Source organism: Oncorhynchus nerka, linkage group LG17 (genome assembly GCF_034236695.1).
Source record: "Oncorhynchus nerka isolate Pitt River linkage group LG17, Oner_Uvic_2.0, whole genome shotgun sequence".
NCBI classification, from domain to species: domain Eukaryota; kingdom Metazoa; phylum Chordata; class Actinopteri; order Salmoniformes; family Salmonidae; genus Oncorhynchus; species Oncorhynchus nerka.
The window spans coordinates 14,540,011-14,828,368 of NC_088412.1; the positions used below are offsets into that span (position 1 = coordinate 14,540,011).

General features: G+C 43.7%; 13 protein-coding genes and 1 pseudogene across 16 annotated transcripts in view; 7 read left to right on the forward strand and 7 right to left on the reverse strand.

The window, feature by feature from the left end:
* Positions 1–1,995: 1,995 nt before the first annotated feature.
* LOC115144718 (protein phosphatase 1 regulatory subunit 15A-like) lies at positions 1,996–5,607 on the reverse strand. The gene is made up of 3 exons (XM_029685752.1): positions 4,969–5,607; positions 3,278–4,608; positions 1,996–2,664 (listed from the first exon to the last, which is right to left on the reverse strand). The coding sequence occupies exons 1-3, from the start codon at positions 5,150–5,152 to the stop codon at positions 2,422–2,424; spliced, it is 1,758 nt and encodes a 585-aa protein (XP_029541612.1). The 5' UTR covers positions 5,153–5,607; the 3' UTR covers positions 1,996–2,421.
* Positions 5,608–5,696: 89 nt separating this feature from the next.
* On the reverse strand, positions 5,697–13,194 carry LOC115144746 (small ribosomal subunit protein uS15-like). The gene is made up of 6 exons (XM_029685790.2): positions 13,102–13,194; positions 12,563–12,611; positions 11,003–11,081; positions 8,205–8,374; positions 6,283–6,383; positions 5,697–5,768 (listed from the first exon to the last, which is right to left on the reverse strand). The coding sequence occupies exons 1-6, from the start codon at positions 13,122–13,124 to the stop codon at positions 5,735–5,737; spliced, it is 456 nt and encodes a 151-aa protein (XP_029541650.1). The 5' UTR covers positions 13,125–13,194; the 3' UTR covers positions 5,697–5,734.
* A 6,570-nt stretch (positions 13,195–19,764) lies between these two features.
* Positions 19,765–90,720, reverse strand: LOC115144709 (phosphatidylinositol 4-phosphate 3-kinase C2 domain-containing subunit alpha-like). The gene is made up of 33 exons (XM_029685737.2): positions 90,644–90,720; positions 80,160–81,364; positions 67,575–67,669; positions 66,785–66,945; positions 62,499–62,619; positions 60,367–60,478; positions 58,997–59,076; positions 58,832–58,895; positions 58,442–58,588; positions 56,467–56,500; positions 56,031–56,289; positions 51,891–52,013; positions 50,991–51,158; positions 50,248–50,356; positions 47,881–48,023; positions 38,070–38,258; positions 37,647–37,740; positions 37,408–37,502; positions 36,614–36,794; positions 35,402–35,506; positions 33,299–33,391; positions 32,506–32,635; positions 32,060–32,196; positions 31,411–31,580; positions 29,102–29,258; positions 28,325–28,434; positions 23,358–23,565; positions 22,980–23,104; positions 22,694–22,811; positions 22,364–22,445; positions 22,179–22,288; positions 21,792–21,917; positions 19,765–21,405 (listed from the first exon to the last, which is right to left on the reverse strand). The coding sequence occupies exons 2-33, from the start codon at positions 81,273–81,275 to the stop codon at positions 21,223–21,225; spliced, it is 5,145 nt and encodes a 1,714-aa protein (XP_029541597.1). The 5' UTR covers positions 81,276–81,364; positions 90,644–90,720; the 3' UTR covers positions 19,765–21,222.
* Positions 90,721–91,465: 745 nt separating this feature from the next.
* Positions 91,466–102,001, forward strand: nucb2b (nucleobindin 2b). Its single transcript, XM_029685767.2, has 13 exons — positions 91,466–91,597; positions 92,579–92,716; positions 95,499–95,606; positions 95,857–95,989; positions 96,679–96,776; positions 98,400–98,585; positions 98,810–98,900; positions 99,030–99,088; positions 99,181–99,273; positions 99,408–99,497; positions 99,626–99,796; positions 100,147–100,207; positions 100,418–102,001. The coding sequence occupies exons 2-13, from the start codon at positions 92,579–92,581 to the stop codon at positions 100,528–100,530; spliced, it is 1,341 nt and encodes a 446-aa protein (XP_029541627.1). The 5' UTR covers positions 91,466–91,597; the 3' UTR covers positions 100,531–102,001.
* Positions 102,002–113,109: 11,108 nt separating this feature from the next.
* On the forward strand, positions 113,110–120,381 carry LOC115144719 (tripartite motif-containing protein 16-like). The gene is made up of 5 exons (XM_029685754.2): positions 113,110–113,756; positions 114,682–114,777; positions 116,967–117,200; positions 117,297–117,456; positions 117,935–120,381. The coding sequence occupies exons 1-5, from the start codon at positions 113,163–113,165 to the stop codon at positions 118,456–118,458; spliced, it is 1,608 nt and encodes a 535-aa protein (XP_029541614.2). The 5' UTR covers positions 113,110–113,162; the 3' UTR covers positions 118,459–120,381.
* Positions 120,382–127,678: 7,297 nt separating this feature from the next.
* On the reverse strand, positions 127,679–134,430 carry si:dkey-10o6.2 (uncharacterized protein LOC100124608 homolog). Its single transcript, XM_029685776.2, has 7 exons — positions 134,153–134,430; positions 133,914–134,038; positions 133,677–133,743; positions 132,851–133,007; positions 132,041–132,186; positions 130,033–130,143; positions 127,679–129,591 (listed from the first exon to the last, which is right to left on the reverse strand). The coding sequence occupies exons 1-7, from the start codon at positions 134,303–134,305 to the stop codon at positions 129,412–129,414; spliced, it is 939 nt and encodes a 312-aa protein (XP_029541636.1). The 5' UTR covers positions 134,306–134,430; the 3' UTR covers positions 127,679–129,411.
* Positions 134,431–150,686: 16,256 nt separating this feature from the next.
* LOC115144722 (tripartite motif-containing protein 16-like) lies at positions 150,687–164,882 on the forward strand. Of its 2 annotated transcripts, XM_065002991.1 has the most exons (7): positions 150,687–152,006; positions 152,429–154,323; positions 154,757–154,852; positions 162,086–162,319; positions 162,429–162,588; positions 163,061–163,120; positions 163,347–164,882. In XM_065002991.1, the coding sequence occupies exons 2-7, from the start codon at positions 153,742–153,744 to the stop codon at positions 163,868–163,870; spliced, it is 1,656 nt and encodes a 551-aa protein (XP_064859063.1). In that variant the 5' UTR covers positions 150,687–152,006; positions 152,429–153,741; the 3' UTR covers positions 163,871–164,882. The 2 variants fall into 2 exon arrangements, with proteins under 2 accessions (XP_064859063.1, XP_029541622.1); XM_029685762.2 differs by lacking the exon at positions 150,687–152,006 and having other exon boundaries at positions 152,365–154,323.
* Positions 164,883–175,852: 10,970 nt separating this feature from the next.
* slc15a5 (solute carrier family 15 member 5) lies at positions 175,853–206,805 on the reverse strand. Its single transcript, XM_065002772.1, has 9 exons — positions 206,397–206,805; positions 202,633–202,855; positions 188,788–188,957; positions 186,232–186,452; positions 185,834–186,020; positions 185,487–185,675; positions 183,570–183,701; positions 183,311–183,419; positions 175,853–177,581 (listed from the first exon to the last, which is right to left on the reverse strand). Exons 1-9 carry the CDS (start codon positions 206,803–206,805, stop codon positions 177,440–177,442), a joined length of 1,782 nt encoding a protein of 593 aa, XP_064858844.1. The 3' UTR covers positions 175,853–177,439.
* LOC115144721 (E3 ubiquitin/ISG15 ligase TRIM25-like) lies at positions 194,503–202,501 on the forward strand. Its single transcript, XM_029685760.2, has 6 exons — positions 194,503–195,352; positions 197,699–197,794; positions 197,916–198,161; positions 198,255–198,408; positions 199,345–199,404; positions 201,605–202,501. The coding sequence occupies exons 1-6, from the start codon at positions 194,777–194,779 to the stop codon at positions 202,135–202,137; spliced, it is 1,665 nt and encodes a 554-aa protein (XP_029541620.2). The 5' UTR covers positions 194,503–194,776; the 3' UTR covers positions 202,138–202,501.
* Positions 206,806–223,397: 16,592 nt separating the features above from the next.
* On the forward strand, positions 223,398–227,339 carry LOC115144755 (inner centromere protein-like; annotated as a pseudogene).
* Positions 227,340–227,346: 7 nt separating this feature from the next.
* Positions 227,347–230,362, forward strand: LOC135559475 (ras-related protein Rab-19-like). Of its 2 annotated transcripts, none has more exons than XM_029685798.2 (3): positions 227,347–228,227; positions 228,989–229,172; positions 229,384–230,362. In XM_029685798.2, exons 1-3 carry the CDS (start codon positions 228,033–228,035, stop codon positions 229,650–229,652), a joined length of 648 nt encoding a protein of 215 aa, XP_029541658.2. In that variant the 5' UTR covers positions 227,347–228,032; the 3' UTR covers positions 229,653–230,362. The 2 variants fall into 2 exon arrangements, with proteins under 2 accessions (XP_029541658.2, XP_029541661.2); XM_029685801.2 differs by having other exon boundaries at positions 228,995–229,172.
* A 50-nt stretch (positions 230,363–230,412) lies between these two features.
* hdhd5 (haloacid dehalogenase like hydrolase domain containing 5) lies at positions 230,413–239,459 on the reverse strand. Its single transcript, XM_029685797.2, has 8 exons — positions 239,116–239,459; positions 238,262–238,465; positions 234,097–234,209; positions 233,135–233,228; positions 232,925–232,958; positions 232,669–232,843; positions 232,369–232,557; positions 230,413–232,227 (listed from the first exon to the last, which is right to left on the reverse strand). Exons 1-8 carry the CDS (start codon positions 239,227–239,229, stop codon positions 231,816–231,818), a joined length of 1,335 nt encoding a protein of 444 aa, XP_029541657.1. The 5' UTR covers positions 239,230–239,459; the 3' UTR covers positions 230,413–231,815.
* Positions 239,460–239,553: 94 nt separating this feature from the next.
* ccdc77 (coiled-coil domain containing 77) lies at positions 239,554–249,122 on the reverse strand. Of its 2 annotated transcripts, none has more exons than XM_029685796.2 (12): positions 249,054–249,122; positions 248,255–248,289; positions 247,855–248,038; positions 247,626–247,768; positions 247,289–247,385; positions 247,071–247,152; positions 246,086–246,174; positions 245,863–246,011; positions 242,632–242,902; positions 240,687–240,812; positions 240,398–240,550; positions 239,554–240,292 (listed from the first exon to the last, which is right to left on the reverse strand). In XM_029685796.2, exons 2-12 carry the CDS (start codon positions 248,281–248,283, stop codon positions 240,146–240,148), a joined length of 1,470 nt encoding a protein of 489 aa, XP_029541656.1. In that variant the 5' UTR covers positions 248,284–248,289; positions 249,054–249,122; the 3' UTR covers positions 239,554–240,145. The 2 variants fall into 2 exon arrangements, with proteins under 2 accessions (XP_029541656.1, XP_029541655.1); XM_029685795.1 differs by lacking the exon at positions 249,054–249,122 and adding an exon at positions 248,891–248,929.
* Positions 249,123–249,579: 457 nt separating this feature from the next.
* Positions 249,580–288,358, forward strand: part of ush1c (Usher syndrome 1C) — a 49,309-nt gene continuing 10,530 nt past the window's right edge. Inside the window, exons 1-14 of the mRNA XM_029685803.2 lie at positions 249,580–249,688; positions 252,331–252,398; positions 254,101–254,244; positions 259,392–259,530; positions 263,267–263,375; positions 263,491–263,515; positions 263,776–263,833; positions 264,024–264,209; positions 264,509–264,568; positions 264,708–264,764; positions 271,384–271,526; positions 278,102–278,167; positions 279,497–279,630; positions 279,811–279,890. Coding sequence (XP_029541663.2) covers positions 249,653–249,688; positions 252,331–252,398; positions 254,101–254,244; positions 259,392–259,530; positions 263,267–263,375; positions 263,491–263,515; positions 263,776–263,833; positions 264,024–264,209; positions 264,509–264,568; positions 264,708–264,764; positions 271,384–271,526; positions 278,102–278,167; positions 279,497–279,630; positions 279,811–279,890 — 1,305 coding nt within the window. The 5' untranslated portion in view covers positions 249,580–249,652. The remainder of the gene's footprint in view (positions 249,689–252,330; positions 252,399–254,100; positions 254,245–259,391; positions 259,531–263,266; positions 263,376–263,490; positions 263,516–263,775; positions 263,834–264,023; positions 264,210–264,508; positions 264,569–264,707; positions 264,765–271,383; positions 271,527–278,101; positions 278,168–279,496; positions 279,631–279,810; positions 279,891–288,358) is intronic.

The window sequence follows — 288,358 nt, forward strand, 5'->3', positions numbered from 1 at the left end:
TTAAGGAATAACTAGGATAGGATAAAGTAATCCCTCTCACCCCCCCCCTTAAAAGATTTAGATGCACTACTGTTCCACTGGATGTCATAAGGTGAATGCACCAATTTGTAAGTCGCTCTGGATAAGAACGTCTGCTAAATGACTTAAATGTAATGTAAAATGTGTTAATAACCAGAGTTGAACCAAAACCACTACCATCAACATATTTCCCAGCATGCTCTATTGTAGGTAGATTTTTAAGAGATGTTTGTTTCAATATCTATGTTTTTGAATTTACATTGTTTGATTAATTAATCTTGTACAACTCAAATATAAATAACATACATTTTTCTAAACAAATCAAATCTGTTACTTGGATTTACTGCACCCATTATTGAAATGGTTGTACCAGTTTAGATGGTTTAGGTAGTCTAACATTCTTCCCAAAAGTTTAGTGATGTGCATTTTAAAAGTATTTTGGATGAGTTGCATCATTTGACTCAGCTCATCATTAACCACCTAGAACACATAAAACAGTAATAGGATCTAACTCGTAATTCTATGACAAGATCCATGACAACATTGAAAAGCTCTAATGTAATGCCCAAAAAGTAAGCTACAATTGTCAGATCATGACATGCACGATCAAATACATTTTTACATTGTCAAATGATTAATGTACTGCAAAAATAAGCGTGGACCAGAATGAAGCGCTCTCCCCTCTAGTTACCGTTTCTGCAGTGGGGATTCACAATCTTCAGATAATTCATTTGTAACTTTTTTGCAGATAATGGTTGTTTGAAACTCAAAAAGCAATAGTAGCCGTATGGAAATCAGGGATCCGAATGAACGGCTCTTTTACCGATGCGATTCCCAACGTTCACCAAAAAGAGCCCCTCAAAGTCTTATTCGTTCGCGAACAATCCATCACTGCTTCTCAACCCGGCAGTCACCGCTTCTCAACCCGGCAGTCACTGCTTCTCAACCCAGCAGTCACCGCTTCTCAACCCGGCAGTCACTGCTTCTCAACCCGGCAGTCACCGCTTCTCAACCCGGCAGTCACCGCTTCTCAACCCGGCAGTCACCGCTTCTCAACCCGGCAGTCACCGCTTCTCAACCCGGCAGTCACCGCTTCCCAACCCGGCAGTCACCGCTTCCCAACCCGGCAGTCACTGCTTCTCAACCTGGCAGTCACTGCTTCCCGACCCGGCAGTCACTGCTTCCCAACCCGGCAGTCACAGTCGTCCTGAATCCAGGCTGCTGGTGAATAAAAAAACATATTGGATATCCCCACTCGGGCTGGATTCCAATAGGAATTACACATTTTGTAAGCCATCATAATGGAATTTGTATGCCTGAAAACCATCAGTTTCAGGCCACTGTATAAAGGCAAAACTAGGCTCTCAAATAAGGCAATTTTACTTGCATTGCGTTTAAGAATTTAATTTGAATAACATATTTGCTTAGGATCTCACTTGAAGGGCACAGGACTGAAAATGTGTGAATGAATGTAACTGGTGGGGTAAATACAACTTACTTGTGGCAAGGTCCTCTGGGAAATACGCAAATAATGCTTTACACAAACCAATCATTTACTTTAAAACACTGGAAAATTTGCTGTGTATCTAACGTTTAGCCGTTATAGCTAGAATGTTGAAATATGCAAGGGAGAGAGACTGACAACGAAGTCACCGCTGGTCGAGTCACGAGTCATCAAAAAACATGACTTGAATCCAAGTCTAGTCCCAGTGCTGGTACTACAACAGCTTTCCAGTAAAATTACCACACCAAAAGAACATATCCTGATTCTTCACGTAACTGACATGTAAAATCAGTCACTTAGTTGTGTCTTTTCCAAAGTCCTAATCGTGTTAAAGTCAAGATTCAGTCTTTTGAACGTTACACTGCTCAGAGATGCACAGAATCTATATAGCATTCAAAGTGGGTGAATCCTTCCTATAACCTGCTTAGGAACATTCAGAATGTGTTAAGATGAATATAGACAGTCCATTATGATTATGGTGTGAAACAAGGTTTTATTTATTAACTACGGTATGACCACAAATACCATCTGCTAATAATAATAACAACAATAATTAGAGTTCTAAATACACCACATACCTGGATTATGATGAACATTTCAAAACTGATACAATTCAAACACTTAAAACATTCACAATAAAAACAAGCTCCATAGGGCATGAATAAATGACATAGCTGGATCAATGAGTAAGGCATACAGAAAGTACATTACATACAAGATTAAAAACTATAATAAATATAAAATCAGTGCAACAGTCACTTGAGTGTTTTGAGGTACAGTGTGGGTAACATTTGATGCCAAATCCTATTGGCCTAGGACCACCTTTGTTCTAATGGACCTAAAAACATGTGTTGCATTGCAACCAGTCAAATGTCTAATAGAAAATGATGGAAAAACATTTATGTTCGGAGCTCTTGGACCAGAGGTGTGGCTGATGTTGAAATGCTAAGCAGATTGGCCCAGATCTTCTCTCTGTGAGACTGACTGAAGCAGTAGTCAATGGTCTGCTCTGCTTCCTGGATCCTCCTTCGGAACCGGCCTCGGTCTCGGGCTAGCTCCTCCCAGGGTCCTTTGCGAGACACATGCCTAGCGAAGGGCCAAGTACGCATCACGTGGACCTGAACAAGTGGTGAGAAACGCACCTAAAACAAACAAAACAGGTGTCAGAGTCAGATAAGATCTTCTTCAATCACACATGATTGTAGTTAAGAATATAACAGAATGGGCAGTTTTAGTTCCATTTAAATATTATAATCCAGTTGTGTTAAAAAGAGCATTTGACTGGAGTGTCAGACTCTCACAACACCAATTAACTGGAAATGAACTCTCTGCTGACTCGTGTCACATGACAGGGTTAGTCATGACAACCTCTGTTGTTGCTAACCAACCATAAACAAGGGCTTGGGTGAGTGCTTATGAGGCAGAAGTGTCATATTGACTGACCTCACCATAAACAATACTATAAGTGACATGACCTATTTGTAAATCACATACATTGGTTGTTAATACCAAGTTTTTCTGAGTAAATTGGTGGTTCTACCATTCTAACATTCAGTTCCTAATATTCAAGTAGTGTGAACTGGATTTCTTGTGTGTTCATCGTTTAGCGAATATGTCAAGTTTGAGCTATAAATAGCCCATGTTTAGTTGTGTATGTTTATATGGAGGATGTGATAGTGGTACATCATGTTTAAGGTGGTAACGCTAGAACTAGGACTATAGACTGAGGGATGTAGAACACAGAACTATAATAACCTTTTTTAGAGGATGGATGTCCTTGTCTTCCTGTGTTACTTTAGCTTCAGGTCTCCTCCAGGGCACCAGCGTAGTAGCTGGGTGGCAATGCTGCTTCCGCGGTCTCTTGGGTAGACAAGGCTTTGTGGGCCTGGTTGTTTGGGGGTTTTTGGTCCCCCTCTGCTTAGCCTGGCCGAGTGGGGTCTCTGTGGGGCAGCTATGTGGAGTAAGTGGGTCTTTAGTGCTGAAGGCAGGTGGTTCTGTGGTTTTCGGGGATATCTGGAAGCAGGCACGGAAGTTCAGAGGGTGGTCAAGGTCGTCGTTTTGGGAGAGGGACATCCATAGACGTTGCTCCTCATCATCCTCAGAAGAGGAATGGCCCACACTCTCCCTCTCTGTGTCAGAAGAACATGAGGTCATGACTGAGGCCCCTTCAGCCTCCTGGAAGTGTGTAAGTGTTTTGTCTGTTTGAGGGACTGAGCTGACTACAGATGCCGTGAAGCACAGGGGGTTATATGGGTCGGTGGGGCTGGTGAAGAGCTCCCAGAGCCTCTCACTCTCCTCTTTGTCCAGGTCTGCGCACGAACCTTCAGAACTGCCCCAGCTGCTTTCACTATCTGAACGGCTGCTCCAGAAGTTCACGCCACCGCAGGTCTCTTGAAGTTCTTCGCCGGGCCTGCTGGATAAGTTACATTCGAGGCGGCTCCCAACACAATCTTCATTTTTTCTTTCCCCCATATTGGAGCAGCTTGAAATGCAGGCGGAGAAAGATAGAGGGTTGTAGGGGTCGCTGGAGATGGACAAGGACTCCCAAAGTGCTTTACTGTCCTCACTGTCAAACTCACCCATGTTTCTGTCAGCCTCCTTTCCCCAGTTAAGATCCATATCATCTTCAGTGGTGTCATGTTTGGGTTTGAAGCCAAACACTTTCTCCTTGTTCTTGCAACACATTTCATCCGAGCTGGAGCTGCTGTCAGTGCTGCTCATAAACAGCTTCCAGTCACCTGGAAAGCCCAGTTTCCAGCTGGGGTGGAGTCCAAGGCAAAGTCCATCTTCGCTATCCATTGTGGCGCAGGACACAAAGTCGTCCACCAATCCGCAGCACAGCTCCTCAGCCCGTAGGCTGGACAGAAGGGACCCTGCGTGGGGATTCCCAGAGAAAGAATCACCCACGTCCCCACAGAAATTCGATAGGGGGTTAGAGCCAGCAAGCATGACACTTTCTTCACTGTCAAACAATGAGGAGAAGAGGAAGGAGTCGGCTGGATTTGATGCCGTGGTCATGTGCTGGACGTGTTGACCAGTTTCATCCGTGATTCTCAGGTGAACTTCAAATCTGAACATTTGGAAAACTGTTAAAAAGAACAAAACAAAAAGATTAGGCTCACAATAAATTCACAAAAAATTGCCCTCTTTTTTTCCTGATTAAACCAGACTATGGATTTAACAATTAACAAAAATGACAATATTATGGCAACAGTAGTTCCAAATCCGGCATTTGATACTTTGTAACGTCACTAGTACATTCTGTCCGTGTTCTAAAACGTAAGCCACCGATATATTGTTACCAAAGATAGTACAGCAGGGTTTAGAAACTGAGTCTGTTACTGTCGCCTGTTGTACTGTAACAAAACACAAGTTAGCAGTCTGACAAGGGCCACATTTACCACACATACAAAATAAACACTGAGGTTTCTGTTGCATCAAATTACCTGCCAAGAAGATGTAGTAAATGACATGGACCAACACCCGTAGTTGTTCCCACAGTACGGTCAGTACGTGCTTGGTCCACGGTAGAAGCGCCATACCCCCGTCGCCAAACCTCTCCATCGCAGTTCGATGAGAACCCTTCCTAAAATCAACACTTGATGCCATTTTTTCTTGAGCGATGTCCATGATCCTAGGAATTATCCTCACGTATTCTGATATTCCTCGTCCAAAACAAATAGATTATTCTCCGTCGTCAGTTGTCGTACAATACGAAAAGGCTTCATTTTCACCAGAATGTATTTCTTTCCACCTATATAAAATCTCAAATGTTGATTAGTGGCGCCATATTTCCAGTCGTTCTTGTTGTAGCTAGTAGAGTGAATGTCAAATGATTGCGACACTGCCCTACTATAAACAAGTCGTGTCGTCATAACATGATGTGATTGGACAAACGAGTCGTGTCGTAAAAACATGCGATTGGACCAAGTAAGTGTCAGTTATACCCAAGTACCCAATTGTAGACACTGCCTCCGTTTTAGTGACGCACTGAAAGTGCCCGTAAATTCCCGTTTACCCCTTTCGGTCAGTGTGAATTTAAATTGAAAACAGCACAATAACAAAGACAGCTTTCACTATCCATTTCATGACGAAGTGTTATTCAATGGTGGGCTTCATAAAGCCAAACAAACTATTCTCAAACATTTCCTCTTCAAATAAAGACAAATTAATATTTGAATCCAAATTCTTTATTTCTCCAAAACGTGATGATTATGCCACCAGAGCAGAAGCGGTTGACGACTCACTGTAGAACAGAAACAGATGGAAGTGATTAGAAATAGGAAAACACAAGTCTACTTTTATAAACCAAAAGTTTAACACAAAACAACCATGAGGAAAATACATAACTGCTTTGCATTTTAATACCCAACATTAATCCAGGAAACCACACTTTCATTTCAAGGCTTTACTTTAAAATGCTAAATAATTACTCACTTTCTAATCATTTATATCTGACCCCAGATCAGTCTGAATAAGCCTATGTGAATCAAATGAATAGAGTACTGGAAATCCCAGGAACTAAACCATTGGTTGGAGTGTTTATACAATACTGTGAAGGTGACAGGAAGAGTTGACACAGTGCAGCCACTCTGCTAATTGACCTCCAAAGTTCCTCTGGCACAAAATATCTCTCATCTCTTACAGAGCAGGACTGTGAATTGTGCAGGATGAATGGCATAGACAGTGGCTTGATACCGTAATATAATGTGATTTATCAGGGGTAAAACATTTCCCTGACAGAGGTTTTGGGTACATACTACTTCCAGTTGGGAGCAACTACTCTCCTGGTCTTATAGTAACGGGCCAGCCTGTGGATCCTGCTCTCGGTGAGAATCAGGCGGAACTTGGCATCCTTGTCCTGCAAAGAACACCGGTACAGATATTAGCAACAACAATCTTGACAATCGATTCTTGAAGAGTGTGAACATAACTCCTCCCCACATGCAGTACAAAAACACCCAGCCAAGAAGGGAGTGTGCAGTCCATGATATGGCTCAAAATAGGCTGTAATCAACATACTATATATCTATATATATCTAGAAACACACACACAAAAGTATGTGGACACCCTTTCATATTAGTGGATTCAGCCACAACCGTTGCTGACAGGTGTATAAAATTAAGCACACAGCCATGCAATCTCCACAGACAAACATTGGCAGTAAATTGGCCTTACTGGAGAGCTCAGTGACTTTCAACGTGGCACCATCATAGGATACCACCTTTCCAACAAGTTAGTTCATTACATTTTTGCCCTGTTCGAGCTACCCGGTCGACTGTAAGCTCACAAAAATCTGTCTGTCCTCAGTTGCAACACTCACTAACAAGTTCCAAACTGCCTCTGGAATCAACATCAGCACAATAACGGTTCATCGGGAGCTTTGTATAATGGGTTTCCATGGTTGAGCAGCCGCACACAAGCCTACGATCATGCGCAATGCCAAGAGTTGGCTGAAGTGGTGTAAAGCTCGCCGCCATTGGACACTGGAGCAGTGGAAAAGCGTTGCCTGGAGTGATGAATCACGCGTCACCATCTGGAAGTTTGATGGATGAATCTGGGTTTGGAGGATGCCAGGAGAACCCTACCTGCTCAAATGTATAGTGCCAACTGTAAAGTTTGGTGGAGGAGGAATAATGGTCTGGGGAAATCTTAACGCTACAGCACACAATGACATTCTAGATTATTCTTTGCTTCTAACTTTGTGGCAACATTTCAGGGAAGGCCCTTTCCTGTATCAGCATGACAATGCCCCTGTGCACAAAGCGAGTTCCATACAGAAATGGTTTGTCGAGATTGGTGTGGAACAAACTTGACTGGCCTGCACAGAGCCCTGACCTCAACCCCATCAAACACCTTTGGGATGAATTGGAACGCCCAATCGACCAACATCAGTGCCCAACCAACCGCAGCGACGTCCCAATATCTAGGGCAGAATGTTCTAGTGACCAACTTCATATTAATGCTCATGATTTTGGAATTAGATATTTGACAAGCAAGTGTCCACATACACTACACGAACAAAAGTATCTTGTGACAGAAGAACATGTTTACATCGGTTGGCCTACTTTGCCGATTGTGAGATGGGGGTCACGTCGACTATCGGATGTTAGAGTAGCTAGCTTAATGCAGCACACAATATTTGATTCAGATAAATAATAATGTATAAAATACATTACAGTAACCTGGGTATTGTTTATTAGACTCGAAATGGGGGAAATCATTTGGAACAGAAAGTGAAAATTGGGCATTCTTGTTGGACAAGCTTCAGTAGTACCCGTTTCATTTCAAAATGTATGCTATGTTTGTGTGTGTAATGAACTCTGGTTCTTTCAAAAACCTGCTTGACATCTGGATACATGTCGTGTAGCTCATTCCCAAAAATGTGTCCCTTTTCTCTTCCATAGATGTAGGAAAGAGCGCCGTCTAGTAGTTTCTACCCCATAACGTTCACTTCTATCAGATCGATGGAGTGACTTGAAGGGACAGCTATCTGAATACAATGCAGCATAAGTAAAAACAAACCTCCAAACCCTTGTAGTAAAAACTGATCGGTCATGACTAGATTTCACCCATCAAATACAACAAGTGTAGACCTTACTGTGAAATCAAGCCATATTAAGATCAGCCATTAGCCTACAAGGAAGGACACTTTTTAAAATGTTATGTGAGCCTGCTCACCTTTCTGTTCCTCTCCAGATGCTTCCTGACAGCCACAGCCTTCTTGATGAGGTGATACAGGTCCTCTGGGAGGTCTGGGGCCAGGCCCTTGGTCTTGAGGATCCTCAAAATCTTGTTGCCGGTGACAAAGCGCACCTGGGCCACACCGTGGGAGTCCCTTAGAATGACACCTGGACAGAGGGGGAGGAAGGAAAGGTCAGAGTCAACTGGACAGTCAAGAGAAACGACCTATATCAAGGCTGGATGCCTGTCTGGCATAACAATGGCGTCTGCCTATGAAGAAACGGACAGGCACCGGAGCTAGCCAAAATCCAGCTTAACAACAAATAGATATTAATCGCTCTCATTCATGGACTGTCTGCTAGAGGAACATTTTTGCTGTTACTAACATGAATACTTAGTATTGATAGATTTTATATTGAACAAAAATATAAAACGCAACATGCATGTTTCATGAGATGCCATTATTATTATTATTTTTTTTTTTAAATACACATAAAATGTTTGGCATATCAAGAAGCTGATTAAACAGCATGATCATTACAGGTGCACCTTGTGCTGGGGACAATAAAATGCCACTAAAATGTGCAGTTAACACAACACAATGCCACAGATGTCTCAAGTTTTGAGGTAGTGTGCAATTGGCAAGCTGACTGCAGAGCTGCTGCCAGAGAATTGAATAATAAATTATCTACCACAAGCTGCCTCTAACATAATTTTAGAGAACTATGCAGTACATCAAACCGGAGACTACGTGTAACCATGCCAGCTAAAGACCTTCACATCCAGCTTCTTCACTTGTGGGATCATGAGACCAGCCACCCAGACAGCTAATGAAATTGTGGCTTTGCACAACTGAATAATTTAGTTACAAATCGTCAGGAACGGACTCAAGGAAGCTTATCTGTGTGCTCGTCATCCACACTGACTGCAGTTTGGCATCGTAACAGACTTCAGTGGACAAATGATCACCTTCGATGGCCACTGGCATGCGGGAGAAGTGTGCTCTTCATGGACGAATCCCGGTTTCAACTGTACCAGGAAGATGGCAGACTGCGTGTATGGAGTCATGTGGGCGAGTGGTTTGCAGATGTCAATGATTGAACAGAGTGCCCCATGGTGGTGGTGGGGTTATGGTATGGGCAAGCATAAGCTATGGACAACGAACATAATTGTATTTTATCGACGGCAATTTGAATGCAGCGACATCGTGATGAGATCCTGAGGCCCATTGTCGTGCCATTCATCCCCCGCCACCACTTCAGTTCAGCATGATAATACATGGCCTCATGTCACAAGGATCTGTACACAATTCCTGGAAGTTGAAAATGTCCCATTCCTGCATACTCACCTGACATGTCACACATTGAGCATGTGTGGGATGCCCTGGATCGACATGTACGATGGCATGTTGTAGTTCCCGCCAATATCCAGCAACTTTGTACAGCCATTGAAGAGGAGTGCTACAGCATTCCACAGGCCAGAATCAACATCCCGATCAACTATGTGAAGGAGACTGGTTCTGATCCAGGCATCTGTGACCAACAGATGCAGATCTGTATATTCCCAGTTATGTGAAATCCATAAAGGGCCTAATGAATTTATTTAAATTGACTGTAATATGAATTGTAAGTCGTTGCGTTTATATATTTTTGTTCAGTGTATTTGCTAGTAAAAAAATAAAAACATGACAGGGATATCACAAAAAAGTCTGACGTATTACCAGTGTGGTCCCAGAACTGGATTAGACCGTTTTTCTTTTAATGAGTCCCATAGCGCGGCGCACGTTGGCCCAGCGTCGCCCGGGCTAGGCCGTCATTGTAAATAAGAATTTGTTCTTAACTGACGTGCCTAGTTAAATGCAGGTTAAAATATAAATATATTTCTATATTTGTAACTATGTTATGGTCAACATGGGCTTTGAGTTGATGTGATCATTTGTTCCACTCAACAGCACCGGTATATAAAAAGGTTTTAGATACTCTTGAATATATTAAGAGTCTCTGGTGCTGTATTGGTAGACATCTCTAATATAAGTAAAATAATAATAGTACCTGGGGGCTGAGTATATAGATAATAACTCTATAGAACCGACAAAGCTGAGTTAATATGACAATTCTCTACAGATAACCAGCCCAGCTGATATTCAGTTAAAGACCCACTATGCAGAAATCACTCCTCCATTTCCTGGTTGCTAAAATTCTAATAGTTTGCCTAATTTCAGTTTGTGACAAAATAAGCAAGAATAGTGTTGAGAATCATTGTACCATCGAAATCGCTGTGAAATATATTTTCCATTACGAAAAATATTGTATTTTCAGCTGTTTGAAGCCAATGTACAAAACCAAAGGACGCCGAATAGAAATTGCGCACTTGGAACCAATCTACTGCTTCTTAAGACTTGCTTTCAATGACAGATCTGAAACTCATTTCTATATGAATTTGGTCATGTCCCCCAAAAAGTTACATACTGCAGCTTTATGAGTGATTAACACAATGCTTAGCATATTTATACATTTCCCCTTTCTGTATGCATGATTTCCAGTGTTCTTACTGTAAGTTGCTCTGGATAAGAGCGTCTGCTAAATGACTTGAACGGAAATGTTTAGAGAACATTTTGTACAATCTAATTAGAATATAAAGCACCTGTCTCCAAGAGCCCAGTTAGACTTGTTATGTAATTCTGTGCTGGAGGTGTTCTCCTTGAATTAAACCAGATTGATCATATCAATACAAAAATCAATGACAGCTCTACTTTTGTGTTAATTCCTATTACACTGTGGAGTACTTAACCTTACCAATCTGAGAGGGGGTCAATCCCTTTTTGGCTAGCTTGAAGATCTGTTCCTTGACATCATCAGAGGCCAGCTTCAGCCACTAGAAGAGAAGACCATAAGAGTATTACGGCCCGATGATCACCTCACACAACCCAAACTCAAAACGGATATGAAAATGTTCCTCAATCCAGGACTTGAGTCGGAAAAGGCTATTCCCGATTATGCGTCAACTCAGAGGGAAATCAAATGTAGCAAAATACATTTAGTTTATTCATAAAAAACAGCTTTCCATCTGCAAGCTAATGCTAATGCAGGCCAATGGAATCCAAAGTGTGACGCATATTGTTGGGATGAAAAGCTGCCGCAGGAGTCTTGGAGTACAATGGGCAGGCTGCTTTAGCATTAGCTACCTAGCTAACAGTTGGAATGCAGCGTTTTTTAAAAAGAACTAGGCATATTTTTTATACTTTATTTGCCGCTTTTTGTTGCACTGTTCTAAAGCATTTTGCAACAATGTGCGACTATTGAATACCCTGACTGAGGAACCTTTTCATATCCATTTGGAGTCAGTGTCCAGCGAGCAGATCAGGAAATGACAACAGTAACACCTAGCCACACTAACCAGGTATGTGGTGTTCGCACACACAGTTACATATTGCTATTGGCTACATACTCACCAAATACAGAAGCATTTCAACCAAACTTAACTTGTCGATACTTCATTCTAGTTTTGGAAAATGGCTTAAACTCCTGTGGCTAGCCGCCCATGATAACCAGGCAGTCAATTTTTTTGTTGTTGCACCATGCACAAATTACATTTGAGTAATTTAGCAGATGGGCTTATCCAGAGTGACTTACAAAAGCAATTCGAGTTAAGTGGCTTGCTCAAGGGCACAATGACAGATCTTTCACCTAGTCGGGTCAGAGATTCCAACCAGCAACCTTTCGGTTTCTGGCCTAACACTTAACCGCTAGACTACCTGCTGCCCCTCCCAAAAAAACATACTGCCATCGTCTTTCCCAAATATCATCTCGTTGATCAAGAGGAGTAGGTAACGACTCATAATCCAAGTAGCACTGTGACAAGCAGTACTTTGGGTTGGACTCATTTGTGACACACGATAGCTAAACGTTGTCACAGAAAACACTTTGCAACTTGACATAAAAGCGGTTGAGTTCCGTTATGTTCTTAAACAGTAGTTGAGGTTAATCGGTATCGCTCTGCTGCCCTGCTTCAAAATAATTAACTGCCACGAAACAGAACTAAAACCTTTTTACGTCATGTTTCAAAGCAATTGGAGTAAACGGTTTCCATTGTAAAACGTTATGCTACGGTGTGCCACGAATGAATACACCCACCTTGATATATGAGAAGAGATCGAAGAGAGATCAGATGGCGAGAATTCAGAAAGTATCGCCAAGTTCAAATCTGATTAAATTGGACTGCAACAGGTAGGTGTCCAGTCACCTTCTTACTTACCCGTCTTATGTAGATAGTAGACACTAGTTGCCTACATCCACTGGTATAGTAAACAGCAGACCAATATTGACCCAACAATACTGATGAACCGTTATACTTACAGTGGGGACACTTCGCCTGTACGGCAACGCCGACTGGGACAAGCCCTTTCTGCAACAATAATTATATTAAATGTATAAGTAAACTGTGACTAAAAAGAGTTGCAAAAAAAGTTGAGTGCGGTGCAATTCATTGGCTACAAAATAAATGAACCAACTGACGTGGCAATAGCGAGATAGATAAATCTGTCAAATACTAACTAACCAATGGCTCTATTTTAGACAATACGACAAAAAAATGTAACCAGGGCGTAGGCCTGACTAACTCATTTATAAACCAGTGATAAAAATTGCGTTGTGGATCCTTTAGCTTGTCGACTTCACATCCGACATGATTATGAAAGCAGTGAAGTTTGTTGGCTAACTAACATTAGCTAGCGGCAACTAGCTTATTGCTGGGTAGCTTGTTCAAATCAATTAATTGGAACTGGGGAAATTTCGACGTTTCAATGTGGATGTCATGTGTACACAATATATTCCCATTGTATAAATTGTAAATACATGTCATTTAGACACTTTAGTACGTAGAAAATAAAGCTTACCCTGGAGCATGCATGCGACCCATAATGGCGGTAGAGGAAGAGAGGACTTCCAGCCGACTGAAAGGACGACTTTGTGTCTGTGTGGGGGAAATGACGTCAGATGTTCTTGAGTAGATGGCCACAATCCTGAATTTCATAACAGATATTGGATTTCCAAGTAAAAATATGTTGCATTTAGGGACAGATTTCAAATATTTATTTTTGTCAATAACGACAACAAAAAACACTGTATTCTCACAACTCTTTCATAAGTTTATACAACTGTAACCCCTGGCTTTTTCATTTTTTTCTTTTAGGAACTTTAACTTTTGAAAGTAAATTCTTGTGATTGAATTTTTTTTTTTTTTTAACTTTTAATGCTATTTAATGTTTTTTTTCATAAAAATATACATGTAGTGATTGATGTCTTACGTAAAAAAAAAATATATAATTTAAAAAAAAACTTTTACATTTTTTTCTTTCTCAGCTAAATGAACCGCAGCACCGCAACTTGTTTAGCTGTAAAGCTGAGGGGTGGAGCTGGAGGTATATCCACTCTCAAATCAACCCTATTTTTGGTCAGATGAGTAGTATAATTTTATTTTTGGGCTGTAATATGGAAAGAATGCTTGTCTATCTATACTCAACAAAAATATAAACAACATGTTTCATGAGCTGAAATAAAAGATCCCAGACATTTCCCATAAGCCAAAAAAAGCTTACTTCTCTCAAATGTTGTGCACAAATTTGTTTTATATTCCTGTTATTGAGCATTTCACCTTTCCCAAGATATTGCATCCATCTGACAGGTGTGGCATATCAAGAAGCTGATTAAACAGCATGAGTATTACACATGTGCACCTTGTGCTGGGGACAATAAAAGGCCACTCTAAAATGCACAGTTTTGTCACACAACAAAATGCCACAGATGTCTCGAGGGAGCGTGCGATTGACATGCTGACTGCAGGAATGTCCAGCAGAACGGTTGCCAGAGAATTTGTTCATTTCACTACCATAAGCCGCCTCCAACGTCGTTTTAGAGAATTTGTCAGTACGTCCAACCGGCAGATCACGTGTAACCACGCCAGTCCAGGAATTCCACATCCAGCTTCTTCACATCCTGGATTGTCTGAGACCAGCCACCGGACAGCTGATCAAACTGTGGGTTCACACAAACTGTCAGAAACCAGCTCAGGGAACCTCATCAGATTTCTGTACACAATTCCTGGAAGCTGAAAATGTCCCAGTTTTTCCATGGCCTGCATACTCACCAGACATGTTGCCACCCATTGAGCATGTTTGGGATACTCTGGAATGAAGGGTACAACAGCGTGTTTCAGTTCCCTCCAATATCCAGCAACTTTGCACAGCCATTGAAGGAGTGGGACAACATTCCACAGGCCACAATCAACATCAGGGTCAACTCTATGTGAAGGAGATATATCACGCTGCATGAGGCAAATGGTGGTCACAGCAGATACTGGATTTCTTATCCACACCGCTACTTTAAAAAAAGAAGGTATCTGTGACTAACAGATGCATATCTTTATTCCCAGTCATGTGAAATCCAGAGCTTTGGACCTAAGGAATTGATTTCAGTTGACTTTCCTTATAAATCTTAAATGGTTGCATATTGCATTTATATTTTTGTTCAGTTTAATAAAATGTTTTAGGCCAGTGGGCCTGTCTAATTTAGGTTTTTACTGCAAAATGAGAATTGTCTGGCTAATAATGGGGGCAGAGGAAAGAAAATGGTCCAATGTGTTAAATGCCAGGGCCGATTTCTGATCCCAGTCTGCCCGACTCCAATGCATTACATTGATTGATTGGAGCCATTGAATACCTCTTGGATCACCTGAGGGGAATTGATCAAATCTTTAAACAATTGACTGGAGTAAATTGTATCCAAAAACAATTGATCCTTGATTGCAATACAGTTTTGAAAACCTTGAACGCTCAAATATAATTTAAAGAATTTGACAAATACAAAAAAGGTACACTTACTATTAGCTGTTTTAGCACCGATTTCCACTGAGGTTTTGTGGAACAGCTTCGAGCCAACATTTTTTCTGAGTTCCCTCCTAAGTTTCCATAGTTAAGGTAAATGTGCCATGCAAAAAAATACCTCTGTGGGAATCTGTTAAAAACGACACACATTAAGGCTGCAATTAGACAGGCAGGACTATAGTGCGCTGTGGTTAACGCTTCGAATGAGAACCCAAGGGTTGCCTGGCCCTTTGGATCCCCAAGAGATAATCAGGTGCATTGAAATACTAGCCCAACGTTGCAGGCGTTAAAGAAATGGGTGAAAATACAGGGGGGCGCAGATCAGGGTGCCTATATGAGAATTAATCGAGTGGGTAACCCTACCATCCGTTCTATTGGCCAACGTGCAATCACTGGAGAATAAACTGGATGAGCTCCGTTCAAGACTATCCTACCAAAGGGACAATAAAAACTGTAATATCTTATGTGTCACAGAGTTGTGGCTGAACGACAACACGGATAATATACATCATCAGGACAGAACAGCTACGTCCGGTAAGACGAGGGGTGGGGGTGTGTGTCTACTTGCAAATAACAGGTGGTGCGCGATGTCTAATATTAAATTAGTCTTGGTGTATTGCACGCCTGAGGTAGAGTACCTCAAGATAAGCTGTAGATCACACTGTATATTTTTCGTAGCCATCTATTTACCACCACAAACCGACGGTGGCACTAAGACGGCACTCAAGGAGCGGTATAAGCAAACAAGAAAATGCTCATCAATCAACAAGATCATTGAAAAAAAAGTTGTAAAAAACGCTTATTTTATTTCATAATATACACCATTTAAAACAGCCAAACTTTCTTCAGAACAGTATTCAGTTAGTAAGACACAGACATTCAGTAAATACTAGGATTAGTTTGTGCACCATCTATATATTATCCAGACAGAAAAGAGAAATAGGCAAAATAACATTTAGATTTAGAGCAATAAAGAAATGTAATAATTTATCTGAGCAAACCAGAAATCTTTCAATATATAAATTCAAACAAATACATCGGAAATTTGGGCTGGACTATGGTAGATAGATTGATTCTTTATCTTTTTAGTCTGTTAAGAGTATTTATCTGGTCAATATGCCCGTGTATTATGTCTGTTTGTAACAGTGTGTTATGTCAAAATGTGATCGTATTATAAATTGTTTTTTAATGTTTAAGGACTCTGGAAGATTAGTCCAAATGAGGACTAAAAAGCGATCCTAATAAAATAAAATCAAGTAGCGATGCTCCTAGTGGCCAGGGACTTTAATGCAGGCAAACTTAAATCAGTTTGACCTCATTTCTACCAGCATGTCACAAAACTCTTGACCACCTTTACTCGGCACACAGAGACGCGTGCAAAGCTCTCCCTCGCCCTCCATTTTGCAAATTTGGCCATAATTGTATTCTCCTGATTCCTGCTTAGAAGCAAAAACTAAAGCAGGAAGTACCAGTGACTCGCTCAATACGGAAGTGGTCAGATGATGCGGATGCCACGCTTAAGGACTGTTTTGCTAGCACAGACTGGAATATGTTCCGGGATTCATCCAAGGGCATGATACCACCTGTCATCGGCTTCATCAATAAGTGCATCGATGACGTAATACCCCAACCAGAAGCCATGGATTACAGGCAACATCCACACCAAGCTAAAAGGCTAGAGCTGCCGCTTTCAAGGAGCGGGACACTAATCCAGACGCTTATAAGAAACCCCGCTATGTACTCAGATGAACCATCAAACATCAATACAGGACTAAGACTAAATCCTACTACACTGGCTCTGACACTCGACAGATGTGGCAGGGCTTGCAAACTATTACAGACTAAAGGGAAACCCAGCCACGAGCTGCCCAGTGATTCGAGCTTACCAGATTGGCAAAATGATTTATGCTCCCTTTGAGGCAAGCAACACTGAAGCATGCATGACAACACCAGCTGTTCCGGACGACTTTGTGATCGTGCTCTCCGTAGCTGATGTGAGCAAGACCTTTAAACAGGTCAACATTCACAAGGCCAGAAGGATTACCAGGATGGGTACTCAGAGCATGCACGGCACAACCGGCAAGTGTCTTCATTGACATTTTCAACCTCTCCCTGACCGAGTCTAATTCCTACCACCATAGTCCCTGTGCCCAAGAAAACGAAGGTAGCCAGACCCATTCCAATTAGCATACCGTACCAACAGATTCAGAGGACGCAATCTCAATCACACTCCACTTTCCCAAATGGACAAAAGGAACACCTACGTGAGAATGCTGTTCATTGAGTACAGCTCAGTGTTCAATACCATAGTGCCCACAAAGCTCATCACTAAGCTAAGGACCCTGGGACTAAACACCTCCCTCTACAACTGGATCCTGGACTTCCTGATAGCACCTGGGGGCGGCCTAAGTGTAGGCAACAACACATCTGCCACGCTGATTCTTAACACTGGGGCCCCTCAGGGGTGCGTGCTTGGTCCTGCCCTGTACTCCCTGTTCACCCACGACTGCGTGGCCAAGCACGACTCAAACACTATCATTAAGTTTGCTGACAACACAACTGTGGTAGGCCTGATCACCGACAACAATGAGCCAGCCCATAGGGAGGAGGTCAGAGACCTGGCAGTGTGGTGCCAGGACAACCTCTCCCTCAATGTGAGCAAGACAAAGGAGATGATCGTGGACTACAGGAAAAGGAGGGACGAACACGTCCACGACTCCAGTCACCAAAGTCATAGACTGTTCTCTCTGCTACCGCATGGCAAGCGGTACCGGAGTGCCAAGTCTAGGTCCAAAAGTTTCCTTAACTTCTACCCCCAAGCCATAATCAAATGGCCACCCGGACTATTTGCATTGACCCCCCCACCCCCTTTGTTTTTACACTGCTGCTACTCGCTGTTTTATCTATGTATAGTCATTTTACCCTTACCTACAGTCGGAAGTTTACATACACTTAGGTTGGAATCATTAAAACTCATTTTTCAACCACTCCACAAATTTCTTGTTAACAAACTATAGGTTTTGGCAAGTTAGTTAGGACATCTACTTTGTGCATGACAAGTAATTTTTCCAACAATTGTTTACAGACTGATTATTTCACTGTGTCATAATTCCAGTGGGTCAGAAGTTTACATACAAAGTTGACTGTGCCTTTTAAACAGCTTGGAGAATTCCAGAAAATTATGGCATGGCTTTAGAAGCTTCTGGTAGGCTAATTGACTTAATTGGAGGTGTACCTGAGGATTTATTTCAAGGCCTACCTTCAAACCCAGCCCCTCTTTGCTTGACATCATGGGAAAATCAAAAGAAATCAGTCAAGACCTCAGAAAAAGAATTGTAGACCACAAGTCTGGTTCATCCTTGGGAGCAATTTCCAAACACCTGAAGGTACCGCATTCATATGTACAAACAATAGTACGCAAGTATAAACACCATGGGACCACACAGCCGCCATACCGCTCAGGAAGGAGACGCGTTCGTTCTGTCTCCTAGAGATGAACGTACTTTTGTACGAAAAGTGCAAATCAATCCCAGAACAGCAAAGGACCTTGTGAAGATGCTGGAGGAAACAGGTACAAAAGTATCTATATCCACAGTATAACGAGTCCTATATTGCCCTAAAAGCCTATTCAACACAGAAGAAGCCACTGCTACAAAACTGCCATAAAAAAGCCAGACTACGGTTTGCAACTTCACATGGGGACAAAGATCGTACTTTTTGGAGAAATGTCCTCTGGTCTGATGAAACAAAAATAGAACTGTTTGGCCATAATGATCATCGTTATGTTTGGAGGAAAAAGGGAGAGGCTTGCAAGCCGAATAACACCATCCCAACTGCGAAGCACAGGGGTGGCAGCATCATGTTGTGGGGGTGCTTTGCTGCAGGAGGGACTGGTGCACTTCACAAAATAGATGGCTCATGAGGATGGAAAATTTTGTGGATATATTTAAACACCTCAAGACATCAGTCAGGAAGTTAAAGCTTGGTCGCCAATGGGTCTTCCAAATTGGACAATGACCCCAAGCACACTTCCAAAGTTGTGGCAAAATGGCTTAAGGACAACAAAGTCAAGGTATTGGAGTGGACATCAAAGCCCTGACCTCAATCCTATAGGAAATTTGTAGGCAGAACTGAAAAAGCGTGTGTGAGCAAGGAGGCCTACAAACCTGACTCCGTTACACCAGCTCTGTCAGGAGGAATGGGCCAAAATTCACCCAATTCATTGTGGTAAGCTTGTGGAAGGCTACCCGAAACATTTGACCCAAGTTGAACAATTTAAAAGTCAATGCTACCAAATACTAATTGAGTGTATGTAAACTTCTGACCCACTGGGAATGTGATGAAAGAAATAAAAGCTGAAATAAATCACTCTACTATTATTCTGACATTTCACATTCTTAAAATAAAGTGGTGATCCTAACTGACCTAAAAACAGATAATTTTTACTTGGATTAAATTTCAGGAATTGTGAAAAACTGAATGTGGAGGAGTTAAAATGGAGTGTCGCCTTGCTAACATCTAAAAGTAGAAGTCGCAGGCTTTTTTAATTTCCCCTGAAAAACGGGACATCCGGTTGAATGGGCTATGGACATATAGACCTTTCTGTCAATGAGAGTCAATATCACAGATTATATTGGCCCTTATCCAAAATAAATCATAAAAAACAATGTCACAATCTTTGTTCAAAAAACATTTAATTTGCTTTAGGAAAGAGGGATTACAGTACACACCGATTCATTCGGGTTAAGGTAACCAATTAAGAATAAATAACTGGCCATGTTAATAGAAACTCATACAGTCATTAAAATAGGAGATCAAGTCGCTCATCATAATTGTCTTTGTTGATATTCTCTTAAACCCCTCCTGGATGAATTAATTATTTCATCTTTAGGTTTGTAAGCAGCTCAGAGGAAGCAGTGTATCTCCTGACCTGGATTGCTTTCCCTTTTTTTGTCCAGTTACCTCTTGAGCACAAGTTTACGATCAGCTTACCCCACTATAAATTCTACCCTTAAAACCAATAAGAGGCTAAATAAAAACTGGCATTGGATCAGCGTTGAGGCAACTTGTCTTCCCCAAAAGTGTGCTGTGAAAAGTCAAGTTTTTACCATATCAAATATATGGTAGTGTGCATACAAGTGGGAGGTGACCGTTCCAACACCTTCTGATGCTTGTCCACAACCCTGCTCACATTGAGAACTGTTGACATTATTTGACAGAATAGATGTGTTTTTTTTTCAATTGGAATATCATTTTTTTTTTAAATAAAATACATTGCAATAAGGCTAAAGTGGAGTGTATAAGAGATTGTGAACACAAACTAGGCACCATGATCGGTTCCCCTTTGGGAGAGTGGTTTGCTATCATCAGTTCTTTTGGCATGTGATTGGGAAACACAAGAACACTCTTTCCTGGAGTCTGGTTTGTGATGGGCACATTCCCAGACGTTCTCAGCTAGTTTAGCAGGAAACCAGACGCTTCCTATTTGTTTACGTATAATTATTATTTTTTTGTAAAAATGAGCCACTATAAAAAAATGTAAAAAGTGTCAATCTATATATACTCTTCTGAAGGTAAGATGTTTTGGTCCTCGAATGTCAAAATGTACAAAACATTACAGCTCTCGTGTTATAGTTTAGGACAAACTAAATAAGTGGAGATTGAAGCAAACAATGAGAAAAAACCTTGATTAGTGAGGGAGAGAGAGAGAGAATGGCCCCACCCAGAATAAACCCCTAGCCCCCATCTATCTAGGCACTTGTGTAGAGCTGAAAGGTCGGTGCTACAACCATATTGCTTATCATTCTTTGAGATCTAACAAAAGGGTTAAGGGGCTAGGGGTGGTTTCTGGACAGGGCCTAAAGGGGTAAGGGGTGGTTTCTGGACAGGGCCTAAAGGGGTAAGGGGTGGTGGTTTCTGGACAGGGCCTAAAGGGGCAAGGGGTGGTTTCTGGACAGGGCCTAAGGGTGGTTTCTGGACAGGGCCTAAAGGGGTAAAGGGTGGTTTCTGGACAGGGTCTTGAGCTTGAGGAGGAAGGGGGAGGATTTGAGGCACCACCCTGGGGTGTTCCGCTGCCCTTAAATAGGTGTATCTTGAGTTTTCTTGATAAGCAGCGTTTTTCTCAGGTGGAGTCATCTAGAAGTAGGGCACGGCAGTCAGCTTGTACCACTTGATCGTCTCCTTGCTGAGGTCGAAGTCTTTGAGTGTGAGCGTGACGCCGCCTAGGTAGCAGTTCTCTCTCAGCGACTCGGCACTGAGCACGCTCAGTTGTAGCTCCCGCAGCCCCAGGGTCTCCTTGCTGTAGCCACTGTACACCAGCTGAGGAGGTGGAGGTAGTCAGACTAGTTAGCAGCAGTTTGTATAAGTTAGATCAGTCACACAAGCAGATCAGGAGAACAGTGTCAGGGTAGCCTAGTGGTTAGAGCGTTGGACTAGTAACCGGAAGGTTGCAAGTTCAAATCCCAGAGCTAACAAGGTACAAATCTGTCGTTCTGCCCCTGAACAGGCAGTTAACCCACTGTTCCTAGGCAGTCATTGTAAATAAGAATTTGTTCTCAATTGACTTGCCTGGTTAAATAAAGGTAAAATAAAACAAAATAAAAAACAAAATGACACAGCAGGTCAGGACACAAAGTCGTTAACTATGACAATTTTCTACAGGGCCCTAATGGAAATGACCAACATGCTACACCGATTTCACTCACCATTTCGTTGAAAGTGGGATTCCTGGTCTTCCTGGATATCTTTGTTTTGCGCTTGGATGTTTTGTGGGGGTCTGGGAGCAGGTAGGTTTTCACATAGGGGTTAGGGTCTGTCCCCTCCTCAGATACCTATGAGCAGGCAGATGTTAGTTAGTGGAGCATTAGCTAAGGCCAAACTGAGGATTGACGTTCGTAATTCAATCCAATACAACTTTATTCATCCCATCAGGGGCAAATAAATGTCCCTTGAGATATGTTTAATGGTAAATGAACCACCACGCTGCCTTAGCCTCATCTGTAAGGATAAACAGTATAAATTCATTATAAAAATGCTAAAAGTTTTGAGTGGTGCGCTAGTTAGGATTGGGCCCTGTGAGCCACTGTACTCACCAGGTCCCGGATGTGCATGACCATGATAAAGAGTGTGCTGTTCCTGTAGGACACGGACAGCTTCACCTCCCCCTCCACTCTGCCGGAGGTGGGACTCAACGGTGGCTTATCTGCAGAACAAATCACTCTTTAAAAACTGTAGTGGCGACAATGGTCATACATAGAGAGAGTGGGCTCAGGTTTACCTGGTGCTCTGGCCGTCGTCTCCAATCCTTCCGTCTTATCGTCTCTCGCGATCGGATGGAAGAATGTGTAGATAAGATCACACTGATAGAGAGAAAATTATCAGTGAAAATAGAGTGCGTTGGGCTTTTTACTTGTGTGTGTGTGTGGATGGATAGATGATGTGGTGGTTAGGTAGGTGGGTGGATGGTAAGGTGTGTGTGTGTGTGTGTGTGTGTGTGTGTGTGTGTGTGTGTGCGGATGGATAGATGGATGTGGTGGTTAGGTAGGTGGGTGGATGGTAAGGTGGGTGGATGGTAAGGTGGGTGTGTGTGTGTGTTTGTGTAAGTCACCTGTGTGACCTCTGTGGAACTCCTCAACAGGTTTTGAACATAACCGTTGAGCTCAATCTTCCTCTTGGCCGCCACATCCTTGATGTGGGTACGGCCCAGCACCATCCTATTAGGGAACCTAGGGAGGGGATGGGGAAAGATTAGTGCACTAACAAGAAGGGTGCATCTTTGGTACAAGTGGGAGCTCCCTTTGGTGTATCTCCCACTTTGGCTTTCTAAGGTCCAATAAGGCAGACTTTCAACCTTCTCCACACGTGTGTCTGTGTGTGTGTGTGTCTGTGTGTACCCTGGCAGCTTCCACAGAGGGAAGAGGATGCAGAGCTTGTTGTGGAGCTCCTGGAACTCATCGAAGGTGCGGAAGAGAAACTGGGCCTCGCTCTGCCCCTCGCGCAGGAGCCTCACCACGTACGTCTACAGGAGGGGGAGGGAGCGGAGGGGGAGGAGGAAGAGGAGGAATTTGAACTCATCTTAGTCAGAATTCCATTAATGTTGTGACTTCTCTAATATAGTTTGATTTACACAAAGAACTGTGTATGCCAGATATGTGTTCTTCTGGCATCCTATAGGAAAGCTAGGCCCTGTCAGTGAAGGAACAGTGAGACCATGGTGTATGAAAACACATCAGTAGACATGAATATATGTACGTCTCTGGTTGGAGACTCACGTAGTGCTTGTCGGGGTTGTATCTCTTCTGGAAGGAGAAGATGGAGGCATCGCGGATGCGTCCCTCCTGCTTCAGCGTGTAGGTCTTGGGGGAGAAGGACAGGATGGGCTCGTCGTTGGACGGTAGGCCAGAGAAGCGCAGCTGGGCCAGGTTGTGGATGAAGAAGTTGAACTTGGTGGCCACGCTGCCCAGGCTGGATTCGATCAACCTGGAAGGAGGGAAAGAAGGTTAAACTTCAGACAAAAGGGAGTATGTTGTTGAATTAATCTATTACACAGAGGAAGAAGAGAGGCAGGAGGTAAATGGTAGATATAACATGGCTAATAGCAGCATTTCACATCAATGTTTTAGGCTAGTAACTGGGAGTTCTAAGGCGTTCATAATGTTATGTTGCGGTGATGTATAAATACACTAGATTACCAACAGGGGTGCTGTTTTGAAGCCACTGTAAATCCATCTTGGTACTCCACCACCATTGTAAAAAACTATTTGGGAAGCTATAAAAATACATTCGTCTACATGTGTTTTTGCCACGTTTATTCTTAAGAAATTAAAAAATATATAAAACATTTTCTGGATGAAACATTGAATTTCACATTCCTGCTATAGAAACCCATTGAATAACAGATTCCCTACATGGAACAACAGTCCCCCAAAAAATCTAAAGGAAATTAGGACAGACACTTCAGAACAATCTGAGAGATATAAGAAAGATCAGGAAAAACATTATTTATCCCTTATTTTAGGTACTAAACTTTCTCCATATATACACTTCCATTCATTTTTTAAACTGGCACTGGGGATATTCAGGTGGGTCTTGTGGGCGTCCCATCATGTCAGAGAGTCTCAGCTTTCCACAGAGGGGTCATATTAGTGTAGCCCAAACCGATCAGACAGAAGTCAGACGAGTCTAGTGAGTGTCCTAGAGCAAAACGGAGAACACCATCGTGTTCGTAAGTCTCAGCTTTCAAAAGATGATAGTTTGATGGACGCTGCAGACGGACGCTGCAGACGGACGCGGCAGACGGACACTGCAGACGGACGCTGCCGCGTGAGAGACTGAATATCAGGATGTCTCATGATCTGACAAACACCGCTCTAGCTCTGCCACTTTTCACCGCAGATGTCTCATGGTCTGACAAACACCGCTCTAGCTCTGCCACCTTTCACCCCAGATGTCTCATGGTCTGACAAACACCGCTCTAGCTCTGCCACTTTTCACCGCAGATGTCTCATGGTCTGACAAACACCGCTCTAGCTCTGCCACTTTTCACCGCAGATGTCTCATGGTCTGACAAACACCGCTCTAGCTCTGCCACTTTTCACCGCAGATGTCTCATGGTCTGACAAACACCGCTCTAGCTCTGCCACTTTTCACCGCAGAGGTCTCATGGTCTGACAAACACCGCTCTAGCTCTGCCACTTTTCACCACAGATGTCTTATGGTCTGACAAACACCGCTCTTTACTGGCTTCAAAGCCTCTCATTAGCCAATACATAGTATCAGCAATCCAGGTATCATTACATTATTATTTTATAAAACCATTTAACAAAACAGAACATACAAAGACATCACACAAACATTAACTACATCACACCTGCCCAGACCCTGTGGTGGTTATTTCTGTATTATCAAATGAGGAGAGAAACATATCACACAAGTTTACACTTAAACTAAATCTTTACTCACTTATTAATGAGGGAGCAGGTCAATACAACACACACAAGGTGGATTGAGTGCTTGAATAATACAGAGACGCAAGCGGTTTAATTAGAAACTCAAGAACTGCTTAGTCTTGGTTGGTTCCACCCCTCCCCAGCAAATCAAGGCATCATAAGCTTCCTTGTTGTCTTCTTGTGGCCAGGTGTATCGGGTCATAGTGGACAAACAAGTGATAAGGGCAGTTCTGTTTACTCCCTTCTCCAAGCTAGCCTTCGTTCTCTTCCATCTCCCCACAGCTGTGCCCTTGGAAGATCGTAAATGAAAAGGATGGGCTGAAGAACTGTGGTCACTTCTCAGAGGCTCTTTGTCATTTGCCGTGTGATCAGGTTACTCAGAAGCAGAGACATTGAAACAATACAGGTCTATCTGTTCCTCAAGCTTATCTCTATCTCATGTCCTTGACTACAATACCAGCTGTGGGGAGTGAACGTGGAAGAGAAGAACCATCCTCTCTCAGAAGCACAGCATTGGCACTAAAGATACGTCTTTACAATGTGTTAAGCATGTTAAATTGTTAACTATTAATATTAAACAAATCAGGTAAATAGTGATTTCTCTCTCACAACCCTTCTCCAAGGCCCGCATTACTCTCCGCCACATGGTCAAAACGCACCATAATGTTTCTATCCATCGCCCACACACTTTCAACACTTAGATAAAGAATTGGACCTTTCCATTGTGTTAATGAGGATTGGTTGCAGTCCAGGGTTTATATACATCATTGTTATGCTGCCACCAGCTGGGCATTGTGGGGAAAGTCCACAGTTTCCCACTATTCCATTTCAGCCAAGTTATATTTCATTTGAGACTACTGATTGCTTTTTTCAAGTGAAACTAATTCAAGCTCCTAAACAGAGTAAGAGTTAAGGTGCATTTTGCACTGTAAGGCAGAACAATGGCTGTGACAGAGGCTCAAAGTGGGGCAGTGCAACTTGTTTCAAGATAATCACCAGAGAGTTTGTGGGAAAACAAACACTTGACAGACAGCACCTGGTGAAGATGGTGGCCTCTAATATAATATATTATGTTGAAGGTAGATTGCGCTTCCTATTTGGCCTTCTTTTGAAGACTGCTCATTAAGAAATGCTAGCGGCCATGACTCAAGCCAAACGAGTTGTCTTGAGGTTGTGTTATGTTTGCACTTCGTACCCTGGGAGGTACTGTTGTTTGTCCCTCCTGAGTAGTGTTGCAAAATTCCTGGACCTTTCAATAAATTCGCTGGTTATCCCGAGATCCTGGTTGGAGGATTCCCGGAATCAGGATGGAATAAGCAACCCTAAGTCACCATAGCAACGTTCTGAAAATAGTCACTTAAAATAGTTAGAATTAAACTACGATAAAAAAATGTTTTAAATGTAATTAATTTAGACATTTTTGAAGAGGTCTTAGTCGCACAATTTTACATCTAGCTAATGTTTTTGGTGCAGTATTTCTCAAGTGAAAACATTTGCAGGAAAAACTAGACGGTGCACTGCATATAGTCAATCGAGTCGGGAAAGTCTGGCTGCACGCTCAAGACTGATTGCTGAGAACAATAGCATGTCTACAACTTCCTCATCAGCGGTCAAAGTATCGTAAATAAAGCACAAGCTACATGATATTGATAGGTGCCCAAAATCACTAGCTGGCAAGTTAAGTTCCAACTCCGTGTCTGTTAATGAAGCTAGCAAATAGTAGCTAGCAAGCACATTGAGCAGCCAGACCACAATCAGCTTATCAAGTCCGTGGCGAGTGGCGACGTGTGCTTCAGTGCCATTTAGTTTTTTACAACTTTCTCACTATCTATTAATAACAGAGTATGCGTCTGTCTGGCAGTGTTCCATATCAGGTTGGGGGGAAAACAACATGTTCGCAAATGGGTTTTGGAATATTGACAAGTTGCAGTTAGGTGTGTTCTGATCGTTTCAATTCTCAAGTGATTGACACTAGAGTCAATCAGCCCGTGGCCAACCCATGAAGGGTTTAGGGCCAAGGGTTATTTCAACATGACGTTGTCTTAGGTAAACAAGTCAGAGGGGCTGCGTAATGGGCAGGTCTGTCTCACTCTCAGGAGGTTCTGTCTGCTATCTGATTGGATAGAGCACATGCAGCTGTTACTGGGCAAGTGGGCATGATCGTAACCCATACCCAAAACCTCAGTAAATTGTGACACAGTCACACAAAAAAGTGTTTTGTGCGAGAGACTTTATGACCAAAACAATCCTATTAACACTAGAATGAATGTTTCTGACCAGGGGTTGGAACCCAAATTATTTTCCAATCATTTAGTTCTGAACAGAACCATTATTTTTTTCATTCTGTTCCACTCTGGTTCAAAAGTAAGTTTATATCCTTCCTTTCTGTACCTTTTTTTGGGGGGGGGGGGGGGGGGGGCTTGACACTAAGTTACTTAACCAAACTTTGTGGATAGAGCAGCTTGCTATGGCGTGGGCACGTTATTTACATGCATTGGACAGACAAGTGTAGGACGCAAGATGCAACTGAAATTTTGCCGGTGGGGAGAAGGCGAAAGAGGGTGGAGGAGGATGGCTTGGCCTGAAGCGCTGGGAATCTTTTTGTTATGACATGCATTATCTGAATAAGGCCCACAGAATTATACCTACGGAGGACCGACTTCTATGGAGGAACGTTGAATGTCTTTTTTGGACCAAAACTAGCTAGCTAGCAAGCTTTTCTGTAGAGCGACACCAGAATAATAAAAGAAAAACACCTTTTTGAAGTTAATAAAGTTAATAAATCCAATGTGAAATGTGAACTTTAGTATCCTTAACTAGCTTTGAAAAAGTTAATCCATTCTTCTCTAATTAAAAATATCTCTCCACAATTTCTGAGTCACACTTGTAACGTCAGTATTATTCTAGTAGAGGGGGAGGGGCAGGAAGCTCACAGAGGCAAAGATTTTCAACTGGCAGGCAGACACTGGATTAAGTTTGAGGTCTTTGCATAGGCGCTTTGTTGCATTTTTTGTGTGACTAAAAAAATGCCCAGAACGTAAAATAACATTAATGACCGTTTCCCATCCTTTAAAAAGAATGCTTCTGTTCCGAAACAGTATAGATCACAGTCATTCCCGGTTTTGATTCTGTTCCTCAAACTATTACGTTATTTTCCGGTTTGGTTCCTTGTACCGGTTCCAACCCCTGTTTTTGACTATATCGATGCCACATAGGCTGTTTAAACCAGATAAATTGGTTCATAAGGGGCAGTTGATCGTTAATATATGGTAATATGTGTCTCTATGTACCTGGTGAAGAAGATGGTGGCCTCTGCGTCGGTGGTCTGGGGCTGCAGAGCGTCGTATACATACTTCAGGTCCTGATTTCCCGTCAGCTCTGGTAGGCCTGACAACGTCATCTGTCAATCACACACACACACATGTGAATTTGTTTTGAGACAGTAAAAAACGGTTTTATAATTGCAAATGCAATACATTATAATGTACAACGAAATGATTTAGTAACAAAAGACTATAAGAACCAATGATTTGAGGAAGGTAATACTGTAGCCAGCAAGGTTTGATTCGAGGCTAGAGTAGAGCATTTGAATCCCTAAGATAACACTCAAGAAATTCCTTGGGCCATCACCACGGCCAAACAAAAAAAATTACCCAGGCAACAGGAGAGTAATCATTACCAGTTATTTACTAGGCTGGCATCACACTTTTAAAAACACTTAATTCATGAAGCAGTCTCTTTGTGACCCATCCATCCGTCAGTGGTCCTGCGACTGATCTATCTTTCAGCTGTCCTGTGTACCTTGGCCTCCATTGGCATGAATTATTTATCATGCAAACTCAAGAAATGCCAGGTAAATTCCTATAAAAGGCCAATGTAGTTATACGACTTGAACTTGGTCTTAACTAGTCTGGTCCCAGATCTGGTTTTGTTCCATTTCCGACTCCTTTGGTCGTTGTCACGTTAAATGTTTGGCATGACAACAACCATAGGAGTAGGCTATACAGTACATTCTGATCTGGGACCAGGATAGAACTGGAACTTGACAGCAGAGTTTTAGTTATTACCAGGGAGAGCAGATTGAGGATGAGGCCTGAGTGTTTGCGGATGAGGTTGTAGGCCTGGGAGCACAGGTCCACAAACAGCTGGAAGCGACTGGTGGGCCTCTCTCCCCCGTTGATCACGTAGGCCATGTCAGAGGTAAGCACGAATGGAGCACGGTCCCTGGGAGAAGGGGAGGGAGAGAAAGACTCAATAAAACATGGGACACATGTAACCTGGTTAAATGGTGAGCATAGCGTTCAGTCTGGTTTAAAGCTGGAATCCTTAATGGTGAAACTGACACGTCTGTTTGCAATATTACAACAAAGTTACTACAAACCACAAACTAAGTTATCTTCCCTCAGACTTTGACGTGCGATAGAACAGCAGAATATCAGAGAAAGAACACTCAGGCCCCATCTGGAGTGCAAATGGTTCTCGGAGCACACGTCCTTGTTGTCAATAAACCTTTACTTCTAGTATTTTAACTAAGCACACAATTGACTTTTACTAAGGAGTGGGAAGAAACAGTAAAAGTTAGGGGGGAGGGAGTGAGGGAGTGTGCTAGAAGAGTAGTGGGTCAGATTTGTTAGCACTGTTACAACGTATGTTCTGAAGGAAGCAGGTTACCCATGCTAACACTGTTACAACGTGTGTTCTGGAGGAAGCAGGTTACCCATGCTAACACTGTTACAACGTGTGTTCTGCAGGAAGCAGGTTACCCATGCTAACACTGTTACAACGTGTGTTCTGGAGGAAGCAGGTTACCCATGTTAACACTGTTACAACGTGTGTTCTGCAGGAAGCAGGTTACCCATGTTAACACTGTTACAACGCGTGTTCTGAAGGAAGCAGGTTACCCATGCTAACACTGTTACAACGCGTGTTCTGGAGGAAGCAGGTTACCCATGTTAACACTGTTACAACATGTGTTCTGCAGGAAGCAGGTTACCCATGCTAACACTGTTACAACGTGTGTTCTGGAGGAAGCAGGTTACCCATGTTAACACTGTTACAACATGTGTTCTGCAGGAAGCAGGTTACCCATGCTAACACTGTTACGACGTGTGTTCTGGAGGAAGCAGGTTACCCATGCTAACACTGTTACATGGTGATCTGGAGGAAGCAGGTTACCCATGCTAACACTGTTACATGGTGATCTGGAGGAAGCAGGTTACCCATGCTAACACTGTTGCATGGTGATCTGGAGGAAGCAGGTTACCCATGCTAACACTGTTGCATGGTGATCTGGAGGAAGCAGGTTACCCATGCTAACACTGTTGCATGGTGATCTGGAGGAAGCAGGTTACCCATGCTAACACTGTTGCATGGTGATCTGGAGGAAGCAGGTTACCCATGCTAACACTGTTACATGGTGATCTGGAGGAAGCAGGTTACCCATGCTAACACTGTTGCATGGTGATCTGGAGGAAGCAGGTTACCCATGCTAACACTGTTGCATGGTGATCTGGAGGAAGCAGGTTACCCATGCTAACACTGTTGCATGGTGATCTGGAGGAAGCAGGTTACCCATGCTAACACTGTTACAACGTGTGTTCTGAAGGAAGCAGGTTACCCATGCTAACACTGTTACAACGTGTGTTCTGCAGGAAGCAGGTTACCCATGCTAACACTGTTACAACGTGTGTTCTGCAGGAAGCAGGTTACCCATGCTAACACTGTTACAACGTGTGTTCTGCAGGAAGCAGGTTACCCATGCTAACACTGTTACAACGTGTGTTCTGCAGGAAGCAGGTTACCCATGCTAACACTGTTACAACGTGTGTTCTGCAGGAAGCAGGTTACCCATGCTAACACTGTTACAACGTGTGTTCTGCAGGAAGCAGGTTACCCATGCTAACACTGTTACAACGTGTGTTCTGCAGGAAGCAGGTTACCCATGCTAACACTGTTACAACGTGTGTTCTGCAGGAAGCAGGTTACCCATGCTAACACTGTTACAACGTGTGTTCTGGAGGAAGCAGGTTACCCATGCTAACACTGTTACAACGTGTGTTCTGAAGGAAGCAGGTTACCCATGCTAGCACTGTTACAACGTGTGTTCTGGAGGAAGCAGGTTACCCATGCTAACACTGTTACAACGTGTGTTCTGAAGGAAGCAGGTTACCCATGCTAACACTGTTACAACGTGTGTTCTGGAGGAAGCAGGTTACCCATGCTAACACTGTTACAACGTGTGTTCTGGAGGAAGCAGCGTACCCATGCTAACACTGTTACAACGTGTGTTCTGGAGGAAGCAGGTTACCCATGCTAACACTGTTACAACGTGTGTTCTGAAGGAAGCAGCTTAGATCACCGCAGGTAACATTCTTACCTTTTGAAGCTGCCGAACATCTGGGCGTGGCCCAGAAACTTGCCAAAGTCGATGTGGAACATGTGACCGGTGGAACGCAGCATGATATTGTCGTTGTGGCGGTCGCAGATACCCAGCACGTAGGTGGCCACGCAGCAGCCCGCACACGAGTAAATGAAGTTCTCCGAAGCCTGAACACACACACACAGAGAGGGGCAGAGAGTCGTCGTCAGATCCACAACATTTTCACACTATCATGCCGAGCCAAACCAAACTATGCTGGATTGGATTTCTTTGGTTCACATTGCCCTCTTCAGCACTGTTCCAGCAACTATGGTGGACGTGTAACCAGGGCAGCTCAGAACAGCTGGACTTGGCGCCATTCAGCTCAGTGTGAAAAGCCCTACAGTATCTTGTCCTCAATCCAAAAGGAACTCGGAACTCTGAGCTAATGCTCAATAGAGATCTGCATACGTAAATTGGGACTTTCAGCTGAATCATGCATTGATATCAAGGACAAATCAGTGAGTAACATATGCATATTGAATACAGACAAGAAATAAAGCGTAGAGGTCATCATCAGTTGTTCATCTTCCCAACCTCACCCTCTGTAGGAGTCTGTGTTAAGGTTCAAAGGTCAGAGGGTAAAGTTTCGGGGTCAGACAGTTACCTTGTCGTACTCGTCCTCAGCGGGGTTGTACTTGCGGAGCCACTCCGCCAGGGGCTTGTCCTTAAAGGAGCCCGTCACTCCGTACTCCGCCTGTATTTTCCTCAGGGTGTCGGAGGACGGCACCAGCTCCACCATTCCTGGCAACACACATACAGAACCACGTCAAAACTGCAGGCATGGCATGAGTACACATTTATAAATGAGTAAACCGGATGTAATATGACGCAGAGAACCAAGTTCATCAGCAATCATCTAACAATCACCCATTGAAATATGGCTGTGACGGTGCAGTAGCATCCACTTTGAGCTAGTTTTAGAATGGCCAGAATGGTAGAATCAGAGCCACAGAGTTGTGATGAGGACAAACAGGTTTCAGTAAGTGTCATTCATATCAGAATGATTTAGCTGGTGATTTGAGTGTGAGTTCTAGTCTGTGTGTGTAGTACCGTTGTCTTTCCCGGTGGAAATGCATTTGAAGTTGACGATGCGCAGGTCCAGTCCCTCCTGAAGCCAGATGCGGTCCATGACCCGGATCATCTGCAGAGCCAGCATGTCCTGCCTCAGGTCCTCTCCCACCTAGTAGACCACACACACATTAGTTACCATCCACAGAGACGTATTATAATATTCTCATTAAGGAGTTTCATTCCATCTGTGTGTCTGCAAGTCTGGTCAAACAAAGACTCTCGTACACATTCTATCGTCAGGGTCTGGTGTTATATTATGCCACCAGGTGGTGCCGTTTCAACTATGAAAGACAATGCAAACGAGTGCAATAACTGATCTCTTCCCTATGGGGAAGATAATGGACAATGCAGCGTTGATATTAAGCTGTTATATCATCAAAACAAAAAGGGAACTCTTTAGAATGTATTCCTGCATTCCTTCAAGCTTCAAATACTCCAGAAGGAATGGTGAAGTCATGCAGAGAATGTGTTCTAGAACGTGTCAAGGTATTTCATGGATTACTTAGTATTACATTTGTGATAAATTGCTTGTCTATGGAACTTTGCATCTTTTCAGAGACTCTGGCGCCATAGAAACAGAATCTAGTCGTCTAATCTGATAGAAATAGCTATGTGTGGACCCCCATTCACAAAACGTGGCCAGAATAGGAGTGTTAATATAGTTTCAGCTATTTACAAGGCAAAACTGGTCCTAGATCAGCACTCTAAATATATCCCAGGTGTGTTTAAAGTAGGAATGCTGATCTAGGATCAGCGTGTCCCAGCCACCCACCTTGAACATGACGTTGATCTCCTCTCCCAGAGGGTCGGAGTTCACCAGGGCCAGCTTCAAGGGCACCGCGTTGGAGTTGAAAAAGGAGCACGACTGTACATACACACGTGCGCAAACACACACACAAAGAGAGAGCCCCTGTGGTTAGTTATTCAAGCCTTCCTTGGCCCCTGGGAGCACTAGCCTGCTTTAGGGAGACAAAGGGCGGATTTTATTCAACGAGGGGGCATCGCCTTGGCTTGTCTGGTATGAGATTGTGGTCAGATACACCGCTGAGCAAAACACATACTCCAACAACAAATACACAACCTCTCATATACAAACACACTTGCCCAGCGGTGAGAAACGTGGCCGTGAGAATGGCGCAAAACACTCAGACAGGAAAAGAGGAGCAATCGGGGACAGCACACACACACACACTGTATTCTAGTCCACGGCCTCCTACAACAGAGGTGGTGGGGGTAACTGAAGTGACCTGTAGATGAAGTGCCAGTCAGCGTTTGCATGGTAGAGGTTATGGTGACGTCACCAGTCACTAGGACGACTACATTATGTGTCAGGGTTCACCGAACATCCATATGCATTGGGTGCGAAACACATTAGGGTGGCTACCCACAGGGCTCAAAGTCATATTTACATGATTGTAATTAGTCTTAGCAGAAGAGAAATTATCCTAAGCAAAACATTGCCTTGTCTTGGATAGTACTAACATGGTCTAGAGACACTCCATGTCTAAGCAAAACATATAAATCAGAAATGAATATATTTAAAACCCTCTTCCTGGAGATCTACCGTCCTGTGGGTTTTCAGTCCAACCCTCTTCCTGGAGATCTACCGTCCTGTGGGTTTTCTGTCCAACCCTCTTCCTGGAGATCTACCGTCCTGTGGGTTTTCATTCCAACCCTCTTCCTGGAGATCTACCGTCCTGTGGGTTTTCAGTCCAACCCTCTTCCTGGAGATCTACCGTCCTGTGGGTTTTCTGTCCAACCCTCTTCCTGGAGATCTACTGTCCTGTGGGTTTTCTGTCCAACCCTCTTCCTGGAGATCTACTGTCCTGTGGGTTTTCTGTCCAACCCTCTTCCTGGAGATCTACTGTCCTGTGGGTTTTCTGTCCAACCCTCTTCCTGGAGATCTACTGTCCTGTGGGTTTTCTGTCCAACCCTCTTCCTGGAGATCTACCGTTCTGTGGGTTTTCAGTCCAACCCTTATTTAACACACCTGATTCTACTAATTAGCTGCTCAACAAGACCTTAACTAGCAGAATCAGATATGCTAAATTAGGGTTGGACTGAAAACCTACAGGACAGTTGATCTCCAGGAAGAGGGTTGGACTGAAAACCTACAGGACAGTTGATCTCCAGGAAGAGGGTTGGACTGAAAACCTACAGGACAGTTGATCTCCAGGAAGAGGGTTGGACTGAAAACCTACAGGACAGTAGATCTCCAGGAAGAGGGTTGGACTGAAAACCTACAGGACAGTTGATCTCCAGGAAGAGGGTTGGACTAAAAACCTACAGGACAGTAGATCTCCAGGAAGAGGGTTGGACTGAAAACCTACAGGACAGTAGATCTCCAGGAAAAGAGTTGGGCAGCCCTGCTCTAGTCTATCAATCCATTCCAAATCTTTAAACTATACATGAGACAGGGGTGGCATATGTTGGTCTTGCCTAGGGCGGCAGCAGAACTGCTAGAAAAGGGCCTGAGGAACACAATTTGCCTCTAATTTACTTGCGATTGCAGAGGACATTGGACTGCTCAAAGTGAGCTGCTGCTGTTGGGAAATCAAAACTGTCCAACTCCTTGGAGCAGCTTGATGCACATCAGCCTTGTTACCTTGTACTCAAGAAGGAGCGATCTGGAGGCTGTCTTTACTCTGTTTTGAAGAAAGAATCCCCTCTCTGATTTTTTAAGGCAATTTGGCAGGCAACTATTTATTTATTTTTATTTAAAATCAGCCAAAAGCTGGCTAACAGAAACCCTGGTATGGGTCATAGTCCATATGTTGTTGAGATGGTAAAAATGATTTTGATGGTCAAATGGGCATTTGCAGAGTGAATGGTCAAGCTTTGGGTCACTCTTTCCATTGGTGGACAATGGCCTTACCTTGATATTGAGTTGTTTGGCCTCCAGGCTGGGGCAGAGGGGTAGCCTGCAGCTGTTCTTCTGGAAGAATGACTGCATCCTCTCCAGACCCTCCTGGAGCACCACCTGGACACACACAAATAGTTGAATTACTGTCAACCAATTAACATTTGACAGCGCTTTATTTCATCGTTTAGCTGATATTTACAACGGAATTACAAGGTAAATGTTTTTAAATAACTGGTACCAAATGAAATAAAAGTGATTTTAACCCCTTCAGTCCCGAGACCCTAGCAAAAATCCTATTTTCATTTATCTGCCTTTCAGTTAGCGGCATGTCCAGCCCTTATATGTAGCTTCACAATTAAGTGTGTTATCATTTTCCTTTCAGGACAACCAACCAGGGCTAAAAGTAGAACACAACCCTTTTGGACAAACAGTTGCATTCATTAGTTTTATTGACAAATGTCAATAAACAAAATAAAGTCTGCTCAAAATTAATTTACATGAATGCTGTAAGCACAGAAATTGTTTGCTTGGTGGGAAATGAATATCCAACTAGTCGGTGACAACTCTGTGGCGTTTGTGACAGAAACTATGTGAACTTATTAAAGTATTATAGACACTATGTCCAGGGATTTCCTTTTATCTTCTACGTAGAAGAACCCCGTACCTTCTAACAACTTTTATGTAGCTTGTGAGCATCATAGAGCAAAACATGTTACATGTGCATGTTCGATAGAGTCTCAGCTTTTCATAGATAGCTTTTAGTAGTTTGTAATTCAAACCATTCTGGCCCCGGGTCCCATCCGAGATCCGCCCTCGTCTCACAAACACCGCTCTAGCTCAGCCCCGGTAAATTACACAGACGGTTGGTTGGTACCAACGGATGCCGAAGAAATAGACGAGTTCTATAGCTCAAACTCACAATGTTGAAAAGGGGTTTCAAATCAAATCAAATTTATTTATATAGCCATTCGTACATCAGCTGATATCTCAAAGTGCTATACAGAAACCCAGCCTAAAACCCCAAACAGCAAGCAATGCAGGTGTAGAAGCACGGGTTTGAGGTCCTAAATCACACGGGCGGAACTCATTGGGTTAACAGGACATCCCTACCATAAGTAAATACAAGATGAACAGCTGACTGTAAAATAAAGTGTTAACAAGCCCTTTTAGAGGCTCCCTGAGGTATAGGTTGGACATTCTAGTAGTGTTTCCTAGCCCCATCACCTGTCGTGTGGAGCTCCCAGCCTGCCGGACCTTCTCGGCCAGCTCCCCCAGCAGAGTGACCAGGCGGGTCTGTTTGTTCAGCTCATCCCGGAGGCCGGCCCCACACAGACACAGCAGGGACCCCAGCACTTGGTCGTACCTCCGGCCAAACGCAGGGTCTAGAACTGCATCTCTCAGTAGCCTGGTGGGGGAGAGAGGATCCGAGTACAATGGGATCAGACAAAGCAGTTGATATCGCTAATAGCTCCGTAGAGATTACTGTGGCTTTTTAGATACAATATTCTTACTAGATGTAGTCCCACGACAGTTCCCAGCCTAGATACTGACTTAAAATGATCTGTTTTGGGTGTCCGGGACAAGCACACTACCTCCTGTTCCATAAAGTTCCAGACCACTTAGCAGAGGCCATGTATATCTATATACTATGTGACACAATATATTATACTTAATAAACAAGGTCCGTGGGGGTGTGGTATATGGCCAATATATCACGACTAAGGGCTGTTCTTACGCACGACGCAACGCAGAGTGCCTGGACACAGCCCTTAGCCATAGTATATTGGCCATATACCACAAACCCCCGAGGTGCCTTATTGCTACTATAAACTGTTTACCAATGTAATAAGAGCAGTAAAAATAAGTGTTTTGTCATACCCATGGTATACGGTCTGATATACCACAGCTGTCAGCCAATCAGCATTCAGGGCTTGAACCACCCAGTTTATAATATGCTATGCTATGTTCTATACACCATATTATATACTATGCTACTAGTTCAGTGGGTGGAGACTCACCAGTACAGGTAGTGGGCGATACTGACGTTGCCCTGTGCTCTGGACAGCAGGAACATGACCAAGGCATTCTTTAGGTGACACTCAAACTTCAGGGCCTGAGAGAGCCAAAAGAACAGGGACAAGGAGATGGGGTGAGGAAAGCATTCAGAGTCACTAACAAACTGATTTCCTGTGTGTGTGTGTGTGTGTGTGTGTGTGTGTGTGTGTGTGTGTGTGTATACACACTACAGACTGTTTACCTGCACTAGCTGAGGCAGGTAGTCGGCCAACTCGTCATCACTGCTGGATTCGATCCAGCTGACAGCCACACTCCTCACCTCTGTGTCAGCAAACCTGCAGGACAGAAACAAAGACCGACAGAGTGACCTTCAACCCATGTTCCTTACAGTAAAGTACAATCTGACTGTCTACCATTTATTGAACTAGAGTCAAACAGGTGATTTAAGTAGTATAGGTTACATTCTCTTAGCTCTCAAGCTAACACACACAGAAATATATAAAGACTCCTGTGATATCAACTTGCACCTCCCATTTTACAAATCAAACTGTTTTCTATTGACCATAAATCAAACTCGAGCTCTCTCAAACAACTTCTCTCAACGTCTCAAAAAAGTGTATCAAGTGTTCAAGAGAATCTGTGTGCATGTGTACGCCACACGTACTTAGAGTGAAGCAGCTCCAGGGCACAGACTGGTTGAAGCGAGGGCCAGTGATGGAGGAGGGAGTGGATCTCAGCCATGCTGCCCCAGTCCCAGCTGGGGGCGCTGGCCAGCACCTTGGGCAGGCTATGGGTGTGGGCCCGGCAGTGGTGCCGCTGATCCCACAGCAGCTGGCGGTCGGCCCGCGTCAACCTGGAAGAGGGAGGGAAGAGGGAGAGGCATAAACAAAATCAATCTTTTTTTTTAACACTTTTTTTTCTCCCCAATTTCATGGTATCAAATTGGTAGTTACAGTCTTGTCTTATCGCCGCAACTCCCGTACGGACTCAGGAGAAGCGAAGGTCGAGAGCCGCGCGTCCTCCAAAACACAACCCAACCAAGCCGCACTGCTTCTTGACACAATGCCCACTTAACCCGGAAGCCAGCTGCACCAATGTGTCGGAGGAAACACCGTACACCTGGCGACGACCGTGTCAGCGTACACTGCGCCCGGCCTGCCACAGGAGTCTCTAGTGCGTGATGGGACAAGGACATCCCTGTCGGCCAAACCCTCCCCTAACCCGGACAACGCTGGGCCAAATGTGCGCCGCCCCGGGTCATGATAGAGTCTGGACTCGAACGCGGAATCTCTAGTGGCACAGCTAGCACTGTGATGCAGTGTCTTAGACTACTGCGCCACTCAGGAGACCCCCACTATCCATCTTTATTGATTGGTCATATAGAGACAATGGAAACATTTTATTTCGATATTACAGTACCCCTCATACTGTACATACACACGACCGGCTGGGAACAGCACAGGGTCCACCACAGAGCAGGTTAGGGGTTAGGCTGGGAGTAGCACAGAGCAGGTTAGGGGTTAGGCTGGGAGCAGCACAGAGCAGGTTAGGGGTTAGGCTGGGAGTAGCACAGAGCAGGTTAGGGGTTAGGCTGGGAGCAGCACAGAGGAGGTTAGGGGTTAGGCTGGGAGCAGCACAGAGCAGGTTAGGGGTTAGGCTGGGAGCAGCACAGAGCAGGTTAGGGGTTAGGCTGGGAGCAGCACAGAGCAGGTTAGGGGTTAGGCTGGGAGCAGCACACAGCAGGTTAGGGGTTAGGCTGGGAGCAGCACAGAGCAGGTTAGGGGTTAGGCTGGGAGCAGCACAGAGCAGGTTAGGGGTTAGGCTGGGAGCAGCACAGAGCAGGTTAGGGGTTAGGCTGGGAGCAGCACAGAGCAGGTTAGGGGTTAGGCTGGGAGCAGCACAGAGGAGGTTAGGGGTTAGGCTGGGAGCAGCACAGAGGAGGTTAGGGGTTAGGCTGGGAGCAGCACAGAGGTTAGGGGTTAGGCTGGGAGCAGCACAGAGGAGGTTAGGGGTTAGGCTGGGAGCAGCACAGAGCAGGTTAGGGGTTAGGCTGGGAGCAGCACAGAGGAGGTTAGGGGTTAGGCTGGGAGCAGCACAGAGCAGGTTAGGGGTTAGGCTGGGAGCAGCACAGAGGAGGTTAGGGGTTAGGCTGGGAGCAGCACAGAGCAGGTTAGGGGTTAGGCTGGGAGCAGCACAGAGGAGGTTAGGGGTTAGGCTGGGAGCAGCACAGAGCAGGTTAGGCTGGGAGCAGCACAGAGGAGGTTAGGGGTTAGGCTGGGAGTAGCACAGAGGAGGTTAGGGGTTAGGCTGGGAGCAGCACAGAGCAGGTTAGGGGTTAGGTTGGGAGCAGCACAGAGGAGGTTAGGGGTTAGGCTGGGAGCAGCACAGAGGAGGTTAGGGGTTAGGCTGGGAGCAGCACAGAGGAGGTTAGGGGTTAGGCTGGGAGCAGCACAGAGCAGGTTAGGGGTTAGGCTGGGAGCAGCACAGAGCAGGTTAGGGGTTAGGCTGGGAGCAGCACAGAGGAGGTTAGGGGTTAGGCTGGGAGCAGCACAGAGCAGGTTAGGGGTTAGGCTGGGAGCAGCACAGAGGAGGTTAGGGGTTAGGCTGGGAGCAGCACAGAGCAGGTTAGGGGTTAGGCTGGGAGCAGCACAGAGGAGGTTAGGGGTTAGGCTGGGAGCAGCACAGAGCAGGTTAGGCTGGGAGCAGCACAGAGGAGGTTAGGGGTTAGGCTGGGAGTAGCACAGAGGAGGTTAGGGGTTAGGCTGGGAGCAGCACAGAGCAGGTTAGGGGTTAAGAGGTCGACCGATTAATAGGTATGGACGATTAATTAGGGTCGATTTCAAGTTTTCATAACAATCGGAAATCTGTGTTTTTGGACACAGATTTGGCAGATTTATTATTATTATTTTCAACGAGGAACGGTGGGTTAACTGCCTTGTTCAGGGGCAGAACAACATATTTTTACCTTGTCAGCTCGGGGATTCAATCTTGCAACCTTACAGTTAACTAGTCCAACGCTGTTATGCGAATGCAGTAAGAAGCCAAGGTAAGTTGCTAGCTAGCATTAAACGTATCTTATATAAAACAATCAATCAATCATAATCACTAGTTGACGATCACATGGTTGATGATATTACTAGTTTATCTAGCGTGTCCTGCGTTGCATATAATCGATGCGGTGCGTATTCGTGAAAAAGGACTGTCCTTGCTCCAATGTGTACCTAACCATAAACATCAATGCCTTTCTTAAAATCAATACACAGAAGTATATATTTTTAAACCTGCATATTTTGCTAAAAGAAATCCAGGTTAGCAGGCAATATTAGCAAGGTGAAATTGTGTCACTTCTGATTGCACGCAGAATCAGTGTATATGCAACAGTTTGGGCCGCCTAATTTGCCAGAATTTTTTACGTAATTATGACATAACATTGAAGGTTGTGCAATGTAACAGGAATATTTAGAGACTTGCAACCCGTTAGATAAAATATGGAACGGTTCCGTATTTCACTGAAAGAATAAACGCCTTGTTTTCGAGATGATAGGTCATTAATATGGTCGAATCCGGAAACTAAGGCTTGTATTACTGTGTGTTATTATGTTATAATTAAGTCTACAATTTGATAGAACAGTCTGACTGAGCGATGGTAGGCACCAGCAGGCTTGTAAGCATTCATTCAAACAGCACTTTCGTGCGTTTTGCCAGCAGCTCGTCGCTGTGCTTCAAGCATTGAGCTGTTTATGACTTCAAGCCCATCAACTCCCGAGATCAGGCTGGTGTAACCGATGTGAAATGGCTTGCTAGTTAGCGGGGTGTGCGCTAATAGCATTTCAAACGTCACTCGCTCTGAGACTTGGAGTGGTTGTACCCCTTGCTCTGCAAGGACCGCAGCTTTTATGGAGCGATGGGTCACGCTGCATCGAGGCTGGCTATTGTTGATGTGTTCCTGGTTCGAGCCCTGGTAGGGGTGAGGAGAGGGACGGAAGCTATACTGTTACACTGGCAATACCAAAGTGCCTATAAGAACTTCCAATAGTCAAAGGTATATGAAATACAAATCGTATAGGAGAGAAATTGTCCTATAATTCCTATAATAACTACAACCTAAAACTTCTTACCTGGGAATATTGAAGACTCCTGTTAAAAAGGAACCACCAGCTTTCATATGTTCTCATGTTCTGAGCAAGGAACTGAAACGTTAGCTTTTTTACATGGCACATATTGCACTTTTACTTTCTTCTCCAACACTGTTTTTGCATTATTTATACCAAATTGAACATGTTTCATTATTTATTTGAAGCTAAATTGATTCTATTGATGTATTATATTAAGTTAAAATAAGTGTTCATTCAGTATTGTTGCAATTGTCATTATTAAAAATAAATGTAAAAAAACAAAAAAAACGGCAGATTAATCGGCCTTTTTTGGTCCTACAATAAATCGGCACCGGCCTTTTTTGGTCCTACAATAAATCGGCACCGGCCTTTTTTGGTCCTACAATAAATCGGCACCGGCCTTTTTTGGCCCTACAATAATCGGCATCGGCATTTTTTGGTCCTACAATAATCGGTATCGGCCTTTTTTGGTCCTACAATAATCGGTACCGGCCTTTTTTGGTCCTACAATATTCGGTACCGGCCTTTTTTGGTCCTACAATAATCGGCACCGGCCTTTTTTGGTCCTACAATAAATCGGCACCGGCCTTTTTTGGTCCTACAATAAATCGGCACCGGCCTTTTTTGGTCCTACAATAAATCGGCACCGGCCTTTTTTGGCCCTACAATAATCGGCATCGGCATTTTTTGGTCCTACAATATTCGGTATCGGCCTTTTTTGGTCCTACAATAATCGGTATCGGCCTTTTTTGGTCCTACAATAATCGGTACCGGCCTTTTTTGGTCCTACAATATTCGGTACCGGCCTTTTTTGGTCCTACAATAATCGGCACCGGCCTTTTTTTGGGTCCTACAATAATCGGTACCGGCCTTTTTTGAGTCTACAATAATCGGTATCGGACTTTTTTGGTCCTACAATAATCGGTATCGGCGTTGAAAAATCATAATCGGTCGACCTCTAGTTAAGTGCCTTGCTCAATGGCAGTAGGTGAGTCATAGGATGGGTCAAAAAAGACCACTGCTGACAGGGTCATCACTATCTGGCAATAGGATGGACAACAGTGCGACATTATCGCTACCAATGCCAAAATTCTTCAACCTTACCCAGTCTAAAGCCATCTACCAGTTGGCAACGTACCCTCTGATGATATACCCTTTATTGCACATGTTAGTACGTCCTTTGTATCTTGGTCATCTAGAGACCATACCAGCCATTTCCTTTCAGACCAGTGAAGGGAACTGAACAAGTGCACACTAGCTGAAGTCTCTTGTTTTAAGAGAATCTTAAATAACTCCGAAATACACCCTAGTTCAAACCACAGAAGGTTAACATGGGAGTAAATGAGAGAACGCTCAGAGAAAGTCAAAGAGATTAGTGCCCCAGAAGAAATGACTCTCTGTGGAGGCTGAAAAAGGCTAATGGATCTGGCTGGCAGCCTGGCAGAGGTTGGCAGTGGGTGTAAGTGGGCATTTATATGCCCACAATTAAACGTCTGGGGGAACAGACACTCTGGAATGAGAACAGATAGACGTCTATGGTCTGGGAGGACTGGAGAGTCATTTGGTCTATGGTCTGGGAGGACTGGAGAGTCATTTGGGCATGAAGACTTGAAACTTCATCATAAAATCCTACATAAGAGTGTTATAATATGAAATTCGTTGCTATAAACCTAGACTTGGAACTACTCTCTGGGTGCAGGTATAGGGCACCAGCCTACAAGAAAAACACAACTAGACAATCATTTGTGCCAGGTGTAACATCTCTCCTAAACAGCTGGGGTTAATGTCTCTAGCCACCCAGTAAGGTGTGATATCTCTCCTAAACCGCTGGGGTTAATGTCTCTAGCCACCCAGTAAGGTGTGATATCTCTCCTAAACAGCTGGGGTTAATGTCTCTAGCCACCCAGTAAGGTGTGATCTCTCTCCTAAACAGCTGGGGTTAATGTCTCTAGCCACCCAGTAAGGTGTGATATCTCCCCTAAACAGCTGGGGTTAATGTCCCTAGCCACCCAGTAAGGTGTGATATCTCTCCTAAACAGCTGGGGTTAATGTCCCTAGCCACCCAGTAAGGTGTGATCTCTCTCCTAAACAGCTGGGGGGTAATGTCTCTAGCCACCCAGTAAGGTGTGATATCTCCCCTAAACAGCTGGGGTTAATGTCCCTAGCCACCCAGTAAGGTGTGATATCTCTCCTAAACAGCTGGGGTTAATGTCTCTAGCCACCCAGTAAGGTGTAACATCTCTCCTAAACAGCTGGGGTTAATGTCCCTAGCCACCCAGTAAGGTGTGACATCTCTCCTAAACAGCTGGGGTTAATGTCCCTAGCCACCCAGTAAGGTGTGATATCTCTCCTAAACAGCTGGGGTTAATGTCCCTAGCCACCCAGTAAGGTGTGATATCTCTCCTAAACAGCTGGGGTTAATGTCTCTAGCCACCCAGTAAGGTGTGATATCTCTCCTAAACAGCTGGGGTTAATGTCTCTAGCCACCCAGTAAGGTGTGATATCTCTCCTAAACAGCTGGGGTTAATGTCTCTAGCCACCCAGTAAGGTGTGATATCTCTCCTAAACAGCTGGGGTTAATGTCTCTAGCCACCCAGTAAGGTGTGACATCTCTCCTAAACAGCTGGGGTTAATGTCTCTAGCCACCCAGTAAGGTGTGATATCTCTCCTAAACAGCTGGGGTTAATGTCTCTAGCCACCCAGTAAGGTGTGATATCTCTCCTAAACAGCTGGGGTTAATGTCTCTAGCCACCCAGTAAGGTGTGATATCTCTCCTAAACAGCTGGGGTTAATGTCTCTAGCCACCCAGTAAGGTGTGACATCTCTCCTAAACAGCTGGGGTTAATGTCTCTAGCCACCCAGTAAGGTGTGATCTCTCTCCTAAACAGCTGGGGTTAATGTCTCTAGCCACCCAGTAAGGTGTAACATCTCTCCTAAACAGCTGGGGTTAATGTCCCTAGCCACCCAGTAAGGTGTGATCTCTCTCCTAAACAGCTGGGGTTAATGTCTCTAGCCACCCAGTAAGGTGTGACATCTCTCCTAAACAGCTGGGGTTAATGTCTCTAGCCACCCAGTAAGGTGTGATATCTCTCCTAAACAGCTGGGGTTAATGTCTCTAGCCACCCAGTAAGGTGTGACATCTCTCCTAAACAGCTGGGGTTAATATATAATGTATATAACAGTCCTGAATTTGTTGTCTACTGTACTGTTGTTGTCCTTTTCTTAATTCCATTTTAAACGTGGAAAATAAAGCCAGTAAAGATATGTCACGGCAGCAGGTAAAGTAAAGATATGTCAGGGCAGCAGGTAAAGATATGTCAGGGCAGCAGGTAAAGATATGTCACGGCAGCAGGTAAAGATATGTCACGGCAGCAGGTAAAGATATGTCACGGCAGCAGGTAAAGATATGTCACGGCAGCAGGTAAAGTAAAGATATGTCAGGGCAGCAGGTAAAGATATGTCAGGGCAGCAGGTAAAGTAAAGATATGTCAGGGCAGCAGGTAAAGTAAAGATATGTCACGGCAGCAGGTAAAGATATGTCAGGGCAGCAGGTAAAGATATGTCAGGGCAGCAGGTAAAGATATGTCAGGGCAGCAGGTAAAGATATGTCAGGGCAGCAGGTAAAGTAAAGATATGTCACGGCAGCAGGTAAAGATATGTCACGGCAGCAGGTAAAGATATGTCACGGCAGCAGGTAAAGATATGTCACGGCAGCAGGTAAAGTAAAGATATGTCACACAGCAGGTAAAGATATGTCACGGCAGCAGGTAAAGATATGTCACGGCAGCAGGTAAAGTAAAGATATGTCACGGCAGCAGGTAAAGATATGTCAGGGCAGCAGGTAAAGTAAAGATATGTCACGGCAGCAGGTAAAGTAAAGATATGTCACACAGCAGGTAAAGATATGTCACGGCAGCAGGTAAAGATATGTCAGGGCAGCAGGTAAAGTAAAGATATGTCAGGGCAGCAGGTAAAGTAAAGATATGTCAGGGCAGCAGGTAAAGTAAAGATATGTCAGGGCAGCAGGTAAAGTAAAGATATGTCAGGGCAGCAGGTAAAGTAAAGATATGTCAGGGCAGCAGGTAAAGTAAAGATATGTCACGGCAGCAGGTAAAGTAAAGATATGTCACGGCAGCAGGTAAAGTAAAGATATGTCACGGCAGCAGATAAAGTAAAGATATGTCAGGGCAGCAGGTAAAGATATGTCAGGGCAGCAGGTAAAGTAAAGATATGTCAGGGCAGCAGGTAAAGTAAAGATATGTCAGGGCAGCACGTAAAGTAAAGATATGTCAGGGCAGCAGGTAAAGTAAAGATATGTCACGGCAGCAGGTAAAGTAAAGATATGTCACACAGCAGGTAAAGATATGTCAGGACAGCAGGTAAAGATATGTCACGGCAGCAGGTAAAGTAAAGATATGTCACAGCAGCAGGTAAAGTAAAGATATGTCAGGGCAGCAGGTAAAGTAAAGATATGTCAGGGCAGCAGGTAAAGTAAAGATATGTCACGGCAGCAGGTAAAGTAAAGATATGTCACACAGCAGGTAAAGATATGTCACGGCAGCAGGTAAAGATATGTCAGGGCAGCAGGTAAAGATATGTCAGGGCAGCAGGTAAAGTAAAGATATGTCACGGCAGCAGGTAAAGATATGTCACGGCAGCAGGTAAAGATATGTCACGGCAGCAGGTAAAGATATGTCACGGCAGCAGGTAAAGATATGTCAGGGCAGCAGGTAAAGATATGTCAGGGCAGCAGGTAAAGATATGTCACGGCAGCAGGTAAAGATATGTCACGGCAGCAGGTAAAGTAATGTCACGGCAGCAGGTAAAGATATGTCACGGCAGCAGGTAAAGATATGTCAGGGCAGCAGGTAAAGTAAAGATATGTCAGGGCAGCAGGTAAAGTAAAGATATGTCAGGGCAGCAGGTAAAGATATGTCAGGGCAGCAGGTAAAGTAAAGATATGTCAGGGCAGCAGGTAAAGTAAAGATATGTCAGGGCAGCAGGTAAAGTAAAGATATGTCAGGGCAGCAGGTAAAGTAAAGATATGTCAGGGCAGCAGGTAAAGATATGTCAGGGCAGCAGGTAAAGTAAAGATATGTCAGGGCAGCAGGTAAAGTAAAGATATGTCAGGGCAGCAGGTAAAGTAAAGATATGTCAGGGCAGCAGGTAAAGTAAAGATATGTCAGGGCAGCAGGTAAAGTAAAGATATGTCAGGGCAGCAGGTAAAGTAAAGATATGTCACGGCAGCAGATAAAGTAAAGATATGTCACACAGCAGGTAAAGATATGTCAGGACAGCAGGTAAAGATATGTCACGGCAGCAGGTAAAGTAAAGATATGTCACAGCAGCAGGTAAAGTAAAGATATGTCACGGCAGCAGGTAAAGTAAAGATATGTCAGGGCAGCAGGTAAAGTAAAGATATGTCAGGGCAGCAGGTAAAGTAAAGATATGTCAGGGCAGCAGGTAAAGTAAAGATATGTCACGGCAGCAGGTAAAGATATGTCAGGGCAGCAGGTAAAGTAAAGATATGTCACGGCAGCAGGTAAAGTAAAGATATGTCAGGGCAGCAGGTAAAGTAAAGATATGTCACGGCAGCAGGTAATGTAAAGATATGTCACGGCAGCAGGTATCAGCTTATGACAACAGACGCAACAGTTATGATGACAAACTGTTAAGAAACATCCATCATTAGGCCCTACATAACACTACTATAATTGTAACAGTTGTCATGGCAGCTATTATCAGCTTATGAAATCAGACCCATCTAAGATGCTAACACCCTTGCCAACTAGCTAGGGTCTTTGCCTAAGACGTTGATTCACGAGTATATTTGGTGTCAATAGTCACCACAGTCAGTGCCACCTTAATTTGTCCTCCTGTTGTAGCCTGTGTTTACATTGGCTTAGCACCTAATTCACCAAACCTGCCCTTGATAAACAAATGCCCTACTGCTGGGACATAACGTCATCTTTGTGTATTAAGTCTTAAGCATAGGAACATTTGCATGTGTCCAATTTTTGGGGAATACCTTAATACCTTGGCTGGATCTCATTAGAAAGTAGATAGTGATGATGTAATCATCTAAAACAAAGACAAAAGCTACACAATACAATAGTGTCTTTAAAACTTAGCTGTTACCTTGTAGACAGGCCAATCCCAAAAATAAGAACTCCAACAGCGGAACAGACCAACACAAAATCATTATGCGATACACAGGCCCGTAAGTCAAATGTTTCTCGAATTGATATCGATCAGGATTTCGGTAAAGTTCTAGCCTGTTACATAAGCGGATCTCAAGTTAGGGGGGGGGGGGGGGGGGGGGGTTGGCCTTACTGAAGTGCCCCAGTAACTCATACGTACCCGAAGGTGGAGGCTCGGCTGCAGAGTTTGTCCACCTGGCGACGCAGGTCAGGGTCAAGCTCCTCCAGGGTGTTTGGATCAGGGCTGGGTCTCTCCTGGGGTCCCACGTACAGCACATCCACCGCTGGGCTGGGGAAGTCCACCTGAAGGGGGTCAGAGGTCATGGAATGGTTAAGGCATCCGCATACTAGGTTTGGTTTGTTCCTAGCAGAATTTGACTAGGCGAAGCGAATGTCTGTGCCTTGTATACACCCTTAAAAATAAATTTGATTGAAAAAAATTTAAGCAGTAATATTACGTTTTGTCACCTTTTTGAGACGCCATAGCAACAACATAGGTAGAATCAATCTAAGACAAATTAAGAAATCTGTCATAAATGTGTACGTTTTTGCATCTAGCTAAGATGTTTAGTGCTGTGTTTCTCAAGTGAAAAAATGTACATGAAAACCAGTCGTCTCTCATTGGACAACAAACACTTAATTGAAGAATCCCTACTCTTGACCAATAATCAACGGGTGGGGGCGTAGACATCAGCTGCAGAACTTCGAGTGCCACAAGAAAAATTGTTGTGTGCTCGAACAGCCGGAAAAAAAAAAGTCAATACTGCTGAACACCAAAACTAACAATAACGTCACAAAATATTGTCGTAATATATGCTCAAACTGTTTGGACTGGAAAGCATACGGTAAGCTCTAGGTAGACACACACTTATTAGGTCGCCACAGAAGAGGAAATATGTTTGTGTAAGGGGAGTGTGTGAGCAAGACCTTGGTCCTGTTTCAAATACTTAACAATAACAAATAAGCATCTTCCATTTTCTTGAGGTAAAAACAGATCTAACATGACTGAACGGGTGCTTGGTTTCCAATGGCTGAATCACTGATTGCTTTGAGGAAGCGTGCATTTAATCAGTGCCTGTACATTACAATATTGCCGAAGATTGACTTTAATGGTAAAGGCCATTCCAGTAATTCCCAATTATATTGGTTGTAAAATTTCACATTTATATGGGTATTCCCGTGTGTGTGTGTGTGTGTGTGTGTAGAGTGGTGTGTGTGTGTAGAGTGGTGTGTGTGTGTATGTGTAGAGTGGTGTGTGTGTGTGTGTGTGTGTGTGTGTAGAGTGGTGTGTGTGTGTGTATGTAGAGTGGTGTGTGTGTGTGTGTGTGTGTAGAGTGGTGTGTGTGTGTGTGTGTAGAGTGGTGTGTGTGTGTGTGTGTGTAGAGTGGTGTGTGTGTGTGTGTGTGTGTGTGTGTGTAGAGTGGTGTGTGTGTGTGTGTGTAGAGTGGTGTGTGTGTGTGTGTGTAGAGTGGTGTGTGTGTGTGTGTAGGTGTGTGTGTGTGTGTGTAGAGGTGTGTGTGTGTGTGTAGAGGTGTGTGTGTGTGTGTGTGTGTGTGTGTGTATGTAGAGTGGTGTGTGTGTGTGTGTGTGTGTGTGTGTGTGTGTGTGTGTGTGTGTGTGTATATATTGAGTGGTGTGTGTGTGTGTATGTAGAGTGGTGTGTGTGTGTGTGTGTGTGTATGTAGAGTGGTGTGTGTGTGTGTGTATGTAGAGTGGTGTGTGTGTGTGTGTGTATGTAGAGTGGTGTGTGTGTGTGTGTGTGTGTGTATGTAGAGTGGTGTGTGTGTGTGTGTGTGTGTGTGTATGTAGAGTGGTGTGTGTGTGTGTGTGTGTATGTAGAGTGGTGTGTGTGTGTGTGTATGTAGAGTGGTGTGTGTGTGTGTGTGTGTATGTAGAGTGGTGTGTGTAGAGTGGTGTGTGTATGTAGAGTGGTGTGTGTAGAGTGGTGTGTGTATGTAGAGTGGTGTGTGTAGAGTGGTGTGTGTATGTAGAGTGGTGTGTGTGTGTGTGTGTATGTAGAGTGGTGTGTGTGTGTGTGTGTGTAGAGTGGTGTGTGTAGAGTGGTGTGTGTAGAGTGGTGTGTGTAGAGTGGTGTGTGTGTGTGTGTGTGTGTGTGTGTGTGTAGAGTGGTGTGTGTAGAGTGGTGTGTGTGTATGTAGAGTGGTGTGTGTAGAGTGGTGTGTGTAGAGTGGTGTGTGTAGAGTGGTGTGTGTGTGTGTGTAGAGTGGTGTGTGTAGAGTGGTGTGTGTGTGTGTGTAGAGTGGTGTGTGTGTATGTAGAGTGGTGTGTGTGTGTGTAGAGTGGTGTGTGTGTATGTAGAGTGGTGTGTGTGTATGTAGAGTGGTGTGTGTGTGTGTGTAGAGTGGTGTGTGTGTGTGTAGAGTGGTGTGTGTGTGTAGAGTGGTGTGTGTAGAGTGGTGCGTGTGTGTGTGTAGAGTGGTGTGTGTGTGTAGAGTGGTGTGTGTGTGTGTGTGTGTGTGTGTGTGTAGAGTGGTGTGTGTGTGTGTGTTTAGAGTGGTGTGGTCACCTGCAGTATGATCCTCTCAGCCAGGTTCTTCCTCCGGCTCCCGGCTGCAGCAGAGGAAGCCTGAGGAGACGTCCACAGACACAGCAGCTTGGTCCCACTCATCAGCACCCTGAAACACACACCTAAGTATTAACACACACCACCCACCACTCTATACCCACCCACCACTCTATACACACACCCAACACACCACTCTATACCCACACACACCCCACCCACCACTCTATACCCACACACACCCCCACCCACCACTCTATACCCACACACACCCCTCCCCCTCTACACACACCCAACCCACCACTCTATACCCACACACACCCAACCCACCACTCTATACCCACACACCCCCAACCCACCACTCTATACCCACACACCCCCAACCCACCACTCTATACCCACACCCCCCCACCCCTACCACTCTAAAACACACACACACCACTCTACACACGCCACCCTACACACACGCCACCCACCACTCTATATCCACACACTACCCTACACACGCCACCCCCTACACACGCCACCCCCCTACACACGCCACCCCCTACACACAAACGCCACCCCTACCACAAACACACACGCCACCCCCCTACACAAACACACACACAACACTCTGAATCCCCAATAGACAGCGATTACACACAATTAACTCTTGAAATAGACAAGACTATGCCATACAACACAACAGACACACAGAAATGACACAACCACACTACTAAAATGTATATGTGGTTGTGCAATACCGTCGAAAGTCAAATAGGGGCAGGGAGACTTTGCCCAGCAGCTCTGGTCCTTTGCGTTGTTTGTTGGAGTCTGGGGAGCCGCTGGCGTTCTGGTTCAGAACCCCGAAAAGAGAGAGAGTCAGCATGGACTCCAATGGAAGCAGGGCCACCGCCATTGGGAAGTTGATCCTGGAGACAGAGAGAGACAGAGAGAGATCAGTTTGAGCAAAGCAAGGCGCAGCATCGCTTATCCAGATCACGTAATGAGTAGTTATTTGTGGGATGTAAGGTCATTTTTGTAGATCAGTGATCCTGCGCAGTCTGACTGCATATAGTTCCTCTCAAACATACAATAGCGTAAGTTTGAATGTGCATCGTCTGTGATATATAATGGTAGTGTGTGTGTGAGTTGGTAAGAGGGTTCAACGATCACATACTAAACATGTATTCACTGACTGTACCCTTAAGTTTCTTTGGATTAAAATAAAAAGTGTCTGTTATGTGGAATCTGTCATTATTACTGGTAATTGTATCCAGCGGTTGACTAAATGATACATGTATTACAAGGTAACAATCCTTTAAATGTTGTCATGTCTTATCAGTTTGTATTATTGTCCTGCTATGTTTGTGGTGTTGGTGACTGGGCCTGTGCAACAGATGCCAAGGAAATTTGACCCTAGTTGACATCTGACCCTAAATGGGGAAACTCAAGATTGGTATAGGCACAAAATTCAATAAAACGATATTATAGATGAGATAAACACCACAATTATAGATTAGATCAGCTATTATTGATTTGTTCAGTTGCTTCGTGATCATGTACACATAAAAACAGAACAATATACAATGAAAATTCATATGGTTGTTATGTATAATGTCTTGTCTAACGGTATTGTACTTCTATGGGCAGTAGTGACGTACAGTTCGTCCCATTTGATGTGGTAGAAGAAGCTCTTGTAGGTGCCGACTTTCTTGGACTGGATAGGCTTGAACAGGTTCCGGCCATTGTGTGTCAGAGCACACATCAGGTAGTACTTCTCATAGCTGCAAAAGAAAGGAGGAAGGAAAGAAAGGAAGGAACTAATTATTCTAGAGTTAAAATCCATTATTCTATAGAGAAAAAAAATGGTGTTAAGTTGGCTCTGTTTATTTTCACAGTTCACATTTTTGATGTAAGACATTTTTGACATTATGAAAGACCTGACAATCCATAAGCTCCAATGAGAAAACCAGGCAGTGAACCATTTAGGATATCAAAAGATTTCCCATTACTCAATGCCATCTGTCTTGTGCTTCAACACAGCACGGTGTGCATGCGTTCACTGTTGCATCACTGTGCCTACAGATGGTGTGTGTGTGTGTGTGTGATAATACGCTAGCCACAACAGATCAGAACAGTCCCTCCTTAATGATGAGACGATTCCAGCCATGCCATAACGTTGGAGTAACTGTTAGTTCAAGACTAAATATTTCCGGGCCGCATTTCTCGTCGTGTTTCGGGATTCATATTTTCAGAGTTCCATTTATATGGTGCTCAGAAAGGTTTTCCATGCCTCCTAAAAATGCACTATATATATACACAAAAGTATGTGGACACCCCTTCAAATTAGTGGATTCGGCTACTTCACCCACACCCGTTGCTGACAGGTGAATAAAATTGAGCACACAGCCATGAAATCTCCATAGACAAACATTAGCAGTAGAATGGCCTTACTGAAGAGCTCAGTGACTTTCAACGTGGCACAGTCATAGGACGCCACCTTTCCAACAAGTCAGATGTCTGCCCTGCTAGAGCTGCCCCGGTCAACTGTAAGTGCTGTTATTGTGAATTGGACACATCTAGGAGCAACAGTGGCTCAGCCGTGAAGTGGTAGGCAACACAAGCTCACAGAACCGGACTGCCGAGTGACATACAATGACATTCTAGATGATTTTGTACTTCCAACATTGTGACAACAGTTTGGGGAAGGCCCTTTCCTGTTCAGCATGTCAAACAGGTGTCCACATACTTTTGGTCATGTAGTGCAAGCTCTTGGACGATGCCCTATGGATGACGGGCAGAAGGAAATAGCCTGCGATTACCAATGCCTCTCTTTTTATTAACCCTCGTTGGCCAAACACAAAGGCACAGGCGTCCGGAACACATTTTCCAGTGGCATTTTGGACCTGCCTCCCTCCCACCAAGCCTGGGTTGTGTTCATTAGGCATCAAACGGAAGAACAGTGACCGAAACTGTCACTGCCAGTGTTTTAAAACATGTTCCATTGTGTGCCATAATGAACACAACCCTTGAGTCAAAAATGTGCCACTCCAAGTCTCCACTGCCGTGAAAGATTGTGCTCACTGAATGGAAAGGTTGGCTCAAGTCTGTTCCAGGAAGAAGGATGGATATAGATACAATAGTGCCACGGAGGAATTGGATACTGTTGTGGAAAATGAGATGCGGAGAGAAACAAGAGGTGCAAGAGATCAAAGGTATCAGCTCTAAGGCCAAGTCCTTCTTAAAGGTGGAAACTATCGTTTCTAGTGTCTTCCTTAATGCAATTAAGTCCACTTCAAATGATGACACTTTTTTATATTGTACTAGAATATGTTCAAAAGAACTTGACCAGGGCAATAAAGGTGTGATGCAAAAAGTGAAAGTTATACCAAATGACAGGCACTGACAAGTCCATTCAGAAATGGGCAAACAGAAAGTGACTATTAGGATGGGACTGGTCAGTAACCAGGAGTAAAGCTTTTTTTTTTTTTACTGGGGGTTTCTCTTTCTTGGCTCAGTTCATAACGTACGTTCCTGGGTGTGCAACTGTGCACATCTGCAACAACAGAAGAGTCACTGTCCAATTACCGAGCAACAGCACCTAGCAGACATTCCAGCCTCACGCAACATTCACCAGAGTTGTGGACTCGAGTCACAAATTTCATGACTTGAGACTCAACAGAAAATAAAATAATGAAACTTGACTCAGAGCCTCAAGACTCAACTTTGACTTGAGAAATTATCTGGCCATGTTTTCTAATGCGTTCTCTATCATTTTGTGGCACAGAGTCTACGGGGATTACTCTACACACAGCCAGAGAACGTAGCATCGCCCTTGCAAAAAAACCTGCAACAGTTTGGCTAGTGAAACGCACTCTCGGCACTCTGATTGAGCCAGCGAACTGACAAACAGGTCGGGTGGTGAGCTAGCATACAAATAGCTGATCTGCTGTACCGCTATAGGGTGCAGCACAAACATCAAATTATAGGAAGAGAAGATGATTTATTATGGAAAACAAGCAGCTCCAAAAAATGTTTGGTGATCAAGAATACTTTGCAAGCTCATCAGCAATGGGGCAACAATGACTAGCACAGGCCTACTGGTATGTGACAATGACTAGCATAGGCCTACTGGTATGTGACAATGACTAGCACAGGCCTACTGGTATGTAACAATGACTAGCACAGGCCTACTGGTATGTGACAATGACTAGCACAGGCCTACTGGTATGTGACAATGACTAGCACAGGCCTACTGGTATGTGACAATGACTAGCACAGGCCTACTGGTATGTGACAATGACTAGCACAGGCCTACTGGTATGTGACAATGACTAGCACAGGCCTACTGGTATGTGACAATGACTAGCACAGGCCTACTGGTATGTGACAATGACTAGCACAGGCCTACTGGTATGTGACAATGACTAGCACAGGCCTACTGGTATGTGACAATGACTAGCACAGGCCTACTGGTATGTGACAATGACTAGCACAGGCCTACTGGTATGTAACAATGACTAGCACAGGCCTACTGGTATGTGACAATGACTAGCACAGGCCTACTGGTATGTGACAATGACTAGCATAGGCCTACTGGTATGTGACAATGACTAGCATAGGCCTACTGGTATGTGACAATGACTAGCATAGGCCTACTGGTATGTGACAATGACTAGCACAGGCCTACTGGTAGGTGACAATGACTAGCATAGGCACAGCCAGAGCCCGGACCTGAACCCGACCTAACATTTCTGAAGAGACTTGGAAAATAGCTATGCAGCGACACTCCTCATCTAACCTGACATATTGGATTTGACAGGATTGGTAGAGAAGAATGGGAGAAACTCCCAAAATATAGGTGCGCCAAGATTGGGGCGTCACACCCAAGAAGACTCGAGGCTGTAATCGCTGCCAAAGCTGCTTCAACAAAGTACAGAGTAAAGGGTCTGACTACTTATGTAAATGTAATATTTCCGTTTTTTTATTTTTAATACATTTGCAAAAATGTCTAAACCGTTTTTTTCCTTTGTCATTATGAGGTATTGTGTATAGATTGATTACTTTTTTTTCTCATCAATTTTAGAATAAGGATGTAGCGTAACAAAATGTTGAAAAAGTCAAGGGGTCTGAATACTTTCCGAATACACTGTATATTTGGTAAATGCACTGGTATATTTTATATGATATGGGGCTTTCACCATTGGATCACCAAGACCTGTAAATAAATCTACACTCTGAGCATGTCAACCTGCTGATGTCATGTCCTTACGACTGCTACATGGTCCCCATTTCACAATTACATCATCAAAATGTGTTGTAGACAAAATCATGAAAAGGGCTGTCTGGTAGTCTCAATGAACAGACAAAGATTTGTAATTGAACAAGTCGTTGCATGGATAGATTTTTTTTTACTTGACTTGAGACTTGACTTGCTCTTAGAATGCATGACTTGGACTTGACACTAGTCCTGACCCGTTCTACTTGGGACTCGACTTGAGACTCGGACCTTGTGACTTGCTTCTGACTAGAATAATAGTGACTTGGTCCTACCTCTGACATTCGCTACCAAACATGTTTGAGGATAAATAAGACAGATGTGTAGCATAGCATACAAACTTTGTAAAGTGCCATATTGTATTTAGTTAATTATTGGACTGCTAGGTGAGGATATTTCCTGTTTATTTTTATCATTATCAAACCATCCCCAAAAAGTAGCTAGTAGCAAAACAATGTGTTAGTAAACCGCTAGCTAGCTGCACTACCATGTCAAGCCAATAGGTGGTGCCTGGTACACTCACCTGCTGACCCAAGCGGCAGGGATGCCATGCATGGCGAACAGGGTGAACTGCAGGTGGTCAGTGGTGCCCGAGGCCTCCTTACAGCTACGCCCCTCCACAGGAGACTCCCCCATGGCATGCTGGGAGATGGATAAGGATGAGTCAGGGGAGGAGCTAGAGGAAGAGGAGGCGGGGCAGAAGGAGCGCAGGTAGAGCTTGGCCAGGTCATAGACGGCATCCGTCAGGAAGCATATGCTCTCCTCTACGGGGCTGAGGTGACCTGGAGGGGTCAAAGGGTATGGAGAGGGTCATGTTAACTCAAACGATTTGAACTATTTTTTGTTGATTTCTGTAAGCAGGAAGTTGCGCCACTGTGTGTGATGATATTCTGATCATAGTCTTGCTGAGTCAAACTTTTAAACGTGTGAACATTGTGACTGGTTGTTGTAGCACTCACCATTTTCCGAGCCACCTAAGGATTTGGAGCCCACCTGAGACAGAAACGTAAAACAGATATGAATGACAGGACTAGATTTCTATGCCCATCTCTTCAGTTCAGAGAGCTGTTAGTTTAGTTTATTAGGATCCCCGTTAGCAACCGCACATACGGCAGACACTTTTTATTTGTTCCATAAAACATACAAACACATGACAAAGTACAGAACTGTTAGAGACAAAATAAATAACAGTGATATATTGTAAAACAGAACATAATTACTATTTACACACTTCATATATACATATTTTTATATACAGTAGAGTTAAATCAGATCTCTAGAGAGAGGAGAGGTGCTGTGACAATATCTTTTTTAATATCTTTTTTTTAAAGCTAAAAACTTTCTTTCCTCTGGTGGCGGAGCCTTCCACGATTACATGGCTCTATCTATACATAACTGTGACGCATTAAATCTGTTTTTGGTTTGGGTACTTTGAAGAAACCCATAGTGGCATGTCTGGTGGGGTATGCATGTCTGCTTGAAGTGTATGCAAATAGATTATACAAGTGGTTAGGCATTTTCTATGGGAGGCACACAGTACTACAAGTAACTGATGCAAGCAGTAGAATCAGATAAAAAAAACATAAAACAAATACACCTTATGGAACAGCAGGGTCTGTGAAGACACACACACACACACACAAACGCTAGCACTCTACATACGTACATTGAAATAATTTTGTATTGTAGATATGTAGTGGTGTAATAATGTTATATGATGAATATATGATTATAATATTATCTTCATGAACCCCAGGAAGAGTAGCTGCTGCCATGGCAACAGCTAATAGGGATCCCTAATAAACCCCAGGAAGAGTAGCTGCTGCCATGGCAGGAACTAATAGGGATCCCTAATAAACCCCAGGAAGAGTAGCTGCTGCCATGGCAGGAACTAATAGGGATCCCTAATAAACCCCAGGAAGAGTAGCTGCTGCCATGGCAGGAACTAATAGGGATCCCTAATAAACCCCAGGAAGAGTAGCTGCTGCCATGGCAGGAACTAATAGGGATCCCTAATAAACCCCAGGAAGAGTAGCTGCTGCCATGGCAGGAACTAATAGGGATCCCTAATATACCCCAAGAAGAGTAGCTGCTGCCATGGCAGGAACTAATAGGGATCCCTAATAAACCCCAGGAAGAGTAGCTGCTGCCATGGCAGGAACTAATAGGGATCCCTAATAAACCCCAGGAAGAGTAGCTGCTGCCATGGAAGGAACTAATAGGGATCCCTAATAAACCCCAGGAAGAGTTCCTGCTGCCATGGCAACAGCTAATGGGGATCCCTAATAAACCCCAGGAAGAGTAGATGCTGCCTTGGCAATAGCTAATGGGGATCCCTAATAAACCCCAGGAAGAGTAGATGCTGCCTTGGCAATAGCTAATGGGGATCCCTAATAAACCCCAGGAAGAGTAGCTGCTGCCTTGGCAGGAACTAATGGGGATCCCTAATAAACCCCAGGAAGAGTAGATGCTGCCTTGGCAATAGCTAATGGGGATCCCTAATAAACCCCAGGAAGAGTAGCTGCTGCCAGGGCAGGAACTAATAGGGATCCCTAATAAACCCCAAGAAGAGTAGCTGCTGCCATGGCAGGAACTAATAGGGATCCCTAATAAACCCCAGGAAGAGTAGCTGCTGCCATGGAAGGAACTAATAGGGATCCCTAATAAACCCCAAGAAGAGTAATAGGGATCTCTTCTAAACTTGACCAAATTCAAAACAGCCATCCTTCTCTTTCATTATTAGATCTTCAATAGTCAAATATCATGGTTCACTGTTGTCACTTCACTTGTCATTTTGTGCACTTTACTAGGTGAAATAGTCGTCGAAATGAATGGCTACATCAAAAGGTTTTGTTAGTCGGTGCCCAATAGTAGAGACGTGAACAACCCATACATTGATATATTCATATGATGTTTATGCATCGTTGAACGTACCTCTGGCGAGCGTGTCCTGGGGAGGTTTACTGAGCGTTTGACTTTCTTGACTGCCTCCGTGATGGCCTGGGTCTCTACCTCATCCAGGGCACAGCACAGGTTCTTCACCATCTGAACCACCCCATCCACAGTCTTATACTGGGTACTCTGTGGTGGAACAAAGTCATTGTTCAGAGTGTGTGTGAGAGCAATCTCTATTGAGTTACTCAACAATGCAAGTGACTCTTGAAACAGCACGTGTTCCAGGAATCTATAGGCCTTTCGCAATTGTGTGTGAACTACCCACGCAACGCACAACCCCCATTCAACGCCTGATAGCAATTCTGCACCACAACCCCACCATACATGTTTAAGGCCTTCAATGCAGCATCAAAGAGGTGAATTAATTACCTCATTCTGCAGGCAGATGTTGACTTGATTGTGATAGCCTTCCAGATAGTCGGCCAGGCCTTGCCTGGGGGGTCAACAGATAGTTATTGGGAATTCCAGATGGCCTTATTTGGCTCCAGACAATGGTGAAGATGATGCGATAAGAAGCAGAAAGAAAGTTCCTACCTGGTGACCTTTTCCTTAAACAGCCTCTCCACTTGGCTCAGGTGCCTTTCCAAGTCCACCGGAGAGGAGTCATCTTTCGCCTGCATGCACACAAAGCATGAAACAATGAGATCTCACTGTGCTCTCACTCCAGTCTCACTAGGTCCTCAATGGCTGCAGTCCAAACACATTATTTTTACCCCCTCAGCCCTCGCGTTAGCCACTTTCCCTTGAGGGAATCCCCATCCCCAATTCAGTAACGTAGCCACCCTCGGTCCTCGATTTAGCTCAAGGGAGCAAGTGAAGAACTCTGATCACTTATGGGGTTGACATGACCCACAATTCAACACAAACTGTAGTCACGTGTCATACACCGGTGGCCGCGAAGTTTCATATTTAATCAACACAGCTGCATTTTCGGCGAGACAAAATGATGACACGAGCTTGCTAAAAAATATATATAGATGAATTTAGCATTGGCAAATTGGCTTAGTCTTGTAGTGAGTAGCCTATAAAAACGTAGCTAGCTTCATTAACATATTTTTGGCAATTCTGAAATGTATTGGAATAAATAACCAATCAATAAAACTAGCTGGCCAGCTATGGGTAACTGTAACTAGCAAGCTACCTGACAGGAGTTCTAGCTAGCAACGTTAGCTTACTAGGTACATTAATAGTTTTAGGTTGGTTGTTTTTAAGCTCAACTTCAATATTTCCACCAAGAACGTTGCCTCTCCGATAATCACTTTCCCTCGCTTGGGCAAGGCACATTTAAGGGCTGAGGACCGAGTTTGGACTGCAGTTTCTCTAGCTATTGATGTGAGATATCTTTCTCTCTCCGCAAGTCTACCCGTCGGTCTCTCTCTCCGCAAGTCTACCCGTCGGTCTCTCTTTCCGCAAGTCTACCCGTCGGTCTCTCTTTCCGCAAGTCTACCCGTCGGTCTCTCTCTCCGCAAGTCTACCCGTCGGTCTCTCTTTCCGCAAGTCTACCCGTCGGTCTCTCTTTCCGCAAGTCTACCCGTCGGTCTCTCTCTCCGCAAGTCTACCCGTCGGTCTCTCTCTCCGCAAGTCTACCCGTCGGTCTCTCTCTCCGCAAGTCTACCCGTCGGTCTCTCTCTCCGCAAGTCTACCCGTCGGTCTCTCTCTCCGCAAGTCTACCCGTCGGTCTCTCTTTCCGCAAGTCTACCCGTCGGTCTCTCTTTCCGCAAGTCTACCTGTCGGTCTCTCTCTCCGCAAGTCTACCTGTCGGTCTCTCTCCGCAAGTCTGAAAGTTTGCCTTTCTGGACGTCTGTCTGTTTCATTGACCTTCCTCCAGGCCTCTGACCTCTAGCTGGTCTTTCTTTGTGACAAACACACAAATCAGCGACGTATCACTTTGGTGTGAGTCTTACCGATCGTGCCAGATCCCTTCTCATGGTGCTCTGGGAGAGCAGCTGGAGCTTGATCTCTGCTTCCCACTTCCTGCAGCTCTGTACATACTCGTGGCTGCCCAGGCTGTGTTTACTATGGAGAGGACACAGGACCATAGGGGTCAAAGGTTAATATGATATCATGGCACCAATCGGAAGAAAACGTCAGGGATTACCTTGGTCCAAAAAGAAACACTCATGTTCTTCTGCCTTTTCAATACGTTTTTAAATGCTTCCTGTTGCCTGCTCAAATGAACAACACCGGGCAGTAATATCCTTATGCTCAAAGAATTTTGAGGCACGGGCCCAGTTCTATTTTAGCCTTCAGGCCCTAGTCCTTACCACCTCTCCTTTTGATATTTATAGATCTAAGGATGGAATGATGTCAGCAAAATGATGGTGGATCCACCTAGACATCCTATAGGCTACAGTGGGACTTCCAGCATCTTGTTTAACTTCTTGCGGATCCGTGGGATACTACCGTCCCATTTCGACAACATCCGGTGAAATTGCAGAGCGCCAAATTCAAATTAAATTACAATACATTTTTAACTTTCATGAAATCACATGTGCAATACATCAAAATAAATCTTAACTTGTTATGGCTGCAATCCCGATATCGGGATAAGTGTCATCAACAACCGTTGAATAGCATAGCGCTACATACAATAAATATTACTATAAATATTTATATTCATGAAATCACAAGTGCAATATAGGAAAACACAGTTCAGCCTTTTGTTAATCCAGCTGTCGTGTCAGATTTTGAAATTATGCTGTACAGCAAAAAAAGCAATCCAAGCGTTTGTGTAAGTTTATCGATCGCACGATAAAACATTAAGTACACAAAGCAATCAAATTAATCGTTTTCCTTTGATTATCTTCAGATGTTTTCACTCACGAGACTCCCAGTTACACAACAAATGTTCCTTTTGTTCCATAAAGATTATTTTTAGATCCAAAATACCTTTGTTTGTTTGTCGCGTTATGTTCAGAAATCCACAGGAAAGAGCAGTCACGACAACGCAGACGAAAATTCCAAATAGTTTCCATAATGTCCACAGAAACATGTCAAACGTTTTTTTATAATCAATCCTCAGGTTGTTTTTAAAATATATAATCAATAATATATCAACCTCAAATGTCTTTCACAGTAGGAGAGGGAAAAGCAAAAGCTATCCAAATTCTGTTGCGCGAGCAAATCTCATGAGACCACTTGATGCGATGTTATCGTTCTGGCTCATTTTTCAAAATAAAAGCCTGAAACTATGTCTGAAGACTGTTGACACCTTGAGGAAGCGATAGGAAAATGAATCTGGTTCATATCCCTTTAAATGGAGCAATGGGAGGCTATGGAACATGGAGTTAAAATCGAAGCCGCTTCCTGTTGATTTTCCTCAGGGTTTCGCCTGCCATTTCAGTTCGGTTATACTCACAGACATTATTTTAAACAGTTTTAGAAACTTTACAGTGTTTTCTATCCAAATCCAATTATATGCATATCCTAGCTTTCTGGGCCTGAGTAGCAGGCAGTTTACTTTGGGCACACTTTTCATCAGGAAGTCAAAATACCGCCCCCTAGCCCAAAGAGGTTAAACACTTAACACCCACTTAAAAGTTAGAGTTCCCATGAATCTAAAGAGTGAGAGGGGGACCTGACTTGAGATGCTATGCTTAGCAGGGAGCAATGGAAACATCGGCTGAGTCTAATTCCATCACTTTCTGAGGGCTTGCCAAGACCAGACAAGGCTGGGAGAGTCTAGATAAAAAACACACACACCACACACACAGACACACACACCCACTTGTAGTGGGACACAAAGCAATACAAATATGTGCACACGTATAAGTATACACACAATGTGCCTAAGAAGTCTCTAAAAAGGGAGACCTGCTATTGCGCAACCCCTCCGTTGTTTATTAGTAAAAGCATCCATTGCAAAATGGCCAAAACACAATTAAAAGACAAATAGCTCCCTGCTTGTGGAATGTTGGCAGTGATCTTATTGATATCCTTCTTTTATCTCACTCCCCTCTCTCTGCCAGGGGACATTGAGGCAGGATTGTGGGAAACGCAGGGGTCAGTGAGGTTTCTAAGTATGTGCAGGACTCACTTTTGCAGCACCTCCTCCTGGCCGCAGACCTTGAGGACGTAGCTGCCAATATCCACCTGGTTGAGGTCGTCATGAACCCAACATAGGGCCTGCATGATGAGGAGTTCCACAGGAGAACTCACTATGGGGTAGAAGTTGGTGGGTGAGAGAGAGCGCGAGAGAGGGGAGAGCGAGAAAGAGGCGGGAGAGAGAGAGAAAGAAGGGCGAGAGAGATTAAAAGAGGGGAGAGAGAAAAGGGGGGGGGTGAGTGAGAGAGGGGAGAGAGAGAGAAAGAAGGGCGAGAGAGAAAAGGGGGGAGAGAGAAAAGGGGGGGGAGAGAGAAAAGGGGGGGAGAGGAAGGATGGTTAAAACAAGCATAATTGCATACACAGACCAGTAAAGTGTATCCTTCCCTTTCCCTTCTTTGAAGTAATCACTGATTAGACATGATTGGTGAGCGCCAGCCCTCCACCACAGGGCTTTCAATGGTCCACTCATTTGTAATCAGTGAACACAAGAAAGGGAGAAAGGAAGAATGCACATGTAAAGAATTTGAACAGGGCCATAGGCTGCATCTCACACTACTAAGGGGCATCAGGCATAAAGCAAGATGGCCTTTGTCTATGTCTAGTCACAGGTAGGAGGGGAGCAGATTTTAATTAAAGGAGGAGGTTAGATCTAGTGATCCACGCAATAAGTGAGGATTCCAAGTCCAAGAAGCTCAATGGAACTATGTCCGAAACGATCACTCGTGTAGAAACAGTCAATAATTGGCCCGACAGAAGATTATTATTTTTTTAAATACCGTGGAGGGCCTCTTGGACGGATTATACTCATACTTAACCTGTTCCCAGACCTGTATGTGCCATCTTGCCAACTTCTATAGTCATGATAATGACCGTATAGGAGTTGTCAAGATATCATAAACAGATCTAGGACCAGGCTAATTCATATTCTATTACCATATTCCCTTATTCAATAAAAACAGTTAACCGAATCCAGATCTCAAGATGCTACAGTACTCTGTTATTGGAAAACACATGTCAGCATGTCTCCTTCTAGGAAATATGTGTGTGTGTGAAACCTGACACACAACAGATCTGCCACTTCTGGCGGGCGGGCGGGCGGGGGGTTACTGCATTCTCCGTTTGATGCCAACACACACACACACACAGAGAGAAAAATCACCCCGGGCTCTCCAGCAATAACAACCCCACACCCACTGAGGAATGGACCAGATTAAGGTACCAATACTAGAGGGATTCAGAGCGTGTTTTGATTGGTCACGCCTTGGTAGTGGGTGGGTGCTGTGAGGTGGCTTTCTAGGGATACTTGGGAGGCTAAAATCGTCAACGACCGAAGAGGGGGGCCTTTTGGTAGCCTGTTCCCAGATCTGCTGGTGCTGCCTTGCCTCCTGGTCATAGGAGGAGGCAAGACAGCACAAACAGATCTGGGACCAGGCTGGCATTTCCGAGGATGTGTGTTGATAAAAATACATTTAAAAAAGACTACAAACTCACACATTGTGCTGGAATGTTTGAGACGTGCAAGGTCACACACACCAACATGGGTGTTAGGGGGTTGGTCTGGTCTAAAGCCGGATTGGTGTCTATGATTACAGTACTAGTCTAGCAACACAGCAGGATGCTAGGCAAAAGGAGAACATAACAAGTGAGAGAAAGAACATACCAGAAGATAATAAGAGAGAGAGTATGATGGCCAGTGCATTTCAGAGAACTGCAGCAGAGTTAAAAAGAGATGGTTTGATTAAGGTGGCATCCAACACTCAAAGCCACAAGACATCCACCTCAGCCAGTTCCCAGGGTTTCCCCTCTCCCCACACCAGGGTATCACTAACCTAAATCTTTCTGTTGGAGATTCTAGCCTAAGAAAGAAGTCATTATCTCCCCGGTAACAGAAGCCAGCTCGGCTCTGATTGGCTGTTAAATACAGTAAGAGTGTCAGAGGAGATCAGAGAAGCTGCAACAGTAGCAGTTGGGGAAAGAGTTGTCTGGGAATGGGTCGCCCCCCCCCGGTTTACTTTTCCACGTGTCACATTTAGGAAGCTGGTAAAACGCTGGTGGAAGTGGAAGAAAGGGGCCCGGCCTACCTGACGACAAAGAGAGGAACGCCACAGATTAGAGAAGCAAGAGACAGGGAAAGAAAACAAACAACTTTTCAGCCTGCTCTCCTTCCCCCCGCACACCTCTCTTCTAATAGAATAGAGAACTGAAGGCCAGTGTTCCTGTGTGCCAATATATACGACCTTGGCTTTTCCATTGTGACCAATCAGGGGAATCTAAACACAACAATGTGGGTCAGCACAATTTGGTAGCAAACCAGGAAGTGAACTGAGGAGGAGGCGGTGTGGCCAGCGAATCAGGCCTGGCCGTACAGTACAGGGGAAGGAAGAGACAGTGTGACCAGTTAGTGAGGTACAGAGAGAGACTGGGTCAGCAGGACTGGGCACACACACACACGAAATAGCAAACGATACCAATTTGTTTGGCACAGAGGGTAAAAAAAAAAAAGGCAATTAGGACAGATGAAACGCAGACATCATGTGAGGAAAGGGAGGGACGCCATTTGTAGCTTCCCAGCTAGAGTCCTCAGTGGGGACAGACAGGGCCTAAGCTCATAACACAGTCAGTATTATCCACACACAAAGGGTTGGTGTTGATTCGCTGCCAGGGCCCAGGGAGTCCAGGACAGACTCCATCAGAGAACTTGGTCACAGTGTGCGGGCCAAGAGAGATCAGTGACTGGCTTTGGAGGGGTTGCCTCGGAGGCGGAGCTACAAACCTGGGGTCAGCCAATGACAACGCACCCCCAGAGAAGTGAACGAAAAGCCCTTTGGACGAATGAGAAGATAATATAGAGAAGGCCTTATACAGTAACTACTGCAGGACAGGGGTATAGAGAAGGCCTTATACAGTAACTACTGCAGGACAGGGGTATAGAGAAGGCCTTATACAGTAACTACTGCAGGACAGGGGTATAGAGAAGGCCTTATACAGTAACTACTGCAGGACAGGGGTACAGAGAAGGCCTTATACAGTAACTACTGCAGGACAGGGGTATAGAGAAGGCCTTATACAGTAACTATTGCAGGACAGGGGTATAGAGAAGGCCTTATACACTAACTACTGCAGGACAGGGGTATAGAGAAGGCCTTATACAGTAACTACTGCAGGACAGGGGTATAGAGAAGGCCTTATACAGTAACTATTGCAGGACAGGGGTATAGAGAAGGCCTTATACAGTAACTACTGCAGGACAGGGGTATAGAGAAGGCCTTATACAGTAACTACTGCAGGACAGGGGTATAGAGAAGGCCTTATACAGTAACTACTGCAGGACAGGGGTATAGAGAAGGCCTTATACAGTAACTACTGCAGGACAGGGGTATAGAGAAGGCCTTATACAGTAACTACTGCAGGACAGGGGTATAGAGAAGGCCTTATACAGTAACTACTGCAGGACAGGCGTATAGAGAAGGCCTTATACAGTAACTACTGCAGGACAGGGGTACAGAGAAGGCCTTATACAGTAACTACTGCAGGACAGGGGTACAGAGAAGGCCTTATACAGTAACTACTGCAGGACAGGGGTACAGAGAAGGCCTTATACAGTAACTACTGCAGGACAGGGGTATAGAGAAGGCCTTATACAGTAACTACTGCAGGAGAGGAGTATAGAGAAGGCCTTATACAGTAACTACTGCAGGACAGGGGTATAGAGAAGGCCTTTTGGGCGACACAGGGACAAGGGTACAGAGAAGGCCTTTTGGGCGACACAGGGACAAGGGTACATAGAAGGCCTTTTGGGCGACACAGGGACAAGGGTACAGAGAAGGCCTTTTGGGCGACACAGGGACAAGGGTACAGAGAAGGCCTTTTGGGCGACACAGGGACAAGGGTACAGAGAAGGCCTTTTGGGCGACACAGGGACAAGGGTACAGAGAAGGCCTTTTGGGCGAAACCTGGAAGAGCTCCATTCTAAAAAATTTAAATTATTATTATTATTTTTTTTTAAAGAGGCCAATTGATGTCATTGCATACTTTTATGGTATAAAGGTGTCCACCACGAAGCCTGCACACTCAGGATCGGGGACCACGGGGACTATGTTTGGGTCAAAGAAACGTTCCTAAAATTCCCAGGTTTTCCAGAAATCCCGTTTGGAGGATTCTGTTTCCCCTCCTGATTCCCGGGAACTCTCCTATCGGGATTTCTGGAAAACCTGGGAATTTTGAAAATGTTTATGGGATTTAGCAATGTTAGTAGGTGTATTGTGTTATTGTCCTTACCATCGCAGGTGAAGGTGACAGGCTCCTGGGACTCGGAGATCTCGATGGACACCTTGACGCTACAGCCATTGTCCCCGCCCCCGTCCCTCTGAGGGATGACTGCACTCAGCACATACCCTGGGTTGGTGTGGGGGTCATCATGGGTAAACTTTGACCTCAGGCTGAAAAAAAGCCAGTATGTCATCTTTACCGTTCATAAACTTCATATCCTTAATTATCTTATTTGTATTTCCTTAAATTAGCTTATCTAGAAGTTATACACCCATAAACTAGTAGATAATCCATTTATGATCCATTCTCCTACTTAACTTCCCATAAAAAAATAAAACATGTATTGTCACATACATTTCACTGCACCTATCTAGTGTGTTGTTTTACAGGGTCAGACAGACATATGCCGCCCCTGGAGCAGATTAAGGTTAAGTGCCTTGCTTAAGGACACATCAGCAGATTTTCACCATGTCGGCTCAGGTATTCGAACCAGCGACCTTTCAGTTACTGGCCCAACGCGCAAACGACTAGGCTACCTGGCGCACTTTTACTGCCCCGTACTTCCTTATGGGATCCAAAGAACTTCAAAAACTCTTCTGCTTTGCTGATATTTGTTTCATATCTGTGTTTATTGAATAGTGTGTGTGTGTGTGTGTAGTGTAATGCAGGTGTTCATGTCAGAGTGATTCCCAGAGCACAGATATTCATCACTGCACCCTGAAAGGACTGGAGTGAGGCTGCATACCGAATCATTCAAACATTATAGCACACACACACACACACACACACACAGGCTTACGTTGCTACGTCTTCACAGAAGGCTACAACTTCTAGGTTCTGGGCTTCCTTCTCCTCCAGGGCGGTGTACAGTACTCTCACAGGTCTCTTATCATGCTGCGAGACAACGACACACAACACAACAGTAAGCAACCAGAAAAATGGTACATGGGCCAAAACACACATTTCAACCTCCATTGTGATGGTGTATATGTTTACTGGTGTTCCTTTCATATGGAATTTAATTGGTGTTCGGTTAGTCATGTATGTATGTATGTATGTATGTATGTATGTATGTATGTATGTATGTATGTATGTATGTATGTATGTATGGTAAACAGATTAAAACACAACTTGCAGTAAAGACAGGAAATACAAATGAGCACCCTAACACTAAAATGGACCAATCCACGAATACATTTACACATTATACAAACTGACTGAGGCTCTATTCATTTAGTCTTGTGCATTTTCCCCAAAGTAACTGAGGTGTTTAGGTGTGGTGTATGCTGACGGCTTAAATAATGAGGATACATTTTGATATGAACGCATTGAATCCATCGAGTGAATAAACATCAAGTCAGGAAGGGCTGGGGCAAAAAGCTACACACACTAAAAGGACCCCCCTAGGAATTGAGTTCTGGGATTCCTCCTGGATGTAGTGTGAAAGCTGCCGGGAACTGGCAGGAAGTACGCCCCATAATTTTACAAACTAGCCATCTAAGAATGCGTTTCCTTTCCTGTGCAACAGGAAATTACCAGCAAAAGTCCCGCCTCTTCATGGTCTACTGTGATTTGGCACAACCGCACAAGAGGAGCGCTGGAATTCAGTGACATCACGATGCACACAGAGGAGCGCTGGAATTCAGTGACATCACAATGCACACAGAGGAGCGCTGGAATTCAGTGACATCACAATGCACACAGAGGAGCGCTGGAATTCAGTGACATCACGATGCATGAAAGAGAACGACTGATCAGAGAGAATTGGGGAGGGTAACAAAAATGCCTGGTATGCAGAGTCCCTTTCGTGTGTTGTTCCATGTGTGTTACATTTTAAACCAAAAACACAAATGTATGATTTCTAGGACACGGACTAAAAAAGTTGCATCAGAGCACAGCTTTACACTGATATCCCTCCCAGACTCCACTAGCAAAGTAATTGCACCTGGAGAGCCAATCACATTCTCTGTAGCCGACAGAAAACCTTTAAACAGGTTAACATTCAGAAGACCACAGGGCCAGATGAATTACCAAAGACGCGTACTCTGAGCATGCACTGACGAGCTGGCAAGTCTTCACTGACATTTTCAACCCATCCTCAACCCAGTCTGTAATACCTACATGTTTCAAGAAGACCACCATTGTCCCTGTGCCCAAGAACGCTAAGGTAACTTGTCTAAAATGACTATCACCCCATAGCACTCACATCTGGGTTGTTTACCAATGCTGGAAGGGGGGCCTTCCCCCAGAGTGAAAAAGTTTGGGATCCCCTGCGCTAGAGAACGTTGCCGGGCGGTGCTCAAACATAAGCACCAACACTTGATTAACAGTGTAAACTATTGTAGAGGATTCATTGCATGAAGAAATATAATCAGGATTTGTTTTGTTTTGTTTCCTTTACAATAAAATGTAGTCCTATAGCCTATTTTGGTTTCCTTTACAATAAAAACACACTAATGTAATCCATTTGATAAACTTTATTTGTAGATTCGATTAGTAATAGAGTTAATAGGAAAAGTCCAGTTACAGCTCTGTTTGACAAAGTAGAAATGAAAAAGATGATGATAAATAATAATAAACAACCCCAGGTGCCCAGGTGAAATGATTTGCCTAAACAAAAGCACCAGCGCATGAACAATCGTAAAGGATGAATTCCATAAAAAAATATTTGTGGAAATTAATTCATGACAAGATTTAAAGTAATTTGTTGATTGTATTGGAAACTGTATTGTGGCCTTATACGCGTGCCTTTTCACATGAATCAATCTAGTCTTCTCTTTATGCTCCGTGTCCACAGTCGGCACACATTTTGGGGGCTTTGTGCGAGCAAGCCCCACAAACAAAATGGATTGAACTTCAGTTTATGGACCTTGTTTTGTGTGCACATGCCGCACGTGTGGCATGGCCTCTCTAAAGAGGTTGTGTGGCATGGCCTCTGGGGAAAAAGGTCCACCCCATACCCCAAGAGTACAATAAATGCTTGAGTTCATCCATAAACATGTCATGTACGGTTTCCTTTTCTGTGCGCATAAGCAACAGTACAATCTGATATGCTCAAACTCATCACTCCTTTCTACCCAAACCGTGATATCCCTCCCAGACTCCTGTCTCACCGTGCCATCCCTCCCAGACTCCTGTCTCACCGTGCCATCCCTCCCAGACTCCTGTCTCACCGTGCCATCCCTCCCAGACTCCTGTCTCACCGTGCCATCCCTCCCAGACTCCCGTCTCACCGTGCCATCCCTCCCAGACTCCTGTCTCACCGTGGCAGTTGGGATCAACGTTGTTTTTCTGCGGCGAGACTCAGGCATCGGAGGCAGAGACTCGAAGTAAACATCAGAATCAGATTACTTTTCATCAGCAACGTCGATTTCAACTTCAATAGCCAACCCGCCATCCAACTCATCTAAATTCTGCAACATTTGCAATGCTGTCAGTGCATCCATTTGTTTGGTTGGGCTTGCTATTGTATGGTTGTACTCAGCGTCTATAAATGGTATATCATTTCCTGAGTCATATCAATCTTTCATAATAAAATAAGACCGCCCACGACTCTTCATCATTACACTATTGTTCTAAATTCAATCATCCTCTTCACCCTCAGAATTCAGATCAAATTCAATCACCCTCTTCCTCATTCAGTTCTTTGAAGTCACATGCACCATTATCAGTTTGTCAGGTGTCTATCGCCCATTCATTGATGACAGAATAGCATATTTTAATTGTATGTGATTGGTTTTTGCTTTTATGTTACTTGTAGCCAGAGCAATGCTGCCGTGCAAGTGGTCATGTTCTGAATGCATGAACAGCACGGATATTCCTGGAAAAAGTGTCACTTGGAAATAGAGTTGCACCTCTTCAATTGAGAGAGTTATATGACACTAATAAAATGTCATAGAACCAGCAGAACATGCTCTTTCTGATACTATATAGAAATCAAAATGTCTTACATGCATGTGACTGAAGGAGGATTTGATAAAGTGATGCTCCTCTCCCTGCATCTGTTAACCCACTGTTCCTAGGCCGTCATTGAAAATAAGAATTTGTTCTTAACTGACTTGCCTAGTTAAATAAAGGTAACATAAAATGTTAAAATGTAGGCATAGTTGAGGTGGGCCTGACTGGCATTGTTCCTTTCCTGCTCATCAACTTTGATTGAGTCAAGGATATGTTTTGCATTATTCTAAAGGCCTAATGCAACACATAGCATATTTTCGTTTCCCTTACAATACATTTGATTAGTGATAGAGTTACAGCCAATAACAGGCCTGTAACAGCTTCTTTTTTACAAAAGATAAACATAAGAGAATGGCATCAATTCGCAAGGCACACGGTCAAATTATTAACATGAGCGCCAATTCTGATAAAGAGGCATAACAAACATTACACTATCGTTGTTCTAAATTAAAATCAACATCTTATCGCCCATGGTGCATTCAGAAAGTATTCAGACCCCTTTTCCCACATGGTTACATTACAGCCTTATTCTAAAATGAATTAAATACCCCCCCATACAATGTCCCATAATGAAAACAGCTTTTAGAAACTGTAATTAAAAACAGAAAAACCAAGCCATGAGAAGGAATTGTCTGTAGAGCGCCAAGACAGGATTGTGTTGAGGCACAGATCTGGGGAAGAGTACCAAAAAAAATTCTGCAGCATTGAAGTTCGCCAAGAACACAGTGGCCTCTGTTTGGAACCACCAAGTCTCTTTATAGAGCTGGCCACCTGTGGAGATGGGAGAACCTTCAAGAAAGACAATCATTTCTGCAGCACTCCACTAATTAGGCATTTATGGTAGAGTCGCAAGACGGAATTCACTTCTCAGCAAAAGGCACATGACAGCCTGTTTGGAGTTTGCCAAGAGGCACTGAAAGGCTCTCAGACCATGAGAAACAAGATTCTCTGGTCTGATGAAACCAAGATTGAACTCTTTGGCCTGAATGCCAGGCGTCACGTCTGGAGGAAACCTGGCACCATCCATACGGTGAAGCATGGTGGTGGTAGGATCATGCTGTGGGGATATTTTTCTCACAGCAGGGACTGGGAGACTGGTCAGGATCGAGGGAAAGATAAGAGAGATCCTTGATTAAAACCTGCTCCAGAGCACTCAGGACCTTAGACTGGGGTGAAGGTTCACTTTCCAACAGGACAATGACCCTAAGCACACAGCCAAGCAAACACAGGAGTGGCTTCATCGCTCTGAATGTCCTTGAGTGGCCCAGCCAGAGCTCGGACTTGAACATGAGCAAACATATTTGAGTTCTGAAAATAGCTGTGCAGCAAAGCTCTCTATCCAACCTGACAAAGCTTGAGAGGATCTGCAGAGAAAGCGAGAAACTCCCCAAATACAGGTGTGCCAAGCTTGTATCATCATAACCAAGAAGACTCAAGGATGTAATCGCTACCAAAGGTGCTTCAAAGGACTGAGTAAAGAGTCTGAATACTTACGTAAATGTGATATTTCCAGTTTCTAAAAACCTGTTTTTGCTTTGTCATTATGGGGTGTGTAGATTGATGAAGGAATATATATATATATATATATTTTTTTTAGAATAAGGCTGTAATGTAACAAAATGTAGAAAAAGTCAAGGGGTCTGAATAATTTCAGAATGCACTGTATATTGTTTCATAAAAATATTATAATTCATTGTTTTTATTTCGTATCCCAATACCTGGGTGTATGTAGTAATGTATGAAAACAAACTGATTAAGAACATTTGAGGTAAACAAAAAGAGAGAAACCTCCAATGTTTTATTGGAGCCCCTCTGTCGGGCACCATCTTAACCATAGTTAAGATGGCGCCCACACACACACGCTGCTGCTACTACTACTGTCTGTCTATTATCTATCCTGTTGCCTAGTAACTTTACCCTTACCTATATGTACAGTACATCGCTACCACAATTACCTCATACCCCTGCACACTGACTTGGTACTGGTACTTCCTGTATATAGTCATGTTATTTTCTACTCCCTACATTCTACTCGCTGTTGTCTACAAAGCATGTGAAATAAAATTTGATTCTACACTTCCATGTTAAGAGATCTATGCAAAATCTAAACATGCACACTTAATGGCCAGCAGGGTAATGTCAGTTTTGTTTATAGAGAAGGTCCCATCTTTCCCGTTGTTTATAATAACAGGATGTTATGGCTGTCTATCTGTAATTGATGAAATGAGTAGTACAATGGTAATGCTGTACTGCAACATAAGAGCCTGCCTTCTTCATGTTGGTCATTCAGCGGGTGAAGAATATAGCAGATTAGCTCATAAAATAATGCTCACTTTGCTCAGCGGTTTTTAAAAACATCACACAAGCAAAACCAACAACTCGGACATGAAATGTGACTGAACCTAGAAGTGGCATCAGGGTCGTGTTCATTAGGTGCCAAACGGAAGACAACCGACTGGAATATGGAAAGACTACCTGGACTTGTCCAATAAGAAAATGCTTATTTTAGCTTTCTGTTGAAAAACGTTTTTTAAATTTTTTTAAAGTATTTGTTGCGGAGAACTTTTACAGAGACAAACATGGTTTTGACCCGAAATAGTATTAAAATGAAACATTTCCAAAGCAGTGTGCTAGTAGCGTCGACTTGGCTGAGACCCCAATCTCTCGCTCTCACCAAGCACCTTGTACATCCCATCTAGCCAGGCAAGAAAGGAGTGAGGGATTAGCAGTGTGTGTTTTTATACACAATCCATTCATTGAAAACAAACATGCAAAGATAATCCAATGAGGCATTGTGAGCGGTGTGTTCACTCACATCCCCCCACAGGACAGACACCGGGCTGTTAGACAGGCCCGTCTTTGTATTCTCTGTTTCATTGTCTGACAGGGGTGAGTGAGTGAGTGAGTGAGTGAGTGAGTGAGTGAGTGAGTGAGTGAGTGAGAGGATGGGTAAGGCCCATGTGACTCACAGATCATTAATCTAATGTGGTTTGCTTTAGTCCACCCTACTGTTCTGAGTCAGGTCCAGTCTGCTTTACAGCTCCTCCGTCTTAGGTCAGTCTTAAGAGTAAACCACTTTATTGTCCCAGGCTTGTCCAGTTTTGCTGCCTGTAGCAGTCCTAGAATGGTACCTACTTCACTAGCCCAGGTTATTAGTGGTTTAGTAATACTATAGACTTCCACCGGCAGGAGTCCATTGTACTTTCCTCAACCTCTTCACCATTCTTGGTTGGCCCTGGTTAACTAGGTCAAGAGAACCAAATCAAATCAAATTTTATTTGTCACATACACATGGTTAGCAGATGTTAATGCGAGTGTAGCGAAATGCTTGTGCTTCTAGTTCCGACAATGCAGTGATAACCAACAAGTAATCTAACTAACAATTCCAAAACTACTGTCTTATACACAGTGTAAGGGGATAAGGAATATGTACATAAGGATATATGAATGAGTGATGGTACAGAGCAGCATACAGTAGATGGTATCGAGTACAGTATATACATATGAGATGAGTATGTAGACAAAGTAAACAAAGTGGCTAGTGACATAAGAATGCAGTCGATGATCTAGAGTACAGTATATACATATGCATATGAGATGAATAATGTAGGGTAAGTAACATTATATAAGGTAGCATTGTTTAAAGTGGCTAGTGATATATTTACATCATTTCCCATTATTAAAGTGGCTGGAGTTGGGTCAGTGTCAATGACAGTGTGTTGGCAGCAGCCACTCAATGTTAGTGGTGGCTGTTTAACAGTCTGATGGCCTTGAGATAGAAGCTGTTTTTCAGTCTCTCGGTCCCAGCTTTGATGCACCTGTACTGACCTCGCCTTCTGGATGATAGCGGGGTGAACAGGCAGTGGTTCGGGTGGTTGATGTCCTTGATGATCTTTATGGCCTTCCTGTAACATCGGGTGGTGTAGGTGTCCTGGAGGGCAGGTAGTTTGCCCCCAGTGATGCGTTGTGCAGACCTCACTACCCTCTGGAGAGCCTTACGGTTGAGGGCGGAGCAGTTGCCGTACCAGGCGGTGATACAGCCCGCCAGGATGCTCTCGATTGTGCATCTGTAGAAGTTTGTGAGTGCTTTTGGTGACAAGCCGAATTTCTTCAGCCTCCTGAGGTTGAAGAGGCGCTGCTGCGCCTTCTTCACGACGCTGTCAGTGTGAGTGGACCAATTCAGTTTGTCTGTGATGTGTATGCCGAGGAACTTAAAACTTGCTACCCTCTCCACTACTGATCCATCGATGTGGATAGGGGGGTGTTCCCTCTGCTGTTTCCTGAAGTCCACAATCATCTCCTTAGTTTTGTTGACGTTGAGTGTGAGGTTAGCTGACCAAATTAAGTTTAACTTCCTGATTTGAAAGAGGAAGTCAGGGATTTCTCTCTAGTTTAAACTTCCACTGAGGCATTATAGAAATCAAATTTTTCAACAAAAGGTTGCAGTTGTTGTCTAGCTAGGACTTCACCAGCTATTTCAGAGGATGCCATTCACTTGTATCCATCGTCACTCTGTAGGCCCATCGATACACCACCACACAGGGCGTATGGAAGAGATCAGTATGCAGCATGAGAATTAGCATTTAGTCATAACTGCTCTGCCATTTCCTGCTTTCTAAAATTCTAATAGCCTAATTTCAGTTTATATGTCACAAAATAAGCAAGTATAGTGTACTGAATCATTGTGCCATTTAAACCGCTGTGAAATATATTTTCCCATAACCAAAAATATTGTATTTTCAGCTGGTGTACAAAACCGAAAGTAAAATTTTTTTTTAAACTAAAGAATGGGAACAATAGAAATCATACACACAGCACCAATCTACTGCTTCTTAGACTTCCTTTCAATGAGAATGACGGTCGGGTCGCCCAAAAAGTTACATATTGGGAAAGGGATATACTGACCTAGTCAGTTGTACAACTGAAATGTGTCCATTCATCAACTGTGCCCATTGATCAACTGTCCCCACACACAGAAACAAGCACCATAGCCTGTCGTAACAGGCAAGTCCTAGCTAGTACTCTGCTGTGACGACACAGGCGTTCTGTGCGTACAAAAGTCTTGACTTCGCAATGACTGAACTCTATGGTGCACTTCAGTGCTCTGTTGCAGATGGTGATGTCCCCTGGGCTTACTGCATGCTGGGAAGTCCTCTCGGCTTTCCAAAACAAACTGCAGGGGGAGCTGGCCTGACTAAATGTTTTTTTAAATCTGAGACATATCCGTTGCTCGAGCAGTTGATGTTGTTTGCTTGACTTTGGTTCTTCAATACAAGGGCCCGGCCCTGGGCTTAGCTACCACAGGTTGTCAAAGAGAGAAAATAAAAAAATATATAAAAAAAACAGGCAGATGTAAATACAATCGTTACCTCCTGAACTAAGCGCACTTGTTTCATTTAATACAAGAGCAAACATTACCACAGAAACAAACTCCACCTGCTTTGCAACATTTGATGCCAGCCCTTGTAGTGTTATCAACAACAGGCTTCCTTACACCCAACCTGTTAATCTGGAAGGTAACAAAATAGCACTCTGGCTGGAGTAGGGAGTTGACTGTGCTAGGCTGTGGGCCAGATTACTATGGGTCTGGAAACCGATAAGGGGTGTCTTGGTCTGTAGAAGGTAACACTACACCACTGTGCCATGCTGGTTGAGAGTAGTGCTTTGCCCACCAGCACTCTCACAGTATTACACACTCGGCCTACATGAGAGCGCCTGCTGCCATGGCAACGCTGGGCCGCTCTGGGGCTTGTCAGATGAGTCTGCAGTGGGGCATGGTGGGGAGCTGTATGGGCTTGTCCCCGTTTAGGCTATACCAACATTACTGCTGCCTGGCAGCTAGGCTAGCAAACTAGGGCAACACACTGTTAGGGCGAAAGCATGTACAGATCGACATGAATACACACATCCAGACAACACGTTATGTAACTGTAGTATGTTTAACATACAGACATAGGACAGGCAGCCATAAACGTTCACAGAAAAACAGACATAGGACAGGCAGCCATAAACGTTCACAGAAAAACAGACATAGGACAGGCAGCCATAAACGTTCACAGAAAAACAGACAGAGTGAACTGGACATAGTTCTCAACTAATGGTATACAGTTGGTGACAGACACATTGAAAGGGTTTTAGGTAAATCTGACATTTCACAGATATTTGTTCAATCAAATTGTATTTGTCACGTGCCGAATACAAAAAGTGTAGACTTTACAGTGAAATGCTTACTTACACACTAATAGATGAAAAGATAATAGTAACAAAATAAAATAACAATGAGCTATATACAAGGAGTAACGGTACTGAGTCAGTGTACTGGGGCACGAGATAGTTGCAGTGATTGATCGAGGTAATATGTAGGTTTGGTTAGGTGATTGATTGAAGTACTAACTGCGTAAAAAAAAAGAAACGTCTTCTCATGTCAACTGTGGCATCTTTCTTTTGGTGTTTTTCAGAGTTAGTAGAAAGGCCTCTTTAGTGTCCTAAGTTTTAATAACTGTGACCTTAATTGCCTACCGTCTGTAAGCTGTTAGCGTCTTAACAACCATTCCACAGGTGTATGTTCATTGAACAAGCATGGGAAACAGTGTTTAAAACATTTACAAAGAAGATCTGTGAAGTTATTTGGGGCGGCAGCGTAGCCTAGTGGTTAGAGCGTTGGACTAGTAACCGGAAGGTTGCAAGTTCAAACCCCCGAGCCGACAAGGTACAAAATCTGTCGTTCTGCTCCTGAACAGGCAGTTAACCCACTGTTCCTAGGCCGTCATTGAAAATAAGAATTTGTTCTTAACTGACTTGCCTAGTTAAATAAAAGGTAAAATAAAAATTTGGATTTTTACGAATTATCTTTGAAAGAGAGGGTCCTGAAAAAGGGACGTTTAGACTGCTACCGCTTGCCATGTGGTAGCAGAGAGAACAGACTGACATGGGTGGCCGGAATCTGACAATATTTAGGGCCTTCCTCTGACACCGCCTGGTATAGAGGTTCTGGATGGCAGGGAGCTCTGCCCCAGTGATGTACTGGGCCATACACACTGCCCTCTAACGCTTTTCCGTCAAATGCCGAGCAGGTGCCATACCAAGCAGTGATGCATCCAGTCAAGATCCTCTCAGTGGTTCAGCTGTCAAACTGAGGATCTGAGGTCACATGCCAAATCTTTTCAGTCTCCAGAGGGGGAAGAGGCGTTGTCGAGCCCTCTTCACGACTGTCTTGGTGTGTTTGGACCATAATAGGTCCTTAGTTATGTGGACACTGAGGAACTAACCTTGGCAAGCTTGGACACTGGGACTATGGTGGTCTGCTTAAAACGTGGGTATTACAGACAGGGTCAAGGAGAGGTTGAAAATGTCAGTGAAGGTCAGCACTAGGTGGTCAGCACATGCTCGGAGTATGCGTCCTGGCAATCGGTCTGGCCCCGCGGCCTTGTGAATGTTACCCTGTTTAAAAGGTTTTACTCACATTGTCCGGAACAGCTGGTGCGCTCATGCAAGGTTCAGTGTTCCTTGCCTCGAAGAGAGCTTAGAGAAGGCATTCAGCTTGTCTGATAGGTTTGCATCACTGGGCAGCTTGTGGCTGGGTTTCCCTTTGTAGTCTGTGATAGTTTGCAAGCCCTGACACATCTGACGAGCGTCAGAGCCAGTGTAGTAGGATTTGATCTGCGTCCTGTACTGATGCTTTGCCTGTTTGATAGTTTGTCGGAGGGTGTAGCAGGATTTATTTTTATAAGTGTCCAGATTTGTGCCCCGCTCCTTGAAAGCGGCAGCTCTAGCCTTTAGCTCAGTAAGGCTGTTGCCTGTACTCCATGGCTTCTGGTTAGGATATGTACGTATTGCCACTGTGGGGACGACATCATCCATGCACTGAATGAAGCCGGTGACTTATGTGGTAAACTCCTCAATGCCATGGGATTAGTCATATATTCCAATCTGTGCTAGCGAAACTGTCCTGTAGCTTTGCATCTGCGTTATTTGACCACTTCTATATTGAGCGCATCACTGGTACTTCCTGTTTGAGTTTTTACTTGTAAACAGGAATTAATAGGATGGAGTAAGTCAGATTTGTCAAATGGAGGGTGAGATTTGTATGAGTCTCTGCGTGTAGAGGTGGTCTAGAGTTTTTTCCCTAGTTGCACAGGAGACATGCTGGTGGAAATAAGTTGAAACGGATTTAAGTTTCCCTGCATTAAAATCCCCGGACACTAGGAGCACCACATCTGGATGAGCATTTTCTTCTTTGATTGTGGCCTTATACAGCTCGTTGAGTGCGGTGTTAGTGCCAGCATCGGTTTGTGGTGGTAAATAGACATCAAGAGGTTCATAAAGGTGGTATCCCAAAAGTCCCCCTATTCACTTCATAGTGCACTACTTTGGACCATCATAGTCAATGTACAGTAAACAAAGCAGGTGTCCTGCTTACTATACCTCCGAAACAGTGGGGGAAATAAACAAATGACGCCATTTATATTTAAGACAATCATCTCATGCAGAACGGAAATTATGGTCTTTCTGTGGGAAGAATGCAACAGCAGCCAATTGTCCTGTTCCGACACAGAGAAACACAATGAGACAGGAAGTGGGCTTTCTGGGAACACCACACACATACAGGCAACGCCTTTATTCCTCATTACTCATTCATTCTCTCATTACGAAATCTCTTTTCTGACTAAAAAAGACTAAAAGGGAAGAGACACGGTAAATAAAAAGTGATAGACGAGTCATTGTGTATATAGAGAAGTTAGAATTGTTTTGTGGCCTCCCTTCAGTTGAGCTCAAACCCACTGACAAATGCGTCAGACAGATGGTTGCTCACTTATAGGAAAATGGAGGCGAATGGTATTTTGCGCCACATGCCTTCGGTCCTGTCCCAAATCTCAGAAATGTTGATTAAAAAGAGACCGATTTAGAGTAGAAAGAGCATCTTTCCTCTCAAAAAGGATAAAAAAGTGGAAGTATAGGAGGTCAAGCCTTCACAAAGAGTGGACAACCATACCAGACTACCTGGCTACATGCTTTGGGAGCCAAAATGTATGTTTTGGCAGTGCTGGTATGATGTGGGACTTTGGCTGGGCTTTGTTGACCCCTTTAAAATTATTTTATTGTGCTAGAATCTTACCCATTTGTTTTGGCTTGTCACAAGGCCTACATTTAGACAGTCAGCCCAATTCTGATATTTTTTTCCACTTATTGGCCTTTCGACAAATCACATCAGACCTTTTCACATTCGATATTTTTCAGAGCTGATCTGATTGGTCAAGAGACACAATTAGTGAATTGGGCTGCCTGTCTAAACGCAGCCATTGTGTGGGCAATGGGCATTGCAACCATTACTGATTGCTTGGCTAGTGGTATTTGCTTTAGGGACAAAATTAGGTTTCAGTTTCAGAGTTTTTACGATCGTCTTATGCAAGTAGAGTACTAGACATACCTGATTGTTTGGCTTGTGCTGGGAAGCGGATTCTGGGATGGTGAGGGAGTGGCTCCTGGTGACCCCCGCCCCTACCGACAACTGCCGAGGCTGAGAGCGACTTGCGAGATGACCCTTCACCTCAGTTGGTGGACTGCTGCCGCCAGCCACTCCCTCAGTCTCATCTAGCAGCACGGCGTCCCAGGGGTCCCCGCCGGCTGGCCCTCCCACTACAGTCACGGTGCTGCTTGGTGCCGGTGAGGTGCCCTCATCACCCTCAGCTTTGCACCTGTTGAGCGGGTCCAGGTCCAGCCACTCGAAGCGGCTGACGGCAAGTGGTTCCACGGCAGATGGCGGTGGGTTGGGCGCCAGCGACACGGCACAGGTCGGTGCAGCATCCAGGTCAGTACTGGCTGACCTGCCGTTCTTCAAGTATTCCGAGGTGCTGTGGATCTTGTGGAAGAGCTTGGCCATCTCCGGGGTGACGGTGGGCTGATGGAACACCATGGCTCCGGGCTGCTGGATAGGAGTGAAGGCCATGAAGGAGGTCTGCGGGCCAGGCAAGCCCATGTAGGGCGGCATGGCTGGAGAAAAGCCATTCTGGAAGGAGCAGGTCTGGGGCTTGGGGAACGGAGCAGAGGGGAACATGGGAGCCTGATGGTGGGTTGGTGTGGACACGCCGGAGCCGGAGGGGGTGGAGAGGATGGAAGGCGTCCACTGGCCGTTGGGGAAGGGAGAGGTAGCTTGGCCCCCCGGGTAGGAGGCGCTGAGGTTGAATCCCAGCAGCGAGGAGGGCCGCGAGGCCTTGCCGCTGTTGGCCCCAAAGCTGTCGTCCAGCAGGAGCTTCTCCAGCTCCTCATTGGTCAGCTTGTCAACGTCGATGTCCTGGAACTTGTCCTTCTCCGCCTGCTTCTTGGCATCGGGGAAGACTATGAGGTCCTTCTCTGGTCGGCTGCTGGAGGAAGGAGTAGGCCTTGGAGCGGCAGTGGTGGGGGTCGCCGGGAGCGTGTGTCTCTTCTCCCTTTGTAGTTTCGCTAAGGCCTCCGCTTCCATGCGAAGGGCCTCCTCCTTACCCACAACCCCCATGGGCTGGGTCACGTCCAGCTTGAACCCATTACCACTGGATATCTGGGCCATGATGTCAATTTGAGGGTGCCATGTAAGTCGAGTTTGTAGTCAGCACGGGTGACAAATGGGTCAGACGGGAGATTTGTTTATTCAAACACCTGGGAAAGGACGAGAAAAGAGAGCAAGTCACAATACAGACATCACCAGGAACAGTCTACAACCACGAAGGGTCCGACAGAGGCATCTGTTCTGCATTTAGTGAGCCATTTCCATAGCCAATAGTAAAGTCTGCAAGACAAAAGAAACTAGCCGATCCTAATGCCGTTACATTTTAAATAGCCTAGCTGTAAGGGAACAATGTATTACCAAGATTTATCAGCTATAATCACACGGGACCTTTGACTGTGACTTGTAAAAACAACAGAGCAAGAGGCTTACTGACATCCTGAAGTATCGAAGTTTTTCAACATGTAGAGACAGCAGAGAGAAAATCCCTGACAGCCCCACATACACAATGATGCACAGTCAGGGTCAAGGTGGAGACCATAAAAGGCCTGTTAAAGTTTACTGCGCCTGACTAGCACAAGGACCGTCACATGGGTTTCACACTATAGTACAATGTGCTTCAAAATAAACCATCTTTCTTACTGATTTCACTGAGTGTAGCTGCAGTACGGATCAATGTCATAAGTGACTGTTATTTGGCTTGTGTGTGTTATTGGAGTGAAGAGTTGAGAATCTGGCCAACACATCTACTGCATGCCCTTTTCATTGAAATGGATTGTCTGTCTCATACAGCAGCAAGCAATAGCCATGTTAGAGGCTTACTTCTTCCTGAAAATTGACAACCATGATACGGGTAGATAGTTAAATGATGATGTCGTATGAAATGTTTCATAGACAGGCTAAATGATAATACCATGATATTACAGTGCCTGTTTTTTGTATTTGTTCTCTTCTGTAACAAATCTCAGCAGTATGGTACAGAACATTAACAGGCCTACGTGTTGTGATAAAAACATCTCCCTGGCTGCAACGTGTGCATTCATTGAGTTCCTCAAAACGACACAGCGCTCCTATTCTCCTCACTACCCAGGCCCTCAGTCAGAGTTATCCCCCCAGGCAACACAGCCCTTTCCTGAGCTCCCCTCCCATAGTGGTGAAGGCTAGCTGTGCATGGGATCTCCAGCTAGCCTAGCGCCATTGTACATGAGGAATTTGGCATGAAAGGCAGCCAGACGGGTCTCTTTCTCTCTGTATCATTTTGTATGCTACGGCCCAAGAGTGTCTTATCAGCTGTACTAATATCAGATCCTGGGCAGAGATTCCAGCGGTGCGGAGGGAGCAGCACTCAAACATTTGTCTAGCAGCTTTGTGACAGACAGCTCTGCCAGACAGACGTCGACCGAGTTTGATCTGGGTAAAGAAAACAGGAAGGCAGAGTGGTGGTACTGGATGATTTGTATTTTTTTGACTCAACATCATGTAGCCTAGAATATGCAGTTTTGTTTAGTTTTGCCCTCAGTCTTCCTTTTAAAAAGTAGCCTATACTTGGAGTAGATGCAGTGGGCTATGGCATCTGTTAATGCTATAGGCTAGGCCAGTGGTTTTCAAACATTTGATCGTTTTGTTGTAGCATTAAAATAGCTCACCCCAATCAAGGGCTTGACAGTTAGTTGACAAGTTGAATCAGGTGTGCTAGCTCTGGAGTAGTTCAAATATATGGAATGGCTGAGGGTCCCCGAGGAGAGGTTTGAATTGAAAGGGCTACAGGAAGGGATCAGGCCTATATACATTTTTCATCTTGTAGCTTTGCAGAAGGACTGCCAATGCCATTCAAAGTAAGGGTCACTGAGGAAGAATGAGCAAATGCAAGACTATATGCAATATAAATGACAGAATGACTGATAATAGGCCAAGCTGAATTATCGGGTCGATAGTCCTTTTGTAGTCTTTGCCGATTGTAAAGCTGCTGCTATTGTACCTGCCACTCACCGCCTGAGCCACGAGCACTGCACAATGCCGAGGAGTGTCTGAGACAATCACCAGCAAGCAACAAGCTAGCCCATCATCCAGTGACCAAAACCAAACTCCTATTGCAAATATTAGTTTAGTTAATTGACGAATAAAGGCTTGTGTCAACATGCCCACCCAGACATGCATGCAATAGCAAGCTAGCTATGTGAACTGTTAGCAAAGATCACAAGAACTGTGTTAGCTAGCTATATTAGCTAGCTAGATACACATGGAGCTAAGATATCAGATAGGAGCTAATAGCCAACGTAGCTAGCTAACATTAGCCGGTTATCATTTTGAACATGCATCATTTTCGACAACGAGCCATCTGACTTGTGGTGCAACGTTAGCTATTCACTGGTGTGCTGATCTGACCAACTGCAATCTTATCCAGAAATTGACAGTTGGTAGTCGCATTACATTATTGGTGTGATATGGAACGGTGTTTTAAAAAGGTTTAAATAAAAAAGTTAGCAATAGGTTTAGCTTCCTAAGAATCTTCCTGCATGTTTATGCACCAAGAAAGCTGAAGATCGGCGCTCGTGTGTGCGTTCACCCTTCTCAAACTATGGGCAGATTTGAGTCATTCAGACAGAACATGCATCGTCGCTTCATATTCTTCCCTAACCTCACTCTCAAGATATTAAGCACATTTATGGCTTGGTAGCAAAAGTCATCGCCATTGAGGGAGTTCTCATAGTAGCAGTAAACTTCAGCAAGTGATATGAGTGATGGAGAGAGATATGAAAAGGAGCAGTTACAGCCTAGCTCTATCCAATCGTAGCAGAAGGATCAAGATACGGTGCATTCGGAGAGTATTCAGAACCTTTGACTTTTTCCACATTTTGTTTAAGTTACAACATTGTTCAAAAATTGATTACATTTTTTTTTTCCTACAGCAATCTACACACAAGACCCCATAATGACAAAGCGAGAATAGGTTCAGGAATGTTTGCAAATTTATAAAAAAAATAACGTATTTCATTTAAGTTTTCAGACCCCTTGCTATGAGACTCGAAATTGATCTCAGGTGCATCCTGTTTCCATTGGTCATCCTTGAGATGTTTCTACAACTTATGTCGAGGCACAGATCTGGGGAAGGGTATCAAAACATCTCTGCAGCATTGAATGTCCCAAAGAACACATTGGCCTCCATCATTCTTAAATAGAAGAAGTTTAGAACCAAGATTCTTCTTGGCCGCCCGGCCAAACTGAGCAATCGAGGGAGAAGAGCCTTTGTCAGGGAGGTGACCAAGAACCCGATGGTCACAAGAACCTTCCAGAAGGACAACCATGTTTGCAGCACTCCACCAATCAAGCCATTATGGTAGAGTGGCCAGACAGAAGCCACTCCTTAGTAAAAAGGCACATGACAGCCTGCTTGGAGTTTGTCAAAAAGGTATCCAAAGGACTCAGACCATGAGAAACAAGATTCTCTGGTCTGATGAAACCAAGATTGAACTCTGAATGAAAAAATGTCATATCTGGAGGAAACCTTGCACCATCCCTACAGTGAAGCATGGTGGTGGTACCATCATGCTGTGGGGATGTTTTTCAGCGGCAGGGAAAGGGAGACTAGTCAGGATTGAGGGAAAGATGAACGGAGCAAGGTGCAGAGAGATCCTTCATGAAAACCTGCTCCAGAGTGCTCAGGACTTCAGACGGGCGAAGGTTCACCTTCCAACAGGACAATGACCCTAAGCACAGAGCCAAGACAACGCAGGACTGGCTTCGGGGACAAGTCTCTGAATGTCCTGAGTGGCCCAGCCAGAGCCCGGACTTGACCACGATCTAACATCTCTGGATAGAACTGAAAATAGCTGTACAGCAACACTCCCCTTCCAACCTGACAGAGCTTGAGAGGCTCTGCAGAAAAGAACGTGAGAAACTCACCAAATACATGTGTGCCAAGCTTGTAGCGTCATACCCAAGAAGACTGCCAAAGGTGCTTAAACAAAGTAATGTTTATTTTTAATACATTTGCAAAAAATGTAAACCCCATAATGACAAAGCAAAAACAGGTTGTGTGTAGATTGACAAGGGAATAATAAAAATAAAAAGGAATTTTAAAGTAAGGCTGTAACATAACAAAATGTGGAAAAAGGGGTCTGAATACTTTCCAAAAACACTGTTCAACCCACCCATTTCTTGACAGATAGCTGAACTAGCCAATTCAGTCATTTCATCCTGGCAGCCAAGTTGTTTAGAGATGCGTCCTAACAGAAACATATATCTATATAGATTGATATCTCACTCTCTCTCCAGAGCACAGATTATGTTTGATCTCAGCTCACTGGTCACCATAGCAACACCCACCCGTAGCACGTGCTCCAGCAGGTATATTTCACTGGTCATTCCCAAAGCCAAAACTTCCTTTGGCCGCCTTTCCTTCCATTTCTCTGCTGCCAATGACTGGAACGAATTGCAAATATCACTGAAGCTGGAGTCTTAGATTTCCCTATAACTTCAAACATCAGCAGTCTGAGCAGCTTACCAATCACTGTACACAGCCCATCTGTAAATAGCACACCCAACTACCTGATCCCCATATTATTACTTACACTCTTGCTCTTTTGCACCCAATTATCTCTACTTGCACATCATCTGCACATCTATCACTCCAGTGTTAATGCTAAATTGTAATGATTTCACCTCTATGGCCTATTTATTGCCTTACCTCCCTACTCTTCTACATTTGCACACACTGTACATAGATTTTTCTATTGTGTTATTGATGTCATCTACAAAATAGCTTCCAATATTCTACTCAGCAAACTGGATGCAGTTTATCACAGTGCCATCCGTTTTGTTACTAAAGCACCTTATACCCACCACTGCGACCTGTATGCTCTAGTCGGCTGGCCCTCACTACATATTCATTGTCAGACCCACTGGCTCCAGGTCATCTACAAGTCCATGCTAGGTAAAGCCTCAATTCACTGGTCACGATGGCAACACCCACCCGTAGCACGCGCTCCAGCAGCTATATCTCACTGATCATCCCTAAAGCCAACACCTCATTTGGCCGCCTTTCGTTCCAGTTCTCTGCTGCCGGTGACTGGAACGAATTGCGAAAATCGCTGAAGTTGGAGACTTTTATCTCCCTCACCAACTTCAAACATCTGCTATCTGAGCAGCTAACCAATCGCTGCAGCTGTACATTGTCTATCGGTAAATAGCCCACCCAATTTACCTACCTCATCCCCCTACTGTTTATATTTATTTACTTTTCTGCTCTTTTGCACAACAGTATCTCTACCTGTACATGACCATCTGATCATTTATCACTCCAGTGGTAATCTGAAAATGTTTAATTATTCACCTACCTCATGCCTTTTGCACACAATGTATATAGACTCTTTTTTTCCCTACTGTGTTATTGACTTGTTAATTGTTTACTCCATGTGTAACTCTGTGTTGTCTGTTCACACTGCTATGCTTTATCTTGGCCAGGTCACAGTTGTAAATGAGAACTTGTTCTCAACTAGCCTACCTGGTTAAATAAAGGTGAAAAACCCCCACTAAATAAGCATCCATGAGCACAAGTCAGGACATTACGTTGAAAGCATCTGCATTGAATAGATGTTCTTTTATATTCTCAAACTAACAGCAGTGCCTACAGTATATGACGTCCTTCCACACAGGGGTGAAATGCTGGAGTGATGTTGCTATGGAAATGTTGTTGATTAGTAGGCTAATGGAAGTCCAATGGAAGGCAAACAGATTGTTTATCATCTGTGGCACCATAGACTCCACTGATCAGACAAAACAAGCTCAATAACTCAATGCATGCACACACTCCTATTGAATATGCATTCACCTGTATTGTAGGCCAATGCCATCTTAATTTACCCCGTTTATCAAGAGATTTGCCATTCATATAACAATTATTACCATTATGTTTGTTTTTACCAATCTAAGTACAATTTATTGTTCGATATGAAAATTGATGCTGTAATGCATAAATGGCTGTCTGGAAAATTGTCATCAACATTTTCTAATTCAATGATAAGCCCCCTAAAAAATACACATCGGACATTCTCTAATATAAATGGATGGACATGAATCGCAAAAAAAAAGAAAGTTTATAACAGAATGTACCCAAATGTCTCTTACATTTAGCCTCCACATTAGGCTACTATGTGGGGCTGCAGGAAGGCAGGCTAAACCTACAGAACAAAAGTTCCTGACCGGAGATGGGCATCATGTTTTAGAAGCACTTAAAAAGGGAAAGGGTGAAATTAAAATTCAAAAGCAGTTGGAGAATAGGCTCAAAGTAAAACATATCTGTGTAAACGATGTTGGGCTAAATTCCCTAATGACGTATTAAAGTAAAACGTGTTAAAAAGACAAACGATACTCGAAGCTACCTACTACTAGGGAAATGTCTGTTTGACTAGAATCATTTATGAAGGATGGAGGGGTCACGACACCAAATTACATTCTGAGTTTGGAACTTCCAGAAATCATTTGTTCACTCGATTGAGTAGAATAGCCTCTTTTGCATTTCAAATTGCCTAATAAAAATGTAAGCTAACAATCTACTGGGCAGCAGATCAAAGTACAAAACAACATCTTTAAGAAAGGAATGAGTAACCAGGTCAGTTTGTACAGTGATGGCTGGGCTAAATCTAAAATGCTGAGCTTCCTGCTGCTTTGGGTCCAACAGAGAGCTGGTGCAACAAGAAAGAAACACATTGACATGACTTTAGAGTCCACGCTTAAAAGTAGAGTCTCAATACCCTATACACAACTACAATGTCACATATTATTGACATAGATGAGATTTGAGAGGTAAAAGTATGCAACAAAGTGGCAATAGCCTAACTCAAAATGTCAGTTCATGTGCACTTCAATGCTCATGGTTCCCACATGCAAACTCTGCCACAAACAACGTTTCCATCCACAGTTACTCGAATAAAGTCATACTGTATAAATAAATATCACAACTGTGATGGAAACCGGTAGTTTCGCTACAATTTTATAAATGCAGACAATTTATTCATTCGACGCGGTGGGAACTTTGTGTCTTACAGTTTATTACGCAATAAATGGTGGTGGAAATGCCTTTATGCGCAAATATTAATATAGTAACCACCATATGACTTGAGAAAACAAGCCGTTTACTAGGCTACAGATTAAATAAGTTATGAAGACCTTCACTGGGTGGTGAAAGTGCACAGTGATCTTGATGCTCTTTTCCAATAAATATCGAGGGTCTTATTCTGGTGACATGATCGATGCTTGACTGCCGTTAGACAAATAAAAATATGAATGGCTCTTATCCATAATCTCCTCATGTGGACTAGCCTACCCACACTGTATCTGCAAGCTATTGGCTAGAGAGCACGTGTCAGAGTAGGCATATTTGCTATTCAACACAACAGTTTGTGACAAAACTATCAGTAGAGTTGAAGATGTGATGGAAACACATTGAACTTTAGATTTGTATTCGGTACATGAAGACTTAAGTGAAAAAGTACAGTGGGTGTACTGTCATCATACACTGATTTTTATCCACAACAAGTCTGTTGCGTGGAAACACCACTGGTGGGAAAATGTGCATATTTTCTTTATGCAGATATTTTAAATAGTCGCATGAAAATCTGTCGCCAATTGGATGGAAAACTAGCTAGACACAGATCCTGCCTTTCCTTCTGGGAAACATTTCTGATGACTGGACAAATAGTTATTGGACAATCAAAGGAGCACCTGCTTCTCCAGTCTTTCTGTAGTAACATTACTAACTGTTCTACTGTAACTAGGCCAAGTTTAACAAAACCATAATGATCATCTTTAACACCAAGATACTTGCTATGCAGTTGAACAACGACTTTAATTTTAAAATCCTCCTGCTCCTTATAGGACACATCACTGCACTCTATACTCCTCTGTAAACTGGTCATCTCTGTATACCCGTCGCAAGACCCACTGGTTGATGCTTATTTATAAAACCCTCTTAGACCTCACTCCCCCCTATATGAGATATCTACAGCAGCCCTCACCCTCCACATACAACACCCGTTCTGCCAGTCACATTCTGTTAAAGGTCCCCAAAGCACACACATGCCTGGGTCACATCTTTTCGGTTCACTGCAGCTAGCAACTATAACCAGCTGCAAACAAACTCAAACTGGACAGTCTTCATTCAAAGACTCAATCATGGACACGTTTACTGACAGTTGTGGCTGCTTTGTGTGATGTATTGTTGTCTCTACCTTCTTGCCCTTTGTGCTGTTGTCTGTACCGCTACCATTTCTTTCTGCCATGTTGCTGTCATGCTGTGTTGTCATGTGTTGCTGTCATAGATCTCTTTATTTATTTTTATTTCACCTTTATTTAACCAGGTAAGCTAGTTGAAACCAAGTTCTCAATTACAACTGACCTGGCCAAGATAAAGCAAAGCAGTGCGACACAAACAGAGTTACACATGGAATAAAAGCGTACAGTTAATAACACAATTGAAAAACAGAAAGTCTATATACAGTGTGTGCAAATGGCGTGAGGTGGTAAGGCAATAAATTGGCCATAGTAGCAAAGAAATTAAAATTTAGCAAATGAACACTGGAGTGACAGATGAGCAGATGATGATGTGCAAGTAGAAATACTGGTGTGCAAAAGAGCAGAAAAGTAAATAAAAACAATGTGGGGGGATGAGGTAGGTAGATTGGATGGGCTATTTATAGATGGGCTATGTACAGCTGCAGCGATCAGTTACCAGATGTTTAAAGTTGCTGTAGTGTTATCTCGTCGTGATGTGTGTTTTGTCCTATATTTACACACAAATATATATATATCCCAGCAGGAGGCCTTTTGACTTTTGTAGGCCGTCATTGTAAATACGAATTTGTTCTTAAGGTTAAAAGGACTTGCCTAGGTAAATAAAGTTTAAAAAAAAAATGTAACACCTGACTCGAGCTGAACTTTGAAGCCGATCCTATTACTGTTGCCACAAATACAATTCGTACTTTGATACGGACACGTGTCAAGTAGGATTTCACAAATTGAAAATAATAATTTAGAGTTGATTAACTAGTTCGAGATAATTCAGAGAATAAACTTGTCAATATAGTTTGGCTACATTGACTAACTTCAAATAGCCAGACAGAGTGAGAGAAATCAATTTAAACATCGAATCAATTTTGGTACGCGACGGTGGCATAACTACGTGCCATTTGTCTTGGAATAATGTGCTCTGGAGGCGTCAAACGTTTATCTTCGTTGATCAGAATTTTGCACAACACTGATTCAATAATTTAAAGCACTCCGTGACCTGCCAACAAAGTTAAACAACAAGGAAGAAACGCAGGAATTTGAGTGCGAGCAAAGCCCGAATACCTGACCTATTTTGGCCAAATATAATTATCGGTATCTTAACTTTTCCATACATATATGATCAGTAAATAAATATAATTTCTCACCTTTTAGCAGTACGATGTTTGTAGCCATTTTTCTGAAGCTGCAATTTTTATCCATCCACTCGCTCGCGCAGACACAACGTCAGTTCCTGTTGAGGTAGTTTGGTTTGATCACGTTTCACCAAAATCATACAAAATTGGGAAACAGCGTCACCATGTGCCACAAAACAGAAAGATGACAAGGAAAAATAATACTGGAAAATCTTTGGACAATGTTGATGTTATCTGAATCTCTGATTATAATTGGTTTATTTATGCGTGATTGGCTATTTGGTGTCACTGTCCTCAGGTTCACAAACAATATGAACAGCTAGTAATTTTATTTTGTATGCTCCATTTGTAGTCAGATGTTTTTACTTAGCTTGAGAGTTGACTACTATGAGAAAAACAACAAACAGAACAGCTTATTCAAATAAAATAAAACAATAGCTGTATCATCTTAACCTCAAGACACACGACATGAGAAATTCTAAGACATTTACATTTTAAGGGCTGTGCATTGCATTGAAATTACTACTGTAATTCTTGACTCCCAGAATGACTCAAATACAGGCAACAGTTGAGACTGGAATGGGTTGGACCACGTCCCAATTCAGCATCTCTTTGGCTCCGCCCTCTTGCTTTACCCAGGTTTGTAAACGCCACGTACATCTTGCTTCACAGCACCTTGACCAACAATTTTAAGAAAACAATTTGACTGACTACTTCTGCCCAACTGGCTGCCAACGCGACTTTTTCACAGAGCAAAGAGAACATTTCTACCCAATGAGGATGGTTGGGGGCGGGGCGTTACCATGGCAATTAGCCGTTCGGTTGGTCTTACTAGGAAGAGGCTGACCAGTGTAAAGTGCATGACATCTGTAAACAGACTCCAGTCTTTTCGAAATTGTCTTCAGGGTTGGATGAATTATAGCAAACGTTAAAAAAATAATAACTGAAAAGGTGTGCACTGTCAAAGTAAGTTCCTGTTTCTTTTAGCTTTTCAATTAAATGTAGTATCATACTATTATCGACAAATTACATTTCAGTAGTTGGAGATCGTGCGTGCTTTATCCACACCCTACTTGTTCAACACTTCAGTACCTAGCTAGATAGTTATTATGCTGCTACCTGTATATCTTACAAATATATCCATAGCTCATTTGAATATTATCAAAAAAGAACCACAATATGAACCTGGTAAAATGAGATGGCTAGATAACAGATGTAACAGAACAAGTGCAACACTATTGACTGCTGCTGCTGATGTGGTCATGATGTTACACCTAAACAGGTTGACGGGGTTCTCTTTCAGGTGTCAAAGCCCAAGAGAACTGGGCTATGTTCAGTTGCTAAACGTTGTTGAACACTGCAGATAGAAATGCAACCAACATGATTTCTTGTTCTACATGTCGGAGAGGCACTTTTGTTCTGCATAAGATATCTGAACGTTCCAAAACGTGTCCTGCTGAACACCCCTTTTATCCCATAGACAAGGGAGTGGCACAGTCACCACGGTTTTAGTCTGGTCGAGGTTACTGTGGGGATTAAGATTAAACTAGTTTAACTTGTCAACACGTTGGTCAATAGTGAGGTGGGGGTTCACTGGTTCCAAAAGCATCGGCCACATTTCCCAGGCCAGTGAGCTTACTGTAAGAGGGTGATGTTTACTGAAGAACAGTGCAGTATAACCCTGTTTCATTTAGGAATTTAATATGCCCTATATATATGAAGAGATCGTTTGGCAACACACAATATCAATGACTTACCTATAGGCTCAAATAGATGCTGTATATCTTGCCATTCTGTCTGTGAAATAGTAGATTAGTGTCAGTTCATTTAACCAACTGTGAAATGTGTCTATTTGACCATTAGCCATTTCTCATAGTTTCTCTAGAAGCAGCTGTTTATGTAGTCAATGATTAACCTCAGCTATGTGATGTTCTCCTCTGTACTCAGATGTTGTGGAGTAAAGCCTTCTGCCACTACACTGTGCTCCTCCTGAGCCTGTGGTTCTGTGTGGAAGCAGTGCCCATCGCTGTGGACAAGACTGAAGTGGAAACCCCAGAGGAGAAACTGGAGGCACCACAGAGTGTGGTGAGTGGAGTGTGGAGTGTGTGTGTTGCAGTACTTACATTGCCTTCGGGAAGTATTCAGACCCCTTGATTTTTCTTCCACATTTTGCTACGTTAAAGCCTTATTCTAACATTAATTCAATGTACACCGTACCCCATAATGACACAGCGGAAACAGGTTTTGAGATTTTTTTCCCACATTTATAATAACAAAACAACAACAAACGTATTTACATAAGTGTTCAGACCCTTGGTCCACCCAATCCTTTACAGACTGAAACCAACAGGTCTGTCCATTCTCTGGTCCACCCAATCCTTTACAGACTGAAACCAACAGGTCTGTCCATTCTCTGGTCCACCCAGTTCTTTACAGACTGAAACCAACAGGTCTGACCATTCTCTGGTCCACCCAGTTCTTTACAGACTGAAACCAACAGGTCTGACCATTCTCTGGTCCACCCAGTTCTTTACAGACTGAAACCAACAGGTCTGACCATTCTCTGGTCCACCCAGTTCTTTACAGACTGAAACCAACAGGTCTGACCATTCTCTGGTCCACCCAGTTCTTTACAGACTGAAACCAACAGGTCTGACCATTCTCTGGTCCACCCAATTCTTTACAGACTGAAACCAACAGGTCTGACCATTCTCTGGTCCACCCAGTTCTTTACAGACTGAAACCAACAGGTCTGACCATTCTCTGGTCCACCCAGTTCTTTACAGACTGAAACCAACAGGTCTGACCATTCTCTGGTCCACCCAGTTCTTTACAGACTGAAACCAACAGGTCTGACCATTCTCTGGTCCACCCAGTTCTTTACAGACTGAAACCAACAGGTCTGACCATTCTCTGGTCCACCCAGTTCTTTACAGACTGAAACCAACAGGTCTGACCCTTCTCTGATCCATCTAATCCTTTACGGACTGAAACCAACACAATATCCATCATTACACCCAGAGCCACACTGTATATAGGAGTGCATTCGGAAAGTATTCAGACGCCTTTTGTTACATTACAGCCTTATTCTAAAATTGATTGAATTATATTTTTTCTTCATCAATCTACACAAAATACCCCATAATGACAAAGTGAAAACAGGTTTTAAAAATGATTGCAAATGATTATTTTTTTAAACCTTATTTACATAAGTATTCAGACCCTCGAAATTGAGCTCAGGTGAATCATGCTTCCATTGATCATCCGTGAGATGTTTCTACAACTTGATTGGAGTCCACCTGTTGTAAATTCAATTGATTGGACATGATTTGGAAAGGCATACACCTGTCTATATAAGGTCCCACAGTTGACAGTGCGTGTCAGAGCAAAAACCGAACCATTAGCTCTGAGACAGGATTGTGTCGAGGCTCAGACCTGCGGAAGTGTACCAAAAATGTCTGCAGCATTGAAGGACCCTAAGAACACAGTGGTCTCCATCATTCTTAAATGGAAGAAGTTTGGAACCACCTAGACCCTTCCTACAGCTGGCCACCTGGACAAACTGAGCAATCGGGGGAGAAGGGCCTTGGTCAGGGTGGTGACCAAGAAACTGTTGGTCACTTTGATAGAGTTCTAGAGTTCCTCTGTGGAGATGAGAGAATCTTCCAGAAGGACAATCATCTTTGCAGCACTCCACCAATCAGGCCTTTCTGGTAGAGTGGCCAGACGAAAGCCAATCCTCTGTAAAGGCACATGACAGCCCGCTTGGAGTTTGCCAAAAGGCACCTAAAGACTGACCATGAGAAATAACATTCTCTAATCTGATGAAACCAAGATTGAACTCTTTGGCCTGAATGCCAAGTGTCACGTCTGTAGGAAACCTGGCACCATCCCTACGGTGAAGCATGGTGGTGGCAGCATCATGCTGTGTGGGTGTTTTTCAGCGGCAGGGACTGGGGAGCCTAGTCAGGATTGAGGGGAAAGATGAACGGAGCAGAGTGCAGAGAGATCCTTGATGAAAACCTGCTCCAGAGCGCTCAGGACCTCAGATTGGGGCTAAGGTTCACCTTCCAACAGGACAACGGCCCTTAGCACGCAGCCAAGACAACACAGGAGTGGCTTCGGGACAAGTCTCTGAATGTCCTTGAGTGGCCCGGACTTAAACCCGATCGAACATCTCTGGAAAGACCTGAAAATAACTGTGCAGCAACGCTCCCCATCCAATCTGACAGAGCTTGAGAGGATCCGCAGAGAAGAATGGGAGAAACTCCCAAAATACTGGTTTGTCAAAGGTGCCTCAACAAAGCACTGAGTAAAGGTTGTACCTACTTAAGTAAATGTGATATTTCCGTTTTCTTATTTTTTTTGTTGCAAAAATTGCTAGAAACTTGTTTTTGCGTTGTCGTTATGGTGCATTGTGTGTAGATCGAGATTAAACATTTTTGTGAAGTTCATCATAATTTATTACAGCTGTGTCATTGCATGACTCCAAGTTTACTTCGATAGGATGGTTATTATATTAATATTTGTGCATAAAGGCATTCCCACCGACATTTGTCGCATACTACATTTTACAGACACAAAAAGATCCCACCATGTCGAACGAACAAATCATCTGTCGGCATTTATAAAATTGTACCGAAACTACCTGTTTCCGTCACAGCTGTCGTGATTTGTTTTTGTACGCACTTGGAGCATGAATAATGAGTCAGAAAGAGGAAAGGCTCTTAAAGAAATACACCACTGCAGAAAATGGAAGGAGGTCTAGACATATCATAGACCACATGTGAATCCAATGTAAACCTCTCCCCTTTCCACCTACATACTACAATGTGGATTTAGATTTTTTATTATTATTTTTTTTCAGGACACTGGGCTTCACTATGACCGCTACCTCAGGGAAGTCATTGATTTCCTGGAGAAGGACCAGCATTTCAGAGAGAAGCTCCACAATACAGACATGGAGGACATTAAGGTACCCCATTAGCTATAGCATTTGCAGGGCTGTGTTCATTAGACACCAAATATATTTTTAAAAACGTACTGAAACAGAGATGGGCTACCTGTACTCGTCCAATAAGAAATGCTCATTTTATTTTCCCGTTGCAAAACATTTTCAGCTGTTGTTCGTTCCATGCCCTAATGAACACGATCCAGCTGGCCTGGTAGGTTTCCTTTGATTGTTATTGGCCCTCAAATCTCTGGCTGCTTTTGTTTCTGAACAGCAAGGCAAGCTGGCCAAAGAGCTGGACTTTGTCGGCCATCAAGTGAGGACCAAACTGGACGAGCTGAAGAGGCAGGAGGTGAACAGGCTAAGGACGCTCATCAAAGCCAAACAAGACGCTGAGGGAGGGCATGGTGCGCTGGTGTATCTGTTATTCAAATATGTCATTTCCTGTCTAAATGGCTGCCATCCTATGAGCAGAAATGTTTGTCCAGTTGACAGGACATGATGCAGTGCACCACCAACATCCTAAGATTGATATAGTGTGTCACATAGGAAAGTGGAAGTGCCTTGAGGCTATTGTGCAAGTAAATAGGAAAGTCACATGTTGTGAAATGTCTATATTGACACATTTGGGAAGAGGGGTTGAGGTTCTACTACCGAGCATGGTCTTGCACTCAACCAAGACCGTGCTTACATTGGAACTGCCAGAAATACTTGGCTGTGGTCACTGCCAAAGCTAACGTGCAGTTGTGTCGGCCCTCAAAAAACTCTCAACTGCCTGTGAAATGTTAGCACATTCTTTTAGCGTTGCACTACAAAGGGCCACAATGTCAGTAACTGCTTGGTGTCATCAGTCAACATGGTGTGACTAGTTAATTATTAAGAGGGGATTTTAATATGGAACATTTCAGAGTAAAGGTCACTATCATTAATTACAAGGATTTGAATTGTGGATAAACGTCAGCTGTAACTACACAATTACCTCATCATATACAGCCTCCATTTTGTCAGCAGTTTTCAGCAAGGGACTTGTAACCACTTAACTCTTATAGTATTAGTTTCCCTCCTAATTAGAGCCTTCTCTCCTCTTTCCCCTCAGAAATGAACCACAAGGCACTGCTCAAGCAGTTTGAGTACATGAACCACATGAACCCACACACCTTTGAAGTGGAGGACCTGGATAAGCTTATTCAATCGGTAGGGATGTTGTCCATGCGCACTACACCAGGGATCATCAACTAGATTCAGCCTCGGGACAATTGTTTTTCTTGAGTGGATGGTCGAAGGACCGGAACATAATTACATATAATTTGTAGACTGCAAATTGACCGCAAGAAGCCCAAACATATATAATATTTGACTAAAACATAATAATTTCAAACCTTGCTTACAGTTGTATACAATCATGTCTCTATATTATGCGTGTGAATACTTGGGAACAGATTTCCCAAATGAAAATCCCTTGGAGCTGATTTTGCCAGTTGGGAAACCTTGCACTACACCATGATACAATGATTTAAAATGGCCGCACAACGGTTCTTAAAACCACCGTGCTCAGAACTTGTGGTGCATGTACCAAAATTAAACTAGGTTCAATACTGAAAAATTGTTTTAAAAGTTCACACACTGACAATGGCCTTTACAACCAAAATGTTTGCTCTGCACTTGTCTCTTGAGTGAATAACAACTCTCTGGTGAACGAGGACATCCATTTTGAGCCAACAGTCCAAAGGGGTTGTAGCCTTAAAGCTAACTTGCTGTGTTTGAATAGAGGCTGTATTGGAAAGTTCACCCTAACCATGCACACCACGTACATGTGCTACATCTGGTGAAAAAAAAAAAACGTTTAGAGGACCATCATTTGCACTTAAAACTAATCATCAGGAACATGTCTTTCTCACTCTCTTCTCTAATGGTCTCGTTCCCCAGTTGTTATTGGTCTCTGACACTGAACAGTGGGCTTGTATAGTATTTATTTACATTCCAGATTATAATGGGAATTTTCAGGTGAACAAAAAGGAGAGCAGTCATTGAGGAAGTCAATCCAGTTTAATACAATAATTCAGGGAGACTCCTCCAGAACATAAGCATAGAACACGGTCCTCTGAGAAGGCACCTATATTAATCAGACCGTACCAAATATTCTGTAAACATCAGCCCGAGAGACTTGTACAAAGTCGCAGCATCAGCGACCACAGGATCACACTGTGTCACAGAGATATTTTCAGTGTACTTTCTGCAGCTCTGGCATCAATCACTATCAAACATTAAACACTGACACACATTTGATACAGGCAGTTAAAACAGGTCAAAGGTAAGAACATGCATACATATAGTTACAACAGATAATTGTAGACTCACAAGTGAAAACGACCTAATTAAATAGGTACTTAAATGTACATGGTTAAGTCCTGTTTCCCTCCCCAAGAGAATGTATCTGTATGCGTCTCCCCGAACATAAAATCATGTTTATTACATAGGAGGCTGCGGAGGGGAGAACGACTCTGACTAATGTCTGGAATGGAGTAAATGGAATGAAACCATAGAAACCATGTGTTTGAGTTCAATACCATTCCATTTGTTCCGTTCTAACCGTTACTATGAGCCCGTCCTCCCCAATTAGGGTGCCGGCCGGTTATGATTTATTACATATCAATCCAGATCCCAGTAAATCAAATACTGGAAAATAATTAATCAAATAATTTCTCATTACACAGATCTATCAAAATGTTCACTTACCTGGTCAAATTAGGGTTGCTATAGGAAGAATAAGAATCGAATAAGAATGCTTTATTTTTTCTGGTTGATATATATATATAGGCTACTAATGACTTGGAGAACTATGACCAGAAGCGTCACGAGGAGTTTAAGAGGTACGAGATGATGAAGGAGCACGAGAGGAAGGAGCACTTGAAGAACCTCGACGAGGAGCATCGCAAAGACGAGGAGCAGCACTATGAAGAGCTGAGGAAGAAACACGCAGACCATCCTAAAATCAACCACCCTGTAAGACGTTTGCCTTGATACTGTAACTAAACCCCAAATCCACCACCCTGTGAGGCATTTACCTTGATAATCAACCCCCCCAAGACATTTCAGTCACATTAAACCCCAAATTCACTAGCCTGGTCTCAGATCTTTTTGTGCTGTAGACCTGTAGCCAACCATAAGAGTTGGCTTCACAGCACAAACCTATCTGGGACCAGGCTACAAATTGTGTGTGTGTGTAGGGCAGTCAGGACCAGCTGAAAGAGGTCTGGAAGGAGTCAGATGGTTTGGACCCAAATGACTTTGACCCCAAGACCTTCTTCAAACTCCATGGTAAGTTCACACCAGAAGCTATTCACAGCTTGAAAACACAGAACAAAAGTCTAATACAATAATATTGTCTCACATTCTCAAATTACACACCAACCACAATGAACCCTATTGAGAAATTATGTCTTGCAGACACCAATGGAGACAGCTACATTGATGAGCAGGAGCTTGAAGCCCTGTTCACTAAAGAGGTGTGTGTGTGTGTGTGTGTGTGTGTGTGTGTGTGTGTGTGTGTGTGGCTGGAGCAGGCCTAGTTTTGAAATATGTGTGTTGTGTTTTGTAGCTGGAGAAGATGTACAGACCCAATCTAGATGAGGATGACATGACAGAGATGGAGGAGGAGAGACTGCGCATGAGGGAACACGTCATGAATGAGGTGAGCTGATACGAGGGGTGGGGTATGATGGGGTCACTGAGTCATTCACACAGCCAACAGTTTTCCGGATTTTACCCCACTGCTTCTTCAGTCAACCTACTTGCTGACATTGACTTCCTTTCGTCTGTACTCAGGTAGACACCAACAAGGACAGACTGGTCTCCCTGGAGGAGTTCCTGATGTCCACAAACAAGAAAGAGTTCTTCGAGCCAGACAGCTGGGAGGTAAGAGACAGGCCGCCACCACCTGCTGCCACCTGAGGTGGTCAAGAGTACAGACATGTTGTTGATCCTAACTCTGAGCGGCTATGCAGTAATGGAGCTTCTACCCTCTCCTCTCGTCTCCTCCTCAGACTCTGGAGCAGGCTCCCGCGTACACCGACGAGGAGATGAAGTTGTTTGAGGAGCAGCTGGCCCAGGAGGAGAGCAACCTCAACCAGAAGAACTCAGATCTGCAGAAACAGAAGGAGGAGCTGGAGAGGCAGCAGGAGAAGCTTAATGCCCAGAAAGCTGAGCTGCAGCAGGTAACATAAAACAGAAGCACATAGCAATGTTATCATTTACAAAATGTTAGCATAAACAGCTAACAATCCATTAACAACTAATGTACCTTTTTGACACAAAATGCATCTGCAGCACACAGCAGCAAAGCTTTGACACAGTAGAATCAAGTACCTTCAGTATTAGAGGGGTAACCAACTTAATAAATAAGTGACTTGTAATTTGACTGTTTATTGTGTGACATTGGCTCACCCTCAACAAAAGAGAGCTGTTTCATCTACAATTTTGTTAATTGTAAAAAACTTTTAAACTGGGTCATCACTCTCCCATGTTGTTGGTGGATAACTTCTTCTCTTGTCTGTCTTCTCCTCAGGCTGTGGAACACATGCAGATAATAAAATTGGAAAAAGCAAACGCCGCCATTGAGGTTAAAGGTTAGTTCAAGTTGCCTTCAGTTATAATATCCTCTTTCATAGACTGGTATTACCATCATTAATAATAACTATTGGTCGAATCCTAACTTCCACTTAAGTAGTCATGCATTGATGTCAATGGGAGACCAAGTCAACAATTGACTGAAGAGGAAGTTAGGATTTGACCCTATCTGTTTCAAACACGGGGATGATGTGTTAACTTGTCTTTAGATGGTGGCGCTACAGTAGCAGTGTCCCCTGGAGGTCAAGCATTGCCAGTACTACCAGGAGACAGCCTACCTCTACCCCCCGGTCACCAACAACACTTACCTGCACACTCTTAGCAGGCCCGGAAGCTTTTTCTGTGTGTGGATCTGTGTGTTTGCGTGTGTGTATATATAAATCTCGCAGTGAATCAGTTTTAGTCTGTTTTAATGTGTTGTCAGACCTCCGGATTTCCCAACACACACCCGAATGCACACATACAGTCCAACAATTTCCAGACACTAGCTGATCCAATTAGAATGTAGCATTCTGTAGCTGACAGGAGCAGCCAGCACAACCGACAAGACTTGAAAGAATCTGAACCAGACATTCTGTGGACAATCCACTCTTCGTTATTAGTTCATAATAACCTATTGACAACCACTGCACAGTTCTAGATGGGGATGTGCTTTGGGAGAAGTGGGAAGAGTTTTTGTTCCTGAATATTAGCAGAATATGTGCAGTTTCGTTTTCTACCTAGTTAGGTAGGCTACCCAGTGGCATCGCTTCTTTGGAGAAACATGTTTAAAATACATTTGGTTGAATAGTTTACAGAGGTGGGAAAATAAAGGTCAAATGAATTCCTATTTTGACATGCTGCTTGATAGTATGTCAACCTCAATAAGTTCAAATTTACCTTGATAATAAATAGCCTTGCCGATTCATTCCTGACATTAATAATTGCCCATACACAGATAGACTCCTATTGGCTTCACATCAATGGCAATGAAGGCATAAATACAGTGCCTTGCGAAAGTATTCGGCCCCCTTGAACTTTGCGACCTTTTGCCACATTTCAGGCTTCAAACATAAAGATATAAAACTGTATTTTTTTGTGAAGAATCAACAAGTGGGACACAATCATGAAGTGGAACGACATTTATTGGATATTTCAAACTTTTTTTAACAAATCAAAAACTGAAAAATTGGGCGTGCAAAATTATTCAGCCCCCTTAAGTTAATACTTTGTAGCGCCACCTTTTGCTGCGATTACAGCTGTAAGTCGCTTGGGGTATGTCTCTATCAGTTTTGCACATCGAGAGACTGAAATTTTTTCCCATTCCTCCTTGCAAAACAGCTCGAGCTCAGTGAGGTTGGATGGAGAGCATTTGTGTTATTGTTTTACCATCGAGGACCACTTTGGAAACAAGCGTTTTAATTAATACTTTCAAGTGATATCCTCTCGGTCCACATTGTACATGTTGTTGTATATGTCTGTTACCCAAAATTAATTAAATTCAATGGATATTCTTCTATACGTAATAACATGGATATTCTACTATACTTAACACCATGTATATTCTCTATACTAAATACCACGGATATACTTAATACCATGTATAAATGTGGCAAAAGGTCGCAAAGTTCAAGGGGGGCGAATACTTTCGCAAGGCACTGTAGTTATTTTCAGTATTACATTCGTTTTAATTGCATTTTGTTAATTAAGAAACTATTATTGTACTGTAATTCAATATTGGCCACCTTTTTTTAACCTGCCATAAACTGCCATTCTTCCTCTTTGAACAAAGAGGATGTGGACTGTGAATGTTATTTATTCCATTGTGGTTGATACTGACAATAGTAGTATTGGTATTTCATTTATCTTAGTGGTGACTGTCTGTTTACTGTATTTGTGTGTGAGTGCTTGTCTTTGTGCTTTGTGTGAGAGTAAGTATGATGATCACAGATTAGGAACAAAATCCATGGATTTGTGGGGTAATACCATGGGTATTCAACATTAATACCACAGATCTATACTTCTATACTTAATACCATGCGTATTCTACTATACTTAATACCAGTGGTGTAAAGTACTTATGTTTAAATACTTTAAAGTACTACTTAAGTAGTTTTTTTTGGTATCTTTACTCTACTTTTTTATTTTTTTTTACAAGTTTTACTTCACTACATTCCTAAAGAAAATAATGTACTTTCTACTCCATACATTTTTCCTGACACCCAAAAGTACTCATTACATTTTGAATGCTTAGCAGGACAGGAACATGATCAAATTCACACACTTATCAAGAGAACATCCCTGGTCATCCCTACTGCCCGATCTGGCGGACTCACTAAACACAAATGCTTCATTTGTAAATTGTATCTGAGTGTTGGCGCGTGCCCCTGGCTATCCGTAAATTTAAAAAAATGTAAAAAGTAAAACGTGCTGTCTGGTTTGCTTAATAAGGAATTTGAAATTATTTATACTTTTACTTTTGATGCTTAAGTACATTTGATCAATTGCATTTACTTTTGATGCTTAAGTATGTTTAAAAACAAATACTTGGGGACTTTAACTTTTACTTGAGTCATTTTCTATTAATATATCTTTACTTTTACTGAAGTATTACAATTGGGTACGTTTTCCACCACTGCTTAATATCATGGTTCCGTTCCACAGGAAGAGCAGTAAAACAAATATAGGAAACTACAGGCCTGTGACCATCCTCAGCACCTTATCCAAAGTTGTTGAGAGATTAGTTTTTAATCATCTTGAGGGATACCTTCTCAAGCACAAACTTCTTTATGAACTCCAATCTGGCTTTAGAACAGTTTATCCACCTTTTTGACCACATCTAGCAGGAAAGTGAGAAGGGGAACTACAGGTATGGTCATGTTAGAATTGCAGTAAGCTTTTGATACTGTGGACCATAATATTCTTCTAATGAAACTGAAATGCATGCGTCTAAATGATGTGGCAGTGAATTGGTTTAGGTCTTCTCTGACCAACAGAACACAAGAATGTAATGTTGGTGATATTCTGTCAGAGGCCAAATAAATATCCTGTGGAGTACCGCAGGGATCCATTTTAGGGCCTCTCATTTCTTATATACGTTAATGATATGCCAGATACAGTAAATTGAAAACTCCTGCTTTATGCTGACGACTCAGCCATACTGGTATCAGGGAAGGATATAATTTACATAGAGGAGACCATCAGGAAGGAATTGCATTTTGTTAGAGATTGGTTGACTGACGACAAATTGTCGTGACATTTGGGAAAAACTGAATTGATTTTGTTTGGAACAAAACTTAGATTGCTTAGGGCTGACAAGATAAAGGTAAACTGTGCAGGCAAGGAGATTGAATCTAAAACAAGTGTGACTTATCTTGGTGTGTCCCTAGATCAATCCATTTCTGGAGACCTGATTGCTGCTAAAATGGTGAACACATTTTAATTGTTATATGGGTAACACCAGATATTTTAACATCAAAGTCTTAAAAACTGCTTGTCTCAACCTTCATTCAGTGTCATTTTGATTATGCTGTTCTGCTTGGTATAGTGGGCTATCAAAAAAGCTGAAAAAGAGAATGCAGGTTATGCAAAATAATGTTATCGGGTATATGCTAAATGTCCCCCCTAGGACCCGCATAGGGGTACAGGAGTTCTGGGAGGTGGGCTTGTTGCCTTTGGAGTCCAGAGTGGACCAACTTAACCTTAATCATATGTTTGACATCTTAAATGACCGGGCCCCAGGTTATATGAAAAAAACCCACATTTATATGGTCAATAACCGACACAGTTACAATACCAGAGTTAGTGTTATGTCTTGTAAAATTGTCTAAGTAAGAGAAACCCCTCCACTGCCCCTTGTGCCCCCTACTGCTGGTCAGGTGTATTTATTTGAATGATAGGTATGAAAATATTGTTTTAATGTGATTTTTAAAGTTAGGGGAAAATGCATTGAGTAGTGCCACTTTTTAGCATGTCAGTATAAATGTATGTATTTATGGTTGCTCGTCATTTTGTCTTGCCTTTTCATCATTCTATGTGTTATTGTTTTACCATCGAGGACCACTTTGGAAACAAGTGTTTTAATTCATACTTTCAAGTGATATCCTCTCGGTCCACATTGTACATTTTGTTGTATATGTCTGTTACCCAAAATTAATTAAATTCAATGGATATTCTACTATACGTAATACCATGGATATTCTACTATACGTAATACCATGGATATTCTACTATACGTAATACCATGGACATTCTACTATACGTAATACCATGGATATTCTACTATACGTAATACCATGGATATTCTACTATACTTAACACCATGTATATTCTCTATACTAAATACTACGGATATACTTAATACCATGCATATTCTACTGTACATAATACAATGGATATTGTACTATGCTTAATACCATGTATATTCTACTATACTTAATACCATGGATATACTTAATACCATGCATATTCTTCTATACCTAATACCATGGATATTCTACTGTACTTAATACAATGGATATTCTACTATACTTAATACCATGGATATACTTAATACCATGCATATTCTTCTATACTTAATACCATGGACTTACTTAATATCATGGATATTCTTCTATACTTAATACCATGGACTTACTTAATATCATGGATATTCTTCTATACTTAATACCATGGACTTACTTAATATCATGGATATTCTTCTATACTTAATACCATGGATATTTTCTACTATACCACATACCGTGGATATTCTTCTACATTATTCCTAGATGCATGTCTGACTACAGTAGCTTCTGTCCACAGGACTGACCATTCTCTGATCCATCCAATCCTTTACGGACTGAAACCAACACAATATCCATCATTACACCCAGAGCCACACTGTATATAGGAGTGCCTTCGGAAAGTATTCAGACACCTTAACGTTTTCCACATTTTGTTACATTACAGCCTTATTCTAAAATTGATTAAATTATATTTTTTCTTTATCAATCTACACAAAATACCCCATAATGACAAAGTGAAAACATGTTTAAGAAATGAAGTATTCAGACCCTTTTGCTATAAGACTCGAAATTGAGTTCAGGTGAATCCTGTTTCCATTGATCATCCTTGAGATGTTTCTACAACTTGATTGGAGTCCACCTGTGGTAAATTCAATTGATTGGACATGATTTGGAAAGGCACACACCTGTCTATATAAGGTCCCACAGTTGACAGTGCATGTCAGAGCAAAAACCAAGCTAAGAGGTCGAAGAAATTGTCCGTAGAGGTCAGAGACAGGATTGTGTTGAGGCACAGATCTGGGGAAAGTGTACCAAAAATATTCTGCAGCATTGAAGGTCCCCAAGAACACAGTGGCCTCCATCATTCTTAAATCGGAAAAAGTTTATAACCAACAAGACCTTTCCTAGAGCTGGCTGCCCGGCCGAACTGAGCAATCAGGGGAGAAGGGCCTTGGTCAGAAAGGTGACTAAGAACCCGATGGTCACTCTGACAGAGCTCCAGAGTTACTCTGTGGAGATGGTTGTCCTTCTGGAAGGTTCTCACATCTCTGCAGTACTCCACCAATCAGGCATTTATGGTAGAGTGGCCAGAGTGGATTTTGCCATTAGGCACCTAAAGGACTCTCAGAACATGAGAAACAAGATTCTCTAGTCTGATGAAACCAACATTGAACTCTTTGACCTGAATGCCAAGGGTCATGTCTGGAGGAAACCAGGTACCGCTCATCACCTGGCCAATACCATCCCTATGGTGAAGCATGGTGGTGGCAGCATCATGCTGTGGGGATTATTTGCAGCGGCAGGGACTGGAGACTAGTCAGGGTCAAGTGAAAGATGAACCGAGCAAAGTGCAGAGAGATCCTAAGCACACAGCCAAGACAACACAGGAGTGGCTTCTGGACAAGTCCTTGAATGTCCTTGAGTGGCACAGCCAGAGCCCGGACTTGAACCCGATCCAACATCTCTGGAGAGACCTGAAAATGAATGTCAATGAAGCAGATGTCAATGAAAGTCAGATGAAGCAGATGCTAAGCTACAGGACTGTTTTGCTAGCACAGACTGGAATATGTTCCATGATTCTTCTGATGGCATTGAGTACACCACGTCAGTCACTGGCTTCATCAATAAGTGCACTGATGATGTCGTCCCCACAGTGACTGTACGTACATACATTTAAGTCATTTAGCAGACGCTCTTATCCAGAGCGACTTACAAATTGGTGCATTCACCTTATGACATCCAGTGGAACAGTAGTGCATCTAAATCTTTTAAGGGGGGGTGAGAGGGATTACTTTATCCTATCCTAGGTATTCCTTAAAGAGGTGGGGTTTCAGGTGTCTCCGGAAGGTGGTGATTGACTCCGCTGTCCTGGCGTCGTGAGGGAGTTTGTTCCACCATTGGGGGGCCAGAGCAGCGAACAGTTTTGACTGGGCTGAGCGGGAACTGTACTTCCTCAGTGGTAGGGAGGCGAGCAGGCCAGAGGTGGATGAACGCAGTGCCCTTGTTTGGGTGTAGGGCCTGATCAGAGCCTGGAGGTACTGAGGTGCCGTTCCCCTCACAGCTCCGTAGGCAAGCACCATGGTCTTGTAGCGGATGCGAGCTTCAACTGGAAGCCAGTGGAGAGAGCGGAGGAGCGGGGTGACGTGAGAGAACTTGGGAAGGTTGAACACCAGACGGGCTGCGGCGTTCTGGATGAGTTGTAGGGGTTTAATGGCACAGGCAGGGAGCCCAGCCAACAGCGAGTTGCAGTAATCCAGACGGGAGATGACAAGTGCCTGGATTAGGACCTGCGCCGCTTCCTGTGTGAGGCAGGGTCGTACTCTGCGGATGTTGTAGAGCATGAACCTACAGGAACGGGCCACCGCCTTGATGTTAGTTGAGAACGACAGGGTGTTGTCCAGGATCACGCCAAGGTTCTTAGCGCTCTGGGAGGAGGACACAATGGAGTTGTCAACCGTGATGGCGAGATCATGGAACGGGCAGTCCTTCCCCGGGAGGAAGAGCAGCTCCGTCTTGCCGAGGTTCAGCTTGAGGTGGTGATCCGTCATCCACACTGATATGTCTGCCAGACATGCAGAGATGCGATTCGCCACCTGGTCATCAGAAGGGGGAAAGGAGAAGATTAATTGTGTGTCGTCTGCATAGCAATGATAGGAGAGACCATGTGAGGTTATGACAGAGCCAAGTGACTTGGTGTATAGCGAGAATAGGAGAGGGCCTAGAACAGAGCCCTGGGGGACGCCAGTGGTGAGAGCGCGTGGTGAGGAGACAGATTCTCGCCACGCCACCTGGTAGGAGCGACCTGTCAGGTACATACCCCAACCAGAAGCCATGGGTTGCAGGCAATATCCGCACTGAGCTAAAGGGTAGAGCTTCCACTTTTAAGGAGCGGGACTCTAACCCAGATGCTCATAAGAAATCCCGCTATGCCCCTGACGAACCATCAAACAGGCAAGGCATCAATACAGGACAAAGGTCGAATCGTGCAACAATTTAGCTCGTTGGATGTGGCAGGGCTTGTAAACTAATTACAGACTACAAAGGGAAGCACAGCCAAGAGCTGCCCAGTGACACGAGCCTATCAGACGAGCTAAATTATTTCTAATCTCGCTTCAAGGCAAGTAACACTGAAACATGCATGAGAACACCAGCTGTTCCGGATGACTGTGATCACGCTCTTCACAGCTGATGTAAGACGTTTAAACAGGTCAACATTCACATGGCCGCAGGGCCAGACGGATTACCAGGACGTGTACTCCTAGCATGCGCCGACCAACTGGCAAGTGTCTTCACTAACATTTTCAACCTCTCCCTGTCTGAGTCTGTAATACCAACATGTTTCAAGCAGATCACCATAGTCCCTGTTCCCAAGAACACTAAGGTAACCTGCCTAAATGACTACCGACCTGTAGCATTCACGTCTGTAGCCATAAAGGGGTGCGTCACCTGAGTGGGTTGATTCACTGATGTGGTCATCCTGTCTGGGTTGGCGCCCCCCCTTGGGTTGTGCCATGGCGGAGATCTTTGTGGGCTATACTCGGCCTTGTCTCAGGATGGTAAGTTGGTGTTTGAAGATATCCCTAGTGGTGTGGGGGCTGTGCTTTGGTAGAGTGGGTGGGGTTATATCCTTCCTGTTTGGCCCTGTCCGGGGGTGTCCTCGGATGGGGCCACAGTGTCTCCTGACCCCTCCTGTCTCAGCCTCCAGTATTTATGCTGCAGTAGTTTATGTGTCGGGGGGCTAGGGTCAGTTTGTTATATCTGGTGTACCTCTCCTGTCCTATTCGGTGTCCTGTGTGAATCTAACTGTGCGTTCTCGAATTCTCTCTTTCTCTCTCTCTCTCTCGGAGGACCTGAGCCCTAGGACCATGCCCCAGGACTACCTGACATGATGACTCCTTGCTGTCCCCAGTCCACTTGACCGTGCTGCTGCTCCAGTTTCAACTGTTCTGCCTTATTATTATACGACCATGCTGGTCATTTATGAACATTTGAACATCTTGGCCATGTTCTGTTATAATCTCCACCTGGCACAGCCAGAAGAGGACTGGCCACCCCACATAGCCTGGTTCCTCTCTAGGTTTCTTCCTAGGTTTTGGCCTTTCTAGGGAGTTTTTCCTAGCCACCGTGCTTCTACACCTGCATTGCTTGCTGTTTGGGGTTTTAGGCTGGGTTTCTGTACAGCACTTTGAGATATCAGCTGATGTACGAAGGGCTATATAAATACATTTGATTTGATTTGATGAAAGTGCTTTGAAAGGCTGGTCATGGCTCACATCAACACCATTATCAAAACTTATTCTCCGTCAGGAGACTGAAAAGATTTGGCATGGGTCCTCAGATCCTCAAAAGTTCTACAGCTTCACCATCAAGAGCATCCTGGACAGGAAAAGGACAGTTATTAACAAATATATAGGTCCATTATAATTTCTACATATTACTTTCGATCTGGTTTTCGATGTTCAATTAGAAATTGTGGTTTGGTACCTGACTCAAAGATAAGACACTGCTGTGCTCCACAACTAAGGCTGCATAACCAGCGTAACAGATACATCTCTTTGTATGGCTCTGGGACACATCTACAGTGCATTCAGAAAGTATTCAGACCCTTGACTTTTTCCACATTGTGTTACGTTACAGATTTATTTTAAAATGGATGAAATCGTTTTTTTTCTTCAATCTACACACAATACCCCATTATGACAAAGCAAAAACAGGTTTTACTTTTTAAGTCTCTGGTTTTGAATCTGAATATAGATATCTGAATGCATCTGTGAAGTTGAATATATGAAACTTTGATAAACTTGAATAGTTGCTTGTAAAGTTGATACACAGACAGTGAATGCAATATCTACCATACAGAATATATAAATATTAAATTACATTGAAATTGAATTTTAAAACTGAATGAAATATTAATTCAATTCAGTTTCAAATCATGAAATACAAGTTCAAATGATGAATTCTATGATTCAATTTGTGCATTACAAATTCTAAAATATGAAATTCAAATTCAATATCCTAATGCAAAATTATAGAATTCAAATACAATTTCTGTTGAATATGCTTTGGTATTTTTCAGCTTCTTTTCTCTCCCTGTTTCTTCGTCTTACTTTGGCCATTAAAACCACTGTGTTCATATTAACCACACGGCTGCAAAGTGAGCAGAATTGGATTCAACTCTCAAAGCCTCCTGCACTATTTCATCCTAATGAAAACGTTGGTCCACTACCCCCACAATAGCCGTTTTGATAACAGGTTTCAAACCTGCCATCAAAGCAGACGTACACATTCTATCAACGTACTCACATGTACCTAGTCTTTTTTCCCCCCTGAGTACATCTATTATTTTTGGTTTTATATTTCTGTTTATAGAACGCTGCTTGTCGATCCACATCAACACGCATTGCGTATTTAGCTTTAGATTCTTTTCTTTCATGTCATTGTGACAACTCACAATAGCATCTCGGAATTCTTTATTAGATTTGATTTTTCTGTCAGCAGCGAAATGCTGATCAATTTTATCCAGTTTGCTCCAATTTTTTTAAATTCAAGCCAAATTGGTAGAATGCTTCTTCTTTCAGCACATCTATGGCTTTACTGTATTTCCTCTTCTCTTCTCCCTTTTACGGGAGTTTCAGAAACCACGGATGCCATCTCAATGGTGTCTACTTCTGCACCTCTCTCGACGCTGTCCAGGGCATTTAGATTTCCTAATTCATGGCTCTAATACAAGCCCTCTATCAACTACTTTCCAAAATAGTGATACCCACTTCCCCGGAGAATAGCTATGGTATTTGTGCCTATTAATTGGTCACGGCACCTGATACCTTGTATTCGAGCCAATAATGAAGTATCTGCCAATTTACTCATGGAGAATACAGGTGACCTAATGTCTTATACCAGTGTCATGCTGACACACGTAACCACACTTATTCACAGTTCACAAACTCTCTCCTTATTGCTACTGCTAATACACACAAATCATGTTCAAACAACTTTAGAATATATTTTAGCTTTCCTAACCATGAATGTGTCTCTCCTCCAGAACTTATAGGTAAACCTTCTTATCACCATCCACATTCCCTCCTGTTGTCCTTCTCCATGGACTACCTCCTCTACAACCTACCATACTAGTACACAAGCATAACAATTTATCCATGCACACCCACTCTACGGCCTTACAGCCACCGCGGCTGGACCTTTCACCCCCCCCCTTTAAGGAGTCTAGTAGGGAACCAACCCCACTCCGGATTTACCCCTTAAGACTTATCCTCTGTAGGTACCAGGCTGCTCTGACTTACCTTCCGGGACGTACTCTGTTCTTTATGTTACTTGCAGGAACCCACCCAATCAGGATTTACCCCCTTGGACTTACCCTCTGCAGGGACTACCCTGCTCAGGCCCCCTAGGGGCCCCAATCCCTAGGTCTACCGGTAGTATTTACAGTGGGCCTACTGAATAAACTCAGGATTTACCCCCTTGAACTTACCCTCTGCAGGGACTACCCTGCTCAGGCCCCCTAGGGGCCCCAATCCCTAGGTCTACCGGTAGTATTTACAGTGGGCCTACTGAATAAACTCAGGATTTACCCCCTTGGACTTACCCTCTGCAGGGACTACCCTGCTCAGGCCCCCTAGGGGCCCCAATCCCTAGGTCTACCGGTAGTATTTACAGTGGGCCTACTGAATAAAGTCAGGATTTACCCCCTTGGACTTACCCTCTGCAGGGACTACCCTGCCCCCTCCTCAGGCCCCCTACTGAATAAAGGGCCCCCAATCCCTAGGTCTCAATCCCTAGGTCTACCGGTAGTATTTACAGTGGGCCTACTGAATAAAGTCAGGATTTACCCCCTTGGACTTACCCTCTGCAGGGACTACCCTGTTCAGGCCCCCTAGGGGCCTCAATCCCTAGGTCTACCGGTAGTATTTACAGTGGGCCTACTGAATAAAGTCAGGATTTACCCCCTTGGACTTACCCTCTGCAGGGACTACCCTGTTCAGGCCCCCTAGGGGCCTCAATCCCTAGGTCTACCTAGGTCCTACTGAATAAAGTCAGGTTTACCCTTTACAGTGGGCCTACTGAATAAAGTCAGGATTTACCCCTTGGACTTACCCTCTGCAGGGACTACCCTGTTCAGGCCCCTAGGGGCCTCAATCCCTAGGTCTACCCCCAATCCCTAGGTCTACCGTATTTTACAGTGGGCCTACTGAATAAAGTCAGGATTTACCCCTTGGACTTACCCTCTGCAGGCCTACTGAATAAAGTCAGGATTACCTGCTCAGGGACTACCCTGCTCAGGCCCCCTAGCCCCCAATCCCTAGACAGGGACTACCCCCCTAGGGCCCCCAATACAGTGGGCCTGTTCAGGCCCCCTGCAGGGGCCCCTCAATCCCTAGGTCTACCGGTAGTATTTACAGTGGGCCTACTGAATAAAGTCAGGATTTACCCCCTTGGACTTACCCTCTGCAGGGACTACCCTGTTCAGGCCCCCTAGGGGCCTCAATCCCTAGGTCTACCGGTAGTATTTACAGTGGGCCTACTGAATAAAGTCAGGATTTTCAGATCTGTATCCGGAAGTTTGTATTCAGCTTACGACTCTAGTCTAGGAACTTTACCTACATTGTTTTTTATGTGCCGGCTCCTGTTTCACTGACGCAGACTCTCCAGTTTGACTGTAAATCGTGGTGAATCATGCTGACAATGCCAAATGTTAGGTTCTGACAATCAGAGTTAAAAACTCAAACGGGTGACTAGAAAAAGCTCAAACCAAGCTTATTCACCCACTTGGTCAAACAGCTGAAAAGACAAAGACATGTTTCCACAAGTAAATATATTTATACCCTCTACTGGTCAGAGTCAAATCCTTGCACATCGAGACAGCCAATACATCTCTGTTGCTAAGCATGAACTTAAGTGGTTCCTCTCATTGGTGTAGTCATGGTCCTGCCTCCTATGTGTGTATGTCATAGGACTGTTCCTCCTCACAATATCTGACCTTACCCCTGCCCACATTCCTCACTCCTTCTTAACTCGCGGCTGTCCTACTTTATCAGTGACGGAAACCAGACCGTTGCCCTTCTCCTCTCTATAGGATACATGAGATTTAACCATAACATGTTCTGACAGAATGTAAACTTTCTGCACTCCCCTTTCTCACTCAGTAGATTTGCATACACCCAGTTCTAATATGTTAACATGAATAAGGATATTTTAAATGATTTCAAGATAGAACCCAGCACTAGGAACAAAACTGTCTCTCTCGACATTGAATGCAGTTCTCTCTCTCTCTCTCTCTCTCTCTCTCTCTCTCTCTCTCTCTCTCTCGAACCCCTCCCTTTCTCCCTCCCTCTAAACACACCCCTCTGGCAGAACCAGGAAGTCCCTCCCCTCCCACAAACTCTCTTCTGAGAAATGAAACTTATCTGAGTCTCTGTGTCGTCTGTCTGTGTGAGAGTGAACAACAGTCCAAATGGCTCAGCAGGCAGTTCTGCTGGACCAGGACCAGTTCTGTTGTTCTGTCTGCCTGGATCTACTGAAGGAACCAATCACCATCCCCTGTGGACACAGTTACTGTAGAAGCTGTATTGAGGGCTGCTGGGATCAGGATGTTCTGAAAGGCTATAGCTGTCCTCAGTGCAGACAGACCTTCACTCCAAGGCCCACTCTGAGGAAAAATAACATGTTGGCTGAGGTGGTGGAGAAACTGAAGAAGACAGGACTCCAGGCTGCTCCCCCTCCTGCTCTGTGTTATGCTGAACCTGTAGATGTGGCGTGTGATTTCTGCACTGGGACCAGAAAGCAGAAAGCCCTCATGTCCTGTCTGGCGTGTCTGGCCTCTTACTGTGAGACTCACCTCCAATCTCACTATGAATCTCCTGCTTTCAAGAAGCACAAGCTGGTCAAAGCCACCGCACAACTACAGGAGAAGATCTGCTCTCATCATGACAAACTGCTGGAGGTTTTCTGTCGTACTGATCAGCGGTGTATCTGTTATCTGTGTACAATGGATGAACATAAAGGCCATGATACAGTGTCAGCTGCAGCAGAGAGGACGGAGAAACAGGTAGGACCAGAACAACTTGTTGGTGACTGTCTGATAAGCAAAGAATTAAAGATACAGTAGGAACTAAGACTGTTTGAATATGAGAGAATTCAAATGAAATCGATCCTCAGAAGAACAAATATGAACACAAACCTTGAGGATATAGATTTTCTTAACCTAGATGCTCCAAATGAATCACCATTGTAATGTTTAGCTTAAACTCCCTGATACAGTGCCTTGCGAAAGTATTCGGCCCCCTTGAACTTTGCGACCTTTTGCCACATTTCACGCTTCAAACATAAAGATATAAAACTGTCTTTTTTTGTGAAGAATCAACAACAAGTGGGACACAATCATGAAGTGGAACGACATTTATTGGATATTTCAAACTTTTTTAACAAATCAAAAACTGAAAAATTGGGCATGCAAAATTATTCAGCCCCCTTAAGTTAATACTTTGTAGCGCCACCTTTTGCTGCGATTACAGCTGTAAGTGGCTTGGGGTATGTCTCTATCAGTTTTGCACATCGAGAGACTGACATTTTTTCCCATTCCTCCTTGCAAAACAGCTCGAGCTCAGTGAGGTTGGATGGAGAGCATTTGTGAACAGCAGTTTTCAGTTCTTTCCACAGATTCTCGATTGGATTCAGGTCTGGACTTTGACTTGGCCATTCTAACACCTGGATATGTTTATTTTTGAACCATTCCATTGTAGATTTTGCTTTATGTTTTGGATCATTGTCTTGTTGGAAGACAACAAAGACCTACATGTAGGTCTACTGTAAAACTGTAATCATTCACATAGCAACAAATAAATATCATATTGAAACGGTACTATATCGATATTTTAGACCTTCCTCTCTATGGGCCCTATGTCACATGACTATAGTATTGATCTACTGGACAAATAAAGCTTGATAGCTCATTGAAGAGTGATTCTCCACAGAGGCAGCTGGGGATGAGTCAGCAGAAGGTCCAGCAGAGATTCCAGGAGAGAGAGAAGGAGCTGAAGGAGCTCCAACAGGCTGTGGAGTCTTTCAAGGTGAGTATTGTTAACCAGAGGAGACATACCATTACACTTCTCTCCTCCAGTGAGTGAGAAAGCGAGATTTGCTCGAGGGCACTAGAACAGTCTGCAGCCCTTGTCCTCTCACTACTAGAATCTGAAGTCAAATATCTACTATTTGCTGATGATCTGGTTGCTTCTGTCCCCAACCAAGGAGGGCCTACTACAGCAGCACCTAGATCTTCTGCACAGATTCTGTCAGACCTGGGCCCTGACAGTAAATCTCAGTTAGACAAAAATAATGGTGTTCCAAAAAAGGTCCAGTTGCCAGGAACACAAATACAAATTATGTCTAGACAACGTTGCCCTAGAGCACACAACAAAACATGCATACCTTGGCCTAAACATCAGCGCCCTAGGTAACTTCCAGAAAGCTGTGAACGATCTGAAAGCTGTGAACGATTTTTGCCAGATCCAATTAGGATCTGGCAAAAAATACTTGAATCAGTTATAGAACCCATTGTCCTGTATGGTTGTGAGGTCTGGGGTCCGCTCACTAACCAATAATTCACAAAATGGGACAAAACCAAAAATATACCAAATAATGCATGCAGAGCAGAATTAGGCCAATACGCGCTGATTATTAAAATCCAGAAAAGAGCTGTTAAAATCTACAACCACATAACAGGAAGCGATTCCCAAACCTTCCATAACAAAGCCATCAACTACAGAAAGATGAACCTTGAGAAGAATCCCCTAAGCAAGCTGGTCCTAGGGCTCTGTTCCCAAACAGACCACACAGAGCCCCAGGACAGCAACACAATTAGACCCAACCAAATCATGAGAAAACAAAAAGATAATTACTTGACACATTGGAAAGAACAAACAAAATAACTATGCAAACTAAAATGCTATTTGTTACTTAACAGAGATTACACAATAGCAGAATACCTGACCACTCTGACTGATCCACATTTAAGGAAAGCTTTGACTATGTAGAGACTCAGTGAGCATAGCTTTGGTATTGAGAGAGGCCGCCGTAGGCAGACCTGGCTCATAAGAGAAGACAGGCTTTGTGCACACTGTCCACAAAATGAGGTGGAAACTGAGAAACACTTCCCAACCTCCTGCCAAATGTTTGACCATAGAAACACATATTTCCCTCATATTACACAGACCCACAAAATAATTTGAAAACCAATCCAATTTTGATAAACTCCCATATCTATTTGGTAAAATACCATAGTGTGCCATCACAGCAGCAATATATGTGACCTGTTGCCACAAGAAAAGGGCAACCAGTGAAGAACAAACACCATTGTAAATACATCCCATATTTATTTTACCTTGTGTATTTGAACTATGTGCACATCGTTACAACACTGTATATAGACATAATACAACACTGTATATAGACATAATACAACACTGTATATAGACATAATACAACACTGTATATAGACATAATACAACACTGTATATAGACATAATACAACACTGTATATAGACATAATACAACACTGTATATAGACATAATACAACACTGTATATAGACATAATACAACACTGTATATAGACATAATACAACACTGTATATAGACATAATACAACACTGTATATAGACATAATAAAACACTGTATATAGACATAATACAACACTGTATATAGACATAATACAACACTGTATATAGACATAATACAACACTGTATATAGACATAATAAAACACTGTATATAGACATAATACAACACTGTATATAGACATAATACAACACTGTATATAGACATAATAAAACACTGTATATAGACATAATACAACACTGTATATAGACATAATAAAACACTGTATATAGACATAATACAACACTGTATATAGACATAATACAACACTGTATATAGACATAATACAACACTGTATATAGACATAATGACATTTGAAATGTCTTTATTATTTTGGAATTTTTTGTGTAATGTTTACTGTTCATTTTTTGTATTTTTTTTCTCGCTTTTGTTTATGATCTATTTCACTTGCTTTAGTAATGTAAACAAACATATGTTTCCCATGCCAATAAAGCCCTGAATTGAATGGAGAGAGAGACCTCTCCAATCACGCTGAGCCCCACTCTGGGGAACAGGCTACCTGGGCTTCCAGTTAGAGAGAGAATAGACTGTTTAATCTGGAGCCTCTCTCTCTCTCTCTCTCTCTCTCTCTCTCTCTCTTAACAGCACTCTGCACAGGCAGCAGTGGAGGACAGTGATAATATATTTACTGAGCTGATCTGCTCCATTGAGAGAAGGAGCTCTGAGGTGAAGGAGCTGATCAGAGCCCAAGAGAAGGCTCAAGTGAATCAAGCTGAAGGACTCCTGGAACAACTAAAGCAGGAGATAGCTGAGCTGAGGAAGAGAAGCACTGAGCTGGAGCAGCTCTCACACACAGAGGATCACATCCATTTCCTCCAGGTAACTAAACTGCCTTGTTACATGTGATATGAAAATGAACATATTGTGAAACTTAAGTTCTGTTCTGTGTGTGTGTGTCTCTCTCTCTCTCTCCAGCATTATCAGGCTATCTCCAGTATCAGTGTATCTTCAGACTTACCCAGCATCGTTGTCCGTCCTCTTCAGTACTTTGGAGATGTGAGTAAGACTGTGTCTGAACTGAGAGAGAAACTAGAAGACTTCCTTAAAGGAGAATGGACCAAGATCTCCAATACAGGTGTGTTGAAAATAATAAGAACATCAACTTTAGACCATTGAAAGTTCCCTACTAGTCATATACATGTGGAATATGGTATGATGATAACATTCCCTCTCTCTGTCAATGTGTTTGTGTGTCTGTAGTGAATATAGTGGATGTTGTACTGCCTCCAGAGCCCAAGACCAGAGAACAGTTGTTACAATGTGAGTCTCTTTATTCTGAAGTAACAAATAGCCTCTTTTTACTGACACACAACTCCTATAGAAATATAGATAGATATATATATAGATAGATAGATAGATAGATAGATAGATAGATAGATACTGTAGATAGATAGATAGCAATAGTATATCTAATAAAAGACTGGGTATCTATCTGACTCCTCATATTTCTCTGATCTCTGCTGTGCTCTAATCAAAGACAGGGTAGATACAGTATCTGACTTAACTTAATGTTCTAACTCCCCTCATTGGTCTCTGCTCTGCTCTTCTCCCAGATTCCTGTCAGCTCACACTGGACCCAGACACAGCACACACACGCCTCTCTCTGTCTGAAGGGAACAGAAAGGTGACCTATACAGGCCAAGTCCAACCATATCCTGAACATCCAGACAGATTCACAAATGACTTGATGGTGCTGTGTGGAGAGGGTCTGTCTGGACGCTGTTACTGGGAGGTGGAGTGGAGTGGACGGTGGGTTATTATAGCAGTCTCATATAAAGACATCAGCAGAACAGGGAGAGGTAACGCATTTGGATTGAATGACAATTCCTGGAGTTTACAATGCTCTAGTGGTGGTTATTGTTTCAGACACAATCATGTTGTGACTAAAGTATCAGGCCCTCGGTCCTCCAGAGTAGGAGTGTACCTGGATCACAAGGCAGGTACTCTGTCCTTCTACAGTGTCTCTGACACAATGACGCTCCTCCACAGAGTCCAGACCACATTCACTCAGCCACTCTATCCTGGGGTTTGGCTCAATGGTGATAATGGTACTGCTGAGCTGGTTAAACTGTACTAGGGTCCACATAGATAGTAGTCATGCTGGTGTAGTCTACAGCTGAGCTGGTTAAACTGTAGTAGGGTCCACATAGATACTAGTCATGCTGGTGTAGTCTATAGCTGAGCTGGTTAAACTATAGTAGGGTCCACATAGATACTAGTCATGCTGGTGTAGTCTATAGCTGAGCTGGTTAAGTTGTAGTAGGTTCCACATAGATACTAATCATGCTGGTGTTGATGGTCCTCAGATGTTATGATCAGTGGCAATTTTAGCATGTAAATCTTGGTGGGGCAAAAAACCAAAGCACAGATTTAACAAGACATTAATTGCACTATAATGGTGACCAACAGTGCCAACAAACTGTTAGGGCCGACATAAAGCTGTCCCAACAGCAGAGTCCCAACACCTTACCACTGCTACACCTGCCGATCAGCGGAGCCTTGTCTTAGCAGTGGACCAACAGTGCCAACAAACTGTTAGGGCCGACATAAAGCTGTCCCAACAGCAGAGTCCCAAAACCTTACCACTGCTACACCTGCCGATCAGCGGAGCCTTGTCTTAGCAGTGGACCAACAGTGCCAACAAACTGTTAGGGCCTACATAAAGCTGTCCCAACAGCAGAGTCCCAACACCTTACCACTGCTACACCTGCCGATCAGCGGAGCCTTGTCTTAGCAGTGGACCAACAGTGCCAACAAACTGTTAGGGCCTACATAAAGCTGTCCCAACAGCAGAGTCCCAACACCTTACCACTGCTACACCTGCCGATCAGCGGAGCCTTGTCTTAGCAGTGGACCAACAGTGCCAACAAACTGTTAGGGCCGACATAAAGCTGTCCCAACAGCAGAGTCCCAACACCTTACCACTGCTACACCTGCCGATCAGCGGAGCCTTGTCTTAGCAGTGGACCAACAGTGCCAACAAACTGTTAGGGCCTACATAAAGCTATCCCAACAGCAGAGTCCCAACACCTTACCACTGCTACACCTGCCGATCAGCGGAGCCTTGTCTTAGCAGTGGACCAACAGTGCCAACAAACTGTTAGGGCCGACATAAAGCTGTCCCAACAGCAGAGTCCCAACACCTTACCACTGCTACACCTGCCGATCAGCGGAACCTTGTCTTAGCAGTGGACCAACAGTGCCAACAAACTGTTAGGGCCTACATAAAGCTGTCCCAACACCTTACCACTGCTACACCTGCCGATCAGCGGAGCCTTGTCTTAGCAGTGGAACCGTTCAATCAGCCTCATTTACTGCTTAAAAAAACCCATTGCTGATATGGCTGACTTGTTCAAACAAATGTGGTTTCTGTTGAGATGTACAAACTATGGCATAAGGGAACGACAAGCACATAAGATGTAATCCGTCATTTTGATTATGACATTAATGAGCGAGCTAGGACGCTCTGTATTTTCTGCTGGCTAGCCCCACCACAACAGAAAGCACGGTGCTGGGCTGAAACATCTGCACTTTGGAGCTGCAATACTCAAGAAAACAACAAATGTGTCGTCATTACAGATGAGACACATTTAAACTGGTCTTGGTCTCCTTACAGATGAGACACATTTAAACTGGTCTTGGTCTCCTTACAGATGAGACACATTTAAACTGGTCTTGGTCTCCTTACAGATGAGACACATTTAAACTGGTCTTGGTCTCCTTACAGATGAGACACATTTAAACTGGTCTTGGTCTCATTACAGATGAGACACATTTAAACTGGTCTTGGTCTCTTTACAGATGAGACACATTTAAACTGGTCTTGGTCTCCTTACAGATGAGACACATTTAAACTGGTCTTGGTCTCCTTACAGATGAGACACATTTAAACTGGTCTTGGTCTCCTTACAGATGAGACACATTTAAACTGGTCTTGGTCTCCTTACAGATGAGACACATTTAAACTGGTCTTGGTCTCATTACAGATGAGACACATTTAAACTGGTTTGGTCTCTTTACAGATGAGACACATTTAAACTGGTCTTGGTCTCCTTACAGATGAGACACATTTAAACTGGTCTTGGTCTCCTTACAGATGAGACACATTTAAACTGGTCTTGGTCTCCTTACAGATGAGACACATTTAAACTGGTCTTGGTCTCTTTACAGATGAGACACATTTAAACTGGTCTTGGTCTCCTTACAGATGAGACACATTTAAACTGGTCTTGGTCTCCTTACAGATGAGACACATTTAAACTGGTCTTGGTCTCCTTACAGATGAGACACATTTAAACTGGTCTTGGTCTCATTACAGGTGAGACGCATTTAAACTGGTCTGGGTCTCATTACAGATGAGACACATGGGTCTAGAGGTCTCTAGTGGTTGATTGTTGGTCTGGGTCTCACTGGTTCTGTTCCAATCTGTCCTGTCTCCATCTCTGGTACCAATACACCAACATCATACACTCCAGACCTGGGTTCAAATACATTGAGCATTTGCTTTTGCCTGCCTGGAGTGTCAGGTGGTCAGGGTTTTGCACGATTATCATTTTTCTGTTGCTTCCATTGTACCAGCCACGTTTAATCAAGCCCACATAAAGTTTTTGAAATGATTTCAAATCGGGAAATTGTAATAGAAAGTTCAGGATGGCAACTTAATTCTCTTCAATGATATTAATTGCTGAAATGTTTCCCAGCAGCTTCTTGGTCAGAGCACTATTATAACACAGTGTTATTACACATTGACATGGACAGGAACCATGATTAATATCTATGTGTAACAGTCTGACACTGATAGATCACTCTGTTACATTGACATGGAAAGGAACCCTGATTAATGTCTATGTGTAACAGTCTGACACTGTGATAGATCACTCTGTTACATTGACATGGAAAGGAACCATGATTAATATCTATGTGTAACAGTCTGACACTGTGATAGATCACTCTGTTACATTGACATGGAAAGGAACCATGATTAATGTCTATGTGTAACAGTCTGACACTGTGATAGATCACTCTGTTACATTGACATGGACAGGAACCCTGATTAATATCTATGTGTAACAGTCTGACACTGATAGATCACTCTGTTACATTGACATAGAAAGGAACCCTGATTAATATCTATGTGTAACAGTCTGACACTGATAGATCACTCTGTTACATTGACATGGACAGGAACCCTGATTAATATCTATGTGTAACAGTCTGACACTGTGATAGATCACTCTGTTACATTGACATAGAAAGGAACCATGATTAATGTCTATGTAACAGTCTGACACTGTGATAGATCACTATGTTACATTGACATGGAAAGGAACCATGATTAATGTCTATGTAACAGTCTGACACTGTGATAGATCACTATGTTACATTGACATGGAAAGGAACCATGATTAATATCTATGTGTAACAGTCTGACACTGATAGATCACTCTGTTACATTGACATGGAAAGGAACCATGATTAATGTCTATGTGTAACAGTCTGACACTGTGATAGATCACTCTGTTACATTGACATGGACAGGAACCATGATTAATATCTATGTGTAACAGTCTGACACTGATAGATCACTCTGTTACATTGACATAGAAAGGAACCATGATTAATGTCTATGTAACAGTCTGACACTGTGATAAATCACTCTGTTACATTGACATAGAAAGGAACCCTGATTAATATCTATGTGTAACAGTCTGACACTGATAGATCACTCTGTTACATTGACATGGAAAGGAACCATGATTAATGTGTAACAGTCTGACACTGATAGATCACTCTGTTACATTGACATAGAAAGGAACCATGATTAATGTCTATGTAACAGTCTGACACTGTGATAGATCACTCTGTTACATTGACATGGACAGGAACCATGATTAATATCTATGTGTAACAGTCTGACACTGTGATAGATCACTCTGTTACATTGACATAGAAAGGAACCATGATTAATGTCTATGTAACAGTCTGACACTGTGATAGATCACTCTGTTACATTGACATGGACAGGAACCCTGATTAATATCTATGTGTAACAGTCTGACACTGATAGATCACTCTGTTACATTGACATGGAAAGGAACCCTGATTAATATCTATGTGTAACAGTCTGACACTGTGATAGATCACTCTGTTACATTGACATAGAAAGGAACCATGATTAATATCTATGTGTAACAGTCTGACACTGTGATAAATCACTCTGTTACATTGACATGGACAGGAACCATGATTAATATCTATGTGTAACAGTCTGACACTGATAGATCACTCTGTTACATTGACATAGAAAGGAACCCTGATTAATATCTATGTGTAACAGTCTGACACTGATAGATCACTCTGTTACATTGACATGGAAAGGAACCCTGATTAATATCTATGTGTAACAGTCTGACACTGTGATAGATCACTCTGTTACATTGACATGGACAGGAACCATGATTAATATCTATGTGTAACAGTCTGACACTGATAGATCACTCTGTTACATTTACATGGAAAGGAACCATGATTAATGTGTAACAGTCTGACACTGATAGATCACTCTGTTACATTGACATAGAAAGGAACCATGATTAATGTCTATGTAACAGTCTGACACTGTGATAGATCACTCTGTTACATTGACATGGACAGGAACCATGATTAATATCTATGTGTAACAGTCTGACACTGTGATAAATCACTCTGTTACATTGACATGGACAGGAACCATGATTAATATCTATGTGTAACAGTCTGACACTGATAGATCACTCTGTTACATTGACATGGAAAGGAACCCTGATTAATATCTATGTGTAACAGTCTGACACTGTGATAGATCACTCTGTTACATTGACATGGACAGGAACCATGATTAATATCTATGTGTAACAGTCTGACACTGATAGATCACTCTGTTACATTGACATGGAAAGGAACCATGATTAATATCTATGTGTAACAGTCTGACACTGTGATAAATCACTCTGTTACATTGACATAGAAAGGAACCATGATTAATATCTATGTGTAACAGTCTGACACTGTGATAGATCACTCTGTTACATTGACATGGACAGGAACCATGATTAATATCTATGTGTAACAGTCTGACACTGATAGATCACTCTGTTACATTGACATGGACAGGAACCATGATTAATATCTATGTGTAACAGTCTGACACTGATAGATCACTCTGTTACATTGACATGGACAGGAACCCTGATTAATATCTATGTGTAACAGTCTGACACTGATAGATCACTCTGTTACATTGACATGGAAAGGAACCATGATTAATATCTATGTGTAACAGTCTGACACTGTGATAGATCACTCTGTTACATTGACATGGAAAGGAACCATGATTAATATCTATGTGTAACAGTCTGACACTGATAGATCACTCTGTTACATTGACATGGACAGGAACCATGATTAATGTCTATGTAACAGTCTGACACTGATAGATCACTCTGTTACATTGACATGGACAGGAACCATGATTAATATATATGTGTAACAGTCTGACACTGTGATAGATCACTCTGTTACATTGACATAGAAAGGAACCATGATGTAACAGTTTGACACTGTGTGGTAGGTTACCATATTACTTTGACTAACCATTGTTATGGATACTTCTAAATTCTTATCTTAATCCTCAGAATTCATACAGTATGGAACACCTGTAATGGGAATTTTAAGGTTTGTGCTTTTCTTTTATTCTGTGTCCCATTCAAGTGCTGTTCTATAAACCAGTTTCTGTGTTCATGCAAGTGGTTGACTGAATAAATCCTCCTCTTATCAGTAACTGCAATTTGGCAGTAGGCCCAGACCTTGTTTTGAGAACAAACGAAAGATATCTCAGTTTCAAGGTTTCAGCTTACAGAGGAGAAGCCTTGTGAGGTGTTGTTATGTTATGTTATGTTATGAAACAGTATTGGTCAGTCACGTGAATGAAACAAAACGGTAACGATTAATTAAGTATGCTAAATCATGCAAATATAACTTGTCTGTGTATAGCCATATATAAGACAACTGCTGGGTCTGCCCAGGGAGAGCTCCTGATTGACATGTGTACTATGGTGCAATAAGTTGGTTGGAACCTCTCCAGGGCGCTGACAATAAACAATGGTTAATTTAAGATTGACTTTGATTGTCCCTGTGTAAGAATTTCCACAACACACCATATAGAAGATATAGACATATCATTACATACAGTATGGAACACCATGTAGAAGACATAGACATATCATTACATACAGTATGGAACACCACGTAGAAGACACAGACATATCATTACATACAGTATGGAACACCACGTAGAAGACACAGACATATCATTACATACAGTATGGAACACCACGTAGAAGACACAGACATATCATTACATACAGTATGGAACACCACGTAGAAGACACAGACATATCATTACATACAGTATGGAACACCACGTAGAAGACACAGACATAGAAGACACAGACATATCATTACATACAGTATGGAACACCACGTAGAAGACACAGACATATCATTACATACAGTATGGAACACCACGTAAGAAGACACAGACATATCATTACATACAGTATGGAACACCATACAGTATGGAAGACACAGACATATCATTACATACAGTATGGAACACCACGTAGAAGACACAGACATATCATTACATACAGTATGGAACACCACGTAGAAGACACAGACATATCATTACATACAGTATGGAACACCACGTAGAAGACACAGACATATCATTACATACAGTATGGAACACCACGTAGAAGACACAGACATATCATTACATACAGTATGGAACACCACGTAGAAGACACAGACATATCATTACATACAGTATGGAACACCACGTAGAAGACACAGACATATCATTACATACAGTATGGAACACCACGTAGAAGACACAGACATATCATTACATACAGTATGGAACACCACGTAGAAGACACAGACATATCATTACATACAGTATGGAACACCACGTAGAAGACACAGACATATCATTACATACAGTATGGAACACCACGTAGAAGACACAGACATATCATTACATACAGTATGGAACACCACGTAGAAGACACAGACGTACAATTGAAATCGGAAGTTTACATACGCCTCAGACAAGTACATTTAAACTCAGTTTTTCACAATTCCTGACATGTAATCCTTGTAGAAATTCCCTGTCTTAGGTCAGTTAGGATCACCACTTTATTTTAAGAATGTGAAATATCAGAATAATAGTAGAGAGAATCATTTATTTCAGCTTTTATTTATTTAATCACGTTCCCAGTGGGTCAGAAGTGTACATACACTCAATTAGTATTTGGTAGCATTGCTTTTCAATTGTTTAACTTGGGTCAAACATTTCAGGTAGCCTTCCACAAGCTTCCCACAATAAGTTGGGTAAATTTTGGCCCATTCCTCCTGACAGAGCTGGTGTAACGGAGTCAGCTTTGTAGAACTCCTTGCTTGCACATGCTTTTTCAGTTCTGCCCACACATTTTCTATAGGATTGAGGTCAGGGCTTTGTGATTTCCACTCCAATTCCTTGACTTTGTTGTCCTTAAGCCATTTTTCCACAACTTTGGAAGTATGCTTGGGGTCATTGTCCATGTGGAAGACCCATTTGCGACCAAGCTTGAACTTCCTGACTGATGTCTTGAGATGTTGCTTCAATATATCCACATAATATTCTATACTCATTATGCCATCTATTTTGTGAAGTGCACCAGTCCCTCCTACAGCAAATTACCTTGACAACATGATGCTGCCACCCCCGTGCTTCACGGTTTGGATGGTGTTCTTCAGCTCGCAAGCGTCTCCACTTTTTCCTCTAAAGGATTGTACCCATTTTTTCAATTTCTGCCTAAAATGACCCAAATCTAACTGCCTGTATCTCAGGACCTGAACCATGGACATGCATATTCTTGATACTATTTGAAAGGAAACACAGCAGGGGTTCAAACTGTAGAACCCAGTTCCTACATTTGAATATATAAATTGATTTTATCAAACAAAACTATGCTACATTTAATCTTTGGGACCCTCAGGATAACAAATCAGAGAAAGATTACTTAATGTACGTACATTATTTACCTTCAGAGGTGAATGTATCAAACCAGTTGCCGTGATAAAAGCGTTTTGTTGTTGGCAAACAAGTTGAATCAGCAATGCAAAATTACATATACACAGAATGAATCATACATTGATGGACCTATTATGTCATAAAGAAAACGTCCCTGGTGGACAGAACAGATAAGACGGCTGGTTACACAAAGAGAGGGGGTTGGGTTTGATTGAAAGAGTGGGAAGACTGAGTTACAAAGGGAGACACTATGCATCGTAAATACAGAATCTTATGCATTCTAAATAACCGCCCATTTGAAAAAGGAGAATGCAATAAATATTTACTCTGAGCTGCGCTTCGGTAGATTGTTCGTCGATGGAAGGCCGGTTAGTCCTTTATGGATCTCTGGTCCTCCAAAGAATGTCTCGTGGTGAACTGGAGCGTGGTAGAATACTCTGTCCGTCCTCTCCTAGCCCACATTTAGCGACTGCTGCTAACTCAATGGCTAGGAAGTATCACTTCTGGAGTGAATAAGAGTTCAAAGTTCATACCAAGTTGCCATACTTTTAAGCTCATACTATATTCTGGCTGGTATAGTCGAACTTCATCCTTCCGGGGTGTAGGTCGTCACCTACACATTGAAATTTGATGCTAATTTCGTTAGGTTCTCTAAGGTTGGCTTAGTTCTGTAGGTGGTCTGTGTCCTTTCAACATGGGGACCTCAAGTCCACACGTCCTTGGAACAGCTTACTATCTGAGCCCTTTTAACGTAGGACTGTCGCCCTAATGTCCCCGGAACAGAAAGTTACATTTTCGTCAAGAGCTTTATATAGTGGTAGGAGAGAGGGCATGTTTCATAGTTTACAACCAATGTCTCTTCACATGGGCTGAGTGAGCAGAGCTTTAACCTTATGAAAACCCAATTCTCTAATTTGGAAGCTAAAATGACATTTAATCTTTTCACAAATAGTTTCATATTTAAAAATGTAAATTGCACAACAATTCCATATGAATCTGATAACTAGAATGTGTAGACTTTCCAAGATACAGTTTGTCGTCCTATCATCAGTAATAATGTCTCAGACGCCGACTGATCTGGCATCATATTCATTAACTTCTTATGGCTGAAATCCCGTTAACTGGATTGATTTGACAACAGCCTGTCACGGTCGTCGAAAAGAATGGACCAAGGCGCAGCGTGATGAGTGTACATGTATTTTTATTTGAAATTACCGTTGCCAACAAAACAAGGAAACGACCGTGAAGTTTAACTAGGGCTATAGTGCCACTAACAAAGTCAACTACCCACAAATGCGAAAGGAAAAAAAGTCTGTCTAAGTATGATTCCCAATCAGAGACAACGATAGACAGCTGCCTCTGATTGAGAACCACACCTGGCCAAACACAAAGAAATAGAAAACATAGTAATAAAGAAACTAGAATGCCCACCCTAGTCACACCCTGGTCTAACCAAAATAGAGAATAAATGCCTCTCTATGGCCAGGGCGTGACACAGCCAGTGAAAGTGCAGGGCGCCAAATTCAAACAGAAATCTCATAATTAAAATTCCTCAAACATAGTATTACACCATTTTAAAGATAAACTTGTTGTTAATCCCACCACAGTGTCCGATTTCAAAAAGGCTTTACGACGAAAGCACACCAAACTATTATGTTAGGTAAGTACCTAGTCACAGAAAAACACAGCCATTTTCCAGCCAAAGAGAGGAGTCACAAAGAGCAGAATTAGAGATACAATTAATCACTAACATTTGATGATCTTCATCAGATGGCACTCATAGGACTTCATGTTACACAATACATGTATGTTTTGTTCGATAAAGTTCATATTTACAGTGGGGAGAACAAGTATTTGATACACTGCCGATTTTGCAGGTTTTCCTACTTACAAAGCATGTAGAGGTCTGTAATTTTCCTCCACAGAGTCCAGACCACATTCACTCAGCCCCTCTATCCTGGGTTTTATTTCTCTGGACTGCTGAGCTGGTTAAACTGTAGTAGGGTCCACATAGATACTAGTCATGTTGGTGTTGTCTATAACGGAGCTGTTTAAACTGTAGTAGAGTCCAGATAGATACTAGTCATATAAAATAGTTTTTAAAAAATTAACTTTATTTAACTAGGCAAGTCAGTTAAGAACAAATTCTTATTTACAATGACGGCCTACCCCGGCCAAACCATGATGCTTGGCCAATTGTGCGCAGCCCTATGAGACTCCCAATCACGGCCGGTTGTGATACAGCCTGGAATCGAACTAGGGTCAATAGAGATACCTCTAGCACTGAGATGCAGTGCCTTAGACCGCTGTGCCACCCGGGAGCCCCTAAATGTTAGTAGTTACCTAATTACAATATCACACTGTAATGTTAGTGGTTGCCTCATCAATATCAACAATTCATCATTATAAAAATAATATTATCTCCACCCACCCACTTCATGTCTGTCATCCCCCAGTTGTGTTAAGACATCCTCTCAATGAACTGGGCCCCATTCTAAATGGTCACTTTGTGTTGATAATCCATACTGGACTTGACTATGGTTCTACATAACAGTACCTGTATTGATAGTCCATACTGGACTTTACCATGGTTATACATACATTATCTGTATTGATAGTCCATACTGGGCTTTACCATGGTTCTACATACAGTATCTGTATTGATAGTCCATGCTGGGCTTTACTATGGTTCTACATACAGTATCTGTATTGATAGTCCATACTGGTCTTTACCATGGTTCTACATACAGTATCTGTACTTGGAGAGTTTTTGCTCACATAATCCTTTATCTCCACAATTTTCTGATTCTCTCTCTCCCACTTCACGGATTTAAAAGGAAATTCTCTTTTTACTGACATTCTGTTTCACTGACATAATTGCATAACACAAAATAATTAATGCTGGATAGATAAAGGTCACTTCCTCCCATAAGAGTCATTGAAGCGTTCCATGAGATAGGCCCCTGACTTCACAGGGGGATATTTGTCGGACCCGTCAAAACAGGTGATGAGGGCTTCATCGTCTGGCTGCACAAAGAAAGCCAGGGACTGCCGTGTGCTCAAGTCTCCAGCGGGGGGCAGCAAAACCCTATGGACCTGAAAGGGAAAGTGAGATGCAAAATTCAAAGGCAAATTTAACTTTGCTTCCACAGAGACCCAAATCATATTTACTAGGCAACAAACATAAGAAAATGAAATGAAACAGGCAGGGACTAACTGAACTTAAGAAAATAAGTTTGTTTGTTGCAAAATGTTTTGCTAAAGTGTGCCCTAATGAATACAACCCTGGATTCAAATACTATTTGAAATCTTACAAATGATTTTAGCATTTCCTTTAGTCTTCCAGGTGGCGGGGTTTCTTTGTACTTTTAGGAGTTTTCTATTGGTTCCATTACAACAAACTCAATCAAGCCCTGCATATTCTAAATCATTTTAAATAGTATTTGAACGCAGGTCTGTTTCCACAAGCAATGAGCCTGAAACGTCTTGTATGATCTTATCAGGTAAAGGTGTGTAAAATGGAAGGGCAAGTCTCACCGCTGAGAGGAAAACATCACTGGTCCACCTCTGCATCAGGTCAGCTATGTTGATCAGTACTGTCCCAGGGATGCTGGGAGCGGAGATGAACTCCCCTGACCTGGTACGCACCTATGGAGTTGTCATTTTAATATCCAGTTTACCACATTGATAGAACACACATAAGCCATGTTAATTCAAATGAAATTGATCAATGTTCAATTTATTCTACAATAGATTTCACCCCAGGTCACTTGGTAAATTTGTTAATATCTCCAAAGTGGTCTGATATTGAGATGACTGCAGGTCTCAATTCCAAACTAATGGGGGGATATGGCAACATCTAATAAGATGGCATTTAGAGGTATGGATAAAACATTGTTTTGTCAAACTTTGCTATTGGGGTGAACAAATATCATTAACTTACATACAGTGTATTCGGAAAGTATTCAGACCCCTTCCCCTTTTTACATATTTTGTTATGTTACAGCCTTATTCTAAAATTGATTGAATAAAACATTTCCCTCATCAATCTACACACACAATACCACATAATGGCAATGCAAAAACAGGTTATACATTTTTGCAAATGTATTAGAAATAAAAAACCCAGAAATGCCTTATTTTCAAACCCTTTGCTTGGAGACTCGAAATTGAGCTCCGGTGCACAGCAGACACGGAGATCCTGTTTCCATTGATCATCCTTGAGATGTTTCTACAACTACAACTATTGGAGTCCACCTGTGGTAAATTCAATTGATTGGACATGATTTGGAAAGGCACACACCTGTCTATATAAGGTCCCACAGTTGACAGTGCATTTCAGAGCAAAAACGAAACCATGAGGTACGAGACAGGATTGAATCGAGGCACAGATCTGGGGAAGGGTACCAAAACATTTCGGCAACATTTAAGGTCCCCAAGTGGCCTCCTTCATTCTTAAATTGGAAGAAGTTTGGAACCACCAAGACTCTTCCTAGAGACTCTTCCTGTAAAGATGGGAGAACCTTCCAGAAGGACAACCATCTATGCAGCACTCCACCAATCAGGTGTTTATGGTAGAGTGGCAAGACGGAAACCACTCCTCAGTAAAAGGCATAGTTGGAGTTTGCACCTAAAGGACTCTCAGACCATGAGAAACAAGATTCTCTGGTCTGATTAAATAAAGATTGAACTCTTTGGCCTGAATGCCAAGCGTCACTTCTGAAGGAAACCTGGCACCATCCCTACGGTGAAGCATGGTGGTGGTGGCAGCATCATGCGGTGGGGATGTTTTTCAGCGGCAGGGACTGGGAGACTAGTCAGGACCGAGGGAAAGATGAACGGAGCAAAGTACAGAGATATCCTTGATGAAAACCTGCTCCAGAGCGCTCAGGACATCAGACTGGGGCAAAGGTTCACCTTCCAACAGGACAACGACCCTAAGCACACAGCCAAGACAACACAGGAGTGGCTTTGGTACAAGTCTCTGAATGTCCTTAAGAGGCCCGGACTTGAACCCGACCGAAGATCCCTGGAGAGACCTGAAAATGCTCCCCATCCAACCTGACAGAGCTTGAGAGGATTGGCAGAGAAGAATGGGAGAAACTCCCCAAATACAGGTGTGCCAAGCTTGTAGTGTCATACCAAAGAAGACTTGTGTCTGTAAACACTACCAAAGGTGCTACAACAAAGTACTGAGTAAAGGATCTGAATACTAATGTAAATGTCATATTTCAGTTTTTTGCAAACGTTTCTAAAAACCTGTTTTTGCTTTGTCATTATGGGGTGTTGTGTGTAGATTGATGAAGGGGGGAAAAAAACAATTGAATTAATTTTAGAAATAAGGCTGTAATGTAACAAAATTTGGAAAAAAGTAATGAGGTCTGAATACTTACCGAATTCACTGTAGTCCATTAAAATTTGGCTTAATAAGTTGCATGGACTGTGTGCAAGAATATAACTAGAGCCAAAGTTTTTAATGCCAGGTGACGTAGCCAGAAACACTGCCGCTAGTAAAAGCTGCAGAGGATTCAGTTATCTTGTTTACCTGCAGGCCACCCTCTTGACTCTGGAAGACCAGGGTGATGCTGCCATAGTCAGAGTGTTCTCCACAGCGCAGCTGGCCCTCCTTCACCCTGTCACTCCTCACCGAGGGGTAATACAGAGACCTCAGGGTACTGCTGTTCTTATCAGCTGCAGGGGACAACAACAATCAAGCCTGATTCACACAATATGTATTTCCCTTTCACAATGTCCTTTCAAAGATGGTTCCAGAACTATTTCAACACAGTGTCAGAATGTCACAGATACACATTGACATTGAAAGGAAACCATGATTAATGTGCATTTGTAGAATTCTGACACTGTGTTGCAATAGTGCTTTGATGAAGAAGCTTGATCCAAAACACTTCAGCAATTCATATCTTGAAGGGAATAAGCTGTTATCCTGAACTTTATTTTACAACGGGGCAATTCCACAGTAACAGACTGACACAGACTCAGATTTACACTTTAAAATGTCAAACAGAATGAGGGTTTGTGCTGTTTGTGCCGTCATTCTGTTACCAAACTTTGCATGTTCTTCAAGTAAATGTGTTTTTGTAAAAAAAAAGAAAAGTACATTGTTAAAGTCCTTGTTCCTAGTTGCAAGGTTTGTTTAACTTTGCCAGCATTGTTTTTTTGTTTGACATACATTTTAAAGTGAAAAATCTGATTCTCAGTGTCACTCTTACCATGGAATTTCCCAACTTCAGTTTTACATTCTTAGGACTGAGCACCCCTTCACCCAGGTGTGATTGTACATAGATAGATTGTACATAGATAACCCCCTGAGAGAGAGGGAGAGAGCTGTACTCACTCCCTATGTGTCTGTGTGCACTTAGGAAGACCTCAGCCTCCAGGCCCAGACTGTAGGCCATCACACGAAGCACCCGGAGACATAGGTCCTTACAGCGCAGGAAGAACGACGACTGGATCTCAAAGAATCCATTCCCTCCTTCCAACGATGGCCATTTCTACAGACCAGGAAGAGTTGTGTAAGAACTGTGAAATCAAAGCTACATAGGATATAAAAGATGACAGGTTGACAACTTTCAATGTATTCCTTTGTGTAGCCTGGTGAGTTCTATTCCTAGATGAAGTTCTATCAGAGTGGTTGAACTCTGTATATGGCTCAGAGTGAAGTCAATCCCTTTGTACCTTGACCTTAACACTGATAGCAACAACAACCACAGCAGAGAAGTTGGATGTGTGTCCCGCTCAGCCCAGTCAAAACTGTTCGCTGCTCTGGCCCCCCAATGGTGGAACAAACTCCCTCACGACGCCAGGACAGCGGTGTCAATCACCACCTTCCGGAGACACCTGAAACCCCACCTCTTTAAGGAATACCTAGGATAGGATAAAGTAATCCTTCTCACCCCCCCTTAAAAGACCTAGATGCACTATTGTAAAGTGGCTGTTCCACTGGATGTCATAAGGTGAAAGCACCAATTTGTAAGTCGCTCTGGATAAGAGCGTCTGCTAAATGACTTAAATGTAAATGTAAATGTCTATATGGCTCAGAGTGAAGTCAATCCCTTTGTACCTTGACCTTAACACTGATAGCAACAACAACCACAGCAGAGAAGTTGGATGTGTCTACAGCTGTCGCAACAAACAGACAGACAGACAGACAGGTTGTTTACTATGTCTGGATGAAGGGATGCAGTGTTGAAGGCTTCCTTTAGGTCTCCTGGTCTCTTGGGATTTAAACTGTGAATACAGAGAGATAGTCCTAACCATTCAATCAATGTACACAACAAACAGTCAATGTACACAACACTATACTGAGTGGAGACTATGGATATAATATATTATCATAGAATATAACATAATGACTAGACTGTTTGGACATGAAAGCACAGGCAGATGTTTCTCTATACCTCTCTGTCTCCAAAGACACCCAGCCATGGTTAGGATTATTAGAGAAACTTTTCCTGCTGAAAGGCAGTTTCATTTCGTCTGGTTGCAGAAAGAATTTCTTGGATATGTTCATAACCTCATCCACCTATGAAGAATAGCCTCATGTTGATCACCCAAAGCACAACATCCACTCGTACTGACATGACAAATATTTCCAATAGCTTTAAAAAATAGATCTCTGAGCAATGCTGTTACTCACGTCTTGTTGTACTATCCCAGTATTCTTCAGATAAACAAATCCCACTTCCGTAAAGGCTGTTTTCAACTGCCTGCTCAGGATCTCTAACTGCTCGCCTGAAACATCGTTTCCCCCTAACTTGTATGCTCCAAAATCAACAACTGGTATCTTCATGTTGAGAGTTGGAACACTGATCTGGCTAAACAATGAAACAGTGAGTTGAATATGTCCCGAGGTTTGGAATTATTGCACCCAGACCTTGTGTCGCTGGGGGTGTTTTCATTATGAAGAATCTGTTGCAAAACCGAAACAAATGGGGCGGGACCTACATGATTTTGTCCAATAGAAACTCTCGTTTTATTTTGCAACTGTTTAGACTTCCTCTCTTGGGGAATTCTGCTTTTTAGTTAGCTTTGCGACAGTATCAAAAATACATTTAGGATTGTTCTTATTTTCCTCAATTAAGTTGGAAAAATAGGATTATTGAGCAGCAGTAAGGGCTCTTCGATATTGCACGGTACTGTCTTTCCAAGCTAGTCGGAAGACTTCCAGTTTGGTGTGGCGCCATTTCCGTTCCAATTTTCTGGAAGCTTGCTACAGAGCTCAGGTATTTTCTGTATACCAAGGAGCTAGTTTCTTATGACAAATGTTTTTAGTTTTTAGGGGTGCAACTGCATCTAGGGTATTGCACAAGTTTAATTGAGTTCCTCAGTTAGGTGGTTAACTGATTTTTGTCCTCTGACGTCCTTGGGTAGTCTGGAAGGGCATCAAGGTATTTTGGGTTGTCTGAGAATTTATAGCACGACTTTAGATGCTCCTTGGTTGGGGTCTGAGCAGATTATTTGTTGCGATTGCAAACATAATAAAATGGTGGTCAGATACTCCAGGATTATGAGGAAAAACATTAAGATCCATAACATTTATTCCATGGGACAAAACTAGGTCCAAAGTACAGTAAGTAGGTCCGGAGACATCTCCGGTAACCTGCTTAAATGACTACCGATCCGTAGTGCTCACGTCTGTAGCCATGAAGTGCTTTGAAAAGATGGTCATGGCTCACATCAACACCATTATCCCAGACACTATAGACCCCCCTCCAATTCACTTACCACCCCAACAGATCCACAGATGATGCAATCTCTATTGCACTCCACACTGCCCTTTCCCACCTGGACAAAAGGAACAGCTACGTGAGAATGCTATTCATTGACTACAGCTCAGTGTTCAACACCATATTGCCCTCAAAGCTCATCACTAAGGTAAGGACCCTGGGACTGAACACCTCCCTCTGCAACTGGTTCCTGGACTGCCTGACGGGCTGACCCCAGGTGGTAAGGGTAGGTAACAACACATCCGCCATGCTGATCCTCAACACAGGGACCCCTCAGGGGTGCAGGCTCAGTCCCCTCCTGTACTCCCTGTTCACTCATGACTGCATGGCCAGGCATGACTCCAACAGCATCATTAAGTTTGCAGATGACACAACAGTGGTATGCCTGAACAATGACAACGATGAGACCGGCTATAGGAGGTCAGAGACCTGGCCGTGTGGTGCCAGGACAACAACCTCTTCCTCAACGTGATCAGGACAAAGGAGATGATTGTGGACTACAGGAAAAGGAGGACCGAGCACGCCCCCATTCTCATCGACAGGGCTGTAGTGGAGCAGGTTGAGAGCTTCAAGTTCCTTGGTGTCCACATCACCAAAAAACTATTGTCACAGTGCTGACTTTTGCCCAATACCTGCAGCAAAAGCCTCTACACCGTCCTCTGGCTGGGCAGAGTACTTTAGGATTTTAGTTACCTTGGTGTAACAAGGGCCTAGCCGTGCGGCCCTACCAACCCTCCTATTTATTCGTAATGGCCCTTCGCGTGAGTTGGGTTTGTTCCTTCGTTCACGTTGTCACTCCCTTATTTTCCGGTCTAGTATGAGGCCTTGGATAGATATACTCCTATTTAAATATTCTAAGTCTTATGGATTCCTCCTATATTTCCTTACTTTCAAGTTTCTTTACCTCTGTATTATGCTCGTCAGCTAGTAGTCACTTGGAAATTAGTATTGGGATATGTTTTGACTCTCTTAAAAATATATTATTGTCCACACAATGAAATATTCTTTAGTGCAATCACTTTAACCTATAACCAGGGTCACTTTCTGTTCAGTGAGAGTGTCAAAGGCGTTTGCTCTCCAGATCGTTAATCTGGTCTAGTTGTCAAAGTTTCAAGCTTTTATTATGTCACTCTGTTACACTAAATGCACACCCTCCACATACGTCTAGTTTTTTGTCATATACACATTATTACAATTCAATGGTTATACAGTTTCTAAATACAACAATAATGCTCAATCAATCCTTAATGCTTTAAGCTATGCCAGATAATATTGCAAAACTTTAAATGCGTTAACACTTCTAACAATATTGACTAAATAGCAAAAATAGTTAAATTAGCTTAAATGCTCAGCCCCTTGGTCACTTTCCTGTAATTGGTATTCTCACAGCAATGACGCTAGATTACGAATTCCAATATCTTTATACACTTCCAACTCTGTGTATGGACTCAATATATTGTAACTGGTACTTGGCTGTTTTTCCTTGAATTTTTAATCATCTCTGGTTCCTGGTGTCTAAAATGCGAACGCCCGCTTTGTCTGTGTGATCAAGAGGTGGTTAGACCCCTGTTTTTCGGAGACTCAGTCGGGTTCACAAAATTCAACTAGTTTCTTCAGATAGTGACCCAATAAGTACTTAAGCAAAATTATCCAGTTCTCAAAATATTGTTCTAGTCTATCAAAAAGCGTATAGTGCAATAGTAAATTTACCTATGATGATTCTCCATATGAAGTCTGTCTCATATGTTAGTGAGGATCATACTGTCTTATGATCTCTGTTCTCTTTATATACCTTTTTACAGGGGAAGTTCCCACTGGCACTGTAGGCCTACGTAACCTTAGACCTGTGTGTAAAATGGAAGCTTCCTATTATTACCCTTTAAGGTCATGCACTACTGACTCTCATATTGCTGCTTCCGTGTTACTGTTGGCTGATTCTACTCAATGAAAGCAGCTGGTTGTTTCTACCACTGGAGGTGACGTAGGTGGTATGTCAAGCGTCAGCTGGGAGAAGTCTATGCTGGGTATCTCCTCTGCTTCCCCCTGCTGTCCAGTTTCTGCAGGTGTGGTCCGTGGTTCCAGGAGGTCCCATGGATGCCCTGTGTTGTTGTCCCCATTGCTTGATGGAGTGGGCAGATTCTTTTCATCTCTTGTCACACCCTCTCCAGTATCTGAACACTCCTTTCTCTTAGTTCCTCGCCTCATTATCTCCCCATTATAACATACCCCTAACATTAGCCCATCTATCCTCTGTACCATGCCATAGCTAACCTGCCCATTTTCCATCTTCAACCAATACCTACTCTTGAGGTACTGACCATCACTCATTACTGACTTAACTGCTAATCTGCCGTTCAACACAATGTTTGCATATGACCCATCTTTGGGCCAGTCCTCTGTGTCATCATCCGTATATTTACAGTACCCTAACTTATTACATGTTGCACCACAAAAGCAAGCTTTACAAAAATATGTAATAAGGCTATTCCCAGATCTTGTGTCTCTAATTATTTTTCCTCTGGTTATGCTAGAACAACCCTCGCACCGATGATTCCATCCTCCCCTGGTCCTGGCTCCATCCTGTGTAATATATTTCATTGTTTAGCCCTGGTAACTCTAGCCTTCCTGTTTGCCTGCCCCATTCTATTTCTTTACCATTATACACAACCCTCAACTTTGCCTCTTCTCTGTCCTGGGTCATTTCCCAAGCCATCCCTCTTTTTACCATTACCCTCATTTTTGGCCAATCTCTGGCTTCCTCTAAGCAACCTAAACACACACTCTCCAAATTTACATTTACATTTACATTTAAGTCATTTAGCAGACGCTCTTATCCAGAGCGACTTACAAATTGGTGCGTTCACCTTATGACATCCAGTGGAACAGCCACTTTACAATAGTGCATCTAAATCTTTTAAGGGGGGTGAGAAGGATTATTTTATCCTATCCTAGGTATTCCTTAAAGAGGTGGGGTTTCAGGTGTCTCCGGAAGGTGGTGATTGACTCCGCTGTCCTGGCGTCGTGAGGGAGTTTGTTCCACCATTGGGGGGCCAGAGCAGCGAACAGTTTTGACTGGGCTGAGCGGGAACTGTACTTCCTCAGTGGTAGGGAGGCGAGCAGGCCAGAGGTGGATGAACGCAGTGCCCTTGTTTGGGTGTAGGGCCTGGTCAGAGCCTGGAGGTACTGAGGTGCCGTTCCCCTCACAGCTCCGTAGGCAAGCACCATGATCTTGTAGTGGATGCGAGCTTCAACTGGAAGCCAGTGGAGAGAGCGGAGGAGCGGGGTGACGTGAGAGAACTTGGGAAGGTTGAACACCAGACGGGCTGCGGCGTTCTAAAATCTTTCCCTCGCCAATTTAGCCTTCCATGTAGAGTCCCTTTTACACTAAATGCACACCCTCCACATACGTCTAGTTCCCTGGTATCTTCCCAACACAACATATGCCCCTCACAACAGTCATGTAGGTCAGGCCTATCCATTATTTGCCCATGTTCAATGAATGTCTCCATCCTAGCCATACACCATCCTCCTAGGATCTTTGTTTCCAGGTCTACCCGTGTTCTATCTGTTTCCCGTTGCTCTAGTCGGCCAGGAGACTTCAGATGTACTCTCTCGTATACCATAGTCCATATTATTAATCGTTTGCATATCTTCCACAAGAGTTTTAGCATTAACTTTAATAACTCTCTCAGTAGTCTAAGACTCATTTTTATTATTTTAAACAGGAATAGCCACTCTTTCCTCAGTACCGCATCTACTGGGAGTCCCATTCTTTTTGCGTAGCCTAGGGTAATCATAAGCGCTATGAATATCAAGATCCCTACTGTCATTTTTATTTTATTTCTTGCCACCATGAAGTGACTTCCTCCCATTTGTCATTTATGGCTGTGACCACCTTATTTACCGGTTCCACTATTATATCATTTGCCATTTTAGCCATCCCTGTGGTAAAACCTCCCCATGCTCTAGTTAACCAGTTGACTCCTAAAACATTACTCATAGTGGTGTCCTCATCTCGATACCACGTTATGCCATCTGCTCTTTCGTCCCAGAACCTTCTCTTCAATATGTTACAGTAGTTTTCCTGCCCCATAGTTTTTAACAGTTCCAAGTTTCGTTTAATTATACTGCACCCGCCTGATGCCGTACCATTGTCAAATAACTGTTTACACGTGGACATATTCCAAGTCAGGGTCATATTCTTATCCCAGTCTGACCTTTTTCCCCATAGGTCTCCCCATGGTTCGTCCTGTTGTGGCCACATTAGTTTTATGGCCCATTCCTTATACCCTTGCATCAGCCACCACAATCCGCTAGAGAGGGATCTGTTCTAAGGGTCTGATCCCTGGTGCCAGCTATATCCCCTTGGTTTACATGGAATGTAATGCCTCCATAGCATGCTAATTGTACGTATCCTCCGGTTAACGGAGTGGGATCTAACGGGCGCTTATCCCATCCCATTGCTAATGGGTCAAATGTTTTGGACACTGTGGTACTCTTCATACTAGTGCTGGCTTCAAAGTTTCTAATGACTGTTTAGTTCATTATTAATGCCTTCCTAATAATTTTACCCATGGTTGTATTCCATTTTTGTAGCATTAATCCCTGCATCCATATAAGGGTATCAGTATTCAATCTTCCTATAGGGGGGAAACTATATCCAAATTGATGCACATGTTCCATCCTGTCCTGTGCTCTTATATGCTTTATAATACCTCCTCCAGCCAATACTCTGGAGTGGCACGCACCCCGTGCATTTACCATGTCTACCAACTTTTGGTTTGCTTCCTCATTCCTGCCTGAGAAGGCCAGAGCTACCCCCAGCATTCCAGGTGAAGGATAATGTCCCCCTGACCATCTATGGAAGTGGGGGATTCCTGATTCTTTCAATATGCCATGGGCTGAGATGCAATGGTATCGTGCCCAGGCCTCAGTTTTATTCGCGGGGGGGGGGGGGGGGGTCCCATTGGTCATAATACCGTTGGGCGGCCTTCCCTCTTTTCCCATAGAACGGGTTATTTGGTTCTTGTCCCCAGTTCCATAATGGGGCTTTAGCACACATTCTTTGGGCCATCTCAAGGCTTTGTTGATCATTTTCTTTCAAACTCCTAAGGTCTAGTGTTGTCCATGGGGTTTGTATTATTCTGTGTCGTAAGGCATACCCATCCTGAGGTGGAATAATTTATTGGTTTTTCTCCTGGCCTGGCGGAGTGGGGAATGTCATGTCCCCACACTCCATATTCCATCCGGTGGAATCTATCTAATGGACCACTAGTAAATCCTGGATATCTATAGGTCCTATGTTTTGCATATGGTAAAATAAAACCCTTGCTTCCTCCCAGTATTATATTATCCCATGAGGAGGAATTACCAGTGTGTAGGTATAACACTATATCATTCAACCATTTAGCTTCAGGGCTTGGTCCTGTAATTCGCTTCTGCGTGCTGCGCCTTACTCGGTACCTGGAGCTATTTCCTTTCAAGCATAGTATGTCTAGGCCTTCTTGATCCATACTCTGTTTTAGGCCTTCTGTCTGTGTTAGGTTAGTTTCTGTTTTGTCGCGCGCCAGTGTGGTCGGGGAGGCCACTTCCCTTTTAGCTCGCTATAGGGTGCAGCTAACTGTTGTGCTAGTATTATTTCCGCCTGGTTCACGGGGTGTTGTTATTGCTGTACTTGCAGATGCGTGACTTGTGGTCTATTTTCACTTATCCGAGGCCAACGTGTTGTTATTCTATTTGCTCTTCTCCGAGGCCAGGCCGGGGTGTTCAAAGCAGTCGTTAAACTGTGGCACTCAACACTCTCCCAAGGTGAACTGGCCGTACTTTGATCATAGATAAATTATATTCTCTGCATCACCCAGCTGTCCCCTCCATTGGTCACCTTTATATGAATTCATATATTGTCCATTCTCACATGTCTGATTAACCAGTACTGGTCCTTTGGTTATATTTACTATATACCCTTGGAGTGTGTTACTGGTAGCTGATTTCCACAACACCACTATGGTATTATTATGATCCCAGGTCAGATTCCAGTTCGTAATATTATATCTCTGTTTTAGCTTGACTGAAGGGTGTCCTGGACACAGTGAGTAATTTGTTATAGTGCATTGTACGGGTGTGCCCGTGGTATAGAGTTGGCACATTTGTCTTGTAGTATCTCTAGTCCCTGTACTAATTCTCTCTCTTGTTTTTCATACACTATCCCTAGGTTTAATCCTATTATTATGGCGGTGGGTACTAATATTATGGTGGAAATGATACTTACCCACCAGCACCATCCCACCTTACATTCCCTATGTCTGGTTCTATATTCCCCCAGCCTCATGCTTCCCTGTGGAGACAGAGGGGGTTCTAATTAGTTTTTTAAAAATTATTTATTTATTAATTTATTTTTTACAAATGGGGGACCTAGTATGGCCTCTATCCCTTTGTCTAGATGTGCCCTCTCCAGGGTCTTGTGTGTCTGGAGTTGGTTTCCTTTTTATTAGGTTAATAAACCTTCTCATTTGTCCTTGTGGATCAGGTGGAGCAGCTTCATTTCTACCCCTTCCCTCTCCAGGAGCTGCTTTCCTGTCCACCAACATGTGGCACGAGTATACACAGTCCAATGTAGTCTTAGGGTCCTATGCAATGTATATTTGCCTGCCCAATTTCACCATATGCCTTTCTCTTTTGTCACCTCGGACGGGTTCTGTATCCTCTATAGCCATAAGCTTAGAGACACAGCACATTGTCTTCTCTTTCCTCATTAACCTGCCCCAGTGATGTTCTCTCACTGGCTTACATGTTCCTTCCCACCAGCATCTTCTCATTACCCCATGGTGGCCGTTTCTCTCATGGTTATTGTCTAATTCATATTCATCATCTTGTTCCCAGTCACGTCTGTTTGTCAGCATCTGACTTAGGTAATGCCTAGGGTTCCATAGGGAAAATTTCCCGTCTACCATCATCCAACATTCTGGTTCTCCTTTACTGGTCCCATATCCCGTAAGGGCTACTGGGTCTCTTTCCCTGGCTTTTAGCCACTCTTCACTATTCCTATAGGTACCAGACCCTTTTGCCAACTGGAAAGGTACTTGTTCTACCGGCCAGAGAGGGTCTTCTAGCCTTACTGGCGTAAGCAAGCTCCCTCTTAGTAAGACCGCATTTCCCTTAACGTGCTGATTTCTACACTCCATACAGCCTGATTTCTACACTCCATAGAGCCTGATTTCTACACTCCATACAGCCTGATTTCTACACTCCATAGAGCCTGATTTCTACACTCCATACAGCCTGATTTCTACACTCCATACAGCCTGATTTCTACACTCCATAGAGCCTGATTTCTACACTCCATACAGCCTGATTTCTACACTCCATACAGCCTGATTTCTACACTCCATACAGCCTGATTTCTACACTCCATACAGCCTGATTTCTACACTCCATACAGCCTCTAGGTTGTATGATTCCCCTGTGGTTCCACATGCATAAGCATCTTTTAGGGTCCCAGGTTCCTGATACTACTTGTACTCCCCGTACACAATTCTTGAATACATGTAATCCACATGCTCTACACATGAGTATGCGGCCTACTCTTTTGTCTCTCACCTTTCTCTCCGCTATCACTTCCTGCGGCCGATTGCCTAAGGCTAAGATTAGCCGGTCCTTGGTATTGGACCTCGGCAGTTGGTTCTCCACAGTTGTCACATGGTACAGTGCTCATATGTCCTGACCCTGTAACATCCGTTCTTGCCACAACACCTTTGTGTTCGCGGCCACCACCACCCCAACCTTGACTAAATCCTCATGCCAGGTGTGTGAGGCAACCCATATAGTATCTCCAGAACGGCGCACTTGCAGCCCTGACCTGCAGTTAACGCAGATGCAACCATTCTGGCACTACCTCTGGGGCGGACATACTTTCTTAAGCTGGGAGATATCTACTGTTATATTACTGTCTACTTTAACTGGGTTAGCACTGACAACCTCACTTATTTGCTGTCTCTTTCCGTATTTTGGGGGAATTACTCTGTTCCCTGTATCAGCTCCTGATGGTTTCTTGATCCTAATCCAGTCTCCCACCTTTAACACATAAGGTAGAGGGGGAGACTGGGTGTTAGAGATCTCCACCACTGTGCTGATCCCAGTTAAACCCATTAACTCTCTGGGGCTGGGTCCTGTATCTGTGAGAGTATGATTTAGCTCCACACAGGCCTGTGTCAACTTGGTTCCCCAGTCCCTACCTGCTTTCCACAACCCCAATGTTGTTTTAAGCTTTCCAAATAATTATATAGTTCAACTTAATTAACCCGATTCTCTCAATGACCCTGGGTCACAACAGATGCCATATATTCTTGTCATCTTTCTACTACCTTCAAATGATTAGATAAGGCCAAAACACTGCTAAACATAGCATATGTTTTCTGTACTAATGAAATCTCTCTTTCGGGAGTCCACATGGGTAGGATGGTCATCTGAATGAAACTGCAGAAAATAAACTCCACAAATACAGGTGTGCCAAGCTTGTAGTGTCATACCCAAGAAGACTCCAGGCTGTAATCGCTGCTCAAGGTGTTTCAACAAAGTACTGAGCAATGGGTCGGAATACTTATGACATTTCTATTTAAAAAATAAATAATTTACCAAACATTTCTAAAAACCTGTTATTGCTTTCTTATTATGGGGTATTGTGCGTAGATTGATGAAGGGAACACACTATTTAATCCATTTTAAATCAAATCAAATTGTATTTGTCACATACACATGGTTAGCAGATGTTAATGCGAGTGTAGCGAAATGCTTGTGCTTCTAGTTCTGACAATGCAGTAATAACCAACAAGTAATCTAACTAACAATTCCACAACTACTGTCTTATACACAGTGTAAGGGGATAAAGAATATGTACATAAAGATATATGAATGAGTGATGGTACAGAGCAGCATAGGCAAGATACAGTAGATGGTATTGAGTACAGTATATACATATGAGATGAGTATGTAAACAAAGTGGCATAGTTAAAGTGGCTAGTGATACATGTATTACATAAAGATGCAGTAGATGATATAGAGTACAGTATATACGTATACATATGAGATGAATAATGTAGGTTATGTAAACATTATATTAGGTAGCATTGTTTAAAGTGGCTAGTGATATTTTAGAATAAAGCTCTAACGTAACACAATGTGGAAAAAGTCAAGGGCCTGAATACTTTCTGAATGCACTGTAGATGTGTCCCAGAGCCATCAAAGAGATGTATCTGTTACGCTGGTTAGGCAGCCTTAGTTGTGGAGCACAGCAGTGTCTTATCTTTGAGTCAGGTACCAAACCACCATTTCTAATTTAGCATGGTCTTGATCAGGGGCGGGCAAAATACGACCCGTAGGATGAATCCGATTTAAATGTAGCCAGCTTTGTTTAAATTTGTTTAAAAATACAAATAAAAAATGATAATCATAGAAAGAGTTTGGTTCACCACCTCGGCTAGACTTCAGCCCCCTTTGACCTCATACTTAGAGATCGCAGCACCAATATAACTGACTGGGTTCAAAATCAGGCCAACCGGATGCTTCACATTTATACATCTGGTGATATATCTGTCTCGTTGTTCTATCTGTGGTCTCACCTTCCCCTAGAAGGCTATATTAATGTATAGCCTAAACTGTTATGACACTGAAGACAGAATTTGACAGATTGGCGGTTATGACTTCAGACGAGTCCTGTGAAGCTTGTGGTGGTCGTAGAGCAAAACGTAGAACCCTGTTGTGTTCGTGAGAGTCTCATGTTTCCAAGGAGGTTTTGAAGGCCACATCGTTCGGACGCTGCATACGTTTTTTTGTGAGAAGACCAATTTTCGGGATGTAGCATGGTCTGACAAACACAGCTGTAGCTCTGCACCTTTCACTGCAGACGAGGAAGGGTGACATCAGCGGATACGGTGGATCTAATGGGGATGTTTTTATTATGCTAATTTGATTTCGGCGGGGGAGCGGATATCAACTCTCTGGTTTTTTAAAAACAGTTTAACGGCTGTGATGGGAGAAAACTGAGGACGGATCGACAACATTGTAGTTACTCTACAATACTAATCTAATTGACAGAGTGAAAAGAAGGAAGCCTGTACAGAATACAAATATGACAAAATATGCATCCTGTTTGTAACAACAGAGTTGAATACATCCAGTTGGACAACTAACTAGGATAAGAGTGTCTGCTAAATGACTTAAATGTAAATGTAAATGTAAATGTATCCCCCTTTCTCTTCCACTAAAGTAATACTGCAGAAAATGTGTGTAAGCAATTATTTTTATGTCCTGAATACAACGTGTTATGTTTGGTGCAAATCCAATACAACACATTACTGAGTACCATTCTCCATATTTTCAAGCAAAGTGGTGGCTGCATCATGTTATGGGTATGATTGTAATCATTAAGGACTGGGGAGCTTTTCAGGATAAAAAACGAATGAAATGGAGCTAAGCACAGGCAAAATCCTAGAGGAAAACCTGATTCATTCTGCTTTCTACCAGACACTGGGAGATTAATTTACCTTTAAGCAAGCCAATAACCCTTAACACAAGGCCAAATCTACACTGAAGTTGTTTACCAAGAAGGCAGTGAATGTTCCTGAGTTGGCCGAGTTACAGTTTTGACTTAAATGTGCTTGAAAATATATGATCTGAAAAATGGTTGTCTAGCAATGATCAACAACCATATGGACAGAACTTGAATTCTGAAAAGAATAATGGGCAAATATTGCACAATCCAGGAAAGCTCTTAGACACTTAACCAGACAGACTCACAGCTGTAATCACTGCCAAAGGTGATTCTAACATGTATAGACTCAGGGGGTTTAATACTTATCTAATCAAGATATATTCCATTTTTTATTTTTCATGTATTTTTATTTTTTACAAACGTTAGAATTTTTCTTCCACTTTGACATTACAGAATATCTTGTGTAGATCATTGACAAACAATGACAATTAGTCCCATTTGAATCACATTTTGTCAATACTTTCTAAAGGTACTGTACTTCATTTATTCTAACAACTCATATTTGAGAAAGTTCATTTTTGATTTATTCCATATTCAACTTGAGGCCATCACCTGGAACAAAACTATTTGTCTCTCTTGAAGTTGCATGCAATTCTCTCTCCCTCTAATCCCTCCCTCTCTCCTTCTAACCACACCCCTCTGGCAGAACCAGGAAGTCCATCCTCCTCCCACAAACTCTTCTGACGAAACAAAACTGATCTGAGTCTTATTGTCAACTGTCTGTGTGAGAGTGAACAACCGTCCAAATGGCTCAGCAGGGAATTCAGCTGGACCCGGACCAGTTCTGTCTGTCTGGATCTACTGAAGGAACCAGTTACCATCCCCTGTGGACACAGTTACTGTAGAAGCTGTATTGAGGACTGCTGGGATCAGGATGTTCTGAAAGGCTATAGCTGACCCTGCAGACAGACCTTCACTCCAAGGCCGCTCTGAGGAAAAATAACATGTTGGCTGAGGTTGTGGAGAAACTGAAGAAGACAGGACTCCAGGCTGCTCCCCCTCCTGCTCTGTGCTATGCTGAACCTGTAGATGTGGCGTGTGACATCTGCACTGGGACCAGAAAGCCCTCATGTCTTTTCGTGCTTTTTCACCTGCATTGTTTGCTGTTTGGGGTTTTAGGCTGGGTTTCTGTACAGCACTTTGAGATATCAGCTGATGTACGAAGGGCTATATAAATCAATTTGATTTGATTTGATTTGATGTCATGTCTGGTGTGTCTGGCCTCTTACTGTGAGACTCACCTCCAAACTCACTATGAATCCCCTGCTTTCAAGAAGCACAAGCTGGTCAAAGCCACCGCACAACTACAGGAGAATATCTGCTCTCATCATGACAAACTGCTGGAGGTTTACTGTCGTACCGATCAGGCCATGATACAGTGTCAGCTAGAGCAGAGAGGACTGAGAAACCGGTAAGACCAGATCAACTTGTTGGTGACTGTCTGATAAACAAAGAATCAAAGATACAGTAGGAACTAAGGCTGTTTGAATATGAGATCATTCAAATTAAATTGATCCACGGCAGAACAAATATGAACACAAACCTTGATTATATAGATATGTTAACCCAGACTATCCAAATGTATCACCATTTTCTAAAATCAAACACTATTATCATTCTGAATGCCCTTTAATGAGTCCAAAGTTCAGTCTCAACCCATTGATACATGTATGCCTACCATAAAAACAGCCTCAGTAGGATGTACTGGGGAGCCAGCTGGATGCAGGCCATGGAGGACACCTGCAGCACCTTCCCTGACAGGGCCTGCTCCGTCAGAGGATAGCCCTTCCTGTGGACCTCAAACAGGCCCTCCACCAGGACAGACAGGCCCGCTACCAGGACAGACAGGGACGCACTCATGACCCAGTGCTGGGAGAGGAGAGGAGAGGAGAGTGTGCTTACTGATGACTCTGGCGAGGGAGAAGGGTGTTTTCTCTATGGACAGGTAGCAGGAGGTGACATACTCTACTTTATGGAGCAGAAATGAACATTAGATTTGCCTTTTTTTTTACTCACAACATCTGAAAAATGTGGTACTTGTATTTTCCACTGAAATTAAACATGTAAATATCTCATGTGACGCATGTCAGTGAAGAGGCCTGATGTTCTCCATTACATTGACCTGCCTGAGTGATGCAGGCGCGGTACAGTATCTGCAAGCCGTACAGGGGGAAGAGCCTTGCCAGGACCTTGACGTTCTCCACGTGTGTCTCTTCAGAGAGTTCAGGAAAGGACCACCCCAAAGTGGTCAACAGGGAACTGCCTGCACAACAAACACATCAATACTGGAATAGACCACAACAACCACATCTATACTAGAATAGACCACAACAACCACATCAATACTAGAAAAGACCACAACAACCACATCAATACTAGAATAGACCACAACAACCACATCAATACTGGGATAGACCACAATAACCACATCAATACTAGAATAGACCACAACAACCACATCAATACTAGAATAGACCGCAACAACCACATCAATATTAGAATAGACCACAACAACCATATCAATACTAGAATAGACCACAACAACCACATCAATACTAGAATAGACCACAACAACCACATCAATACTAGAATAGACCACAACAACCACATCAATACTAGAATAGACCACAACAACCACATCAATACTAGAATAGACCACAACAACCACACCAATACTAGAATAGACCACTTAAACCTAGGTATATACATACACTGTAACACAAGGGTGAAACATAGTCTGTGTGAAGTTGAGGTTGTGTTACCTTTCTTGGACCTGAAGGTGAGGTTGAGGTTGTGTTACCTTTCTTGGACCTGAAGGTGAGGTTGAGGTTGTGTTACCTTTCTTGGGCCTGAAGTTGAGGTTGTATTACCTTTCTTGGGCCTGAAGTTGAGGTTGTGTTACCTTTCATGGGCCTGAAGGTGAGGTTGAGGTTGTGTTACCTTTCTTGGACCTGAAGGTGAGGTTGAGGTTGTGTTACCTTTCTTGGACCTGAAGGTGAGGTTAAGGTTGTGTTACCTTTCTTGGGCCTGAATATAAGGTTGTTGCGGACCATGTGTATGGCGATGAGCATCAGCAGCACAGACATGAAGGGGATGAGGAAGCCCAGGTTGTTGGCCACTGACTGCTGGATGTAGGTGATACCCAGAAACACTACCGTCGACTTCAGGTTCACCAGCCAGTAGAACCTGAGAGGACAACATAACAACAAGGGTTGAGGGTTTGAGGGAAGATGTTGTGTTCTGAAGAGAGATCCTTGAACTACATCTTCTCTCACTCTATCTTGGTCCGTGCAGATAACTGGGACCTCCTCCTCAGACCAATTGGCCGAACGCCCAGGTTATGTTCTGGAAGTTAAGATAGGAGGCATTGTGTGATAACAGCCAGTCAGCTGCAAGAACCAACCCTAAGAAGCATGCCTATGTAGCTTGTTTGTGTAGCAGTATATATTAGGACTGAAGGGACCTCCCTGGTAGAGCTTCTGACCACCCTGGTAGAGCTTCTGACCACCCTGGTAGAGCTTCTGACCACCCTGGTAGAGCTTCTGACCACCCTGGTAGAGCTTCTGACCAACCCAGTAGAGCTTCTGACCAACCCAGTAGAGCTTCTGACCAACCCGGTAGAGCTTCTGACCACCCTGGTAGAGCTTCTGACCAACCCGGTAGAGCTTCTGACCAACCCTGGTAGAGCTTCTGACCACCCTGGTAGAGCTTCTGACCAACCCAGTAGAGCTTCTGACCACCCTGGTAGAGCTTCTGACCACCCTGGTAGAGCTTCTGACCAACCCGGTAGAGCTTCTGACCAACCCGGTAGAGCTTCTGACCACCCTGGTAGAGCTTCTGACCACCCTGGTAGAGCTTTTGACCAACCTGGTAGAGCTTCTGACCAACCTGCAGTGAGTGTGCTGTAACCTCTCCGCTGGCCGAATCTTAAGTTAATTTACTAATTGACTTGATGAGTCGTTGATGGTAGTTTCCTTTACAAGGGGAAACTTTCTGGAATGAAATGCAGGACCTGTGATCTCCACATGAATCTTGGCACCAATTACCAAATTGGCTAGTCATTGAGTATACTAGACATTAGGAACACCTCACTAATATTGAGATGCACTCCCCCATTTTGCTCTCAGAACAGCCTCAATTTGTCGGGGCATGGACTCTACAAGGTGTAGAAATGTTCCAAAGGGATGCTGGCCCATGTTGACTCCAATGCTTCCCACAGTTGTAATTTGGGTGGTGGAACATTCCTGATATACACAGGAAACTGTTGAACATGAAATACCCAGCAGCATTGCAGTTCTTGCACAAACCGGTGCACCTGCCTGGCACCTACTACCATACCCTGTTCAAAGGCACTTAAATATTTTGTCTAACCCATTCACCCCCTGAATGGCACACATACACAATCCATGTCTCAATTGTCTCAAGGCTAAAAAATCATTCGTTAACCTGTCTCCTCCCCTTCATCTACACTGATTTAAGTGGATTTAACAAGTGACATCAATAAGGGATCATAGTTTTCACCTGGATTCACCTGGTCAGTCTATGTCATGTTCTTTATGTTTTGTACATTAAGTATATATCAACACAGAGATGGCCAAAAGATTCACAAAAATTGATATTTTTGCAAATACAAGATACTCTACAGACCAATGTATCAAACTAAAATAGAAAATACTTTTGTAGAGATTTATGTAGATAAAATACAAATACATACAGGTCAATACATTCGCTAGTACACACCTTCACTTCAACAACATTCTCAGTAACGTAAGAAAAACACGTTTTACTTTCTATGACTGTAATATTTGGTTGTTTATCTAACTTAGTTGAATGCACTGATGGTAAGACACTGGTATTACAGTAAGTCTCTGCTAAATAACTATTATATCAATGTAAAAAAACAGTTGCAAACCACGATGGGTAATATTATTGTCCTTCTTGTGGGTGAGGAGCTCATTATTATAATACTCAGCGTGCTTTCAAGTGTTCCTTTTTTCACATTTTTATAATTTAGCAGACACTTTTATCAAACCATAGTGCCTTCAAACTTCTGATGCCAATGCAGGGGGCCCCAAAATTACAAACCCATATATAGAATTGTATAGAAACATATTTGTATTTTACAACATTTTTACAAATTACAGGTCTTTAAAGTATCTGGTTAAAAAATCAATAGGATTGCAGTTTAGGCCAGTAAACTACAAATGACAAAATACTAAAAAGTCATTGAAATATGTATTTCAAAGACACAACAGAAATACTGTCCATCTGTGTCTCCACATTATCTTCTGTAACATGTTGAAGGGAATGCCTGCTGTTGGAACACTACTCCACCCTAAAGCCACTCTCCAATTAGGGACACATCCTAGTTAAGCAGTACACCTTGCTGCAGTCAGCTCTCTATGCCTGTTTGGTGAGCCACCATGCAGCTGGTGGGTCTCCAACCCAGCCACTATCTCAAAGACTACGGAACTCTTTTGATGTAGTTTTGAATGGTATGGTGGCCAAAGACATTTAATTTATAGTTTTGACTTAAACGGATACTTCAGGATTTTGGCAATGAAGCCTTTAATTTACTTCCCCAGTCAGATTAACTCGTGGATAACATTTTTATGTCTCTGTGTGCAGATTAATAACATTTAAGCGGCTGTGACTATAACAGAACGTGTGTTTCGTCGAAAAGCGCAAGGAAAACTGATCACCAAAAAGTGGAAAAAATATCAATGCGCCACTTGCATGTATTGTCTATGGCACAGCAAATTAGATGGGGCCAAGATTACAAGTCCTACAGCTTCCACACGATGTCGCCAGTCTTAGCAATTGCCTGGGAGTTGTTCCTTGGTCAAACGAAGAAGAGAGACCCCATTCCATCCGGTCTCCGACAGGATGTTTTGGAAGAGATATTTCCGACCATGATTTGAAGACGTGGAGCTATTGAAATACACATCGCCCCGTGATCAATTTGATAGATTATTAACGTTTACTAATACCTAAAGTTGGATTACAAAAGTATTTCGAAGTGTTTTGTGAAAGTTTATCGTCGACTTTTTTAATTAAAAAAAATGACGTTGCGTTTTAAAACTGTGTTTTTTTCTGGATCACACACTTTTCATAGATCGATATTTTGGGTATATATGGACCGATTTAGTCGGGAAAAAAAGACCCAATAGTGATGTTCATGGGACATATAGGAGTGCCAACAAAGAAGCTCGTCAAAGGTAATGAATGTTTTATATTTTATTTCTGCGTTTTGTGTAGCGCCGGTTATGCTAATTATTTTGTTTACGTCCCCTTCAGGTATTTCGGGGTGTTGCATGCTATCAGATAATAGCTTCTCATGCTTTCGCCGAAAAGCATTTTAAAAATCTGACTTGTTGGCTAGATTCACAACGAGTGTAGCTTTAATTCAGTGTGTGTGTGTTTTAATTAACGTTTGAGTTTTAACGAGTGCTATTAGCATTTAGCGTAGCGCATTTGCATTTCCAGATGGCTGGGTGGGACGCAGACGTCTCAGGGGACGCTAAGAGGTTTTAAGTGATTGCCCAGTGATTATGCTCTGAGGAGAGAGAGGTATTTTGGTATTTATTTATTTTTATTTTGAAAGTGATTTGTTAAACATTTCTTTTCAATAAAACTCCAGGACATTTACTGTTAAAAATGGTCCTTTGCCTCCAATGTCCTGGTGATGCTCTAAAAACACCCTGCCTCCAATGTCCTGGTGATGCTCTGAAAACACCCTGCCTCCAATGTCCTGGTGATGCTCTGAAAACACCCTGCCTCCAATATCCTGGTGATGCTCTAAAAACACCCTGCCTCCAATGTCCTGGTGATGCTCTGAAAACACCCTGCCTCCAATATCCTGGTGATGCTCTGAAAACACCCTGCCTCCAATGTCCTGCTGATGCTCTGAAAACACCCTGCCTCCAATGTCCTGCTGATGCTCTGAAAACACCCTGCCTCCAATGTCCTGGTGATGCTCTGAAAACACTCTGCCTCCAATGTCCTGGTGATGCTCTGAAAACACCCTGCCTCCAATGTCCTGGTGATGCTCTGAAAACACCCTGCAGACAGAGTATTCTACCACTACAATTACAAAATACACGTACAAAATACCATGAAAATTAATTTATCAAAATAAACTAGAAAAATACTTGGATTTTGTCATGTATTATATTACAAAATGCTTTTGCAAGTAGCTGGCCCGAACAGGAACAACATTCTTAGTAACTGTTACAAAACTATTGTTCTTGCTTGTTGACAGTGCTACTGTATGTTGTTATCTACCTTAGTTGAGCAAGTCACTCTGGAGAAGATAAATGACTCAAATGGAAATGGAAATGTGAAAAGTAACATTCAAAATTAACTGCAAAGCACACTGGGTATTGTTATGTTTTGGGGCAGAGCTCATTAGAATAATACTCAGCAGTGCTTTGCAATTGTTAATTTTTACATTTATGTTTTAGTCATTTAGCAGACGCTCTTATCCAAAGAGACTTAGATCATTGATCTTAAGACAGTTAGGTGAGACAACATATCACTATCGTATCAAGTACATTTTCCCTCAACAAAGTATTTATCAATATTTTTTATATTTATTTCATTTAACAAACACTCTTATCACACCATAGTGCTATCATTACTTCTGATACCATTGCAGGGAGAAAGGGATTTAACGGTTCAGAAGATGTCAACCGTTAAAAAACATAGTATAGTTATTTGAAAATACAAAATGCGTTGGAGCCCAGTGTAATTCAACTGACAAAATACTCAAAAGTAATTCAAAATACATATTTCAAATACATAAATACCCAATACTCTATCACACTTCCTTATCAAAGAAACTACACAGTCAAGTAGGAAGCCACTCCCTCTCCTCTGGTGTAGAGCTCAATGAAACAGAAAGTCATATTTCACACTACTGCCATTGTTTAACCTACGGGAGAGAGCACCAAAATGGCAGAGAATCAGGAACTGTTCTGTTGCTCCATCTGTCTGGATCTACTGAAGGATCCGGTGACTACTGCTTGTGGACACAGTTACTGTATGGGCTGTATTAAAGAAAGCTGGGATCAGGATGTTCTGAAAGGGGTCTACAGATGTCCCCAGTGCAGACAGACCTTCACCCCAAGACCCGTTCTGAAGAGAAACATTGTGCTGGCTGAAGTGGTGGAGAAACTGAGGAAGACAGGACTCCAGGCTGCTCCCCCTCCTGCTCTGTGCTATGCTGAACCTGGAGATGTGGCGTGTGATTTCTGCACTGGGACCAGAAAGCAGAAAGCCCTCATGTCCTGTCTGGCGTGTCTGGCCTCATACTGTGAGACTCACCTCCAACTTCACTATGAATCTCCTGCTTTGAAGAAGCACAAGCTGGTCAAAGCCACCGCACAACTACAGGAGAAGATCTGCTCTCATCATGACAAACTGCTGGAGGTTTTCTGTCGTACCGATCAGCAGTGTATCTGTTATCAGTGTGTGATGGATGAACATAAAGGCCATGATACAGTGTCAGCTTCAGCAGAGAGGACTGAGAAACAGGTAAGACCAGATCAACTTGTTGGTGACTGTCTGATAAACAAATAATTAAAGATACAGTAGGAACTAAGGATGTTTGAATATGAGATCATTCAAATTAAATTGATCCTCAGCAGAACAAATATGAACACAAACCTTGATTATATAGATATGTTAACCCAGATTCTCCAAATGTATCACCATTTTCTAAAGTCAAACACTATTATCATTCTAAATGCCCTTTTTTCAGTCCAAACTTCAGTATAACCTCCTTGATACATGTAGGTATACAGTAAAATTATGATCATTCACATAGAAACATAATAAAATCACACTGCAAAGGGACCATCAATATTTTAGACCTTCCTCTCTATGGGCCCTATGTCACATTACTATACTATTGATCTACTGGACTAATACAGTTTGTTAGCTCACTGAAGGATGTGATTCTCCACAGAGGCAGCTGGAGATGAGTCAGCAGAAGGTCCAGCAGAGATTCCAGGAGAGAGAGAAGGAGCTGAAGGAGCTCAGACAGGCTGTGGAGTCTCTCAAGGTGAGTGTTGTTGACCAGAGGAGACATACCATTTCACTTCTCTCCTCCAGTCAAAGAGAGAGGGAGAGAGAAGGGCCCATCTCCAATCCCACTTACCCCACTGTTGGGAACAGGATGTCTTGACCCCTTTCAGAGAACAGACTGCTTATGAACCCGGGTTTACTGCAGGAGAATGCAATATCTTGAACATTACACCAAGAGGACATTCCCTATTGGGCTGTGGGCCAACACCGAATTTGAAGTTGCAGGCGGGGCTATCTCATCACATAACCATGAGTAACCATGACCGACTCATGTCCCCTATATATGAACATGGAGCCCTCTCTCTCTCACAATTTTTCTCAATTCAAAGGGTTTTATTGGCATGGGAAACATAGGTTTGCATTGCCAAATCAAGTGAAATAGATAATAAACAAAAGTGAAATAAACTATCAGAAATTAACAGTAAACATTACACTCGTTTAACTGCAAAGTTAGTTAGTTTCAAAGGTATAGAGACATTTCTAATCTTATAATTCAAGTGCAAACAGAGTGAGCTGTGTGCCAGAATGAGTTCTGGAGGTGAAATGGAAAGGAATGAGGGAGAGTTAAGTGAGGTAGAAGGTGTGGTGAAGACCTCAGAACCAGAGCCTGACATCAATGGACATGATAAAGAAGAATCTGGTGCAGTAGGAGTTACATTGTTGGAGGAAGTGGATCCATACCTTTTGGCAGATCCATTTGTGGTTTTAGGGTGGGTGGGAAAGGAGTTGGGTGCAGTTGAATCAGTGAAGGTAACCTGTAGTGGAATTCTGATATTTGTTTGTGTTTCATTTGACCAGAGGGAGTGGGCGCTCCGTGTCGCAACTTGGGTCAAGATCTGTTTCTTGCTTTGATCTCAGGAACAGGGCACCATTGAAAGGAGTGATTTCTAGGGTAGTGTTAAGTGTGGAGCAATTGAAGTTGAGGATTCCTGGTGTTTGTGATGCCCGCGGTTTGGTGCGAAGCAGACCCGGTGGTGATCGTGGTGAAACAGAGGAGTCACTGTCAGTCCTTTTGAGTGTTTACCCAACAAAGTCATGTCAGGATACATCAGTTATCCTGTTATAGGTTTTGTGACAAATCTGCTGCACTTTTTCAGGTGCAACGTTGACGGTCATGTTGCAGCAGTTTGTTGGAGGGAGATTCCAAGATGGGGGAAGTGTGCAGGAGGGCGTGGGATAGAAAATGGTGTTGTTTCGGTGGATAAAGTTGTGTGTAGGGGTGCCCTGTTGTTGGGGGTCGGAAGTGTCCAGTGAGAGAGAGGCAGGTTTAGGTGGCTAGAGTCAGAGTAGTGCAGAAGGTGTCGTATGCTGAGGCAGTGAAGAAAGTAGAGGAGGATGGGTCAAGGGTGAGGGATCCTGAGAGGATCCCTGTGTGTAGTAGATCTGTGCCAGCACAGAGGGATAGGCCAACGAGTGATATATGCTTCAGTAAGGTTGGCTTCTTAGAGTTCATAGCAATGGTTATCAACTGTACTGCAGATATGGAACGTAAATCACAGAAAATAGATGTTGCGGTGGCAGCTGCAGAGAAGTATTTGGGCATACGACCCTGAGTTACAGGCTGTGTTGAGTGGTGGTGTCCCGTCCTCCCAGGGCGTTGACATGGTGCATGTCTCTCTCTCTCATTCTATCTCTCTCGCGGCAGTTGGTTGTGTGAGGGTCGTGAGGAGGGCTGCTATTCTTTTTTCTTTTGGTTGTTGTGTTCTTTCTTAGATTAAAAAAAAAAAATAATTCTTGGTGGAGCGTTTGTTTATTGGTTTCCACTGTTTATCATTTTGAGTTGAGGGGGGAGTAGGGGTAGTTTGTTTGAGGTTGGGCGGCGTGATGGCCACGATGTCGTCAGCCGAGTGGGGAAGAAACGCTGTCGTTCGTAGTGGCTTCACTTGCGTTCAGGAGAATAGTGTTTATTATGGACAAACAGATCCTTAAGGAGTTGCTTAGTTTTGGGAAATTTGAAAGTGGTTTTCGTGTGCTCTCGGCTGGGTGCCAAGCATAATTCCTTAAACATGTTGTCTCCTTTCGTAAGCAAGTATTGGTTTCTTAACAATTGCTATGGGACAGTCTACTGGAGGAAGTACCAGGGGGAAGAGAGTAGAGCAGGGCCAAGTGGTAGTTCGCAGGCAGCGGAGAGAAATGGTGGGGCGGGAGCTAGTGGGATGGTGGAGGTGAGGCGGGTTGCAGCTGGGCAACATGGGCAACATGGGTAACATGGGCAACAGGGGCAGAGGCAGGTTGCTGTAGTAATGGAGACTCCGGTGGGCTCATCCCAGGAAATATGTATTGCCTGCCATTGGGGAGGAGGCACTAATCAGGGAGGCAGACAGGGGAGGAGGAGGAAGGTTTTGTGCCAATGGAGGAGGAGGAAGAGGTGTGGTGAGTAGGCGGGAGTGGAGGAGGAGGAGGCCTCGTTTTCAGGTGGCTCATTGGATCCAGAGCTGACAGCCAGAAGGGCCCAGTATATATGGTGAGATAACTTAAAAGGTTCCTGATGGAGACTAAAGTCTTATTTTATTGATCCTGGAAGGTTTTTAAGGTCAGTACAACTCGCGATGAAGGATGTGGGGTTTAGTGTCCTCTCACTCAGGATGTTGTATAGGCTAAGAAAATGGGTCATGGGTGCTTAAAACCTCTGGGCTGAGATCCCGCTAACGGGATCGATATGACAACAGCCAGTGAAAGTGCAGGGCGCCAAATTGAAAACAACAGAAATCCCATAATTAAAATTCCTCAAGCATACAAGTATTTTACACCATTTTAAATATACACTTCTTGTTAATCCCACCACAGTGTCCGATATCAAAAAGGCTTTACGACGAAAGCAAACCAAACGATTATGTTAGGTCAGAGCCAAGTCACAGAAAAACACAGCCATTTTTCCAGCCAAAGAGAGGAGTCACAAAAAGCAGAAATAGAGATAAATGAATCATTAACCTTTGATGATCTTCATCAGATGACACTCATAGGACTTCATGTTACACAATACATGTATGTTTTGTTCGATAAAGTTCATATTTATATAAACAAAATCTCAGTGTACATTGACGTGTTACGTTCAGCAGTTCCAAAACATCCAGTGATTTTGCAGAGAGCCACATCAATTTACAGAAATAATCATCATAAACATTGATGGAAGATACAACTATTATGCACGGAATTATGGATACACCTCTCCTTAATGCAACTGCTTTGTCAGATTTCAAAAAAGCTTTACCAAAAAAGCACACCATGCAATAATGTGAGTACAGCGCTCAGAGACCAAAACAACCCAAACAGATCTCCGCCATGTTGTGTTGTCAACAGAAGTCAGAAATAGCATTATAAATATTCACTTACCTTTGATGATCTTCATCAGAATGCACTCCCAGGAATCCCAGTTCCACAATAAATGTTTGTTTTGTTCGATAATGTCCAGCATTTATGTCCAAATACCTCCTTTTTTCCCGCGCGTTTAGCCCAGTATCCAAATTCATGACGCGCGATCACTAGGTGCAGACGAAAAGTCAAAAATCTCTGTTACAGTCCGTAGAAACATGTCAAACGATGTATAGAATCAATCTTTAGGATGTTTTTAACATAAATCGTCAATAATGTTCCAACCGGAGAATTCCTATGTCTTCAGAAATGCAATGGAACTCAAGCTAACTCTCACGTGAACGCGTGTGGCCAGCTCGTGGCTCTCTGGCAGATCTCTGACTCATTACCCTCTCTTTCGCCCCCACTTCACAGTAGACGCATCAAACAAGGTTCTAAAGACTGTCGACATCTAGTGGAAGCCGTAGGAAGTGCAATTCGACCCCATAGACACTGCATTCAATAGGGAATGAGTTGAAAAATGTCCCACTTCCTGGTTGGATTCTTTCTCAGGTTTTTGTCTGCCATATGAATTCTGTTATACTCACAGACATCATTCAAACAGTTTTAGAAACTTCAGAGTGTTTTCTATCCAAATATACTAATAATATGCATATATTAGTTTACTCTGGGTACCTTATTCATCCAAGCTACTCAATACTGCCCCCATAAATAACAAGTTAAGAATCAGCTTAAATGTATTCATTTATTTCTGGCATGGTGGCTTTATGGGCTTCTCTACTGGTTTCTGATTGTGGTGTTTTCCCTCCCACCTCTTATGGAGATTTCAAGGTTAGACTTCCATAACATGAACAACGGCAGAGCCTGGGGGAATGTAAATGTGATTTTTTTGCAAAAGACACAGTGATGTGATTAATGAAGTGTATTGGGGTGTCTGGTGGAAGGGGCGCAGGTTCTGGAGTGGCAGGTAGCCTAGTGGTTAGAGCGTTGGACTAGTAACTGAAAGGTTGCAAGACTGAGCTGACAAGGTAAAAGTCTGTCATTCTGCCCCTGAACAAGGCAGTTAACCCACTGTTCCTAGGCTGTCCTTGAAAATAAGAATTTGTTCTTATTGCCTATTGACCTGCCTAGTTTCAAAAAAAGGTTCTGAGCCATGGCACAAATCTTAGTGCAGGTGTAGCAAAATAGGTGTGTAAGGGTAGGTTGTTAGTGGTTAGAGTCAAAATCAATTAACTTGTCTTTGCTTTCATAAATGTGTATGTACCTAGTACAGGGCTCAGTTCTCTGTTTCACCAGGGCCCAGGCAGGTGTCCTATCGGAAATTACATGTAATGCTCTTACAAGATACCACTTTTTCTCAAGATTCCAAGGCTTTTGCGATAGGTGGGGACAGCAGAAGGGGGCGTTTGAGTCTCTTGGTCAGTTGTAGGACGTAGGGAAATCCCAGATTTTGGTTTTCTGTCAGCAGTATACAGATTTGTCCTCTTCAGAAGCCAGGAGAGTACTGGGGGAGCTTGAGCGGTTCATAAGTGAGGTGGAGGCTGAGCTGGTGGGGCAGGGTAGGGTGGGGCAGGAAAATTATCTATCTGAACTACGTAGGGACCTAAGGGATTTATTTTCAGATTAAAGCAAAAGGAGCACTTGTAGGAGCTAGATTTTCTATGTTGAGAGAGATGGACGCTCTCAGCTATTTTGGGTTGGAAAACAGTGGCGAAACAAACCAAAAAATCCATTGTTTACATTTATCTGATGGGCATGCAACTTCTGTTGTGGGGGAGATGAGGGAGCCTGTCGCAGAAAAATCAAATGGACATTTCCATGGCCTTTCACAGACAAGCCCGACCACCCCGTTGCATGAGTTCGTTGGGGTGGGTGAACTGCTGCTAAGCTGTAAACAGGCGGCTTTGACTCTCCTGTCCAAAAAAAGGGGATTTGAGCGACTTAAACAACTGGAGGCCTGTGGCATTGCTCTGTGTGGACTATAAGGTCTTCGGCAAGGTCCTCGCTAACAGATGTTGTGGAAATTCTTACACAGGGACACTCAAAGTCAATCTTAAATTAAACATCCTTTATTTTTCAGCATCCTGGAGAGGTTCCAACCAACTCAATGCACCACAGATTAGTTATATTTGCATGATTTAGCATAATTAATTAATCATTACCGTTTTGTTTCATTCATGTGACCGACCAACACTGGTTCATAACATGTGAAAGACCAATACCTCACTCTCTCTAAGCTGAGACCTTGAAACTGAGATATCTTTCGTTCTTAAAACAAGGTCTGGGCGTAGTGCCAAATTGCAGCTCCTGATAGTGAGGATTCGTTCACTCAGCCACTTGCATGAACACAGAAATTTGTTTTTAGAACAGCACATGAATAGAACACAGAAATGTGTTATGAGAGCACAAACATTCAAATGTCCATCACACAGACTCAAGTCCCACCTGGACTCTATTGTACACAAGGACCAAACGTACCATGTACCAGGACGCTCAATAACAGGCAATCTGTTCATAGTCAGGAGAAAGCCTTTGATAGGGTGGACCATGAATATCTGTTCACTGTGTTGTTTTGGTTGTGGGGAGAATTTTGTGGCCTGATTTTAATGTTGTGGCCTTTCTGGGCCTGCTAAGCTGGAGGCTACAGGGAGTGTGGGAGCCAGGCATAGGTTTGGGGACAGTCATGGCAGTGTCAGCATATGTTGATGACGTCTGTTAGGGATGAGCAGGACCTGAACAGCACCCAGCAGACAAATCATTACAAACAGTTACCAGCCAAGTAGAGGAGTTACACAAGTCAGAAATAGTGATACAATGAATCACTCACTTTTGATGATCTTCCTATGGTTGCACTCACAAGGCTCCCATTTACTCAATAAATGTTTGTTTTGTTCGATAAAGTCCCTGTCTATATCCAAAAACCTAATTTTGTTCGCTCGTTTTGTTCAGTAATCCCACAGGCTCAAAGGCAGTCACAACAGACAGACGCAAAATCTGAAAAGTATCAGTAAAGTTCGTAGAAACGTGTCAAACGATGTTTATAATCAATCCTCAGGTTGTTTTTAGTCATAATAATCAATAATATTTCAACAGGACAATAGCTTTGTCAATATAAAAGGAAAACAAGAAAGGCGTGCTCTCGGTCGTGCAGGAACAGGTTTGTACATCAGGCGGGAAACAGTGAGGAGGGGTCTGGAGCAGCCTGAGGAGGGGCCACAAACATTTTCACAACTGCAAGTGACAGTAGAGCCTGGGGGAGTTTGAGGAGGTGCTGGGTAAGGTGCTGTACACCCTCAGTGTCAAGGTTAGACACATCAGGAGCCTAGCAGGAGTGAAGGGGCATCAGTGGCAGGGGTTTGTGGGGATGAGAGCATGGCAGGGTATAGGTGGAAGGTCTGTAAGTTCCCAGTGCTGGAAAGGTCAGGGGTCTTCCAGTGGAGGCTATGACATGGAGCCCTGGACACAAATAGCTGGTTGGCTTGTATTGACCTGGGTGTTTGGGAGGGGTGTCCATTTTCTGCAATGGCAGACTGTTTATCTTTTTTTCTGTGTTGCCAGGGTAATGCCATTACTGTTGATGCCTTAGTGTTGAGATTGAGTTTTACAAAATGATCAACAGTGTGGAGATGTTTCAGGAGGTATGGGTGCTCAGGGGGGCTGTCTGTATGGCTGGAGAGGAGGGGTTGGATGTACGGCTGGAACGTGGTGCTGGATGGTGTATTGTACTGTGACATTGGGTTCTGTATAATGTGAATGTGTGTGGCTGTGGTGGCACACAATGTGCTTTTAGGAGGGGTTAGTGTAATGAGATGGCTCATTAAAGTAAGACAAGGCAGTTCTGTCTCTCTCTCTCTCTCTCTCTCTCTCTCTCAACAGCGCTCTCTCTCTCTCTCAACAGCGCTCTGCACAAGCAGCAGTGGAGGACAGTGATCAGATCTTTACTGAGCTGATCCGCTCCATTGAGAGAAGGAGCTCTGAGGTGAAGGAGCTGATCAGAGCCCAAGAGAAGGCTCAGGTGAGTCAAGCTGAAGGACTCCTGGAGCAACTGAAGCAGGAGATAGCTGACCTGAGGAAGAGAAGCACTGAGCTGGAGCAGCTCTCACACACAGAGGATCACATCCATTTCCTCCAGGTAACTAAACTGCCTTGATACATGTGATACATCATTATTTTTTGTCTGTCTTTCTGTTCTGTCTCATTTTTCTCTCTCTCTCTCTCTCTCTCTCTCTCTCTCTCTCCAGAGTTATCAGTCTCTCTCCAGCATCAGTGTATCTTCAGACTTACCCAGCATCGTTGTCCGTCCTCTTCAGTACTTTAGAGATGTGAGTAAGACTGTGTCTGAACTGAGAGAGAAAGTAGAAGACTTCCTTAAAGGAGAATGGACCAAGATCTCCACTACAGGTGTGTTGAAATTCTACTACAATACTAAGTCCTGTAAATCCAAACTGTAGTGCAATAAAAGGTCCTACAGCCATCACCTTAGACATGTGGAATATCAAATCAAATTGTATTTCTCACATGCGATGAATACAACAGGTGTAGACCTTAGTGTGAAATGCTTACTTACTACAACCCTTAACCAACAACGCAGTTGAAGAAATCTGGGGTTAAGAAAACATTTACTAAATTAAATAAATAAATAACTAAAATAAAAAGTAACACAATAAAATAACAATACCGAGGCTATATACAGGGGGTACCGGGACCGAGTCGATGTGTCAGGTTAGTCAAGATCATTTATACAATGGCCGGGTGGCTATTTGGTTAATTGGTCAGCAGTCTTGTGGCTTGGGGGTAGAAGCTGTTAAGGAGCCTTGAATATGGTATGATGATAACATTCCTTCTCTCTGTCAATGTGTTTGTGTGTCTGTAGTGAATATAGTGGATGTTGTACTGCCTCCAGAGCCCAAGACCAGAGAGCAGTTCTTACAATGTGAGTCTTTTTATTCTGAAGTAACTCACAGTCTCTTTTTACTGACACTCCTAACAATCCCTGTGGAAATGTATAGCAATAGTAGATCTAATCAAAGACTGGGTATCTATCTGACTCCTCATATTGATCTCTGCTGTGCTCTAATCAAAGACAGGGTAGATACAGTATCTGACTAAAATTATTGTTCTAACTCCCCTCTTTGGTCTCTGCTCTGCTCTTCTCCCAGATTCCTGTCAGCTCACACTGGACCCAAACACAGCACACACACGCCTCTCTCTGTCTAAAGGGAACAGAAAGGTGACCTATACAGGCCAAGTCCAACCATATCCTGATCATCCAGACAGATTCACAAATGACTTGATGGTGCTGTGTGGAGAGGGTCTGTCTGGACGCTGTTACTGGGAGGTGGAGTGGAGTGGGCTGTGTGTTATTACAGCAGTCTCATATAAAGACATCAGCAGAACAAGGAGAAGTAATACATTTGGACTCAATGACAAGTCCTGGAGTTTACACTACTACAGTGATGGTTATTGGTTCAGACACAATAGTGTTAGGACGAAAGTACCAGGCGTTCAGTCCTCCAGAGTAGGAGTGTACCTGGATCACAAGGCAGGTACTCTGTCCTTCTACAGTGTCTCTGACACAATGACCCTCCTCCACAGAGTCCAGACCACATTCACTCAACTCCTCTATCCTGGGTTTTCTATCGATTGTATTTTCTCTGGTACTGCTGAGCTGGTTAAACTGTAGTAAGGGCCCATTTACTAAATTAATTAAAATTATTCAAATGCAAAGTTTTCATCTTGTACATCAAAATTCTGTCCTGTGTTTTGTCTCTATGGTACTTCTGAGCTGGTTAAACTGTAGTAGGGTCCACATAGATACTAGTCATGCTGGTATAGTCTATAGCTGAGCTGGTTAAACTGTAGTAGGGTCCACATAGATACTAGTCATGCTGGTGTAATCTATAGCTGAGCTGGTTAAACTGTAGTAGGGTCCACATAGATACTAGTCATGCTGGTATAGTCTATAGCTGAGCTGGTTAAACTGTAGTAGGGTCCACATAGATACTAGTCATGCTGGTGTAATCTATAGCTGAGCTGGTTAAACTGTAGTAGGGTCCACATAGATACTAGTCATGCTGGTGTAGTCTATAGCTGAGCTGGTTAAACTGTAGTAGGGTCCACATAGATACTAGTCATGCTGGTGTAGTCTATGGCTGAGCTGGTTAAACTGTAGTAGGGTCCACATAGATACTAGTCATGCTGGTGTATTCTATAGCTGAGCTGGTTAAACTGTAGTAGGGTCCACATAGATACTAGTCATGCTGGTGTAGTCTATAGCTGAGCTGGTTAAACTGTAGTAGGGTCCACATAGATACTAGTCATGCTGGTGTAGTCTATAGCTGAGCTGGTTAAACTGTAGTAGGGTCCACATAGATACTAGTCATGCTGGTGTAGTCTATAGCTGAGCTGGTTAAACTGTAGTAGGGTCCACATAGATACTAGTCGTGCTGGTGTAGTCTATAGCTGAGCTGGTTAAACTGTAGTAGGGTCCACATAGATACTAGTCGTGCTGGTGTAGTCTATAGCTGAGCTGGTTAAACTGTAGTAGGGTCCACATAGGTACTAGTCATGCTGGTGGTGATGGTCCCCAGATGTGATGATCCATTCTGCTCTGTTTTTCTTTACAACATATACATTTTTGACTGATTTGATCTTCAGAGATTTCATGCATTAAAATACAATGTTTAAATCTTGAATTTTATTGTATATTTTTTAACTAATTTGTTCTTATTAACTAAGTCAGTTAAACTGTAGTAGGGTCCTCCCCTACCCCGATCAACCCCTCCCCTAACTCAGACGACGCTGGGCCAATTGTGCACCGCCCTATGGGACTCCCGATCACGGCTGGTTGTGATACATCTCGGGATCGAACCTGGGTCTGTAGTGACGCCTTTGACCGCTGCGCCACTCGGTCGGCAATCTCTATGTAGTTTTCCTCGGTGGCTTGGAACAGATAGTAACTAAACTATATTGCCTGGTTTTCCGGACACAGATTAATCCTAAAAAGAATGTTCAAATGTTGCCTATTTCTGTAGACAGGCTGGACACATCAAGAGTTGGAGTTAGGGGAGGGTCATGGGGAGGGTTTGGTGGGTCCCATCGGTAGCAACTCCTGTGGCGGGCTATGAGCATGCACTGATCCATTCTGCTCTGTTATATTTTTTTGTGGATGGAAATCATTTGTATGTATAAAATAGTCATATTTAAAATGACTAAATCTGGGATTTTTTAAAATAAATTTGTTTAAATTTGTCACGACTTCATCCGAAGTCAATGCCTCTCATTGTTCGGGCGGTGTTCGGCAGGCGACTTCGCCGGTCTTCTAGCCATCGCCGATCCATTTTTCATTTTCCATTTGTTTTGTCTCGTTTTCACACACCTGGTTCTCATTTCCCTCATTATGTGTTGTGTATTTAACCCTCTGTTTTCCCCCCCATGTCTTTGTGTGGTATTGTTTATTCTGTGTTCATGTATGCGCACGTTAGGCTGGTTTGCGCTGGGTTATGTTCAACCCATATTTTGTATTTCATGATCGTTTGTGCCGTGTGCTTTCGGTTCGCCAAAATAAAAGGCTCCGTGTTGCTACCAACTATCTGCTCTCCTGCGCCTGACTTTCCTACAGTCCTTAATGCATACCTTGACAGAATACCACACCACCTACGGAGTCAGCAGGAGCAGGTACCTATGGTAGCGGAGTCGAGGAGCGCGTCCATGAGCACAAGGCGTTGATTCACCATCTCGGCACCGCCATGGACCGCATCGTCCAGACAATGGATCGCTGGGAGAGACAGGGAGGTCCTAGTACCTCCCCCAGTACAAAAGGGGTCCTCACTACCCGTCCCTCCTGTACCCGGTTCCAGTGGGATGCGTCTCGCCCTTCCCGGGGAGTATGATGGTGACGGCGGCACGGTGCCAGTGCTTCCTACTACAGCTGGACCTCTACCTGGGCACCGTTTATCCAGCTCCCTCGGGAAGGGAGAGGGTGGCCGCCCTGGAACAGATAGTAACGTAGAAGGGTTCACACGCCGCCTGGGCAGTTTTGACCTTCCGCCCGAGGATAGATTAATCCTGAAAGAATGTTCCAAAGGGAACGAGGAGCGCCCAGGAGTTCTCACTGGAATTTCGGACCTTGGCCGCCAGAGCGGGATGGAGTGACAGGGCCCTCATCGACCACTACCGTTGCAGCCTGCGCGAGGATGTCTGTCGGGAGTTGGCCTGCAGGTATACCACTCTTACCTTCGACCAGCTGGTGGACATGTCCATTCGGTTGGATGCCCTGCTGGTCACCCGCGGACGTCCAGAGAGGGCTCTGTTGATTCCCGTTCCCAGCACCACCGCTCCGGTGCCTATGGAGCTGGGAGGTGCTGCGCACAGGGAGACCGGAGGAGAGGCTTTCAAGTGTACCATCTGTGGCCGCAGAGGTCACACTGCTGGTCTGTGCCGTGTTGGTTCCTCTAGGGTTCGAGGCACCATTCTCACCCAGAGCCCTCTGTTACACACGTGTTTTTGTTTGTCACTTTTCCTGAGTTTCCTTCCCAGCATAAAATTCATATTTTTGTGGATCATTTGCCCATAGAATCATTTGTATGTATAAAATAGTCATATTTAAAATGACTAAATCTGGGATTTTTCCTTAAATAAATTTGTTTGGGCCTACCCTGGTTAGTTGTCATAACCCCACTGTTTCTTGGCCACAGAGGGCTCTCATTGGTTCGGGGTGCTCAGGTAGGTGTTTAGGAGTTTCCGTTGGTGCTTCGGTGGAAAGTCCAGACCAGGTCTCCATCCATTTTATGCCGATTTTCCATTTGTTTTAAAAAGTCTCCCCATCGACGGGGGATTTCACACACCTGGTTCGCTGCATTCCCAGGAGTTATGTATCCCCTGGCGGAGACGTGGCTATTTAACCCTGCTGGGGTACATCTCCTCCACTTCACCCGCCTCTTTGTGAAGAAGAAGGAGGGGGTCTGCTCCCGTGTATTGACTATCGTGGTCTGAATCAGATCACGGTGAGGTATAGTTACCCGCTACCACTCATAGCCTCAGCGACAGAGTCAATGCACGGGTCGCGTTTCTTCACCAAACTAGATCCCAGGAGCGCTTATAACCTGGTGCGTATCCGGGAGGGAGATGAGTGGAAGACTGTTTTGTCATTGGAATTTCATAGTTACTATTAATTATACATTAATTAAATCACTCAGTCTATTTTATAAGAATTTGTAAGATTCATATTTGCATAAAATAGACACAATTATTTATTCTCGGAGCGCGCTGCCATGTAACCATGAACAACAGTTGATATACAAAATATGACGTCATTGGTTCTAGAATGAATCTCCTCCTCTCGACCAAGACAAAGCAGGTTTAATCGTGTTGCCTACTAGCACACACATGACACACAATCTGCTCTCCTTGACCTCTCACCATTATCCATCACCACTTAGCAGTCCAGTTAATGGAAACCTTGGACAGAATACCTTATCTAAACATCCAAATCAAATCAAATGTTATTTGCCAGGTACACATGGTTAGCAGATGTTAATGCGAGGTAGCGAAATGCTTCCATTCTAGTTCACAATGCAGTAATCTAACCTCACCACTACCTTATACACACAAGCCAAAGGACCGAATATGTACAGACAATGGATTTTTTTATTTTTTTATTTCACCTTTATTTAACAGGGAGAACAAGTTCTCATTTACAATTGCGACCTCCCAAAGCAGTTCGACACATACAACGGAGTTACACATGGAGTAAAACAAACATACAGTCAATCCTACAGTAAAAAAAAAAAAAAAAAAAAAAAACAAGTCCGGTTCAAATTAGTGGAAGGGAGGTAAAGGCAAAAAGGCCATGGTGGCAAAGTAAATTCCACTGGGTAGTATTGCAATGAATGGTAGAAATAAAAATAATGGGGTGCAAAGGAGCAAAATAAATAAATAAATTAAATACAGTTGAAGAGGTAGTTGTTTGGGCTAAATTATAGGTGGGCTACCAGGTGCAGTAATCCAGCTGCCTGACAGTTGGTGCTTAAAGGAGGGAGATAAGTGTTTCCCTTTAAGAGATTTTTGTAGTTCGTTCCAGTCATTGGCAGCAGAGAACTGGAAGGAGGCCAAAGAAAGAATTGGTTTTGGGGGTGACTAGAGGTATACCTGCTGGAGCGCCGCTTTCAGGTGGGAGATGCTTTGACCTTCCGGGGGACTTTACCTAGCAGGGTCTTGTAGATGACATGGAGCCAGTGGGTTTGGCCACCTGAGGCAGGGCCAGCCAACGAGAGCGCCCAATGGTGGGTAGTATATGGGGCTTTGGTGACAAAACGGATAGCACTGTGATAGACTGCATCCAATTTGTTGAGTAGGGTATTGGAGGCTATTTTGTAAATGACATCGCCAAAGTCGAGGATTGGTAGGATGGTCAATTTTACAAGGGTATGTTTGGCAGCATGAGTGAAGGATGCTTTGTTGCAAATAGGGCCTGATTTAACTTTGGAGGATGTCTGATATGGGTCTGGAGTTTACCTGCCAGACACCTAAGTATTTGTACCACTCTTACCTTCAGAGCCAGCTAGGATGTGGACATGTCCATTCAGGTAGCGATGGATGCCCTGCTGTTTTACTTGTATTTAAGAGCAATTGAGGCCACGGAAGGAGAGTTGTAGATTGAAGCTTGCCTGGAGGGTTGTTAACACAGTGTCCAAAGAAGGGCCGGAAGTATACAGAATGGTGTTGTCTGGGAGGTGGATCAGAGACTCACCAGCAGCAAGAGCGACCGGATGTATACAGAGAAGAGAGTCGGTCCAAGAATTGAACCCTGTGGCACCCCCATAGAGACTGCCAGAGGTCCGGACAGCAGACCCTCCGATTTGACACACTGAACTCTATCAGAGAAGTAGTTGGTGAACCAGGCGAGGCAATCATTTGAGAAACCACTGTGAGTCTGCCGATAAGGATGTGGTGGTTGACAGAGTCGAAAGCCTTGGCCAGATCAATTGGTTAATGTTTCTTATCGATGGCGGTTATCGAGCGCTGAGGTGCACATTCTGAAACCAGATTGCATAGCAGAGCCCTCTGAGATTCAAATGGTCGTGTTTGTTGACTTTTAGAAAGGCATGGTAGGATAGATTTTCTGTAGCAGTTTGGGTCAAGAGTGTCCCCCAAGAGGGGGATTCCCAGCATAAAGCGGGAATCTCAGATGACACGAAAGAGAGGTTGAACAGGCTAGTAATGGGAATTTATTGACAATTTGCAGATAATTTTAGAAAGAAAGGGTCCAGATTGTCTAGCCCGGATTTGTAGGGGTCCAGATTTTTCAGCTCTTTCAGAACTTCAGCTGAATGGATTTGGGAGAAGGAGAAATGGGGAAGGCTTGGGCGTTGCGTTGGGGGTGCAGTGCTGTTGACCGGGGTAGGGTTGCCAGGTGGAAAGATTAGTGAAAAATGCTTATTGAAATTCCTTTGGGGATTTATCATGGTGACAGTGTTTCCTATCTTCAGTGGGGTCAGCTGGAGAGAATTAGCCTCTTCCCAGAACTTTTTGAGTTAGTCCTGCATTTCCCTTGAAAAAGCCAGCCTTGGCCTAACTGCCTGTGTATAACTTTCTAGCTTCCTGGACCCCACTGTTTCTTGGAACCACAGGATGTTTTTGTGTTGGTTAAGGGCAGTCAGGTCTGGGGAGAACCAAGGGCTATATCTGTTCCTGGTTCTAATTTTCTTGAATGGGGCATGTTTATTTAACATTGTTAGGAAGGCATTTTTAAAAATATCCAGGCATCCTCCACTGACGGGATGAGATCATTCCTTCCAGGACACCCCGAGGTCGATTAGAAAGGCCTGCCGCTGAAGTGTTTCAGGGAGCGTTTTACAGTGATGAGTGGAGGTCTGTAAACCGCTGACCCATTACGGATGCAGGCAATGAGGCAGTGATCCAGATCTTGGTTGAAGACAGCAGAGGTGTATTTAGAGGGAAGTTGGTTAAATATCTATGAGGGTGCCCGTGTTTAAGGCTTTGGGGGTACCTGGTAGGTTCATTGATAATTTGTGTGAGATTGAGGGCATCAAGTTTAGATTGTAGGATGGCTGGGGTGTTAAGCACCAGTTTAGGTCGCCTAGCAGCACGAGCTCCAATCAGTTCACATATGGTGTCCAGAGCACAGCTGGGAGCAGAGGGTGGTCTATAGCAGGCGGAACGGTGAGAGACTTGTTTTTAGAGAGGTGGAAAAAGTAGAAGTTCAAATTGTTTGGGTACAGACCTGGATAGGGACAGAACTCTGCAGGCTATCTTTGCAGTAGATTGCAACACCGCCCCCTTAGCAGTTCTATCTTGTCTGAAAATGTTGTAGTTTGGAATTAAAATTTCTGAATTTTTGGTGGTCTTCCTAAGCCAGGATTCAGACACAGCTAGAACATCCGGGTTGGCAGAGTCAGCAGTGAAAAGAACAAACTTAGGGAGGAGGCTTCTAATGTTAACATGCATGAAACCAAGGCATTACTTACAGAAGTCATCAAAAGAGAGCGCCTGGGGAATAGGACTAGGCACTGCAGGGCCTGGATTCACCTCTACATCGCCAGAGGAACATAGGAGGAGAAGAATAAGGGTACGCCAAAAGCAATAAGAATTGGTCGTCTAGAACGTCTGGAACAGAGAGTAAAAGGAGGTTTCTGGGGGCGAAAAATAGCATCAAGGTATAATGTACAGACAAAGGTATGGTAGGATTTACAGTGGAGGTAAACTATTAATGAGTATGAAGAGAGAATATTGTCTCTAAAACATCATTGAAACCAGTCATTGCATTTTATAACTAATTTGGATAAGATTGAGCATAGAGGCTTTGAAATAAGCATAAAATAACCAGAACAGCAATGGACAAGACATCTTGACATTAAAAATCCTTAGATACAAAAGGGTCCAGGGAGTATTTTTTCACGGCGATTTAGACAGCTAGCCAGGACATGTAACCAGCTAGCATAGGATGGAGGTCTGTTGTTAGCCAAATATGACGTCATTTAGTGTTCCGTGTTGTAGAATTAGAAATCCACAACAACAAAAAAATAAAAACAATAGATATAGTTATAGAGGCCCAAGAAGAAACATGTTAATAATAAAAATAAATAAATTGTCCGATTGTCTATTCTGACCTATCCGGTAAGACAGCTAACGGTTAGCAGGCCGCAGATGGGCATTCAGGTAACGTCGCGACAGGAGCCATAACTGAATTAAGTCCAGTTGACCTCTCACCATTATCCATCACCAGGAGTGGTTGAGCTCACAGTTCCAGTTAATGGAAAAGATAGACCTGGGATAGCACCAGCTGCTGTATCTAAACATCCAAATGGAAAAAAATGTTATTTCCGCCACAAAACTGGCGATAGATTTTCGTTAAAGGATAGCTAATGACCACAAACCGTGGTTAGCTGAATACGAACGAGTGTAAAGAAGCTAAAGCTTTAGCTTCTAGTTCCTGACAATTGCAGATTTGATTGCAGATTTGAAAATTCCAAAACATATCAATTGGTGAGGCAGGTTGCAGGAGAGTGTATTGAAGATGAGTTGATGGAAAATAAAAATAAAATGTATGTGAAAAAGAAATATATATAATGAGTGATGGCTATGCCATCTTGGAATACGAATGAGTGATGGTACACAACGGTATAGGCAAGATGCAGTAGATGGTATCGAGTACCGTATATACATATGAGATGAGTAATGTAGGGTATGTAAACAAAGTGGCATAGTTTAAAGTGGCTAGTGATACATGTATTATATAAAGATGCAGTAGATGATATAGAGTACAGTATATACATATGAGATGAGTAATGTAGGGTATGTAAACATTATATTAAGTAGCATTGTTTAAAGTGGCTAGTGATATATTTTACATCAATTTCCATCAATTCCCATTATTAAAGTGGCTGGAGTTGAGTCAGTATGTTGGCAGCAGCCACTCAATGTTAGTGGTGGCTGTTTAACAGTCTGATGGCCTTGAGATAGAAGCTGTTTTTCAGTCTCTTGGTCCCTGCTTTGATGCACCTGTACTGACCTCGCCTTCTGGATGATAGCGGGGTGAACAGGCAGTGGCTCGGGTGGTTGTTGTCCTTGATGATCTTTATGGCCTTCCTGTGACATCGGGTGGTGTAGGTGTCCTGGAGGGCAGGTAGTTTGCCCCCGGTGATGCGTTGTGCAGACCTCACTACCCTCTGGAGAGCCTTACGGTTGTGGGCGGAGCAGTTGCCGTACCAGGCGGTGATACAGCCCGACAGGATGCTCTCGATTGTGCATCTGTAGAAGTTTGTGAGTGCTTTTGGTGACAAGCCAAATTTCTTCAGCCTCCTGAGGTTGAAGAGGCGCTGCTGCGCCTTCTTCACAACGCTGTCTGTGTAGGTGGACCAATTTAATTTGTCTGTGATGTGTACGCCGAGGAACTTAAAACTTACTACCCTCTCCACTACTGTCCCATCGATGTGGATAGGGAGGTGCTCCCTCTGCTGTTTCCCGAAGTCCACAATCATCTCCTTAATTTTGTTGACGTTGAGTGTGAGGTTATTTTCCTGACACCACACTCCGAGGGCCCTCACCTCCTCCCTGTAGGCCGTCTCGTCGTTGTTGGTAATCAAGCCTACCACTGTAGTGTCGTCCGCAAACTTGATGATTGAGTTGGAGGCATACATGGCCACACAGTCATGGGTGAACAGGGAGTACAGGAGAGGGCTCAGAACGCACCCTTGTGGGGCCCCAGTGTTGAGGATCAGCGGGGTGGAGATGTTGTTACCTACCCTTACCACCTGTGGGAGGCCTGTCAGGAAGTCCAGTACCCAGTTGCACAGGGCGGGGTTGAGACCCAGGGTCTCGAGCTTGATGACGAGTTTGGAGGGTACTATGGTGTTATGCAGAGCTGTAGTCGATGAACAGCATTCTCACATAGGTATTCCTCTTGTCCAGATGGGTTAGGGCAGTGTGCAGTGTAGTTGAGATTGCATCGTCTGTGGACCTATTTGGGCGGTAAGCAAATTGGAGTGGGTCTAGGGTGTCAGGTAGGGTGGAGGTGATATGGTCCTTGACTAGTCTCTCAAAGCACTTCATGATGACGGAAGTGAGTGCTACGGGGCGGTAGTCGTTTAGCTCAGTTACCTTAGCTTTCTTGGGAACAGGGACAATGGTGGCCCTCTTGAAGCATGAGCTAAGTTGCGTCGGTTCAACCATAGGTTAACTACCCTTTCTGCTTACTTAAAAAAAAAACACTTCCAATCTTCTCCAACCTGGCTGGAATGGTATTTATTTTATTTAATTACCCCCTGTTTCAGGCTCCACAATCCCTCACTTATGAATTCATATTGTTAATCAGATATAATAAAACAGAGTATAAGTTTACTTAGTTACAGTTCTATTTATAATGGGGATATTGTTTAGTCATTTATTCATAAAATTCTGGGCACTATGAGTACCTTGTCATGCCGTACGGGTTGATGAATGCTCCATCAGTCTTCCAATCATTAGTAGATGAGATTTTCAGGGATTTTGCAGGGTGTAGTGGTGGGCAGGGTCTAGTGGTGAATATTGATGACATTCTGATTTACTCTGCTACACGCGCCGAGCATGTGTCCCTGGTGCGCAAGGTGCTTGGTCAACTGTTGGAGCATGACCTGTACGCCAAGGCTGAGAAATGACTGTTCTTTCAACAGTCCGTCTCCTTCCTATGGATTGGCCGACTCCCACTACGGTAAAGGAGGTGCAGCGGTTCTTAGGGTTTGCCAACTACTACCCGAGGCTTATCCGAGGTTTTGGTCAGGTCGCAGCTCCCATTACCTCACTGCTGAAGGGGGGCCCGGTGCGCTTGCAGTGGACAGCTGAGGCGGACAGGGCTTTTAGTCGCCTGAGTGCTCTGTTTACCTCGGGTCCCATGCTGGCTGATCCGGATCCCTCTTTGGCGTTCATAGTGGAGGTGGACGTGTCCAAGGCTGGGATAGGAGCTGTGCTCTCTCAGCGCTCGGGTACGCCACCAAAGCTACGCCCCTGTGACAGACGCACTGTCCCGGCTGTATGACACAGAGGAGCGGCCCATGGATCCCACTCCCATACTCCCGGCCTCCTGCCTGGTGGTGCTGGTAGTGTGGGAGCTGAGGGTTTATGTTTCCTCCTGCTCGGTGTGCGCCCAGTGTAATGGTCCTAGGCACCTACCCAGAGGTAACTTACCTGTTCCACAGCGGCCATGGTCACACCTGTCGATCGATTTCCTGACCGATCTTCCCCCATCACAGGGAAACAATCCTGGATCGTTTCTCTAAGTCCAGCCGTCTCCTCCCTCTGCTCGGTCTCCTACGGCCCTACAGACTGCGGAGGCCTTGTTTACGCAGGTCTTCCAGCACTATGGGGTGCCTGAGGATAGTGTCTGATCGAGGTCCCCAGTTCACTTCAAGAGTCTGGATGGTGTTCATGGAACGTCTGGGGGTCTCGTCAGCCTTACCTAAGGTTTTCACCCGAGAGTAACGGGCAGGTGGAGAGAGTAAACCAGGATGTGGGTAGGTTTCTGAGGTCCTATTTCCAGGACGGGCCGGGGGAGTGTGCAGCGTTTGTGCCCTGGGCAGAGATGGCCCAGAACCCGCTCCGCTACTCCTCCACTAACCTCACTCCCTTCCAGTGTGTATTGGGGTATCAGCCGGCTCCTTGGCATCAGAGTCCCTACCGAGGCTCCTGCGGTTCCGGCGTGCGGAGGAAACATGAGACGCCGCCCATGTCCACCTTCAGTGCGCCCTGCTGCGCCAGAAAGTGGGCGCAGACTGTCACCGCAGTGAGACCCTGGTGTTCGCACCGGGGGACCGGGTCTGCCTCTCGATCCGAAACCTGGCCCTCCGCCTGCCCTGATGGAAGCTGGGTCCGCGGTTTGTGGGGCCACTTCTTCCGAAGTCACTCCCACATCATATCCATGTAGACTAATAGACACATAACATACTCCCATATCATATCCATGTAGACTAATAGACAGTACATAATACACTCCCACATTATATCCATGTAGACTAATAGACACATAACATACTCCCATATCATATCCATGTAGACTAATAGACAGTACATAATACACTCCCACATCATATACATGTAGACTAATAGACAGTACATAATACACTCCCACATCATATCCGTGTAGACTAATAGACAGTACATAATACACTCCCACATCATATCCATGTAGACTAATAGACAGTACATAATACACTCCCACATCATATCCATGTAGACTAATAGACAGTACATAATACACTCCCACATCATATACATGTAGACTAATAGACAGTATAATACACTCCCACATCATATCCGTGTAGACTAATAGACAGTACATAATACACTCCCACATCATATCCATGTAGACTAATAGACAGTACATAATACACTCCCACATCATATCCATGTAGACTAATAGACAGTACATAATACACTCCCACATCATATCCATGTAGACTAATAGACAGTACATAATACACTCCCACATCATATCCATGTAGACTAATAGACAGTACATAATACACTCCCACATCATATACATGTAGACTAATAGACAGTACATAATACACTCCCACATCATGTCCATGTAGACTAATAAACAGTACATAATACACTCCCACATCATATCCATGGAGACAAATATTTGATTTATCTTACCTTTATTTAACTAGGCAAGTCAGTTAAGAACAAATTCTTATTTTCAATGACAGCCTAGGAACAGTGGGTTAACTGCCTTGTTCAAGAGCAGAATGACAGATTTGTACATTGTCAGCTCGTGGATTCGAACTTGCAACCTTTCAGTTACTAGTCCGACGCGCTATGACCATTTAAACAAGTGGTAATCAAAGTCTTATTGTGGAAAAAATGGGGTCCCTAATGAAAAAGTTTTAATACCATTTAAACTGACTGTTGAATACCACTGATCTAAACTGATTGTCTAAAACGGACAATTGAAAACTACTGATCTAAACTGACTGTTGAATACCCCTGATCTAAACTGACTGTCTAAAACTGCCTGTTGAATACCCCTGATCTAAACTGACTGTCTAAAACTGACTGTTGAATACCACAAATCTAAACTGAGGGTATTAAACTGCCTGTTGAATACCCCTGATCTAAACTGACTGTCTAAAACTGACTGTTGAATACCACTGATCTAAACTGACCATCAATTAAATGAATACACAGTACTGTACATACAATATATATATAAAAGTATGTGGACACCCCTTCAAATTATTGGATTTTGCTACTTCAGCCACACCCGTTGCTGACAGGTGTATAACATTGAGCACACAGCCATGCAATCTCCATAGATAAACATTGGCAGAAGAATGACCTTACTGAATAGCTCATTGAGTTTCAACGTGGCACCGTCATAGGATGCCACCTTTCCAACAAGTCAGTTCAAATTTTTGCCATGCTAGAGCTGCTCTGGTCAACTGTAAGTGCTGTTATTGTGGAAACGTCTAGGAACAACAACGGGTCAGCCTCGAAGTAGTAGGCCACACAAGCTCACAGAACGGGACTGCCAAGTCCTGAAGCACGTAACGCGTAGGAATCGTCTGTCCTCGGGTTGCAACACTCAGTATCGAGTTCCAAACTGCCTCTAGAAGCAACGTCAGCACAATAACTGTTCATCAGGAGCCTCATGAAATGGGTTTCCATGGCCTAGTAGCCACACACAAGACTAAGATCACGTGTGCAATGCCAAGCGTCGGCTGGAGTAGTGTAAAACTTGCCACCATTGGTCTCTGGAGTAGTGGATATGCGTACTCTGGAATGATGAATCAAGCTTCATCATTTGGTAGTCCAACGGATGAATCTGGGTTTGGCAGATGCCAGGAGAACGTTACCTGCCCCAACGCATAGTGCCAAGTATTGTTTTTCACTGTTAGGGCTAGACCTCTTAGTTCCAGTAAAGGGACATCTTAACGCTACAGCATACAATGACATTCTAGACGATTCTGTGCTTTTTGGGTAAGGCCTAATTGCCAAACATCAGTGCCGGACCTCACAAATGCTCTTGTGGCTGAATGGAAGCAAGTCCCCGCAGCAATGTTCCAACATCTAGTGGAAAGCCTTCCCAGAAGAGTGGAGGCTGTTATAGCAGCAAAGGGGGGTCCAACTCCATATTAATGCCCATGATGTTGGGAGATGTTTGACAAGCAGGGGTCCACATACTTTTGGTCATGTAGTATACATAAATAAACCAAGTGGAACTCCAGCTCTACAGGGGATGAAGGTAGTGTAGAGGTCACAATGTTTCTATGGAGGCTGTTGTGGAGGGGCGTTCCATGGTGTCGTAGAATCGCAGGCAGGTCTTGTACTGCAGTAGCTTCTCTGCCAGGAGGCTGCTTCCTACTCCTCTACTCTGCATCACACTCAGGTCTAGGTACCTGGGACACAGGGAAGGAAAGACTGCTCTTAATACTGTCACCTGTCTCAATACTCTTAATACTGTCACCTGTTACAATATTGTCACCTGTCTCAATACTGTCACCTGTCTCAATATTGTCACCTGTCTCAATACGGTCACCTGTCTCAATACGGTCACCTGTCTCAATGCTGTCACCTGTCTCAATGCTGTCACCTGTCTTAATACTGTCACCTGTCTTAATACTGTCACCTGTCTTAATACTGTCACCTGTCTCAATGCTGTCATCTTTCTCAACACTGTCATTTCTAAATAGTGTCACCTGCACTCTCACTTGTCTCAATACTGTCACCTGTCTCAACACGGTCACCTGTCTCAACACCATCACCTGTCTCAACACGGTCACCTGTCTCAACACCGTCACCTGTCTCAACACCGTCCCCTGTCTCAAAACCGTCCCCTGTCTCAAAACCGTCACCTGTCTCAACACGGTCACCTGTCTCAACACGGTCACCTGTCTCAACACCATCACCTGTCTCAACACGGTCACCTGTCTCAACACCGTCACCTGTCTCAACACCGTCCCCTGTCTCAAAACCGTCCCCTGTCTCAAAACCGTCACCTGTCTCAACACGGTCACCTGTCTCAACACGGTCACCTGTCTCAACACGGTCACCTGTCTCAAAACCGTCACCTGTCTCAAAACCGTCACCTGTCTCAACACGGTCAAGTGTCTCAACACGGTCACCTGTCTCAACACGGTCAAGTGTCTCAACACGGTCACCTGTCTCAACACGGTCACCTGTCTCAACACGGTCAAGTGTCTCAACACGGTCACCTGTCTCAACACGGTCACCTGTCTCAACACGGTCACCTGTCTCAACACGGTCACCTGTCTCAACACGGTCAAGTGTCTCAACACGGTCACCTGTCTCAACACGGTCACCTGTCTCAAAACCGTCACCTGTCTCAACACGGTCAAGTGTCTCAACACGGTCACCTGTCTCAACACGGTCACCTGTCTCAACACGGTCACCTGTCTCAAAACCGTCACCTGTCTCAACACGGTCAAGTGTCTCAATACTGTCACCTGTCTCAACACGGTCAAGTGTCTCAATACGGTCATCTGTCTCAACACGGTCACCTGTCTCAACACGGTCACCTCTCAATACTATCACCTGCCTCAATACTGTCATCTCTCAATATTGTCACCTCTAAATACTGTCACCTGTCTCAATACTCTCAATACTGTCACCTGTCTCAATGCTGTCACCTGTCTCAATGTTGTCACCTGTCTTAATACTGTCACCTGTCTTAATACTGTCACCTGTCTTAATGCTGTCACCTGTCTCAACACGGTCAAGTGTCTCAACACGGTCAAGTGTCTCAACACGGTCAAGTGTCTCAACACGGTCACCTGTCTCAACACGGTCACCTGTCTCAACACGGTCACCTGTCTCAATACGGTCACCTGTCTCAACACGGTCACCTGTCTCAACACGGTCAAGTGTCTCAACACGGTCACCTGTCTCAACACGGTCACCTGTCTCAGCACGGTCACCTGTCTCAGCACGGTCACCTGTCTCAAAACCGTCACCTGTCTCAACACGGTCAAGTGTCTCAACACGGTCACCTGTCTCAACACGGTCACCTGTCTCAACACGGTCACCTGTCTCAAAACCGTCACCTGTCTCAACACGGTCAAGTGTCTCAATACTGTCACCTGTCTCAACACGGTCAAGTGTCTCAATACGGTCATCTGTCTCAACACGGTCACCTGTCTCAACACGGTCACCTCTCAATACTATCACCTGCCTCAATACTGTCATCTCTCAATATTGTCACCTCTAAATACTGTCACCTGTCTCAATACTCTCAATACTGTCACCTGTCTCAATGCTGTCACCTGTCTCAATGTTGTCACCTGTCTTAATACTGTCACCTGTCTCAATACTGTCACCTGTCTTAATACTGTCACCTGTCTCAATACTGTCACCTGTCTTAATACTGTCACCTGTCTTAATACTGTCACCTGTCTTAATACTGTCACCTGTCTCAATACTGTCACCTGTCTCAATACTGTCACCTGTCTCAATACTGTCACCTGTCTTAATACTGTCACCTGTCTCAATACTGTCACCTGTCTTAATACTGTCATTTCTAAATAGTGTCACCTGCCTCTACACTCTCACTTGTCTCAACACGGTCAAGTGTCTCAACACGGTCACCTGTCTCAACACGGTCAAGTGTCTCAACACGGTCACCTGTCTCAACACGGTCAAGTGTCTCAACACGGTCACCTGTCTCAACACGGTCAAGTGTCTCAACACGGTCACCTGTCTCAACATGGTCACCTGTCTCAACACGGTCACCTGTCTCAACACGGTCACCTGTCTCAACACGGTCACCTGTCTCAACACGGTCACCTGTCTCAACACGGTCACCTGTCTCAACACGGTCACCTGTCTCAACACGGTCACCTGTCTCAACACGGTCACCTGTCTCAACACGGTCACCTGTCTCAACACGGTCACCTGTCTCAACACGGTCACCTGTCTCAACACGGTCACCTGTCTCAACACGGTCACCTGTCTCAACACGGTCACCTGTCTCAACACGGTCACCTGTCTCAACACGGTCACCTGTCTCAACACGGTCACCTGTCTCAACACGGTCACCTGTCTCAACACGGTCACCTGTCTCAACATGGTCAAGTGTCTCAATACGGTCATCTGTCTCAATACTGTCACCTGTCTCAATACTGTCATCTCTCAATATTGTCACCTCTAAATACTGTCACCTGTCTCAACACGGTCACCTGTCTCAACACGGTCACCTGTCTCAACACGGTCACTTGTCTCAACACGGTCACCTGTCTCAACACCGTCACCTGTCTCAAAACGGTCACCTGTCTCAACACGGTCAAGTGTCTCAAAACGGTCACCTGTCTCAACACGGTCAAGTGTCTCAACACGGTCATCTGTCTCAACACAGTCACCTGTCTCAACACTGTCATCTGTCTCAATACTGTCACCTGTCTAAATACTGTCACCTGTCTCAATACTGTCACCTGTCTCAATACTGTCACCTGTCTCAACACTGTCACTTGTCTCAATACTGTCACCTGTCTAAACACGTCCACCTCTCAATACTGTCACCTGTCTAAATACGTCACCTCTCAATACTATCACCTGTCTTAATACTGTCATGTCTCAACAATATTGTCACCTCTAAATACTGTCACCTGTCTCAATACTGTCACCTGTCTAAATACTGTCACCTGTCTCAATACTGTCACCTGTCTAAATACTGTCACCTGTCTCAATACTGTCACCTGCTCAATACTGTCACCTGTCTCAATACTGTCACCTCTCAATGCTGTCACCTGTCTAAATACAGTCACCAGTCTCAATACAGTCACCAGTCTTAATACAGTCATCTCTCAATATTGTCACCAGTCTAAATACAGTCACCTGTCTCAATACTCTCAATATTGTCACCTCTAAATACTGTCACCTGTCTCAATACTGTCACCTGTCTCAATACTGTCACCTGTCTTAATGCTGTCATCTGTCTTAATACTGTCACCTGTCTCAATACTGTCACCTGTCTCAATGCTGTCACCTTTCTTAATACTATCACCTGTCTCAATACAGTCACCTGTCTCAATACAGTCACCTGTCTCAATACTGTCACCTGTCTCAATACAGTCACCAGTCTCAATACTGTCACCTGTCTTAATACTGTCACCTGTCTCAATACTGTCACCTGTCTTAATACTGTCACCTTCTTAATACTGTCACCTGTCTTAATACTGTCACCTGTCTCAATACTGTCACCTGTCTCAATACTGTCACCTGTCTTAATACTGTCACCTGTCTCAATACTGTCACCTGTCTCAATACTGTCACCTGTCTCAATACTGTCACCTGTCTTAACACTGTCACCTGTCTCAATACTGTCACCTGTCTTAACACGGTCACCTGTCTAAACACGTGTCACCTGTCTCAACACTCTCACTTGTCTCAACACGGTCACCTGTCTCAACACGGTCACCTGTCTCAACACGGTCACCTGTCTCAACACGGTCACCTGTCTCAACACGGTCACCTGTCTCAACACGGTCACCTGTCTCAACACGGTCACCTGTCTCAACACGGTCACCTGTCTCAACACGGTCACCTGTCTCAACACGGTCACCTGTCTCAACACGGTCACCTGTCTCAACACGGTCACCTGTCTCAATACGGTCACCTGTCTCAACACGGTCACCTGTCTCAACACGGTCACCTGTCTCAACACGGTCACCTGTCTCAACACGGTCACCTGTCTCAACACGGTCACCTGTCTCAACACGGTCACCTGTCTCAACACGGTCAAGTGTCTCAACACGGTCACCTGTCTCAACACGGTCACCTGTCTCAACACGGTCAAGTGTCTCAATACGGTCATCTGTCTCAACACGGTCACCTGTCTCAACACGGTCACCTGTCTCAACACGGTCACCTGTCTCAACACGGTCACCTGTCTCAACACGGTCACCTGTCTCAACACGGTCACCTGTCTCAACACGGTCACCTGTCTCAACACGGTCACCTGTCTCAACACGGTCACCTGTCTCAACACGGTCACCTGTCTCAACACGGTCACCTGTCTCAACACGGTCACCTGTCTCAACACCGGTCACCTGTCTCAACACCGTCACCTGTCTCAACACGGTCACCTGTCTCAACACGGTCAAGTGTCTCAACACGGTCACCTGTCTCAACATGGTCAAGTGTCTCAATACGGTCATCTGTCTCAATACTGTCACCTGCCTCAATACTGTCATCTCTCAATATTGTCACCTCTAAATACTGTCACCTGTCTCAACACCGTCACCTGTCTCAACACCGTCACCTGTCTCAACACCGTCACTTGTCTCAACACCGTCACTTGTCTCAACACCGTCCCCTGTCTCAAAACCGTCCCCTGTCTCAACACCGTCCCCTGTCTCAAAACCGTCCCTGTCTCAACACGGTCACCTGTCTCAACACGGTCACCTGTCTCAACACAGTCAAGTGTCTCAACACTGTCACCTGCCTCAATACTGTCACCTGTCTAAATACTGTCACCTGCCTCAATACTGTCACCTGCCTCAATACTGTCACCTGTCTAAATACGGTCACCTCTCAATACTGTCACCTGTCTAAATACGGTCACCTCTCAATACTATCACCTGTCTTAATACTGTCATCTCTCAATATTGTCACCTCTAAATACTGTCACCTGTCTCAATACTCTCAATATTGTCACCTCTAAATACTGTCACCTGTCTCAATACTGTCACCTGTCTAAATACGGTCACCTGTCTCAATGCTGTCATCTCTCAATACTGTCACCTGTCTCAATACTGTCACCTGTCTCAATGCTGTCACCTTTTTCAATACTATCACCAGTCTCAATACAGTCACCAGTCTCAATACAGTCACCAGTCTCAATACAGTCACTTGTCTCAATACTGTCACTTGTCTCAATACTGTCACTTGTCTCAATACTGTCACCTGTCTCAATACTGTCACCTGTCTCATCTGCACAGACTATATTGATACTTTGCTCAGGTCACCTCAAGGTGTCAAGGAAATTCTCAAATTTGTATCACTGAAAATCTTGAACACAAGATTTAAAGAACTAAAATGGCTTCCTCATCTCCTTTGACTCATCTGCAATGACTATATTTATATTTATAGATGAGAGAATCTCATACTGCACCTGTAAGATATCCACCAGAACACCAGAGTGTTTATGGTCATCAACATGGCTAAGAAGAAGAAAAAATGCTCCAGATTCCCTTCATGCAGGGTGTTTGGGTACCAGTTACCTGTAGTTGGACAGGAGAACAGTACTATCAGTGGCCATAGGACTAAACCACCAGAATGCAGACAGACCCCCATCAACCATTCCAACATGAATGTATGTTCCTCTTCAGTTTCTATGGTTACGATAATGTATCTGTTAGTGAAGCGTTTACCTCCAGAGAGTAGGTAGACCAGCTGGATGATGAGGGCTCCCAGGAAACAGCCCCCTCCGTAGGACAGGGTGAGGAAGTGCAGGGAGATGCCTCTGATATGACTGGGTGTCAGGTGGAAGGAGATCACAGAGCCTGGAACAGAGAAGAGAGGAAGGCTGGGAAGAGGAATACGCCTTCATTCGGTTCAAACGTCCCTTGTCGGTCTGTAATACACCAGTAGGGGTCATCCTAACCCTAGCTTCCAGAGTTCACAATACTATCCTCCATGTTGGCAGTTGGTTCCTGACTCTCCAGATTCTAACTTCATCCCAATGACATACAGTTGAAGTCAAAATATTACATACACTTAGGTTGGAGTCATTAAAACTCATTTTTCAACCACTCAACAAATTTCTTGTTAACAAACCATAGTTTTGGCAAATCGGTTAGGACATCTACTTTGTGCATGACACAAGTAATTTTTCCAACAATTGTTTACAGACAATTATTTCACTTATAATTCACTGTATCACAATTCCAGTGGGTCAGACGTTTACATACACTAAGTTGACTGTGCATTTAAACAGCTTGGAAAATTCCAGAAAATTATGTCATGGCTTCAGAAGCTTCTGATAGGCTAATTGACATCATTTTAATCAATTGGAGGTGTACCTGAGGATGTATTTCAAGGCATACCTTCAAACTCAGTGCCTCTTTGCTTGACATCATGGGAAAATCAAAAGAAATCAGTCAAGACCTCAGGAAAAAATTGTAGACCTCCACAAGTCTAGTTCATCATTGGGAGCAATTTCCAAATGCCTGAAGGTACCACGTTCATCTGTACAAACAATAGTACGCAAGTATAAACATCATTGGACAACACAGCCGTCATACTACTCAGGAAGTCAATGCGTTTTGTCTCCTAGAGATGAACGTACTTTGGTGCGAGAAGTGCAAATCAATCCCAGAACAACAGCAAAGGGCCTTATGAAGATGTTGGAGGAGCCTGGTACAAAAGTATCTATATCCACAGTAAAACGAGTCCTATATCGACATAACCTGAAAGGCCGCTTAGCAAGGAAGAAGCCACTGCTCCAAAACCGCCATAAAAAAGCCAGACTACGGTTTGTAACTGCACATGGGGACAAAGATCGTACTTTTTGGAGAAATGCCCTATGGTCTGATGAAACAGAAATAGAACTGTTTGGCCATAATGACCATCATTATGTTTGGAGGAAAAAGGGGGAAGCTTGCAAGCTGAAGTACACCATCCCAACAGTGAAGCACGGTGGTGGCAGTATCATGTTGTGGGGGTGCTTTGCTGCAGGAGGGACTGGTGCACTTCACAAAATAGGTGGCATCATGAGGGAGGGAAATTACGTGGATATATTGAAGCAACATCTCAAGACATCATTCAGGAAGTTAAAGCTTGGTCGCAAATGGGTCTTCCAAAAAGACAATGATGCCAAGCATATTTCCAAAGTTGTGGCAAAATGGCTTAAGGACAACAAAGTCAAGGTATTGGAGTGGAAATCACAAAGCCCTGACCTCAGTCCTATAGAAAATGTGTGGGCAGAACTGAAAAAGCGTGTGCGAGCAAGGAGGCCTACAAACCCGACTTAGTTACACCTGCTCTGCCAGGAGGAATGGGCCAAAATTCACCCAACTTATTGTGGGAAGCTTGTGGCATTTCACATTCTTAAAATAAAGTGGTGATCCTAACTGACCTAAGACAGGGAATTTTTACTTGGATTTAAAGTCAGGAATTGTGTGAAAAACTGAGTTTAAATGTATTTGGCTAAGGTGTATGTAAACATCCGACTTCAACTGTATGCTGTCCATTGACATTCTAAATGTTACACCCAGTTTGTCTCTGTGTACGAACAGTGTAGCAGCAATAGGTGTGTCAGAAATACATGCTGGCTCTCCGTCACTCACAGGAGGGGGTGACAAGGGCCTCAGCCAGACCCAGTAGGATGTACTGGGGAGCCAGCTGGATGCAGGCCATGGAGGACACCTGCAGCACCTTCCCTGACAGGGCCTGCTCCGTCAGAGGATAGCCCTTCCTGTGGACCTCAAACAGGCCAGCTACCAGGACAGACAGAGCTGCACAGGCATGACCCAGTGCTGAGAGAGGAGGAGGGGAGAGGGAGAGATATGGAGAGAGAGACATTAACATTGACTGAGTCACTGATGAGGGTGGTATTTGTGCATGTGTGTGCATGCTTGTGTGCCGTGTGTATCTGTGTGTGTGCCGTGTGTGTACGCCATGTGTGCATGCCTACTGATGACTCTGGCGGGGGAGAAGGGTGTTTTCTCCATGGACAGGTAGCAGGAGGTGACACACTCCATGAGAGGGGCTAGCAGCAGCAGAGGTAGGATGCTGATGAGGTTCATGGCACCGATGGGCAGGAGGAAGCCATTCAGGTGCAGGTTAGAGTTCATGGTCTGAATGTAGTAACCTGATGGAATCTGTGGAAGAGGTCAGGCTAATAACAGATTCTATGGCATCTTTTTTGATCATAAATAAGCATTATAGATTTGCCTTTTTTACCCCGAATATCTGAAAAATAATGTATTTGCACTTTCCACTGAAATTAAACAAGGACCTGAAAATGTTGTAAAAATCTCCTGTGAAGCATGTCAGTGAAGAGGCCTGATGTTCTCCATTACATTGACCTGCCTGAGTGATGCAGGCGCGGTACAGTATCTGCAAGCCGTACAGGGGGAAGAGCCTTGCCAGGACCTTGACGTTCTCCACGTGTGTCTCACTGTAGCACCCCCCGTTGTTCTCCTTGGCGCGGTCCAGCCAGCTGGCTACGTCTCCACTCAGGTGGCGGTAGTGCAGGCAGCACATCTTCAGAGAGTTCAGGAACACCCCCAGAGTGGTCAGCAGGGAACTGCCTGCACAACAACCAAAATGTAAGGTTCTAAATAAACAGAGTAAAAACTAACTGACAACTAGGGAAAGCTCAAACCAAGTTTTTTCACCCAATGGGTCAGACAACTGAACAGACAAAAACATGTTCCCACCAGCACAAGTATATATAGTCGGGCCTCCCGGGTGGCGCAGTGGTTAAGGGTGCTGTACTGCAGCGCCAGTTGTGCCACCAGAGACTCTGGGTTCGCGCCTAGGCTCTGTCGCGACCGGGAGGTCCGTGGGGCGACGCACAATTGGCCTAGCATCGTCCGGGTTAGGGAGGGTTTGGCCGGTTGGTATATCCTTGTCTCATCGCGCACCAGCGACTCCTGTGGCGGGCCGGGCGCAGTACATGCTAACCAAGGTTGCCAGGTGCACAGTGTTTCCTCCGACACATTGGTGCGGCTGGCTTCCGGGTTGGATGCGCGCTGTGTTAAGAAGCAGTGCGGCTTGGTTGGGTTGTGTATCGGAGGGCGCATGACTTTCAACCTTCGTCTCTCCTGAGCCCGTACGGGAGTTGTAGCGATGAGACAAGATAGTAGTTACTAACAATTGGATACCACGAAATTGGGGAGAAAAAGGGGTAAAATTAAAAAATTTAAAAAGTATATATAGTCCACTTTAGGCAGGAAGTTAAGTGATGTGGGTTTAAACTGTTCCTTCTCCCTTATTATGACCTGACCTGGAGCCCTATTAATCCACAGCTATCCACCCTTATCAGTGACGGCAATCATGTCTGGTTTCAGTCGTTGGGTTGTAATTTGAAATACTTGCTACACCAGAAATGAATGGTTATGTGTAGGAGGAATGTATATGGTGCGGTCACTTCAGATTGGATACGACCCAGTTGTTCAGTCTTTTTGTTCTGTATCTATGGACGCGACCCAGTCGTTCCTTCTAAATGCTCCATTGCCATACTGGCTAGCAACGTTCTTTTCCCTTGCTTGCTTGCTAGCCAACTAATGCTAACTTAGTGTCACGTCAAACAGTGCAGCCAGAATAACAACAAAGTAGCTGCATTTGTTCAAGCTGTATTCTAGTGACATTTATTTGGATATCCATAACAATAACAATGAGCTAATGAGGCACTTTTTTCGCCTGACATAGAGAATGTGCTCTCTCGTCAGGACACTGTTGTTCAGAGGAGCTAGCCAACAACACAGCTAGCACAATCACTTCAAACTGAAGCTATAAAGACTGTAAACCAGCTGCACTTTGTTTCGTTTTAGCTTTTTTTCAATTGACATTTCTTTGTATTCTGTATATACATAAACATTTTGCTAGCTGATTCATGATTTCGACTGGCTGAGAAACTCTGCCTGCCTGCCTGTCTGTCTTGTTCCAACTCCCGACATGTTCATTACTATGGGACAGCTGGAGATTGAATTTGAATATTGAAACAAAGTTGCAAATGTCGCAGAGACGGACAGCAAGGTTTATACAAAACCCCGTTGTTGAAAACGAAATGTTAGTCTAAAATAAATGTGAGATAATGTCTAGATGCATTTAATAGTGGAGATCAAGTTTATAAATTGCCTGGCTGGGCTGATGAGAAAGTGGATTGAGCAGTCAGATGGAACACAGAAAATAGGCATTTTAACATAATAGATTTAGCCAGTGGTAACTTATGGAATAGACACTGGCTGGAAAGCGGTTTTAACCAATCAGCATTCAGGATAAGACCCACCCGTTGTATATTAGACCACAACAACCACATCTATACTAGAATAGACCACAACAACCACATCAATACTAGAATAGACCACAACAACCACATCTATACTAGAATAGACCACAACAACCACATCAATACTAGAATAGACCACAACAACCACATCAATACTAGAATAGACCACAACAACAACATCAATAATAGAATAGACCACAACAACCACATCAATAACTAGAATAGACCACAACAACCACATCAATACTAGAATAGACCACAACAACCCCATCAATACTATAATAGACCACAACAACCACATCAACACTAGAATAGACCACATAAACATAGGTACAGTGGGGCAAAAAAGTATTTAGTCAGCCACCAATTGTGCAAGTTCTCCCACTTAAAAAGATGAGAGAGGCCTGTAATTTTCATCATAGTTACACTTCAACTATGACAGACAAAATGAGAAAAAAAATCCAGAAAATCACATTGTAGGATTTTTAATGAATTTATTTGCAAATGATGGTGGAAAATAAGTATTGGTGGCTTGCCCAACTGTATACACATACACTGTAACACAAAGGTGAGACTGTCTGAGGTTGTGTTAACCTTTCTTGGGCCTGAAGGTGAGGTTAAGGTTGTGTTACCTTTCTTGGGCCTGAAGATAAGGTTGTTGCGGACCATGTGTATGGCGATGAGCATCAGCAGCACAGACATGAAGGGGATGAGGAAGCCCAGGTTGTTGGCCACTGACTGCTGGATGTAGGCGATACCCAAAAACACTACCGTCGAGTTCAGGTTCACCAGCCAGTAGAACCTGAGAGGACAACATTACAACTAGGCTTGAGGGGAAACTTTTTGGAATGAAATGCAGGCCCTGTGATCTCCACATTAATCTTGGTACCCTTAACCAAATCAGCTAGTCACTGAGAAACTATATATCATCACAGAGATGGCAAAAGATACATCAAAATTGATCTAGTTACAAATACAATATACTCTAAAGAACAATATATCAAACAAAAATACAATATACTCTAAAGAACAATATATCAAACAAAAATACAATATACTCTAAAGAACAATATATCAAACAAAAATACAATATACTCTAAAGAACAATATATCAAACAAAAACAATACAATATATCAAACAAAAATACAATAAAAAGAACAATATATCAAACAAAAATACAATATACTCTAAAGAACAATATATCAAACAAAAATACAATATACTCTAAAGAACAATATATCAAACAAAAATACAATATACTCTAAAGAACAATATATCAAACAAAAATACAATATACTCTAAAGAACAATATATCAAACAAAAATACAATATACTCTAAAGAACAATATATATCAAAAAAAAATAAACAAAAATACAATATACTCTAAAGAACAATATATCAAACAAAAATACAATATACTCTAAAGAACAATATATCAAACAAAAATACAATATACTCTAAAGAACAATATATCAAACAAAAATACAAAATACTCCAAAGAACAATATATCAAACAAAAATACAATATACTCTAAAGAACAATATATCAAACAAAAATACAATATACTCTAAAGAACAATATATCAAACAAAAATACAAAATACTCTAAAGAACAATATATCAAACAAAAATACAATATACTCTAAAGAACAATATATCAAACAAAAATACAATATACTCTAAAGAACAATATATCAAACAAAAATACAAAATACTTTTGTAGTTGTAGTTAGATAAACTACAAATACATACAGTGGGGCAAAAAAGTATTTAGTCAGCCACCAACTGTGCAAGTTCTCCCACTTAAAAAGATGAGAGAGGCCTGTAATTTTCATCATAGGTACACTTCCACTATGACAGACAAAATGAGAAGAAAAAAAATCCAGAAAATCACATTGTAGGATTTTTAATGAATTTATTTGCAAATTATGGTGGAAAATAAGTATTTGGTCACCTACAAACAAGCAAGATTTCTGGCTCTCACAGACCTGTAACTTCTTCTTTAAGAGGCTCCTCTGTCCTCCACTCGTTACCTGTATTAATGGCACCTGTTTGAACTTGTTATCAGTATAAAAGACACCTGTCCACAACCTCAAACAGTCACACTCCAAACTCCACTATGGCCAAGACCAAAGAGCTGTCAAAGGACATCAGAAACAAAATTGTAGACCTGCACCAGGCTGGGAAGACTGCATCTGCAATAGGTAAGCAGCTTGGTTTGAAGAAATCAACTGTGGGAGAAATTAGGAAATGGAAGACATACCACTGATAATCTCCCTCGATCTGGGGCTCCACGCAAGATCTCACCCCGTGGGGTCAAAATGATCACAAGAACGGTGAGCAAAAATCCCAGAAACACACGGAGGGACCTAGTGAATGACCTGCCAGAGCTGGGACCAAAGTAACAAAGCCTACCATCAGTAACACACTACACCACCAGGGACTCAAAACCTGCAGTGATAGACGTGTCCCCCTGCTTAAGCCAGTACATGTCCAGGCTCGTCTGAAGTTTGCTAGAGAGCATTTGGATGATCCAGAAGAAGATTGGGAGAATGTCATATGGTCAGATGAAACCAAAATATAACTTTTTGGTAAAAACTCAACTCGTCGTGTTTGGAGGACAAAGAATGCTGAGTTGCATCCAAAGAACACCATACCTACTGTGAAGCATGGGGGTGGAAACATCATGCTTTGGGGCTGTTTTTCTGCAAAGGGACCAGGACGTACTTATTTTCCACCATAATTTGCAAATAAATTCATTAAAAAGTCCTACAATGTGATTTTCTGGATTTTTTTTCTCATTTTGTCTGTCATAGTTGAAGTGTACCTATGATGAAAATGAAAGGCCTCTCTCATCTTTTTAACTGGGAGAACTTGCACAATTGGTGGCTGACTAAATATTTTTTTGCCCCACTGTACAGGTAAATACATTTGCAAGTACACACCTTCACTACAACATTCTCAGTAATGCTAACATTTTTTATTTTTTTTACTTGCTTTGACTGTAATATGTGGTTGTTTATCTACTGTACCTTAGTTGAATGCCTTGTAAATTGTTCTGGTTATGAGTGTCTGCTAAACGACAAACATTAACATTTCAATTAAAAAAATTAACAATCGCAAAGCACACTGGGTATTATTATTGGCCTTCTTATGGGTGCGGAGGTCATTATTTTAATACCCATTATGCTTTTCAACTGTTCTTTTTTACTTTGACATTTTTTACATTTAGCACAGTGATTCTCAACTGGGGGTCGCGGGACTTGCACAGGAATATATATACATACATGTTTTTAAAATAAAACATTATGTTGAAAGGCAAACGGTGCACCGCTTATTGTTGCTGACTTTACACATGCAGCGTGTCCGCAGTGGTGAAATGGCTAGCTACGTTCTGCCCCCCACACACACTGATGCAAAGAAATTACAGATTTCTCAACACACACGGTACAAGAAAGGCACTTTGCGCATCATACCTTGCGGCCCAGCACATTGCTAAGTGCAAAAAAGCCCACACCAGCAGAGAAGATCTCATACTCCCTGCTGATTTATATCTGCACTGGTATCTTGGGAGAGTCAGCCACCAACAAACTTAAAACCATACCCCTATCCAGTAGTAATTTTAGCATGTAAATCTTGGTTGGGCAAACAACCTCCCCCCAAATGTTTTGATGCATGCCAGCAAACCCACAACACAACACTAAACAACACATTAACCATATACACTATAACGGGGAATAGTGCCCACACAATTAAAGCTGTCCCAACAGCAGAGTCCCAACAGCAGTCCCTACACCTTACCACTGCTACACCTGGCTATCAGTGAAGCCTTGTCTGGCAGCGAACCAGTTAATTCCTTTTAAAAAACATAGCTGGTATGACTGACTTGCTTAAACAAATGTGGTTTAACTGACAATTGAGATGTACAAAGTATGGCATAAGGGGACGACGAGTGGATAAGAGGCAATCCGTAATTTAGATAAAGACATTAATGAGCAAGCTAGGACAGACGTAGTCATTATAACTATTTGTTCAGCACTTTTGAAATGTACTGCGACAGAATTCAGAACATTGGTCATTCTTATAGTATTCTCTTTGTACACCAAGTGAGAACCGTAGGATAGATAAAGGGGGCATATAAGCAGACAATGAAAGCTCTTACGATATTCAATGATTAATGTTACATTTCTCTAAAACAGGTTATAGGCTACATGTGCACCACCAAGTCAGAACAGTAGGCAGAATTAGGAGGGCAAACGGGACCAAATTATTAGGGTGAGGCACATGGGCTACTAACAGCTTACTACACAACATACACTTAGTATTACTTTATTAGCTACAGTATGCATATCTCCCTGGCATATTACATCATTTATGCAGCAGCATACAATACATTTTTGGACTCACCTTGTGGTGTTGGGCTCACTTGAACAGGTTGTGGTCCTTTGTGGGCAAATATTGTCATCAAACTTTGTCATCAAAGTCCAGCATTCTCTGGATTTATGGTGCTTTCAAGACAACTGGGAACTCTGAAAAAAAACAAGTTTGAATCATGATGACGTCAGTGATCTTCATGTCGGCGTTTTTTTTCAGAGTTACCAGTTGTCTTGAACTTACTGAAATCAGATTTCTCAGTTCTGAGTTTCAGGTTGTTTTGAGTGCTGCAGAAGTCATCCTGGATTGACACCATGGACGATATTGAATGTTTATCCTTTTAAGCTTGGAAAAGAGACCCTTAAACCAAGATTTGGACCACACACCCACTCCACTGAATAACAGGCTAGTGATTGCTTTGCAATGCTTGCAGTTAGCCACTGACTCCTTCCAAACCACTCACTGTTGAATTTGCGATTTCAACTTGATGTGTAATGTTTATGTCCAATGGTCGGTGAGCACAGATACGTTTTTCTCTACATTATTTCTCTTCGTATGACAAAGATTAAAAAGGATTTGCCAGTAGTTTGTCGACTTGATTCATGATGATGACTGATAGCCTGCTAGCTAAGATTTGAAGCCTTCTTGGATGGGCACTTCTAATGCAACTCTATGGCAGCACCCAAGGGGCTTACATTTTCGAGCTTGAAAATACAAATTACATGGGAGTGTAGTTCAGTGTTATTAAAATTACAATATACATATTTCAAATACATGTAACAGAAATACTGCCCGTGTGCGTGTGTGTGTGTGTGTGTGTGTGTGTGTGTGTGTGTGTGTGTGTGTGTGTGTGTGTGTGTGTGTGTGTGTGTGTGTGTGTGTGTGTGTGTGTGTGTGTGTGTGTGTGTGTGTGTGACCATGTCTGCTAACACACCTACCTCCTCACCAGTCAAATCCATCAAGTGTGCTAGGGCTTCTGTGTTTGATTATTGAATAGCTGAATTGTTGAATGGCTCTAGGGTGCATTAGGTAATATTGTATATTTGCAACTAATTGATTGACCTTATGTTTTCATATTTTCATTCATTTCTCTGCTGAGACTCTAGCAGGGTTGAATTACTCGTGCAATATTATAGAGACGTCTTTGTATTCCATTTGTGAATTTGAGAGCAGTTACATTTCCCCAGACCCAGTCCTCAGCGTTATATTGGACCAAGCAATTCAGTCTGTGATAAGAAAGGTTTCCATTGGGTTGAAACACCAACTCAGGATTTTTTACATTTTTTATGTATTGTCAAGCCGGTCCAGCAATTCATTCCGTGGTAAGAAACCATTGCAGGGGATGGCTTTCCCTGAAATGGGTTTTAGAAAATCAGGTGGAAACAAGCACTGTCATTATCTGGGCACAGGGGAACAAACAGAATATTCTAGTCACCCTGCATGTGCAGCAAAATCGACTTGGCAAAGCCAGAGCAACTTTCAATTGGTGCATTAGTATATCACCTTAAGATAGCCGTGTGAGACAGCAACATATCCCAATCATATCAAGTATATTTTCCCTCAACAAAGTATTTATAAAAAAATGGCATATACATTTACATTTAGTTAATTTAGCAGACACTCTTATCACACCATAGTTCTACCAGACGTCTGATACCATTGCAGGGTGAATGGGTTCACAAGATGTGAACCATGATAAAAAAGATAGCATAGAAAAGTATTTCGAATTTTGAAAATACAAATTACAGCAGTGTAGTTCAGCCCAGCATAATTCAAATGACCTAAGTAATTAAAAAACGTATTTCAAATATGTAACATAAACACTGGCATAAATATCTGCCTATTACCCAACACTGTTACATTTCCTTATCAAAGAAACCACACCCCCTGTAGAGACAGAGTACACAGTCAAGTAGGAAGCCACTCCCTCTCCTCTGGTGTAGAGCTCAATGAAACAGAAAGTAATATTTGACACTGCCATTGCTTAACCTACAGGAGAGAGCACCAAAATGGCTGAACATCTAGAACTGTTATGGTGCTCCATCTGTCTGGATCTACTGAAGGATCCGGTGACTTTTCCCTTCAGACACAGCTGTATGCAACGTCATCTTCTTAGTTTGACTTCCATCCAAACCACATCCCTGTAGACACAGAGTTTCACAGCCCAGTTGGAAGCCACTCCCTCAATGAAACAGAAAATAATCTTTGACAAGCTGTTGCTCATCTTTCGGGTGAAAGCACTAAAATGGCTGACAATCAGGAACTGTTCTGTTGCTCCGTCTGTCTGGATCTACTGAAGGATCCGGTGACTACTGCCTGTGGACACAGTTACTGTATGGGCTGTATTAAAGAAAGCTGGGATCAGGATGATCTGAAAGGTGTCTACAGATGTCCCCAGTGCAGACAGACCTTCACTCCAAGGCCTACTCTGAAGAGAAACACCGTGCTGGCTGAAGTGTTGGAGAATTTGAAAATGGCAGATTTCCAAGGTACCACTCCTGCACACTTTTATGCTGAACCTGAAGATGTGGAGTGTGATGTCTGCACTAGGAAAAAACTCAAAGCTGTCAAGTCCTGTCTGGTGTGTCTGGCCTCTTACTGTGAGACTCATCTCCAGCCTCACTACTATGTGTCCCCACTAAAGAAGCATAAGCTTGTCAATGCAGTGACAGATCTACAGGAGAAGATTTGCCCAAACCATGACAAACTGCTGGAGGTTTACTGTCGTACCGATCAGCAGTGTATCTGTCTGCTGTGTTTGATGGATGAACATAAAGGCCATGATACAGTGTCAGCTGCAGCAGAGAGGACTGAGAAACAGGTAAAATGCTGAATATTACTCTCCCATTATATGCAGTATACTTGTTTACATAAAGAATTGCATCATTATTGGACGGATCAAACCACATGACATTAATGTCAACCGATCCAAAAAAAAATGTAATCTATTAGCATGCCTTCAATGTAATATCCACCATTATAGAGTAGCAAGTGCAACATAACCCAGGCCAAAAACTAGAATCTATTAGCATGCCTTCAATGTAATATCCGCCATTATAGAGTAGCAAGTGCAACATAACCCAGGCCAAAAACTAGAATCTATTAGCATGCCTTCAATGTAAAATCCGCCATTATAGAATAGCAAGTGCAACATAACCCAGGCCAAAAACTAGAATATATTAGCATGCCTTCAATGTAATATCCACCATTATAGAGTAGCAAGTGCAACATAACCCAGGCCAAAAACTAGAATCTATTAGCATGCCTTCAATGTAATATCCACCATTATAGAGTAGCAAGTGCAACATAACCCAGGCCAAAAACTAGAATCTATTAGCATGCCTTCAATGTAATATCCACCATTATAGAGTAGCAAGTGCAACATAACCCAGGCCAAAAACTAGAATATATTAGCATACCTTCAATGTAATATCCACCAATATAGAGTAGCAAGTGCAACATAACCCAGGCCAAAAACTAGAATCTATTAGCATGCCTTCAATGTAATATCCACCATTATAGAGTAGCAAGTGCAACATAACCCAGGCCAAAAACTAGAATATATTAGCATACCTTCAATGTAATATCCGCCATTATAGAGTAGCAAGTGCAACATAACCCAGGCCAAAAACTAGACTCTATTAGTATGCATTCAATGTAATATCCACCATTATAGAGTAACAAGTGCAACATAACCCAGGCAGGTTCATCTCTCACTAAAACATAAAGGGTGGGTTTCCCAGACACCAATTAAACCTAGTCCTGGACTAAAGACAAGCATTAAGTGGCAATATGTAAATTTTTGCGCAACCTGATCAAATTAACATAGAAATGTGAGTTATAGATATGTCATTCTACTTGAAAGCAAGTCTAAGAAGCCGTATATATGTTCTATATGCGCTATTTCTATGCTTCCCATTCTTAAATTATTTTACTTTCATTTTTGTTCACCAGCTTCAAACAGCTGAAACAACAATATTTTTGGTTATGGAAAATATATTTCCAGCGATTTAGGTACAATGACTCTCTACACTCTACTTACACTCTACACTCTACTACACTCTCTACACTCTGTCACATAAACTGAAATTAGGCAAACTTTTAGAGTTTTAGCAACCAGGAAAAGGCTGAGCGATTTCTCCACAGTGCAACTTTAATAGAGAATCTCAATTTAAAATGCTGTCCAGGTTCAGGCTTGATCCGTGTCTGGGAAACCACCCCAACATGCTGTTCAGTCCAGGTTGAGGCTTGATCTGTGTCTGGGCAACCACCCCAACATGTTGTTCAGTCCAGGTTGAGGCTTGATCTGTGTCTGGGCAACCACCCCAACATGCTGTTCAGTCCAGGTTGAGGCTTGATCCATGTCTGGGAAACCACCCCAACATGCTGTTCAGTCTGGGATTAGGCTTGATCTGTGTCTGGGAAACCACCCCAACATGCTGTTCAGTCCAGGTTGAGGCTCAATCTGTGTCTGGGAAACCAGCCCAACATGCTGTTCAGTCCAGGTTGAGGCTTGATCTGTGTCTGGGAAACCACCCCAACATGCTGTTCAGTCTGGGATTAGGCTTGATCTGTGTCTGGACAACCACCCCAACATGCTGTTCAGTCCAGGTTCAGGCTTGATCTGTGTCTGGGAAACCAACCCAACATGCTGTTCAGTCCAGGTTGAGGCTTGATCTGTGTCTGGGAAACCACCCCAACATGCTGTTCAGTCTGGGATTAGGCTTGATCTGTGTCTGGGAAACCACCCCAACATGCTGTTCAGTCTGGGATTAGGCTTGATCCGTGTCTGGGAAACCACCCCAACATGCTGTTCAGTCCAGGTTGAGGCTTGATCTGTGTCTGGGAAACCACCCCAACATGCTGTTCAGTCCAGGTTGAGGCTTGATCTGTGTCTGGGAAACCACCCCAACATGCTGTTCAGTCCAGGTTGAGGCTTGATCTGTGTCTGGGAAACCAGCCCAACATGCTGTTCAGTCCAGGTTGAGGCTTGATCCGTGTCTGGGAAACCACCCCAACATGTAGGCAATTTAGATAAGTATGCTGAACTCTCAAAGAGATTTCCTTTTGGTATGGCAGAGTTTCTATTAGTAAAATATGTTATGTGATGTTTGGTATGGAAGAGTTTCTACTAGTAAAGTATGTAATGTGATGTGTTTTTGAGCAGCAACAGTTGGGAGAAACACAGAAGGAAGGGAAGCAGAGAGCCCAGAGGAAAGAGAAGGAGGTGCAGGAGCTGAGACAGGCTGTAGATGCCATTAAGGTGAGTTTAAATCAAGGTTCAAATGATGTGGGTGTCAATGGTGCTGGGGCTCTGGGTTTGGGGAGCCAAGACGAACAGGGGGTTCACAGTCCTTGTGAGAGCTGTTTTTCGGTCCTAACAGGAGTCTTCATGGGTAGCCGTGGATGACTTTGAGAGAATGTGTTCCATGCACATCCTTTCATATATCCGCTCCATTGAGAGAAGGCGTTCTGAGGTGAAGGAGCAGATCAGAGCCCAGGAGAAGGCTGGAGTGAGTCAGGCTGAAGGACTCCTGGAGCAACTGGAGCAGGAGGTTGCTGAGTTCAAGAGGAGAGATTCTGAGCTGGAGCAGCTCTCACACACAGAGGATCACATCCATTTCCTCCAGGTGACCTTACTCTCTGTCTTAGACAATGTTGTCAGTGAATTGTGTTTGAGCTCCAGAAGTCTTTGACTCAATTCATTCTGAATTTATTTTCAGAGTATCGATTCTCTCTGTGGCCCTCCTGGACCAAAGGCATTTCCTAGCAGTTTGGAAGCAGTGAAGAAATTTGTCTCTGAACAGAAAGAGAGAATGAAAAATACATGCAAGGAGGAAACCGACAAGATGTTGAATTGTCTCGAAAAAAATATGTGTATGGCTAATAGAATCTTATCTACACTGAACCAAAATATAAGCGCAATATGTGTTGATCCCATGTTTCACGAGCTAAAATATAAGATCCCAGAAACGTTCCATATTCAAAAATAGAGTATTTATCTCAAATGTTGTGCAAAACTTTATTTACATCCCTGTCAGTGAGCATTTCTCATTTTCCAAGATAATCCATCCAACTGACAGGTGTGGCATATCAAGAAGCTGATTAAACAGCATGATCATTACACAGGTGCACCTTGTGCTGGGGGACAATAAGAGGCCACTCTAAAATGTGCAGTTTTGTCACAACACAATGCCACAGATGTCTCAAGTTTGGAGGGAGTGTGTAATTGGCATACTGACTGCAGGAATGTCCACCAGAACTGTTGCCAGAGAATTGAATGTTAATTTCTCAACCATAAGCTACCTCCAACAGCGTTTTAGAGAATTTGGCAGTACATCCAACCAGCCCCACAACCTCAGACCACATGTATGGCATTGTGTGGCCAGGCGGTTTTCTGATGTCAACGTTGTGAACAGAGTGCCCCATGGTGGCGGTGGTGTTATAGTATGGGCAGGCATAAGCTACGGACAATGAACACAATTGCATTTTATCGATGGCAATTTGAATGCACAGAAATACCGTGTCTGTGAACAACATATGCATTATATCTGTAATTCCCAGTCATGTGAAATACATAGAATAGGGCCTAATGAATTTATTTCAATGTATTTATATTTTAGTTCAGTATAATTTATACATATAGCATGTCAATTGAAAAATCATAAAATCATTATTAAGGTGGTTGAATTGCAGTGAGAAGTAATACATAATGGTTGAACTTTCTCTTGGTACGTTTCTGGTTAAAGTAATAAGAGTTTATTTCTCAGGTAAAAGTTTTGTGAATGACTCTAACTCTACCTGTCTTCACAGTGACAAAAACATCTTCACCACCTGTGCAAGAGTACAGTACGAGAAGTGGATTTCTGAAAGGTGAGTATTAATTATTTTTGCCTCTGGCGCTCTTCTTCTTCTTTGGTAAAATGGTGTTCCACAACAATTACATGTGCATTCCACCACCTACTGTGCGGCTGGATAATAAACCTCCCAAAAATGAAATATTGAGGGACTCATTCAAGGGTTTTTCTTTAATTTTACAATTTTCTTGCACACTCTTGGCATTCTCTCAACCAGCTTCATGAGGTAGTCACCTGCTATGCATTTCATTTAACACGTGTGCCTTGTTAAATGTTCATTTGTGGAATGTATTAATGCGTTTGAGCCAATCACTTGTGTTGTGACAATGTAGGGGTGGTATACAGAAGATAGCCCTATTTGATAAAATACCAAGTGCACAATATGGCAAGAACAGCTCAAATAAGCAAAGAGAAACGACAGTCCATCATTACCTTAAGACATGAAGGTCAGTCAATCAAGTGCAGTCAACAAAATAACAAACGCTATGATGAAACTGGCTATCGTGAGGACCGCCTCAGGAAAGGAAGACCCAGAGTTACCTCTGATGCAGAGGATAAGTTCATTAGAATTACCAGCCTCAGAAATTGTAGCCCAAATAAATGCTTCACAGAGTTCAAGTAACAGACACTTCTCAACATCAACTGTTCAGGGGAGACTGTGTGAATCAGTCCTTCATGGTCGGAATCAAAAGGGGTTTGTTAGGCTGATACAGTCCTCTCTACAAGATCTCAGTGCAGTTCATTGCAGCAAAGAAACTACAACTAAAGGACACCAGTAAGAAGAGACTTGTTTGGGCCAAGAAACACGAGCAATGGACATTAGACCGGTGGAAATCTGTTCTTTTGTCTGATGAGTCGGTTTCCGACCTAGAATATGTGGACAACTATAAATACCTAGGTGTCTGGTTAGACTGTAAACTCTCCTTCCAGACTCAAATTAAACATCTCCAATCCAAAATCATAGGCTTCCTATTTCTCAACAAAGCCTCCTTCATTCAAGCCGCCAAACTTACCCTAGTAAAACTGATTATCCTACCGATCCTCGACTTCGGCGATGTCCTCTACAAAATAGCTTCCAATACTCTACTCAGCAAACTGGATGCAGTATATCACAGTGCCATCCGTTTTGTTCCCAAAGCCCCATATACCACCCACCACTGCGACCTGTATGCTCTAGTCGGCTGGCTCTCGCTACATATTCGTCGCCAGACCCACTGGCTCCAGGTCATCTATAAGTCTATGCTAGGTAAAGCTCCGCCTTATCTCAGTTCACTGGTCACGATAACAACACCCACCCGTAGCACACGTTCCAGCAGGTATATCTCACTGATCATCCCCAAAGCCGACACCTCATTTGGCCGCCTTTCCTTCCATTTCTCTGCTGCCAGTGACTGGAACGAATTGCAAAAATCGCTGAAGTTGAAGACTTTTATTTCCCTCACCAACTTTAAACATCAACTATCTGAGCAGCTAACCGATCGCTGCAGCTGTACATAGTCCATCTGTAAATAGCCCACCCAATCCACCTACCTCATCCCCATTCTGTTTTTATTTACTTTTCTGCTCTTTTGCACACCAGTATCTCTACTTGCACATCATCATCTGCTCATTTATCACTCCAGTGTTAATCTGCTAAATTGTAATTATTCGCTCCTATGGCCTATTTATTGCATACCTCCTCATGCCTTTTGCACACACTGTATGTAGACTTTTCACCTAGTTGGCGGAGATTAGACATGATATCAACACCATACCACTCCTGGTTACTTTGACAGCATCCACTTTTCCCCGTGCCTTCTTCACCATCCTTGTGACTTCTAAAGGGTTTCCCAAATAAACATCCTTATCCAAAAAACATACTCCAACAAGCAACGATTCATCAGAATCCATTTTTGCCCCTTTTTGTTCCATTCTTCGACTTCACTATTGTCCACACATCTTCAAACACTTCTGCTTCCTCCATCTCAACCTCTCTCTCTGTAGCCTCTGTTCTTCTTAATCTCCAATCACCGCCTTGTTTCTCGATGCCCACAATATTGCTACGCACCCAGTCTTTTTTCACTACCGCCTCGCTCTCTCAACCTTCCCCTTTCTCTCTCTCTCTTTCGCACTCTCTTTGCCTCCTCCCATCTCACTCACACACACACACACACACACACACACACACACACACACACACAGCACTGACCTAGTATGTTTTACAACCTCTTTTGCAGACTATCGTACCATAGAAGTGGATCCCAACACCGCATGTGCAACTCTCTCTCTGTCGAACAGAAACAAGGAGATAGCATGGAGTGACAAGGCCCAGGCCTATTCAGACCATCTAGACAGGTTTACTTACTATCACCAGGCTCTGTGCAAAGTGGGTCTGTCTGAAACCTGCTACTGGGAGGTAGAGTGGAGCGGGGGCATCGTTGATGTGGCAGTCTCATACAGAGGGATCAGCAGGAAGGGTTGGGGCAATGACTGTTGTTTTGGACACAATGATCAGTCCTGGAGTTTGGTCTGCTCTCCCTCCAGTTGTTCATTCTGGCACAATAATAACAACAAAACCAACATTCCTGTCCCCCGCGCCTCCAGAGTAGGAGTGTACCTGGAACACAAGGCAGGTACTCTGTCCTTCTACAGCATCTCTAACACAATGGTCCTCCTCCACAGAGTCCAGACTATATTCACTGAGCCCCTCTATCCTGGGTTTGGAGTTGATTTAGGATCATCTCTAAAGATATGCCACCTGCCAGTATAACAATGCTCTAACAACACTCAAACCCCTCCTAACATGTTATGGTCCTGGTACACTAACCCTAGGCTTGCTCTACTGGCGTTTTACTCACTTTTTTGGGGTTAAATATGCTGTGCCAGATCCTTTTGTAAAAAGCATTGCACTGTTTAAAAAGGAGTGCCAATATTTTGGTTAAGGGCTTGTAAAAGCATTTCATGGCGCATGTGACAAATACAATTGTATTTTTTATTTAGATTTTTGATTCCAGATATTGACCAATCAATTTCAGCTTGTCTATATTAGTAGATGGTCATGCACTCATGGCTTCATATGTGTTTTTGATTAATGTCAGATTAATCCAATTAAAGTAAGAATGGTATGACCTTGACTCCGTTTTTGATGACTTTTTTTGTCCAATACAACAGGTTAAATGTGTATAGCACCGTTTAGTTACTGTTTCAAGGCATCATCTCTACACTGTTGAGCACATACACACCCCTCTATAATACAACAACCCACCAGTTGAAGAAGGAGAGTAGCTGGTGCTGGTCGTAGCCCTGTAGTTTGTATGGCCCCATGGGACAGAGGATGGCACGGATGCCCCCGATGCCCAGGGCAGCTGCAAGCAGGCCAGTGTAGAACAGGATGTGCTGCTCCCGGTGCTCCATCTGGTGAATCATGTTGTGCGTGTCGATGTAGAAGTCCTCGAACGGGAACGCCACCACTGGGAGCATGGCTGTGCCTGAGGGGGGACGGGGGAGTGGAATCAGAATTTCATTAGAGGGATTTTATTTGGATTGGGAAAATGTCAATAGTATGGGGCAGAGAAGGGATCTGAGAAGTAGAGAGCTCAGAGGTAATTCAGTCCTAATGTGTCAATTATTTAGAAGGGATGATCCATAAATTAATTGTATTTTATAAAGCCCTTTTCCCAAACGAAGTTGTCACAGAGTAAGACAAATGGTGGTAGAAGTGGGTACACATTTGGAAGTTCAGCCATGTATAACATGACAGAGTTGGTAAACACGGAAACAAAAGGAAGTTAGAGTATAAGATAAAGAAAAGTCTACGTTTTTTGCATCATCTAAGATGCACATTTTTTGTACTAAGATGCTAGCTCCATGATTTTCAAATATCTCGATACGACCCGTCAGACTCAGATCAGTCAGTTTAAGAATAACATAATCAGTTATATTCCAGGATGATGAAGTACTTTGCCATCTGGACAAATTTAGTTAAAATTTCAAACTGTCGGAAAATCCAAACTTGCTAAATCAAGGTAGATAATTGCTAACTAACTAGTTGAGCTAGGCTAGTTGATCTGAACCACAAATCTATGACAAACAAAAGGCTACTACATGTACTCATAATTAATGTACTGCAATCAATGTGCCATTGTAAGTGGCATGTTAGCTTTCAAGACCTCAATACATAGCGAGCTAGATGATTTTGTCTACTTGGCGGCATTCATAATTCCCTTATGTTATGTGTTAAGTCTCATTGGATCTAACGTTATTGAGATGCTAGTCAGGTAGACTGAGGCTAGTTAGATAGGCTGTATGGGGGTAATCCAGGACACAGAGATCACCCATTAGGTGTTGTGGTATAATAAACAGTCCTTTTTACAAGCAGGCATGGTCCTTAGAGATGTAGCTAGAGAGGGTGGACTCCCATGGTCAGTTGGCATAGGCCTGCACTGGGGCTCAACTGTAGTTACACCACTATCTCTAATATTCCAGAACTTATTTCCTCAGATCCTTATAATTTTCAGTTGTCTAACTCTGACAACTGCTGTTGGAAAAAGGGCTTTATAAAATACATTTGATTGATAGATCTTCCCTTCTAAATAATTGACACATTAGGGCTGAATTACCTCTGAGCGCTCTACTTCTCAGATCCCTACTTTGCCCCATACTATTACTGTGTGTCGGGCTGCTACTCTGAGGTGAGACAGAAAATTCAAATAATGAGTCATCATAAGTAATGGGGTTGGTTTGAGCTCAAATCCAGGGTCCAACTGCTAGCATTGAGCACATGCAATCCTCTGATGCATTTGTCACCCACAGCACTCAGACCCATGTACATCTACAGTTGAAGTCAGAAGTTCACATACACCTTAGCCAAATACATTTAAACTCAGTTTTTCACAATTCCGGACATTTTATCCTAGTAAAAATTCCCTGTCTTAGGTCAGTTAGGATCACCACTTTATTTTAAGAATGTGAAATGTCAGAATAATAGTAGAGAGAATGATTTATTTCAGTTTTCATTTTTTTCATCACATTCCCAGTGGGTCAGAAGTTTACATACACTCAATTAGTATTTGGTACCATTGCCTTTAAATTGTTGAACTTGGGTCAAATGTTTTGGGTAGCCTTCCACAAGCCTCCCACAAAAAGTTGGGTGAAATTTGGCCCATTCCTCCTGACAGAGCTGGTGTAACTGAGTCAGGTTTGTAGGGCTTCTTGCTCGCACACGCTTTTTCAGTTCTGCCCACAAATATTCTATAGGATTGAAGTCAGGGCTTTGTGATGGCCACTCCAATACCTTGACTTTGTTGTCTTTAAGCCATTTTGCCACAACTTTGGAAGTATGTTTGGCCTCATTGTCCATTTGGAAGACCCATTTACGACCAAGCTTTAACTTCCTGACTGATGTCTTGAGATGTTGCTTCAATAGAGCCACATAATTTTCCTACCTCATGATGCCATCCCAGTGTTTCACGGTTGGGATGGTGTTCTTCGGCTTACAAGCCTCCCCCTTTTTCCTCGAAACATAAAGATGGTCATTATGGACAAACAGTTCTATTTTTGTTTCATCAGACCAGAGGACATTTCTCCAAAAGGTACACTCTTTGTCGACATGTGCAGTTGCACACCGTAGTCTGACTTTTTTATGGCGGTTTTGGAGCAGTGGCTTCTTCCATGCTAAGAGGCCTTTCAGGTTACGTTGATGTAGGACTTGTTTTACTGTGGATATATTGATTTGCACTTCTCGCACCAAAGTACATTCATCTCTAGGAGACAGAACGTGTCTCCTTCCTGAGCGGTATGATGGCTACGTGATCCCATGGTGTTTATACTTGCGTACTATTGTTTGTACAGATGAACGTGGTACGTTCAGGCATTTGGAAATTGCTACCAATGATGAGCCAGACTTGTGGAGGTCCACAATTTGTGTTCTGAGGTCTTGGCTAATTTCTTTTGATTTTCCCATGATGTCAAGCAAAGAGGCACTGAGTTTGAAGGTAGGCCTTGAAATACATCCACAGGTACACCTCCAATTGACTCAAATGATGTAAATTAGCCTATCAGAAGCTTGTAAAGCCATGACATCCTTTTCTGGCATTTTCCAAGCTGTTTAAAGGCGCAGTCAACTTAGTGTATTTAAATTTCTGACCCACTGGAATTGCGATACAGTGAATTATAAGTGAAATAATCTGTCTGTAAAAAATTGCTGTAAAAATTACTTGTGTCATGCACAAAGTAGATGTCCTAACTGACTTAAACTATAGTTTGTTAACAAGAAATTTGAGGGGTGGTTGAAAAACGTGTCCATGTATCTATGTCTCTAGACAAAGGGGGGTAAATTACGGCCCGCAGACCGTTACCGGCCCATCGGGCACTTCAATCCGGCCTGCGAGGACCTTTTTACTTTATAAAAATGTTTTGCCCTTTTTTCTCCCCAATTTCATGGTATCCAATTGGTAGTTACAGTGATGTCCCATCACTTCAACTCCCGTACGGACTCGGGAGAGGCGAAGGTCGAAACACGACCCAGCCAAGCCGCACTGCTTCTTGACACAATGCCCGCTTAACCCTGAAGCCAGCTGCATCAGCGTGCATGCACCCGGCCCACCACAGGAGTCACTAGAGTGCCAACGGGACAAGGAAATCTCAGCCGAACCCGGACAAATTGTGCACCGCCTCATGGGTCTCCCAGTCACAATGCAGTGCCCTAGACCGCAGAGTTTTGCAGTGCAATATAATGCAGTGCAGTCCACACATCCTCTCCTTCAATGCAAATGTCATGTAAACTCAGAACGTTAATCTCTCTCCCTCCACCGTGTAGTTTCTCTAAGAGACTATAATCCATAGAGATCATTCCGCATTAAGAGATAGATAAGGATTAGGCATTGAGAAAATAAAGCAGTGAAAATGATGTTCCATTAATTAAATCGGTTTGAACAATAAGTACTCCCTATACCAATATACAAGGATGAGTGTTCAACATCAATGTTCCACTCATCCCCCTCCCCTTGAAAACAAACAGGAGCACCTTACCAAAGAGATGGAGCAGAGTACACAAGTAGAGCACCTTGGTTCTCCCAAGGCAGGTATCAGCAAACCATCCCACCATCACAGGAGTGAGTGTACTGGCCCCCACAAAGCACAGGTTAACGGTAGCAGCCTGGTAGTGATCATAGCCCAGCTTCACCGTACAGAACAGGATCATGTTACACACAATCCCAAAGAAGGTGAACCTCTCAAACAGCTCCACCAGCAGGATGAAGATGATGACTTGGAGCTTTTTGCGTGTCTGCTGGGGACGGTTCTGGGGCAGCCCCCTGCTCGGGCACGGGGTCATGGAGGGCCGACACGGCTGGTGGTGCCCCCCTTCCATGGAGGGCCGACGCAACTGATGGTAGTTCCGCCCCTCTTCAGGCAGCCCTTGGAGGTCCACTGCCACCATACTGCCTGCCTGGTTATCTGGCTGCCTGGCTGGCTGAATGTGTCTAGAGAATATAACAACAGAGAGAGAACACTGGGACGGAGCGCCTTCCTTCTCAGAAGAGGAGTTACTGTAGAATCCAGGGCTGGAATTATACACCTTTCTGTGAGTGGGTCTGGAACCGGAATGGGGGTGTCAGTGATCAAAGTGTCTGCACTGGGTGCTCTGTAATTGATTCTGTTGTGGCTCAGATGTGTCTGCTGATTATGCTGTGCCATATGTTCCCTGTGACCCATACGCAGGTGTGAGTGATAGGAGATATTTAGGAAGTGTCCCTGACATATTTTCTAAATGAGCTTCAGGGTATTCTGAGGGTATACTAATATTGTTGTTTTGAGGGCTCCTCTGTTACTAGACAGAAGTAATGATAAAGGGATCATGGGCTTCGATGGTTTCTGTAATGTTTATAGTATATTGATAAAAAATAATGTAGTTATAAATAATTGATAGTTAATGAATCATATTTTTCTATATTGATTTTTAAAAAAGCCCTAAATTATTTTCTAAAATAGCAAAGACTATAATTCTGGGTGCTGTGTTTTGTTATCAAACCCTTTGGACAACTGAGTTCTTTGTCTGTGCCCTCATCTCCACCCAAAAAGATTACCCCCAAAAATGTTACATGCTTATATCAAATCAAATTACAGACAATTGAAATAGAGGCCAACACCATTACCGACACCTAAATTATGTTACACTCAACTGCTAGAGCAGTCTTCCAAAGTGAAAGTTAATTTAGGTTCACCCTGAAGAGGTGCTGCCACAATTAGACAGCTTGTGTGAAGTGTGAGACCTTGAAGAGTCAGCAGGTCTCCAAACTGTTTGCATCTCTCCTCTGTCAAGCAAGGCTGGCTCTGATATAATCTAGTCATCCTGGAATTATGCTGCATTCATGTAGGCTGCCTGCTGACACCATCATCATAGGAACACCACATGAACAAACCCATATAATTACCTTATAACTTAATATAGGATCTCCCTAATGGTTTGCCGGGCCCATAGAAAAATAACCGCATTGTACATTTTCCAATATTTAAAGTTACCCCTTTTTAAGGAAATAAAACAGTCTATTTCCATGTCAATCAATTTTCTAATGGTCGTCACTAGTTACCACAGCCACAAAGTGAGAATTATGACTAAACCCCGCCTATATCTACAATTTATCTTCTTAACATATGCTTTGACACCTAGCCTTAACTCTAACTTTAACCACACTGCTAACCATATGCTCTAACCTTAAATTAAGATCGAAAAGCACATTTTTACTATAGCCAATTTTAACTTTGTGGTTGTGGTAACAACCCTTGCTTCATATTGTCGCTGTGGTTACCGCACAGCGTCTACACGGAGTGTCGCGTTCCGCGTTGGTGATTGGCTAGACATTGCGTGGCGTATCATGGGGAAAAAAATGTTTGTAATCACAACCAAGTAATCAGAAGGAAAGAGAAACATCCAAATGTTTCTTAGATAGTCCTCGATTTCATTTCAGATTAAATCAAATGTATTTATAAAGCCTTTTTTACACCAGCAGATGTCACAAAGTGTTTTTACAGAAATCCAGCCTAAAACCCCAAACAGCAAGCAATGCAGATGTTGAACAACAGTGGCTAGGATTTCTAGAAAGGTAAACTAGAGTGGAAATAGAGGGGTGGCCAGTCCTCTTCTGGCTATGCCTGGTGGAGATTATAAAAGCAGAGGCGACTCATCATTCAGGGCAGGTGAGAGCCCCACCTGTTTTGAGCCCTATTGCATGTTTTGCATGTTATTTAGGCATTAATACATGTCTCATATCATTTCGCTAACAATGGTCTCTTGTAAGGAAGCTCCAAAATACAGTTTAAAATGTATTTTTTAAATGTTTATTAGCAACAAATCAATACAGAAAGTACATGAGGGAACACAAGTATATTTAGATTATATTCAATGGACAATCGAGCTAGGGGGTACAATATCACATCACAATTACACAAGGACCTTAAGGGACATTGAATACACTTACAATTTTAACAGCTTTTTTGTTAGTAGAGTATTTAACTGTCTCAAAATACAGTTCAATTTCTTTTTGTAGGGTAAGAAAATGTGTTTTTTTTGTTTGTAAATGTACATTTGTGTATATGAAATTTGGCCAAAGGAATAATGAAATTAATTACATAAAAATGTTTCAGCTTATTTCTATCGTATGTAAAGAATCCAAGCAGTACATCTCTCCATAATAGTGTAAAATCTTCATAAATGTGTTCAATTATAAACCTACTGATGTCTTGCCACAGTTTTCTTACATGAATACAATGCCAAAAAAAGATGCAACACTGTTTCTGGGTGGTCATTACAAAAGGAGCCATTTGAGTTGATGTTTTCCTTAAACTTCTTCATATAGTGGTTGGCAGGGTAATATTTATGAATAATATTAAAGGAAACATCCTTAATTTTGTTAACAAGTAGGTATGTGTGTGGCAACATCCAAACTTTTTTCCAACATATATTATCAATAAATCCATTCCAATAAGGCATGACATAAGGTATAGATACAACATCCTGCTGAAACAAGGTTCATATCGCTCTGTTGTTGAATGGACCAAAGGAGAAACAAATCTTTCCTACTGATGAGTCAACATGGTCAATAGAAGGTAGGCTCTGGAGGGTCAGGTCTTGACATGTTCCTGAATAACAGAGCAACACCTGAGGGAATGGCATCTAAAACAATTACAAAATCTTTACAGGGACCTTGTATAGTGATAAGAATTCCTTATAACTGAGTAAAAGACCCTCTGCATTTACCAGTTGGCTCACCAATAGGATATTATTTCGGAACCAATATTCTAAAAACAAAGAAGTATTTTTATACAATATATCCCGATTATTCCATATATAATATCTGTGTGGAGAAAAATTGTGTTTATAAATTAAGGACCATGACAATAAAACCTGCCGATGAAAAGCAGAAAGTTTCACTGGAATTTTGTCAATATTATAAATGCAAAACAACATGAAGTTAAGGCCACCAAAAGTAGAGAAGACATGATGAAGAATAAAATTCCAGATAGAAGTGGGTATTCTTAGGAATTGTTTTATCCAATTGATCTTAAAAGTATTATTTAAAGTAGTAAAGTCGAGAAAATTCAGTCCACCATTCTCGTAAGTGTTCATTACAACAGTTTTCCTAATGTAATGGGTACGGTTTCTCCAAATAAAGTTGAAAAGCATCTGGTCTATCTCCTTGCTTATTTTACTGTCAAGATATAAAGATAGAGCACCATATGTTAATCTAGAGATACCTTCAGCCTTGGTTATTAGGACTCTACCTTTTAAAGATAAGTCCCTCTGTAGCCATTGATTTAGTTTCTCTGGGTATTTTTAATAAGAGGGTTAAAATTTAGTAAGCCTCTAGACTTCTGATCCTTTGTAATGGTTATGCCTAAATATGTAAGTTCTTCTTTTACTGGAATTCCATAATATGAAGGTGTCACACAATCTTTGACAGCTATGAGTTCACATTTATTAATGTTAAGATATAGACCAGACGCTTTGGAAAAGGATTGTAATCACATTGATCGATATGGGAATTTGGTTATCGTCTTCCAGAAAAAGTGTAGTGTCATCACCCAGGTGGCTTATAATAATTTCTTTACCAGCTATGGAAATACCTTGTACAGGACTATTATTTAAAGAATTTAAAGAAGTTGGGTGATTAATAAAAACAGGTACGGAGAGATAGGACAATCTTGCCTATTTCCTCAATTTAACTCAAATCTAGGTGAGGTGCCATATTTCAATTTGATAGAGCTGTTACCATTTGCATAGAGAGTCTTAATAGCCTTACAGAAAAAATCCCCAAAGCCAAGTCTCTCAAGGGAGTGGAAGAGAAACTGATGCTCTACTGTGTCAAATGCTTTATAAAAATCTAAAAATAATACGAAGCTATCCTCAGTTATTAGGTCTGAGTAGTCAAGTATGTCTAATACTAGTCTGACATTGTTAGAAATATGTCTGTTCCTCATGAAGCCAGACTGTGTTTCATCAATGATTGCATCCAGAACTTCTTTAATTATTTTTGCAAGTAGTAAGGCTAATATCTTATAGTCATTATTAAGAAGACAAATTGGACGCCAGTTATCGATGAGCAGCACTTCTTTTTGAGGCTTTAGGTATCAGTGTTATTAAGCCCTGACTCATTGTAGGAGGGAGAACATTGTTTTTAATACTCTATAAAAAAGACTTCAAATAGGAAGGGAGCTACTTGTTCAAAAAATCATTTGTAAAATTCTGATGTAATTCCATCAACACCTGGTGATTGTTGTTCTTTAGATGTTTGATAGACTCTATCATCTCTTCAACTTTGATGGGTTCATCACACTGTTTAGATTCTATATCACTGATAGAGTGAACATTATACAGTGAGTTAAAAAACATATCTGTGGATTCCTGACAGTACGTAGAGCTGTACAATTTTCTGTAACAATTGCTACAGTATTTAGCAATTCACTTTTGTAATAACACCATCAATGTTTAACTTATGGATAGTGTTATTTTTAGAGTGAAATTTCTCATGTCTAAAGAAATAGGATAAATTCTGTTCTCCCTGCTCAATCCATTTTTTCCTAGATCTAATAAAGGCGCCTTCTGCTTTTAATCTATATATATTATCCAGTTTATTTTGTAACTCAATTAGTTCCATCTTTTCCTCCCCCGAGAGGTCGGCTGGGGACCTCTGAGAAAGGGAAGTTATCTTAATAATCACCTTTTCCTCCTCAGCTCTTCTGGTCTTAACACCTCAAATTTAAAGAGCTCCCAGTTCTTGCAATAAGACTTTTCTTCACAAGCCCTTTCCCAAAAGTGTGAGAGCAGATCTTTAACCTCAAATGTAACTATATCATTATTTAATAATGAGCTATTTAGCTTCCAGTAGGATGCTCTACCACGGTTTGTATCAGGGGTAAATATTTTGATATCAATGTAAATGGCCCTATGGTCTGTGAGGAGAGTAGTACAAATATTTGTAGTAACACACTCACTATCAATACATTTGGATATAAGCCAAAAATCTATTCTTGAACCTGTTTTGTTACTCCAAGTGAATGATCTGTCGGCCGGAAACCTCTCTCTCCATTTATCAGTAAGATCAAACTTTTCCATAAAAAGTATTAAACCCAAATTCTGATTGGTTGGCCTACCTGGGGGCCATCTATCAGTTGAATTATCTATAGTAATGTTAAAGTCCCCTCCTATCAATAATAACGAATTGGGAAATTTAGATAACCAATGAAGTATATGTTTCTCTATAGATTCAAGTAACTCATCATTATCATGCTTGGTGTTGTACCCGTAGAAGTTTACAGTAATGAGCGTAATGTCATTGTAACTAATCACAAGACAAATAAAGTGACCAAAGGGGTCACATTCCGAGTGTAGAATATTACCACCAAAGGTATTTTTCATTGTAGTGACACCAGCGGAGCGTTTTGATCCATGGGAGAGCCAAATATTGTTGCCCCACTGTGACCTCCAGAAGTTGGCATCAGCCGAAATTATGTGAGACTCTTGAAAAAAGCAAAAATCTGTTCGAAATGTTTTAGCAAATAAAAATAAGGCCTTGCGATTCACATTGTTTCGTAACCCCCTAGCATTAAGAGAAACTATAGACAAAGACAAACAACAAAGATGATATAAAAGTATAAACTGTAGTAGGATGAGTCAAAGACGTAGGAGCAGTGAACGTAAACGATAAGGAACCGAGATCTGCACCATTTAAGTCCATTTAAAGTGAAAATAGCTTATTCCATAAACTTTGAGCTAGATGTTATCCGGCTTTGAAATTCAACTCAACTGAAAATTATGTTCTAGAACAAACCAAGGGTTCTTGTAGTAAGAGAGACTAAAAAACCCTCCTTAGTGTAATCAGGAACTATTCTGAAAAATAAAATACAAATTAATAATTTAAATAAAAGGTTACATACTATTTTAAGTCCATATGAAAACTGATCATAAAAAAAAATGAATAAAAAATGTTTTACATATACACGTTCCTAAGACCTTTTTTGGAAATGAGTATTAATAACTAAATAGAGCAATAACCGTGTAAAGTCAGAGCAGACCTGTATGCCCTTTAAAACAGTATCTTAGTTACTGTATACATAAAAAATAAATACAACTTTCAATCTTCTTCGTAAGTTTGTAAACCAAATAGGTCTTCTGGTCATACAATAACAAACTAATAAATTGAAGTACCTGAGTATTCCTGAAAAATAATCACCTGATGCTTGTTAGGTAAACAACATAAGGAAAATGAGAATATCATGGCTGAAACCATGAACCTGTTCCTTCTGGTGAGATTTTAGGGAGGAATACGGATTTCTGAACCGTTGATGAAGCCTCGTCCTCTGACGAAGTAAGCAGCCTTTCCCTCATTTCGTGCTATCTTGATCGTTGGCCATAACCTGTTCCTTCTTTCTATGTCCTCCGGGCTGAGATGCTCGGCGAAACGCATACCATGGCTCTGAAGGAAGGCGTTCTTCCTAGCAGCTTTCCAGACAGCATCCCTGTAGAATCTGGCAGTGAAGAGGATGATGATACCCCTTGGTCTTGAATCGTTTTGCTGTTGCTTCTTGCCGAGGCGATGCACAACGTCGATGGTATCACCAACTTTGTTCTTCCCTGCAGGCATAACTTCTTGGCAGATGGGGCTAGCCTCTCCTCGCACATCTTCATTCTCCACCTCTGGCAAGCCGTAGAGTCTCAGGTTCCATCTTCATTCTCCACCTCTGGCAAGCCGTAGTCTCAGGTTCCATCTCCATTCTCCACCTCTGGCAAGCCGTAGAGTCTCAGGTTCCATCTTCATTCTCCACCTCTGGCAAGCCGTAGAGTCTCAGGTTCCATCTTCATTCTCCACCTCTGACAAGCCGTAGAGTCTCAGGTTCCATCTTCATTCTCCACCTCTGGCAAGCCGTAGAGTCTCAGGTTCCATCTTCATTCTCCACCTCTGGCAAGCCGTAGAGTCTCAGGTTCCATCTTCATTCTCCACCTCTGGCAAGCCGTAGAGTCTCAGGTTCCATCTTCATTCTCCACCTCTGGCAAGCCGTCTCAGGTTCCATCTTCATTCTCCACCTCTGGCAAGCCGTAGAGTCTCAGGTTCCATCTTCATTCTCCACCTCTGGCAAGCCGTAGAGTCTCAGGTTCCATCTTCATTCTCCACCTCTGGCAAGCCGTAGAGTCTCAGGTTCCATCTTCATTCTCCACCTCTGGCAAGCCGTAGTCTCAGGTTCCATCTTCATTCTCCACCTCTGGTTCAGGTTCCATCTTCATTCTCCACCTCTGGCAAGCCGTAGAGTCTCAGGTTCCATCTTCATTCTCCACCTCTGGCAAGCCGTTCTCAGGTTCCATCTTCATTCTCCACCTCTGGCAAGCCGTAGAGTCTCAGGTTCCATCTTCATTCTCCACCTCTGGCAAGCCGTTCTCAGGTTCCATCTTCATTCTCCACCTCTGGCAAGCCGTAGAGTCTCAGGTTCCATCTTCATTCTCCACCTCTGGCAAGCCGTAGTCTCAGGTTCCATCTTCATTCTCCGCCTCTGGCAAGCCGTCAGTCTCAGGTTCCATCTTCATTCCCGTCTCACCTCTCAGGTTCCATCTTCATTCTCCACCTCTGGCAAGCCGTAGAGTCTCAGGTTCCATCTTCATTCTCCACCTCTGGCAAGCCGTAGAGTCTCAGGTTCCATCTTCATTCTCCACCTCTGGCAAGCCGTAGAGTCTCAGGTTCCATCTTCATTCTCCACCTCTGGCAAGCCGTAGAGTCTCAGGTTCCATCTTCATTCTCCACCTCTGGCAAGCCGTCTCAGGTTCCATCTTCATTCTCCACCTCTGACAAGCCGTCTCAGGTTCCATCTTCATTCTCCACCTCTGGCAAGCCGTATAGTCTCAGGTTCCATCTTCATTCTCCACCTCTGGCAAGCCGTAGAGTCTCAGGTTCCATCTTCATTCTCCACCTCTGGCAAGCCGTAGAGTCTCAGGTTCCATCTTCATTCTCCACCTCTGGCAAGCCGTAGAGTCTCAGGTTCCATCTTGATTCTCCACCTCTGGTTCTCAGGTTCCATCTTCATTCTCCACCTCTGGCAAGCCGTAGAGTCTCAGGTTCCATCTTCATTCTCCACCTCTGGCAAGCCGTAGAGTCTCAGGTTCCATCTTCATTCTCCACCTCTGGCAAGCCGTAGAGTCTCAGGTTCCATCTTCATTCTCCACCTCTGGCAAGCCGTAGTCTCAGGTTCCATCTTCATTCTCCACCTCTGACAAGCCGTAGAGTCTCAGGTTCCATCTTCATTCTCCACCTCTGGCAAGCCGTATAGTCTCAGGTTCCATCTTCATTCTCCACCTCTGGCAAGCCGTAGAGTCTCAGGTTCCATCTTCATTCTCCACCTCTGGCAAGCCGTAGAGTCTCAGGTTCCATCTTCATTCTCCACCTCTGGCAAGCCGTAGAGTCTCAGGTTCCATCTTGATTCTCCACCTCTGGCAAGCCGTAGAGTCTCAGGTTCCATCTTCATTCTCCACCTCTGGCAAGCCGTAGAGTCTCAGGTTCCATCTTCATTCTCCACCTCTGGCAAGCCGTAGAGTCTCAGGTTCCATCTTCATTCTCCACCTCTGGCAAGCCGTAGAGTCTCAGGTTCCATCTTCATTCTCCACCTCTGGCAAGCCGTAGAGTCTCAGGTTCCATCTTCATTCTCCACCTCTGGCAAGCCGTAGAGTCTCAGGTTCCATCTTCATTCTCCACCTCTGGCAAGCCGTAGAGTCTCAGGTTCCATCTTCATTCTCCACCTCTGGCAAGCCGTAGAGTCTCAGGTTCCATCTTCATTCTCCACCTCTGGCAAGCCGTAGAGTCTCAGGTTCCATCTTCATTCTCCACCTCTGGCAAGCCGTATCTCAGGTTCCATCTTCATTCTCCACCTCTGGCAAGAGAGTCTCAGGTTCCATCTTCATTCTCCACCTCTGGCAAGCCGTAGAGTCTCAGGTTCCATCTTCATTCTCCACCTCTGGCAAGCCGTAGTCTCAGGTTCCATCTTCTTGTGTATTGTTCCAGATCAGTGAGACGTCTATGGTAGAGATTGTTATTCTTTTCCACCTTTTCCACACTTTTTTCAACTTTTTCCTTTGCATGGACATGCCGAAATAAATTATCCAATTATTATTCCAGTAACAGGAAAGGTCTTATATCTTGAACAAATAAAAATAGTAATGACTGTAAACTTGTTTTTTTCACAATCTTTCTGAAGTTTGGTTACGGAGCTCGGTAAAAAAACGTCTTTTCAAGCCGCCATCTTGGCACCTTCCTGCTCCAAAATACAGGTGTTTCAGCCTAGCTCAGTGCTTTCTGTGGTGGTGGGGCAGCCATGATTGGCTTAGTGTTCTGTCACAGCCAAATCGAAAAGTCAAGCCCATTGGGTGCTGCCATACAGTTACATTAGAAGTGCCCAACCAAGAAGACCCAAGGTCATTGGCCACAGATATAATGATGTCAAATCACGCTATATCTACCGTAGCTTTGATTAGACTCATTATGTCAACATCATACTTTCAAAATCTTAGCTAACAAAAGCTAGCAGTCATCATCATGAATCAAGTCGACAATCTACTGGCAAATCCTTTTCAATCCTTGTCATATAAAGATAAATTATAGGTAAAACGTATCAGTGCTCACTGACCATTGGACATAAACATTACACAACAAGTTGGAAATTCAACAGTGAGTGGTTTGGAAGGAATCAGTGGCTAACCGATTCGGGATGGCAGATTGTGGTGCCAGTAAGTGAAAGGTTGCTAGATCGAATCCCCAAGCTGACAAGGTAAGAATCTGTCGTTCTGTCCCTGAACAAGGGGTCACTGTTCCTAGGCCATCATTGTAAATAAGACTTTGTTCTTAACTGACTTGCCTAGTTAAATAATAACTGCAAGCAAAGCAATCACTAGCCTGCTATTCAGTAGACTGGGTGGGTGTGCGGTCGAAATCTGTGTTTATGGGTCTCTTTTCCAAGCTTAAAAGGATAAACATTCAACATTGGCCATGCTGTCGATCCAACATGATTTCTGCCGTGTTCAAAACAACTGGAAACTGTGAAATCTCTCAGACTTCAGTGTGTTCAAGACAACTGGGAACTGTGAAATCTCTCAGACTTCAGTGTGTTCAAGACAACTGGGAACTCTGACTGGGAAAATAAGTTTTGAACTGTCATCCAACTCCAAATTCCAAGTTCAGGCCTCTTTCTAGAGTTCTGACCTGAAGATCACTTACATCATGATACAACCTTGTTTTGTTTTTTTTAAGTTCCCAGTTGTTGGTCCCCGAGTGGTGCAGCAGTCTAAGGGACTGCATCTCAGTGCAAGAGGTGTTACTACAGTCCCTAGTTCAAATCCAGGCTGTATCACATCTGGTTGTGATTGAGAGTCCCATAGGGTGGCGCACAACTGATCCAGCGTCGCCGGGGTAGGCCGTCATTGTCACACCCTGACCATAGTTTGCTTTGTATGTTTCTATGTTTTGTTTGGTCAGGGTGTGATCTGAGTGGGCATTCTATGTTGTGTGTCTAGTTTGTCTATTTCTATGTTTGGCCTGATATGGTTCTCAATCAGAGGCAGGTGTTAGTCATTGTCTCTGATTGGGAACCATATTTAGGTAGCCTGTTTTGTGTTGGGTTTTGTGGGTGGTTGTTTCCTGTCTTTGTTGCACCAGATAGGGCTGTTTCGGGTTTTCCACGGTTATTGTTTTGTATTATGTTCATGTTTAGTTTTCTTATTAAAAAACATGAACTTCAACCACGCTGCATTTTGGTCCGCCTCTCCCGTTACAGAACCACCCACCAAAACAGGACCAAGTGGCGTGGTAACGGGCAACAGCAACAGCGGCGCAAAGAGGAATGGACATGGGAGGACTTGGACGGTAAAGGACCCTGGGCACAGCCAGGAGATTATCGCCGCCCCAAGGAAGAGCTGGAGGCGACGAAAGCGGAGAGGCGCTGGTATGAGGAGGCAGCATGGCGTGGATGGAAGCCCGAGAGTCAGCCCCAAACATTTCTTGGGGGGTGGCACACAGGAAGTGTGTCGAAGCCAGGTAGGAGACCTGTGCCAACTTCCTGTGCTTACCGGAGGGTGAGAGAGACTGGGCAGGCACCGTATTATGCTGTGGAGCGCATGGTGTCCCCAGTGCGGGTGCATAGCCCGGTGCGGTACATACCAGCTCCGCGTATCGGCCGGGCTAGAGTGGGCATCGAGCCAGGTGCCATGAAGCCGGCTCTACGCATCTGGTCTCCAGTGCGTCTCCTTGGGCCGGCATACATGGCACCAGCCTTACGCATGGTGACCCCGGTTCGCCAGCACAGTGCGGGCTATTCCACCTCGCCGCACTGGCAGGGCGACCGGGAGCATTCAACCAGGTAAGGTTGGGCAGGCTCGGTGCTCAAGAGCTCCAGTGCGCCTGCACGGTCCGGTCTATCCGGTACCACCTCCACGCACCAGCCCTCCGGTGGCAGCCCCCCGCACCAGGCTGTCTCTCCGTCTCATCCCTACAGGTGCTCCCGCCTGTCCAGTGCTGCCGGAGCCTTCCTCCTCTCCAGTGTTGCCGGAGTCTCCAGTCTTCCCAGCGCCGCCTGAGCTACCCGTCTGCCCAGCGCCATCAGAGTCTCCCGTCTGTCCTGAGCCGCCAGTCTGCAAGGAGCCGCCAGTGCCGCCAGTCTGCAAGGAGCCGCCAGTCTGCAAGGGGCCGCCAGTGCCGCCATTCAGCCAGGATCTGCCAGAGTCGTCAGCCAGTACTGTCACACCCTGACCACAGTTTGCTTTGTATGTTTCTATGTTTTGTTTGGTCAGGGTGTGGTCTGAGTGGGCATTCTATGTTGTGTGTCTAGTTTGTCTATTTCTATGTTTGGCCTGATATGGTTCTCAATCAGAGGCAGGTGTTAGTCATTGTCTAGTTAAATAAAGGTGAACAAAAATAAATTGTCTTGAAAGCACCGTAAATCCAGGGAGTAACAGACTTTGATGACAAAATTTGCCCACGAAGGATGGCCAAAAATGTATTTGCTGCAGCATAAATTATGTAGTATGCCAGGGAGATATGTTTACTGTAGCTAAGAAAGTAATACTAATTGTATGCTGTTAGTAGCACATGTGCCTCACCCTTATAATTTGGTATATTTTCCCCTCATAATTTAGCCTAATGTTCTGACTTGGTGGTGCACATGTAGCCTATTGCCTGTTTTAGAGGAATGTCATCATTGAATATTGTAAGAGATTTAATTGTCTGCTGATATGCCACCTTTATTCATCCTACAGTTCTGTACAGGGAGAATATTGTTAGAACGGCCCATGTTCTGAATTCTGTCGCTGTACATTTAAAAAGTGCTGAACAAATAGTTATATTGCCTATGTCCGTCCTAGCTCGCTTATGAATATCTTAATCGAAATTACAGATTGCCTCATATCTGCTCATCGTCCACTTATGCCATAGTTTGTACATCTCAATTGTCAGTAGAAACCGCATTTGTTTAAGCAAGTCAGCCATATCAGCTATGTTTTCTAAAAGGCAGTAAATGAGGCTGAATGAACTGATTCGCTGCCAGACAAGGCTCCGCTGATAGGCAGGTGTAGCAGTGGTAAGGTGTTGGGACAGCTTTATGTAGGCCCTAACAGTTTGTGGGCACAGTTTGTCACCGTTATAGTGCAATTCATGTATTGTTTAGTGTTGTGTGTGTAGTGACTTTGCTGGCATGCATCGAAATATATATACACTGCTCAAAAAATAAAGGGAACACTTAAACAACACAATGTAACTCCAAGTCAATCACACTTCTGTGAAATCAAACTGTCCACTTAGGAAGCAACACTGATTGACAATAAATTTCACATGCTGTTGTGCAAATGGAATAGACAACAGGTGGAAATTATAGGCAATTAGCAAGACACCCCCAATAAAGGAGTGTTTCTGCAGGTGGTGACCACAGGCCACTTCTCAGTTCCTATGCTTCCTAGCTGATGTTTTGGTCACTTTTGAATGCTGGCGGTGCTTTCACTCTAGTGGTAGCATGAGACGGAGTCTACAACCCACACAAGTGGCTCAGGTAGTGCAGCTCATCCAGGATGGAACATCAATGCGAGCTGTGGCAAGAAGTTTTGCCGTGTCTGTCAGCGTAGTGTCCAGAGCATGGAGGCGCTACCAGGAGACAGGCCAGTACATCAGGAGACGTGGAGGAGGCCGTAGGAGGGCAACAACTCAGCAGCAGGACCGCTACCTCCACCTTTGTGCAAGGAGGAGCAGGAGGAGCACTGCCAGAGCCCTGCAAAATGACCTGCAGCAGGCCACAACTGTGCATTTGTCTGCTCAAACGGTCAGAAACAGACTCCATGAGGGTGGTATGAGGGCCCGACGTCCACAGGTGGGGGTTGTGCTTACAGCCCAACACTGTGCAGGACATTTGGCATTTGCCAGAGAACACCAAGATTGGCAAATTCACCACTGGCGCCCTGTGCTCTTCACAGATGAAAGCAGGTTCACACTGAGCACGTGACAGACGTGACAGAGTCTGGAGACGGCGTGGAGAACGTTCTGCTGCCTGCAACATCCTCCAGCATGACCGGTTTGGCTGTGGGTCAGTCATGGTGTGGGTTGGCATTTCTTTGGGGGGGTCGCACAGCCCTCCATGTGCTCGCCAGAGGCAGCCTGACTGCCATTAGGTACCGAGATGAGATCCTCAGACCCCTTGTGAGACCATATGCTGGTGCGGTTGGCCCTGGGTTTCTCCTAATGCAAGACAATGCTAGACCTCATGTGGCTGGAGTGTGTCAGCAGTTCCTGCAAGAGGAAGGCATTGATGCTATGGACTGGCCCGCCCGTTCCCCAGACCTGAATCCAATTGAGCACATCTGGGACATCATGTCTAGCTCCATCCACCAACGCCACGTTGCACCACAGACTGTCCAGGAGTTGGCGGATGCTTTAGTCCAGGTCTGGGAGGAGATCCCTCAGGAGTCCATCCACCACCTCATCAGGAGCATGCCCAGGCGTTGTAGGGAGGTCATACAGGCACGTGGAGGCCACACACACTACTGAGCCTCATTTTGACTTGTTTTAAGGACATTACATCAAAGTTGGATCAGCCTGTAGTGTGGTTTTCCACTTTAATTTTGAGTGTGACTCCAAATCCAGACCTCCATGGGTTGATACATTTGATATCCATTGATCATTTTTGTGTGATTTTGTTGTCAGCACATTCAACTATGTAAAGAAAAAAGTATTTAATAATAATATTTCATTCATTCAGATCTAGGATGTGTTATTTTAGTGTTCCCTTTATTTTTTTGAGCAGTGTATTTTTAGATACATAGCTTTTCTTCAGACATAGGAATTCTCCGGTTGGAACATTATGGATGTTTCATGTTAAAAACATCCTAAAGATTGATTCCATACATCGTTTGACTTGTTTCTACGACCTGTAATGGAACTTTTCAAGTTTTTGTCTGGACGAAGTGCTCGCGCTTCATAAAGATGGATTACTGGGCTGAACACGCTAACAACAAGTCATTTGGACAGAAATGGACTTTATGGAACTTTATGGAACAAATCAGTCATTTATTGTCAAACTGGGATTCCTGGGAGTGCCTTCTGATGAAGATCATCAAAGGTAAGTGAATATTTATAGTGTTATTTCTAACTTCTGTTGACTTCAAAATGGCAGATATTTCTCTGGCTGGATTGGGCTCTGAGCGCCGTTCTCAGATTATGCTTTTTATGTCATTTTTTGTTGTTGAAATCTGACAGCGGTTGCATTAAGGAGAAGTCTCTTTAATTCTGTGAATAACACTTGTATCTTTTATCAATGTTTATTATGAATATTTCTGCAAAATCACCGGATGTTTTGAAATCAAAACATTACTGCACTTAATATGCCAATGTAAACTGAGATTTTTGGATATAAATATGCATATTATCGAACAAAACATACATGTATTGTGTAACATGATGTCCTATGAGTGTTATCTGATGAAGATCATCAAAGGTTAGTGATTAATTGTATCTATATTTCTGCTTTTTGTGACTTATATTTGGCTGGTGTGTTTTTTTGACTTGGCGGTGATCTAATATAATCATATGTTGTGCTTTCGCTGTAAAGCATTTTTGAAATCGGACACGATGGGTAGACTAACAAGAAGTTTCTTTCATTTGCTGTATTGGCCTTGTTAATGTGTGAAAGTTACATATTTCAAAAAATATTTTTGAATTACAGTCAAACACGTCGGGTTTATTTTAAACACACGGTAAATGGGGTGTGGGAAAAAGGGGCTGAGCTGGACCCAAGGAAAGAAATAATAAATATCAACAAAAAAAACAAGCTAGTCTTACTTGCTTCGATAACCGCTAGCTAACTAACCAATAAAATACAGTGGGTGGTCCGCCCAGTTCTAACTAGGATTCTTAGACAATGTTTTCCTACAGGTAATGTATGCCCACTTGTCTTGGTATCCCCTTTTCCCACCAACAAACAGTCATTCAACACAACCATACATACTCACAAGTTAACAGACAAAGTGAGATGTAGGCACCAAAACAAAAAGAGATAATAGCTCAATCCAAAGAGAAAGAGAGAGAGAGTTTTTAAACCAAGGGAAAGGGAATGTGATTGGGTAAGGGAAAAGGAGGAGGTGTGTCTTTAGATTGATGACTGATTGGCGACTGATGACTGCCACCTGTGACTAGGGCAGAACGGGGAAAAAAACACCTACAGGATACCTGTATCTGTAACAGATGACCAGCGGGGTCAAATAATAATCACAGTTGTTGTAGAGGGTGCAACAGACAAGGTAGCACGTCCGGTGAACAGTTCAATGTTCCATAGCTGCAGGCAGAACAGTTGAAACTGGAGCAGCAGCATGACTGGGGATAGCCAGGAATCATCAGGCCAGGTGGTCTTAAGGCATGGTCCTAGGCTCAGGTCCTGAGAGAATTAGAGGGAGTATACTTAAATTCACACAGGACACCAGATTGGACAGACTGACCCTAGCCCCCTGGTACATAGACTATTGCAGCATAGATACTGGAGGCTGAGACAAAGCAAAGCAGAAAATTGCATGCATAGCTAGCTAACTAGCTTAGTAACTAGCTCATTTGCTAACTGGCTAGATAGCTAACTAGCCAAGGGAAGCTAGTGCCAGAGGATTAGCTGTCTGAGCCTTTTACAGTAATTAATCCTAAACATGTTCAACAACAGTCTGCTAGGCTTGCTAGGGCTGCTCAGCCCTGCAAATAGCTTGGATAACTTTACTAATGTGTGGTCAAGCTGGTGGGTCTTTGAAGCTCTGATTTGGCTGTCTGGTATGTAAACATTCAAGTAGCCATGTACATGATGGTCGCTAGACAAACATTAATTACGGCTGTTCATAGGAGTTGCTGTTCAGTTTTAGGATCCCCTTTGCATAGATTTGCTTTGTTGCTGACATCTATATTTTATCAAATTGTTTAAACATCAGCAAGAGGATCCACAAAATAAAAAATGGCTTGTGCTCTTTCTTAGCTCAAGTCATTTGTTTGTATGATAACAGGGGGGAAGATGTCAAGCTTCCCTGCCTCCGCTTCCAAGAGTGTAAGCTGAACTCCTCTGAAGATGTACCAGAACAGTGGCAGGGAACTGCACCGATCCAAAAGTGTGGACTATGACTCGACACGCGATGCCACCTACCCTCTGCTCTCCCCCATTTACTACCACGACAGCTATGAGAGTGATGAGGACCTGTCTGCAGCTCACCACGCCCATCAGATAGACACCTCAGCCACACAGAGTAAAAACACCAGACCCCTCTCACCCATTAGATATGGTTGGTGTACAAGAGCAGTATTACCCAACTTGTCTAAGCAGAATATGAGCTAAATTGTCATTAGCACCACCTGCTGTTTAGCTAGGGTTGATCCCCTCATCAACAAGTAAGGGGATAGTTCACCCAAATTACAAAATGTGACATTGGTTTCCTTACTCTGTAAGCAGTATATGGATAACGTATGACAGCAATCCATTAGGGCCGGGACGATACCAGTGTCGCGATACTCGTTAGTATCGTGGCAAGGAAACTATACATGAAGTGGATATAACTTCTTTAGGAAAACAACCCTAATGTTGGAAACAAAAAGCATTATGTTGTCATCCAGAGTTAAATGTATTTATTTTCCAAGCTATAGCACACAATATTTTACATACAGCAAGCAGGACCAAAGAGTCTGTCTGCTTCGTGTTTTGATTTTTGCCATGGAAACATGATCCACCACAGAAGCCCCCAGAGAGGACAGCAGTGACCGAGGCAGAGGATCCAGAGGCATCTCTCTCTCTGCATGAGAGAGGTGGCTGGTCAACAAAGCCAAATAGGAGCAAAAAGAATGCAGAGGAGGTGTACTGGCATATCTTTTTAGTTTCTTCTTCGGTTCGGCAACTCCTGTTTGCATTTGAGTCAGAATTTGATCATTTAGTTGTTGATAAATATTGATATTTTCAGTTCTGTAAATTAGGGTCGCAAATGTCTCCACATGGAGCGCCTACTGAAGGAGAGGAATGAGGAACAGGAGAGGGAGCAGTAGTTGAAGAAGGTGGTGGAGGAGGAGATTCAGGAGAGGCTGCAGATGAAGAGCCCCCTTCTTCACCCAGTTATTAACACAATCCAAGAGAGGAACCGTGCAGTTTGTGTGCTTTCTAATGCGTACAGTATCTGGGCACCTAAAGGCGGGAGTCATTTTTGTGTTGTTGTTTGCCATCTCCAGGAGAAACAGCTGAAAGAGAGCAAGGAGCAGAAGGAGATGCAGAGGGAGATTGAAAAGAAAGCAGAGGAGAAGTACAGAGAGTGGTGACAGAGGAAGAACCTGGAGAAAATACAGAGAATGTAGGTTCCTTAACAGGAGCCTTGTGGAATTATTCACATAATTATTCAGAACCGTTAACTGTAAGAATGGAAAAAGAGGAAAACTAATGAAAATCTTGGAAATGATTTGTTGCTTTGCACTCTACATTAGCCTGCAGTTGTTAGAAGAGATCGACATGCTAGCCATTTGCTAAATATTCCCATTTTCTCTCTCCTCATGCTAACTAATCAGCAACAACACACAACTAAACCATGTTATTGAAGCAAACAGCAGTTTGTTACTCTGAATACAAGTTGATATGAACTCGTGGAACTGAATTAACGTAAGGCAAATCCTGTAAATGTTCATTTGAACTAGGGTTTGAATGTTTCTGACAACATAACTTTGGTTTCCATGGAAACTAGTATGAGATGTTCCAGTACTGAGGTTGGAGTGCTTGTGTTGTAACAGTAGGAGGCAGCCAGTAGAGGGAGCGCAGACAGAGAGCAGAGGGGAAGTTTAAGAAATGGCTTTGTGCTCAGGACAAGAGTCGACCCAGTCCCAAGGCACCCGGCTGCCCACGAGGTAACATAACGGTCTTCACCTTGTTTATGGTTGTCATTGTGTCATATACACTTCGTGGAGAATGCTAATTATGAGGGAATTAAGTCAAGGTCAGAATACAGCGTATCTGTAGACACATCTCTGCCACACCTCAATGTCTGCAAGCTCCACCCCAAACGAATACCTGGCTGGCACATGCTTTGTCCATAATAAAATTCAAGGTCAGAATACCCTTACAAAAAAAGATTCATTAAAAAGGGAAAGAAGTTCCATTTAAGCTCGCTTAACTTAAAAAAATGCTAACAGAATATTAATCAATAACAGGAGATACGGTGTCATTGGGTGGGTGTTTGTGTGCATGTAGTCAATAGTAGGATGTGTGTGTGTGTAGCCAATAACAGGAGATACGGTGTCATTAGGTGGGTGTTTGTGTGCATGTAGTCAATAGTAGGATGTGTGTGTGTGTAGCCAATAACAGGAGATACGGTGTCATTGGGTGGGTGTTTGTGTGCATGTAGTCAATAGTAGGATGTGTGTGTGTGTAGCCAATAACAGGAGATATGGTGTCATTAGGTGGGTGTTTGTGTGCATGTAGTCAATAGTAGGATGTGTGGATGTGGTGTCATTGTTTGTGTGCATGTAGTCAATAATAACAACAGGAGATATGGTGTCATTAGGTGGGTGTTTGTGTGCATGTAGTCAATAGTAGGATGTGTGTGTGTGTAGCCAATAACAGGAGATACGGTGTCATTGGGTGGGTGTTTGTGTGCATGTAGTCAATAGTAGGATGTGTGTGTGTGTAGCCAATAACAGGAGATACGGTGTCATTGGGTGGGTGTTTGTGTGCATGTAGTCAATAGTAGGATGTGTGTGTGTGTAGCCAATAACAGGAGATATGGTGAAAGATAAACATTTCTCAGGCTACAGTGCTTAATGTGGAACCATCATGTGACACACACACAGAAGAACAAACTGGTGGCCAGCCATGGTGCACAGTGCCTTCCACACTCACATGCATTGTTCTGTGTCCAGCTTTGCCATGTGCTTCTGTGGGCTGAGATGTCAACGAACCAGTGTGTGGGTAGAGAGAGGAAGAAGAGGGGGTCTCTGACTTCCAGAACAGTAAACTCTTAACATCTCCCTGTGAGGTCATTGTATGGATTGAGGTCAAATGGATTCATTATACAGAGAAAATTAAATCAGCCCTCATTAACAAGATGTCTAAAAACAACAAGATAACTAATGTAAAATATACTGGGCCCGTTAACGTTAATGGGTTCAGAACTTTTGTTAAACAACACAGTTAAAAATATATGGCAAATAGAAATCAAAACTAGATGCTCGTCAGATATAGATGGGAGGGGTTGAGGGTAGCTAAAGAATGGGATTAAAAACAAACAAAATATAACTTTTGTCAAATATACTGTTTCCGTAAAATGTATATAGAATGTATAAGCTGGATGTAGAAGCCTAAGTGTTGTTGTCCATTAGTGTACTCCAATTAGGGGAGGGTGGTAGGTTTTGGGGAAAATAACTAAGGGAAATATATATTTATGTATATATACAGTATTGGAAATGATGCAGACAATTACTTTGATGGAAGTTACAATCTATCTGATCTACTGGTAAATGCCTGTGTTTGTCTTGTGTTTTTGCCTGCTCTAGATTTAGCCTTTGTCATGTGGTTCTGAATGCACTGGAAAGTGTTAGTTGACGGTAGTCAGGAGGTGGCAAATAGTGATAGAGGGGCAGCCCATGTGTCTCTTTCTTCCTGTGTGTGTTTCTCAGTGTGTTATATGCAGCTGGGGTCCAAATGACACCTGTCGAGACAAAAGAGTTGTGTTTCCATTTCTCCAGGAGCAGCTACAGTGATTCCCTCTGCTGAAGGATGTGTACCTACAGTAGTGAGCCTTGTAAGCACCCAGAGACAAGTCTTAGATGTGATTTCTTGATAAACAAGACACTTCTCACTGACTAATCCCTCCTTCCTGTCCTCACAGACCCTGGACCTTGCCTAGAAAACTACAATTCCCATGATGCAGCGGTGCAGGTGGCCAGGCATCTGAAATTTGCACCTGCCAGGAATGGTAGGGGGGTACCTTAGTAGTCTGTGAACCAATGAGAGTGGGGAGAACAACAGAGTAGAGAGAGGGATATGGTAGGAGAGGCATAAGTACACTAACTTCACAGGGAAGCAGTTGGATGAATGAGCACAAAGAATGTGAGTGATTTGAATGTATACAACCTATCCTAAATGTAAATAAAAAGTTCCAGCACATTGAGGAATAACATGTTATATGTGATATATTGTGAAACAATATGTTATATTGTTTCTACTGTGACGGAATCTGTTGGAGGTCAACATTTTATTTAGTGTCTAATGAACTCTGAACCTGAGGAAATACCTGAAGAGGTGCCGAGTAGGGAACACTTGTAGAGGATATAGACTACTGAAGCCTTATCTTCAATACTTCTTCAGCAACGTATTTTCTGTGTAACTACCATTTTTTGTTTTGTTTATTCAGTTCCCCAAGACTGAATAAGTAAAAAGGGCACAGTTCCAAGTATGAAATATTCATGTACTTCTTAAGCTCCTCTTGAGGAAGAGTTCTCCCCATGTTTCTGAGTAGGATGTGACCAATTTCTGTCAACAGTTTCAACTGTTATTGATGCATCTAACAACATACAGAGTAGAGAACCAGTTCTGTCACTGCTGCAGGGCATGTCAGCCTGGCCCTAGTTTAGTGGTGTCTGACTGGCCCTGTGGTGATCCCTTACCATGCAGTCCTCTGTGCCGGAGCAGGACGACTCCTTTGACTTCCTTTTTAAGATTGTCCTGGTGGGAGACTCAGACGTGGGGAAGACCTGTGTGGTCCAGAGATTTAAGTCTGGTGTCTTCATGGAGAAACAGCAGAACACTATCGGAGTGGATTTCACCGTCAGAACCATGCTCATCAATGGCAGGAATGTCAAGGTAAGGTGCATGTGTACATTCTCTATTTTTCTAGGATAATCAATAATAAGTACAGGACATGTCTTAGCTGTGTCATTATTTCAGTTTGGTCAATAGGCCTTGCTAGCGCAACTGTCTTTACACAGTGCAAATCCTTCTGCCTCTGCTGTATTCGTAGTCAAAAGAGCAGGGATGACCTAACTAACATTTGACCGTCCGCTGTGTATTTTCTGGGTGTACGCCAAATGACTACAACCTATCGTAAATGTAAATAAAAAGTTCCAGCACATTGAAGAATAACATGTTATATGTGATGTTGTTTCTGCTGTGTATTTTCTGGGTGTACGCCAAATGACTACAATTGAGTGTATGAACAGTGTAAGTGTTTTCCTAGGTGCATGTTTCTCTGTGTATTTGAAAAAGGGAAGGGAGATGACTTTGGACCTTAACATCTTGTCCATAAATTAGTGACAAACCTCCCTGTACCAGTTTCTCCTCCACAGTGATGTATGGAAGTAAATAAACAACCCACAGTCCCTTCCCTGTTAAGTGTTTGCCGAAGTGACTGGATAGGTGTAAGCAATATGGTGACGTCTCCAGCTGGCCTTCCAATGTGCTTAGGGGAATGTTCTCCATGCTTACACCGATCTTGGGGAAGGTGCTAGGGGTGGGTTTTCAACGGACACTTTGTTCCTTAGCTGAGTGTGTGTGTGTGTGTAAGGAATTAGTGTAGTGTGTGTGTGTTTTCTCCGGCTGAAGTGTGTGTCGTCTTGTCTCCTCAGCTGCAGGTGTGGGACACAGCTGGACAGGAACGTTTCCGCTCAATCACCCAGAGTTATTACCGCAGTGCCCACGGCGCCATAGTGGCCTACGATATCACACGCCGGCCAACCTTTGACTCTTTGACACACTGGATCCAGGAAGTGGAACAAGACGGGGCTGCAAGCATTGTGCTCATCCTCATTGGTGGGTGGGAGGGACACAGGAAACACATGGTTTTATATAAACTCTGTTAAAAAGCCTACTTAAGTTGTTAATGACATAACAGATGTGGTGCTTATCTTCTGACGGGTGAGAGAAATGTCTTGACACCAACTTTCTTCCAAACGTTCATCAACAGAAACTAAAATAGAAAGACAAATTTCCTTCTGTAACTTCCTTTTCTCTTCTCTCCTAGGAAACAAGTCAGACCGGCAGGCGGAGAGACAGGTGCTGTTTGAGGATGCCTGTACCCTGGCTGAGGGGCGGGGTGCGCTGGCCGCCCTGGAGACCTCTGCGAAGGAGGCCCAGAATGTGGAGGCAGCCTTCATGCTCATGGCCCGGGAGCTGATGGTGAGGAACGGCCTCGCGCTCACAGACCAACACTCAAAGGCCTCCCCACACTTCTTCCCAAACTCCCATCCAATCCATGGCGCCGATCCTACAAACAGGGAGTCATGTTGTTGAGAGAATTGACAGGAAGCGTGGGAGAGGGTTTGTGGTGCTGATAACTTGGAATCAACATCGCCTACAGTCCCTTGTAGATGTAAAGCCACAAAGCCCACTCGTTTTTGACTGCTTACTTTTACAGGTGCTGTCAAGAAGTGTGCTTCGGGATAGGGGATGAGTGTACTATATTGTGTGGATGTGATATGAGTACTCTACTGATAATGGCGACTATCACTGCCACTGAGTTTTCCAGTAGTTTAAACATGGCTGCCAGTAGTCAAACACTTGTTACCAGTATTTAATGTTAAGTATCCCTTGCCACCTGTGGTTTATTGTATATGGGGGGGAATTATGTATTCACCTTATGCTGAGTGTTATGGTGTCCACTCTAGCTTCCCGGAGATAAAGCCTACAGCTGGCCTTCCAGGGACAGGATGTGGGGAGGTTGTAACTGTTAGGAGTAGAATAAAGGCCTCAATGGTTCTTAAACATCCTGGCCTGGGAAATTAGGCCAGGGTCAGGGGGTTAAGATAACGCCAGCAGAAAATAAAGACAGGATGAGCCCAAAGTGGCTCATGGTCCCCCCCCCCCAAATATAGTGGAGGGGTGGAACCAAGCGTTCTGGGTATTAGCTATATGAACTGCATTGTCTGTATGATTCAGCCTAACAGTCTCATTATTGCAATAATTAATCCATATTAAATAAAGATGATTGTTTGAAGAAATTACCAAGTCTCTCTCAGTACTGAATTTCCACGACGCGGGGGGGAAGAGAGACTGGTTTCAGTGAAAGCTTTATTGTCCTTCAATTTGTCAAATACAGTGTTGCATTTATGACAATTCCACAATCACATCTTTCCCTCAGAACCTTTGACCAATTGAACATAGCTAAAAATGTTGACATCCCTGCATAAAACACTCCATAACAATCACATAAAAATATATATTTTTTAAATACCACAAAATGCTTTACATCCCCACAATGGCCTGCCTTCACATGCTAATGGCTATTGAAAGACGCTACAAACCTTACTTGAACACAGCCAGATATGTAGCACCTGTTTAGTTCATGGTAAATGGAACAACTAGCCTTGCATCAAAGAACATTCCTGGACTTAAAACTGGTCACTTGCATGAAGTTGTTCCTGTAACAAGTCTGGATAGCATGGCAGACAGACAAATATATTGTAAAAGCTAACCCATCACAGTAAAGTAAAATGGCCTATCAGTGTATTTTATGTATTCAGTCCACTAAGAATATTATTCATCAAGCCAAAAACAGTCATGATAGCCACAACAGACAGCATTACATCATCGTGCACATGTTGATTTTGTTTCTCCCCACCAGACGCGTTCATGACACGCAGATTAAAATACCAAAATCAATTATATTCATTTGGGGACAGGTCGAAACACATGAAACATTTCGCTAGCCAATTTGTTCTGGGAAATAAATATTGGGTTAGTTTACGCAAAAATAAATGAGGTATTTTTTTTTTGTGGATCATGGTAGAATTGACACATTTGAAATACAAAAGTCGACAATTAAAACACAAAAGGGGAAACCTAGTTAACCTCACATTCAGTGAGTTGAAAGTTCTATTCTTAGTACCTGACTACGCAGACACCCGCGTGCAGTTTGGATGAAATTATTGAATAACATGCATACATTCATTTTGCAATGCTCGTGCACGGAACTTGGCAGGTATAGTCAGCATTCTACACTCCGTAGAACAGGACACGTAACAGAATTGTAAAAGTTAGGGAAATCTCAATGGCAGTACAGTATGGTCAATGTGCACGGACATTCTAGACGTGTGATGTAATTCGCTGTATGAGTGACTGTACTAGCATGGCCGAGTGAGGCGGTTGAGGAGGACGTTTAGAGGTTTCTTGGTCACAGAGGGGTCTATGTCAACTATTAGACCCTGTCCTAACCAAAGAGAGGCTGTTTACACAGGCAGCACAATTTAGATTTTCTTGACACTCATTTGTCTTTTGACCAATCGGATCAGCTCTGAAAAAGATAAGAAAATAAATCAGAATTGGGCTGCCTGTGTAAACAAAGCCTCAGAGACCCAGACATTGAGCTGCTGTTAATTGACTTGGCAAGCAGTGCTGTGACCAGGGGACAGAGCAGTGCTGTGACCAGGGGACAGGGCAGTATTGAGACTCGGGCCCCTACTCCAGAGGCCATCCCTCCTGCTGGAACACCAGCTCCACAGCCTCCTTCACATCCTGCACCATGAAGGATGGCTGGGTCAGGTTGGGGTCAAAGCGGAAGTCCCTGTGACCGTGGAAGATCCGATGCTCTGTAACAGAATGCCTGGGGTCAGGGGGCAGTTCCTGCTGGTCCCGGCTGTACACCCCTGTACACACCAGGATGGAGCTGCACCCCACAGGGAGGGGCTCCTCGCCCCCGTATGCCCCTGTAACTCCTCCCATCTCAGCACAGGTCATTTCGTGGGGGTCCTCCAGGGGTTGGCTCTGAGGCTCACCCCCTCCGAGCTGCATCAGGGCTCGGGTGCGGTGGCAGGACTGTAGGTAGCGGTTATAGAGGTTGGCACCGTAGATGTCTGCCATGGGGTTGTCACTGAGGGAGAGACAGCAGAGAGTTAAGGGGGCTTGAGTTAGTCAAGATGGAATACACAAATTAAAACAGTATCTATGCTGGGCGGGCAGGCAGTCTCACCCGATGGTGTAAACAGTATGTAACCCAGGCAGGCAGTCTCACCCAATGGCGTAGAGTCTCTCCACAGGTTCAGTCCATCCCAGACTCTCAGCCTGCTGTCTGATGAGCAGCTCAGCATAGTTATAGGTCACCACACTGGGCTTTCCAATCAGAGCTTCATACTTCAGCTCACAGCCAGTCACCTTCTTATACAGACTCTCCAGACACACCAGAAACATACCGTGACCAAACCTAGCAAACAGGGACATTTACAACACACATGTTCTGTTTATAACAATTTGGCTACAAGACCTAAATTGCCTTGATGGTATATGCTCTGAGTGGAAGTGCGTGTGTTCCCACCTGGGGTTCTTGGCCTCAGCCACCCACATCAGGTCCATGTTACAGGCCAACACTGGAATGTGAGGGTACTGCAGTGTTGTCAGGGCATTCCCAGGCTTCCCATTGGTTAAGAGCACGTCCATTATTAGCTGGAGGTTGGTCTCCCATCTGACTGGCTCACCAAATAGAATGATGGCTAAAAAAAAATCGTTAAAGACAGTCAGTCAAAAATCAATCTTCTGTAAGTTTCAAAATGTGTTTTATTTGGATATATTACCTTCTATCGGGGGTAAATCTTTACTTGGTGGAACCTGTAAGATAATTCAACACTGTAAACATGCTGGAGATACAAATGGTAAATGCACAAGAGTTGATGGGTCATAAATGTCCAATTTAGCTCTCCATTCTCCTCTTTCATACCATTATTAGTTTGTTCCTGCTGAACACAACCCAAGTCACACCCTATCTCCTCCAACTACACCCTCACCATGTCTTTGGGTCTTCTGTTGTGATCCACCATGTCCTGGAGCGGATAGGCATCCCTCAGCATGTCTATGGTCACAACATTCTGAAATCCCAGACTGGTGTTGGATAGGTGAAGGTCAAAGTGAAAATAACAGAACATTAAACAGAGCAAGACAATGCAACAGATTCATAGAGGGAGAGGCAGCACGACAACGATCATTTCAAAAGGATTCCTGCCGTTTAAGGGACAATCTGCACTTTATACTTAAATCATTCAACTTTTAAATGAATGATATACCCATTGATTATTGAATATTACTTATAAATACCTCATGAGCTTATTTCAACAGTCTTACCCCATGAGAACCCAAAATAGAGGCTTGTTTTACTCCAATGTTTGTAAACTTTGCAATTGTAAACAAACACTAAAGCCTCAAAACATGGCTTAAACTAGAATTTATCATCATTGTCCGTCCTTGCATCAAAAACTATGTCTATGAATTTGAGAGTGGTTATAATTCTCCAACTACATCCCTCAGCTGTTTACTGCAACAATGGGGGGGCTTTGTAATTGTTTAAACTGCAGATTTCCCCTTTAAACTGTCCTACTGTTTACCAAACAGTTTAAGCCCAAATGTATACAAAGACCTCATATTTCTTGGGTTACTGAATGGCTGAGGAAAACAAATGTGTGCTGAGTTTGCTCAATAGATGTGTTCAGTTTTGATCCCAGTGTACATTTGACATAGTTGGCTGTGAAAGGATATCCTTTTAGAGGACAAGAGACACTTAATCTATATAAAACATACTGCTAGTCAGCACCTTTTATATTACTGAAATGTTGTGTATATCCCTAGACATCTCCCAAGTCGTCATCCCAATTATCACTGCTGCTCTGTTACATAGGTAATGTCCCTCTATTCAAATGTCATGGAAAGAGTCACCCCCATGATCACTGCTCTGCCTGGAGATTAGTAAGGATACTTGTGAGCCACCTCCAGCACTGGGCCCTGTCCTGACACCAGCACACACATGTTGTGATACTGACTGAACATACGCAAAGGACTATGGGACAACATCACCTGGTCTGGAGACACCTGCAGGGGAAAACACAAGCAAAACAATCAGTAAAGCACAGAACCAGTCAGTGGAGGATTGCTGGGTGCAACATGACCCAGATGTTAGTGGAGGATTGCTGGGTGCAACATGACCCAGATGTTAGTGGAGGATTGCTGGGTGCAACATGACCCAGATGTTAGTGGAGGATTGCTGGGTGCAACATGACCCAGATGTTAGTGGAGGATTGCTAGGTGCAACATGACCCAGATGTTAGTGGAGGATTGCTGGGTGCAACATGACCCAGATGTTAGTGGACGATTGCTGGGTGCAACATGACCCAGATGTTAGTGGAGGATTGCTGGGTGCAACATGACCCAGATGTTAGTGGAGGATTGCTGGGTGCAACATGACCCAGATGTTAGTAGAGGATTGCTGGGTGCAACATGACCCAGATGTTAGTAGAGGATTGCTGGATGCAACATGACCCAGATGTTAGTAGAGGATTGCTGGGTGCAACATGACCCAGATGTTAGTGGGGGATTGCTGGGTCCAACATGACCCAGATGTTAGTGGGGGATTGCTGGGTCCAACATGACCCAGATGTTAGTGGGGGATTGCTGGGTGCAACGTGATCCAGATGTTAGTGGGGGATTGCTGGGTGCAACGTGATCCAGATGTTAGTGGGGGATTGCTGGGTCCAACATGACCCAGATGTTAGTGGGGGATTGCTGGGTCCAACATGACCCAGATGTTAGTGGGGATTGCTGGGTGCAACGTGATCCAGATGTTAGTGGGGGATTGCTGGGTGCAACGTGATCCAGATGTTAGTGGGGGATTGCTGGGTGCAACGTGATCCAGATGTTAGTGGATCATTGTTGGGTGCTACATGACCCAGATGTTAGTGGATCATTGTTGGGAGGATGCTACATGACCCAGATGTTAGTGGAGGATTGCTGGGTGCAACATGACCCAGATGTTAGTGGAGGATTGCTGTTGGGTGCTAACGTGTTATGGAGGATTGCCAGATGTTAGTGGATCATTGTTGGGTGCAACATGACCCAGATGTTACTGGGTGCCAGATGTTAGTGGATCATTGTTGGGTGTTAGTGGATCATTGTTGGGTGCTACATGACCCAGATGTTAGTGGAGGATTGCTGGGTGCAACATGACCCAGATGTTAGTGGAGGATTGCTGGGTGCAACGTGATCCAGATGTTAGTGGATCATTGTTGGGTGCTACATGACCCAGATGTTAGTGGATCATTGTTGGGTGCAATATGACCCAGATGTTAGTGGATCATTGCTGGGTGCAACATGACCCAGATGTTAGTGGATCATTGCTGGGTGCAACATGACCCAGATGTTAGTAGAGGATTGCTGGCTGCAACATGACCCAGATGTTAGTGGGGGATTGCTGGGTGCAACATGACCCAGATGTTAGTGGGGGATTGCTGGGTGCAACATGACCCAGATGTTAGTGGAGGATTGCTGGGTGCAACGTGATCCAGATGTTAGTGGATCATTGTTGGGTGCAACATGACCCAGAAGTTAGTGGAGGATTGCTGGGTGCAACGTGATCCAGATGTTAGTGGATCATTGTTGGGTGCAATATGACCCAGATGTTAGTGGAGGATTGCTGGGTGCAACATGACCCAGATGTTAGTGGAGGATTGCTGGGTGCAACATGACCCAGATGTTAGTAGAGGATTGCTGGGTGCAACATGACCCAGATGTTAGTAGAGGATTGCTGGGTGCAACATGACCCAGATGTTAGTGGGGGATTGCTGGGTCCAACATGACCCAGATGTTAGTGGGGGATTGCTGGGTGCAACATGACCCAGATGTTAGTGGGGGATTGCTGGGTGCAACATGACCCAGATGTTAGTGGAGGATTGCTGGGTGCAACATGACCCAGATGTTAGTGGAGGATTGCTGGGTGCAACATGACCCAGATGTTAGTGGAGGATTGCTGGGTGCAACATGACCCAGATGTTAGTGGAGGATTGCTGGGTGCAACATGACCCAGATGTTAGTAGAGGATTGCTGGGTGCAACATGACCCAGATGTTAGTAGAGGATTGCTGGATGCAACATGACCCAGATGTTAGTAGAGGATTGCTGGGTGCAACATGACCCAGATGTTAGTGGGGGATTGCTGGGTCCAACATGACCCAGATGTTAGTGGGGGATTGCTGGGTCCAACATGACCCAGATGTTAGTGGGGGATTGCTGGGTGCAACGTGATCCAGCTGTTAGTGGAGGATTGCTGGGTGCAACGTGATCCAGATGTTAGTGGGGGATTGCTGGGTGCAACGTGATCCAGATGTTAGTGGGGGATTGCTGGGTCCAACATGACCCAGATGTTAGTGGGGGATTGCTGGGTCCAACATGACCCAGATGTTAGTGGGGGATTGCTGGGTGCAACGTGATCCAGATGTTAGTGGGGGATTGCTGGGTGCAACGTGATCCAGATGTTAGTGGGGGATTGCTGGGTGCAACGTGATCCAGATGTTAGTGGATCATTGTTGGGTGCTACATGACCCAGATGTTAGTGGATCATTGTTGGGTGCTACATGACCCAGATGTTAGTGGAGGATTGCTGGGTGCAACATGACCCAGATGTTAGTGGAGGATTGCTGGGTGCAACGTGATCCAGATGTTAGTGGATCATTGTTGGGTGCTACATGACCCAGATGTTAGTGGATCATTGTTGGGTGCTACATGACCCAGATGTTAGTGGAGGATTGCTGGGTGCAACATGACCCAGATGTTAGTGGATCATTGTTGGGTGCAACATGACCCAGATGTTAGTGGAGGATTGCTGGGTGCAACGTGATCCAGATGTTAGTGGATCATTGTTGGGTGCTACATGACCCAGATGTTAGTGGATCATTGTTGGGTGCTACATGACCCAGATGTTAGTGGAGGATTGCTGGGTGCAACATGACCCAGATGTTAGTGGAGGATTGCTGGGTGCAACGTGATCCAGATGTTAGTGGATCATTGTTGGGTGCTACATGACCCAGATGTTAGTGGATCATTGTTGGGTGCTACATGACCCAGATGTTAGTGGAGGATTGCTGGGTGCTACATGACCCAGATGTTAGTGGATCATTGTTGGGTGCAATATGACCCAGATGTTAGTGGAGGATTGCTGGGTGCAACGTGATCCAGATGTTAGTGGATCATTGTTGGGTGCAATATGACCCAGATGTTAGTGGATCATTGCTGGGTGCAACATGACCCAGATGTTAGTGGAGGATTGCTGGGTGCAACATGACCCAGATGTTAGTAGAGGATTGCTGGCTGCAACATGACCCAGATGTTAGTGGGGGATTGCTGGGTGCAACATGACCCAGATGTTAGTGGGGGATTGCTGGGTGCAACGTGATCCAGATGTTAGTGGATCATTGTTGGGTGCAACATGACCCAGAAGTTAGTGGAGGATTGCTGGGTGCAACGTGATCCAGATGTTAGTGGATCATTGTTGGGTGCAATATGACCCAGATGTTAGTGGATCATTGCTGGGTGCAACATGACCCAGATGTTAGTGGAGGATTGCTGGGTGCAACATGACCCAGATGTTAGTAGAGGATTGCTGGGTGCAACATGACCCAGATGTTAGTAGAGGATTGCTGGGTGCAACATGACCCAGATGTTAGTGGGGGATTGCTGGGTCCAACATGACCCAGATGTTAGTGGGGGATTGCTGGGTGCAACATGACCCAGATGTTAGTGGGGGATTGCTGGGTGCAACATGACCCAGATGTTAGTGGAGGATTGCTGGGTGCAACGTGATCCAGATGTTAGTGGATCATTGTTGGGTGCAACATGACCCAGAAGTTAGTGGAGGATTGCTGGGTGCAACGTGATCCAGATGTTAGTGGATCATTGTTGGGTGCTACATGACCCAGATGTTAGTGGATCATTGTTGGGTGCAATATGACAATATAACCCAGATGTTAGTCCAGGATTGTTTGTTACAATATGACCAAAACGCATCGCTGACCTCCACCTCCAGAAGGTGAGACATGTCAGTATGACCCAGATTTTAGTGCAGGATTGTTTAGTGCTATATGACGCATCCCTCACCTCCACTTCCAGCAGGTGCGACAGTTGTTCAGCTTTGGTCTGCCTCATAGAGTTCCCTGCGTTGGTCACAAACACCACAGGCACTTTGTACTTCCCCTTCCTGTCCACCAAGCTCCTAAAGATCTGTTTGGCTGCAGGGATGGGTGTGCGGCCCCGCACTAGCACCCCATCGATGTCGAAGAGAAGCCCGAAGAAGTTGTGGCCCTGTGGAGACAGATTAATGGTGTGTGACGTGCAGCCTTTCTTCAGTGGACTTTGAGACAATGGTTTATGGTAATGGTCTTGCATCCTTGTATGTGTATAGGCCTTTGGCCTACATGCTGGACCAGACCACCCTCATCTTCTTTATGGTAGGCCTTTAAAGTGGGTTAGTAGTGGGATTAGTCTGCAGTGACACAGCGACCAACCAAACAGTTAAACAACTCAACAATGTCCTGAACTAGTCCCCTTCTGTAGAAGGGTTGTCCAAGCTATGGACAGGACAGGTAAAGACAGACAGACTGCATCCTAGTGGTGTGTTTACATGAACTATTTTATGTCTCTGTCAACCAGCTCTTCAAGTTTCAGCCGGTTGGGAGGGGTATTTTTAGGACACAGGCTTGGCAGGGGCTATGGCTAATTAACTACAGCTAAATGTAAAGGTGTCACAGGGGAAACTGTCTAGCTAATCTATCAAAGTCACCATAAACCACTATCAAAGTCACCCGATTGGAAAACTGCGTTTGAAACGGAGATTTGTAGCTAGCTATCTGGAATGTGAAGTGACCACACTTTGAATCAAACTTTGATTACGGTAATTAGTTAGCCAGCTAACTATAAACGAGCCAGAATCAACAGTGAAACATTCGACTTACATTGCTGGAACTCTGTGATGAGATATACAGTCGTTTGCCTGCTCCTGCGTGACTTGACTTCAGGAGTCGCCAACCAAATTTCAAAACGTTACATCTTTGCAGTAACTCTGCCATTTCCCCTAACGTTAGCTAACAAGCTTAAGTTAGCTAAAACAATCACTACAGACAAAAAACAACAGCAGTAACGTTACACTACCAAGCACTAACTAGCTATAGGAACTACATAGCTAGCTATATCACACACGACAATAGAAAGTGAAAAGTGTGCCATCTCTAAACTTGATAGCATGCTGCCATATGAATAACAGATGGCCACGCGTTGGCAAGCTTGCTTTCCGTCGGTGTCAACCCATACCGCGCTTGCGCACATCTCATTTTTATGGAAGTGACGTTGTCTACATCGAATTGAGCCAATGGACTTTCTTTCCTCAAATAAAGTTTCGATTTAGAGATTTTTATTGCGGTCTGTTTCTGTTCAGAGGAAACATCAAACATGTTTAATGTATCTTGTTCTCCTACATGTGCATTTGACGTGTAAACATGCATTGTCAATCTAGTTATTACAATTAATCATAAAATATCTTTATTGATCAAAATGAAACACCCACTCGGTCTTTCATAGCAACACACAATAGATAAATCAGTAGTAGAAAACCAGTTTGTCGAAAATTAACTTTTATGTGCACATTGTTCATCTTGTTCTGTTTGTATTTAATTACTGTATCAATGTAATAGAAAATGTAATGTCATACACACCCAGGTCTCCTTGGCCTAAAACCTAAACAAACAAAAAAAGTTCTAAATCATGAGACATTTTAGATAGGCACATGTGCTGCATCTCATATCATCAGGTGTCAAAAAAATAATAATTCTAACTTAGCATGTCAAAAGGGGAATACAGGATCATGATGAGTAGGGAGTCCTAAGTTAAACTGTCCAACAACAATGCAAAATTATTCAGTTTCAAAACATTTCCTGTTGCGTGGGCAACTGAACAGTACCCTGGTCCCCAGTGGGCTTTAAAAAAATCTCAGCTGTATCGGAGGTCGTTCTCCAGGCCGTAGATCTTGGCCTTCAGGGTCTTCAGCTCCCCCTGGACCTTCTTGGTCCGAGCGTTGGTCTGACGCACTTCGTGTAGGATGGCCAGGTCCTGATTCGGGCCCACGTTCAGGGTGACCTGAAACACACAGGTACCACACCCACACATGAGCCTGCACATAGCTGTTGTATGTTTACTTAGCTTCTAACACACATCGGTACACAACATTCACCTCCTACTTACCTTGAAAAGCTGTTTCTCCACATCTTTGAGTTTCTGTCGGAGGTGTTTGATGTCGGTCTTGAAGCCCTCCACCTCCATGGCCCTCCTCTTCTCCAGGGCCTCGTACCGCTGGGTCGTCATCTGAAGACGCTTCGCCATCTTGTCTGACCGATCCTACACACAAAGGTGAGCAAAACACAGTGGAGTAAACACGCACACGCCACAATGTATAACACAAACAATAATTTAGCAAAATATACATGGTGTAGTCAGAATTATTCATATCATGTAAGGATTTGTGGCCACACACCTTGAAAATCTCCCTGCCCATGTCCCCCTCCTCTCTGATCTGAGCCAGGTCTGTCTCCAGGGTAACACACTGCTCCCTGTACATCTCAGCCAGGCGGTGGGCCTGCTTCAGCTCTTCCTGCATTGTCTGGGGCCACAGGAAATAGCAGGACACAACAACACCACAGGAAATCCATTTTAGAATAAGGCTGTAACGTAACAAAATGTGGAAAGTCAAGAGGTCTTAATAATTTCCAAAGGCACTGTATATACACAGTGCATTCGAAAAGTATCTAGACCCCTTCCATTTTCCCACATTTTGTTACGTTACAGCCTTATTCTAAAATGGATTAAATCAAATCTATCACTCTACCTCATAATAACAAAGCGAAAACAGGTTATACATTTTTGCAAATGTATTACAAATAAAAAAACAAATACCTTTACATAAGTATTCAGACCCTTTGCTATGAGACTCGAAATTGAGATCAGCTGCATCCTGTTTCCATTGATCATCCTTGAGATGTTTCTACAACTTGATTGGAGTCCATCTGTAGTAAATTCAATTGATTGGACATGATTTGGAAAAACACACACCTGTCTATATAAGTTCCCATAGTTGACAGTGCATGTCAGTTCAAACGCCAATCCATAAGGTAGAAGGCATTGTCCGTAGAACGCCGAGACAGGATTGTGTTGAGGCAAAGATCTGGGGAAGGGTACCAAAACATTGCTACAGCATTGAAGGTCCCCAAGAACACATTGGCCTCCATCATTCTTAAATGGAAGAAGTTTGAAACCACCAAGACTCTTCCTAGCTCTGGATGCCTGGCCAAACTGAGAAATCGGAGAAGGACCTTGGTTAGGGAGGTAACCAAGAATTCGATGGTCACTCAGAGGCTCTGTAGGCTATGGGCTCTCCAACCCTGTTCCAGGAGTCTTGGTACACTAGGCTCTGGGCTCTCCAACCCTGTTCCAGGGGTCTTGTTTCACTAGGCTCTATAAGCTATGGACTCTCCAACCCTGTTCCAGGAGTCTTGGGCCTATAGGCTAAGACAAAACTTATCAAAACATATAGGCCCATGGGCTAGGCTTCATGATGCAGGCGACTATGATATGAACAAGTCAAAATGCATGCTCTGTTTCTTGCCTTTGACTGCACACATTGGGCATCATTAACAAGTGATAATATTCTCACCCGTCAGACTATTCTAAATGTAATGTTGTCTTTACATATACTAAATCATGTGTGTGACATTAGTTTTGATATAGAATGGGCTATTATCGTCATCCGATTGAAGGGAGCTTTTCGAACGGTTCATTTTCATGCCAGCCAGGTAGGTAGGGTACTCCGGTTGTAAAGCGACGCAATGTGCTTAATATTAGGAATGTTGAGAAATAAATATAGTAGGCCTAGCCTATAGAAAGCTAATGGGATCCTCCTCTTTTTAATAGAGGCCATTAAAACGGTTTTCTCACGCAATTGCATAGCATATAGAAATGTTGTGCAACATGGGCATACAATAACACTTATTTCATTCCATGTATCAACCAGCTACGAGGAGCTGGCTCTCGGTGGGCAACAGGTGATCCTATTCCGCTCAAACTCGTGAAGTGATTTTCGACTGCATTTGCATTGATTTCAGAGTGATTAGAGAGACAATAGAGCCCTGAGTACCAGGCCATTAGCAAGTTTGGTAGGCTACTAACGACCATCAGCGGCATCAGAGCACCGTTTTGGAGAAGCCTAGTTACCGTGACTCAACGGTCATGTGGAATTTGACTGCGGTCATAAATATGTCGGAAATATGGTCACCGTAACAGCCCTAGGCACAACAACGCTTTTAACACCACTTGTTAATGTAAAATAAAAAACGTAAAAGAGACTCCTTTATTTGAGGTGTTGGATGGGACATGATCCCAATAATGTAAGACCTCTGATCTGAAGCATGTGTACCACTACCCACCCTGAGCTCTTCCCTGTGGACGTGCTGTGTGTCAGGCTGGGGCTGGGTTAGAAGCAGGGCCATGCTGCTGCCGTGTCCTCTGGATCCTGGTCCCGGCTGCTCCCTCCCATGACCATCACTGGCTTTCCTCAGACGGTCCTGGGTTGAGTCCAGCTCCCGCAGCAGCCGGTCCTTCTCCACCATCCAGCCCTTCTCGTGGGCCCGCGTCTCAAACTTCAGCTGTAGGAAGTCCCTGGTGCTCTCGTACAGCAGGTTCTGGGTCCGGTCCAGCCTGGGAGGAAGAGTAGAGAGGGACAAGGAGCGGAACAGAGAGGAAGGGAGAGAACATGTATTCAGGATAGGGGTATGTGAACTAGGATAGGCATTTGACATTTTTTGACTGTTGGGAGTACTCCGACGATTTTTACTCAGGCCCGCATTGGGAAAAAAAACATGTGCATTTATCTATATCCCACCAACGCCTAATTTAACATAACCATTACAGGATAACAAATCCAAATTGCCCCATATACAGTGAGTATGCCAAACATAAATAACACATTCCTAATATTATGTTGCACCCCCTCTTCAGCCTGAATTTCTTGGGGCAGGACTCTACAAGCTGTCAAAAGCCTTCCACAGGGATGCTGGCCCATGTTGACTCCAATGCTTCCCACAGTTGTGTCAAGTTGGCTGGATGTCCTTTGAGTGATGGACCATTATTGATACACACAGGAAACTGTTGAATGTGAGGTGCCTGGCACCTACTACCATACCCAGTTCAAAAGGCACTTAGATCTTTTGTCTTGCCCATTCACCCTCAATATCACAAACACAATCCATGTCTCAATTGTCAAGATTTAAAAATCCTTCTCTAACCAGTCTCCTCCCTTTCATCTACACTGATTGAAGTCGATTTAACAAGTGACATCAATAAGGGATACTAGCTTTCACCTGATCGGTCTGTCATGGAAAGACCCCCTTTTTCGATCTTGTCTCACCCCTGCAACTCACCAACGGGCTCGGGAGGTGAAGGTTGAGTCATGCGTCCCCGAAACATGACCCGCCAAACCGTGCTTCTTAACACCCGCCTGCTTAATCCGGAAGCAAACAGCACCGATGTGTCGGAGGAAACACAGTTCACCTGACGACCGAAGTCAGCCTGCAGGTGCCTGGCCTGCTACAAGGAGTAGCTAGAGCACGATGAGCCAAGTAAAGGCCCCCCGACCAAACCCTCCCCTAACCCGGACAACGCTGGGCCAATTGTGCGCCACCCTATGGGACTCCCGATCACAACCGGTTGCGAACTCGAACCCGGGTCTGTAGTGACGCCTCTAGCACTGCGATGCAGTGCCTTAGACAGCTGCGCCTCTCGGGAGGCCCAGAGCAGGTGTTTTTAATTATTTGTATAATCAGTGTATATTCATTCAATAAAAAAAACAAGTGCCATTTAAGACTAATTTATTGAAACTGTAATATCAACTAGTTACATTATATTATGGAACACAAACTTCAAAAAGGCAGTAACCTCAGCAGTGACACTTGCTTGAAGCAGACAAGACACTAATTTCCTGAGCCCTTATCACAGTCAAGACAACTATTTCATAATAAAAAACGATGTAATACAGTGCCATTGGAAAGTACTCAGACCCCTTGACTTTTTCTAGAAGCATTTCGCTACACTCGCATTAACATCTGCTAATCATGTGTATGTGTGACAAATAACATTTGATTTGATTTATATTTTGTTAGGTTACAGCCTGATTCTAAATTTGATTAAAAAGTCCCCTCCCCCTTCATCAACCTACACATAATAACCCATAATGACAAAGCAAAAACAGGTTTTTAGAAATGACCAGAGAATCTTGTTTCTCAATGTCTGAGAGTCTTTAGGTGCCTTTTGGGCAACTCCAAGTGGGCTTTCATGTGCCTTTTACTGAGGAGTGGCTTCCATCTGGCTACTCTACAATAAAGGCCTTATTGGTGGAGTGCTGCAGAGATGGTTGCCAATACATAGCATCATCGCCAGGGTTTATATACATCATTGAAACAGTCAAAACAATTTAAAACGGGACTCAATTTGGCGAGTTCAAAGTTCAGGGTTATAAACCAAAACATGTCTTATTTTCAATATACAGACATTCAATTTAGTTTAATCTGCCTGTTCTTTGGAATTGTACAAATGGATGAACAATTCCACATTGAACACTGCATGGGAATGAATTACAGCCACAACATCCGTTTGGTGAGTAGGCCTAAGGCCACAACATCCGTTTGGTGAGTAGGCCTAAGCTTAATGATTCTGATGAAAATACGCTTGTTCTAGTTTCACCATCTATGTTCAGGGGGATGGTGGCCTGGGATAACCAATTCTAAATGGCAGTAGCACTACGGAAAGTAGCCAACGCAGAAAAGACAGGACGCAATGATTTCAGCGCTCGTTGTTGGAACACGTTTCCCTCCTTCAGTCAGTCAACCAGTCCATTTTCTATTGGTGATTAAACTTTTGTATAGGCATTTACAGTGCCTTCAGAAACTATTTATATCCCTGGACTTATTCCACATTTTGTTATGTTACACCCTGAATTCAAAATGGATTAGATACATTTTCCTCCCATCTACACACAATAAAAATAACCCATAATGACAAAGTAAAAACATGTTTTAAAAATACAGAATGATCTCATTTAAATTTCAAAAAAACATTTTCACTGTCAATATGGGGTATTGTGTGTAGATGGTTGAGAAACTGTATTTAATCCATTTTGAATTCAGGCTTTAACAACAAAAATTGGAATAAGTCGAGCTAGGAACGCACCGTATTTCTGTACGCCTAACGGGCGCTTGTGTATGTAAAGGAATGGGTCGGAACACAATTGATTGAGTGAGTGAGACACAGTGGGGAAAGGGAGTTTAGGGAGAAGAACTATGTGATAATTGGCTTGGTTCTTTTTTTTGTGCCCCGCAAATGCACATGAACAAATGGAACACTAAAATCAAAGCAAATGAAAGTTGTCTTCGAGTCCTAATTGGATCTCTGGTTGATGATAGAGTTTTGACGTCAGTTGGAGTACTCGTGTCCATCCCTGATGTGAACCCACTCTGACAGTGAGAGTAGTGATGCAGTCCTGGCCTCTGGTTGAGACAGCTCTCTCTACATATCATTTGGTGGTACAGTATGTGGGGTGGAGGAATATGAAATGTAGTAGTGATATGAAGAGTGCAGTAGAGTATAGTAGGTAGTTTGCATACTTGTCAGTGAGTACGGTGATGCGGTCCTGGTCTCTCTGGTGCTGGACCTGTCCCTCCTCCACGTGGATCCTCCTGTCCTCCAGCAGAGACTCCACCTGCTCTTTGGACAAACGAGTCTGCTCCTCCATCTGAGCCTGCAGCGCCTCCACCTGCACATTACACCAGTTCAATAGTTTTCAAGGAGCTAAATGAGTTGCTTTTGAGTGTGTGTGTGTCGTACTACCTGTAGTAGTAAGGTCTGGTTGTCTCTTCTGTACTGCTCTGGGCTTCCTCCATTCACCACTCCTTCTGATCTGGATGTCCGGCTTCCCTCTGCTCAGACAGAAGCCAGGCGAAGTGGCACAGTCAGGGGAATATTGCACTCCCAAAACAGATTATTCCACATTTCCCTAAACTGATGTGCTCAGAGCACACTGTAATCCTACTTACTAAATTTGATTTTAGTAGCTCCCCCCCTTAGGCTTAGGTTTACCTTACATAGGGAAGATCTTTCAACTCTTAGGTAGAGCAAATTGTTATGAGATAAAAAATTTAAAAAAAAAAAAAATCAAATGCAGAGCCAGTCCTGGCCTTTTGGGGCCTTAGGCAACATTTTGTTGGGAGGCCCCCTTACACATTTTTCCCATGGGACTGAGAGAAGATTTTGCTATTTTATAACAAATGTTATGGTATTCTACTAGTTTCTGCATTGGTCAGAGAGAAAATGTGCAGTTTTACAGCTAATTTCCTGCAATTCTACACATTGTGCCATGTTGATATTATATCTGAGTGACAGTGAATAACAAAATCAAATGGGGGCCCCCTGGAGGTCAGGGCCCCTAAGCACGTGCCCTGGATGCCCGGTCTGTAATTCGACCATGATTACTATAAGTTTAGATAGCTGGCTCGACTAATTTACCAATCTAAAACATTTTAGTTGACATGAACTTATTGAGTGATTGTCAGTGACTGACATGAGAGAAAAGCTGCTGATGCACCACCACATTTTGAAATTGCACCTTGTATATTCTACTATTCCAACTCTCAACAGTAAATTGAGACCCCGATGGTCGCCTATGTCGCTTATGCCTGGGGTCGGCCCTGATCAAATGCCATCTTGAATGATTTTACTTGTAAACCTGCAATATCTCAAACCAACAGATACATCTAAATATGTATACCCCTAAAATATAATTATCAAATCACGAAAACAGAGAATTTTCTTCAACCTTTTGCAGATCCAGTTCTTGACTTTGCCATCTTCCGATGATCCAGAATTCTGGGCTCTAGTTCCTTCTGGGCTATGCTAACCTACAGCACAGTAGAAAGACAGGCAATAGTCATGTAAGTTGACAACTAGATATCGATCCCTTTCTGAAGTCATGTAATGTCAAATAAGACAATGGAGCAGAATTAAGTTTCCTGAAGTGGAACTGTGAATCCTGACCTTGTGTGGAGGGTCACGGTGGAAGTAGGTGATCTCCCCAGTGTCTGGCCCCACCAGGGCTAACAGGTGCTGGATTTTCTTCCTGTCCTCCAGCTCTCTGAACACAAAGACAATAGAAAACCTGTATTTTTCATGTAATTTATTTATTTATTTGACCTTTATTTAAGGTTAACTGCCTGTTCAGGGGCAGAACGACAGAGTCGTACCTTGTCAGCTCGGGGGTTTGAACTTGCAACCTTCCGGTTACTAGTCCAACGCTCTAACCACTAGGCTACCCTGCCGCCCCAAAGGTCAATAGCAATTGTAAAGTGTAATTGTGAATCAAATGAGGGCTCACCTGATCTTGAGTCTGTCATTCTCTGCGTACAGACGCAGCGCCTGTTCCCTCTCCTGGAAGAGGTACACCTGCATGTCACTCAAAGCCTTCTGCAGCTCAGCTATCTCCCCTTCGCGCTGTCGCACCTCCCACTGCAGCTTGTGCTGGGAGGGCAGGGAGAGACAGGGAGATTAGCACACACCCATCAGTTGCTGTCTGCATGCGTGCACTCCCCACACCCACAGTTCACCTGGTCCTCTGTGGTGCCTCTGTACTTCTCCAGCATCTGCATCAGGTCATCGTGTTCTCCATCAAACTGGGCGATCTTCCCCCTGTAAAACTCCAGCAGCTCTCTGGAGGGGCGCAGGTAGGCCAGGCGCTCAGTGATGGGGGGCAGGGGAGAGTCCTCCACCCCAGGGGTGTGGTCTGTCTGCCTGGAAGGGAAGACAACCCAGAAGGGAGGACATTATCCCACTAAGCTAACAAAGATAAAAACCAATCTAGGAACAATTCCTTAGAGTCAGATTAGAGTAGGAGCCGTAGGCAGATTAGACTCAATAATGACATTAGACACAATAGATTTGGTCACTACAATTACGTAATCTGATAGAGGAAACAATTAAACAACACAATAGGTAGCCTTTACTTACCTGTCTTTTGTTGGAGGTGACTCCATCATGTTGACCTGAAACACATTTATTGTTCAATTTGAGACACAGTTAGATTATTGTTATGATATGCGTAGAAGCCCGGGAGGTTTTTAGATAGGGCATCCCGAGTGGCGCAGCGGTCTAAAGCACTACGTTTCATTTTACGAGGCGTCACTGCGGTCTCTGGTTCTAATCCAGGCTGCGTCGTGATACGGAGTCCCATAGGGCAGCGTACAATTGGCCGAGCGTTGTCCGGGTTTGACCGATATTGTAAATACGAATTTGTTCTTAACTTACTTGCCTAGTTAAATAAAGGTTCAATTCAAAAAGTATAGCAGTTATCTGTTGTTGTGACTTGTGCCATGATACTGGGTGTTCAGTTGCCCACATGATCTCTCGAAACAATGTAATTCCCAAATTGAGTAATATCAGGTGCATGGTCGCTCTCCTACCCGTCGTTGCTAAGCGCCTGTGTGGCAAAAGACGCGGGGAGTTTGAAACTGATAACGTAGCTGACTGGTTCCACTTGTGCTAGCTAGGTGGCGATCTGTGTCTATTAACTGTATTTTGAAATATCATAGTTTGCTAGTTCGTTCTATCAAAGTGAGCTGCCAGCTAGAACAACGGTGGACTCACTTCACAAACAAGTCTCAAAAACATTCGCCAATCAAATTTGCTTGCGTAAGACAGCTAACACAGATGGATAACAGAACAAAATGTTTGAGTGCCATATCCGATGGCAGTATTTCAACAATGATTCTAAATCTGTATTAAATATTGACATTCGTTTTCCCTTTACCTTTCACTGTTTCATGAACCTTCAAACTGTCTGCCTCTTTAGATCCCGGAAGTTTTCAAAGTCTTTCTTCGCAGAAAAAAAAGTGCAGTGTGATTCGAGTAGCGAAGCTCTACCGCCACCTACTGTTTTATGTAGTGAATTGAAACACTGTGTGACTGTCTGGACTTCTGCACCAACTTCTGCACTGTTTCACGGTATCTTACATAAGGAAATAGTGATATATGTTTTTTCTTTGTCATAGACAATTAAGCCTAAAACGTAATTGCCGCAGGTACTACTTTATCATGTGTTACAATAACCTAACTGTACAGTAGTATTAGAGGTAGTGGAATAAGGCTATGAATTATTTGCGCCTCGACTAGACACTGATGTAAGGCCAGTTTTGTATTCGTTACCCTATCAATTGAGGTTATGATTTGAGGAGTGTACGCTGATCCTAGACCTGCGCCCGAGCAACTGTTACCCAGTGCTATTCTTTAAATAGGGCCCTTGGTGTCACTCATCTACTACCCAGCGTTCAGTATCGGTAGCGCCACTTTCGGTAGCGCACACAGGACGATTGAACGCCGGTTGGTGGCACCGTTTTTTTTTTGTTGAAAATGGAACGAAAAGTAGCTCGAGAATTTAGGCACAAGGTAATAATGTACTAATGAAATATTTGCCTAATGTGGTAAGTAAAGCCATTTATGTTATGTAAAGCAATTGGTGTTTCATTTCTCTTTGGCTGTTATCACAGTATGATGTACTCTGAACCCTGTTGGGGTAACGCTTTTACACAGCTGCCTTTACATTTCATATGTCTTGATAGGTATTGAGAACTAATTAGTATAGGACTAACATATGTTTTGTCTTCGATTTTTATTGCATTGTTTCATTCTTTATTTCACAATTGTGAAATTAGACTGTTTGTGTGTTAAACAACTTCATTCTCTGTATGATTACAACGTTGCTCCCTCATATGTAAGGATATTTAATTTCATATATTCCTTTTAAACACTGTATGGGCTATACAGTAACATACATTTAGATTGTCCGAAGAGTCTGTACAGGTAAGCTAGGCTACAGTATTTCATGATTACTTATGGCGTTCTTGATTGGTTAGTCATTGTGCATTGTGTGTATTGCAGAAAGTTCTTCTGGCGTCACTACAGACCCTGGTTCGATCCTGGGCTGTACCACAATCGGCCGTGATTGGGAGTCCCATAGGGCAGTGTCGTTGGGGTTAGGGTTTGGCCCGGGGGTAGGCAGTCATTGTAAATAAACATTTCTTCTTCACTAACTTGCGTAGTTAAAGAAATATAAACAAATGAATTGTAGGCATACAATTGTTCATTCCCCAAATGCAGGTTACATTATCAGGGTAATAATGTCCAAAGAGAAACTGTGTAAAGGGAACTTGATACATTTAGGTGTTTTCAGTCCTCTGTAATGTGGATCCCGAGCTATGTTGTAGGTTGTTACTGGGTCGCTCCCCTTTTGATCATTTAGACAATGTCAGGGATGTCCAGGCATGCAGAAAGGAAGGAACCATTTACAGCAGCATTTAGAGACCGAGAGAGCAGGCAGGTAGGCAGGCATGAGCAACAACGACTCATTTTATTTGTCTTTTAGAGGTGAATATAGGCTAATGTTGGATTGAAGTGGGCCCTTTCATCTCTATTATAGCTGATTTGACATTAGTGTGTGTTGTATTCACCCCTGGGCTTTGTTGGATGTTTGAGAATAAGGGAGTTTAAATATCACAAGAGAACTTCAGTTATAACATAAGCTGTGTGTTGGTCCATGTTCCTAGACTACCCAGTGGTCTGTGGGTGGTGCTTTATGATCGGCTTCATCAGTTTATGGGGCCAAAGTCTGCACATAGTCACATTGCTTTCCCTGTCTCTCAATGTCGAGTCAGAGAGCTTTATGACACTATAAACACACCGGCATACACCCAGCAACCTTTGCATATTTGTGCTTTTGTGCGGTAATGTGTATCTAGGTGTGTGTGTGTGTGTGTGTGTGTGTGTGTGTGTGTGTGTGTGTGTGTGTGTGTGTGTGTGTGTGTGTGTGGACATGTTTAACTATGCTTGTGGGGACCAGAAGTTCCCACAAGAATAGTAAACAAACAAACATTTTACATTTTGTTAGTCCCCCCCACAAGGTCAAATGCTATTTCTAGGGTGTTTAGGGTTAGGTTAGAATTAGGGTTAGGAGCTAGAGTGTGTTTTAGTTTTTTGGTTAGGAGCCAGGGTTATGTATACGTTTAGTGTTAAGGTTAGGTTTTAGGGTTAAGGTTGGGGTTAGGGAAAATCAGATTTAGAATGGGACTGAATTTTGTGTCCCCTCAAGGTTATCTGTACTGTGTGTGTGTGTGAGACTTTTTTTGTCTCAGGGTTGTACTGTAAGGTTATACTGCTCACCTCACTATTCCAAACCCCCCTCCAACCTCCCCCTCCGTCTCACTCCCTCACTCCCTCTCCCCAGTCCAGTGGCATAAGAGTGGCTCCCAGCCCAGAGTCCTAGTGAGAGTGGCTCCCAGCCCAGAGTCCTAGTGAGAGTGGCTCCCAGCCCAGAGTCCTAGTGAGAGTGGCTCCCAGCCCAGAGTCCTAGTGAGAGTGGCTCCCAGCCCAGAGTCCTAGTGAGAGTGGCTCCCAGCCCAGAGTCCTAGTGAGAGTGGCTCCCAGCCCAGAGTCCTAGTGAGAGTGGCTCCCAGCCCAGAGTCCTAGTGAGAGTGGCTCCCAGCCCAGAGTCCTAGTGAGAGTGGCTCCCAGCCCAGAGTCCTAGTGAGAGTGGCTCCCAGCCCAGAGTCCTAGTGAGAGTGGCTCCCAGCCCAGAGTCCTAGTGAGAGTGGCTCCCAGCCCAGAGTCCTAGTGAGAGTGGCTCCCAGCCCAGAGTCCTAGTGAGGGCCGGCCACTTCCAAGGAGAAGGGATCTACAAACAGGGAAAGCTACCTGGCCTTCTGTCACCAGCATCAACAATAGAATAGAGATACTATTGATGCGAACGCTTTTATGGGCACACAAACACAGCAAACATATACACATGCACACACACGCACGCACACACACACACACACACGCACGCACGCACACGCACGCACGCACGCGCACGCGCACGCGCACACACACACACACACACACACACACACACACACACACACACACACACACACAAAAGACCACAGCTGAGAGGGATGTGTCAGTAAGAGTCTGCAGCTTTCCCCGACTGTGGCAGCTGCTATCTTGTCTATGATAAAGACGATGACGATGATGAAGATGTCTTTGTTGTCTAGGTGGAGCTACTCATTGACAATGAGGCAGAAAAGGACTACCTGTATGATGTCCTGCGGATATACCACCAGTGAGTACCACCATCTCTGTCTGGCTTTCACATTAGTTTAGTGTTAAATTATTGACTTGTTAGTTTCAGGACAAACAATCGCCACAGTTTTTAAATTTTCTTCCCTTAACTGATTTCAGTTTGCTGATCCTTTATTTGAGGAAGTGTATTGTTAGATTAATTAGATTAAATTAATTGTTCGTAGTTAGTAGTAATTGTTAGTAGTGTACTCTGCCAGTACTAGATACATTCATTGTTAGTAGTTAGTAGTAGTATTTGTTGGTGGTGTACTCTGCCAGTACTAGATACATTCATTGTTAGTAGTTAGTAGTAGTATTTGTTGGTGGTGTACTCTGCCTGTACTAGATGAATACATTGTTAGTAGTTAGTAGTAGTATTTGTTGGTGGTGTACTCTGCCTGTACTAGATGAATACATTGTTAGTAGTTAGTAGTAGTATTTGTTGGTGGTGTACTCTGCCAGTACTAGATACATTCATTGTTAGTAGTTAGTAGTAGTATTTGTTGGTGGTGTACTCTGCCAGTACTAGATACATTAATTGTTAGTAGTTAGTAGTAGTATTTGTTGGTGGTGTACTCTGCCTGTACTAGATGAATACATTGTTAGTAGTTAGTAGTAGTATTTGTTGGTGGTGTACTCTGCCAGTACTAGATACATTAATTGTTAGTAGTTAGTAGTAGTATTTGTTGGTGGTGTACTCTGCCAGTACTAGATACATTAATTGTTAGTAGTTAGTAGTAGTATTTGTTGGTGGTGTACTCTGCCAGTACTAGATACATTCATTGTTAGTAGTTAGTAGTAGTATTTGTTGGTGGTGTACTCTGCCAGTACTAGATAAATACATTGTTAGTAGTAATTGTTAGTAGTGTACTCTGCCAGTACTAGATACATTCATTGTTAGTAGTTAGTAGTAGTATTTGTTGGTGGTGTACTCTGCCAGTACTAGATACATCAAGATTATCTTTTTTCTGTCACTTCTATTTCAACCAAGCAAATCTCTTGATTTCTCTCAAATCACACATTTATGTATAATATGGGATTAAGTCTCCTGTGTGTGTGTGTGTGTGTGTGTGTGTGTGTGTGTGTGTGTGTGTGTGTGTGTGTGTGTGTGTGTGTGTGTGTGTGTGTGTGTGTGTGTGTGTGTGTGTGTGTGTGTGTATACAAGTCTTTTATGTTGGGGAGATGGGTTTCGTTCAGGAATGTGATGTTAATGTGGACTGAATGGGGAGTTAGAGGAGCTGGTTTCCATGTGGTCTGGGTATGGAGCCAGAGCCCTGAGACCCCATTGGTTAGACCTACAGTATGATCAGTTTTCCACTGTGCTCCGCCAAGCCTGGCCAGCTATTTCCAAAAGCCATTTCCCCCTTCATACACGAGTCAGGAGTGAAATGGTGAACATTAATAATTAATAGTCATAGGCCTTTTTGTTCCCATTGGTAGGTTGATTGCACATTCTTGATATACTTGATAAGGGTGTGGTGTTTATCAAACTGTTCTGTCCTAGTTGTTCTATACCCAGCGTTGAGGCAGTTTTTCCTCCTAGTCAGAAATAGGAATGATGAAGGCGTTCAAAACCTCTCGCTCTCTCTTAAATTATTGTGCATTGACACTGTGTGTGTGTGTGTGTGTGCGTGCGTGCATGCATGTGTCAAACATTTGTTTGTGTGTTGAGCTGACCTCTGACCCTCTGCTCTCTCCCTCAGGTCCATGGAGTTGTCAGTGCTGGTGGGGGACCTGAAGCTGGTCATCAACGAGCCCAGCCGCCTGCCACTGTTTGATACCATCCGGCCCCTCATTCCCCTCAAACACCAGGTGGAGTACGACCTGCACACCCCCAAGAGGTCACGGTGAGTGGAGGGGTCGCTGCCACCCACCAGGCTGGAGCTTTAACAGTCCATAGACTTTCAATGAGATGCATTTGTCTTATACTTTCTAGTCACTCCAAGATAACGACAATGTACACTACATTGATACACAGAACTGATAACCCCTTCCTGACATCTTCCCTCTATCCCCTTCTCCCTCTCCCCCTGTCTTTCTTCTCCCCCTTCCTCTTCCCCTGTCTTTCTTCTCCTTCTCCCTCTCCCCCTGTCTTTCTTCTCCTCCTTCCTCTTCCCCTGTCTTTCTTCCCCTTCTTCCTCTCCCCCTGTCTTTCTTCTCCTTCTCCCTCTCCCCCTGTCTTTCTTCTCTCTCTGTCTTTCCCCTTCTGTCTTTCTTCCCCTTCTTCCTCTCCCCCTGTCTTTCTTCTCCTTCTCCCTCTTCCCCTGTCTTTCTTCTCCTTCTCCCTCTCCCCTGTCTTTCTTCTCCTTCTCCCTCTCCCCCTGTCTTTCTTCCCCTTCTCCCTCTCCCCCTGTCTTTCTTCCCCTTCTCCCTCTCCCCTGTCTTTCTTCCCTTCTTCCTCTCCCCCTGTCTTTCTTCTCCTCCTTCCTCTCCCCCTGTCTTTCTTCTCCTCCTTCCTCTCCCCTGTCTTTCTTCTCCTTCTTCCTCTCCCCCTGTCTTTCTTCTCCTTCTCCCTCTCCCCCTGTCTTTCTTCTCCTTCTTCTTCTCCCTCTGTCTTTCTTCCCCTTCTTCCTCTCCCCTCCTGTCTTTCTTCCCCTTCTTCTCCCCCTGTCTATCTTCTCCTTCTCCCTCTCCCCCTGTCTTTCTTCTCTCTCCTTCTCCCTCTCCCCCTGTCTTTCTTCCCCCTTCTTCCTCTCCCCTGTCTTTCTTCTCCTTCTCCTTCTTCCTCTCCCCCTGTCTTTCTTCCCCCTCCTCTCCCCCTGTCTTTCTTCTCCTCCTTCCTCTCCCCCTGTCTTTCTTCTCCTCCTTCCTCTCCCCCTGTCTTTCTTCTCCTTCTTCCTCTCCCCCTGTCTTTCTTCTCCTTCTCCCTCTCCCCTGTCTTTCTTCTCCTTCTCCCTCTGTCTTTCTTCTCCTTCTCCTTCTCCTCTCTGTCTTTCTTCTCCTTCTCCTTCTCCTCTCCCCCTGTCTTTCTTCTCCTCTTTCTTCCCCTTCTTCCTCTCCCCTGTCTTTCTTCTCCTTCTCCCTCTCCCCCTGTCTTTCTTCTTCTCCCTTCCCCCTCTTTCTTCCCCTTCTTCCTCTCCCCTGTCTTTCTTCTCCTTCTCCTTCTTCCCCTTCTTCTCCCCCTGTCTTTCTTCTCCTTCTCCTTCTTCCTCTCCCCCTGTCTTTCTTCTCCTTCTCCTTCTCCCCTCTGTCTTTCTTCTCCTTCTCCCCTCTCCCCCTGTCTTTCTTCTCCTTCTCCCTCTCCCCTGTCTTTCTTCCCCTTCTTCCTTTCCCCTTTCTTTCTTCCCCTTCTTCCTTTCCCCCTTTCTTTCTTCTCCTTCTCCCTCTCCCCCTGTCTTTCTTCCCCTTCTCCCTCTCCCCCTGTCTTTCTTCCCCTTCTCCCCTCTCCCCTGTCTTTCTTCCCCTTCTTCCTCTCCCCCTGTCTTTCTTCTTTCTCCCTCTCCCCCTGTCTTTCTTCTCCTTCTCCCTCTCCCCCTGTCTTTCTTCTCCTTCTCCCTCTCCCCTGTCTTTCTTCTCCTTCTCCTTCTCCCTCTGTCTTTCTTCTCCTTCTCCCTTCTCCCCTGTCTTTCTTCTCCTTCTCCCTCTCCCCTGTCTTTCTTCTCCTTCTCCCTCTCCCCCCCCCTGTCTTTCTTCTCCTTCTCCCTCCTCCCCTGTCTTTCTTCTCCTTCTCCCTCTCCCCTGTCTTTCTTCTCCTTCTCCCTCTCCCCTGTCTTTCTTCTCCTTCTTTCTCTCCCCTGTCTTTCTTCTCCTTCTCCCTCTCCCCTGTCTTTCTTCTCCTTCTCCCTCTCCCCTGTCTTTCTTCTCCTTCTCCTGTCTTTCCTCTCTCCCCTGTCTTTCTTCTCCTCTCTCCCTCTTCTCCCTCTCCCCCTGTCTTTCTTCTCCTTCTCCCTCTCCCCCCTGTCTTTCTTCTCCTTCTTCCTCTCCCCTGTCTTTCTTCTCCTTCTTCCTCTCCCCTGTCTTTCTTCTCCTTCTCCCTCTCCCCCTGTCTTTCTTCTCCTTCTCCCTCTCCCCTGTCTTTCTTCTCCTTCTCCCTCTCCCCTGTTTTTCTTCTCTTTCTCCCTCTCCCCTGTCTTTCTTCTCCTTCTCCCTCTCCCCCTGTCTTTTTCTCCTTCTCCCTCTCCCCTGTCCCCCTGTCTTTTCTCCTTCTCCCCCCCCCCCTGTCTTTCTTCTCCTTCCTTCTCCTTCTCCTCCCCCCCCTGTCTTTCTTCTCCTTCTCCCTCCCCCTGTCTTTCTTCTCCTTCTCCCTCTCCCCCTGTCTTTCTTCTCCTTCTCCCTCTCCCCCTGTCTTTCTTTCTTCTGTCTTTCTTCTCCTTCTCTCTCCCCTGTCTTTCTTCTCCTTCTCCCTCTCCTTCTCCTTCCTGTCTTTCTTCTCCTTCTCCCTCTCCCCTCTGTCTTTCTTCTCCTTCTCCCTCTCCCCCTTCTCCTCTTCCCCTTCTTTCTTCTCCCTCTCCCCCTGTCTTTCTTCTCCTTCTCCCTCTCCCCCTGTCTTTCTTCTCCTTCTCCCTCTCCCCCTGTCTTTATTCTCCTTCTCCCTCCCCCTGTCTTTCTTCTCCTTCTCCCTCTCCCCCCCTGTCTTTCTTCTCCTTCTCCCTCCCCCTGTCTTTCTTCTCCTTCTCCATCTCCCCCTGTCTTTCTTCTCCTTCTCCCTCTCCCCTGTCTTTCTTCTCCTTCTTCCTCTCCCCCTGTCTTTCTTCTCCTTCTCCCTCTCCCCCTCCCCTGTCTTTCTTCTCCTTCTCCCTCTCCCCCTGTCTTTCTCTCCTTCTCCCTCTCCCCCTGTCTTTCTTCTCCTTCTCCCTCTCCCCCTGTCTTTCTTCTCCTTCTCCCTCCCCCCTGTCTTTCTTCTCCTTCTCCCTCTCCCCCTGTCTTTCTTCTCCTTCTCCCTCTCCCCTGTCTTTCTTCTCCTTCTCCCCCTCTCCCCCTGTCTTTATTCTCCTTCTCCCTCTCCCCCTGTCTTTATTCTCCTTCTCCCTCTCCCCCTGTCTTTATTCTCCTTCTCCCTCTCCCCCTGTCTTTATTCTCCTTCTCCCTCTCCCCCCTGTCTTTATTCTCCTTCTCCCTCTCCCCCTGTCTTTCTTCTCCTTCTCCCTCTCCCCCTGTCTTTCTTCTCCTTCTCCCTCTCCCCCTGTCTTTCTTCTCCTTCTCCCTCTTCCCCCTGTCTCTTTCTTCTCTCCCTCTCCCCCTGTCTTTTTCTCCTTCTCCCTCTCCCCCTGTCTTTCTTCTCCTTCTCCCTCTCCCCCTGTCTTTCTTCTCCTTCTCCCTCTCCCCCTGTCTTTCTTCTCCTTCTCCCTCCCCCTTGTCTTTCTTCTCCTTCTCCCTCTCCCCCTGTCTTTCTTCTCCTTCTTCCTCTCCCCTGTCTTTCTTCTCCCTTATCCCTCTCCCCTGTCTTTCTTCTCCTTCTCCCTCTCCCCCTGTCTTTCTTCTCCTTCTCCCTCTCCCCCCCTGTCTTTCTTCTCCTTCTCCCTCTCCCCCTGTCTTTCTTCTCCTTCTCCCTCTCCCCCTGTCTTTCTTCTCCTTCTCCCTCTCCCCCTGTCTTTCTTCTCCTTCTCCCTCTCCCCCTGTCTTTCTTCTCCTTCTCCCTCCCTCCTGTCTTTCTTCTCCTTCTCCCTCTCCCCCTGTCTGTCTTCTCCTTCTCCCTCTCCCCCTGTCTTTATTCTCCTTCTCCCTCTCCCCTGTCTTTCTTCTCCTTCTCCCTCTCCCCCTGTCTTTATTCTCCTTCTCCCTCTCCCCCTGTCTTTCTTCTCCTTCTCCCTCTCCCCCTGTCTTTCTTCTCCTTCTCCCTCCCCCCCCTGTCTTTCTTCTCCTTCTCCCTCTCCCCCTGTCTTTCTTCTCCTTCTCCCTCTCCCCTGTCTTTCTTCTCCTTCTCCCTCTCCCCCTGTCTTTCTTCTCCTTCTTCCTCTCCCCCTGTCTTTCTTCTCCTTCTCCCTCTCCCCCTGTCTTTCTTCTCCTTCTCCCTCTCCCCCTGTCTTTCTTCTCCTTCTCCCTCTCCCCCCTGTCTTTCTTCTCCTTCTCCCTCTCCCCCTGTCTTTCTTCTCCTTCTCCCTCTCCCCCTGTCTTTAATCTCCTTCTCCCTCTCCCCCTGTCTTTATTCTCCTTCTCCCTCTCCCCCTGTCTTTATTCTCCTTCTCCCTCTCCCCTGTCTTTCTTCTCCTTCTCCCTCTCCCCTGTCTTTCTTCTCCTTCTCCCTCTGTCTTTCTTCTCCTTCTCCTTCTCCCTCTGTCTTTCTTCTCCTTCTCCCTCTGTCTTTCTTCTCCTTCTCCCTCTCCCCCTGTCTTTCTTCTCCTCTCCCCCTGTCTTTCTTCTCCTTCTCCCTCTCCCCTGTCTTTAATCTCCTTCTCCCTCTCCCCCTGTCTTTATTCTCCTTCTCCCTCTCCCCTGTCTTTCTTCTCCTTCTCCCTCTCCCCTGTCTTTCTTCTCCTTCTCCCTCTCCCCTGTCTTTCTTCTCCTTCTCCCTCTCCCCCTGTCTTTCTTCTCCTTCTCCCTCTCCCCCTGTCTTTCTTCTCCTTCTCCCTCTCCCCTGTCTTTATTCTCCTTCTCCCTCTCCCCCTGTCTTTAGTCTCCTTCTCCCTCTCCCCCTGTCTTTCTTCTCCTTCTCCCTCTCCCCCTGTCTTTATTCTCCTTCTCCCTCTCCCCTGTCTTTCTTCTCATTCTCCCTCTCCCCCTGTCTTTCTTCTCCTTCTCCCTCTCCCCCTGTCTTTCTTCTCCTTCTCCCTCTCCCCTGTCTTTCTTCTCCTTCTCCCTCTCCCCCTGTCTTTCTTCTCCTTCTCCCTCTCCCCCTGTCTTTCTTCTCCTTCTCCCTCTCCCCCTGTCTTTCTTCTCCTTCTCCCTCTCCCCCTGTCTTTCTTCTCCTTCTCCCTCTCCCCCTGTCTTTCTTCTCCTTCTCCCTCTCCCCCTGTCTTTCTTCTCCTTCTCCCTCTCCCCCCTGTCTTTCTTCTCCTTCTCCCTCTCCCCCCTGTCTTTCTTCTCCTCCTTCCTCTTCCCCCACCTGGTGGCGCAGTAAGCTAAGGGAGGTGCGTCTGGATCGTACTCATCCTGAGGGCCTGGGGCTGAGCGTAAGAGGGGGCCTGGAGTTCGGCTGTGGACTCTTCATCTCACAGATCGTCAAGGATGGACAGGCTGGAAACAGTGGCCTGCAGGTGTGTGTTTCTGTTTCCATGAGGTCATGAAAGGGACAGTCTTTTCCTATGATATGGTCAATATTTCCACTAGGTGGAGTAAAGAAGCATTGATTAGTTACCCTTTCAGAAGCAGATTCATAGACTGCACCACTTGACTCTGTTGAGAAATGTCAAACATCTTTGTATTAATCATTATGCAGTTCATATGGGTATCTCTCCTTGCTGTGTTACATATAGTAATCAGGGTTGGGGTCAATTCCTTTGAAATTCCAGTCAATTCAGAAAGTAAACCAAATTCCAGTTCCACATTTTCCTCATTGAAAAAAGCATTGAAGAAAGTTGGAATTGGAGTTTCAGTGTTGTTCCTGAATTATATGGAGTTGAAATGGAATTGACCCTAATCCTGATAGAAACATATCACATACAGTATGCATGCATCAAATACAACCAATCAGAGGAACAAACTGCTTTGATAAAAACATCAGTGAATTCTTTAAGTACCTTCCTGTCCTTCATGAAGTAATTGAACCTGCTGTACTGTCTGGGGCGGCAGGTAGCCTAGTGGTTAAATCGTTGGACTAATGTCATGAAAATCTTCCATCCCAATGATAATAACAATCAATCAATAGCTTTGACCAATCCCCAAGGTTTGTAAGACCATGGGTTTAATAATAATTAGTCAAAGACTCAGCTTATGCAAGAGGTTAGTACAGTTTATTCACTACCCAGCCGACTAAGATTAGGGAGACCGTGAGAAGCACTCCTGTCCTCCCCCAAGATTAGGGAGACAATGAGAAGTACTCCCTGTCCTCCCCCAAGATTAGGGAGACAATGAGAAGTACTCCCTGTCCTCCCCCAAGATTAGGGAGACAATGAGAAGCACTCCCTGTCCTCCCCCAAGATTAGGGAGACAATGAGAAGCATTCCCTGTCCTCCCCCAAGATTAGGGAGACCGTGAGAAGCACTCCCTGTCCTCCCCCAAGATTAGGGAGATAATGAGAAGTACTCCCTGTCCTCCCCCAAGATTAGGGAGACAATGAGAAGCACTCCCTGTCCTCCCCCAAGATTAGGGAGATAATGAGAAGTACTCCCTGTCCTCCCCCAAGATTAGGGAGACAATGAGAAGCACTCCCTGTCCTCCCCCAAGATTAGGGAGACAATGAGAAGCATTCCCTGTCCTCCCCCAAGATTAGGGAGACAATGAGAAGCATTCCCTGTCCTCCCCCAAGATTAGGGAGACCGTGAGAAGCACTCCCTGTCCTCCCCCCAAATTTAGGGAGACAATGAGAAGTACTCCCTGTCCTCCCCCAAGATTAGGGAGACAATGAGAAGCACTCCCTGTCCTCCCCCAAGATTAGGGAGATAATGAGAAGTACTCCCTGTCCTCCCCCAAGATTAGGGAGACAATGAGAAGTACTCCCTGTCCTCCCCCAAGATTAGGGAGACAATGAGAAGCACTCCCTGTCCTCCCCCAAGATTAGGGAGACAATGAGAAGTACTCCCTGTCCTCCCCCAAGATTAGGGAGACAATGAGAAGTACTCCCTGTCCTCCCCCAAGATTAGGGAGACAATGAGAAGCACTCCCTGTCCTCCTCCAAGATTAGGGAGACAATGAGAAGCACTCCCTGTCCTCCCCCAAGATTAGGGAGACTGTGAAGCACTCCCTGTCCTCCCCCAAGATTAGGGAGACAATGAGAAGCACTCCCTGTCCTCCCCCAAGATTAGGGAGACTGTGAGAAGCACTCCCTGTCCTCCCCCAAGATTAGGGAGACAATGAGAAGCAGTCCCTGTCCTCCCCCAAGATTAGGGAGACTGTGAGAAACACTCCCTGTCCTCCCCCAAGATTAGGGAGACTGTGAGAAGTACTCCCTGTCCTCCCCCAAGATTAGGGAGACCGTGAGAAGCACTCCTTGTCCTCCCTCAAGATTAGGGAGACAATGAGAAGCACTCCCTGTCCTCCCTCAAGATTAGGGAGACAATGAGAAGCACTCCCTGTCCTCCCACAAGATTAGGGAGACAATGAGAAGTACTCCCTGTCCTCCCCCAAGATTAGGGAGACCGTGAGAAGCACTCCCTGTCCTCCCCCAAGATTAGGGAGACCGTGAGAAGCACTCCCTGTCCTCCCCCAAGATTAGGGAGACTGTGAGAAGCACTCCCTGTCCTCCCCCAAGATTAGGGAGACTGTGAGAAGCACTCCCTGTCCTCCCCCAAGATTAGGGAGACTGTGAGAAGCACTCCCTGTCCTCGCCCAAGATTAGGGAGACTGTGAGAGGCACTCCCTGTCCTCCCCCAAGATTAGGGAGACTGTGAGAAGCACTCCCTGTCCTCCCCCAAGATTAGGGAGACAATGAGAAGCACTCCCTGTCCTCCCCCAAGATTAGGGAGACTGTGAGAAGCACTCCCTGTCCTCCCTCAAGATTAGGGAGACTGTGAGAAGCACTCCCTGTCCTCCCCCAAGATAAGGTGAAAGCACCAATTTGTAAGTCGCTCTGGATAAGAGCGTCTGTTAAATGACTTAAATGTAAATGTAATTAGGGAGACTGTGAGAAGCACTCCCTGTCCTCCCCCAAGATTAGGGAGACTGTGAGAAGCACTCCCTGTCCTCCCCCAAGATTAGGGAGACAATGAGAAGCACTCCCTGTCCTCCCCCAAGATTAGGGAGACAATGAGAAGCACTCCCTGTCCTCCCCCAAGATTAGGGAGACTGTGAGAAGCACTCCCTGTCCTCCCCCAAGATTAGGGAGACAATGAGAAGCACTCCCTGTCCTCCCCCAAGATTAGGGAGACTGTGAGAAGCACTCCCTGTCCTCCCTCAAGATTAGGGAGACTGTGAGAAGCACTCCCTGTCCTCCCCCAAGATTAGGGAGACTGTGTGAAGCACTCCCTGTCCTCCCCCAAGATTAGGGAGACTGTGAGAAGCACTCCCTGTCCTCCCCCAAGATTAGGGAGACAATGAGAAGCACTCCCTGTCCTCCCCCAAGATTAGGGAGACAATGAGAAGCACTCCCTGTCCTCCCCCAAGATTAGGGAGACAATGAGAAGCACTCCCTGCCCTCTCCCAAATCTCCCAGCCCAGCCAGGTCAGCACCGAATTTTGTTCAGACAGTCTGTGTTTAAGATACTATAAATAATATATTGTACAGATATATTGTTTTACCCTAATTCTGACTAAAACTACACACATCATTAATTATAATTTTACTGACTATAATCAATTTTGTACAATGATATGGTTTCAGGGTGGAATATTCTAATCATTAATTTAAACATATAAATTCCATCAACTAATAACCGAAAGGTTGCGAGATTGAATCCCCAAGCTGACAAGGTAAAAATCTGTCGTTCTGCCCCTGAACCAGGCAGTTAACCCACTGTTCCTAGGCTGTCATTGAAAATAAGAATTTGTTCTTAACTGACTTGCTTAGTTAAATAAAGATAAAAGAAAATACTGTAGTTATTCCCCTCAGCCAGCACGACAGATGTCCCACACTTCCATTAGCTCAGTAACCAGTGACACAAATTGACACACCACTACTGAGGTGACACAGCCATCCTGTCTGGCACCTGGAGAAAAAAACTATTCTGAGACTCATCCTTACCCAGTGAGCACAAGGCTTTGAAAATATGCATGGAGGGTGGAGGGGTTGTTGTCAGACATCTGAAGAGAAGCAAACACACAATGCCATAATACTCAGAGAAATGTAGCCCATAAAACATGATGGTCGTCGTAACGTCTGACCTGTGTGACCTCCAGATGGGAGATGAGATTGTACGCATCAATGGATACTCCATTTCTTCCTGTATCCACGAGGAAGTCATCAACCTCATCAAGACCAAGAAGACCGTGTCGCTCAAAGTCAGGCGTAAGTTCACCCATCCCATTCAGGGCATATCCCAATAATGTACCTGTCTTTATGTCATCTAAGTAATTAGACTTCATTTTCAATTTCTGTCTCTTTGCTTCTTTTCTCTGTGCAGAGGTTGGAATGATACCAGTGAAGAGGTAGGGCTGTTTCTCTCTTGGTTGGTATTGTATTTGACAACTTTCTGTTTTTAGCAAAGACGAGATGAGGTGTGAGATTAATAAAACACCAACGATATATTCTGGATAAGGGGCATCCAGGAAGCATGTGTTATGTATTTCCTGTGTCAGGTGTCCCTCACAAAACAGGTTTTCAACCGACCTCAAGGTATCATCCTGGTTAAATAAAGGTTAAATAAATAGATAAATAAATATAGAATTAGATTTCTGTTCTTCTCCAGTTCCACAGAGGAGGTTTTGAAGTGGCAGTTTGTGGACCAGTTTGTGTCTGATTCTGGGGTGAGAATGAGATTCATATTCTTTTAGATGAAATATTCTCTCATATTCTTTATTCCTTTGGCCCTTCTTCATTCTCATTTTTGTAATTTAACAAACACTCTTATCCAGAGCGACCTACAAATAAATACTGTAATGCAACCAAGCACATCATTTTCTATCTCTCTCTCTATCTCTCTCTCTCTCTCAAAAGACGAAAAACAGTGTGGCAGGCCTGGCGTCCATGGGAGGCAAGGAGATCAAGGAGAAGAAGGTGTTCCTGAGCTTGGTGGGCACCAAGGGCATGGGCATCAGCATCTCCAGTGGCCCCACACAGCAGCCTGGTATCTATGTCAGTAACGTCAAACCTGGCTCCCTCGCTGCTGAAGTAGGACTACAGGTAAGAGTTTGGCCCTGTTTAGCGTACTGCGAACCACTATGAAATGAACATCTAGAAATGCATCACAATGATCACCTGCGCATAATAAACTCATAGTGTTTCGTCAAGATCCATGAGAAATCTTACTGGCTAGGAATTGTTTTCCGAACCATGTCGCAGAGTGTTTATGTGAGAAGATCCCATCGAGCTTGGTCCTAGTATGCTACAATGTCCCAATGTGGATTACAATAAAGTGCTGAAATGTGTGTGTGTTGCTGCATGGTTGGTATTGCGAGTTGTAATGTGTTTTGTGTTGGTAGATTGGTGACCAGATCGTCGAGGTGAACAGGGTGGAATTCACTAATCTGGACCACAAAGAGGTAGGACACAAAATGCAAACAAAGGTTTGATACATCCAGAATACAGTTTTGCTTGGTAAATAATACATTTGCTTGGTAAATAATAAACTTTATTTTGTGTTTATTGCTTAGTAAAGTTGAATCTCTATTGTGTCTGCAGGCTGTCAGAGTTCTGAAGAGCAGCAGGAGTCTAACCATCACAGTTCTTTCTGGTGCTGTAAGTACACCGTCAACTGCTACGAATAGTGCTTCCTTACAGGAATAGTCCACTCAAAAACTATCTTTTTCATTTTTTTAAATTAGTCCATTGTCGATACAGTCCCAAAAATGTTTTTATGTCATCAGTTTTCAATATATAGCACTTTCAAGAAGCAAAGTGCAGAATGCGACATCATTATGAAGATGCAATTCCACAACTTATCTGCAGCAGCATACCCCTAACAACTTGCTAGACCCCTAATAACTTAGTATATCCATAACAATTTGCTATACCCCTAATAACATACTACAGTATACCCATAATGACTTACTATACCCATTACGACTTGCTATACCCCTAATGACTTACTATACCCCTAACGACTTGCTAAACCCCTAATCATTTACTACGGTATACCCATAAGGACTTACTATACCCCTGACAACTTACTATACCCCTAACGACATACTATACCCCTAATAACTTACTACAGTATACCCATAAATTACTTACTATACCCATAATGATTTACTATACCCCTAATAACTTACTACAGTATACCCATACATGACTTACTATACCCATAATGACTTACTATACCCATAATGACTTATTATTCCCCAAACGACTTACTATACCCCAAACAACTTACTATACCTAACAACTTGCTATACCCCTAATAACTTACTACAGTATACCCATAAAGACGTACTATACCCATAAAGACGTACTATACCCATAAAGACTTACTATACCCCTGACAACTTGCTATACCCCTAATAACTTACTACAGTATACCCATAATGACTTACTTTACCCATAATGACTTACTATACCCCTAATGACTTACTATACCCCTAACGACTTACTATACCCATAACGACTTACTATACCCATAATGACTTACTATACCCCAAACGACTTACTATACCCCAAACGACTTACTATACCCTTAACGACTTACTATACCCATAATGACTTGCTATACCCCTAATGACTTGCTATACCCCTAACAACCTCCTATATCCCTAATAACTTACTACAGTATACCCATAATGACTTACTTTACCCATAATGACTTACTATACCCCTAACAACTTACTATACCCCAAACGACTTACTATACCCCTAACGACTTACTATACCCATAACGACTTACTATACCCATAATGACTTACTATACCCCAAACGACTTACTATACCCCAAACGACTTACTATACCCCAAACCACTTACTATACCCTTAACGACTTACTATACCCATAATGACTTGCTATACCCCTAATGACTTGCTATACCCCTAACAACCTCCTATATCCCTAATAACTTACTACAGTATACCCATAATGACTTACTTTACCCATAATGACTTACTATACCCCTAACAACTTACTATACCCCAAACGACTTACTATACCCCTAACGACTTGCTATACCCCTAATGACTTGCTATACCCCTAACAACCTCCTATACCCCTAATAACTTACTACAGTATACCTATAAATATTAACTATACCCCTAACGACTTGCTATACCCCTAATTACTTACTACAGTATACCCATGATGAATGACTATACCCGTTACAACTTGCTATACCCCTAACGACTTGCTATACCCCTAACGACTTACTACAGTATACCTATAATGACTTACTATACCCATAACAACTTACTATACCCATAATGACTTACTATACCCATAACGACTTACTATACCCCTAACGACTTACTACAGTATACCTATAATGACTTACTATACCCATAACAACTTACTATACCCATAACAACTTACTATACCCCTAACGATTTACTATACCCATAATGACTTACTTTACCCCTAACAGCTTACTACATTTACATTTACATTTAAGTCATTTAGCAGACGCTCTTATCCAGAGCGACTTACAAATTGGTGCTTTCACCTTATGACATCCAGTGGAACAGCCACTTTACAATAGTGCATCTAGGTCTTTTAAGGGGGAGGGGAGAAGGATTACTTTATCCTATCCTAGGTATTCCTTAAAGAGGTGGGGTTTCAGGTGTCTCCGGAAGGTGGTGATTGACTCCGCTGTCCTGGCGTCGTGAGGGAGTTTGTTCCACCATTGGGGGGCCAGAGCAGCGAACAGTTTTGACTGGGCTGAGCGGGAACTGTACTTCCTCAGTGGTAGGGAGGCGAGCAGGCCAGAGGTGGATGAACGCAGTGCCCTTGTTTGGGTGTAGGGCCTGATCAGAGCCTGGAGGTAGTGAGGTGCCGTTCCCCTCACAGCTCCGTAGGCAAGCACCATGGTCTTGTAGCGGATGCGAGCTTCAACTGGAAGCCAGTGGAGAGAGCGGAGGAGCGGGGTGACGTGAGAGAACTTGGGAAGGTTGAACACCAGACGGGCTGCGGCGTTCTGGATGAGTTGTAGGGGTTTAATGGCACAGGCAGGGAGCCCAGCCAACAGCGAGTTGCAGTAATCCAGACGGGAGATGACAAGTGCCTGGATTAGGACCTGCGCCGCTTCCTGTGTGAGGCAGGGTCGTACTCTGCGGATGTTGTAGAGCATGAACCTACAGGAACGGGCCACCGCCTTGATGTTATTTGAGAACGACAGGGTGTTGTCCAGGATCACGCCAAGGTTCTTAGCGCTCTGGGACGAGGACACAATGGAGTTGTCAACCGTGATGGCGAGATCATGGAACGGGCAGTCCTTCCCCGGGAGGAAGAGTAGCTCCGTCTTGCCGAGGTTCAGCTTGAGGTGATGATCCGTCATCCACACTGATATGTCTGCCAGACATGCAGAGATGCGATTCGCCACCTGGTCGTCAGAAGGGGGAAAGGAGAAGATTAATTGTGTGTCGTCTGCATAGCAATGATAGGAGAGACCATGTGAGGTTATGACAGAGCCAAGTGACTTGGTGTATAGCGAGAATAGGAGAGGGCCTAGAACAGAGCCCTGGGGGACACCAGTGGTGAGAGCACGTGGTGAGGAGACGGATTCTCGCCACGCCACCTGGTAGGAGCGACCTGTCAGGTAGGACGCAATCCAAGCGTGGGTCGCGCCGGAGATGCCCAACTCGGAGAGGGTGGAGAGGAGGATCTGATGGTTCACAGTATCGAAGGCAGCCGATAGGTCTAGAAGGATGAGAGCAGAGGAGAGAGAGTTAGCTTTAGCAGTGCGGAGCGCCTCCGTGATACAGAGAAGAGCAGTCTCAGTTGAATGACTAGTCTTGAAACCTGACTGATTTGGATCAAGAAGGTCATTCTGAGAGAGATAGCGGGAGAGCTGGCCAAGGACGGCACGTTCAAGAGTTTTGGAGAGAAAAGAAAGAAGGGATACTGGTCTGTAGTTGTTGACATCGGAGGGATCGAGTGTAGGTTTTTTCAGAAGGGGTGCAACTCTCGCTCTCTTGAAGACGGGAGGGACGTAGCCAGCGGTCAGGGATGAGTTGATGAGCGAGGTGAGGTAAGGGAGAAGGTCACCGGAGATGGTCTGGAGAAGAGAGGAGGGGATAGGGTCAAGCGGGCAGGTTGTTGGGCGGCCGGCCGTCACAAGACGCGAGATGTCATTTGGAGAGAGAGGGGAGAAAGAGGTCAGAGCACAGGGTAGGGCAGTGTGAGCAGAACCAGCGGTGTCGTTTGACTTAGCAAACGAGGATCGGATGTCGTCGACCTTCTTTTCAAAATGGTTGACGAAGTCATCTGCAGAGAGGGAGGAGGGGGGGGGGGGGGGGAGGATTCAAGAGGGAGGAGAAGGTGGCAAAGAGCTTCCTAGGGTTAGAGGCAGATGCTTGGAATTTAGAGTGGTAGAAAGTGGCTTTAGCAGCAGAGACAGAGGAGGAAAATGTAGAGAGGAGGGAGTGAAAGGATGCCAGGTCCGCAGGGAGGCGAGTTTTCCTCCATTTCCGCTCGGCTGCCCGGAGCCCTGTTCTGTGAGCTCGCAATGAGTCGTCGAGCCACGGAGCGGGAGGGGAGGACCGAGCCGGCCTGGAGGATAGGGGACATAGAGAGTCAAAGGATGCAGAAAGGGAGGAGAGGAGGGTTGAGGAGGCAGAATCAGGAGATAGGTTGGAGAAGGTTTGAGCAGAGGGAAGAGATGATAGGATGGAAGAGGAGAGAGTAGCGGGGAGAGAGAGCGAAGGTTGGGACGGCGCGATACCATCCGAGTAGGGGCAGTGTGGGAAGTGTTGGATGAGAGCGAGAGGGAAAAGGATACAAGGTAGTGGTCGGAGACTTGGAGGGGAGTTGCAATGAGGTTAGTGGAGGAACAGCATCTAGTAAAGATGAGGTCGAGCGTATTGCCTGCCTTGTGAGTAGGGGGAGGTGAGAGGGTGAGGTCAAAAGAGGAGAGGAGTGGAAAGAAGGAGGCAGAGAGGAATGAGTCAAAGGTAGACGTGGGGAGGTTAAAGTCGCCCAGAACTGTGAGAGGTGAGCCGTCCTCAGGAAAGGAGCTTATCAAGGCATCAAGCTCATTGATGAACTCTCCGAGGGAACCTGGAGGGCGATAAATGATAAGGATGTTAAGCTTGAAAGGGCTGGTAACTGTGACAGCATGGAATTCAAAGGAGGCGATAGACAGATGGGTAAGGGGAGAAAGAGAGAATGACCACTTGGGAGAGATGAGGATCCCGGTGCCACCACCCCGCTGACCAGAAGCTCTCGGGTGTGCGAGAGCACGTGGGCGGACGAAGAGAGAGCAGTAGGAGTAGCGGTGTTGTCTGTGGTGATCCATGTTTCCGTCAGAGCCAAGAAGTCGAGGGACTGGAGGGAGGCATAGGCTGAGATGAACTCTGCCTTGTTGGCCGCAGATCGGCAGTTCCAGAGGCTACCGGAGACCTGGAACTCCACGTGGGTCGTGCGCGCTGGGACCACCAGATTAGGTGGCTGCGGCCATGCGGTGTGGAGCGTTTGTATGGTCTGTGCAGAGAGGAGAGAACAGGGATAGACAGACACATAGTTGACAGGCTAGAGAAGAGGCTACGCTAATGCAGAGGAGATTGGAATGACAAGTGGACTACACGTCTCGAATGTTCAGAAAGTTAAGCTTACGTAGCAAGAATCTAATTGACTAAAATGATTAAAATGATAGAGTACTGCTGGGGTAGGCTAGCTGCGTTGTTGACACTACCCTAATCAAGTCGTACCGTTGAGTGTGAAGTTTCTACAGTGCTGCTTATCGGGAGCTAGGTGGCTAGCTAGCAGTGTTGGTTACGTTACGTTGCGTTAGGAGAACGACAATAGCTGGCTAGCTAACCTAGAAAATCGCTCTAGACTACACAATTATCTTTGAAACAAAGACGGCTATGTAGCTAGCTATGTAGCTAGCTACGATCAAACAAATCACACCGTTGGGACTGTAATGAAATGAAATGAAAAAGTGATACTACCTGTGGAGCGACGCAGAATGCGACCGAATGCGAAAGTTCTATTCAGTAGACGTTGGCTGGCTATTGGCTAGCTAGGAGTGTCTCCTACGTTAAGGACGACAAAATAGCTGGCTAGCTGACCTCGGTGAATTAAGATAATCACTCTAAGACTACACACTCTAAACTACACAATTATCTTGGATACGAAGACAGCAAAGACAACTATGTAGCTATCTAATACTACACTAATCAAGTCGTTCGGTTGAGTGTGATAGTTACTACAGTGCTACGGTAGCCGGTGAACGTATGCTAGCTGGCTAGCTGCTAGGCAGATAGGAGGGCGACGAAATACGATAATAACGCAATTATCACTCTAAGACTCCACACTCTAAGCTACACAATTATCTTGGATACGAAGACAGCAAAGACAACTATGTAGCTAGCTATGTAGCTAGCTAACACTACACTACTATACCCCTAATGACTTACTATACGCCTAACGACTTGCTATACCCCTAACAACTTACTTCAGTATACCCATAATGACTTACTTTACACATAAAGTAAAGTAGTAAAGTATATTATTTACACATAATGACTTACACTACTATACCCCTAATGACTTACTATACGCCTAACGACTTGCTATACCCCTAACAACTTACTACAGTATACCCCTAACGAGTTGCTATACCCCTAATGACTTACTATACCCCTAATGACTTACTTCAGCATACCCATAATGACTTACTTTACACATAATGACTTACTATACCCCTAACGACTTGCTATACCCCTATTAACTTACTACAGTTTACCCATAATGACTTACTATACCCGTAACAACTTACTCTACACCTAACGACTTACTATACCCCTAACGACTTACTATACCCCTAACAACTTACTATACCCCTAACAACTTACTATACCCATAACGACTTACTATACCCCTAATGACTTACTTAGCAATTGCAGATTTCCCCTTTAAGACCTGATAATGATCAATTCTCATTTCCACCTCTAGACAGCGAGTAAATTGAAAGAATAAATAGTATATGTGATTATTTTATGCGATTGTTATTCTCTTATCTCCCGCTCTCACTACATCCATCCGTGTGTTGTTATTTCCTTGTGGAAGGGCACTTCCGTTCCAGTCCATCACAGATCAGTGATTGGAACACTCTTACACCCCCTTTCTGCTGTCTGTCTGTCTGTCTGTCTGTCTGTCTGTCTGTCTCTCTGTCTGTCTGTCTGTCTGTTTGTTTGTTTGTTTGTTTGTCCCGCACAGGGCAGTGAGTTGTTTATGACAGGCGAGGAGCGTCTGGCGGTGGAGGCTCGCAGGGAGGTGGACAGACAAGAGCTGATGCAACAGAAGAGGGTTGCCCTACAGACCAACAAGATCATTAAGGAGCAGCAGGAGAAGGAGAGGCAGTGAGTGGATATTGATTGGTTGATTAAAATTGGATATTTGGTTCTACTTTTAACAATGTTTGATTCCATTGTCCTCCCAAGAGTTGCTGAATCTCCTCTCTACTTCAGTTTGCTCCTCAATTCATAACGAGGTAGCAGCGGATGATCCCTTACCAAAAACACCATGGAACCACACAAGTGGACATAGGGCATTCCAAATCATCAAGGTTCTTAGAGCCAAATATTCTATCAAATCGTTTTCATGCCAAACAATGTTGGGGAGATTGGACAGAAACACTCAGAAAAAACACTTGATGATTATAGATTAGTGTATTCAGAGAGCTGAAGCTTTGCCATTTGGTGGTAAACTGATCAATGTCCTTTCGCCAAAAGTTATTGTTGTCTGTACATATGCTTTATGCTTTATGCTTTATGCTTTATGCTTTATGCTTTATGCACACACAGAGAGAGAAAACATAGGTGCCTGACCGCCTCGATTCAGTCTTATGTAGCAAAATTTGAAACGTTTTTTTTTACATTGAATAAAAATAGAGACTCAGAGCTAGAAATTGTAGATCTTACACTGCAGTTGAAGAACAATGGGAAAGTAATTCTGCGTTGAGAAAATGGCCCTTGAATGTTTTGATACATCTACTGGAGAGCTCTTCTTTGTTTACACCCATTCAGCATCGTTACACCCTCTAAACCTTGGCCCCACCAATCTCTTTAAGGATTCACATGAGAGGCCACTTGATAAACAGAGTGATTAGTTTAATAAACAACCAAAGATTTCAAGACTAAAAGTGGTGAAAGTAGTAGCCTACAATAAAGAAAAACTCCAGGTAAATGTACACTTTATCGAGTCCTTTGCCTATATCCTAATCTGACTTTGGTGCAGGTCATGTTCTTCACATAACCGTCTCTGGGAAACACACATATCAAATCAGATCAAATGTTTATTTGTCACATGCACAGGATACAGAAGGTGCAAACAGTACAGTGAAATGGTTACTTCCATAGTAGCAATGTCAAAAACAGAAAGTGTCTAGATACAAATATTTTATAAATATATTATATTTATTAGATGACGCTTACCTGACGCACTTGTCTAAATTGATGGATCATGTGAAGGAAATGTTATAACCACCTCCCAGCCACATCTAGCTAAGTGGATGGGTCACTATTGTCTGGACATGTACACATGTTCATTAATCTTGATACTACCCATCCCGCATGCGGGAGCATAATCATAGCCTCAAACTAATTAGCATAACGCAGCGGACATAAATCTTCCTAGACAATTTTCTTATTCATGAAAATCACAAATGAAATATATTGAGACACAGCTTAGCCTTTTGTTAATCACACTGTCATCTCAGATTTTTTAAATATGCTTTACAGCCAACGCTAGACAAGCATTTGTGTAAGTTTATCATGGCATAATGCTATGGCTAGGCTCTGCTAGCATCAGGCAACATTTTCACGAAAATAAGAAAAGCAATCAAATTAAATCATTTACCTTTGAAGAACTTCGGATGTTTTCACTCAGGAGACTCCCAGTTAGATAGCAAATGTTCCTTTTTTCCAAAAATATTATTTTTGTAGGCGAAATAGCTCCGTTTGTTCTTCACGTTTGGCTGAGAAATCGACCGGAAAATGCAGTCACTACAACGCCAAACTTTTTTCCAAATTAGCTCCATAATATCGACAGAAACATGGCAAACGTTGTTTAGAATCAATCCTCAAGGTGTTTTTCAAATATATATTCGATAATATATCCGTCGGGACAATTGGTTTCTAATAAGAACCGATTGGAAAAATGGCTACTTGTGTACTTTACGCAAGATTTTCTGCCGGAGCCATCATGTGACCACTTGCTAAATGTGGTCCCTTACGGCTATTCTTCAACATAAATGCGTAAAAAGACGTCACAATGCTGTAGACACCTTGGGGAATACATAGAAAATGTAAGCTCATTCGTAGCTCATTCACAGCCATATAAGGAGTCATTGGCATGAGGCGGTTTCATTGGCATGAGGCGGCACTTCCTGATTGGATTTTTATCTGGGTTTCGCCTGTAACATCAGTTCTGTTGCACTCACAGACAATATCTTTGAAGTTTTGGAAACGTCAGAGTGTTTTCTATCCAAAGTCAATTATATGCATAGTCGAGCATCTTGTCGTGACAAAATATCCCGTTTAAAACGGGAACGTTTTTTATCCAAAAATTAAAATACTGCCCCCTAGTTATAAAAGGTTAAATACAATAGATGGCCGTAATCACCCGCAGACACACCTGGCTAAATTGATGGGTCATGTAATCATCTGGAGAAGTGTTTTGTTTACATATGTAGTCTTTTGTCTTTTGTTTAGACATGTAGCTAGCTAGATAGCTAAACAATGCACAGGCATAATCCCAACTCAAACTACTACCAAGCAATGCAAAAATTGCCATTGCTGTAGTATGAATCTCCAGGTAGCTAAAGCTAACCAACCAGGTTCAATGTTAGTTAGCTAACATTAGGGTATAACTAAGAATGCAAATGGATTTCTGATTCAAATAATATTACTACACAGATCATACACGTAACATTAGCTAGCGAGCCAGCAAGCTAATGTTTGCTAGCGAACAGTACGCTTTAACTTGCAATGAAAATGACTTTCTGACAAAATTAGAAACTTAGAATGTCTTAAAATGTAACTAGACTCTTCCCCGTATACATGGATGCACGCTTCACGGCAGACTGGAACCATTTAACTCGTTTAACGTTTTGTTTGTAGTTATGTCTTGTTTGGCCAGCGTTGTGTCAAGTCACTCCGATGGCTAACGTTATATACAGTGCATTCGGAAAGTTACATTACAGCCTTTTTGTTACATTACAGCCTTATTCTAAAATTGATTAGATAGTTTTTTTTTCTCATCAATCTACACACCATACCCCATAATGACAAAGCAAAAACAGTTTAAAACATTTTTGCATGTTTTTTTTTAAATAAAAAAACTGAAATATCACATTTACATAAGTATTCAGATGTTTTATTCAGTACTTTGTTGAAGCACCTTTGGCGGCGATTACAGCCTCGAGTCTTCTTGGGAATGACGCTACAAGCTTGGCACCCCTGTATTTGGGGAGTTTCTCCCCAAATCTTCTCTGCAGATCCTCTCAAGCTCTGTCAGGTTGGATGGGGAGCATCACTGCACAGCTATTTTCAGGTCTCTCCAGAGACATTCGGTCAGGTTCAAGTCTGGGCTCTGGCTGGGCCACTCAAAGACTTGTCCCAAAGCCATTCCTGCGTTTTATTGGCTGTGTACTTAGGGTTGTTGTCCTGTTGGAAGGTGAACCTTAGCCCCAGTCTGATGTCCTGAGCGCTCTGGAGCAGGTTTTCATCAAGGATCTCTCTGTACTTTGCTCTATTCATCTTTCCCTTGATCCTGACTAGTCTCCCAGTCCCTGCCACTGAAAAACATCCCCACAGCATGATGCTGCCACCACCATGCTTCACTGTAGGGATGGTGCCAGGTTTCCTCCAGACATGACGCTTGGCATTCAGGCCAAATAGTTCAATCTTGGTTTTATCAGACCAGAGAATCTTGTTTCTCATGGTCTGAGAGTCTTTTAGATGCCTTTTGGCAAACTCCAAGCAGGCTGTCATGTGCCTTTTCCTGAAGAGTGGCTTCCGTCTGGCCATAAATGCCGGATAGGTGGAGTGCTGCATAGATGGTTGTCCTTCTGGAAGGTTCTCCCATCTCCACAGAGGAACTATAGAACTCTGTCAGTGACCATCGGGTTGTTGTTCACCTCCGTAACCAAGGCCCTTCTCCCCTGATTTCTCAGTTTGGCGGTCAGCTCTAGGAAGAGTGTTGGTGGTTCCACACTTCTTCCATTTAAGAATGATGGAGGCCACTGTGTTCTTGAAGACCTTTAACCTGTTAAGGAAGTTGAGAATTCAAGCAGCTTTTCGCAGCTTTTTGTTAAAAATCGCGCAACATTTCAGCGCCCTGCTATTCATGCCAGGAATATAGTATATGCATATGATTAGTATGTGTGGATAGAAAACACTCAGACGTTTCTAAAACTGTTTAAATCACGGCTGTGACTATAACAGAACATGCGTTTCATCGAAAAGTGCAGGGAAATCTGATCACTGAAAATGGAAAAATATATCCTTCCGCGACTTCAAGGAATTGTTCAAAGTGAACCGAATTAAATAGCGCCGAGGTTACAGTGCCTACAGCTTCCACACGATGTCTAGAGTCTTGTCATTTGATTCAGCTTTGATTCTTGGTCGAACCGAATCAAGGGAACTCATTCCCTCCGGTCTCCGACCGGATGTTTTGGTCGAACTCTCTTCGGACATGTTTTCGACACGGACAGCTAAAGAATTTACATCGCCTCCTGATGAATTTTATCGCTTATTAACGTGTACTAATACCTAAAGTTGCATTACAAAAGTATTTCGAAGTGTTTTGTGAAAGTTTATCGTCGACTTTTTGAATTTAAAAAAATGACGTTACGTTATGAAACGCTATTTTTTTCAGTTTATCACACAGTATTCTTAGATCGATATCTAGGCTATATATGGACCGATTTAATCGAAAAAAGACCCTAAATGATGTTTATGGGACATCTAGGAGTGCCAAGAAAGAAGCTCGTCAAAGGTAATGAATGTTTTATATTTTATTTCAGCGTTTTTGGTTTGCGCCGGCTAACGCAAAATCTGTCGTGTTAGGTGACGTTGCAGTATTTTGAGGGTGCATGGTATCAGATAATAGCTTCTCATGCTTTCGCCGAAAAGCATTTTACAAATCTGACTTGGTGGATAGATTCACAACGAGTGTAGCTTTAATTCAGTATATTGTATGTCAATTTTAATGAAAGTTTGAGGTTTATCAACCTCTATAGGTGGCGCTCTTTAACATTTCCGCTGATTGTGGTTCCCACCTCGGTACCACGTCCTTAAGAATTAATGCTGCAGACATTTTTTGGTACCCTTCCTCGTGTCTGTGCCTTGACACAATCCTGTATCTGAGCTCTACGGACAATTCCTTCAACCTCATGGCTTGGTTTTTGCTCTGATATGCACTGTCAACTTTATACAGACAGGTGTGTGCCTTTCCAAATAATTTCCAATCAATTGAATTTACCACAGGTGGATTCCAATCAAGTTGTAGAAACATCTCAAGGATGATCAATTGAAACAGGATGCACCTGAGCTCAAGTTCGAGTGTCATATCAAAGGGTATGAAGACTTATTTGCAAATATTTCTAAAAACCTGTTTTCGCTTTGTCATTATGGGGTATTGTGTGAAGACTGACGAGGAAACAATATTCAGACCCCTTGACTTTTTCCACATTTTGTTACGTTACAGCGTTATTAAAAAAAAAACTAAAAAAAATTCTCCTCAGCAATCTACACGCAATACCCCATAATGACAAAGTGAAAACAGGTTTTTAGAAATGTTTGCAAATGTATAAAAATGTTAAAATAAACACACATTCAAGACAACACAGGAGTGGCTTTAGGACAAGTCTCTGATTGGATCTGCAGAGAGGATCTGCAGAGAAGAATGGGAGAAACTCCCCAAATACAGGTGTGCCAAACTTGTGGCGTAATACCCAAGAATACTCTATGCTGTAATCGCTGCCTAAGATGCTTCAACAAAGTACTGAGTTTTTTCTTTGTCATTATGGGATATTGTGTGTAGATTAATGAGGGGAGAGAATGATTTAATACATTTTAGAATAAGGCTGTAACGTAACAAAATGTGGAAAAGTCAAGGGGTCTAAATACTTTCCGAATGCACTGTATTTCAAAACAACGCGGTAGAAAGGACGATCAACACATACTGAACAGCTCACGTTATAAACAGAAGCATGCTACATGGCAGACCAATCCAAACTCATCTCCCTGCTAGCTAGCGGAAAGGTTCCTGACTTTTTCTTTTGCTAAACCAACTAGGCAACAATTGTATTTTTATTTACGGATGGAACACAAGTTTGTTTTTAAGGCACATGAAAGTTTACATGTTCCAGAAGGCCTTTCTGTCAAAAAATGCAATTTGATAAAAAAATAATGTTTCAAAACTGTAACTTGGCCACTCAAATGCCTCTCCTGTGAAGTCGTGACATGAGACATATGCCTAGTTTCCTGAAACTAGTCACATATGTAATCTCTGAGTAGACAGTAGGTGATGATTGAAACTTATGTTTATTTCAACTTGTCAACCCACAAGATGAAGACAATCTTTGCTCAGTTTGACAAATTAGGTCCAGGCTTCTGTTCAGAAAACAATCTGTAGAGCACAGCAGCCTTTATCTCTTGGCTCTGTACACTAGAAAATGACTGACCTTCCACTAGCAATAAAAGCAATCAGACTCACAAGAGAAGACAAGCAAAACAGGATTTAGCATTTTTTTCTGATTGGCATTCAATATATACAAAAATGACTTGTTGTCAACATAACTTTCATAGTGAATGCATTAATGTTGCACTGGCACTATCTCCAGAAGAATAGGCTGAACTTATATCTCAGTGTGATAGATAGCCCATACATGTTTATGTTGTTAACATGTGTTTCTTTGTGTTGTGAATAGGAGAAATATTGAGATTTCTCAGAAGAATGCTGAGGAAGAGGAACGCTACCAGAAGGAAATGGAGAAGTGAGTTCACCTTGCTTTGCATGTTGATTGTTGTTTCTATAATATATATATATATATTGTATTTTGTACAATAATGTTACGCACAATAACATATTCTACTCATAGAGAAACAGACGGATCAGTCAGGGACTGGAATAGATAGATGGATCAGTCAAGGACTGGGAGAAACAGACAGATCAGTCAGGGACTGGGAGAAACAGACTGATCAGTCAGAGACTGGAATAGATAGATGGATCAGTCAAGGACTGGGAGAAACAGACAGATCAGTCAGGGACTGGGATAAACAGACTGACAGGTCAGTCAGGGACTGGAATAGATAGATGGATCATTCAGGGACTGGGAGAAACAGACAGATCAGTCAGGGACTGGGAGAAACAGACAGATCTGTCAGGGACTGAAATAGATAGATGGATCATTCAGGGACTGGGAGAAACAGACAGATCAGTCAGGGACTGAAATAGATAGATGGATCATTCAGGGACTGGGAGAAACAGACAGATCAGTCAGGGACTGAAATAGATAGATGGATCAGTCAGGGACTGGGAGAAACAGACAGATCAGTCAGGGACTGGAATAGATAGATGGATCATTCAGGGACTGGGAGAAACAGACAGATCAGTCAGGGTCTGAAATAGATAGATGGATCAGTCAGGGACTGGGAGAAACAGACAGATCAGTCAGGGACTGGGATAAACAGACTGACAGGTCAGTCAGGGACTGGAATAGATAGATGGATCATTCAGGGACTGGGAGAAACAGACAGATCAGTCAGGGACTGGGAGAAACAGACAGATCTGTCAGGGACTGAAATAGATAGATGGATCATTCAGGGACTGGGAGAAACAGACAGATCAGTCAGGGACTGAAATAGATAGATGGATCATTCAGGGACTGGGAGAAACAGACAGATCAGTCAGGGACTGAAATAGATAGATGGATCAGTCAGGGACTGGGAGAAACAGACAGATCAGTCAGGGACTGGAATAGATAGATGGATCATTCAGGGACTGGGAGAAACAGACAGATCAGTCAGGGTCTGAAATAGATAGATGGATCAGTCAGGGACTGGGAGAAACAGACAGATCAGTCAGGGACTGGGAGAAACAGACAGATCAGTCAGGGACTGGAATAGATAGATGGATCAGTCAGGGACTGGGAGAAACAGACAGATCAGTCAGGGACTGGGAGAAACAGACAGATCAGTCAGGGACTGGGATAAACAGACTGACAGGTCAGTCAGGGACTGGGAGAATGACATAAAGGGAACACAGGATCCATCTAAACTTCACAGACCATCTAGTTAAAATAAAAGTGTGTGTGCGTGTTTAGGATCGAGGCTACGGAGAGGAAGCACAACGGGGAGTGGGAGGAGGACTGGGCCCCTGGAGAACAAACCAAAACCAAGAGTCCCTCCCCTGCCCGGCACAAAATCAACACCCCACCCCCCGAGTCCAAGAGCTCTGGTAAGGAGAAGGGAACAGTCGGTACATCTTTAGATGAATGAATAGATTCCAACAGGGACCTGTAGAGCAGCAGGACCAGTAAGGGCCTAGACTTACAGTTGTGTTGAACCTCTCTGCATGCTGTCTGTCTCCTGTCTTCTTCCTCTGTGTGCCGTGCTTTCTGACTTCCTTCACTTCCAGACTATGGAGCCAGCTCTTTTCAGGCTGACGACAATGATGAGGAGGAACAGGAGGAGGAGGAGGAAGAAGAAGGGAGAGAAGTGAGTGACTGAGTCTCACAGTATACCGACACATCTCAGAGTCAGAGACACGTTTCAATACCACTGACAACATGCTCGATTTCCTTTGACAACCAAAACCTATTGACATTTTCCTATACTGTCCATTAACAGTGCTAGCCTGGATGCTAGGCTGTTTCTGCTTTAGCTAGCTTGTCTTGTGTTTCCTAAACTGCCTAGAATCCAAGAGGGTGTTATATTTCTCAATACAACCCCTTGAGCTTTCTTTCTTTCTTTCTTTCTTTCTTTTTGTTGTGAGCATTGGATTCAGTTGACCAACTATAGTAGATGTTTTTTTCTAGATTTGCTCAAGTTATTATGTGCCTTGCTAGGATTTGCGTCTGTCTGGGTATCAGAGTGACTCTGGTTGATGTTGTTTTTCCTCTGTAGCTTTGGGATGGTTTTATCACTATGAAGGGAAGCACACTCCGCAAGGTATTCTGTACGGTCGCAGTTTGGTGTGCTGTGAGTGTGTTCTCTCGAAGCTAACACATATGCAGTGCCTTCAGAAAGTATGCATACTCCTTGACTTACTCCACATTTAGGTGTGTTACGACCTGAATTCAAAATGGATTACATTTATGTTTTTCTCACCCATCTACACACACTACCCCATAATGACAAATGGAAAAAGTTTGTTGAAATTTTAGCAAATTTATTAGAAACGAAATAAATAAGTATTCACTCCCCTGAGTCAATACTTTGTAGAAGCACCTTTGGCAGAGATTACAGCTGTGAGTCTTTCTGGGTAAGTCACTCTGGGCTCCCAAGTGGCACAGCAGTCTAAGGCACTGCATCTCAGTGAAAGAGGCGTCACTATAGTACCTGGTTCGAGTCCAGGCTGTATCACAGCTGAGTGTGATTGGGAGTCCCATAGGGCGGCACACAATTGGCCCAGCATTGTCCGGGTTTGGCCGTCATTGTAAATAAGAATTTGTTCTTAACTGACTTGCCTACTTAAATAAAGGATAAAAAAAATTAAAAGAAGAGCTTTTAACAACTGGATTGTACAATATTTGCACATTAGTCTTGCCATAGATTTTCAAGCCGATTTAAGTCAAAACTGTAACTTGGCCACTCAAACGGCTCTCCTGTGAAGTCGTGACTTGCGACCTACGCCTAGTTTCCTGAATCGGGTCACATTTGTAAAAAATGTCTAAAAACATAATTCCACTTTGACATTGTAGAGTATTGTGTGTAGGCCAGTGACACAAAATCAATTTTAAATTCAGGCTTTAACACAACAAAATGTGGAAAAAGTCAAGGGGTTTGAATACTTTCTGAATGCACTGAGGTTAACTTGACTTCTTTACTGGTCCTGTCACCACAATGCTGTGGTAGTTATTAACCTATATTGTGATGGCCGTCAGTCTCTGTTGGAAGTTGGAAAACCTTCTTGTACTGTATCGTTTTTTGCATAATTTGTCGTTTGTCGTGGAATCATCGGTTCTGGTTTCTCCCTGCTTTCTATAATTCTAAACTTTACTGGCGCCTCAGAAAGTAGAGAAGAAGAAGAAGGTGTCCAACATTGACACCTTGCAGGAACAGAGGAAGAACAAGAAAGAGATGGAGTTTGAGCTGAATCTGGCTGCAGAGCAGGAGGAAATGTATGAACGAGAGAAACAGCTGAAGATCAGTAGACTGGTGCAAGAGGTAGGACTAATGATCAGACTGGTGCAGGAGGTAGGAGTAATGATCTGACTGGTGGAGGAGGTAGGAGTAATGATCTGACTGGTGCAGGAGGTAGGAGTAATGATCTGACTGGTGCAGGAGGTAGGAGTAATGATCTGACTGGTGGAGGAGGTAGGAGTAATGATCTGACTGGTGCAGGAGGTAGGAGTAATGATCTGACTGGTGCAGGAGGTAGGAGTAATGATCTGACTGGTGCAGGAGGTAGGACTAATGATCTGACTGGTGCAGGAGGTAGGACTAATGATCTGACTGGTGCAGGAGGTAGGACTAATGATCTGACTGGTGCAGGAGGTAGGAGTAATGATCTGACTGGTGCAGGAGGTAGGAGTAATGATCTGACTGGTGCAGGAGGTAGGAGTAATGATCTGACTGGTGCAGGAGGTAGGACTAATGATCTGACTGGTGGAGGAGGTAGGACTAATGATCTGACTGGTGGAGGAGGTAGGAGTAATGATCTGACTGGTGGAGGAGGTAGGAGTAATGATCTGGCTGGTGGAGGAGGTAGGAGTAATGATCTGACTGGTGGAGGAGGTAGGAGTAATGATCTGGCTGGTGGAGGAGGTAGGAGTAATGATCTGACTGGTGCAGGAGGTAGGAGTAATGATCTGTCTGGTGGAGGAGGTAGGAGTAATGATCTGACTGGTGGAGGAGGTAGGAGTAATGATCTGGCTGGTGGAGGAGGTAGGAGTAATGATCTGACTGGTGCAGGAGGTAGGAGTAATGATCTGACTGGTGGAGGAGGTAGGAGTAATGATCTGACTGGTGTAGGAGGTAGGAGGACTGGTGTAGGAGTAATGATCTGACTGGTGGAGGTAGGAGTAATGATCTGACTGGTGGACTGACTGGTGTAGGAGGTAAGTGATCTGACTGGTGGAGGAGGTAGGAGTAATGATCTGACTGGTGTAGGAGACTGGTGGAGGAGTAATAATGATCTGACTGGTGTAGGAGTAATAATGATCTGACTGGTGTAGGTCTGAGACTGGTGGAGGAGGTAGGAGTAATGATCTGACTGGTGTAGGAGGTAGGAGTAATGATCTGACTGGTGTAGGAGTAATGATCTGACTGGTGTAGGAGTAATGATCTGACTGGTGTAGGAGTAATGATCTGACTGGTGTAGGAGGTAGGAGTAATGATCTGACTGGTGCAGGAGGTAGGAGTAATGATCTGACTGGTGCAGGAGGTAGGAGTAATGATCTGACTGGTGCAGGAGGTAGGAGTAATGATCTGACTGGTGTAGGAGTGTTGATCAGTAAACCTTTGCAGGAGTTAGAAGTAATGTCCATATAACACCATGCCATATAAGTGAGAATATTTAATGACAGTCACAAACACTTTATTTTCTGTTGATGTTTTGTCAGCACACGCCAATAGTATGTGCAATCTTTTTTCATTTATACCTGTATGACCTAGCCATAACCCAGCCTTGAGTTATATGTTGTTTTTATGACTGAGCCATAACCCAGCCTTGAGTTATATGTTGTTTTTATGACTGAGCCATATCCCAGCCTTGAGTTATATGTTGTTTTTATGACTGAGCCATATCCCAGCCTTGAGTTATATGTTGTTTTTATGACTGAGCCATATCCCAGCCTTGAGTTATATGTTGTTTTTATGACTGAGCCATATCCCAGCCTTGAGTTATATGTTGTTTTTATGACTGAGCCATATCCCAGCCTTGAGTTATATGTTGTTTTTATGACTGAGCCATAACCCAGCCTTGAGTTATATGTTGTTTTTATGACTGAGCCATAACCCAGCCTTGAGTTATATGTTGTTTTTATGACTGAGCCATAACCCAGCCTTGAGTTATATGTTGTTCTATATGAGTGACCAGTGACCCGATCTAGAGTATTTCGTTGCCTTGCGTTGCGCTATGCCGTGCCCCAGGTGTCAGAGACTGAGCAGGAGGATCTCGGAGAAGGTGCAGCACTGGGTGGAACGTCTCTGTCAGACACAGCTGGAACACATTTCCTGTGTAGAGAATGAGTCCCCAAAGGTACACCTAGAACCCCCTTTCCTAGAACTATGTAGAACTACCCTCCCTATAACTATGTGGAACCACCTCTCCTAGAACTATGTAGAACCACCCTTCCTAGAGCTATGTAGAACCACCTCTCCTAGAGCTATGTAGAACTACCTCTCCTATAACCATGTTGAACCACCTGTCCTAGAACTATGTAGAACCACCTTTCCTAGAGCTATGTAGAACCACCTCTCTTAGCACTATGTAGAACCACCTCTCCTAGCACCATGTAGAACCACCTCTCCTAGAACCCCCTTTCCTCTGTGTATCAGTGAGGACCACCTGTGGTACTATCGCATATGATATTTTATATTTGTAGTAACTCTTCATCATTTAATGTTTTTTCCATTCCGTTGGTAACTGATAGATTTGTGGTAGGATACAGTGAGTCATTTATCTTGTTATTCAAAGACAATGATTGTAGTGCAGTCACAGTACTCTGAGACTGTCTGTGTGGAGTACAGTGATAGCGCTGTGGTTGTGAGTGTCTGAGTGGCAGGGCTTGTCCTTCAGGTGTCCCCTCCTTGCTCTCCTGCCTCTGGGCCCATGGTGAGGCGTTTCTACCGGGGGTCTCCAGCTGGCCACCACTGACCTGGATGATTTCAACTTGGATGAGGTGGACCAGAGTCTGAAAGGGCCCCTGAAGAGACTGGCCCCCACCAGCCCTACCTCTCCCTCCACTTTCCCCCAGACTCAACACCGCCATCCCCAACTCCCCCCTCACCACAACCATCCCCCAATGCCCCCCTCCATCCGCAAGCCTCCTCCCTCGGCTGCTACAGCAGCCTCCAGAGGAAGTCAGCTCGGTCCTCCTCCTCCTTCCACGTACCCTCCCTACTCCTCCTCCCACTACCCCCTCCCTCACAGTCCTACATGCTCCCCTCCTCCCCCGGCCCACCCCTCAACCTCCCCCTCCTCCTCCCCCACCCCCCAGCACCCGGAGGAGAGGCTGGGGGGAGGGTCCCATGGATGGTACCACCACCATCACCCCTCCAATCATCTCGAGACATGGAGCGAATGGAAGCAGGGTGGGTACCTGCCAAGGGGAGGTTACCATTCGTCCAATGCCAGGGAAATGACCTACCCCTCGAACTTTAAGGTAGCCTCCCTAGGGTGTCTATGGTCTGGTCTGAAAACAGCCCCTAGCCCTTGCCTTCCCCCGAAACCTTTTAGCTGAGTTGATGGGAGCAGACAACAATTCACAATGACTGAATGGTGTGAAGAAGACATCTCTTTCCTATCCATTGAAATGAAATGCTGTTTTTTATTCAGTTTGTCAAGTCTCTGTGTGATTTGTAAGGTTTTTATAGTATTTGACAGCAGTGGGTGTAGAAATCGCATGGCGTGTTGTGGTGTGATTTGCAGTAAGTAGTGGGTGTAGAAATCGCATGGCGTGTTGTGGTGTGATTTGCAGTAAGTAGTGGGTGTAGAAATCGCATGGCGTGTTGTGGTGTGATTTACAGTAAGTAGTGGGTGTAGAAATCGCATGGCGTGTTGTGGTGTGATTTGCAGTAAGTAGTGGGTGTAGAAATCGCATGGCGTGTTGTGGTGTGATTTGCAGTAAGTAGTGGGTGTAGAAATCGCATGGCGTGTTGTGGTGTGATTTGCAGTAAGTAGTGGGTGTAGAAATCGCATGGCGTGTTGTGGTGTGATTTGCAGTAAGTAGTGGGTGTTGTTTGTGTGTGAAGACATTATATTGTCAATGTAGGCGAAAGAGGCTGTAAGTCAAGACTGAATAGCTCCTTTTGAAGTGCACAATATCTCCTGTCTTGATGTGTTCTACTTCAAACACCCCTGTGTGTGTGTGTGTGTGTGTGTGTGTGTGTGTGTGTAACATTCATATTCCCATAGTGTTTTGCAAAAGTAATTTGGGGATGAATACACAGTACTCTTTCCCTGGTTCAGGTGATGAGAAACACTTCCCACGTCAGTGGTGTATCCAATTCAAGCAATCCCCTGGTGAGTCTGATGTTTGAGAGTGTTCATTACGCCTGCCTAGAAGCAGGTACTTGTGTGATGTGAACAAATGTTGAGACAAGCTGGAGATCTGTTGACATTGAAACCACACAACTTTCTTCACAGTTCTAGAACATCCCCAGGGCGCTGACCTTACAGGGTTAAACATAGATAAACATAGGGTTAAATCACAGGGTTAAAGCTCTGATGTCACTGGTTTCATCATGAGCTGTTTGTTCTGGGATTCAGCAGTAGAATCCTGCTTCTCACTGTTGACCACTGTAACCCCATTGCTTGCTGTCATATTTGCTGCTGAATGGATGTTCCCAATAACAAATAGCTCCTAGCCCGCCCAACCAGAGGTGTCAGATGGCCTCTGCCATGTCTAAACCAGTCATGTTACCCCAGAGCTAGTTGGTTGTCACTGTCCCTATCCGGGGTGCTAGTTTGATGTCACTGTCCCTAGCCGGGGTGCTAGTTGGTTGTCACTGTCCCTAGCCGGGGTGCTAGTTGGTTGTCACTGTCCCTAGCCGGGGTGCTAGTTGGTTGTCACTGTCCCTAGCCGGGGTGCTAGTTTGATGTCACTGTCCCTAGCCGGGGTGCTAGTTGGTTGTCACTGTCCCTAGCCGGGGTGCTAGTTGGTTGTCACTGTCCCTAGCCGGGGTGCTAGTTGGTTGTCACTGTCCCTAGCCGTGGTGCTAGTTGGTTGTCACTGTCCCTAGCCGGGGTGCTTGTTTGTTGTCACTGTCCCTAGCCGGGGTGCTAGTTGGTTGTCACTGTCCCTAGCCGTGGTGCTAGTTGGTTGTCACTGTCCCTAGCCGTGGTGCTAGTTGGTTGTCACTGTCCCTAGCCGGGGTGCTAGTTTGATGTCACAGTCCCTAGCCGGGGTGCTAGTTGGTTGTCACTGTCCCTAGCCGGGGTGCTAGTTGGTTGTCACTGTCCCTAGTCGGGGTGCTTGTTTGTTCAAGATGTTTTTCTGGTTTCTCTGCTGTACAAGACAAGGATGGTTAGTGTACAGCGTATTTAAGATACTGTTTGAAGAGGTCGCGTTTCTATCATTTTCACACTTGTACAATATTATTCCAGTCTCAGTGTGGAAATATATATAAAACACAGGAATATCATGTTTTTGATTGTAACTCCCCTGAATGTGGTATGACTATAGGACAAAGACAATGTATTCGAAATAGCTTCCGAAGTTAAATAATTGTATGTTCGTTAATGGGAAAATATAGCTGTTTTTTCCAATTCATGAAAGGTTTCTGTTTTGGAGATAATAGCGAGGCTACGCTAATGTCCCTTCCTCTCTTCCTGACACCCTGTTTGATTGCATGACTATGGAGATAGCATTCTGCTCCCGCTGGTCATTTACCATATGTCAGCACCACAGGAGGTTGATGGCACCTTAATTGGGGAGGACGGGCTCGTGGTAATGGCTGTAATGATATCAAAAACATCAAACACATGGTTTCCATTGATGCGATTCCATTTACTCTGTTCCAGCCATTGCTATGAGCTGTCCTCTCCTCAGCAGCTTCCACTGGTCACCACCATCCAGAAAAACCAAGGGAGGATCGAGTCTTCATATATTATCCATGTTGTCAAGGGTGAATCCACAGAGACTATTATAGTCTTTGCAGTTTATCAACAGAACTTGTCAGTAAACGAGTACTTAACCCTAAGATGCAGAGAGGGAGAGAGAAAAAGAAGAAGCTTAGTGTCTCTTCTGAATGACATCTGGTTCCTGTGCTACAGCCGCCGGAGATGCTGAAACGGATGGTGACGTACAACACCTCCTTTAGGTCCAACAACAAGAGACAAGTAATCCATACCCATCACCACCTTCCCCTCTGACTCTCTTCTCCTTTGATTCTCCTCTGCTCTGCTGAGTGGTTATTAGTAGTTTAGTGGCTGTTTCCCCTTCCTCTTTCCTAACTAAATCAATCCCTCTTTCTTCACCGGAGTGATGCGTGTAGTGACTGCCTCCTTTACTTCTCTGGTTCTCAATCTGTCATCTTTGTTTGCTGCACTAGTTCCTTGTAGTCGCACATTCGATAACTCAACTAATGGCTGTGGAGTGCACATGTATTGGGCATTCTTTTGTCTCTGTGTCGATATGCGGATGGTGTGGATGCTGAATGGTGTACATTATGTGGGTGTACGTCTTCTTTTAGTGTCCAGGTTTATCTCATGTTATCTGACAGTACAATGTCCTGCTGTCAAGGCCTTTTTAGTATTTGATACAAAATGAGATTGGGAACACAAAAAACCTCTCTGCTCTATAAAGAAAGAGCTCCATGTTTTTACACAACCTTACAGATCATGATTATTGTTAAAACCAACTTTGATTTTACAGTCCTTGTTCCTTAAATTCATTCCCTAACACTTCCAGATCTGTCATAACAAACTCTGTGGAAATCTCAATTGGTACTCTGCTATACCCTATATTCTGCACTATACTGTATCTGGTGGAAAGTGGTGCACTATAGGCAATTCGTGATGCAGCCTCATACCTCAGAGGGCCTTTTGTTCTTGTGATGCTTTCAAAAATCTGTTGATGTGTCCATGAGCAAGGAACTTAACTCTAATTGTTCCAGGGTCGCCGTCAATAATGGCTGTTCCCAGGCTCTGACCCCGCTCTCTAAGGGTTCTCAGGAGTGGTGGGATATGCAAGAAAACGATTGACCAATTCGCACTTGTACATGTGTGAAATAGGACAAATGTAAGCACCCACTGATTTATTATTGTGTTATGATTAATGTCATTGCAATGAATAGGC

What these genes read in the sequence shown, in the direction of transcription:
- LOC115144718 (XM_029685752.1), bottom strand. Translation starts at nt 5,152, where the DNA reads ATGGACATCGCTCAAGAAAAAATGGCATCAAGTGTTGATTTTAGGAAG. An exon ending in TTACTACATCTTCTTGGCAG is followed by an intron (nt 4,609 to 4,968) that starts GTAATTTGATGC and finishes TCTTTTTAACAG; the next exon opens with TTTTCCAAATGTTCAGATTT. An exon ending in ACATCCATCCTCTAAAAAAG is followed by an intron (nt 2,665 to 3,277) that starts GTTATTATAGTT and finishes TGTTTGTTTTAG; the next exon opens with GTGCGTTTCTCACCACTTGT.
- LOC115144746 (XM_029685790.2), bottom strand. Translation starts at nt 13,124, where the DNA reads ATGGGTCGCATGCATGCTCCAGG. An exon ending in ATTGACCCCCTCTCAGATTG is followed by an intron (nt 8,375 to 11,002) that starts GTAAGGTTAAGT and finishes CCCTCTGTCCAG; the next exon opens with GTGTCATTCTAAGGGACTCC. An exon ending in GTTGCTCCCAACTGGAAGTA is followed by an intron (nt 5,769 to 6,282) that starts GTATGTACCCAA and finishes TCTGTTCTACAG; the next exon opens with TGAGTCGTCAACCGCTTCTG.
- LOC115144709 (XM_029685737.2), bottom strand. Translation starts at nt 81,275, where the DNA reads ATGGCCCAGATATCCAGTGGTAATGGGTTCAAGCTGGACGTGACCCAG. An exon ending in AGCACAAGCCAAACAATCAG is followed by an intron (nt 67,670 to 80,159) that starts GTATGTCTAGTA and finishes GTTGTCTCGCAG; the next exon opens with CATGATAAGAGACCTGTGAG. An exon ending in CAGGAGGAGGTGCTGCAAAA is followed by an intron (nt 60,479 to 62,498) that starts GTGAGTCCTGCA and finishes TCCTCTCCATAG; the next exon opens with TAAACACAGCCTGGGCAGCC.
- nucb2b (XM_029685767.2), top strand. Translation starts at nt 92,579, where the DNA reads ATGTTGTGGAGTAAAGCCTTCTGCCACTACACTGTGCTCCTCCTGAGC. An exon ending in TGGAGGCACCACAGAGTGTG is followed by an intron (nt 92,717 to 95,498) that starts GTGAGTGGAGTG and finishes ATTTTTTTTCAG; the next exon opens with GACACTGGGCTTCACTATGA. An exon ending in AAGCCCTGTTCACTAAAGAG is followed by an intron (nt 99,089 to 99,180) that starts GTGTGTGTGTGT and finishes TGTGTTTTGTAG; the next exon opens with CTGGAGAAGATGTACAGACC.
- LOC115144719 (XM_029685754.2), top strand. Translation starts at nt 113,163, where the DNA reads ATGGCTCAGCAGGCAGTTCTGCTGGACCAGGACCAGTTCTGTTGTTCT. An exon ending in CAGAGAGGACGGAGAAACAG is followed by an intron (nt 113,757 to 114,681) that starts GTAGGACCAGAA and finishes GATTCTCCACAG; the next exon opens with AGGCAGCTGGGGATGAGTCA. An exon ending in AGGCTGTGGAGTCTTTCAAG is followed by an intron (nt 114,778 to 116,966) that starts GTGAGTATTGTT and finishes CTCTCTTAACAG; the next exon opens with CACTCTGCACAGGCAGCAGT.
- si:dkey-10o6.2 (XM_029685776.2), bottom strand. Translation starts at nt 134,305, where the DNA reads ATGAAGATACCAGTTGTTGATTTTGGAGCATACAAGTTAGGGGGAAAC. An exon ending in CATCCCTTCATCCAGACATA is followed by an intron (nt 133,008 to 133,676) that starts GTAAACAACCTG and finishes CCTGGTCTGTAG; the next exon opens with AAATGGCCATCGTTGGAAGG. An exon ending in GTGATGTTTTCCTCTCAGCG is followed by an intron (nt 129,592 to 130,032) that starts GTGAGACTTGCC and finishes TTTCCCTTTCAG; the next exon opens with GTCCATAGGGTTTTGCTGCC.
- LOC115144722 (XM_065002991.1), top strand. Translation starts at nt 153,742, where the DNA reads ATGGCAGAGAATCAGGAACTGTTCTGTTGCTCCATCTGTCTGGATCTA. An exon ending in GACCAAGATCTCCACTACAG is followed by an intron (nt 162,589 to 163,060) that starts GTGTGTTGAAAT and finishes GTGTGTCTGTAG; the next exon opens with TGAATATAGTGGATGTTGTA. An exon ending in CAGAGAGCAGTTCTTACAAT is followed by an intron (nt 163,121 to 163,346) that starts GTGAGTCTTTTT and finishes CTCTTCTCCCAG; the next exon opens with ATTCCTGTCAGCTCACACTG.
- LOC115144721 (XM_029685760.2), top strand. Translation starts at nt 194,777, where the DNA reads ATGGCTGACAATCAGGAACTGTTCTGTTGCTCCGTCTGTCTGGATCTA. An exon ending in TTGTCTCGAAAAAAATATGT is followed by an intron (nt 198,409 to 199,344) that starts GTATGGCTAATA and finishes CTGTCTTCACAG; the next exon opens with TGACAAAAACATCTTCACCA. An exon ending in GAGAAGTGGATTTCTGAAAG is followed by an intron (nt 199,405 to 201,604) that starts GTGAGTATTAAT and finishes CCTCTTTTGCAG; the next exon opens with ACTATCGTACCATAGAAGTG.
- slc15a5 (XM_065002772.1), bottom strand. Translation starts at nt 206,805, where the DNA reads ATGGTGGCAGTGGACCTCCAAGGGCTGCCTGAAGAGGGGCGGAACTAC. An exon ending in CTACTCTCCTTCTTCAACTG is followed by an intron (nt 188,958 to 202,632) that starts GTGGGTTGTTGT and finishes TTGTCCTCTCAG; the next exon opens with GTTCTACTGGCTGGTGAACC. An exon ending in TTCTGGTGGATATCTTACAG is followed by an intron (nt 177,582 to 183,310) that starts GTGCAGTATGAG and finishes CCTGTGTCCCAG; the next exon opens with GTACCTAGACCTGAGTGTGA.
- LOC135559475 (XM_029685798.2), top strand. Translation starts at nt 228,033, where the DNA reads ATGCAGTCCTCTGTGCCGGAGCAGGACGACTCCTTTGACTTCCTTTTT. An exon ending in TCAATGGCAGGAATGTCAAG is followed by an intron (nt 228,228 to 228,988) that starts GTAAGGTGCATG and finishes TTGTCTCCTCAG; the next exon opens with CTGCAGGTGTGGGACACAGC. An exon ending in CATTGTGCTCATCCTCATTG is followed by an intron (nt 229,173 to 229,383) that starts GTGGGTGGGAGG and finishes CTTCTCTCCTAG; the next exon opens with GAAACAAGTCAGACCGGCAG.
- hdhd5 (XM_029685797.2), bottom strand. Translation starts at nt 239,229, where the DNA reads ATGGCAGAGTTACTGCAAAGATGTAACGTTTTGAAATTTGGTTGGCGA. An exon ending in GTGCTGGAGGTGGCTCACAA is followed by an intron (nt 233,229 to 234,096) that starts GTATCCTTACTA and finishes ATCCAACACCAG; the next exon opens with TCTGGGATTTCAGAATGTTG. An exon ending in ACAGAAGACCCAAAGACATG is followed by an intron (nt 232,959 to 233,134) that starts GTGAGGGTGTAG and finishes ATTATCTTACAG; the next exon opens with GTTCCACCAAGTAAAGATTT.
- ccdc77 (XM_029685795.1), bottom strand. Translation starts at nt 248,914, where the DNA reads ATGTTTTTGAGACTTGTTTGTGAA. An exon ending in TCACCTCCAACAAAAGACAG is followed by an intron (nt 248,039 to 248,254) that starts GTAAGTAAAGGC and finishes CTTCCCTTCCAG; the next exon opens with GCAGACAGACCACACCCCTG. An exon ending in TCCACAGGGAAGAGCTCAGG is followed by an intron (nt 240,813 to 242,631) that starts GTGGGTAGTGGT and finishes CTGTGGCCCCAG; the next exon opens with ACAATGCAGGAAGAGCTGAA.